General features: G+C 44.8%; 1 protein-coding gene across 1 annotated transcript; it reads right to left on the reverse strand.

Annotated features, from left to right (window-relative positions):
- Positions 1 to 47,230: 47,230 nt before the first annotated feature.
- LOC121002005 (pyrimidine-specific ribonucleoside hydrolase RihA-like) lies at positions 47,231 to 171,500 on the reverse strand. Its single transcript, XM_040433302.1, has 6 exons — positions 171,313 to 171,500; positions 96,250 to 96,437; positions 57,859 to 58,038; positions 49,753 to 49,864; positions 48,281 to 48,417; positions 47,231 to 47,776 (listed from the first exon to the last, which is right to left on the reverse strand). Exons 1-6 carry the CDS (start codon positions 171,326 to 171,328, stop codon positions 47,429 to 47,431), a joined length of 981 nt encoding a protein of 326 aa, XP_040289236.1. The 5' UTR covers positions 171,329 to 171,500; the 3' UTR covers positions 47,231 to 47,428.
- Between the last annotated feature and the right edge of the window lie 116,858 nt (positions 171,501 to 288,358).

Consider the following 288,358-nt stretch of genomic DNA (forward strand, 5'->3'; position numbering starts at 1 on the left):
AAAGTCATAGTTGGCAAGGCGGGAGGCCCATCTTTGCTCCAGTGCCCCTAACTTGGCCGTGTTCAGATGCGCCAGGGGATTATTGTCCGTGAAGGCAACAAACGGTGTGGCAGCGAGATAGTCTTTGAACTTTTCAGTCACAGCCCACACTAAGGCAAGAAACTCCAGCTTGAAAGAACTGTAATTCTGGTCATTCTTTTCGGCTCCCTTCAGGGATCTGCTGGCGTAGGCAATTACCCTTTCTTTGTTGTCTTGCACTTGAGCCAACACGGCTCCCAGGCCTCTTTTACTGGCATCCGTGTAGAGGAGGAACGGCTTCTGATAATCTGGGTAACCCAGAACAGGGGGTTCAGTCAACTTCTTCTTTAGGATTTGAAAGGCAATTTCTCGTTCTTGATTCCATTCAACAGGAATAGGAGTTTTCGGGCTCTTCTTTGGATGCCCCCTCAACAGTTCCTGGATGGGATCCGCAATTTGGGCGAAATGTGGGATGAAACGCCTGTAGTACCCTGCAAAACTGAGAAAGCTTCTCTTCTCACCTCTTTCACGGTCGTTGGCGTAGGCCAGTTGCGGACAGCAGCAAGTTTATCAGGATGTCACGGAACCATGAACCAGACGTACAACAAGAGATAAGTGAAAATAAGAAGGCTTTATTGAAAATAAAGCTGTAAAGCAAAAGTCCAAACGAATGGTGAAACCGAAGCAGAGTCTTTGAGAGGCCAGAGATCAGGAACCAGAAGGGTAGTCAGACGAAGCCAGGATCAGGAACCAGCAGGGTAGTCAGACGAAGCCAGGATCAGGAACCAGCAGGGTAGTCAGACGAAGCCAGGATCAGGAACCAGCAGGGTAGTCAGACGAAGCCAGGATCAGGAACCAGAAGCAGCAGCAGTCTTAGAAGCATGTGAACACAGGAGGACCAAGCAAGGAACTGAAGCCACAGACCTCCTATATATATGAGCTAGGCATCCAGCTCCTCCCAGTGGGAAGGAGGAGCCGCAGGGTGGAAGGCTACAAGAAACCCAGAAACCAAGATGGCCGCCAGCACATGTCAAACGAAGGAGAACAGCAAGAAGGTAAGACCATGACAGTACCTCCCCCTCAAGGGCCCCTCCTCCGCGGAGCAAAAAACGGTTTCTGAGGGAAGCGTGCGTGGAAGGCTCGGAGCAAGGCAGGAGCATGGACATCTGCGGAGGGAACCCAGGAACGCTCCTCTGGACCATAACCACGCCAATGGACCAAAAACTGCACCCGACCGCGGACCAGGCGTGAGTCCAGGATATTGCTCACCTCATACTCCTCATGATTGCCCACTCGGACCGGACGAGGCCGAGGAACCGAGGAAGTGAAACGATTACACACCAGTGGCTTCAACAGGGAGACATGAAACACGTTAGAGATCCGCATGCCAGGAGGAAGCGCAAGGGCATAGGCTACCGGGTTTACCCTGCGAAGCACTCGGAAGGGACCAACAAAGCGAGGCGCCAGCTTGGGAGTGGGCACTCGAAGGTTGAGGTTGCGGGTGGACAACCATACACGGTCTCCGACCTGGTAGGAAGGAGCAGGCGCTCGTTTGCGATCAGCCTGGAGTCTCTGGCGCTGCGCAGAGGCCCCAAGGGACTTCTGGATCTGTACCCAAGAAGCACGTAGGACGGAAAGGTGATCCTCCACAGCCGGAATATCCTGGGGAGAGAATACCTCCGGTAACACGGCAGGTTGGAACCCATAATTGGCCATGAAGGGAGACGTCCCAGAGGAAGAGTTCACCGCCGTGTTCCTGGCAAACTCAGCCCAAGGCAGGAGGTCAACCCAATTGTCTTGGTGATCGGAGACATAGCAACGAAGGAATTGCTCCAAGGCCTGATTGGATCGTTCTGCGGCCCCATTGGACTGAGGGTGGTAGGCCGAGGAGAAGGAGAGATGAATCCCCAACTGGGAGCAAAAGGCGCGCCAGAACCTGGACACAAACTGACTCCCCCGATCCGACACAATCTCCTTGGGCAAACCGTGCAACCGGAAGACCTCCCTGGCAAAAATCGTGGCCAACTCTTGTGCAGAGGGTAACTTCTTGAGAGGAACACAGTGGCACATTTTGGAAAACCGATCCACAATCATGAGAATGACCGTATGGCCTCGGGATGCAGGGAGGTCCACAATGAAATCCATCCCCAGGTGTGACCATGGGCGCTCCCCGGTGGCTATGGGTTGCAGAAGGCCCAACGGAAGGTGCCGAGGGGACTTACTTTGGGCACAAACGGAGCATGCCGCTACATATGCGGCGATGTCGGAACGTAGGGAAGGCCACCAGAACAGACGTGAAACAGCCCAGGACAGCTGATTCTTTCCAGGATGCCCCGCGGTCTTGGAGTTATGGTAGGTTCGCAACAACCGAGTGCGCAACTCCTCAGGCACAAAACATCTGCCGTTGGGTCTCCCAGAGGGAGCACCAGATTGAGCCGCCAAAATCTGCTCACCCAGGGGAGAGGTCAGGCTGGTGCGAATGGCGGCCAGGATCTGATTCGGAGGTATGACCGAAGTCGGAATCGACTCCTCCCTGGACAGCTCGGAGTACTGCCGTGATAAGGCATCCTCCCTGATGTTCTTGGAACCGGGTAGGTAGCAGACCACGTAATTAAAACGTGACAAGAACAGAGCCCATCTGGCCTGACGTGGTGTCAATCTCTTGGCCTCAGAAAGGTAGGTCAGATTCTTATGGTCCGTCAGGATGAGAACCGGAACCACCGAACCCTCGAGCAAGTGCCTCCATTCTTTAAGGGCCTGCACGATGGCCAATAACTCCCTGTCACCAATCTGATAGTTGCACTCCGTGGAAGACAGTTTCCGGGAGTAAAACCCACAAGGAAGCAGAGGACCCTCTGGTGTTCTACGCTGAGATAGAAGGGCGCCTACTCCAGTCTCAGACGCGTCCACCTCGAGGACAAAGGGCAACCCAGGGTTGGGATGCGACAGAATCGGAGCCGACACAAAAGCGGACTTTAGGGCCTCAAAAGCTCGGATGGCCTCGAGCGGCCAGACCTGGGAATTACTGCCCTTCCTGGTCAGATCCGTGAGAGGCTTGGCCAGCATGGAAAAGTCCCTGATGAACTTCCGATAATAATTGGCGAAGCCCAAAAAGCGCTGCAGGGAACGAAGACCACTGGGCTGGGGCCACTGTAAGACAGCCGAAACCTTCTCAGGATCCATGGAGAACCCCTCAGCGGAAATGATGTAACCTAAGAAGGTTACCTTTGATCGGTGAAATTCGCATTTCTCAAGCTTACCGAACAGCTTGTTCTCTCGTAACCGTTGCAACACTCGTCTGACATCCAGAATGTGGGCCTCCATGGATTCAGAATATACCAAGATGTCATCCAAATAGACCACCACACACTGCTGCAACAGGTCACGGAAAACATCGTTGATGAATTCCTGAAAGACTGCGGGCGCATTGCACAACCCAAAGGGCATAACCAAGGATTCATAATGACCGGTCCTGGTGTTAAACGCGGTCTTCCACTCATCGCCCGCCTTGATCCTTACCAGGTTATATGCCGCCCTCAGGTCGAGTTTGGTAAAGACCGTGGCCCCTTTAAGGCGATCGAACAGCTCAGAAATCAAGGGTATCGGGTAAGCGTTCTTGATCGTGATGCAATTGAGACCCCTGTAATCGATGCAAGGCCTCAACTCACCGCCCTTCTTTTTCACAAAGAAAAATCCAGCCCCTGCCGGGGACGAGGATTTGCGAATGTGTCCGCGTGAAAGCGCCTCCCTCACGTACTCCTCCATGGCCTCATTCTCCGCTACCGACAGTGGATAGACTTTGCCACGAGGAGGAACGGCACCAGGTTGTAACTCTATGGCACAATCGTATGGGCGGTGCGGAGGTAGGGCAACCGCGCGCACCTTATCGAATACATCCCGGTACTCCTCGTATTCAGGAGGCAACAGGGAGTCCGAGGAAGTACACAGCAACTTGACAGACCCATGGATGCAACTAGCCCCACACTGCGGTGACCACGAGAGGATCTCGGCCGATCTCCAATCGAAAGTCGGATTATGCTTCTGGAGCCAGGGGTACCCCAAGACCACCGAGTAGTGTGGAGACGAAATAACCTGGAGGCAGACCGACTCTCTGTGAACGGCACCAATGGCTATCCCCACTGGAAGGGTCTCATGAGTCACGTGTGACGACAGAAGGGGTCTGCCGTCTATCGCCTCAAGAGCCAGTGGGGAACCTCGAGCCTGCAGAGGAATGGAATTGGCGGCAGCGAACACACTATCAATGAACAAACCACCAGCACCAGAGTCCACCAACGCCTGGGTCGTCACCGAGCCCCCGACCCAGGAGAGGACAACAGTGATCAGTGGTTTGTCAACACGGGAAACCGGGGACGAGGAGACTCCACCCAAGATCTGCCCCCGACAGGATCTCAGGTACGAGCGTTTCCCGGACGGTTCGGACATGCCAACCGAAAATGCACACCGAGACCACAGTACATGCATCGGCCCTCGCGTCTCCGGAGTACCCTCTCCCCCTCGGACAGGCGAGCAAACCCCAGCTGCATGGGTTCACCCCCAGATAAGTCATCCCCAGGAGGCGTGGGAGGAGAGGGAGGCACGGGTGGGACAGCAAACGTAGGCGCCAATCTGTTAGAAGACCTCCGCAGGCTCTCCTTAAAGGAAGGTCTCTCCCTGAGTCTGGTGTCAATCAAAATCAGGAAAGAAATAAGAGACTCGAGCTCCACTGGTAGGTCCTTAGCTGCAACCTCATCCTTCAAGGCATCCGAGAGACCATGAGAGAAAGCAGCGACCAGAGCCTCATTATTCCAGCCCACCTCTGCTGCCAGGGTACGAAACTCAATGGCGTATTCATCTACGGATCGTGAACCCTGTCTGATGGACATAAGGAGCTTCGCAGCAGAGGCAGCACGAGCCGGCACATCGAATACCTCCCGAAGAGAAGCAACAAAACCGGAAAACTCGGCAACCACCGGATTGTTGTTCTCCCATAAAGGGCTGGCCCAGGCCAAGGCCTTGTCCGAGAGCAGCGAGATCAAGAAGCCCACCTTTGATCTCTCAGTAGGAAAGGCATGTGTCAGCAACTCGAAATAAATGCCCACCTGGTTAAGGAAACCTCGGCACTGAGTTGGCTCTCCCCCAAAGCGCTGTGGAAAAGGGGCAGAACCGGTCATACCCCGAAACACCGCAGGCGCAACAACAGGTGTCGGGGTAGACTCTGGCGCAACAACCGGAGCGGCAGTAGGAGCGACAACCGACCCATTGGCAACGGGAGCGAAATGAGCCGTGCGTTCAAGCAGGGTTTGCAACGCCACAGCGAACCGACCCAACAGGTGATCCTGCTGATCAAGTCTGGCAACCAGCATGGGTAGCGAGGATGGCCCTGTACCGTCAGAACTCATGGCTTGGTCCTAATGTCACGGAACCATGAACCAGACGTACAACAAGAGATAAGTGAAAATAAGAAGGCTTTATTGAAAATAAAGCTGTAAAGCAAAAGTCCAAACGAATGGTGAAACCGAAGCAGAGTCTTTGAGAGGCCAGAGATCAGGAACCAGAAGGGTAGTCAGACGAAGCCAGGATCAGGAACCAGCAGGGTAGTCAGACGAAGCCAGGGTCAGGAACCAGCAGGGTAGTCAGACGAAGCCAGGATCAGGAACCAGCAGGGTAGTCAGACGAAGCCAGGATCAGGAACCAGAAGCAGCAGCAGTCTTAGAAGCATGTGAACACAGGAGGACCAAGCAAGGAACTGAAGCCACAGACCTCCTATATATATGAGCTAGGCATCCAGCTCCTCCCAGTGGGAAGGAGGAGCCGCAGGGTGGAAGGCTACAAGAAACCCAGAAACCAAGATGGCCGCCAGCACATGTCAAACGAAGGAGAACAGCAAGAAGGTAAGACCATGACACAGGATCAGGCTGTATTCCTTCGGCACTAACAACGTGCCCAAGGTATTTGACTGCTGGTTTCAGTAGGTGGCACTTGGATGGCTTGATCTTGAGGCCATATTTAGCAAGAACTTGAAACACCTCACCCAGGTGCTTTAGATGGTCCTCATACGTTTTGGAGTATACAATGACGTCATCCAGATACAAGAGTACAGTCTCAAAATTCCTATGGCCTAAACAACGTTCCATCAGCCTCTGGAACGTTCCTGGAGCGTTACACAGTCCAAACGGCATATAATTGAATTCAAACAGGCCCATAGGTGTAGTGAAAGCAGTCTTTTCTCGATCTTCTGGGGCCATGGGTACTTGCCAGTACCCACTGGTTAAGTCCAAGGTAGAGAAATAGGCTGATGACCCCAGAGCAGTCAAGGACTCTTCAATGCGTGGCAATGGATATGCATCTTTGTGGGTGATTTGATTAATTTTCCTGTAATCCACGCAGAACCTTATGCTGCCATCTTTTTTTCGGACAAGAACTAGGGGCGCAGCCCAGGGACTATGGCTGTCCCGGATTATATTAGAGTCTTTCATCTCTTTTATCATTTCTTTCACAGACTGATAGGTAGTAGGTGGTATGGGACTGTGCCTCTCCTTAATAGGAGGATGAGAGCCAGTGGGTATGGTGTGTTTGATTACACTGACCTCTCCGTAGTCCGTGGAGTGTTTGCTAAAAGCCTGGTGGTGCTCCTTCACCAGCTTCAGGACTCCCTCTATCTGCTCCTTTGGGGTAGATTCGTCCCCCACATGTAGTTCTTCCCACCAGGATGCTGTAGGGGTGCTGCTGCTCTGTGTGGTCTGGAACGCCTCCGTGGCAGGCAGACGGATCACATCCTGGAAAGACACCTGGAATAGCTGAGCAACGGGGCAGTGTTTTCAGGAGAGTAACAGGATGGTCACCAAAGTTTATCAAGCGAACAGGCACTTTACCTTGAGACACAGTCACCATGCTCTTGGCTGTCCGTACGAAGGGATGATTTTCAAAGGGAATAGGTTCCACTAGGGCTTGATAGTCCTGGCCCTGGATCCCTAACACCGCACGGCACCACAGGATGATCTGGGAGTTTGGAGGCAGAATTACCAGTCGGTTATCCCGGATCCGGACAGTGCAAATTTCTCCTTTCTTATTGGCAAACTTTTGTTGAGCACACAGCACACTAATAGTCTTTTGGATAACTCTTCTGGAAGCAGGTGAGGCTGAAGATATAGTTTGATTCAGTGCGTCAAGCACTTCAGAGTAACAATTTTTCAGAACATTAGTCCCTAAGATCACAGGGTGTCCTCCTTTATCTCCTGCTTGTACCACAATCACGCCTTGCTGTGGCAGGGTGGCTTCTCCCACTTGAAGGGTAGGTTCCCAATACCCATGCACTTTCACTGGCTTACCGTTGCTGGCAATGATATCTAGCCAGGACTCTGGTGGCTGGGTGAGAAGACTTGGATCCCAGAACTTGTCAAAAGCAGGCCGTTGAATGATGGTGACCTGTGACCCAGTGTCCAAGAGGGCTTCAAAGGGTATCCCGTTGATGCATATATTAATTTTTGGACGGGATCCTACATACTTAGGCATCCAGCTTGGATCCTTTGGACCTACTGTTCTACCTCCCGAGGGGCGGTCCTCTGACTCAGGGGTTGCCCGTTTAACTGCCAGCACATTGATTCAGTATGTCCATATTTCTTGCAGTGGTGGCAGACAGGCTGCTTTCTGCTCCTGGGCCGGTACCTTGGTCGCCCATCAGGCTCTTTTGGGTATACGTCCCCATATGCAGGTGGGAGCCTTGGAGGAAAAGGACTTTCATCTTCCAGTAACAATGGTCTCTCCCATTCCTCTGTCTTTTTGCACACCTTCTCTAGACTTAGAGTAAGATGGTTCACTTGCTCCATGAGGGCTGCCACTACTTCCGTGACTGGAGCTTGGGTGGCCTGACTGACCCCTGCAGACCCCACATTCACAGTCTTGGGCTGACAAGCCTGGGGTTCATAGGAGGCTGCCGGCCCTGGAGCCGGGTTCTGGCCCAATATACTGATGGCCAATTCTTTAAAGTCCAGAAAGGCACAGTGGGGGTGTTGAGCTGACAACATGCGTAGCTGGCCCTTTAAATGCTCATTACTTACGCCTGCAATGAATTGCTCTCTAAGAGTCCGGTCCTGATCCTCAGCTTCTTTAGGATCCACTTGGACTACAGCTCTCAGTGTCTCTTGTAAGGACAGGGCAAAATCACGGAGCGACTCCCCAGGTTGCTGCTTTCTGCTGAAGAAACGCATTTTAACTTCTGACACCGTTCTGGCCTCAAACGTGGTGCCCAAGCGATCAAAGATCTGTTCCAGACTACTTTTCTCAGAGCGGGGCCACGACATGACTTCCCTGCGGGCGGCCCCTTCCAACTGAGCTAGGAGGATCTCCATTTGCTGTTCGGCATTTATGGGATAAAGCTGGAACAAGGCCAGTATCTGTTTTCTAAAGTCCTTTAACTTATGGGCTTCCCCTGAATAACGTGGGAACCAGGGGGCCCCAAAATAGTACGGCATAGTTAGCGGCATCATGCTTGGCAGTGCCGCGGCGGCAGGGGCCCTAGGGTCGGCTGGGGATACTCCAGAAGGCACGACTGGGGCCACCTGTCCGATTTCCTCAGGTGTGGACATGGCGTTGCTAGGTGGGTATGGCCCTTTAAATGTAGCAGAGCGGACCGGAGCGGCAATGATAATAACTTTTTTTTTTTTTTTTCACAGAAAAGTCTTTTGTCGCTAACGGGGCTCCCTCCGGTGCCCTGGCAGGGGTCGGGAACGTTCCGGTAAGGTAAATAGCAGAGCCGGCAACAGTTTTAAGTTGCGCGGCTACGGGCGTCGGACGTCCTGCGTACAGCGTCAGCAGGTGGGCGCGGCCTCTCGTAGCTCCGGGACTCAGGTAGGGGGCACCTTTTTCTCCAGACAGGGCGGCGTTCTTCCTCCTCGCCGGCTGGGTGATGACTCCGCCTGGTTCTTTTCGCGCCAAACAGTTCACCGGGCGCACTTGTAATCCACCTCAGGTTTAAGTGGCAAAATGGCTGTCTATTCACTGACAGCAAGCGGTGGCTTAAATAAGCAGCAAACAGTCCAGAAAACGTTATCTTCACACCGCTAATTATTCTCAATTCTTTGGCCCAGCAATTTTGAATAAAGTAATAGGACTTTAAGGCAATCTTTAGCACACAGTTTTATATCCGCAATGGCGCAGGAATGTTCCGTAAATCCTGTTCGTGACGCCAATTTATGCAGCACGCCAGACCTGCAGGGTATAGTGAAGCGAGGTCACGGTTATAGGCAATCGAGGGTTGCTCACTGTATTGGAGAACCCTGGGCAGGCATGCGGCAGTGAAGGAGAGGTAGACACAGTTCCTCTGGGGCACACTCTGTATATAGGGACCAGGCCTGATGGTGGATGAGGTGCCCTGGATGTTACAGGTATTTTTAGTGCCTGGGGCAAGGTCCCTGTTGGATTCGTGACGCCAGTGCCTGTAACGGTGGCACACCGATTTATAGGAGGAATAACTGAGTACTCAGTGAATAAACCAAACGTTGCTTTACTTGGTGAACACAGTCCAACTTTGTACATACAGTAACAGTTGATAGTGATGATAATGCAGTCCCTTGAACAATACTGCACAAGCAGGTAGACTTTAAATAGTGGCAGGAATTAATCATGCAAGATACTTGGAGGGCACAACGGTTGATGCTTTACAGTACAATGCTGCTCTATTCCCTTCAGCTATTCTAGCTGGCTGGATCCCAAGGCCCGGATGCCTAAATGCTGGCTTTAATCCTTGGTATATAAATCCTCTCTCCAGTATTCGCGCTTGCTGTACTTTATAGAACCTCTGCCCATCAGGGTACTTATCTGACCTGGTATTGTCCTTACTCGGCTTGAGGGTAACTGCAGGTTTCTCCCAGGAGGTGCTGTCCTGCAACTGGGGTGTCTCTACTGAGCTAATCCTAGCCTCAGGAGCTTCAGGTGGACGAAGTAACTCCTCTAGTCCCCTGGAATGAACTACCACTCCCCTGTCTGGGCCTTCCTATATATATCTAGGGCTCTCTAGCTCCCTCTAACGTCTGGGAGACTAAACTACACCCTGACAGGCCTGACACCCAGCTAACACAGGGAAATGCATACACATAACATTACAGGTAATAAAAACACATTAACCCCTTTTGTGCAGTGCCCACCTTTACCTAGTGGGACACTACACCTTCAAACATGATGGAGAATGATTGTGTGGCGTTTGCATATACAAGTCCTACTTAAATATGGATCGTAAAGACCACTACATATAGATCGCAATGAATCACCAACTGCCTTGAATCGCTAGAAAAGCTTGATTATGATCGGCGCTGACAGTGCTCTGACAGCGCTGATGTAAACAGGAAGTGGGCGGCAAGGAGAATGATCAGGTGACGTCTATACATGCTAATCATACGAAAACACAGATAGCAAAGAATACTATGACTAACTGTTCTGAGTCACTAGAAGAGTCTGATCGTCACCAGCGCTGTTGGTGTTCTGACAGCGCTGACAAAAACAGGAAGTGAGAGGCAAGCAATTCTGCTGGGGACGCGTTGTAAGATCCTTATGGAAACAAGTCCGCCGCTGGATAAGCGTCACTCCCAGTAGGCAGGGAGGGGCGGGCCAGGATGGTTTAGAACTGCCTGTTGGCCCTCCTCTGCCTCGCAGGCATTGGTGAGCGATGCCTGAGTGGGCGGGGCTAGAACTATAAAAGTAGACAGAATCCTTTAGCAAGCTGCCATTGCCATTTTATATGAAGAAGCTCTGCCACTGCACTGATCGCTCCCTGATGAGCCATTGTATTATGGCGAAACGCGTCGGATAGAAGTTGCAGTCAGCTACTAGAGGAGGGGATATACAGATCAGGCCCAAGGTTCCAGCGGCTGGGGGTTGCTCTTTTCAGGGCGAGTGCTCCGACTACAACCAGTTAGCCAATCTCCCACTCAAGACTAGACTTAGGGTCAGAGACAATCAGGCTTAGCTGTACAAGAGCAATATCTGCAGATCTCGCCCAGAAGCAACCCCCACCACAAAACCGCCAAGCCCTCACTAGGGCAAAAGACTGTATACCCCTCTCCCAGCAAAGAGCCATACGCACCAAAGTGCGTGTGTAAGAATTTTAGTAACACTGTCTTATTTTACCTCACATGGTACACTCAGTTGACGATATAACAAACTGCTCCAGCTGTCTCAGGTTTGAAGGGTGCTTTCTCCAGACTGCATGTTTCAGCTCCTTTCCCAGATGTTCAGTAGGATTTAGATCAGGGTTCATAGAAGGCCATTTCAGAATAGTCCAAAGTCATTCTTGTTTTTATAGCTATGTGTTTTGGGTCATTATCCTGTTGGAGGACCCATGACCTGCAGCTGAGACTAAACTTTCAGACACAGGACAGCACATTTTAATTCAAAAGGCCTTGATAATCTTGAGATTTCATTGTATCCTGCACAGATTCAAGGCAACCTGTGCCAGATGCAGCAAATCAGCCCCAAAACATAACCAAGCCTTCTCCATGTTTCACAGTAGGTACAATGTTCCTTTCTTTGTATGCTTCATTTTTGTTGCTGTGAACATAGAGCTAATGTGACTTGCCGAAAAGTTCCAGTTTTGCCTCAAAGAGCATTCTCCTAGAACAGTGATTCTCAACCTTTCTAAAGCCGTGACCCCTTAATAAAGTTCCTCATAATGTGGTGACCCCCAACCATTACATTTTTTTCCTTGCTACGTCATAACTAATTTTGCTACTGTTATGAATTGTAATGTAAATATCTGATATGCAGGATGTATTTTTATTACAAATTGAACATAATTAAAGCAGAGTAATTAATCACAAAGACATCCACAGATCCCCCCCTAAACAGTGCCATCCACAGATCCCCCCTAAACAGTGCCATCCACAGATCCCCCTCCCCTAAACAGTGCCATCCACAGATCTCCGCCCTAAACAGTGCCATCCACAGATCCCTCCTCCCCTAAACAGTGCCATCCACAGATCCCCCTCCCCTAAACAGTGCCATCCACAGATCTCCCCCCTAAACAGTGCCATCCACAGATCCCCCCTAAACAGTGCCATCCACAGATCCCCCCTAAACAGTGCCATCCACAGATCCCCCTCCCCTAAACAGTGCCATCCACAGATCTCCCCCCTAAACAGTGCCATCCACAGATCCCCCCTAAACAGTGCCATCCACAGATCCCCCCTAAACAGTGCCATTCACAGATCCCCCCTCCCCTAAACAGTGCCATCCACAGATCTCCCCCCTAAACAGTGCCATCCACAGATCTCCCCCCTAAACAGTGCCATCCACAGATCCCCCCTAAACAGTGCCATCCACAGATCCCCCTAAACAGTGCCATCCACAGATCCCCCCTCCCCTAAACAGCGGGATCTGTGGATGGCACTGTTTAGGGGGGGATCTGTGGATGGCACTGTTTAGGGGGGATCTGTGGATGGCACTGTTTAGGGGGGAGATCTGTGGATGGCACTTTTTAGGGGAGGGGGGATCTGTGGATGGCACTGTAGGCGGATCTGTGGATGGCACTGCCATCCACAGATCCCCCTACAGTGCCATCCACAGATCTCCCTCCCCGATGCTCACAGCAGTATATTTATAAACTAATCAGTAAATACTTTAACTTTAATCATTGCTCATTGCTGAGCTCTTTACTTGGATTATAATTTATTTGGATATGGGATATCTTACTTTGTCTTAGCTCCGGTAATAGCAGGCAGTGCGGGGGGCGGCGCTCACTCACTGACGTCACGCGCCTGCGCCGCCTAGTGGGAGGAGCAGGCGCGTGACGTCAGTGAGTGAGCGCCGCCCCCCGCACTGCCTGCTATTACCGGAGCTAAGACAAAGTAAGATATCCCATATTCAAATAAATTATAATCCAAGTAAAGAGCTCAGCAATGAGCAATGATTAAAGTTAAAGTAGTTACTGATTAGTTTATAAATATACTGCTGTGAGCGGCGTGGCCCTGTATAGTCTAACCCCCAGGCAAGCGTCCCTGTCACCATGGGAACGCCTGGGGGTTAGAATATACCATCGGATTTGAGTTTTTACGATCTCACTGAGCTCGTAAAACTCAGATCCGATGGTATATTCTAACCCCCAGGCAAGCGTCCCCGTCACCATGGGAACGCCTGGGGGTTAGAATATACCATCGGATCTTCTGAGTTACTCAGCCGCAAAACAAGCACCGGCGACCCCCCGGAAAGGGCCGATCGACCCCCAAAGGGGTCGCGACCCCTGGGTTGAGAACCGCTGTCCTAGAAGCTTTGTAGACCTGATTTGGTGTTGCCCATAGGTATTGGACTCAAATCTGGATTATCTAAGGTTTATATTTAATATTGAGGTGAAGGGGGTACCCCGATTATTGCTTCTGGGTGATTACTCAGAAGAGAGATAAAAGCTTTCTGATTATACTTTTACAGATGTACATTTTTAGCTCACTTGGAGATTCAGTGAAATCCACAAATGCTACAAATTCATAGTTAAAAGAATGAGGTATGCAAGGTCCTCTTATACGATAAAGTGTACTTTCAAATGACTAGAGGGTATGACAGGTTTTCTCAAAAAATGAATGTGATGGATTTGCCATTTGTGCATTGAAAAATGATGCATTACAATGACAGTTCTTCACTATTTACTTGGCCCTTAACATGCATGACTACGTATGAGTACAGTAAAAAACAATAAGATTTCATAAAATAATCATGATGTAAACTGTATTTGTGTACTTTATATGCACTGTACACCATTGTTCTTTTTGTATAAATGATTATATCACTGGTAATTCTGCAATATTTCACTGTAACATTGCTTGGAAAAAAAAACTGTAAGGCCGCAGTCACATATACGGCAGAAGGGTGTTCCAGCAGAGAGCAGCCTACCGGATTTCAGAGGATCTGGCATTGCCGGATTCTATAGTTTACCGCCAGATGCCTATTGACTATAACGAAGTCTGGTAGTGATCCAGCTGCTTTCAGGCATATATGTTGGGTTTTGGTCAGACAAAAACTGTTGGATATGTTGGTTTTTGGTCTGGCCGACAGCTGGCATTTGTGCCGGATGATCTTGCCACAGTAAACGCGGTCTAATCAGGCTGAAACATCCCACTGATGAACTTTACCTTTTTATTGGCTCCTCTGGTGGCGCTGTGACTTTTGTAGACTGTAATAACGAATGGCTGAGGTGCCTTCACATGCAGCAGAATTTTTGCAGAAATGTTTGACAGACTGAAAATCCATTCCATATACCTGAATAAGGCTTGCAGAAATCCATGTGCTTACCACCAGAACAACCCCACCTACATGAAATGATGAACATTTTCTGCACCAATATCTGTCATGTGTGAAGGCACCCTGTAAGTAAGATACTATCTGATGGTCAGCCATGTTGTCTTAGTCAGACATCTTATATTTCTACCTCAAAGCTTAGCTAACGAGTTAATCATTGAATTCAAATGAATACTGATGCACTTTTGCTGGGAAAATAGAGGTCCTTAGGTGATCAATTAAAACTCCACACCTTCTTTTAGATACTTGATTATTGGACACTTGTCGGCTTCTTTAGTTTATAGAAAACAAACACTGTCAAGGATAATGGAACCAAAGGACGATGGATCAAAGATTAAAAATGAATTAGATATTCATTATCATACGTGTTAGAAGAAGAGGCGTGAGGCTTCCCTATGCATTTTGATGTTTGGAGGTTGTCACATCATCACAAGAACTTTTAACCAATTAATAACTGAAAAGTGGACAAGAGAAGTGACTTCTCTTATGTATGGTGATGTCCTAATGTGGTCATAGAAATGAAAATGAAGTTATTAATGATGTAATGTATGAAACACATTGATGTTTATGGACTGCAGTACACTGCGGAAAACTTGAATTATAATACTAAGTATTTGTTCCCTTGGGTATAAAAGGCCGTGTTTGGGGATATAAAGCAAGCACTGCCTTTTTCCACTCCTGCTTCCCATTTCCATCTACCTCATGCCGTATTATACCAGATTTGTATCTTTATTTCAATGCTGTCTTGCTGCTCTTGTCTCTGAATAAACGGAAGAATCTTCTCAAGAATAAAGTTGTTTCAAGAAGTTTCGCGTTGTTCCAACACACCCTAAGGGCTCATGCACTCGACTGTATGTATTTTGTGGTCCGCAAAAAACGGATCCGCAAAAAATACAAATGAAGTCCGTGTGCATTCCGTATTTTGTGGAACGGAAGAGTTGGCCCCTAATAGAACAGTACTATCCTTGTCCGTAATGAAGACAATAAGGGTCCATTCACACGTCCGTGTGTGTGGATCCGCAAAACACAGACATCGGCGATGTGCGTTCCGCATTTTGCGGACCGCACATCGCCGGCACTTAATAGAAAATGCCTATTCTTGTCCGCAATTGCGGACAAGAATAGGACATGTTCTATATTTTTCGGGATTGGAATTGCGGACCCGGAAGTGCGGATCTGCAGTTCCGGATCTGGGCAGCACATCGTGCTGCCCCATAGAAATTAATGGGTCCGCAATTCCGTTCCGCAAAATGCGGAACGAAATTGCGGACGTGTGAATGGACCCTAATAGGACATCTTCTGTTTTATACTGTGGTGTAAATTTATCAAAAGTGATGCAAAGGAAAACCGGCTTAATTGCCCCTAGCAACTAATCTGATTCCACCTTTCATTTTCCAAAGGAGCTCTGAAAAATAAAAGGTGGAATCTGATTGGTTGTATTGGGCAACTAAGCCAGTTTTCCTTTGCTTCAGTGACCAGGGTAAAAATGCTGAGCTCTGATAAATAACCTGCAGTACATGTCTCTTAGCATGTGCCATCTGCCCCAATGTTGATGAATGCTAGTTTATAAGAATATATATGCTGTATACTGTATATGGTATCAATTGAAATTAGTCCAAAAAAAAAAGCAGTGACCTTGTCCAATTACTGTTGATTTTCAGCTGAATGAGAAGTCAAACATTTATATCTTGATGGTATAATCTAGGGGCGTAGCTATAAGGGGTGCAGAGTTAGCAGTCGCTACCGGGCCCAGGAGCCTGAGGGGGCCCAAAGACCCTTGTGCCACATAAGAAGACAACAGTATTATAGAAAGTGCATGCTGGTCAAGTTACGCCTCTGGCTGGAGGGAAGGGGTTAGGTCAAGAATTTGGCATGGGGGGGGGGGGGGGTTTACATTTTTGCCTCAGGCAGCACGAAGGCCTTGTGCTCCCCTACCCCTGGCCACAAAGCTCTGAGGGAAGGGGGGCCCAAGCTGAACTCTTGTACCAGGGCTCATGAGCCTTTGGCTACTCCCCTGGTATAATCTGAACATTTCTTTCTATCATGGCATACTAAGCTCCAGTCAGCATGAAAAAGATATCATTTGAGCATGCTGGGACATAGTAATCTACGCTCCTGTAAGGGAGTGGTTGGGTGTGTCAAAATTTCTCCAAGCAAGAAATCTCTATAAACATTTACTGCATTTTTTTCAGCTTCCAAGCCTAGTTCTCTCTGCTCTCACACGATTAAGCACTATATACAGTATGTTTTTCCTGTTCACCCCCACAGGGAAAAACAAAGGTAGAAACACATGACCAGTATTCACACTGTTGCTTTCCATGTGGTTGTGGTGCAGCTATTTTGGCATTTTTAGAACATTGACAAGTTCTGTTAAACTCACAGCGTGCCTAGAATAGATCCGTGATTTCTAATCTGTGGTTCTCCAGTTGTTGCAAAACTACAACTCCCATCATCATCAGGTCATGAAGGGAGTTGTAGTTTTGCAAAAGCTGGAGAGCCAAAGGTTGGAGAATATTGCTCTAGATCAGGCATCTCAAACTCGCGGCCCTCCAGCTGTTGCAAAACTACAACTCCCAGCATGCCCGGACAGCCTACAGGTATCAGCCTACAGCAGGGCATTGTGGGAGTTGTAGTTTTACAACAGCTGGAGGGCCGCGAGTTTGAGATGCCTGCTCTAGATACTGGGGGTTATTTATCAAGATTGTTTATGCCTGTTTTTGGCCTAAAAAAGGCACACGTTTTGCGACAAGTTCACCGGTTGTAAATGACAATGGAAATCTACTCCAGTCAGAACAGTAGTTATCAAAGACCAGTGAAAACTGCAGGTCTTTGATGTACTCGTACATCTCAATAAATTAGAATATCATCAAAAAGTTAATTCATTTCAGTAATTCAATTGAAAAAGTGACACTTATACATTCTATAGATTCATTTTGCATCTATTTCAAGCATTTATTGCTTTTAATATTGATAATTATCTCTTACATCTAATGAAAACCCAAAAGTCAGTATCTCAGAAAATTACAATATTATATAGACCAATTTAAAAAACATTTTTTAATACAGAAATGTTGGCCTACTGAAAAGTATGTACAGTATATGCACTCAATAAGGCGTGGCATGGAGATGATCAGCCTGTGGCACTGCTGAGGTTGCTTTAATAGCTTCAGCAGCTCATCTGCATTGTGGGGTATGGTGTCTCTCATTCTCCTCTTGACAATACCCCATAGATTCTCTATGGGGTTTAGGTCAGGCAAGTTTGCTTGCCAATCAAGCATAGTAATACTTTGGCTATTATTGGTAATTGTGGTTATTATTGGTCGTTTGGCAGTGTGAGCAGGTGCCAAGTCCTGCTGGAGAATGAAATTAGCATCTCCATAAAGCTTGTCAGCAGAGGGAAGCATGAAGTGCTCTACAATTTCCTGGTAGACGATTGCGCTGACTTTGGACTATGGACTGTGGAAACGTCACACTGGACCTCAAGCAACTTGGATTGTGTGCCACTCTTCCTCCAGACTCTGGGACCTTGATTTCCAAATAAAAATGCTAAATTTACTTTTTATCTGAAACTAGTGGCGACACTAGGACCAATATATAGGGGGGGCACATAAGATACCACTATGAAAAATGGGGGGGCACAAATAATTTTCACCACTTAAAGGGAACCTGTCACCGGGATTTTGTGTATAGAGCTGAGGAGATGGGTTGCTAGATGGCCGCTAGCACGTCTGCAATATCCAGTCCCCATAGCTCTGTGTGCTTTTATTGTGTAAAAAAAACGATTTGATAGATATGGAAATGAACCTGAGATGAGTCCTGTACATGAGATGAGTCAGGGACAGGACTCATCTCAGGTTAATTGGCATATGTATCAAATCGTTTTTTTTAACATAATAAAAGAACACAGAGCTATGGGGACTGGATACTGCGGACGTGCTAGCGGCCATCTAGCAACCCATGTCCTCAGCAATATACACAAAATCCCGGTGACAGGTTCCCTTCAATCATACTACTGAAAAAAATGAAATAAGTATATATATAAATAAGATTACAAAATATGAGAGTACAGGGTCATACAGCGCCCCATACCTCTTACATCCAGTCTACATCTCTGATGTAGACATTCTCTTTCCTCTTCTTCTCCTGTTAGACCAGACCAGCATGGTGACTTCTTTCAGCCGCGCCTCCTCTCTGCAGAGTTTAACAAACATACAACTTATTTTCCTACTTTTCCATCATCCTCCCACCTTCTCAACACCCTATCATACCACTCCCAATACTGTGTTCACTGTGCTTCCCAACACTATATTGCAGAAACAGTCCCCCTGAAAATACTGGTACCACACAGTACAGTACAAAAACACCCCTTTATATTGTGCGCTAGTACAAAAAAAAATCCCCCCTTCCTTTCAGATCAGACCCCCATATAAAACCCCAAATGAGATCCCCCCATCTCAGACCAAACCCCCTTTAGACCTCTGTCAGTCCCCCATTAGACCTCCATGTAAGACCCCGACCCAATATCAGACCTCACATAAGACCCCCATATAAAACCCCATTAGACCTCCAGACCCCCCAGTCAGACTTCTAGACCCCCAGCCAGACCTCCAGACCTCCAATCAGACCTCCAGAACCCCCAGTCAGACCTCTCCAGACCCCCCCAGTCAGACCTCTCCATCAGACCCCTCCCCCAGTCAGACCTCTCCATCAGACCCCCCAGTCAGACCTCTCCATCAGACCCCCCAGTCAGACCTCTCCATCAGACCCCCCCAGTCAGACCTCTCTATCAGACCCCCCAGTCAGACCTCTCCATCAGATCCACCACAGTCAGACTTCTCCATCAGACCCCCCAAGTCAGACCTCTCCATCAGACCCCCCCTCAGTCAGACCTCTCCATCAAACCCACCCCGGTCAGACCTCTCCATCAGACCCCACCAGTCAGACCTCTCCATCAGACCCCCCCCCCAGTCAGACCTCTTCATCAGCCCCCCCAGTCAGACCTCTCCATCAGACTCCCCCCGTGAGACCTCTCCATCAGACACCCCAGTCAGACCTCTCCATCAGCCCCCCCCCCCCAGTCAGACCTCTCCATCAGACCTCCCCAGTCAGACCTCTCCATCAGACCCCTCAGTCAGACCTCTCTATCAGACCCCCCCCAGTCAGACCTCTCTATCAGACCCCCCCCAGTCAGACCTCTTCATCAGATCCACCCCAGTCAGACCTCTCCATCAGACCCCCCAATCAGACCTCTCCATCAGACCCCCCCAGTCAGACCTCTCCATCAGACCCACCCAGTCAGACCTCTCTATCAGACCCCCCAATCAGACCTCTCCATCAGACCCCCCCAGTCAGACCTCTCCATCAGACACCCCCAGTTAGACCTCTCCATCAGACCCCCCCCCCCCCCCGTCAGACCTTTCCATCAGACCCCCCAAGTCAGACCTCTCCATCAGACCCCCCCCAGTCAGACCTCTCCATCAGACCCCCCCAAGTCAGACCTCTCCTTCAGACCCCCCCAAGTCAGACCTCTCCATCAGACCCCCCAGTCAGACCTCTCCATCAGACCCCCCCCAATCAGACCTCTCCATCAGACCCCCCCCAGTCAGACCTCTCTATCAGACCCCCCAATCAGACCTCTCCATCAGACCCCCCCAGTCAGACCTCTCTATCAGACCCCCCCAGTTAGACCTCTCTATCAGACCCCCCCCAGTCAGACCTTTCTATCAGACCCCCCAAGTCAGACCTCTCCATCAGACCCCCTCCAGTCAGAGCTCTCCATCAGATCCCCAAAGTCAGACCTCTCCATCAGACCCCCCAAGTCAGATCTCTCCATCAGACCCCCTCCAGTCAGACCTCTCCATCAAATCCCCCAAGTCAGACCTCTCCATCAGACCCACCCAGTCAGACCTCTCCATCAAATCCCCCAAGTCAGACCTCTCCATCAGACCCACCCAGTCAGACCGCTCCATCAGATCCTCCCCAGTCAGATCTCTCCCTCAGACCCTCCAAGTGAGACCTCTTCATCAGACCCCCCCCCCCCAGTCAGACCTCTCCATCAGACCCCCCCAATCAGACCTCTCGCAGCCTATTTTAAACCTTTGGAATGCAGGGGCCCCCCAGAGCGGGACATTTCTTTGGATCCTGGCAGCGGACCAGCGCCGACCGGACTTCATCAGGATCAAGATGTCCTATGGGTCAGCAGCTTACCTGGCAGTTACGAGGGACACCAATCCACACATCAAGCCGTCCATCCACAGGTCTCAGGAACCTTCCCAGGCAAGATAAGGATCTCTCAGTCCGCAGCTCCTGGACAGGAGGCTCCACCTAGTGGTGAGATACAAAAACTACAGTCAATGCCTGATCTTTTTCATAACCAAAAGTTTGTTTCAGGTCTTTTTTCTCTTTTTGCGGATTATCTGCAGAAAGAGAATATCAGCACGCCATCTGGTGTTTGGGTTAACAAGCCAGTGGCGTCCTGTGCAAGTGTTCTTCAGTCAAGTGCTAATGTTCCAAACTTAGATAAAGGTTTAGGGGTATCTGAAGCCTGTGTTAAGGAGGCATTACCTTGTGAGGTGTCTCCTTTAGGCTATCATTTACCTCTAAATGTTAAAGAGAGGATTTGGCGCATGGAATTTATTGATCTTATGTCACTATTGCCATCAGTTAAAGAGCAGGTTGTTAATGATAGGAAAGAGGACAAATCAGATGAGGCTAGGAAGCGTAGTGTGCCGAGGTCATTTAATAACTGGCTGCAAGCCTTCAGTATTCATGCGTCTGTACTGCGTGAGAAATTTCCAAGCAAGTGTTGTGGACTTTTCCAGCACTTGGACATTATCTTGGAAGCATATAGAAACTTTGGAGGGATGGCATGGTTTTTCTATGATGAGAATTTTAGACAAAAATTGGCCATCCATCCTACATTGAAGTGGGGCATAAAAGACATAGGGCTATGGATCAATTTAATGCTGCCTCAGCGGACGAATGTGGTAAAACAGGCTCCTTCTCAGGCGTTGAAGAAAGGGGTCTGTTTTGCCTTTAACGAGAGCACTTGCAAGTGGTTGTCAAATTGTAGGTACAAACATGAGTGTTCCTTTTGCGGTGGCTCATACCCAATGTGCAAATGTTTTAAAAGGAGCAGTAACTCTTCTTCTACCAGGGAACAACTTTCTAAAAGCCTCGACGCCAGTGAGGCTGGAAAAAATGCTCCCTTGGTTAAAGGAATACCCAGACAAGGGGATAGCTAGACTAATTTTTGATGGTTTTTCTGAAGGTTTCCCGGTTCCTGAATTTAAAGGGGAAGGCTGTTTAATGGTTAAGAATTTAAAGTCTGTTGAGTTGTTTCCTGATGTGGTGCGTGAAAAAATTGCAAAAGAACTAGCTAGTGGAAGAATTGCGGGTCCATTCAAATGCGCTCCTTTTGTAAATTTTAGGATATCACCTTTGGGCGTAGTTCCAAAGAAGGAAGTTGGTGAATTTAGGTTGATCCATCACTTGTCTTTTCCTAGGGATAAGTCACTTAATGACGAGATTTCCAGAGAAGAAGCTTCTGTTGAATATGCCTCTTTTGACCAGGCAGTAGACTTATTGATGAAATTTGGTCAGCGTGCTATGTTAGCAAAGGCTGATATTAAAGCGGCCTTTAGATTATTACCAGTTAGTCCAGTGGGCTTTAATTCTTTGGGATTTTGTTTTGATAATAAGTTTTATTTTGACAAATGTTTACCCATGGGTTTTTCTAAGTCATGTTCTTATTTTGAATCATTTGCTTCCTTTTTGCATTGGGTTGTTCAAAGTTCAGTTCCTGAGGGAGGGGTGTTGCATTATTTAGATGATTTCTTGTTTGTGGGTTATAATGGTTCTAGTCTTTGTTTGGATTTGTTAAATTGTTTTATTGATATGGCATCCTTTTTCGGTATTCCTATAGCAGTTGAGAAAACAGTTTTACCTTGTTATGTATTAGAGTTTCTTGGTATTGTTGTTGATAGTGTTAAAATGGAATTTAGGTTATCTGAGAGTAAGCTAGAGTCATTATGTTTTAGCTTGGTATCCTTGTTAGCGAAAGCAAAATGTACATTAAAGGAATTGCAATCTGTTTTAGGGTCTTTAAACTTTGCTTGTAGAATAATTCCAATGGGACGAGTTTTTTCTAAGAGATTATATTTTTCAACTAGAGGGTTAAAATCTCCACGGGCTCACATTAGGTTGACCAGGCATTTAAAGGATGACCTAGCCATTGAAGTTATATACAGATGCGGCAGGTAGCAGTGGTTTTGGGGCATTCTGGGATAACCGTTGGAGTGCAGAAGAATGGCCAGTTTTTTGGATAGAGAACGGTTTTACGAAAAATATAGTGTTATTGGAGTTGTTTCCAGTATTAGTGGCAATGGTTATATGGGGTAGCTTTTTTAGGAATAAGAGAATTCTCCTTTTCTCAGATAATAAAGGTGTTGTGTTCGCTATTAACACTTTGTCGTCAAAATGTGAGGGGGTTGTCCGATTATTAAAGCATTTAGTGTTATGTTGTCTGTCATTTAACATTTGGTTGAAAGCTAAATATATAGAGGGTAAGTCTAATGTCATTGCGGACTCTTTATCTCGGTTTCAGTGGTCCAGATTTCGGGAGTTGGCTCCAACTGCAGAGGAAGTGGGTGTTCCTTGCCCTCCGCATTTATGGGACCTGGTGCTGGAGTGATCATTAACAGTATCCGTAATTCCTTAGCACCAAGGACGTGGGCTGCCTATGTATCAGCCTGGGATAGCTGGTCAAATTTTGTCAATTCAGTGGATCAGGAGGATAGCGGTGATTCTGAAAGTATTGGGCTGGGATTTGTGTCATCTCTCTTAATAAAAAATGTATCTTTTTGTTACATAAGGATCTGAGTCCGTTGACAAGGTTTCAATTTAATGCGTTGCTCAAGAGGAGTCTTGCTTTGCTAGGATTAGGGCATTTGAAAATATCTGCTCACTCATTTCGCATTGGGGCTGCTACAGAGGCAGCAGTTTTGGGGTTAGAGGAGTCCGCTATAAAAAGAATAGGTCGCTGGAGCTCTAATCGTTTTAAAATTTACATAAGGCCGGACTTATTATAGATGAATTTTCCTTATATTTTTCAGGTGCCCAGTATGTAGTTTGGGTGGTTGGTCACTCCTTTGTTTATTGGGCCCAGAAGAGAGCCAGAAAATGTATCCTTTGACTCTGATCAGTTTAAAATATTTTGGTGGGGAGTAAGAGGCCTACATTGGAATGATGTGCTGCCTTTACTTTACAAATTGCTAGTTAAATGACCTTTGCCTCATTTAGTAATCATTAATTTAGGTGGTAACGATGTAGGTAAAATTCGTACATTGGAGTTGTTGTGGAGAATTAAGCAGGATCTAGCTTTTATAAAAAGTTTGTTACCAGATTCGGTTTTAATTTTCTCTGAAATTGTGCAAAGATTCCTTTGGTCGTCTGTTGAGGGTCGACCTTTTGAAAAAATAAGGAAAAGAATAAATAGGGCAATGTCAAAATTTTTGCCCACCATAGGAGGGCTTAGTTATAGGCACGCCGACCTTGAAGGTTTTGTGCCTGGTTTGTTTAGGTCTGATGATGTACATCTTTCTGATGTAGGCCTTGACATTTTTAATCTGGGATTACATAATGCATTGGAGGAAGGTCTGTGTTGCCTCGGCCTGTTAAGCCTCGGCCTTGTGGGTAAAAGTCACCCAGCTAATGCTGGGTAGGCTTGGATGTCATTGGTTTTATTGGTCTATTAATTGACCTTGGTTCATGGTTTTATAAAGATTCACTGGTTCATTACATTTAAGTAACCCCATAATAAAGCAACACGGCCTATTTTATCCAACTAAGTGTTTGGTGTCTTATTTACTGGTTATAGTTATGGTTGGGTCATTATGTGTCCTATGTCCTCCATGAAGTGATTTTGTTTTTGACGTGTTTATTCAATGACCACATTCTGAGAGAAATAGTTATTTTAATTTCCCTTTTGGATATTTGTAAAAGGTGTTTGTTATGGATCGTATTATTCAATGGCACCCTTTTGGGGTACATAACAAAACAGGCCCAAAACAGACTGGTCACTAAGAGGTTAATGCATACCTCCCAACCGTCCTGGATCCGGTGAGACAGTCCTGGATTTCAGAGGCCGTTCCATAGTCCCGGTACGAGGGAGGAATGTCCCGCTCTCTGGCAGCTGTCACTGCTTCCATAGGACACAGAGTTAGCTGCCTGTAATGATGAAGCATGAGCCATCGGTCGGTTCCCTGCTCCATAATTCCTCCCCTCTGCCTGCGCTCTACACTGCAGGTCTGAGCAGGGGACGGGTCTGGCAGCTCCGTGTGTGCTGCTGTTGCTGCTGGGGAATGAGGTGAGTATCTAGAGTTTGTTGTTGTTTTTTTTACTGCCTGTGAAGGGGGCATTTTACTGGGCATATTACTGTGAGGGGGCACATTCCTGGGCTTATTACTGTCAGGGGAGCACAACTGAGCATAATACTGTGAAGGGACACAACTGGGCACATTACTGTGAGAGGGCACAACTGGGCATATTACTGTGAGGGGAATAGTCCTGGACATATTACTGTCAGGGGGGCACAACTGGGCACAATACTGTGAAGGGGCACAGCTGGGCATATTACTGTGAGGGGGTACATAACTGGGCATATTACTGTGAGGAGGCAGAGTCCTGGCAATATTACTTTGAGGGGGCATATAACTGGGCATAACTACTGTGAGGAAGCACATAACTGGGCATAACTACTGTGCGGGGCACAGCAGGGCATATTACTATGAGGGGGCACAACTGGGCATATTACTGTGAGGGAGAACAGCTGGGAATATTACTTTGAGAGGGCAGATAACTGGACATAACTACTGTGAGTGGGCACAGCTGGGCATATTACTGTGAGGGGCATATATCTGGGCATAACTACTGTGAAGGGGCACATAACTGGGCATATTAATGTGAGGGGCCACAGCTAGGCATATTACTGTTAGGGGGCACAACTGGGCATATTACTGTGAGGGGGCACATATCTGGGCATCGCTAATGTGATGGGGGAAAAAATTAGACATAACTACTGTGATGGTGCACATATCTGGGCATAACTACTGTGAGAGGGCACATATTTGGGCATCGCTACTGTGAGGGGCATATATCTGGGCATCGCTACTGTAATGGGGCACATATCTGGCCATAACTACTGTAAGGGGCACACATCTGGGAATAATCTGTGAAGGAGGCACATTGCTGGCATAACTACTGTGTGGTTACATAAAGGGGGAATAATTTCTATGTGGGGGCATTTAGGGGACTGGGTGGGATTAGGTGTTTAGTTATGTTTTGGGTAAGAGTTAGGCTGGGTTCACACGAGCGTGTCCGGATTAGGTCCGGATGCGTCCCGGTGTGTTGCGGCAAAACCGCGCGAGTAGGAATGCAATTGCAGTCAGTTTTGACTGCGATTGCGTTCCGATGTTCAGTTTTTATCGTGCGTGTGCAATGTGTTTTGCACGCGCGTGATAAAAATCCGACTGTGGTACCCAGACCCGAACTTCTTCACAGAAGTTCAGGTTTGGGTTCGGTGTTGTGTAGATGTTATTATTTTCCCTTATAACATGGTTATAAGGGAAAATAATGGCATTCTGAAAACAGAATGCATAGTAAGTGATCAGTTGAGGGTTAAAAAAAATAAAAAAAATTAACTCACCTTCTCCGTTTGTTCGCGTAAGTCCCGGTCTCTTCTTTACTTCTCAAAAGATGAACTATGGGCTAAAGGACCTTTGGTGACGTCAGATCACATGCTCCAATCACAGGGTCCATCACCGCGGTGATGGACCCTGTGATTGGAGCATGTGATCTGACGTCACCAAAGGTCCTTTAGCCCATAGTTCATCTTTTTAAAGAACTAAAGACCGGGAGAACTACGCGAACAAGAGGACAAGGTGAGTTAATTTTTTTTATTTTTTAACCCTCAATTGATCACCTACTAAGCATTCTGTATTCAGAATGCTATTATTTTCCCTTATAACCATGTTATAAGGGAAAATAATACAGTGTATAGACTGTCACCTAGCAACCGTGCGTGAAAATCGCACCGCATCCGCACTTGCTTGCGGATGCATGCGATTTTCACGCAACCCCATTCACTTCTATGGGGCCTGCGTTGCGTGGAAAACGCAGAATATAGAGCATGCTGCGATTTTCACGCAACGCATAAGTGATGCGTGAAAATCATCGCTCATCTGAACAGCCCCATTGAAATGAATGGGTCCAGATTCAGTGCGGGTGCAATGCGTTCACCTACCGCATTGCACCCGCGCGGAAATCTCGCCCGTGTGAACGCAGCCTTAGATGTGTGGCCCAGTGCAGATTTTTTTTTCCACATAATATCCCTCTTCCTTATTTTCTAAAGATGGGAGGTATGTTTAATGGTATAGTAATACCATGAGTATTAACAAATCAGCCCTACTGAGCCACCCACAGAAAGAAAATGTACATCAGCAAGCATAATTTAATGTATCAGCTATGTGGTTATTAATGTACCTATGAAACTGACCTGTTGCATGTGCGCTTGGCAGCTGAAGGCATCTGTGTTGGTCCTACAGAGCCTCTAGGAGCAATGGGGGCATTGCCATTACACCTAGAGGCCCTGCTTTCTCTGCAACTGCCGCACCCTCTGCACTTTAAGGGCTCATTCACACGGCCGTATGAACGGATCCGCACCCGTTCCGCAATTTTGCGGAAGGTCTGCGGATCCATTCAATTCTATGGGCCCTCAAAAGATGCGCATCCCTTATTCCGTACCACGGCTCCGCAGAAAAGATAGAACATTTTCTATTATGGTTGCGGCCATGTGCAGTCTGCAAATTGCGGAACGCGCATGGCCGGTATCCTTGTTTTGCGGATATGCAAATTGCGGATCCGCAAAGCACTACGGCCGTCTGAATGGGCCCTAATTGATAGGGCCAGGCAGAGAAAACATCATCACACCTGGCCCTGCCATAGCGCAGAGGACGTGACAGTTGCAGAGAAAGTGGAGCCTCTTGGTATAATAGCAGCGCCGTCATTGCTCCTAGAGGCTCATTTGCATATATTAAAACATAATTTTTCTCAGAAATGCGGACACATATGAACATGGGACCAACACAGATGCCTTCAGCTGCCAAGTGCACATGTAACAGACCAGCCAGTTTTATAGGTACAAGTCTGCTGACAGATACCTTTTAACGACGCAGGACGAGGATTCTCATCCTAAGCAGTGGGTCCCTGCTGCATTAGGACTAGCAATCTCATCCTGCAGTTAACCTTTCCCAACACGCACCCACTCCATCATCTGCATGGGCCTGGCTGTTATTGATAGCCTGGTCCCTGCTGTATCTGCCAGCATCACTGAAAACACCAATATTGGTTGATTAACACCCTATATGTCATAATCAAAGCTGACCATGGTATATAAGGGGTTCACAGAGGGAGGCGGCTCCCTTTCTCATCCCATCGGGTCCTCACACTGTGATGGCGGGATCCTGATGGTTGCCATGGCAGCCCCAAGTCTTTCAAAGGCCTTGAGGCCCGGCAGCTACGGAAGCCTTTGAGGCCCAGCCAGGGGTGTAGCTAAAGGCTTATGGCCCCTGGTGCAAGAGTGCAGGTTGGGCTCCCCCTTTCCTCAGTGCTTTGTGGCAAGAAGCAGGAGTGCACCTAGCCTTTCTGCTGGCTGTGGTAAAAATGGTGGGATCCTGGACATTAGGGAAGGGTCCTCATGGGATTAAGGTCATCCCTGGGTAGTTTATGCTATCAGTTTTGGCGGGAAAATTTCCCGCCTTTTTTACTGTTGCCGTGTCTGGGCAGATTGCCTGGGATGGCAACATGTTTTTGATTGGTCACCACCATCTGGGTAGTTTTTCCCAGTGGTGGCAACCCTTATTTTATTGGCTGATATTTTAAGCCAATGGATATCTTTGTTTAGGTTGTTAAGACTCTAATTGGCTGGTCGGGTTGAGGTGGTGCGGATAAATATGTGGGTGCAGGTGAAGCTGGGGTCCGTTACCTCATCTGTGAAGAAGGAAGCATCGCTGCTGAAGACCGTCCCCCTGTCTGATGGACGTGCTGATTGCTGAGCTGAGGAGGAGAGCAGGCGTCGCAGAGGGTGAATGGCTGGAGTCCTGCCTGAGGGAGCTGTCTGCGCCTGGCCCTGCTCTGCCTGAAACGGACAATGTGGAAGTGAGGACTGTGGCATCTCCTTTAGGTGAGCGGCGCTCTGTGCGCCAGAAGAGACGTCGCCGAGTTTTTTCTCCCTCTCCTCCTAGGCGTCTGCAGTCATTGGAGCGGCGTCTGACACCTTCCTCCAGACGCAGGGATGTTAGAGGTCGCCGAGATACAGGTGGTCCACAGCCAGTTAGCAGGGAGGCAGAGCGGGCTGGCTTACCTTTGCGATGTCACTCAGCTCCTGGAGATGTCCCTCGTTCCTCTTCTGTTCTGTCTCATGTGCCTCGGGAGCCGGAAGCTGTTTGTGTTCCTGTATTTGCTTCAACTTCGCTAGCTGTGTCTTCAGCGCCCTCTGGTGGTCAAGGGGAGGAACTGCATCTAGAAGAAAATGTTCTATTAATGAACCAGTGTCCAGCAACAGGTTCTTCCTTTAACCCTTTAGCTTCTGGTGTTTTTTCTCAAGTGGAACCTTTGAATTCCGTACAATCGTCCGGTCCGGTGAGCAATCTATTGCGGGGGGTTACGTTGAATAATGATGCTATGCATGTTGTTCCTATGCCCTTAGCCCCTGCGCCGGTCTCTGCCACGGATGTTGGTACCGTCATCGTGGATGTCGCTTCCAGAATCCCATCAGCGAGTCAAGCTTCAGTTACTACAGGGGTTGCCCCTCAAACAATGGGATCACCGGCTGGTTCGTCCTCGGCGGTGGCATCCAATTCGGCAGGAGGGATGGCGTCATTGCAGCAGGGTGAGTTGCCAGCTGTTTCTTCGCTTGTACCTCTGTTATCGCAGGTTTTAAATGCCTTACAAGGTTTGCCTACGGCTCCTCAGTCGGTATCTGCCCCCATCCCTGTCACCGGTTCTGCTGGTTCTGCTCTGTTTCCGCGGCCGATTGATGTATCTGCGGCATGGCGGCCAGCGGGTCCGGGTGGACAGGGATTGGATGTTGCAGGGACGGACGAGCCTATTCCTACGCCGCCTGTTAGGGCGAAGGGAGTCCCAGAGACGTGTTATAAAGAAGCGGTGACATGTATTTTGTCTCCGTTGGGTTTCCATTTAGCGGCACCTGTTAAGGAGAAGATTTATAATAATGAATATGTTGATATCTTGTCCCTTTTGCCGGCTTCTAAGGAATTTGTTTCGAAGCCGGAGAAGGGAGAAGATAAGCTGGGTTTGGATGACCGCAAGCGGCCTGTAGTGCGGTCATTCAATAACTGGCTGCAAGCATTTTGCATATTCGCTAGTGTTTTGGGTGAGCGTAGGCCAGAATTTTGTTCAGGGCTGTTTCAGCATCTTGAAATTGTTTTGGAGGCATATAAAAAATTTTCTGGTTTAGGTTGGTATTTTGATGATGAAGGTTTCCGTCAGAAATTAGCTGTTTATCCGTCAGTGCGCTGGGGAGTTAAAGATGTGGGCCTTTGGTTGAATTTGATGTTGCCGCAGCGTTTCCCCCCAGCGCATAGACCGATTGCTAATCAAAGTGTAGGCCTGTTGCGTAAGGGTACCTGTTTTGCATTTAATGATGCTCAGTGTCGATGGCCTGCCACGTGTAAATACAAGCACGAATGCTCTTTTTGTGGGGGGGGCCACCCAATGTCCAGATGTTTTAAGAAAGCTAGCATCTCTGGCCCCCCATCTTCAAAAGAATTGTTGGGAAAAAGCTTGGAGTCCAGTAAGGTTATTGATCATGCTGCCTTGGCTAAGGCGCTATCCAAATCAGCAGATGGCTGAATTGTTAATTAATGGTTTTCAGGGTGGGTTTGTAATACCAGGTTTTTCAGGTTCAGGTTGTTTGGTGGTAAGAAATCTTTTGTCTGTTCATCAGTTTCCTAATGTAGCTGTAGATAAGGTCGTTAATGAGTTGTCCTTAGGTAGAGTAGCTGGCCCTTTTGTTTATCCCCCTTTTGAAAACTTTCGTATATCCCCCTTAGGGGTTGTTCCTAAGAAGGAGCCTAACTCTTTTAGGCTCATTCACCATTTGTCGTTTCCGCTTGGTACGTCTTTGAATGACGAGATTGATAAGAGTTTGGCATCAGTGTCCTATGCTTCTTTTGATTATGCCATTAGCTTGATTAAAGATTTTGGGTCTGGCTCGTTATTGGCTAAGGCGGACATTAAATCTGCTTTTCGTTTGTTGCCGGTTCATCCGGTCGGTTTTAGTTCGCTAGGTTTTTGTCTTTTTGGTTTTTTCTTTTTTGACCGGTGTCTACCCATGGGCTGCTCGTTATCTTGCTTTTATTTTGAAGCTTTTTCATGTTTTTTAGAATGGGTTGTAGCTGTCCGGATGCCTATGGGTTCATTGACGCACTATTTGGATGATTTTTTGTTTATAGGCCCTGGTTCCTCTCCAGCTTGTGCACGGCTCCTTGATTGTTTTATGAACGTTTGTGCTGAATTTGGGATTCCTTTGGCTTTGGAAAAAACTGTTTTTCCATGTACATGTTTAGAGTATTTAGGGATTGTAATTGACACAGTTGCCGGTGAATTCAGGATACCTTCTGAAAAAATAGCTAAAGCTGTCTCTGCGTTCTCAGTGTTGTTTCGTAGGTCAAGGGCCACAGTAAAGGAAATTCAATCTCTTTTGGGTTTATTGGTATTTTTTTCCAAGGTTATGCCATTAGCACGTATTTTTTCTCGTCGTTTATCTTTGCTTATTGCTGGGTTGAGGAATCCTGCCCTCCATGTCCGGATCTCTAGAGAGGTTCAGGATGATTTATTAGTCTGGTTGGTTTTTTTTCAAGGTTTTAATGGTCGTCTGATTTGGCAGTCTGATTTTATTTATGCTGCTGATCTGCAGCTTTTTACAGATGCCTCTGGTTCAGTAGGTTTTGGTGCTTTTTTTCAGGGGAAATGGTGTGCTGAGCGTTGGCCCCAGTTGTGGTTTGATAAAGGATTAGTGAAGAATTTGGTATTGTTAGAATTATTCCCGGTTATTGTTGCTGTTACACTATGGGGTTCTCAGTTCAAGAATAGGAAGTTGATCCTGAACACGGATAATAAGGGTGTTGTCTTTGCCATAAATTGTTTATCATCCAAGTGTAGTATGGTGATTAATTTGTTAAGACATTTAGTTTTGCTATGCTTGAGTTTGAATATATTACTTAGGGCAGTGCATATTCCTGGTAGATCGAATGAGGTGGCTGATGCGTTATCCCGTTTTCAGTTTTGCAGATTCCGTCAGTTGGTTCCTTGTGCAGAGCGGGAGGGAGAGCGGTGCCCGCTTCACCTGTGGAATGTGATATGGTCATGATTATGCGACTTTTGCAGCAATCGTTTGCCCCATCTACATGGTCAAGTTATGTAAGCGCTTGGTCAAAATGGGCTAGTTTTATGTCTGGTTTATCATTGTCTCCCTTGATACTGTCGGAACAGTCGGCTGTTGCCTTTTGCTTATCTTTGTTTCGTAAGTGTTTGGCCTATTCGACAGTATGTCGGATTCTGGCAGGGGTTTCATTTTTTATGAGATTGTTAGGAAATAGGTCTTTTAGTGACATTTTCATTATTAAGCATTTGTTGAAGGGGTATAAGAAAGGTAATTGTGTTTTGGACGGACGTTGTCCTATTACTCCCGATATACTGTTATCTTTGGTATCAGTTAATAGTTCAGTTTGTTTTTCGGATTATGAAGCTTGTTTATTTTCCACAGCCTATGTTCTGATGTTCTTCGGTGCATTGCGCATTAGTGAGCTCCTTCCAAGATCTAGGTTTCAGTTGACGGGCTTACTTAGTTCCTCGGTTTTGTGTTTTTCGGACTGTGTTAAAATATTTATTAGTCATTCCAAGACGGATCAAGGTGGTAGAGGTTGTTGGATTCGTATTGGGGGCATCCCCAGCAGTCCAGTATGCCCGGTGCGCCTATGTTTAAAATATTTGTCTGTGCGTCCCCATGGTTCAGTGAATTTTTTGATTCATGTAGATGGTTCCCCATTGACTCAGTTTCAGTTTCGTGCTGTTTTTGCACGGGGACTGTCAGTTTTGGGTTTGAGTGATCGTAATTTTTCTTCCCATTCCTTTCGTATCGGGGCTGCGACTGAGGCTTTCCGTCTTGGTCTTGATGAGCCCACAATTCAGGGGATTGGTCGTTGGTCTTCTAGCTGTTATACTTCTTATGTTCGTCCGGATTTAATTGATTGATGTATCATTTATTTCAGGTAAGGTTGTATGGATCATTGGTCACTCCTTTATCCACTGGGCGAAGATGAGAGCCAGTGTACGACCTTATGGACTTAATTTATCTATGTCATCAGAAGCGGTGCAGATTTATTGGAGGGGTGTAAGAGGTCTGAGATGGTCTGATTTATGGAATCAGATATTGATAATGGCTGCGGAATATCCGGACCCAGATTTAATTGTTATACATCTTGGGGGTAATGATATTGGGAAGCTGGGTACTATGGATCTAGTTTTCCAGATGAAGTATAGTTTAACGTCAGTACGTCAATGTTTTCCTCATGCCAGAATTGTTTTTTCTGAAATTGTTCCACGTCTAATTTGGCTCCACTCGCCTGACATGAAGCACCTGGACAGAATCCGTCGCAGGATTAATAGATTAATGTCGAAATTCCTACCTATGCTTTGGGGTTTTACTTTTCGCCATATTGATTTAGAAGGTGGTGTGCCCGGCCTGTATTTTTCAGATGGGGTACATTTATCTGACATTGGCTTGGATATTTTTAATTTGGATCTGCAAGCCATTGTTGAGCTTAGTTTTGGTGGGGTGGGGCCTGCTGCGCCTTTATAGGCTGCAGGCTGGTGGGGTATGAGTTGTTTGATAAGCTGCAATTTTGGAGCTTGAGCTTATGGCTGAGCTCGTGCTTTTTTGTATATGAGGTCAAATGAATGTTTAAATTGAGTTGGTAATGTTAAATTATTAAGTTATAATGAGCTTGAGCTTATGGCTGAGCTCGTGTTTTTGAGTTTAATGGAATTTTAATTGAGTTGTTAATGTTAAATTATTAATTTAGTAAAAAATTATTTTCCAATCAAATTGTCTGGCTTCAGTGTTTTATTGATATAATTAGGAATATGTTAAGTGGGAGTATGATCTTTCATCCCATGGTGGGATCCTGGACATTAGGGAAGGGTCCTCATGGGATTAAGGTCATCCCTGGGTAGTTTATGCTATCAGTTTTGGCGGGAAAATTTTCCCGCCTTTTTTACTGTTGCCGTGTCTGGGCAGATTGCCTGGGATGGCAACATGTTTTTGATTGGTCACCACCATCTGGGTAGTTTTTCCCAGTGGTGGCAACCCTTATTTTATTGGCTGATATTTTAAGCCAATGGATATCTTTGTTTAGGTTGTTAAGACTCTAATTGGCTGGTCGGGTTGAGGTGGTGCGGATAAATATGTGGGTGCAGGTGAAGCTGGGGTCCGTTACCTCATCTGTGAAGAAGGAAGCATCGCTGCCCCGCCCGCCCTTCCCGATAGGCTGTCGTTTTTTTTTAAAATTTATTTTTAAGCTGGGGTATGAGTTGTTTGATAAGCTGCAATTTTGGAGCTTGAGCTTATGGCTGAGCTCGTGCTTTTTTGTATATGAGGTCAAATGAATGTTTAAATTGAGTTGGTAATGTTAAATTATTAAGTTATAATGAGCTTGAGCTTATGGCTGAGCTCGTGTTTTTGAGTTTAATGGAATTTTAATTGAGTTGTTAATGTTAAATTATTAATTTAGTAAAAAATTATTTTCCAATCAAATTGTCTGGCTTCAGTGTTTTATTGATATAATTAGGAATATGTTAAGTGGGAGTATGACCTTTCATCCCATTGAAACAGCACCCCTCCCCCATGCCAAATTCTCAACCTAACCACCTCCCTCCAGCCCTACTGTTAAAGACATCCTAGGAAAACATTACATACAGCGCTACAAAACATGCAGGGTAATTCAGCGCCACATACCTCTTACATCCAGTGACCTTTCCTCTGATGTAGATATTTTATTTCCTAATTTTCTCCTTTCCGACCAGATCACCATAATGATTTCTTTCAGCCATCTCTCGTCTCTGCAGAGTTTCCTACTTTTCCATCATCCTCCCACCTTCTGAACACCCCTTCCTGCCACCCCCAATACTATGGCCACTGTTCTCCCCAATACTATACTGCAGAAACAGATAATCCCCCTGAAAATACTAGTACCATAAGGATACTGCCCCCTTCAATACTTATTGGTACACAGTGCCCTAACAAATAACTGCGCCCAGCAAATAGTGTCCCTGACACTAATAGTATAAACATAATTTTTCCAAAAAATAATTGTGCTAAGCTGATACTGTGCTAGGGTGCCCCCGCAGTAATACTGCTCACCAAAGTACCACCAATAGAAATAATTATCTCCCAGAGTGCACAGTGTTAACAGTGCCCCCAATAGTTATTATGCCTCCATTGTGCCCATACTAGTAATTATGTTCCCTGTAGTGCCCCAGTAGTAATAATTCTGCTTATAATGTGTGCCAGTACAAAAAAAAAATTATAATGTGCACCATTACAAAAATACCTCCTTACAATGTGCGCCAGTACAAAAAATACCCCCTTACAAAGTGCACCATTACAAAAATACCCCCTTACAATATAGACCAGTACAAAAAATACCCCCTTACAATGTGTGCCAATACAAAAAATACCCCCTTATAATGTGTTCCAGTAGAAAAAATACTCCCTTACAATGTGCAGCAATACAAAAAATACCACCTTATAATGTGTGCCAGTATAAAAATTAACCCCATATAATTTGCACCAGTACAAAAAATACCCCCTTATAATGTGTTCCAGTAGAAAAAATACCCCCCTTACAATGTGCACCATTACAAAAATACCCCCTTACAATGTATGCCAATAGAAAAAATACTCCCTTACAATGTGCAGCAATACAAAAAATACCACCTTATAATGTGTGCCAGTATAAAAATTAACCCCATATAATTTGCACCAGTACAAAAAATACCCCCTTATAATGTGCGCCAGTACGAACAATACCTCCTTTATAATGTGCACTATTACCAAAATACCCCCATCCAATGTGCGCCAGTGCAAAAAATACCCCTTACAATGTGTGCCAGTGCAAAAAATACCCCCTTATAATGTGTGCCAGTACAAAAAAAATACCCCCTTACCTTTCAGATCAGACTCCGATATCAAATCCTCAGATCAAACCCCTCTTATAACACGTCAATTCAGACCCCCATATCATACCTCAGATCAGACTCCATATCAGATCTCAGATCAGACCCCATATCAGATACTAAAATCAAACCCCCATATCAGATCCTTAAAGGGGTTCTGCACTTTGTTTTAACTGATGATCTATCCTCTGGATAGACACCCGGGACCCCCGCCGATCAGCTGTTTGAGAAGGCAGCAGCGCTCCAGCAGCGCCGCGGCCTTCTCACTGTTTACCGCCGGCACAGTGACATCATGACTAGTATCAACTAGCATGGGCGGGGCTAAGCTCCATTCAAGTGAACAGAGCTTAGCCCCGCCCACGCTAGTTGATACTAGTCGTGGCGTCACTGGGCCAGCGGTAAACAGTGAAAAGGCCGTGGCGCCTTTTCATGCTATTATTTTCCCTCATAACCATGTTATAAGGGAAAATAATAAAATCTACACAACACCGATCCCAAACCCAAACTTCTGTGAAGAACTCCGGGTTCGGGTCTGGGTATCAAACATGCCGATTTTTTTACTGCAACGCACCCACATCTTTTTCCGCAACGCATCTGCAACGCCTGTGTGAAAGAGGCCTTATTTTAGAGATTGTAAGGAGTTTAAACATAGAATGTGTCGGCAGATAAGAACCATTTGGGCCATCTAGTCTGCCCAATATACTGAATACTATGAATAGCCCTTGGCCCTATCTTATATGAAGGATGGCCTTATGCCTATCCCATGCATGCTTAAACTCCTTCACTGTATTTGCAGCTACCACTTCTGCAGGAAGGCTATTCCATGCATCCACTACTCTGTCAGTAAAGTAATACTTCCTGATATGACTTTTAAACCTTTGCCCCTCTAATGTAAAACTATGTCCTCTTGTAGCAGTTTTTCTTCTTTTAAATATTCTCTCCTCTTTTACCTTTTTGATTCCTTTTATGTATTTAAAAGTTTCTATCATATCCCCTCTGTCTCGTCTTTCTTCCAAGCTATACATGTTAAGGTCCTTTAATCTTTCCTGGTAAGTTTTATCCTGCAATCCATGTACTAGTTTAGTAGCTCTTCTCTGAACTCTCTCCAAAGTATCAATATCCTTCTGGAGATATGGTCTCCAGTACTGAGCACAATGCTCCAAATGAGGTCTCACTAGTGCTCTGTAGAGCGGCATGAGCACCTCCCTCTTTCTACTGGTAATGCCTCTCCCTATACACCCAAGCATTCTGCTAGCATTCCCTGCTGCTCTATGACATTGTCTGCCTACCTTTAAGTCTTCTGAAATAATGACCCCTAATTCCCTTTCCTCAGATACTGAGGTTAGGACTGTATCACTGATTTTATATTCTGCTCTTGGGTTTTTACGCCCCAGGTGCATTATCTTGCACTTATCAACATTAAATTTTAGTTGCCAGATTTTTGACCATTTCCTAAATCCTTTTCCATTTGGTGTATCCCTCCAGGAACATCAACCCTCCCTGTTACAAATCTTTGTGTCATCAGCAAAAAGACACACCTTACCATCGAGGCCTTCTGCAATTTCGCTGATAAAGATATTAAACAATATGGGTCCCAGAACAGATCCCTGAGGTACCCCACTAGTAACAAGACCATGGTCTGAATATACTCCATTGACTACAACCCTCTGTTGTCTGTCCCTCAGCCACTGCCTAATCCATTCAACAATATGGGAGTCCAAGCACAAAGACTGCAATTTATTGATAAGCTGTCACGGTCGTATTGTTTTACCATGACGCGGTTGCCGTGCAGACTGGTTGCCGGGGGCAACGAGTAGTTTTCGGTTTGCATGTGCACTTCCCCTTAGGTGATTCTTCCTGCTGTTTGGTGAGTGTGGGGTTAATTTCCTGACTAGGTGTGGATCAGGGTGTGGTCTCTTGGAGCTATTTAGCCTAGGCTTGTTGCATGGAGGTTAGTTGTGCTCTAGCCTTGCTTTGGGCTGGAAGCTATGCTCCATTCCTTGGCTATTCCATCTGCCCAGTCATTGAGGGCCACCTTGTTGGACATCAAGGTCTTTTAGCAATGTTATTCCGGTGTCTCCTTCCCTTCCTGTCCCTATTTGTATGGAGTGGGTTATGTTCAGGGTGTTTGTATGCAGGGCCCCCCTAAAACAACCAGACAATATATATATTTTTTTTATCACTCAGGGCCGCACCGCCGATCACCACAGGCGGCGCGGCCCTTGATGTGGTGGTGGCGGCGGGCAGTAGGAGATGAGCGCTTCAATTGTGGAAGCGTTCATCTCCATATCCATCTGTATCGCTGTCCTCAGGACAGCGATGCAGGTGCCTGTGCTGCGGCAGGGGAGGGAGAGGCGTGTCCCTCCCCTGTTCTTCTGATAAGCCGCAGGCACTAATGCCTGCAGCCTATCAGAGGCCGGCTCAGGCGGCGCGATGACGTCATCATTGCGCCGCCTGAGTCGGGCAGCACACAGCAGGGACACAGGCCGGAAGAGACCTGCATCAGATCGCTGCTGATGGAGGTAAGTATCAGTGTTTTCTATTTTTATTTTTTTTGGAGAGGGGGGGGAGCTGGCACTATGGGGGCATCTGACAATTCTTACAGCCCAATTTTTTTTGGGGGTGGCACTCTGGGGGCATTTCTTACTGGCACATTATGGGGGCGGGGCACCATGGGGGAGAGGAGCACTATTGGGGGCATCTGGGGGCTCTAAAGGGGCTTTTTTTTTATTGACACATTATGGGAGGCACTATAGGAGAAAACGGCACTATGGGGCATCTGGTGGCACTATAAGGGCATTATTTGGGGGCACTATGGGGGAAGTGGGGGTTCTAAAGGGGACTTTTTTTCTTATTGGCACATTATGGGGGGCATTATGGCATCCGGTGGCACTAAGGGGGCATTTTTTACTGGCACATTATGGGGGGGGGGCACCATGGGGGAGAGGAGCACTATGGGGGCATCTGGGGGGTCTAAAGGGGCTTTTTTTTATTGACACATTATGGGGAGCACTATAGGGGAGAACGGCACTATGGGGCATCTGGTGGCACTATAGGGGCATTATTTGGGGGCACTATGGGGAAGTGGGGGCTCTAAAGGGGCCTTTTTTCTTATTGGCACATTATGGGGGGCATTATGGCATCTGGTGGCACTAAGGGGGCATTTTTTACTGGCACTATAGGGGAGAGCGGCACTATGGGGCATTATTTGGGGGCACTATGGGGGAGTGGAACACTATTGGGGCATATGGTGGCCCTTAGAAGGGGCATTTTTTACTGGCATATTATGGGGGACACTATGGGAAAGGGCGAGAGGAGCACTATGAGGGCATTTACTGGGGCACTATATAGGGGTATTTTATACTGGCATACATTATGGGGACTGCGGGCTCTAAGCGGGCACTAAGCGGGGGTATTTCATGTACTGTCATATTATAGGGAGAATTATTACTACTAGGGGGTATTAGCTTTACTACTACTGGGGGTCTATGAGGAACATGATTACTAGTATGGGCACTATAGGGGCATTATTACTACTAAGTGTGCTCTGGCAGAGAATTATTTCTATTGGTGGGATTTTGGGGAGCACTGTTACTTTGGGGGGCACCCTGGCACAGTATCAGCTTAGCACAATAATTTTTGGGGGACATTATCTTTATACTATTAGTGTCTGGGCGCATTTATTTTTAGAGCACTGTGTGCCAATAATTGTTGAAGGGGGCACTATCTGTGTGGTAGTAGTATTTCCAGGGGGACTTTCTCTGCAGTATAGTATTGGGGGTGGCAGGAAAGGGTGTTCAGAAGATGATGGAAATGTGGGAAACTAATGCCTGTTTGTTAATCTCTGCAGAGACGAGAGATGGCTGAAAAATCATCATGGCGGTCTGGTCTGAATGGAGAAGATAAAGAAAGAGAACGTCTACAACAAAGGTGACATCACTGGATGTAAGAGGTATGGGGTGCTATGTAGGAGAGGAGACGCTCCGGTTCCCCCCCCCGCCATTTGCAGAAGGAGGATTCAGAGCTGGGTGAGGACGGCCAAAGGGGGCAGCAGGCCACGGGCGGGTGACAGATGTTGGGGGGAACCACAGGCCTTGAGCAGGATCTGGGGAGGGAGGAGAGCGGAGGAGCTTCCTGGCTGTAGCTTGTTGTATAAGCAGAGAGACCCTCCCCTCTCCGTATGATATGTAGAGACAGGCCTCAACTATAGAATTTCAGCTACACATGCCACATTTTTTTGCCTTTCGGACCCCCCCTAGACAAAATTCCTGGGTGCTCCCCTGTTTGTATGTCTAGTTTGGTGTTACATGTCTGGTGGTGTTTGGTGTCCAGCATGTGTAACATCCTGAAGTATGTCACTACACTTCTTCCACCCTGCTTCATAATGTTAGGTATATGCATATTGTCATCTGGTATAAGGTTGCATCACTCTCCCCATAATGTGCATTTTCCAGGCCTGTTGTATTGTATATTTGCTGTAATTCTCAATGTACACCAGCAGGTGGCAGCAATATGTAAGCAGACCATGGTTAGTTAATAGACCTAGAGTGGAATAGACCATTCCAGGCTAGCTCCCCCCTTTCTGAGGAGGAGTGGAATGTTCCCACATCCTACTTCAGGGGGAGGAAAGAAAGTTCTAGTCAGTGTAACCAGCCCCCCTGCTGGGGTAGGCTGTGTTTGTAGGAGCTCCCAGAAACAGAGATCACAACCAAGGATCCAAGCCTCTGCTGAGGCCCAAGATCAACCTTCCCAGCCTGAGTCCCTTACCTCAGCTGTGGACAAAGAAAGCAGCCCTTCACAGAACTATCAGATCTCCAGGAAGCCACCATCATACCCTGCGAGCAGTCCTGTAAGTAAAGATCCCAAGACAAAGAGAAGATAAGTACCTCTTCAGCTAGTCAGACCCAAACTAAGCAGACCACAGACAGAGCAGAAGATAGATACCTGCCAGATTCTAATAGGCGTATGATCAGATGCAGAATTCATATAAATTCCTGCCACATATTGCCAAAACCTGCTGGGACTCTAGACTATTGCTGTATACTTGTATGGATCGAAGCTGCATATCATAACACCAAGTAAAGACAAGTTGGACCCTATTATCTGTGTGGAATTCCATCATTCCTCCATTACTCCTATTAACAGCACTCATTTTGTTGCATGTGAGCCGGGATACAGGAGTCCAGCCGTACCACAGGTAGGAAACACCGTTGACACTACCATATCTGCTATACAGAGATAATATCCCCCTCTGGCATTCCTCACCTGGTACGTGAGCTCATAACATCTTAAAGGGCCCTGCTACAGTACCTGCGCAAGCTGCAACTGGCGTCACGAACTACTACTCATATAAATTGACCCACTGCATAGCATTCCCACTGACCCAGTGTCCTGCTCATTGCACATGTTTACTAGACATTCCCCTGTCTCATGTTTATTGCAGCTTTGGGTGTCCTGGGTTCCTGTGTGGTTTGTGGTGTGTGCTGTGTCCTTTAATGATGGTGTGGACAGCAGCACTTGTGCACGGGTTCCAGTCAGCGTGTCTGTGGCAGGTAAGTGTGTTATGGGTTTCGCTTACCTGCCATCTCCTTATGCTGTATGTGTTCCCCTCTTCTTGCAGCCTGGCCTCAGATAGAGACTCCTGTTCCTTCATTACTTAGATGAACAGGTCGTCTCTTCCCTGCTCCTTGGTGAGGGATTACCAGGGTGAATTAGGGTCTGTTCTGCCCATTTTGTGCATAATAAATGTATGTAATGTGCTGTAAAGATTATACTGAAATGTTATGTTTGACGTTGCTGCCATCTAGTGGTCAAAGTTAGTTTCTACTTTGCCAGAACTTTACAGGAAGTGTATTTTTCTCAGAGTCAGAGGCAGTAACCTTTAACCTGGAACTGTATTTCTTCCATTTCATGACTGCTCCTGGATCTAGCAGGCTGCATGCAGAGGAGCTCTTGATCTATTCCTGGACTTATGATGGAATTGTCTGTGAGTACTCTCACTGATGGAGTGAGGCTGCTGTATTATGTTTAATGTATTGACACATATGTTTTGTTTATGTTTATATTGTAGTTTTACAAAGTTATTCAGAAAAAAGAATACATACAGATCTGATGTCTCACGTTTCTTGACTTCTGAATTATTGTTAAGCTGTCTGACTAGTGTTATACAACAGTTCAATAACGCAAAGCAGAACTGGGTCTCTAGGAATCCTGAGTATGAGTCGTCCTACCATCGGGGTCCGCTCATACGGTGAAGAGTCAGGGAGAGGATTAGGGATGCTGTAGGAGGTGACCTGCTCCCTTATTTTTCCTTTTGGCCAGGCTGATCCCCTTTTACCCTTTGACACCGCATGGTGGGGGGTTTCCCCCACTCCCCACCGTGACATAAGCCTTCTATGTGGCACAGTATCAAAAGCCTTACTAAAGTCTAGATAAGTGATGTCTACTGCACCTCCGCCAGCTATTATTTTAGTCACCCAATCAAAAAAATCAAAAAGATTAGTTTGACATGATCTCCCTGAAGTAAACCCATGCTGTTTTTCATCTTTCAATCCATGGGACTTTAGATGTTCCACAATCCTCTCCTTAAATATGGTTTCCATTAATTTCCCCACTATTGATGTCAGGCTTATTGGCCTATAGTTGCCCGATTCCTCCCTACTACCTTTCTTGTGAATAGGCACAACATTTGCTAATTTTCAATCTTTTGGGACGACTCCTGTTACCAGTGATTGGTTAAATAAATCTGTTAATGGTTTTGCTAGTTCACCGCTAAGCTCTTTTAATAGCTTTGGGTGTATCCCATCAGGCCCCTGTGACTTATTTGTATTGATTTTAGACAGCTGACTTAGAACCTCTTCCTCTGTAAAGACACATGCATCAAAAGATTCATTAGTCTTCCTTCCTAGCTTCCTTTTCCTTCCTTTTCTTTGTAAAAACTGAACAGAAGTATTCATTGAGGCAGTCAGCTAGTTTTTTATCTTCTTCCATATACCTTCCTTCTTTTGTTTTTAATATGTTAATTCCTTGTTTTAGTTTCCTTTTTTCATTTATGTATCTGAAGAATGTCTTATCGCCTTTTTTCACTGACTGAGCTAATTTCTCTTCTGCCTGCGCTTTAGAAGCTCTTATAACTTGTTTGGCCTCTGTCTGCCTAATCTTATAAATTTGCCTGTTATCCTCGTTTTTTTCTTTTATAATTACTAAAACAAACAATTTAACTCTGTTTCAGCACTCAGGCCCCCACCAATCAAAACATATGTCTCTATGAAATAGCAAAAGCTTTACTAAAACTCAGTGACCCTATAAAGGAAACTATGCATGTGAAACAGTTTTAAATGTTTATTTTTTGCCAGACCACATGTGTAAGTTAGGGAAAATATAGCATTTACTCCCAGGAGAGATCAGCATTTCAGAGAATAGAAGAAAATATTGCACATGAAATGACTATACCATATATGGCTAGTTATACGAAGCACATCATTTCAGATTATGTATTCTCTGATACAGATTTATTATGAAAAGAAGAATAAGGCATCAGTTTGATCATTCAAAAACCAGAGGCTTGAGAATTTTTCTCTCTGAGGTTTTTGTGTCACTACACTTTATCACTAGCTTTTAGTGAAGAACTTGTTTGTTTTCAACAAAAAATTACCGGTATATTATGGACAAAGCTCGCTTGTTTTTTTTTTGGGTCTTTTGACATTTTTATCAGTGGGTGACAAAGTAAATAACTGATTAACTGATGTACCAAAACTGGTTTACAAGGGGTCTGATTGGGTTTTCAATCTATATTTCATTTATTAATTACAAATAAAAGGTTTCCATTCTAATGTAAATATGTGTTGCAAAGTATCAGTATCTAAAATCATGTTAAAATTCTGCTGCATCCTGTGCAGTGGAGCAGGGAGCTGCTGGGTGGGGCTAACATACACTACTCACAAAAAGTTAGGGATATTTGGCTTGTGGGTGAGATTTCAGAATGAAGGTAAAATGCATTCTAACCTTTATAGGTGAACTTAATGTGATCTTCTCTGAACTTTTGAATGCACATGTCCAACTGTTCAATGTTTCAGTACTTTTTGCACAACTTGCTGTTCTCTAACAAGAAACTTAACGGCAAAATTCACAGGTGTTTGATCCATGAATCGCACAATAAATTTCCTGGTTCAATTAGAATTGATATTTAAACAGTCATCTTCATCATGCTGTTCACATTTTGACATTTTATGAGACCAAGACGACACCTAACAATTGATCAACAGTACCTTGTCATTGCGAGGGCTTCAAGCAGAATGTTCTTAGATGGAAGTGGCCGCTGAGCTTAGAGTGTCCCAGAGTGTCATCAGCAGGTTGCAACAGAGAAACAGATACTGGAAGAGTCACAGAAATGCATAGAAGTGGATGTCCTTTGGCCACATCCCACACATGATGAATGCCACACAATTCCAGGCACATTTAAGGGAGGTAAGAGGGACCCAAGTGTCATGTCAGACCATTCAAAACCATTTATATCAGCGTAGTCTGCGTGCTAGATGACCTGCAAGGGTACCTTACCACAGGCGTCATTGTCTTGCATGGGCCAGGGAGCATCTATGCTGGATGAGGGACCAGTGGGCCTCAGTGCTTTTCACTGATGAAAGTCGATTCACGCTGAGCAGAAATAATAGCCACCAAAAATGTTGTAGACGTCAAGGAGAGCACTATGCATCAGCCAAACGAGTTTGGTGTGTTTACAGTGTGGGCAAGTGTGTCTAGTCAATACAGAATTGCCCTACACTTTGTGAATAGTACAGTGACAAGTCCATACTACTTGAATAACATCATTAATACAGTCATTGTGCAAATTGACGCCCCCAGGGCCAATCGTTTCCCAGGTTTATAGTAAAATCCAAGTGGTGTGGTGCGGCCCTTAAGAGTTTGTCTGTGTTTCACGGTGCTCCTACCTGGATACCGTCACTCCCAGGGTTTGGCCCTGAAGCAATAAAGGGGATGAGAAGCAATAAAGGGGATGAGTAATGGTGGAAGTGGAGAATAAGTTGAGTCCAGACTCTTATAAAAGTTTGTTGAAGAAGAAGAAAAAATAAGGAGAAAAAAGGAGAAGGGGGATTAACCGCAGTAGAAAGGGAAGGAGGGAAAGTATTCTCTGGAGCGCCAAGAGGACTATTTAGAAGTGACAAAATATTAGGGATGGGATGTAGGTGGTTAGGTGGGTATTCACCGAGGCAGCACCCTAAAGCAGTGTACGTCAGTGCACTGCGAGATAATATGAAGATAAAATATAAAAAAGTGTGCTGTGGGGCTTGCCCAAGGATAGTGGGCAGTTGCACAGGGGCGCCAAGGTGAAGAAAAGAAAAAAAAAAAAAAAAAGTCAGGGCGGTGTAGTCTATGGAGGGTTAATACTTTGCTAGTTGGATTAGTGCTTCTGCTACACAGTATCTATATATTGCAGGGGCATATATATCACTGTGTCTGTATAGTTAGCGGTTCTATTTCGCAGTCTCAGTATATGGTAGGCCTATATATCACTGTGTCTCTTTATATTTTGTTATAATGGTTCTATTTCACAGTATCGATATATGGCGACACATGTATCACTGTACGGGTATTTAAAAGATAATAAATAATATGAATAGTAATAAATAATGTTAAAAAATTTATATGAGAAAGAAACGGAAGGCGACTTACTTCACCAGGGAGGGAGATATAGGATAAGCAAAATACACCTATACCTGCTCCTCCCCCGCCGAGATCGCTTGTCAGGTAGTATAAACTTTCCTCCACGTCCCAAATGATGGTAGTCAGGGTTCCAAATGGAGAGTTTTTTATTGCATAAATAGATAGAAGCTCAACGCGTTTCGGGGTGTCTTCCCCTTTCTCAAGAGCAGTGTTGGTTAAAAACACATAACATAAAGTGCATGTAGCCAGGAATATATATAGGTCTCTTAATTAAACAATCAAAAAACTATTTACCAAGAGTTTTGGCGGGGACCGGAAGTAGGCGGAGCGTCACCTCCGGTCCTCTCATCCCCCCCAGTCATCCAAAATACATCGTCCGATTAAGTATAGTGCTTTAATGCATTTCAGAGTATCTTAAGAAGGAAGTTATGAAGTGCCTAGCAGGGTTCTCGTAGCCTGAGAACCTCTATCAGGCTTAGATCGCTCCTGGTGCGTTCCACTGTGGAACGCAAACACCCTGGTGAGGAGGCGGGGTCTCGAGCGGATGTGCGCCATGCGTTCCACCAGTGGAACGCATGAGCAGGAGGAGGGGAAGGAAAGGTGCCGGCCGGAGGTGGGGCCGTTTGAAGATGCTGTATGGAGCGCACCAAGGGGCGGGGCGCTCGACAGGGCAGGGAGGAGCAGACGTCTGTGCGTTCCAGGCTGGGACGCAGAGATTTTTCTTTTCTTCGTCTTATAAAAGTTCAACAGCTTTACTTGCATAAACTTGTATCCAGACAATATTCAGGTTTTCTCTTGGTTCCAGTAGGCTTTGGCATAATCTGGCAGGCAAACTTGAGTACCCTGCTTTCTCTCTCTGTTGTGCTAAACTCGGCTCTAGTCTGGTTGCTGGACTTTAGGGCTGTTGTGGTACCTTTGGAGTGGGGTGCCTTTAAATGTGGACCACCTCGCAATATTCTGCCTGTAAATCTGTAAGGAGTCATGGTGCTCTATGAGCTGCTTCCCTCTAGAGAGACTCCTGCTGCAGGAGGGGGGCATCTCTGTGCTGCGACACCTTGGCACGTCTTTTCAGCTCCACTGTCTACACTAGACTGGAATCGACTAGAACTGCAGCACCTCCCTTTGGCAGGAAACAGAACTAATTCACTTCTGCCCAAAATGGAGAGAATGGAATGGAAAGTTCCATTTTATCTAAGGATCTCTCTGCCATATACACTGCCACCTGCTGGTGAACCAGGCACATTACACAAACATAACCGTTTCATAACATTAGAAATGCACAATGTAGGGGGACCTGGAACAAATACATAGATGACATTGTGGTTAGCAGTGAAATACAGTAGCAGTGTGCAGGAATCGTAATACTACTCTGGGGTATTATAATTGTGCCTCTGCATTAACAACACAGGACTAATTTCATCTTCATCGACGACAATGCGGCAGCTGATCGAGGTTGCATAATTAGGGAATGGCTGCTGGAGACTGGGGTACCTCAAATTGAGTGGTGTGCACTTTCTCCAGACCTAAATCCCATTGAAAACCTATGGGATCAGCTGAGTTGCCATGTAGAGGCTTGTAACTCTGTATCCCAGAACCTCAATGACCTGTGGGCCACCCTTTAAGAAGAGTGGGATGCCAGACAATAAGTCGACTTGTGAACAGCATGAAATGTCGCTATCAAGCTGTAATTGATGCTCAAGGCCACATGACAAGTTATTGAGACAATGAAATTTTTTGTGGGGGCATACCCACTACTGTTGTTGACTTTTGTTTCAATAAATTGTTTGAGATGAGGAAGCCACCATTGCATGCTTCTACTTAAATGCCCTACTTTCATGATATAGTATCACTGAAGAGTGAAATTTTTAGGTTTTCACCCAAAAGCCAAATATCCCCAACTTTTTGTGACTAGTGTAAGTTGAGAACAAATAATGAGAGCAGATTCCAGTCAAACTTACTTTAATAATATTTAGCAGATAAAAGGGAATACAACATGACTGAAAAGTTAGCTATCATAAGTTTATTGCCCAAGTCTAATACAATATTAAACACAGTAATAGGTTTTAAAATATCCTAAAGGTAATCTGTTGTATCTTACGACCCACATAACTATTTCCCAGTAAAAGTACAATCAGATTATTTATTTGGCAGAGATCTCCATCAGTGCTATAAACTTTTCCATATCACATCCACTTATTACAAAGGCCTTATTTTTTTTCTTGAGTTCATCAATTAAATCCAGAACCATCATTCCCCGAGTAAATTTTCCAGAGAGCTCCACTGTTACTGCACATTCAATGACCTTTGTAATTGTACTCTCATCAATGGCTGCAGCCATTGCATAGGAGTCGCAGGAAACAAATCCAGGTCCATCCACAAGTGCTTTGGACTCCTTCTCACTCCTGGAGTACTGCAGACTGTGGGCATAGATCTTCTTTATAAAGTCCGATTTCTTGGTCCCCATATTCACCCATTTATCATACCACTCCTGTGTGATCCAAACAGAAAATATTATATCGTAGTATGCCTCAAAGCGGAATATTGTCATCTGCACCATTTTAATATGTACAGGTCTAGATCCTATTTTGCTGGCAGCCAGCAAATAAAATTGCATTGCAATGTGTAGTTCAGATGTACTCCCATGCTTCTGGCCACCAGAGAGGCCAGCGCTTTTTCCTATAGTGTGCAAGCACGTCCACCGCAGTGTATAATGTGCTGGAAAAATTAATCTAGCCAGCAAAGGAGGCAATATGGACAATCATAATACATTAGTAAGTGCCTTGTATTAACTTTCTCAACATAATAAATTCCACTTGCTGAAGTGAGAAAACCCCTTGAACAAGTATACAGTGGAATTTTACAAGGGTCTTTAATTATATATTTTATTATTCTTTCTAACAAAAAAAGTCATAAAAGTGTGATAAGTGCAGTTTAGCTTAGACGTTAGCCTACGTTTGTCCTATAAACACTGAAATTAATTTACTGTACTTACCCATGAGAGCTTGTGACGACATGAATACTCCCATGTGACAATATATGTTTTACACAAGTAGTCATTGAGGACAATGTAAGCAGCTTCTGGGTCTGCAACGAAGTTGAACTCTCCACAAGCCGTAGTATTTCCTCTTGCTAAAGAAAGGGAATTCAATCAGTTAAGTCTATTTTACATCAGAAGCCACACATGTATCAAATTCAGGTACTGTATTTAAATTTTCTTTTCCCAAGGCCCCATTCACATGACCGTATTTTTGGTCCACATCTGATCCCGCATTTTCTCTGGATTGGATGCGGACCCATTTATTTCAATGGGACTGCAAAAAACACACAGCACACCGTATGCTGTCCGCATACATATATCTGTTCTGCAGTCCTATAGAACATGTCCTATTCTTGTCCTTTTTGCGTACAAGAATAGGCATTGTTACAAACGTCATGCCTATTTTTTGAGGATCCGCATTTTGCTGACTGCAAAATACATATAGTGTATATATATATATATATATATATATATATATATATATATATATACACCCTAAAAGTTACAAAATTAGAAATGGCACATTGCACAGTGATATTCCTACATGGCTAGGTTCACATATCACAATAAAGGAGTAAAATAAATAAATAACTATAACATTCCTAAAGGGGTTTTCCAAGCTTAAAAGAATACAGAAAAGTCCTATTTGTGAATGCTGTTGATGCCATGAAGCGATTTTCATCTGAATATCCTGGCCAGGTAACATTAATTAAATGGATCAAATAGGCAAAAAAAGCCTTTATTAAAAATATTCAGCTGTTCAGTCACAAAGGGTTAACTGTTTTTCTAACTGTGTGACTGGTACTTTTACTTTCACTAATAACCCTCTTCTCTAAACACTTATTTAAGCCACATTCTTATCAGTTATTATTATTATTATTATTATTATTATTTATTATTAAAGCCATTAATTCCATAGCGCTGTACATATGAAAGTTAGATAAGGATTGAGCTCTAATGAGTGCTTATAATGTGAGAGAGCAGAGATAAGAAGCTGTAATTGATGCTCAAGGCCACATGACAAGTTATTGAGACAATGAATTTTTTTTGTGGGGGTATACCCACTACTGTTGTTGACTTTTGTTTCAATAAATTGCTCAGATGACGGAATAGACAAAAATCCACAGGCAGCTAGTAGAGCATGTCAGCTCTGTACAGAAAAAAGGATTCCATATCGTTAAAGACCAATTGAAAAAAAGATTTTTAGCTTAAAATAAGTATAATGCAATAATAAAAAAATAAAAAAATTATATGTTAGTCCCATTGGTCTTTTGTGAATGAAAACATTAATATCAGATCAGCCAGGGTCCGACTTCCAGCATGCACCCTGATCAGCTGTTAGAAGAGACCACAGCGCTCATGAGCAATACTGTGATTACCACAATCCTAATGTAATATGTATAGAAAAGCCATACTCTGTGACTTACATTCCATATTTCCTCCCATTATGTACAAACTGTAAAGTTTCTGGGGAAAGGTAGGGTCCATTCTCACTGCGAGGGCTACGTTAGTCAATGGGCCTGTAGCCACTAAAGAAATCTGAAATGAAAAAAAAGATGAATGAATTCACTTTATGGCAAAGATATAGGGTATATTCATACAGAGTTTTTGGAGGTTTTGAAGCAGATTTTCTTTCAGGTTTTTCGGTCAAAGCCAGAAGTGAAAGGGATAGAAAATATGTTGGAAGGACTTACACACTTCTCCTTCCTGCTGGATCCACTTCCAGCTGTGACTGAAAACCTGCGGGAAGATCTATCTAAAAAACTCTGAGCCTAATGTCTGAATTCTCTTACTGGGGAGAGGGGGGGGGGGTTACTTCAGTTTATTATTTTGTATGATATAAATCTAGCAAATGTGTCAGAACATTGTTACATTTGGTGTCTTTTTGTTTAGCCTAAGATATTCGTGCCAAAAATCTAACTTTTAAGGTTTATGCCTATCTCGGACATTTATGGCATATTCATAGGATATGCCATATATGTGATATAGGTCCCACTTCTGGGACCAACACGTACCACATAAAAAGGGGTCCCCCTAAGGCTACATGCATACGACCGTTATGTGTTTTGCTGTCCACAAATCGCAGAACCGCAAAACACGGATGGCGTCCGTGTGCGTTCCGAAATTTGCGGAACGGCACGGACAGCCTTTAATATAACTGCCTATTCTTGTCCGCAAAGTGCGGACAAGAATAGGACAGGCTATATTTTTTTTGCGGACCACGGAACGGAGCAGCGCGATGTTTCTTTGGTCCAGCGCAATATTTTGCAAGCATTACAGGATGTAAGACAGTGTGGGTTTCATTTAACTCAAAACCTCTCACGTCCTGAAAGACAAGCTATAGAGGATTTGACACAGGATAGTACCTTAATTCTTAAACCTGCTGACAAAGGGGGTGCCCTTGTCCTGATGGACAAGGAATATTACATAACTGAGATTCTGGGCCAATTGGCTAATACTGAAGTATATCGGCCATTAAAGGGGGACCCGGTATTTACTATCAAGAGTAAGCTTTGTACTTTGGTGGATGCGTTTGTATCTGATAAAACCATTGATCCCAAATTGGGGGAATAGTTGATCAATCATCATCCTGTAACGCCAGTGTTTTATACACTCCCCAAAGTGCATAAATCTCTTAGTCAACCTCCTGGCCGTCCAATTGTGGCCCTGACTGATTCTATCTTATCCCCACCAGCGATTCTTCTTGAAAAGGTCCTGACACCTCTTACTAAAAATATGCCATCCTTTTTGCTGGACACCAGTCAATTTTTAAGTGAGATTATGAACCTGACGTTACAGGATGATGATTTATTGGTCACTTTCGATGTATGCTCCTTATACACCTCCATTATCCACTCCAAGGGCATACGGGCTGTAGAGTGGTTGTTATCCTTTTCCTCTCACACAGAACGTGAGAAATATTTTTTCTTGTGTTTACTTGAGATCATTTTGAATGAAAATTATTTTTTGTTTCAAGATACATATTATCAGCAGTGCTGTTGGACCGTGATGGGCTCGAATGCCGCACCGCCATACGCAAATTCTTACATGTCATGGTTTGAGGATAAATATATTTACAATAATGAACTATTCAAACTTCACTGTATTTTTTGGCGAAGATTCGTCGATGACGTGTTTTGCGTGTGGGGGGGGGGGGGCGGCATTCGATCCCTTCGGGATTTTGCAGATTATTTTAATTCTGTATGGCATGAACTCCAATTTACGCTGCACTATGATAACCATGAGATTAATTTTTTGGATACCCTTGTGATTAAAGGTGAGGATGGAGCAGTGGAGACTGATCTATATATTAAAAGTACTGACAGGAATTCTCTTCTCCATTATTCCAGTAATCATCCCCCCACAGTTAGAAAAGCACTGCCCCATTCCCAGTTCCACAGGGTTCGCAGAATTGTCTCTAGTGCAGGTGTTAAGGAAAATCGCTTGAATGAAATGTCAGTGAGATTTGAAAATCGAGGTTATCCCACTTCACTGCTCAATAGAGAGAGGAATAAGGTTACTTCTTTGGGTCCTAAAGAAGAAAAAAAGTCACGTATAGCATTTGTCGCTAAGTATCACCCATGGGTGAACAAGTGTAGACTTATTTTCAATCGACATTGGAGTATTTTATCCAGGGCATACCCCTCTGTGGAGGAGTTTCAGAGTCCTCCTTTAATCTGCTATAAGCGCAACAAAAAAATTTGCGACATGGTGGTAAGGGCTGATGTGGGTAGCAGTCAGATTGAGAAGCGACAGCGTACTTTGTCCACTCCAAGAAAGGGTACATTTCCCTGCTTGGGATGTATACACTGTTCGAGTGTAATTAGAGGAGAATACTTTCTACATCCCCATACAGGAAAGCAATTTCCTGTTAAGGGATTCTTCACATGCAATAGCAACTACGTAATGTACCTACTGAAATGTCCGTGGGGACTCCTATATATAGGAGAGACCTCTATGCGGATGAAGGATCGCTTCTCGAAACACAAGTCCACTATACGTAAAAAGAACCTGCTCCTACCGATCCCTTACCACTTGGATCGCTGTAGTCATAATATCGCACAACTGCGCTTCCAGATTATTGAATATGTACTGCAACCTCGCAGAGGGGGTGACAGGATTAAAAAAAAAAAAAAAAAAACGTGAATCCTATTGGATTCACACACTGCAGACACTTGAACCCAGGGGATTGAACCGGGAGTATGATCTCAATAGTTTCCTGTAATTTCCAAGCTCCATCATTTATATTTATTTTTATATTTATGTAATCGTTTAATTGATTTGTCTATTTTCTCTTTTTCAGAAAACGTGATGAACCCCCAACCGCATCATCTCATCTTGAAATCGTCCCTATTTTTGGAGAACTCCTTATATGTTACATTAATTCTGTCTTTAACCCCTTAAGGACACAGCCTTATTTCACCTTAAGGACCAGGCCATTTTTTGCAAATCTGACCAGTGTCACTTTAAGTGGTGATAACTTTAAAACGCTTTGACTTATCCAGGCCATTCTGAGATTGTTTTTTCGTCACATATTGTACTTCATGACACTGGTAAAATGAAGTCCAAAAAATTCTTTTTTTTTGCATAAAAAAAATACCTAATTTACCAAAAATTTGGAAAAATTAGCAAATATCAAAGTTTCAGTTTCTCTACTTCTGTAATACATAGTAATACTCCCAAAAATTGTGATGACTTACCATTCCCCATATGTCTACTTCATGTTTGAATTATTTTGGGAATGATATTTTATTTTTTGGGGATGTTACAAGGCTTAGAAGTTTAGAAGCAAATCTTGGAATTTTTCAGAAATTTACAAAAACCCAATTTTTAGGGACCACTACAGCTCTGAAGTCACTTTGCGAGGCTTACATAATAGAAACCACCCCAAAATGACCCCATTCTATAAACTACACCCCTCAAGGTATTCAAAACTGATTTGACAAACTTCGTTAACCCTTTAGGTGTTGCACAAGAGTTATTGGCAAATGGGGATAAAATTTGAGAATTTCATTTTTTTGCCTAATTTTCCATTTTAACCCATTTTTTCCACTAACAAAGCAAGGGTTAACAACCAGACAAGACTGTATCTTTATTGCCCTGACTCTGCCGTTTACAGAAACACCCAATATGTGGCCGTAAACTACTGTACGGCCACACAGCAGGCCGCAGAGTGAAAGGTGCGCCGTTTGGTTTTTGGAAGGCAGATTTTGCTGGACAGTTTTTTTGACACCATGTCCCATTTGAAGCCCCCTGATGCACCCCTAGAGTAGAAACTCCATAAAAGTGACCCCATCTAAGAAACTACACCCCTCAAGGTATTCAAAAAATTTTACAAACGTTGTTGACCCTTTAGGTGTTGCACAAGATTTAATGGAAAATAGAGATACAATTTCAAAATTTCAATTTTTTGGCAGATTTTCCATTTTAATATTTTTTTTCCAGTTACAAAGCAAGGGTTAACAGCCAAACAAAACTCATTATTTATGGCCCTGATTCTGTAGTTTACAGAAACACCCCATATGTGGTTGTAAACTGCTGTACGGGCACACGGCAGGGCGCAGAAGGAAAGGAACGCCGTATGGTTTTTGGAAAGCAGATTTTGCTGGACTGGTTTTTTGACACCATGTCCCATTTGAAGCCCCCCTGATGTAACAAGAAATAGCTTTTTTGGCACCGTTTTTTTTTTTGTTATTTACAACATTCATCTGACAGGTTAGATCATGGGGTAATTTCATAGAGCAGGTTGTCACGGACGCGGCGATACCTAATATGTATTCAATTTTTTTAATTTATGTAAGTTTTACCCAATGATTTCATTTTTAAAACAAAAAAAAGTTTTAGTGTCTCCATAGTCTAAGAGCCATAGTTTTTTCAGTTTTTGGGCGATTATCTTAAGTAGGGTCTCATTTTTTGCGGGATGAGATGACGGTTTGATTTGCACTATTTTGGGGTGCATATGACTTTTTGATCGCTTGCTATTACACTTTTTGTGACGTAAGATGACAAAAAATGGCTTTTTTTACACCGTTTTTATTTTTATTTTTTTACGGTGGTCACCTGAGGGGTTAGGTCATGTGATATTTTTATAGAGTCGGTCGATACGGACGCGGAGATACCTAATATGTATACTTTTTTTTTATTTATGTAAGTTTTACACAATGATTTCATTTTTGAAACAAAAAAAATGATGTTTTAGTGTTTTCATAGTCTAAGAGCCATAGTTTTTTCAGTTTTTGGGCGATTATCTTAAGTAGGGTCTCATTTTTTGCGGGATGAGATTATGGTTTGATTGTTACAATTTTGGCGTACATGCGACTTGTTTGATCATTTTTATTACCTTTTTTTGGGAAGTAAGGTGGGCAAAATTTCAATTTCATCATAGTTTTTTATTTTTTATTTTTATGGCGTTCACCGTTCGGGTAAAGTAACATGACCGTTTTATAGATCAGGTCGTTACGGACGCGGCGATACCAAACATGTGTAGGGAATTTTATTTTTTTAATTTTTAATCAGTGATAAATGTGTTTTTTGATTTTTACTTTTTTTTTCACTTTTTTTTACTTTTTTTTTGACCCAGACCCACTTGGTTCTTGAAGATCCAGTGGGTCTGATGTCTGTATAATACAGTAAAGTACAATATATATGGTACTGCACTGTATTTTACTTACACTGAACAGATCTATGCTTTCAGCACAGATCTGTTCAGCACCATGGACAGCAGGACGCCTGAGACGGCGTCCTGTTGCCATGGGAACCTTCCCCGTCTGCCACAACTTCGCAGACGGGGAAGGGTGAGGACGGGGCTGGCGGGGGGCTGTCTGGGAGCTCTCTCCCTCTCCCATCGGGGGGCTGCAAAGGCACAGCAGCCCCCCGATCGGAGAGGGAGGGAGCTCCCTCTTACTGTTAACTTTTTCCATACAGCGGTCCGTACAGACCGCTGTATAGAAAGGGTTAAATGGCTGACATCGCATCACCGATGTCAGCCGTTTATACCAGGGTGCCAGCAATGTGCTGGCACCCTGGTATACCCACTGTACACCAATGATTATTCAATGGGAGGCGGGCGGGGGATCGCGATCCCGCCTGCCGCACCGCCCGCCTCCCGAACCGCCCCCACCGCCCGCAACACCCCCCCTGCACCTCCCACCGGGCTAAAATCATTCAGAGGTGCAGGGGGGGGGGTGATAAATATATATTTTCGCCACACTAAAGTTTTTGATCGCCGCGGTCAGGGACCGCAGCGATCTGAAACTGCAGAAAGCGCAACAAACCGCAGGTCTGAATTGACCTGCGGCTTGTTGCGATCGCGGACATGGGGGGGTGACGGGACCCCCCCGCGCATTTAGCCGAGGTGCCTGCTCAATGATTTGAGCAGGCACCTTGTTCCGATCACAGCCGGCCGGGCGGCAGTGATCGGAACAACACATGACGTACCGGTACGTCATGTGTCCTTAAGGACTCGGGAAACATGCCGTACCGATACGTCATGTGTCCTTAAGGGGTTAATGATGCTGCTGCAGTTGGGTCGTTTCCTCACGTGTTTCTGTTATATTTGCTTTTTGTTTAGTTCATCACCAAGGCTACCTGATGTCACTTCCGCTTTGGCGGTCTATTTAAATCGTGTATGCTTTATTGTTTGTATGCTATTACCTGTTTGAGAAAGGCTCAGATTTGTGAGTCGAAACGCGTCACAGAACTTTATACTACATGTGACCAATAAAGATTTGAGTTCGCAGACGATACAGTGAGTGCCAGTCTTTTCCTCTAGCACACGGAGTGCTGTCCGCATCTTTTGCGGCCGCCAAAACTGCGTCTCGTGTGCCAAAACAACTGCCGTGTGCATGAGGCCTACCCGGCCTTGCATGTGCAGCTATTTTCAGAACTCCTATAGAGATTATTTGAAAGAGCTGTACATGCACACCCACCTACTCATTTTCAGAGCCACAAAAGGAGGGTCGGGGCACCCCCTCCTGATAGTCAGACATTAATGCCATATCCTGTCAATATAGTATAAATGTTATAGGTGGAAATAACCCTTTAAATAGGTTGTCCCATCTGGATACTTATGACTTATTCACAGGATATGCCATAAATGTCTGATTGTATGGCTCCTCTGGGAACCACTCCTATCTCAAGACTCACACCTATTGGACATTTATGGCATATCCTGTGGCTATACCATAAAGCTCAAGATGGAACCATCCCTTTAAGACACTCATATTTGTCTAAAAATAAGCCAAATCTAAACCATGACCACTTGCCCAAAAAAGAATAAAAGTGTCAAAAAAGCAGTTCCATATTGGTAGAAACAAAGGAGGTAATTTATTATTAGATATACACTAATTTTTGGCATATATCTGTCGCAGATTCGGTCATAAAGGGGATATGCGGTCGAATCCGTGACTTTTTTCACCGCTCACACCAGGTCTAAAAAAAGAGGGCGTGACGTGGGTGGGGAAGGGGGCTATGCTTGGTATCGTAGCTCAGCTCTATTCACTTCTATGGGGCTGAGCTGGGCCTAGGGCACATGACCGATGAATGTGTTGTCACTCGGCCTACGGAAAGTTGAGAGAAGGCGCTACTGCGAGCGCCACAGCCTTCTCAAACAGCTGATCGATGGGGATCCCAGGTGTCACACTCCCACTGATCAGATAATGATGACCAGGGGCATAACTAAAGGCTCATGGTCCGTGGTGCAAGAGTTCAGCTTGGCCCCCCTTCCCTCAGTGTCAGGGAAGCACATAGCCTTGGTGCTGTCTGAGGCAAAAATTGAAATGGTTCTTGACCTAACCCAGAGTTTCTCAACTCCGGTCCTCGGGACCCACCTACCAGTCATGTTTTCAGGATTTCCCTAGCATTGAGCAGGTGATATAATTAATGTCCCTGCATCAGGACTTACCACAGGTATTCATTCTGTGGGATATTCTCAAATCCTGACCGGTAGGTCGGTCCCGAGGACCGGAGTTTAGAAACCCTGACCTAACCCCTTCTCTCCAGCCTGAGGTGTAACTTGACCAGCATGCACTTTCTATAATACTGGTGTCTTCTTATATGGCACAAGGGTCTTTGGGCCCCCTCAGGCTCCTGGGCCCGGTAGCAACTGCTACATCTGCACCCCCTATAGCAATGCCGCTGCTGATGACCTATTGAGAGGATAGGTCATCAGTATTTAAGTCTGGGGAACAAAAACTTTAAATGAGCTCTCCAGCTGGCAGCAATATAAACCTCATTTGCAACCCAGCAGTCTGAGGAAAAACCCAATTTCACCAGTTTTTTTTTTTTCTCACCCAGCTTTCCCTGAGTGAGACACACAATTCTAGTGGCACAAATATGCCACTCTGGCAGCTCCACTGCCATTACATATACGGTGGCCAATTATATATTGATCACCTATTATCTGATTCTCAGGAGTAAATACACTGACCAGTCTCCTGTAACTCATGTATGGTAAAATATTCTGAACTGGTTGCCAGTTGCATATACAGTATCCAAGGCCTTTTTGCCCATTTGATCCATTTAATTAATGTTACCTGTCCAGGATATTCAGATGCAAATCGCTTCATGGCATCAACAGCATGTTCCTTCTGAATCAATTCCAAACCAGAAGCATTCTTATCGGGTACATCTCCTAGACCATCTTCACCATGAAAATAAGATGCATGAATATTTTGTCCTAGGACAGCTGTTGATGCTCCTCTAAAGACAGGAATCTAAAAAATAAAAATTTGGAAAAAATGAAGTTGACAATATGTCAGATATACCGGTACATTTTTCATTCTTAAGAATTCATTTGCAGTAGAAAATTGTGCACGCTTGATATCATCTTAGGTCTGTTGTAGCAAACATTAGCATACCTTATTTTGATTAAATGAGGTTTAAACGTGTACTGTAAATACAATAAATGCAGAAAAATTATCCTCAAGTATGAACTTCAAATTTATTCTATTTTCAAATGTTCATTTGTATGAATACTATGTCAGTGTTTTCAGTGCTGGCAGTATAGTGTAGCACTGGCTCCAACTGCTGGCCAACATTGAATACTGCAGCTCCATGAAAGGTAAATTGTAGTGGTTAGCCTTTTTTTTACCTTTAGCTTTCTGACTTCTGAAAATGACACGAATGGCAGAAAAAAGACGGGGCTAATTTTTCCAAGCAATCACTTAACTGCTTCAGGACCCTGCCATTTTTTCACCGTCCTGATCCTACCTAATTTTGCAAATCAGACATTTATGTGGTAAAAACTTTGGAATGTTTTTTTTATTCAAGTGATTCTTAGACACATTGGTTTTTAGTGACACATTGTAAATCATATTAGTGGTAATTGTGAGTTCATCTCCAGTCATCTGTATCGCCGTCCTCAGGACAGCGATACAGATGCCTGTGCTGCGTCAGGGGAGGGAGAGGCGTGTCCCTTTCCCTTCCTCTGGCGTCATCGCGCCGCCTGAGCCATACAGTGCAGGACACAGGCCAGAAGAGGCCTGCATTGCATCGCTGACATGGAGGTAAGTATAAGTGTTTTTTTTGTTTTTTTTACATATATACAATGCTGTTATTACTGGCGGGGGGGCTGTTATTACTGGCGGGGGGCTGTTATTACTGGCGGGGGGCTGTTATTACTGGCAGGGAGGCTGTTATTACTGGCAGAGGGGGGCTGTTATTACTGGCACATGGGGGCTGTTATTAATACTGGCACATGGGGGGCTGTTATTAATACTGGCACATGGGGGGCTGTTATTAATACTGGCACATGGGGGGCTGTTATTAATACTGGCACATGGGGGGCTGTTATTAATACTGGCACATGGGGGGCTGTTATTAATACTGGCACATGGGGGGCTGTTATTAATACTGGCACATGGGGGGCTGTTATTAATACTGGCACATGATTGGGGGCTGTTATTAATACTGGCACATGATTGGGGGCTGTTATTAATACTGGCACATGATTGGGGGCACTATAGGGGCATCTACTGAGGCCACAAAGAAGGGGTATTTTATATGGGCGCTCTGTACAGTACAATTTTATACTGGGACACATTATGGTGGGTACTATGGGGAAGGGGGGAGAGGAGTACTATGGGATCATCTACGGGGGCACTAAGAAGGGGTATTTTATACTTGCAAATTATGGGGGACACTGAGGGCATCTACTAGAGCATTTTATACTAGTACATTATGGGGGACACTAGGAGGAAGGAGGGTGTGGAGCACTATGGGGGCATTTACTAGGGGCACTATATAGGGGTATTTTATACTGGGACATTATGGGGGCAATATGGGGACATTAGCTCAACTGGGGGCATTACAAGGGGGTATTTTTTGCACTGTCTAAGGAGCATTATTTCTACTGGGGGGGCTTTATTACTCCCCCATGGAATGACCCCCTAGTAGAAGCACCAGCCCCTCCCTGCTCTGCTATCCCTCTGCCTATTCTCCAAATCCTTATTATGAAATCTTTCTCATTAGGATAAAACACAACATCAGCTCCACCGAGCCCCCGACCAAAGTGTTGAAGTGGTGTCCGAGATCCCCAAGGGCCAAGTCAAGTAATTGTAAGTTTTCATGTGAAATATGTTTGTTATACACATATAGCATACACTGTGCCACACAATATACAGTATACCTCTACACTGTGCCACACAATATACAGTATACCGCTACACTGTGTAGTCTGTTCTATAAGCACTATTGTTTTGTGGCGGCGGACAGAAAAAAATCTGAAAGTGCCCCTCCCGAGACCAGGCTCTGGATCCGCCACTGGTTCATATGTTCTTTACTTTTTAAACAAATCCAAAATGTACAGAAAATTTGGAAAAATTTGAATTTATCTGTTTTTTCAAATGGATAGTGATGCCTCATAAAATAGCTGTTCATTAACATTCACCATATATCTACTTTATGCCATTATTTTATAAATGTCATTTTATTTTTTTCGTACGTTAGATGGCTTAGAACTTTAGAAGCATTATTTAAAATTTTCTAAAAGATTTCCCAAACTAACTTTTTAAAGGACCAATTTAGTTCTCATAATAGAAACCACCCATAAATGACCCCATTTTAGAAAATATATCCCACAAATTATTCAATTTTTTTTTTACAAACTTTGCTTACCCTTTAGGTGTTCCACAAGAATTAAAGCAAAATGACGGTGAAATTTCAAAATTTCACTTGCAGTTTTTTCATTTTAATCCATTTTTCCTGTAACACAGCAAGGATTAAAGGGGTTGGCCACTATACAAGTACTTTCCACTATATAGTGGGAGGTAGGGTAAAAAAGAGTTTCCTAATATACTTTACAAAAAAAATCCGAATGGTAATGTTTTTATAGTGAACCCCGCCCCCTCAGCCCCACTCTGCATTCAGCCAGTTCATCAATGGCTACACGCGGCATGGAGGAGCTTTAGAGAAAGCTCGTCCATGGCTTTATTCTAACTGCACTTGCACTGCTTTTCCTAATAAGAGCAGCGCATGCCCAGTATGCCCCTGCCACTGGTGCGTTCCCTGCTCCGACTCTGTCTCTACAACCGGCTTATTCCTGTCAGAGTTGGGAGCGGGAAGAAAAGTAAGAGTGCTTCGGGGATCAGACATGTTCTTACTTTTCTTCCCGCTCCGAACTCTGACAGGAATAAGCCATGGATGAACGGGCTGCACACAATGCGGGGCTGAGCTCATTATAAAAACATTACCATTCTGGTTTTTTTAATAAAGTATATTAGGAAACTCTTTTTTACCCTACCTCCCACTATATAGTGGAAAGTACTTATATAGTGGCTATTTGGCCAACCCCTTTAACAACAAAAGAAACCACAGCATTTAGTACCCTGATTCTGCAGTTTACAGAAAACCTCATGTGTGCTCATAAACAACTGTATGGATACACCACAAAGCTCAGAAAGGAAGAATCGCCATATGGTTTTTGGAGGACAGATTTTGCTGGCTTTTGGTTGAAATGTCTCATTTGAAAAGACCCTCAGGTACCCCTTTATGGAATTTATTGAGAAGTGTAGTTAGTGCTTTAATCCCACCGGTGTTTCATAGAATTTATTAACATTTTGGCTGTGAAAATGAAAAATTTATTTTTTTCTAGTAAAATGTTGCTTTAGCCTCAGATTTTTTGCATTTTCACAAGGGGTAACAGGGGAAAAAAAGACCTCACAATTTTTTACCCATTTTCTCCTGAATACAGTAACACCCCGAATGTGGTTGTAAACTGCTGTTTGGGCACACTGCAGGGTTCAGAAAAGAGAGAGCATGAAGTCCATTTGAGGCCTAGTTTGGTGAATTATACAACAGTGACAGACTACTAAAGGTTAAATAAAAAAGGAACACATAAAAAGTGACCCCATTTATTATGGGGTGTACTGAGCATTTTCACCCTACAGGTGTTTTGCAAAAATTAATTCAGAGTAGATGGTGCAAAGTGAAAATTGAAATTTTTACACAGATATGCCAGTTCAGTGCACAAAATGTTGTGTTCAGCATGTGTCAATGTGAAAATTTAGCCCTCTTATTATTTTGTCCTTTTTGATTTTAGAACCATCCTACTTGTGGCCCTAGCTTCTGCCTGGGCATACAACAGTGCTCAGCAGTAAAACGAGCGCCATGCGCATTTGAGGCCCAATGTGAAAATTAACAGATCTTGTGCCGACAACTATAGAGATTCTAGGGTCAAATAATACTGGAACTAATGATGTTGCTCCATTTTGGAAATTTTGTGGACAAGAATAGGCATTTCTATAATAGGCCACCCATTCCATTCCGCAATTTGCGGACCGCAATACACGGCATGGTCATCTGAATGAGCCCTAAGAAGCATTAGATCACTGCATAGCATGTGGATGGAAGATCCATGCTTTCTTTTTTTGGTCAGAATATATTCTTTTTAACGTTTTACACAAAGCATTTTTGAAGAAAAATGTTTTTCGTGTCACCATTTCCCAAAAGCCATTTTTTTCTGGCTATGGCCTTGTGTGAGCTATTTTTTTCTTGTGGGATGAGGTAAAGTTTTCATTAATACCATTTTAGGTGCATATGGCTTTTGGATGACTTGATATAATGATTTTTGGGAGGCAAGGTGACCAGAAAATGGTTGTTATGAGATATATTATTATTATTTTTTTTATGGCATTCATCTGACAGGGTAGATCCTGTGATGTTTTTATACAGCAGGTCATTATGGACTCAGTGACAGCAAAGATGTCTATTTTTATTTTATTTTTTTAGTTTTACATAATAAAAACATTTTAAAATAAAAATAACTGTTTTTGTGTCACTATTTTTTCTGAGAGCCATATTTATTTTTTATTTTTCAGGAGATGGTCTTGAGTGAAAGGGCTTTTTTTGTGGGATTAGGTGCCGTTTTCATTGGTACTATTTTGGGGTACATACGACTTTTTGATCACTGGATATTATGTTATGATTGCAGTGATACCCAATATTTTATTTTTTTATTTTTTTACTAGTAAATGAGAGGGGAAAGGGGTGTTTTTTTCACTTGAAACTTATTTTTTTCATTTTGTCAAACATTTTTTTTACCTTTTTATTTTTGTCCGACTATGGGACTTCAACTTTTAGGGATCTGATCCCTTTTCCAATGCAGTACAATACATGCTGTATTGCCAGAACAACCGCTTTGCACACCGTGTTTATGTTTCCAGGGAAGAAGGGACAGACAGAGTCCACTCACTCTAACTACTCAGAAGCTGCAGTCGTACTTGTGAAGATAGCTTTTGCTCCAGCGGGCGATGAGTGCAGGAGTCTTATTCAGGAGTGGCATGCTCTGCCCACCCTCCTGCTGCATATTGACAGCTTTCTCTCTATACTGTACAGAGGAAGAAAGCTGTCAATGAGCAACACATGGGGGAACTGTAGCTCTTGAATCTTGAGGACTCTAGCACATGCACAACATTGAGAGGACTCCCAATACTGCAATTCTGCAGCTGATGAACAGTTATTTTGTGAAACTTACTTTTTATTTGCAGTAGTTAACATAGCACTGGAATCAGGGTCTCTGTCACCACATTATTCTGCCCTCAGATTGAGCAACATAAACCTGATAAGATTCACTATCGGCTCGATTCACACAGTTTGGCCTCTTTCACACGACCGTTGTGTGCACCCGTGGCCGTTGTGCCGTTTTCCGTTTTTTTTCGCGGACCCCATGACTTTCAATGGGTCCGTGGAAAAAACGGAAAATGCACCGTTTTGCAGCCGCATCCGAGATCCGTGTTTCCTGGCCGTGAAAAAAATATGACCTGTCCTATTTTTTTCACGGCCAACGGTTCACGGACCCATTCAAGTCAATGGGTCCGTGAAAGAACACGGATGCACACAAGATTGGCATCCGTGTCCGTGATCCGTGGCCGTAGGTTACTTTTTATACAGACGGATCCGAAGATCCGTCTGCATAAAAGCTTTTTCATAGCTGAGTTTTCACTTCGTGAAAACTCAGAACCGACAGTATATTCTAACACAGAAGCGTTCCCATGGTGATGGGGACGCTTCTAGTTAGAATACACTACAAACTGTGTACAAGACTGCCCCCTGCTGACTGGCAGCACCCGATCTCTTACAGGGGGCCGTGATCAGCACAATTAACCCCTTCAGGTGCGGCACCTGAATGGGTTAATTGTACTATCATATCCCCCTGTAAGAGATCAGGGCTGCCAGGCAGCAGGGGGCAGACCCTCCCCCCCCTCCCCAGTTTGAATATCATTGGTGGCCAGTGCGGCCCCCCCCCCCCTCTATTGTAATAATAGGTTGGTGGCCAGTGCGCCCCCCCCTCCCTCTATTGTAATTATTCGTTGGTGGCACAGTGTGCGCCCCCCCCCCCTCCCTCCCTCTATTGTAATTATTCGTTGGTGGCACAGTGTGCGCCCCACCCCCCCTCCCTCTATTGTAATAATTCGTTGGTGGCACAGTGTGCGCCCCCCATCGGCCCCCCCTCCCTCTATAGCATTAACAACATTGGTGGCCAGTGTGCGGCCTCCCATCTCCCCCCCCCCCCCCCATCATTGGTGGCAGCGGAGTTCCGATCGGAGTCCCAGTTTAATCGCTGGGGCTCCGATCGGTAACCATGGTAACCAGGACGCTACTACAGTCCTGGTTGCCATGGTTACTTAGCAATAGTACAATAGTAGAAGATTCATACTTACCTGCTGCTGGCTGCTGCTGCGATGTTCGTGTCCGGCCGGGAGCTCCACCTACTGGTAAGTGACAGGGTCTGTGCGGCGCATTGCTAAATGAACTGTCACTTACCAGTAGGAGGAGCTCCCGGCCGGACACGAAAATCGCAGCTCCTAGGTAAGTATGAATCTTTTACTATTGTACTATTGCTAGTAACCCGCTGCCACCAATGATTGGGGGGGGGGGGGGAGATGGGAGGCCACACACTGGCCACCAATGTTGTTAATGCTATAGAGGGAGGGGGGGCCGATGGGGGGCGCACACTGTGCCACCAACGATTTATTACAATAGAGGGAGGAAGGGGGGGGCGCACACTGTGCCACCAACGAATTATTACAATAGAGGGAGGAAGGGGAGGGGCCGCACTGGCCACCAATGATATTCAAACTGGGGAGGGGGGGGGGGGTCTGCCCCCTGCTGCCTGGCAGCCCTGATCTCTTACAGGGGGATATGATAGTACAATTAACCCCTTCAGGTGCGGCACCTGAGGGGTTAATTGTGCTGATCACAGCCCCCTGTAAAAGTCGGGTGCTGCCAGGCAGCAGGGGGCAGTCATGTACACAGTTTGTAGTATATTCTAACTAGAAGCGTCCCCATCACCATGGGAACGCCTCTGTGTTAGAATATACTGTCGGAAATGAGGTTTCACGATCTAACTCATATCCGACAGTATATTCTAACATAGAGGCGTTCCCATGGTGATGGGGACGCTTCAAGTTAAAATATACCATCAGATTGGAGAAAACTCCGATAAAAGGGACTCCAGACTTTACATTGAAAGTCAAGGGGGACGGATCCGTTTGAAATGGCACCATATTGTGTCAACGTCAAACGGATCCGTCCCCATTGACTTGCATTGTAATTCAGGACGGATCCGTTTGGCTCCGCACGGCCAGGCGGACACCAAAACGACTTTTTTTTCATGTCCGAGGATCCTCCAAAAATCAAGGAAGACCCACGGACGAAAAAACGGTCACGGATCACGGAAAAACGGGACCCCGTTTTGCGGACCGTGAAAATATACTGTCGTGTGCAATAAGCCTTTTTGTGATGTTTTTCCTGACATTTGCTTTTTTTTTTTTTACAGACTATTAGTGCATTTTTTCTGGGAAAAATGCCATTTCCAGTTATTGGCTGAAATTCTACGAGATACAGGGAACAGTTGTGTTTTTTCAATCTACTGTAAGTTTTTTTATTTTTTTTATTTGGGGGGGGGGGTCTATGGCATTGTTTAAAAAAAAAAAGGCAACATGTTAATGCAATGGCATTTTTTTAACTTTTTTTATTCTCCACTCTGACACATTAATATAAAACACCACTAAAAACTCCATAGAAAATGTGCTTTTTATGGTGATTTTTTAGCTGTTAAAAGGCAAGGCAGATTTGTGTGTGAACGGGACCTTAAACACATTATAGTCAGTGAGCTCCATGGATTGATATGATGGCAATTTCACAAAGTTAGTTGCAAGTCCCTTTTTTACATTATACAGTAGGAATGAGTAACATAGTACATAAGTATGTAACATAGTAAGAGTATGTCTGTTAAATCCCAGAAGAATTTTTTGAAATATTACAAAGATTCCTAGAATGTGGAGTTTGTCTTCTTCACTACATCCTTCCAAAATCAGTGCATAACACATTCTTACCATTTCCTGTCTTTATTCACCGCGTTCCAAAAGGTTTATGAAAAGTTAAAGGGCTTCTGTCCAAATATCCATCTGTAGACAGCTGTCTTGGAGTGCTTGCCCCTTGTCAGTATGGTGTAGGATTCTAGCTAGCTGACTGCAATATTTCTTTGACAGACAACTCTTTGCATATTATTTTTTCATGGCGCATTGCTTATAAGTCTCCATACATGGCTGGTCTCTTTAAGGAGACCTAGCACACTGGCTACCCCGTTAATTGCAAAGGGTGAAATCTGCAGTGCCCCAGAGGATGACCACTGCAAAGGGTTCATAATTGCTAAAAAGGAGTTAATTTAAATGTTATAATATAATATTAAAAGCACTTATTTATTTGTGCACTAGGTATGCCTAATAGCAATGTATTGACAACATATAGTTCACACAGGCAGACTTGGTTAGGTTACCAGGGTGATGGAGGTTTCGCTGAGCAGAGCAAGGGACAAGACCTATATGTGCAAGCTCCTGGAAGGTAAACACCACTCCTGAGAATGAAAAGCTACAGATGCATCCTCTCCTACCTGATCTCCAAACTGGAAGTGGTGTCAAGTTTGTCCTGACAGCAAAGCAACATCATATCGCGAGATTGTAACTAAACTCTAAAAAGCTGCAATACACATCACAACCACTGGGTGGTGAGTGCTCCACATTAAGAGAAGCTATGAAATATGAGATATTTAGCGGCAGACCTAGCTAGATTTGGTAAGATCTATTGAGAATATTAAATGTGTGAAAGTCAAACACATGAGAATAAAGGAACACTAAATCCAGAATCCAAATATCATGTGTGATACTGTCTGCTCAGCTGTGTATCTAATCATATGTGTGATACTGCCTGCTGAGCTGTGTATCTAATCCTATCATATGTGATACTGTCTGCAGAGTCATGTATCTAAGCCTATTGTGTGTGATACTGCCTGCTGAGTTGTGAATCTAATCATATCATGTGTGATACTGTCTGCGGAGCCGTGTACCTCTGTAATTATACCTTGTGTGATACTGTCTGCTCTGCTGTGTATCTAAACCTATATCATGTGTGATACTGTCTGCAGAGTCATGTATCTAAGATTATTGTGTGTGATACTGCCTGCTGAGCAGTGTATCTAATCTTATCAGGTGTGATACTGTCTGCAAAGCTGCATATCTAATCCTATTATGTGTAATACTGTCTGCTAAGCTGCGTATCTAATCCTATCATGTGTGATGCGTTTTGCTAAAATGTGTATCTAATCCTGTAATGTGTGATAATTTCTGCTGAGCTGTTTATCTGATCCTATCATGTGTGATACTGCCTGCTGAGCTGTGTATCTAATCCTTACTAAAGCCTTACATTTACACTTCTAGGTGTGAACAATAGAGGAGGGGCTGAATTTAACTTAATCAGGGACTAATCACAGAACAGCTGGATAGAATGGTGAATAGTCAGAGCAAACAAGCAGCTAATAAAGAGACAGGGCCTGGAGACTGGAGCCTTGACATGAGCAGTAAATATGAGGCCTGGACACTTAGATGAGAAGCTATAATGCTAGATGCTAACATACTAGGGCTAAGCACAGCCAAAGCCAGAAGTATAAATCCTTCCTTTACTGTATATTTCTAATTCCTTTCCAATCCATTTCTGTAGGCAGGTCTGCTTCAAATCCAAGAAACTTTGTGTATTTAGCCTTAGTGCATTCACATGACCATATTTTTGGTCTGCATCCGATCCACATTTTTTGAGAACCCATTCATTTCAATGGGGGCAAAAAAAGATGTGGACAACACCATGTGCTGCCTGCATCTGAATGCCAAGAATATAGAACTTGTCTTATTCTTGTATGTTTTGCAGGGGGAATTCTCCATTGGGAATACAGGGTGGGCAATATATATTTATTGGCAAAGCACGCAATATGAGGAGGGAGGTCGAAAGAGGCTTATATACTGGCACTACTGGTGGAAACGGAGAAGTATTAAACACTGGAGCCATTATAGATATATATATATATATATATACACACACACACACACAGACACTTCAGGGGGCATTATAATACAGGGCACAGTACAGGGGAGTTATAACTGCAGAGGGCATTAGAAGTATTAGAAGTACATGGGGACCTGCAGGAGTGGCATTATAAATACTGAGGGCACTAGGGTGATATTATTACTTGGGAATCGTTGCGTTGCTCGTTATTGAAGGAGACCGCTGCTATTACATGTATCGATCTCCTTCATACTTTTGAGAGGAGCAAACACTAAGGCCCCGTTCACACAGGCAAGAATTCCGTGCGGGTGCAATGCGTGAGGTGAACGCATTGCACCCGCAGTGATTCCGGACCCATTCACTTCAATGGGGCTGTTCAGATGAGCGGTGATTTTCCCGCATCACTTGTACGCTGCGTGAAAATCGCAGCAAGTGCGGATGCAGTGCGATTTTCACGCATGGTTGCTAGGAGATGATGTAAGTAAATTGATAAAAGTCAATATACTGTATTATTTTCCCTTCTAACATGGCTATAAGGGAAAATAATAGCATTCTTAATACAGAATGCTTACTAAAATGTGGCTTTAGGGGTTAAAATAAATAAATAAAAATAAGTCACCTCATCCAATTGATCGCGCAGCCGGCATCATCTTCTTTCTTCTTCTTTCAGGACCTGCAAAAGGACCTTTGATGACATAATCGCGCTCACCACATGGTGAGCGCAGTGACGTCAGCGCAGGTCTTGCTGAATGCAGAGAGAAGATAGAAGGTATTGCACAGATGTCACTAGTCACCACAGATACCCTCTATAGAAAAAGTATTGAAAATGATGGGGGAAAAAAAATTTGTACTGTAGCTATAAAATACTGCCAGCCTGCCAACACACAATAGTCCTTAAAAGGACTTTTGGGTCTTTGAAACGTTTTTCTACTAAATTGATTGCGATCAGACTCCCTACACTGTCTGTCCCTTCCGAAGCGCAGCTCTCCCTGACTACAAATGAGCCGAACATGCATCATCGGGTGCTATATAGCAGCCGATGATGTGTTCCGGGCAGCCAATCACTGTAATGCCAGTAGCCAACATGGCTACTGGCATTACAGTGAGGGCAGTATTTACCTGCACGTTTATTGGCTGCATAGCAGCCGCGAAACGTGTGGGTTGGAGACTCGAGCATGGTGCTCGAGCACATGCGGTACTCGCCCCATAGCGATGCTCGAGCAGAACGGCAGCATGCTCGCTCAACACTAGTAGCAAGGCATTCAAGCCTGAACCTATTCCGGCATCTGGATAAAATATCCTCCTTCAAGTTGCTGGGCAGAGCTCTCTTTGCCCGACTGCCATCAAAGTTCAAAGTCTTGACCCAGGTCAGGTACATCGCATGGGGCACATGCTCTTATAAGATTGCTTGTGCAAAACGATGCAGCTGTCCGTGACTTGTGGCAAACAATAAGTTAGCCAGTTCTGGGGTGATGACAATCAGAGGAATGTCAGGTACAGCTCTCCCAGAGAAGGCACGGATGTCATTTATGGGTAGGTCCTGCGTTGGCTGTGCCGGTGTACTAAACCTGTATGGAATTCGAGGAGATTTAGAAGGTCTGAAATAAAGCCAAGGACTAAGCAGGAGTTGATGATGGGATACTTAAGTTCTGGGATGATGTCCTAACTGTACAACAATACAACAATTACATTGACCATCTGTATAAAGTCCTTCCATTAGTGATAGAAAAGAAAGGCCGTGCCACTGGCATGTAACATTCTGTATCACTAAACATTCTGTATCACTGTATCACTTTTCCTGTTAGCCATGGAAGAGTAAAGGGCAGACCTACTGTACAGTCGTGGCCAAAAGTTTTGAGAATTACTTAAATATTGGAAATTGGAAAAGTTGCTGCTTAAGTTTTTATAATAGCAATTTGCATATACTCCAGAATGTTATGAAGAGTGATCAGATGGATTGCATAGTCCTTCTTTGCCATGAAAATTAACTTAATCCCAAAAAAACTTTCCACTGCATTTCATTGCTGTCATTAAAGCACCTGCTGAGATCATTTCAGTAATCGTCTTGTTAACTCAGGTGAGAATGTTGACGAGCACAAGGCTGGAGATCATTATGTCAGGCTGATTGGGTTAAAATGGCAGACTTGACATGTTAAAAGGAGGGTGATGCTTGAAATCATTGTTCTTCCATTGTTAACCATGGTGACCTGCAAAGAAACGCGTGCAGCCATCATTGCATTGCATAAAAATGGCTTCACAGGCAAGGATATTGTGACTACTAAGATTGCACCTCAATCAACAATTTATAGGATCATCAAGAACTTCAAGGAAAGAGGTTTAATTCTTGTTAAGAAGGCTTCAGGGCGTCCAAGAAAGTCCAGCAAGCGCCAGGATCGTCTCCTAAAGAGGATTCAGCTGCGGGATCGGAGTGCCACCAGTGCAGAGCTTGCTTAGGAATGGCTGCAGGCAGGTGTGACCGCATCTGCACGCACAGTGAGGCGAAGACTTTTGGAAGATGGCCTGGTGTCAAGAAGGGCAGCAAAGAAGCCACTTCTCTCCAAAAAAAACATCAGGGACAGATTGATCTTCGGCAGAAAGTATGGTGAATGGACTGCTGAGAACTGGGGCAAAGTCATATTCTCCGATGAAGCCTCTTTCCGATTGTTTGGGGCATCTGGAAAAAGGCTTGTCCGGAGAAGAGAAGGTGAGCGCTACCATCAGTCCTGTGTCATGCCAACAGTAAAGCATCCTGAGACCATTCATGTGTGGGGTTGCTTCTCATCCAAGGGAGTGGGCTCACTCACAATTTTGCCCAAAAACACAGCCATGAATAAAGAATGGTACCAAAACACCCTCCAACAGCAACTTCTTCCAACAATCCAACAACAGTTTGGTGAAGAACAATGCATTTTCCAGCACGATGGAGCACCGTGCCATAAGGCAAAAGTGATAACTAAGTGGCTCGGGGACCAAAACATTGACATTTTGGGTCCATGGCCTGGAAACTCCCCAGATCTTAATCCCATTGAGAACTTGTGGTCAATCCTCAAGAGGCGGGTGGACAAACAAAAACCCACTAATTCTAACAAACTCCAAGAAGTGATTATGAAAGAATGGGTTGCTATCAGTCAAGAATTGGCCCAGAAGTTGATTGAGAGCATGCCCAGTCGAATTGCAAAGGTCCTGAAAAAGAAGGGCCAACACTGCAAATACTGACTCTTTGCATAAATGTAATGTAATTGTCGATAAAAGCCTTTGAAACGTATGAAGTGCGTGTAATTATATTTCACTACATCACAGAAACAACTAAAACAAAGATATAAAAGCAATTTAGCAGCAAACCTTGTGAAAACTAATATTTGTGTCATTCTCAAAACTTTTGGCCACGACTGTAGATCCATGATGTGGTCCTGCACGATTGCAATTCATTGGGATTGGGAAATGTTGTAAATGAAAATGGTGCAATTGTTATTTTCTGCATTAAACCCATAATTAAAGTTTATTAAAATTAAACCCTGAATCAGGAGTACTCAAGCATTTTTTCTAAAGGTCCACATACCTGGGTCTGCCACTGGGTGAAGGTCCGAACCGCCAAAAAAAAAAAAAAAAGAGATGTAAGGGGGACAAAACTAGTGGCATGTAGTGCTCTATGGAAAGTGTTTTTCTTTTTCTAAAACTAAGCACCGCCTCAGAGACCCAAAACAATAAGATTGTTTTGTGTTATGTTTTCCAATAACAACGTTAACCGCCTCCGGACCGCCTAACGCAGGATCGCGTTCCGGAGGCGGCAGTCTCAGGCAGAGTCACGCATCGGTGCGTCATCTCGCGAGATGGCCGGCAAAAGTTAGAGGGGTATTACATCACCAGCCTGCCAGCCAATGATCGTCGCTGGCAGGCTGCTGATTTTCAAAAAAACAAATCACAAGCCATATAACACCTTATATTTATAAATATAAGGTGTTAAATGGCTTCTCTGCTGGTCCTTTTTGTTGGTTGGTTCCAGCAGAGGAGCACAGTTCACAGTGAGTACACCAAACAGCACACTTAGCCCCCAGATCACCCCCCATCACCCCAATTAACCCCTTGATCGCCCCTGTCAATCACCTAGTGAAAGGGAAAAAAGTGATCAGTGTAAACTGTCACTTTTTTTCCAGACTGGTATTGACTGTTAGGTTTTAGGATAGTTTAGGCCCCTTGGTTAGGTAGTTAGCGATCGTTTAGCGCCCAGCCCACCGCACCGCAGTCACTGATTCGCTGATTAGCGTATCGCTAATCAGCATTTGTACTTTTATAGTATCTGTAAGTGATCAAAACTGATCACAGTCAGATCTATAATAGTATTAGTGTCACCTTAGTTCGCCCTCCACCCAAAACGCAGTGTTTGCCCGATCAGGCCTGATCGGTCGCCCACACATGCACAATCACTTTACAAGCGCTGCGGCGATAAAAAAATCTGTTTTGATATTTTTGATCAATCGCAGCAGACTTCGCTAGCCTCCCATTTGTAAGACAGGCTTGCTTTTTTTCTTGGGTAGTCTCAGGGAATACCCCCTAAATTTAGTTGACCAAATGGCAAACAAGGGGTATTCTTCTGAAGAGGCCTACAGGCTTCTGACCCAGTCGGATGAGGAATGGGAACCCTCATCTGACGAATCCAGCTGGTCAGAATATGAACCTGTAGAAAGCAGTGGCAGTCTGACCCAAAGTTCGGACGAGGAGGTTGAGGTCCCTGATAGCACCAGGCGTACCCGGCCCCGTGTTGCTACACCACAGGTTGCGCAGGATCCGCTTCAAGGGCAGCAGAGTGGGGCTGGCGCTGTCGGATTACGTGGTGAGGCATACACCAGCAGCGCAGCCCACCCTGGACCTAGTACCAGCACTGCCGTACAACATGGTGAAGTGGCGAGCACCAGAAGGGCAGTTGAAGCTGGTACGGTGGCACGTGCAATAGTTACCCCATTGCAGCCACCGCACAGACAGGCCCGTAGAGCCCCTAGAGTCTCTGAGGTGCTGGCAAACCCTGATTGGCAGTCCCCAACTTCAGCCGCACCTATAGTTCCCCCTTTCACCGCCCAGTCTGGAGTTTGGGTTGAGACAGCTCAGATCGGTTCGGCACTGGGATTTTTTGAGCTGTTCTTGACTGCGGAGCTCTTGGACATAGTCGTGGCAGAAACAAATCGGTTTGCCACTCAATTTATAGCCGCCAACCCGGGAAGCTATTATGCCCAGCCTTTCCAAGTTTCCGAATTAAAAAAAATTCTGGGCCTTCTCCTCAACATGGGTCTAACCAAAAAGCATGAATTGCGGTCATATTGGTCCACCAACCCAATTCATCACATGCCCATGTTCTCTGCTGCCATGTCCAGGGCACGATTTGAGGCCATCCTGCGTTTCCTGCACTTTAGCTACAACACCACCTCTCGTCCCAGATGCCACCCAGCTTTTGACCGGCTCCACAAAATTCGGCCCCTCATAGACCACTTCAACAACAAATTTGCAGATTTGCATACCCCTGAGCAAAACATCTGCGTAGACGAGTCCCCTATACATTTTACCAGGCGCCTTGGCTTCAAACAATACATCCCAAGCAAGCGCGCCCGGTATGGGGTGAAATTGTATAAGCTCTGTGAAAGGGCCACAGGCTATACCCACAAATTTCAGATCTATGAGGGTAAAGATCAGACCCTGGAGCCGGTCGGTTGCCCTGACTACCTGGGGAGCAGTGGGAAGACAGTCTGGGACAATTTTTACACAAGTGTGCCCCTCTTCAGGCATTTGTTCCTAGAGATTGGCTGCTGTGCAACCTAGTTGCCGGAGCTTCCCCCAACGGCTCGTTACCACCCGTCTTGCAAGGGGGAAGAGGGCTGCCTTGTGTAACGAAGAACTGCTCGCGGTGAAATGGAGAGACAAGCGTGACGTTTACATGCTCTCCTCCATTCACGCAGACACGACAATACAAATAGAATGGGCAACCAGTGTCATTGAAAAGCTCTCTCAGTCCACGACTACAATTCGCTCATGGGAGGGGTGGACTTCAATGACCAGATGTTGGCTCCTTATTTAGTTTCCGGACGCACCAGACGCTGGTATAAGAAGGTGTCTGTATATTTGATTCAATTGGCTATGTACAATAGTTTTGTTCTCTACAGTAAGGCTGGGAGAACAGGATCCTTCCTCAAATTTCAGGAAGAGATCATCGAGAACCTCCTGTATCCAGGAGGTTCCGTGGCCCCAACCACCAGTGTAGTGAGCCGTCTACACGAGCGACATTCCCGAATGTCATTGCTGGTACCTCAACCCAACCGTCACCCTGAAAAAGATGTTGTGTCTGTAGCAGGAGTGGAATAAGGCGTGACACACGCTATTTCTGTCCTGACTGCCCTGACCACCCTGCCCTATGCTTAGGGGAGTGTTTCCGGAAGTACCACACACAGGTACACTTAGCATAGGGATTGCATCTCACAGGACAGGCACACAGGGCTATTAGGGCCCTTTCACTCACAGCTGCTGCAAACCTCTCCTTTCACCTGGGATAAAGTGCATAATGTACTTCGCCACATCTTTGGGCGATTTGCGCTTTGCACATTGTCCCATGGGGAAGGAGAGGTTTTTCCTATAAAGGTAAAAAAATTAATAAAAAATCACCGGTAAGCAAAAAAGTTAAGATTCTGTTCAAAAAGTTAAATAAAGTTTATATGTTCCGTTTAAATGTTATTATAAAGTTAATAAATTTATTGTGTTGCGGCCTGGTTTTTTCTTTTTTGTTTTGTTTTTTTTACCTTCCAGGTGGACCAACCGATCAACTAGCTGCAGCACTGATGTGCATTCTGACAGAAGCATTGCGCTGCTGTCAGATTACACAAAAGTCGGTGTATGCGGCGCTGCAAGACGAGATTTCTCCTCTGCAGTAAAAGATACATTTGCTGAGGCATAAGAGCTGAGGCGGTGTTCATATGCTTTGGCAAACACTTTGTATATAAAAAAAATAAATAAAAAATCCCGGCAATGATTTATTCATCCACATCGATTAATGTGAATGGAGAAATCGGGTTTGCCAGGGCATACGAGCTGAGTGGGTTTGGATGTTGGGCGGAGCTCCTATGTCCTGGCAGACGCCTTTCCCCTCCTTTTTTTTTTTTTGGCAGAGATTGATCGATGCGAATGAAGAAATATGTGCCGTTAATTTTTTCTTTCAGCCCAGAGGCTGAACGGAAAAAAATAAATCTCATTACCCGTATGCTCAATATAAGGAGAATAGCAGAAACTCCTAATGCTGGCCATACATGTAATGATTGCGGAGACCCTCAAATGCCAGGGCAGTACAAACACCCCACAAATGACCCCATTTTGGAAAGAAGACACCCCAAGGTATTCACTGAGGGGCATATTGAGTCCATGAAAGATTGAAATTTTTGTCCCAAAGTAGCAGAAAGGGAGACTTTGTGAGAAAAAAAATTAATAAATCTATTTCCGCTAACTAGTGTAAAAAAAAAAAAAATTCTATGAACTCGCCATGCCCCTCATTGAATACCTTGGGGTGTCTTCTTTCCAAAATGGGGTCCCATGTGGGGTATTTATACTGCCCTGGCATTTTAGGGGCCCTAAAGCGTGAGAAGTGGCAGAAGTGGCAGCTGCAAATACAGTGGAGGAGTTTAAGCATGCATGGGGTAGGCATAAGGCCATCCTTCATATAAGATAGGGCCAGGGGCTATCCATAGTATTTAGTATATTGGGCAGACTAGATGGGCCAAATGGTTCTTATCTGCCGACACATTCTATGAGAAGAAGTCTGGGATCCAAATGTCTAAAAATGCCCTCCTAAAAGGAATTTGGGCCCCTTTGCGCATCTAGGCTGCAAAAAAGTGTCACACATGTGGTATCGCCGTACTCAGGAGAAGTTGGGGAATGTGTTTTGGGGTGTCATTTTACATATACCCATGCTGGGTGAGATAAATATCTTGGTCAAATGCCAACTTTGTATAAAAAAATGGGAAAAGTTGTCTTTTGCCGAGATATTTCTCTCACCCAGCATGGGTATATGTAAAAAGACACCCCAAAACACATTGCCCTACTTCTTATGAGTACGGCGATACCAGATGTGTGACACTTTTTTGCAGCCTAGGTGGGCAAATGGGCCCACATTCCAAAGAGCACCTTTCGGATTTCACCGGCCATTTTTTACAGATTTTGATTTCAAACTACTTACCACACATTAGGGCCCCTAAAATGCCAGGGCAGTATAACTACCCCACAAGTGACCCCATTTTGGAAAGAAGACACCCCAAGGTATTCCGTGAGGGGCATGGCGAGTTCCTAGGATTTTTTATTTTTTGACACAAGTTAGCGGAAAATGATGATTTATTTTTATTTTTTTCTTACAAAGTCTCATATTCCACTAACTTGTGACAAAAAAATAAAAACTTCCATGAACTCACTATGCCCATAACGAAATACCTTGGGGTGTCTTCTTTCCAAAATGGGGTCACTTGTGGGGTAGTTATACTGCCCTGGCATTTTAGGGGCCCTAATGTGTGGGAAGTAGTTTGAAATCAAAATGTGTAGAAAATGCCCTGTGAAATCCGAAAGGTGCTCTTTGGAATGTGGGCCCATTTGCCCACCAAGGCTGCAAAAAAGTGTCACACATCTGGTATCGCCGTACTCATAAGAAGTAGGGCAATGTGTTTTGGGGTGTCTTTTTACATATACCCATGCTGGGTGAGAGAAATATCTCGGCAAAAGACAACTTTTCCCATTTTTTTATACAAAGTTGGCATTTGACCGAGATATTTATCTCACCCAGCATGCGTATATGTAAAATGACACCCCAAAACACATTGCCCAACTTCTCCTGAGTACGGCGATACCACATGTGTGACACTTTTTTGCAGTCTAGGTGGGCAAAGGGGCCCACATTCCAAAGAGCACCTTTAGGATTTCACAGGGCATTTTTTACACATTTTGATTTCAAACTACTTACCACACATTAGGGCCCCTAAAATGCCAGGGCAGTATAACTACCCCACAAGTGACCCCATTTTGGAAAGATGGGCATAGGTATTTCGTGATGGGCATAGTGAGTTCATGGAAGTTTTTATTTTTTGTCACAAGTTAGTGGAATATGAGACTTTGTAAGGAAAAAAATAATAATAAAAAAAAATCATCATTTTCCGCTAACTTGTGACAAAAAATAAAAAGTTCTATGAACTCACTATGCCCATCAGCGAATACCTTAGGGTGTCTACTTTCCGAAATGGGGTTATTTGTGGGGTTTTTCTACTGTCTGGGCATTGTAGAACCTCAGGAATCATGACAGGTGCTCAGAAAGTCAGAGCTGCTTCAAAAAGCGGAAATTCACATTTTTGTACCATAGTTTGTAAACGCTATAACTTTTACCCAAACCATTTTTTGAAAGTGAAAAATGTCATTTTTTTGCAAAAATTTCGTTAAATTTCGATTAATAACAAAAAAAGTAATAATGTCAGCAGCAATGAAATACCACCAAATGAAAGCTCTATTAGTGAGAAGAAAAGGAGGTAAAATTCATTTGGGTGGTAAGTTGCATGACCGAGCAATAAACGGTGAAAGTAGTGTAGTGCAGAATTGTAAAAAGTGGTCTGGTCATTAAGGGTGTTTAAACTAGGGGAGCTGAGGTGGTTAATGGGCTGCCATAGCTTATTTAACTTGTAATCAGGCCTCATCCACAAGACAGGGAAATACAGGGACTTAAATCCATCAGCACCTCCCCCACAGTGGCTGCAGTGTACAGTATGTACACAAAGCAGAGCTCCTTATCTCTGTATCTGTATACCACTCTATACAGATACATACAATAGCTTCATAGACTATCACACAAGGTAGGATTAAAAACACAGGTCAGCAGACAGTATCACACTCTATACACATACATATAATAGCTTCATAGACAGTATCACACCTAATAGGATTAGATACACAGCTCAGCAGACAGTATCACACAGAACAGAATTTGAAACACAGCTCAGCAGACAGTATCACACATGGTAGGATTCGATACGCAGCTCAGTAGGCAGTATCACACAGGATTAGATTAGATACACCGCTCAGCAGACAGTATCACACACAGGGCCGCTGATAGAAATCATGGGGCCCCGTACAACATACATGACGGGGCCCCCTTCAGCTCCACCCCCTGATCCCTCCTTCAGCCACACCCCTGGCCCCGCCCTTGGCCCCTCCCCAGACGCCGCCTTGAAACAACATGCAGATTTGTCTACAAGTGATATTTATGGCGCTGGGGGGTCGTCTGTGAATGGCGCTGTTATGGAGGGGATCTGTGAATGGCACTGTTATGGAGGGGATCTGTGAATGGCACTTTTATGGAGGGGATCTGTGGATGGCACTGTTATGGAGGGGATCTGTGGATGGCACTGTTATGGAGGGGATCTGTGAATGGCACTTTTATGGAGGGGATCTGTGGATGGCACTGTTATGGAGGGGATCTGTGGATGGCACTGTTATGGAGGGGATCTGTGGATGGCACTGTTATGGAGGGGATCTGTGGATGGCACTGTTATGGGGGGATCTGTGGATGGCACTGTTATAGAGGGGGATCTGTGGATGACACATACCGTATATAGCATCTTATGCTATGTGTCATCCACAGATACCCCTCCATAACAGTGCCATTCACAGATACCCTCCATAACAGTGCCATCCACAGATCCCCCCCATAACAGTCATCCACAGATCCCCCCATAACAGTGTCATCCACAGATCCCCCCATAACAGTGTCATCCACAGATCCCCCCCATAACAGTGTCATCCACAGATCCCCCTCCATAATGGTGCCATCCACAGATCCCCCCCATAAGTGTCATCCACAGACCCCCCGGCCCCCCCCATAAGTGTCATCCACATGACAGACCCCCCCCCCCCATAACAGTGCCATCCACGGATCCCCCGCCCTCCCTATAACAGTGCCGTCATGACGTCATCCATATAGATCCCCCCCCGCCACTCACAGTAGTATACATTAATAAATCGGTGCAGCCGTGCAGGCTGCAGACAGTAACTTTAATTTTAGCACAGGCACAGCGCTCATCTCTTTACTAAAATACTACCTTACATTCAGCTCCTGCCTCCTCCCTCCACCCTCCAGCCTCCAGTAACAAGTGCGGGCGGCAGCGCTCACTCACTGACGTCACGCGCCTGCGCCGCCTAGTGGGAGGAGCAGGCGTGTGACGTCAGTGAGTGAGCGCCGCCCCCACACTGCCTGCTGTTACTGGAGCCAGCCCACTGACAGCAAAAAAATTAAAATGGCTCGGGAGTCGGCAGCCCGGGCCCCCCTGCCAGCCGGGCCCGGTACAACTGGGCCAGCTGTACTGGCCTATCAGCGGCCCTGATCACACATGGTAGGATTAGATACGCAGCTCAGCAGGCAGTATTACACATGATAGGATTCAATACGCAGCTCAGTAGGTAGTATCACACAGGATTAGATTAGATACACCGCTCAGCAGACAGTATCACACACAATAGGCTTAGATACATGACTCTGCAGACAGTATCACAACTCAACAGGCAGTATCACACATAATAGGATTAGATACGCAGCTTAGCAGGCAGTATCACACATAATAGGATTAGATACACAGCTCAGCAGACAATCAATAATCAATAAGTATTTTAAATGTCATGCAAAAATTGTGGTATATACTGACACCCAATGGGTCTGAATTGTATTATGTACATTTGTAACATGTAATGGGACTGTTAAAAGTATATAATAATCTCTGCATAATACTGTGGTTGGTGTGTGTTATTTTAAATATATAGAAAATATAATACTAGAGTAGCACTTTATACTGACAACAAGTGTATCTAAATCATAGTATACAGCATATAGAATTGTAGTGAACAATGGCACAGGTCAAAATATATGGTAATCTTTGCACAGTAAAAAAAAATAAGAGCATCCATTTTCCATATATGTTAAAAGTAAGACAAAGATCTGATGTGAACCTCGGCCAAATTTCACAATTGTAATTCTATTACCAGGTCTTTACCATAAATTCAGGTATTTAGCTAGTAACACAACGCGCCACCTGCTGTCTGAACGTTGTATTGGAATTTATCCAATTTAGATATACTCATTTCGTGACACACATCTCAGGACATGCTGAGATAAGTGAGCAGTTAAGTGTGGACACATCTGTACCTAACTGAGAGAATACCCCTGAGGGAGGGAGAACAGACATCCATAAAAGGTCTAGAACCACCAAGTTCGTGAACTGGATTCAGACAATAAGGTACCACTCTTTTATGACTTTAAAGACTTTACTGCTGTGGAAAATTGCTACTAACACCCACCACACTTTTAGATAGACTAGCCATATGGATCCAGGATCTGCATTCAGCAGCCTTGGAATTGCAGAGAGGGTTAATAAGAATGGAACTGAACGCTTGTGGTTATCTTAAAAAGGTTGCAAAGTGTTTAGAGAGAGAGAGAGAATCAGGGACTACTATTACCATCATTGACGCTGCCTATACACAGCCACTGAAAAAAGTAAGCTCCATGTATACCTCAGGACTGTACCAATTGCTGCTAACCTCTACTGCAACTCTCACCTTCTCAGTAAAGAGACTTTAATTAAACTGGGCCCAGTTATTACCTCTGCCATCCACCAGCCCCTGCCTTCGTACTACTGCCTTTCACCTTGTCAGCCATTTTACCTAATCACATAGACCTCACATGTAATATAACAAAACATCACTTTATTGAAACACAATGTAACAATGACACACATATATAAAATCATGCGGATGAGTACTGTGATAGAGACCCCACTTGGCCAGTAAAGTGCATCCAATATTAGATAAAGTGACCAGTGCAAAATGGCAAGAACCAGGAATTACTGTAGGGAAAACAACTCAGACTACCAACTGAGTAAAAGGTTGAACCCACATTAGTTGTCCCATACAGGTATCAAAATTCTGTTTCCCTGACACACATTTCGCCTCGTCAAGCTTTTTCAAAGGGATACATGTCTCTAAAAGTTACCGTCCTATATACCCCCCCCCCTCCCAGGTGAAGATAATTGCCCCACCTGTGTAATCAAGTGACCACCAATCGGTGTCCAGGGGGTGGGGTATCCTATATTCGATCCAATCGGATCGCACTGCAAGTAAAGTATCTTCCAAGGCACACAAACAGTCTGCGGGACCTTCAGTATCATCATAATCACGTGGATGCTCCCATGACCGAGATTCCGGTCATGTGACCAAAGCACATGATCGAAAGAAGGACACATACACATCATTCTCAGGGGTGCAAATGAGCAATTGTTCAAAAGATGGGACCAGTTGGTATCCAGGAGGCGAGAACTCCTATATTAGGTCCAATTGGGTCACGCTGCAAATAAAATGTCTGCACCGATATATAAATAAATAAACAGCAGGACCTTCAGTGTCATCATGGTCACGTGGATGCTCACATGACCGTAATTCTGGTCATGTGACCAACCCACATGATCAGAAGGAGAACCCACCCACATCATTCTCAGGAATGCAGATGAGCACATGTTCAGGTACTGGGGCAACGCATGTTATTGCCCATTAACCCTTGTGTTCTCTCATCCCAGGGGAATGGATACCACTCTATAATTCTCTGGGTATAGAGGCAGTCTAATACCAATAAGGAATCCTTTAAATAAAAAATATATACACACAGGGCTATAATGTATATATATATATAACCAATTATAGTAGAATCCATGTTAAAAACCCAGACAAATAATTGCGATGGCAAAGGTCATAAACACTTTGTTAATAAGATGATGGCAACCATCAAACCTAATATAATATATAGTGACGCAAATAATTGCATGTGTATTACATAAGACTAAATGTATATATAAAAAATTCATAAAAAATAATGTTGAATAATAATAAATTGTTATCAAGATTATCAAAGAAAATACACATAAGGTGACATGAGACAGTGCCAAAAGTACAAAATAAGTGCATGTGTGAAGTGCCCAGTGAAAGTGAAACACGCATGCAAAAAAAAAAAGGTGTAATGAACAATATTTATGGACGTGTATACAAGAACCGATCCACCATCAATCAAATCAACTGAGTATTCAACTATCTAGATGATTCCCCCATCTCTCAACATTAGGCCTCCTGCACACGACCGTTGTGTGCACCCGTGGCCGTTGTGCCGTTTTCAGTTTTTTTTCGCGGACCCATTGACTTTCAATGGGTCCGTGGAAAAAACGGAAAATGCACCGTTTTGCAGCCGCATCCGTGATCCGTGTTTCATGGCCGTGAAAAAAATATGACCTGTCCTATTTTTTTCACGGCCAACGGTTCACGGACCCATTCAAGTCAATGGGTCCGTGAAAGAACACGGATGCACACAAGATTGGCATCCGTGTCCGTGATCCGTGGCCGTAGGTTAGTTTTTATACAGACGGATCCGAAGATCCGTCTGCATAAAGCTTTTTCAAAGCTGAGTTTTCACTTCGTGAAAACTCAGAACCGACAGTATATTCTAACACAGAAGCATTCCCATGGTGATGGGGACGCTTCTAGTTAGAATACACTACAAACTGTGTACAAGACTGCCCCCTGCTGCCTGGCAGCACCCGATCTCTTACAGGGGGCCGTGATCAGCACAATTAACCCCTTCAGGTGCGGCACCTGAAAGGGTTAATTGTACTATCATATCCCCCTGTAAGAGATCAGGGCTGCCAGGCAGCAGGGGGCAGACCCCCCCCCCCCTCCCCAGTTTGAATATCATTGATGGCCAGTGCGGCCCCCCCCCCCTCTATTGTAATTATTCGTTGGTGGCACAGTGTGCGCCCCCCCCTCCCTCCCTCTATTGTAATAATTCGTTGGTGGCACAGTGTGCGCCCCCCATCGGCCCCCCCTCCTCTATAGCATTAACAACATTGGTGGCCAGTGTGCGGCCTCCCATCTCCCCCCCCCCCCCCATCATCATTGGTGGCAGCGGAGTTCCGATCGGAGTCCCAGTTTAATCGCTGGGGCTCCGATCGGTAACCATGGCAACCAGGACGCTACTACAGTCCTGGTTGCCATGGTTACATAGCAATAGTACAATAGTAGAAGATTCATACTTACCGGCTGCTGCGATGTTCGTGTCCGGCCGGGAGCTCCACCTACTGGTAAGTGACAGCCTCAGGTCTGTGCGGCGCATTGCTAAATGAACTGTCACTTACCAGTAGGAGGAGCTCCCGGCCGGACACGAACATCGCAGCTCCCAGGTAAGTATGAATCTTTTACTATTGTACTATTGCTAGTAACCCGCTGCCACCAATGATCGGGGGGGGGGGGGGGGGGGAGATGGGAGGCCGCACACTGGCCACCAATGTTGTTAATGCTATAGAGGGAGGGGGGGGGGGCCATGGGGGGCGCACACTGTGCCACCAACGATTTATTACAATAGAGGGAGGAAGGGGGGGGCGGGGGGGCGCACACTGTGCCACCAACGATTTATTACAATAGAGGGAGGAAGGGGGGGGCGCACACTGTGCCACCAACGATTTATTACAATAGAGGGAGGAAGGGGGGGGGGCGCACACTGTGCCACCAACGAATTATTACAATAGAGGGAGGAAGGGGGGGGCGCACTGGCCACCAATAATATTCAAACTGGGGAGGGGGGGGGGGGGGTCTGCCCCCTGCTGCCTGGCAGCCCTGATCTCTTACAGGGGGATATGATAGTACAATTAACCCCTTCAGGTGCGGCACTTGAGGGGTTAATTGTGCTGATCACGGCCCCCTGTAAGAGATCGGATGCTGCTAGGCAGCAGGGGGCAATCATGTACACAGTTTGTAGTATATTCTAACTAGAAGCGTCCCCATCACCATGGGAACGCCTCTGTGTTAGAATATACTGTCGGAAATGAGGTTTCACGATCTAACTCATATCCGACAGTATATTCTAACATAGGGGCGTTCCCATGGTGATGGGGACGCTTCAAGTTAAAATATACCATCGGATTGGAGAAAACTCCGATCCGATGGTATAAAAGGGACTCCAGACTTTACATTGAAAGTCAATAGGGACGGATCCGTTTGAAATGGCACCATATTGTGTCAACGTCAAACGGATCCGTCCCCATTGACTTGCATTGTAATTCAGGACGGATCCGTTTGGCTCCGCACGGCCAGGCGGACACCAAAACGACTTTTTTTTCATGTCCGTGGATCCTCCAAAAATCAAGGAAGACCCACGGACGAAAAAACGGTCACGGATCACGGAAAAACGGGACCCGTTTTTGCGGACCGCAAAAAAATACGTTCGTGTGCAGGAGGCCTAAGAGAACAGATGTCCTTTACAAACAGGAAAAGAAAAATTAGATGGAGGAGATCTGCTTCATTACAGGCTACAACGCACATTTGAAAGAGGTCCGCAATGCCCTAAGTAAATATTGGGATATTTTATTGATTGACCAACAGTTGAGCAAAATTATCCCACCACATCCCCGAATAACATATAGAAGAGCAACTAATCTAAAGGATCGCCTGGTAAAAAGCCATTATACCATCAAAAAAACAGGACTGTTTGATACAAAGGGCCCCCCATGGGGGAACAGAGAATGTGGAAAATGTGTGGCTTGTTCTAATATGGACAAGGCATAATGCTTTTGGAATTCCACACATGACCATGAGTATAAAATCACTTACCCCATAACCTGTAATATGATTAGAGCAGTGTACTGGGCTATTTGCCCATGCAACCTGGTTTATGTGGGCATGACATCATGTCAATTTAAGAGGAGGATTCGAAAACATGTACTAGCAATTGACTCTACTAAAAAGGTGGCTGATACTCAAGACCTGCAAACGATCCCATGACACTTCAAAGAAGTTCATGACTCAAACAGTTCCCTTTTACATTTAGGGGAATTGACCATGTTATTATATCCCAGAGAGGGGGCAACTGGAAAAGAACTTTAAGTCAGAGGGAATCAAGATGGATTTTTTTTTTTAAATACTGTTACACCACATGGTCAGAATGACAACAGCTTTGCGCCGTTTCTGCAGCTTTCAGCTTTGCCGCTTGGGCTTTGGATCACCACTGGGAGTAAGTATTGGTTTTTAATAGTGGTTTCTATCTATACATGTGATTTTAACTGTGTACGGTTAGTAATTTCTGTTTCATCATTGGTTCTAACGTTCTTCCCTTTATTCACCCAGAGCACAAGGACAAGCACACAAAGGGCTAAAAGGGGACTTGAGCCCCTGCCCCCTTCTGCCCCTGCCCCTTTAATGGCCTTTTTTTTTTTTTTTTCACTTACGTAAGTGCCGTGCGTGTGCCCGCCCTGGCCGCCCAGTCTGCGTGTGCCGGGCCAGGCCAGTGCGGCGCTTTCAAGCTGCAGTGTTCAGCGCTGCAGTCAGTGAGGTCACTAGTCACGTGGAGCGGCACGCAGGGAGTCTGTCTGGAGCAGTGGAGCTGAGCTGACAGTCACCGGTCTGTGAGCAGAGTGAGCTTGTGTCTTGTGGTGCTTGTAAACTGTGAGTGCCACTGCCACTGGAGGGGGTTGGTTGGAGAAATGAACAGGGGGCTGGGGGGGGGAGAAATCTATAGGGGGGATGTCCTCCTGCCAGACCCATGGGGAGGGGGAGAAATGTGCCATGGGGGGGAGATGTCCTCCTGCCAGGCTCATGGGGAGGGGGAGAAATGTGCCATTGGGGGGGTAAGATGTCCTCCTGCCAGGCCCATGGAGGGGGAGAAATGTGCCATGGGGGGGAGATGTCCTCCTGCCAGGCCCATGGAGAAGGGAGAAATGTGCCCATTGGGGGGCAGGGTAAGATGTGCTGCTGCCAGGCCCATGTAGGGGGAGAAATGTGCCATGGGGGCGTAAGATGTGCTGCTGCGCTGCCAGGCCCATTGAGGGGGAGAAATCTGCCATGGGGGGGTAAGATGTGCTGCTGCACTGCCAGGCCCATGGAGGGGGAGAAATGTGCCATTGGGGGGGAGGGGGTTAAGATGTGCTGCTGCGCTGCCAGGCCCATGGAGGTGGAGAAATGTGCCATTGGGGGTAATGTAAAAAGGAGGGGGTGATGTGACATGGAGGGGGAGAAATGGGGGGAGGAGTGCTGCCATGGAGGGGAGGGAGAAATGTGACACAAAGGGGGTGATGTAAAAAGGAGGGGGTGATGTGACATGGAGGGGGAGAAATGTGACATTGAGGCCGGGGGCATCATTGGGGGCACTTTTTACTGGCACATTATTAGGTGGGACTATGGGGGTACTTCTTTCCGGAACATTATTGGTGGGCACTATAGGGGCATCTACTGAGGCCACAAAGAAGGGTATGTTATATGGAGGGCTCTGTACAGTGACATTTTATACTGGGACACATTATGGTGGGTACTATGGGGAAGGGGGGAGAGAAGTACTATGGGGTTATCTCCGGGGGGGGACTAAGAAGGGGTATTTTATGCTTGCAAATTATAGGGGACACTGAGGGCATCTACTGGGGCACTATATAGGGGCATTTTATACTGGTACATTATGGGGGCACTAGGAGGAAGGGGGAGAGGAGCACTATAGGGCATTTACTGGGGGCACTATATAGGGGTATTTTATACTGGCACATTATGGGGGACACTATGGGAACATTAGCTCAACTGGGGGCATTACAAGGGGGTATTTTTGCACTGTCTATTATAAGGAGAATTATTTCTACTGGGGGGGGGGCATTATGGTGGGCTTTATTACTCCCCCATGGTATGAGCCGCCTAGTGGCAGCACCAGCCTCTCCCTGCTCTGCTATCCCTCTCCCCCTTCTCCAAATCCTTATTATGAAATCTTTCTCATTAGGATAAAACTCAACATCAGCTCCACCGAGCCCCCCCAGCCAAAGTGTTGAAGTGGTGTCCGAGATCCAAAAGGGCCAAGCCAAGTAATTGTAAGTTTTCATGTAAAATATGTTTGTTATACACATATACCATACACTGTATACACAATATACAGTATACCTCTACACTGTGTAGTCTGTTCTATAAGCACCACATTATTTTCTGTCCGCCACCACAAAACAATCTGGAAGTGTCCCTCCATGTGGCATCATGTATGTAGGCAGACAGTGTTGTATCATGTATGTGGACTTCTAGAAAAGTAAGCTTCGTGGTACAAACATTTTTTTAAATAATGACATCTAACTGGTACATTTTTGACAACGGGACTCCAATTATAGCAAGTCCGTGTTGTATACATTAATATGTTCACAGAGGTAGTTGTGGGGTTTGTGGTCAAACTTGTGGATGATACAGTCCAAAAATATAGCATCAGATAATTCCCGAATCAGAAGCCATGGGTAGATAAAACCATCCGGAATGTTTTGTCACTCCATTCAGCAGCTTTTAACAGGGGAATTATCACCAGAAATATGGCAGAGTATAGGGCTGCATCATATAATGTTCGGAGAGCGGAAAGGAAGCAAAACACTGTTATGGAAGGAGGTTAGAACTACAATTCCAACAGAATGGTGCAAAGAGTCTATGGCTTGGGCTGAGAATGAAAACTGACTTTAAATCACGACTAACAGCATTGAGCATGCGGACATATCTCTGGCAGAGGAGTTGAATTCTCTGATGGTAAAGACCATGTTAATACTGCCAGTTATCTCCTACCTGTTAATTGTAGGATGGTCGCAAAGCCAACTAGATCAGAGAATGTTCCCACCCTTATTATCACAAAACATGAGGTGAGGAGGGCTTTTAAGAGGGTGAACACAATGAAGGTAGCAGGTCCAGATGCTATCTATGGTCAGATCTTGTCCTACTCAGCTAGCCCCAGTGTTTACAACAATCTTTGATCAATCTCTGCAATTGTCTGCTGTCTCAGCATGCTTCAAAAGAGCCATTATCATCCCTGTCCCGAATAAATCACAACCTACCTGTTTGAATGATTATCGCCCTGTAGCATTGACTTCAACTGTGATAAAGTGCTTTGAAATGCTGGTCATAGACTTTATCATTTCTTCACTTCCTGTGAATCTGGATCAACTACAATTTGCTTACTGCACTCACCGTTCTACAGACAATGCTATTAATTATCTATTATTGTCTCATCTGGACAAGAAATTATGTTAGAATGCAGTTTGTGGACTATAGCTGTACTTTTAACACCATAATCCCCTCTATACTGACTACTAAGCTGGGGAATCTAGGTCTAAACCAATCACTATTTTAGTGGATCACTAAATTCCTGTCAGATACATCTCAAATAGTATGTGTGGGCATGTTTCATCCCCCTCATCTTGTCATCTTGAATGTTGGCGCCCCACAAGGCTGTGTCCTGAGTCCTCTACTCATTATATGCTTATGATTGTGTGGCCATCTCTAGTTCCTCTACCATTATAATGTTTGCTGATGACACTGTTGTGGTCGGTCTGATCTTCGATATCAAGACTGTCTACCTGGAGGAGATCAATCACTTGGTAACCTGGTGCTAAAATAACCATCTCAGTCTGAATGTCGGAAAAACAAAGGTGGTGGTAGATTTCAGCAAGAAGAGGAAGAGAATCTATCACCCGTCAGGATTAATGGTGATATAGTGGAGCGTGTGGCCAGTTTTAAATACCTGGGTGTACATATTTCATAAGAATTATCTCGGCCTAGTCATATAAACCTCTTGGCATAGAAGGCTCGTCAGCATCTTTATCGGGGATTTCAGACTACCCCTCAGGTTAAGAACTTCTACACCTGTGTCATTGAGACTATCCTGACAGGAAACGTTACAGCCTGGTTCGGTAGTAGCATGAAACATTATTAAATTATTGGTTATTCTTCGGGTCCTCTTGGACCAATCTCTCCCCCTTTATTTTCCCCCCCTTTTCCCAATAATAAAAACTCAGAGAACCAGAGTCAGATTAAATCGGCTACAGCAGCCGTTTTATTTAAATACATAACATACATAACAATAAATTAACCTAGACGAGGGAGCTCCTAGAAGCCCCAAAAGTTTCTTATTAACCCTTCAGCAAACTGGCAAATCCACCTTGCCTCCAGCCGTAAAACACTAGCTCGGAGACACCAACTGATGGACGTCTCACTGAACCAACCAAGTGCCCAACCATGAGAGTCTAGCCCCACCATTGAGGCCCTCCCATTCTCAAGTACCGACCCATACCACCAGCTTCAAGGACCTCCCCCCACCTCCACTGCCGCAACATAAGACACACCCAAACAACTACCTACAAACCAACCGCCCCAACGTAAGACCCTGACCGCCAACATTGCCTAAAGCAACCTCCTATCACCAGGGCAGAAGGGTGGGAGCTTGTTTCAGGTAACCTAAAATGGCGCTCGTAACCCAAACTGCCCTCCCTTATAAAGCCCTAACTCCTACCCCAGGTGACACCCCCCCACTATTCAAAATTAACCCCTGGTTTCCCATCCCCTTACCAAAATGTAATCATGTGGGGCCTCCCTCTAAGCTAAAGCCCTAGTACAGCCCTTTCTTGATTAAATTATTGGTTATTCTTCGGGTCCTCTTGAACCAATCTCTCCCCCTTTATCTTTTCCCAATAATAAAAACTCAGAGAACCAGAGTCAGATTAAATCGGCCACAGCAGCCGTTTTATTTAAATAGCATACATAACAATAAATAACAATAAATTAACCCTAGGAGGTCCTAGAAGCCCCAAAAGTGTCTTATTAACCCTTAAACAACCTGGCAAATCCATCTTGCCTCCAGCCGTAAAAAAACAGCTCGGAGACACCAACTGATGGATGCCTCACCGAACCACAACCAAGTGCCCAACGATAAGAGTCCAACCCCACCATTGAGGCTCTCCCATTCTCAAGTACCGACCCATACCACCAGCTTCGAGGACCTCCCCCCGCCAACAAGGCGCAACTTGACTCCCCTTACACTCTCAAGCTTGCGTGTTCCTTCACACCCCTAAAGCAGTCTCAATCCCCCTTGCAGCCCCAGCAACCACAAGTCAATACCTACCGCATTAAGGTGAACCCCGTCCGACATCCAAAATTCCCCAACACCCGACTCCAGCTCCAAATGCCTGACAGCCACTGCTCCGTGCCTGGCCACAAATTTGCCTATCACCCTTTCACCTTTATTAATCCGTTCAACTGAACGTGCCTCTCGCCACTTCCGACGCGGTACAATCTCCGACCACACCGTAACCATAGTTGGAAACAATGACCAAAGTCTCAGAAAATCAAACTTTATATCTTTAATCAACTCCCTAACTGGCCTAAACCCTAAATCATTTCGCCCAACATGTAGCACTAGAATGTCCGGCGCCCCATCCAAACGCACAATACGGTGTACCTCTCTTAACATGCCCCCCCCCCCCCACAACATACCTCAAGACCCCAGCCACCGAACGACTGCAACCTTTCTCTCCAATCCCAAATGGCGCCCGCTCGGCTGAACATCCACCCTAAGCGCCCCCCAATAGATGAATGAATGTCCGAGGATCCAGACTAATGCCGAGGGACACCCTGTAACATAACAACAAAAATAGAACACGTTACTGCTCAAGCTAACAGCTACACTACAAACTACCTAACCTCACATACGACCGGAACCTCAACGATTTCCATCTACCCACTCTCTTAATAAAATCATGGCTCATACCTAACCTAGCAGCCTCTGTTGCAGCACCTATTATGAACGAATGACCTGTAAATTCAGTTGAATCCACCCCCAAACCTGATAGACACTTAAAAACAGCTAAAAACTGAAACCTCGATAAAAATGACCCATCTTCATGTCTAAGAAGAGGGCCGCTATCAAAATTCGCATCCAACCTGTATTCCTGCAAACACTGAACTGGACATAAAGAACACCCTGCAAACAGGCTAACCCTACACCCTTTTCCCTCCATGTCCATCTTAGACACCTGAATTCCAATCTCAACTCTGTCATGATACAGATCCACATCCTCCCCCAAAAGACCCCCTGCACTCCTAACACTTTTGCTCACCAACGCACCCAAGCGAAAAGCCCCCCAAAAAGCCAGGGAAAAATCCAACAAGTGAACCTCCCCCAGGGAATTACACACCAATTCCGCTTGCCGACCAATTCTTAACAAAAAGGCAAACGACACCGGCCTCCTTCTGGCCTCCAAACGCTGACCTCTCCTCCAACCAATTAAGACTTTCTTAACTAAAAACACTTTAATCACATCAGGGATACCCCTTAACTTGAACTTGAAAGTCAAACACGAAATACATCTATTTACTTGTGTGACTGACTAACCCTCCTTTTACTTGTCCCAAGAATAACAACAATGGGACTTCCCCACCATCAACCTGCACCCCCATTACCTTACACCACTATTCCCAACTCCTCCAAGCTTTATCATATGCCGCCCATGTACCTGCACTCAATGATGCCTGCAGAAGACCCTCTACTGTACCTCCAAGAGCTCCCATAAGGACCCCAGACACTCCAACCCTTCTGTATCTGCTTCTGGGGTCAGATGATGAAACCACTCCCACTGCGAATGAGAAAGGGCATTCGCAATGCAATTAGTCACCCCAGGAACATGAACCGCCACCACCCATATGTTAAGCAATAAACAGAGTAACACCAGATGTTGCAATAACCGGACCACTAGTGGAGACGAGGCGGTCAAACTTTTAATCGCCTGCACCCCCCCAATTATCGCAGTGAAAACTTCCTGTTCCTGAATTTATTGCCCCATAGGACCACAGCGAGAACTTTCGGAAAAAATTCTTCACCCATCCCCGTATGACCCTTGATTTTGGCCAATGGTCTGGCCACTGCCTGTGACAATAGACCCCGAAACCCCCCCCCCCCCCCCTCCCGCGCGCGCTGTGTCCGAAAATAAATAAAAGTGAAACTGTCAACCCATCTCCCATCACCAACGCTCTGCCATTAAAAAAAAATGTAAAACTAGCCTAAACTTCCAGATCACTCTTTAACTCCCGCCCCAAACTGATAAAATGATGTGGAGCTACTACCCCTGCAGTAGCCGCTGCCAACTGCCGACAAAATATCCAGCCCATTGGAATAATCCAGTAGGGATTGTAGATACCGCAAGCAAATTCAACCCTTCGCCCTTTCAACTATGACCCGCAAATCCCTCACTTTGTCTTTAGGAAGGTGACACTCCATTTTAACAGTATTTGTCTCTATCCTCAAAAAACTCATCTCCGTCGAGGAACCTACTGTCTTTCCTTCCACTAACGGCACTCCAAAAGACGCAAAAATCGCAACGTATTCAACAACAAAGAACAAACCCGTGAATCCGCTGGACCTAAACAAAGAAAATCGTCCAAGTAATGGATGATGAATGGACAACCAGCCACATCTGCCATTACCCATTTTAGGAAATAACTAAACGCTTCTAAATAAGCGCACGACACTGAGCAACTCTTTGGCAAACACCTGTTCACAAAATAACCCCCATCCCAAAAACAACCTAACAGATGAAAACTATCAGGGTATACCGGAAGTAACCAAAAAGCTGCCTCGATGTTCGTTTTTGCCAACAACGTACCTGGGCCCAATTTTCTTACCCATGCCACAGCCGCATCAAACAATGTATACACCACCAAACAAAGTTCAGGATCGATACCATCATTGACCGACACCCCTTTCGGAAAGGAAATGGTAAATCAGCCGAAACTTGTTTGGCTCTTTCTTAAGCAGTAACCCCAATGGCGAAACATTCAAACTAATTAGCGGTGGTTCAACAAACGGACCATCCGTCCTACCTAAATCAACCTCCTTAGCCAACTTTTCCGCCACAACTTCGGGATGCTCTAACGCTGAGCACAAATTTTTCCATGAACTAACCACTGGCGATGGATTCGACAGAATACTAAAACCCCACCTAAAACCCTTTTTTAACAATTCCGCCGCTTCACGATTAGGGTATCTATTTAAATACTGCTCCATCTTTTCCACCCACACCGGAGTCAGTCCCTTTTGCAGCAGAATCAGACCCTTTTTGTTTATTGCCTTTAAAGCATTGACTTGCTCCATGATTCCCCCCACAAGACGAGCACTCATGTTTAAATTTGTATTTTGTGCCGAACTTGCAGCTTACCTCATTAAAAAGGAAGCATAACCACTTGGCGGAGGCCGCTGCGAGAGTAGACTGACCGAACCCCCCTTATTCCCCCTGAAAGGACTGCCTCTGCCTCCCTGGTGCCGTCACCATTAACCATAACCCGATGTCCTTATGATCCCACTTTATATTAGGGCGAATTGCTTTCCGCTGCCTAAATTACTCATCATAATGGAGCCGACCCAAACCCCCATAAATCTCGTAAGCCTCCCCTATCGCATCCAGATAGCAGAAAAGAGCGGAGCAGCACTCAGGCGTTTGTTCCCCAATAACACTCTTGCCGAAAGCCTGTAACCAATTTGAAAAAGTGCGCGGGATCAACCTATGCCGGCGCTTATCATCTTCCTCCTTTTTTCATCCTTCTAAGACCTGTCTAAATTAAAACGCTCTAGAGGGAGTAGCGAAAAAATATCCACATACTCCCCTTCCATATGCAGTCCCGCACATCCAGCTTCAAATGCGCCCTTAACGGGCCTTCAAAGCATACGTATACTTCCCCTTTAGCTGCATCGTCCACTCTAGGCCTGTCCTCCTCACCCCCTGCCTGAGTCTGTACCGACACCAATCCCCCAGCCCGAGCCGGCGGACCTCCTCTGTCCCACTAGATCAAGCACCTACCCCCCAGACCGGTAACGGTGATACACCCGCAGTCCAACCCCGAAACCCAACCCGCCAGGCTACTTAAAAGCTGCCCCAAGCTTCCAACTAGCTCCCCATGAACCCCCCAGCCCTGACACCCCCAGGGCTGCTAACTAATGTCTGAAAGGATCCCCACATGTTCTCACCTGGCAGCCCGGGTGCTGTGAACCCCGCAGCCAATCGTCCTGACCCCTGACGTCCGTCCCGTGCTCCCGAATCTTCACCGCCTCTTGATGGTGGCCTGCTGCTGGACGACTGCACCCCAGACTCCTCCATGCTGGATGCGTTCTGCATCCATCCTAATGCCTCCTCTTCATCCAGATGTCCCTGGACATTTTCTTCTTCTCTCCCATATCTGTGAGGCCTGCACCCCCTGCTGGCCACCTCCAGTACAGCCTTGCTCCCCATGCTGCTGCTGCTGCTCTCTCTTCCTCATCGAGCGGGCATCCCTGCTCCCCTGGAGGAGGGGGAGCCCACAGATCCCGGTCCTGCTCCCTCGCAGACTGCTGGTGAAGACAGGGGGAGGACAACCCCGCCTTCCTCTGGGTTCCGCCTCACATTTGGATTCCTCTCACGCCGGGAGGACGCAGATGCTGGCTGCCTGACGTTCCGCCTTTGCGAAGGGTCCCAAGCTTCCAACTAGCTCCCCATGAACCCCCCAGCCCTGACACCCCCAGGGCTGCTAACTAATGTCTGAAAGGATCCCCACATGTTCTCACCTGGCAGCCCGGGTGCTGTGAACCCCGCAGCCAATCGTCCTGACCCCTGACGTTCGTCCCGTGCTGGCGAATCTTCACCACCTCTTGATGGTGGCCTGCTGCTGGACGACTGCACCCCAGACTCCTCCATGCTGGATGCGTTCTGCATCCATCCTAATGCCTCCTCTTCATCCAGAAGTCCCTGGACATTTTCTTCTTGTCTCCCATATCTGTGAGGCCTGCACCCCCTGCTGGCCACCTCCAGTACAGCCTCGCTCCCCATGCTGCTGCTGCTGCTGCTCTCTCTTCCTCATCGAGCGGGCATCCCTGCTCCCCTGGAGGAGGGGGAGCCCACAGATCCTGGTCCTGCTCCCTCACAGACTGCTGGTGAAGACAGGGGGAGGACAACCTGGGTTCCGCCTCACATTTGGATTCCTCTCACGCCGGGAGGACGCAGATGCTGGCTGCCTGACGTCCCGCCTTTGCGAAGGGTCCCTGGAGGGGCTCCTGCACCGTGGCCGAACCCTGGGGGTCTCACTAGGGCTAAGGCACTCTAGCGGGCGTACCCGCCGCAGCAGTCTTGCACATGGCTGCGGGCCTGCCGGACCCGCAGCCTCCCCCTGCAGATGGCCCATCATCTGCTCACGCAACCACTACGGACCACAGACCTCCACCACCGCCCGCAGCCTACTAATCATCTCTTCCACAGACTCATACAGCTTGTTTCAGGTAACCTAAAATGGCGCCCGTGACCCAAACTGCCCTCCCTTATAAAGCCCTAACTCCTCCCCCAAGTTACCATCCCCCACTATTCAAAATTAACCCCTGTTACCCCGTCCTCTTACCAAAAGTTAATCATGTGGGGTCTCCCCCTAAGCTAAAGCCCTAGTACGGCCCTTTCTGGACAGAAGGGCACTTCATAGGGTGGTGCTCTCGGCTGAGCGAAAAATCCGCTCTGACTTTCCTGATTTGCAGCTCATTTATAATAAGAGGTGCTTGACCATGGCCATGAAGGTGGCGAAGGACCACAGACACCCAAATAGTGTTCTGTTTTGTCTCCTGCGGTGTGGGAAACGTTACCGCATTTTGAAAGCTAACACGAGAGAATGAGGAAGAGTTTCTTCATCCAGGCCATTCGGATGCAAAATCAGGACATCACAGAGGGCAGATGAATTAATAAATAAATGTGTGTCCTGTAACTAAAGAACCATGAGACATTTTTAGTTACTAACAATGTTTTTAATGTAATGTTATGCTTTCTTTTTTTATTGGAATGGAATGTTGTTTAAGCATTTAACCGCATGTTATACTATGTATTGAGCTGTGCATGACAAATAAACTTGAAATCTCCACCTAGCATACCCATGTGAAGCCTGATATGTCACCGGTAGTAAAGAAAAATCCCTTGCCCTGCACGATGCAGCGCAGAGCAAGGGGGAGCATTGGAGAACTACTCCAATGCTCCACTTAGACATGGTAAATGAGTAAAGGGGAGCTTATGTTTGGGTTGAGCTCTGAACCCGGACAACCCCTTTGATGATCCCTTATGATCCACCCCTGGATTTGGATTCAAAAACAGCACCAAGGGTATGGGGAGTCTAATTGTTCTGGCTTATCAGTGTATATTTATATATTGACATACATAAGTATTATTGTGAACAATACTTACATCTAAGCGATCACATAATTTAAGGACGCGTAGGACGTTTTTGCAGACGTTATCCAACTTAGTGTTGCCCTCAACACAGGTGATTCCTAAAATTTCAACATTAGGAGAGGCAATTGCCATCATAATGGCCATGGCATCATCAGTGCCACAGTCTACATCAATAAGAAGCAACTTCTTTTGGGTTGTTTCTGTAACAAAAAAAAGAAGAGTAACATTCTTGAACAACACGAGAAGATAAAAAAGCTGTAATATCACAATGCAATTGCCCATTCAATACAAATAAATATATAATATAAGGCCTCATGCTCACGGCCGTTACCTGGCGATGCCTGTAATGCGTCCCGGAAACATTGAGTCCACAATGTAGGACACCGACCATGTGCTCACTGCATCACGGATGTGGACCCATTGACTTAAATGGGTCCGCTATACAGAAGGTGAGGTGCGGAAAAGAGGCATGGAACCCCACGGAAGCACTACGGAGTGCTTTCGTGGGGTTTCTCTCCGTCCCTCGGCACCTCAAAAAAATAGAACATGGTTTGGACGGATCACGGACCCATTCAAGTTGAATGGGTCTGGATCCGTCTGCGGAATCCGCACGGATGTTGCCCATGCAGTCCCCAATGCATAGATCGGCCAAGCAACGGCCGTATGCATGAGGCCTAACACTGTCTATTCCTATAAAGAATGAAAATGGCAAAAGAAACAAAACATTGCAAATTTTCTGGTCTACTCATATCTTAAACTGAAGTAAACAGACACTTGCAGTATCAGACACTTGACCAAGATCTCATTGAGTAGTAAATAAAACAAATATAAAATGTACCTGTAGTTTAAAAAAAAATCTAAAGTTTTGATCAGTGGGTGTCTCAGTGCTGAAACTCCCACCAATTTTTAAACGAAGAGAAAGAAGTACTTCTTTCTCCTTGTTTTAGCAATTTGTGGGAGTTTCAGCACTTGGACCCACATTGAACAAACCCTTTATATACTGTATTTCACACATCACAAGTTATTTTTTTTAAGTACAGGTATGCTTAAAAACAGTAAATCTTACTTTGTATTGGAGAGTGCAGAGTATATCAGCTTCATTCAGTCCACTTAAATATAACACCCTGCACTGCCAATACTAAGTTGGCGTGCAGGTAAATCTGATAGTGTTTCTTACAGATAAAAACAACTAGTCAATAATTTTTCCTATTAACACAGGATTTCTGGACACAGAAATTTTTCATATGTGCATTCCATGAGCCATACTTTTTAATTTTTCTGTTGAAATGGCAAGAAAAGAAGGTGTGCCAAGGGAGTGGAGTGTGCGGTGCTGACCATCCACAACATTTATCCTTTTTCACACTAGGTTTTTTGGCATGAAGAAGGACTAAAATCTATGGCAGCTAGGAGGCTGCCATAGATTTAAGTGTGTCGCACGGCACAGCTGGAAGATGCCCCAAATATATCAGAGGTGTGTGACTCTGCATAAATCCTCCAACAGCACAGAGGGAATCAAGACCGGCGTACAATATGCTGGTCTTTATAAATGTCCCCCAATGTGTTTATTTCATTGAACCGATCATGATGGATAAGGTGAAACGAATTTTTTTTGTTAAAAAAGGATGATTTGGGTTTTTCTTTTTGGGAAATTTATGACTTCAAAACAAAAGTCAAAGTAGGAGATTTGTACATATCATCCTCTGACAGCACAATGACCCATTTATTTCTATGGGGCAATGCACACTTCAGTCTTTTTTGCAAGTCCATTTTTCCATTCCACAAATTATAGAACATATCCTATTCTTTCCATATTATGGACAAGAACGGCCCTAATACAGAATGCACAAGGAAGGTATCCCATATTTTGCAAATCAGTTTATTGCAGACTGAAATACAGACTCCACCCCATGTGTGCATGAGGCCTATACCTGAACTAAGCTAAAAAAAAAATGCATTTTGCAATAGAGTTGCGATAAATGAACTGCATAGAAAAAAGATTACACGTGAAACTACAATAAAAGAGACCAATGCATGGTTAAGTATAGTAAAGTACACCACTGTAATCTAGAAGAATGAAAACAGAATATAATACAAAAAACAAGGGTGGGAAAGAAGCAGATGAGAAGGGAAAAGGAAGAATGGGGGAAGTGGCGGTCATAGAGAACAAAAATGATCTGCTAATGTGGAAAAAATACTGCTGAAGGACATGACTAGTGGCCATGGTGCCGCAATACGAATAGAGCAAGAGAAAAAGAGAGCCTGGCTCACAAACCAAGGTAGAGGACCATGAAAAGATTTTATCTGAAGGTAAGTGGGGAACTATAAGATGCACCTTTTAGCAACCAAAAAAGTCTGCTAAAAAGTGCCTGAATCTTATAGTCCACAGTTAGGGTGGTCCAGCAGTGGCAGTCCATCCTGACTGCTTTCTTAATGATCTGGCAGAAGGCTCACACAGCTCTTTGCCCGATATTATAATATTACCTCCAGGATGACGTAAAGGAAGACATCCCAGAAACGAAGTGAGCAAAGAAGTGAGTGATTCCACAATATATCCTCTGAGGTACCAGATTGCCAACATTAGAAAGAAAGGGTAACATTTATGAAAAAGAAATAAAACCTGTTACCACCAGGCTAACATTTTGTAGCTTGCTTCATGAGCTTTAATCACTTTGCTTTTATGAGAAAGATAAAATCAATTAGACCATTGGGAAGAAGAAAATTGTTTCTCCAACTGAGACACCCATGACTTACAAAAAGGTAGAGGACAGTCAGAGCACTGGAAGATCAAAATCTTATATATATACATATATATATATATATATATATATATACACACATACATACATACATACATACATACATACATGTATAGGTGGATTTTGTATACATGGGCATCTTTATTATCACTTTGAATCTAAATTTGCCCAGTATATAGTAGTTTGTATGCTCTCTGTACCAGTTTGCGCTTGCTTGACTGGTCCCATCCTCCCCGGTGCATGGTCTGCGGCCATAGGGTTCGCTTTCACCCTGATGGCATTGATATTATGTATTGGAGTATTGGAGTATAGTTTATACATACTTAGGGAGACAGGGGTCATGGTTATGTGATGTCTCCTGTATATATAATCTTTTTGGACACCTCTATGAATTTGGGGCTTTGCCTTATGAATTTGTTGTTATTTATTTATGTACTTATTGTATTATTTTTGTGGTATTCAATCATGGCTTGAGGGACTGGTCTATATTATGTTAAAATAATTATGTTGTGATTCCGGAATCTATAATATTGATATTGTATATCATTGTCATTTTTATGTAATCACTGATTCACTATTTATATTTTTTTGTGGGTATATTAGATGCACAATTATGCTATTATATATTTGTGTGAATCTGGGGCTTTGCTCCATGAATTGATAAATCTTGATAAAAAATTCTCTAAGTATGCATTTATTGTATTACTTTTGTGGCATTAATTATGGTTTGAGGGATTTGTTTATATTATGTTTAAATAATTGTGTTGTGACTTTGGAACTTTTATGCTGTATACACATCATTTTTATGTATTTATTGATTCTTTATTTTTTATGCATCTCTCGTGGGTATATAGGTATATTAGATGCACAATCATGTTATTGCATATTATAATGATAATGATTCTCAATCACACTCTGTAAGAGATTGATTGGCTCGTCCTTTATACAATCACAATTGGTGTTGCAATTAATGTATTGCTGAATAGTGTGAGTAGTGTGATTACTTGTAGACAAAATATGCGGGCCCATCCTCATATGTGAGCAACAAGTGCATTTTTTATGTCCACATTTTAAATTACCTATGTGTCTCAGGCAGGTAGGCTGGGACCCAGGTTTATCCTGGTAAAGAGAGGGGCTCACCATATTAGCTAAGGTAACAGCACGTCGGGCAACACATTTAACACCGCTTTTTACAACATCACCCCAGACTTGGTCATATTTGAGAAGATGAAAATGTCTTTTGACAATGTTACATATTTGTGAGTATTCACAGCTATAACTCGTGGAAAAAATCACTTGCTTCTCTTTATGACCAAGTTTGGGCTTATTGTTTGGGAAAATTAGATTATCCCGAGACATAGTGGAAACCATATTTTTGGATCGGTTTAAAAGTCTACTGGGATAATTCCTGGCTAGGAGACGGGTGGTGACAGTATTAATTTCTTCAATACAGGTTTCACTAGAGGAGCAATTGCGCAAAGCGCGAATATATTCACCCCTGGGGATGTTGTGGACAGTGTGTGCAGGATGACAGGATCCCGCATGCAGGATGGTGTTTCCTGCGGTTACTTTTCTATACGTGCGACTCTGTACACGGCCATCCCCCACGTCCCCCACCAAACACAAATCCAAAAAGGATATTAGGGTCTTATGTGAATTTAGAGAAAAATGTAAATTGCAATTATTAGCATTGAGGAAGGATCCGAATGATGGCACGCCCGCCACATCACCCGACCAAACAAAGAGCAGGTCATCGATGTAGCGACCGTACCACCGGACGGACCCACTCCATGGGTTGGAATCAGAGAAAATAAAATGATGTTCCCACCATGCCATATAAATGTTTGCAAGCGATGGTGAGAAACGGGCCCCCATAGAGACTCCTCTGCATTGGAGAAAAAACCTCCCATTAAACATAAAATAATTGTGCTGCATAAGAAATAATACAACTTTGCAGAGGAAATCTCTAAAGGGTAATGAGAAATTGGAATAAAGACTCAAAAACCAACCCAAGGAGATAATGGCGAGATCCTGGGGGATAGCCGTGTACAGAGAAGCGACATCAGCAGAGATCCAAGAAAGATCAGAGGACCACTGGAAGGAATGGAAGGCCTGTAAGACTGAAGCAGTGTCCTTTAGAAAACCAGGAATACACTGTACCAGTGGCTGCAACATACTGTCCACCCAGGATGACAGATTCTCTGAGAAAGACCCAATACCCGAAACTATAGGGCGCATAGGGGGAGGGGGGAATCCCTCTTTATGTATCTTGGGGAGGGAATGGAAACCTGTATTGAAGAAATGAATACTGTCACCACCCGTCTCCTAGCCAGGAATTATCCCAGCAGACTTTTAAACCGATCCAAAAATATGGTTTCCACCATGTCTCGGGATAATCTAATTTTCCCAAACAATAAGCCCAAACTTGGTCATAAAGAGAAGCAAGTGATTTTTTCCACGAGTTATAGTTGTGAATACTCACAAATATGTAACATTGTCAAAAGACATTTTCATCTTCTCAAATATGACCCAGTCTGGGGTGATGTTGTAAAAAGCGGTGTTAAATGTGTTGCCCGACGTGCTGTTACTTTAGCTAATATGGTGAGCCCCTCTCTTTACCAGGATAAACCTGGGTCCCAGCCTACCTGGCTGAGACACATAGGTAATTTTAAATGTGGACATAAAAAATGCACTTGTTGCTCACATATGAGGATGGGCCTGCATATTTTGTCTACAAGTAACCACAATACTCACACTATTCAGCAATACATTAATTGCAACACCACATATGTGGTATATTGCATAACATGTTCTCTGTGTAATCTACAGTACGTCGGGTGCACATCAAACTGCTTAAAAGTTCGAATTTGCCGTCACATCTCTGATGTACCCCATGCTAAAATAAAAAATGTTTCTGCCGCAAGTTTGCATTTTGCTGCGGTTCATAATGGTAATACAGATAGCATGTCAGTACAAGGAGTGGAGAGGGTTAACAGACCAAGCAGAGGCGGTGATCACAAGAAAAAGCTGCTCAATCGTGAGTGCTTTTGGATTTTCAAATTAGGCTCACGGATACCATCAGGATTGAACAGGCGTCATGATACTATTCTACATTACTAATATTTTTACTTCTTTTTTATTATTGTAATTTGTAAATTTTATCTTACTTTCTATGTCTTTTGGCATGTTGTAATTGTTATGCACTTTATCTGTGGAGGATGTCATCAGGAGGTGTGTCCTGTACCTGATTGTGATCACCTGTTCTCAGTGGTTCACTATTTAGTCTCGACTTCACCTCCTACTGATGCACATCATGACTAAGGATCCACATCTATAGTGATCCGAAACCGGTCAATTTTCTGCATTGCTGTATGTTGGTTTTTATCTGCACGGGATTAAATAAAGCCTCAAGTATTTTTCAGTGTAGCTGGACCGTCTTTCTTTTTATTGGAATAGGCTAGGAAAAGACTGCCAAAAGAAGCCAAAGCTTTGGTCAGGTTGTTTTGTATTTTAACAGAAGAGTTACAATCTTGGAGCTGAGTGTAATCAAAGTGGTTGCATGCTATGGGGGTTTATTAGGAAGAAGTTTGAGAGATCCCTATGCTTTTGCATGACAAAACTTAATGGGATGTAGGACTCCGGACCCAGGTGAAATGTTGGGTTCTCAGTGACAGGGGATAAAGGACCTTTAGGATCAACAAGAGAACTCCAAGTCCCAAGGGAATGAAGCACAAGCATGGTGTGCTGCGCCCTCAAGAATAAATGTGAAGGGACATGAGATGAGGTGGCCAAGTCCAGGGAAGAACAGACTGTGGGTATAGATCATGAGCAATTCCTACCCAAGACTTCACACTGCCGTTTCTGGGTCTGCCTGTGAGATCCGTTTCAAGGCTCTCACAAGCGGCCCCAAACGGATCAGTTTAGCCCCAATGCATTCTGAATGGATGCGGATCCGTTCAGAATGCATCAGTTTGGCTCCGTTCCGCCTCCATTCCGCTCTGGAGGCGGACACCAAAACGTCTGGTGTCCACCTGACGATGCGGAGCCAAACGGATCTGTCCTGACTTACAATGTAAGTCAATGGGGACGGATCTGTTTACATTGACACAAATATGGTGCAATTGTAAACGGATCCGTCCCCCATTGACTTTCAATGTAAGTTAGGACGGATGCGTTTGACTTACACTTAGACTTAGATTTTTTTTTACTAAGTTATGCAGACGGATCCGTACTGAATGGATACCAGCGTTTGCATTTATAGGTGCGGATCCGTCTGTGCAGATACCAGACGGATGGTGTGAAAGTAGCCTTAGATACATTATGGGATAAAAAGAAAAAGAAAACAAAACGAGCGGCACTCACCGTTGATAGGCAGGTTACTTTATTCCATGGCAGGAGGGGGGTGCAAGGGTTGCAGATACAGCAGCAAATAAGCAACAGCCGTTTCGCGCGTGTATGCGCTTCTTCTGGCTTTCCAACACTGAAGAGGTCACGGCACCTTCTTATAGTGCACAGGAAGCCGCATCATCACAGTAATATGCTTAATTACTAAGTAATCAACACCTGGCCTCTCAAGAGGGAGGGCAGGGATTACAGTCAGGCGGGACCTCTTCAATGATGTAAGGTGCATATGTGAACATACATAAACCAATAAGAACAAATCAAAATACGAAAATACAATAAGCAAGAGTGGTTCATTACAAAAATACGCTCATATCTATTTTTTCATTTAGTCCCAGCGGACCCAATGCATCCGTGCGTAGGATCCATATAGTTTCTCTTCTCAGAAGCTCCCTTTCTCTGTCACCACCTCTTTCAGTGCGGTTAACTACTTCAAGGCCAGCAAAAGTCAGCACATTGGGATTTCCACTATGTGCCTTATTCACATGATCTATTAACCGCGGAACACCCTTTCCTGTTTTTAAGGAGTTTAGGTGTTCGCGGAATCTTTCAAATAAGCAGCGGATAGTTTTTCCGATGTAGAAGCGTCCGCATCTATATAAAATTATATAAACCACAAATTTGCTGCGGCAGGTAATAAGTGGAAAAACCCTATGTTCTATCCCTGCAAAAGAGATCACTTGTAGTTGGGAATTGAAGCTGCAGAAGGAACAGTTTCTGCAACTCCTATTCCCTTTTGGTCTCTGTTCAGACAGCCATGTGAGACGTTTTTTCCTGAAATGGCTAGTTACCACTTGATCGCGTATAGTATGGCATCTTCTAAACGCTATCACTGGTTTCATATCTTTCAATTGTTTTAGGGAATCGTCCCTCACTAGGATACTCCAATTTTTCTTTATGACCTGTTTTATCTTATCGGCCATAGGACTGAATTTAAAGGAAAAGGCGAAGGGTGGGGGCCCTTTTATTGAGGGTTTACCCTCCCTTACTTCTGTCTGATGTACTTGTGACGCTTTTGTCATAGCTTGATTCAACAAGTCTGGGGGATACCCTCTACGTCTCAGCCTAGCGCGCAGATCCTGCGCCTGTTTATCATAACTCATTGAGGTGGTATTTATACGTGCAAGTCTTCTGAATTGGCCATATGGCACTGATTGTTTTACTGTGCTTGGGTGATAGCTGGAGAAATGGAGGAGGGAGTTGGCGGCGGTCGGCTTGCGAAAACCTTCCGTCACCAACTCCCCCTCCACCACTGATACCACTACATCCAGAAACTCGATTTTATTGCCCCCAAACTGGTAAGTAAATCGCATGTTCATGTCATTCTGTGTATTCAAGTAATCCACGAAAGCCCGGAAATGTGCCTCGTCGCTGGACCATATGATGAAAACATCATCCACGAATCTGTAATAGGCATGCATATATTTCAGAAATGGATTAAAACTCGAGTACACAAAACGGTCTTCGAACCGGGCCAGGTACAGATTGGCAAAAGTACACGCCACTGGGGTCCCCATCGCGGTACCGACCCTTTGTTTATACCAGGAATCTCCGAACATAAAGGCATTGTTAGTGAGAATTAGTTTCAGGCCTTCCGTGATGAACATCTTGAAGTCCTCACTTCTATCTGTGTTCTGTAGGACTTCCATCACTGCCTCAATGCCCTTATCCTGAGGGATCCGGGTATAGAGACTCTCCACATCGAGGGACACGAGTCGGAACTCCTCCTGCCACTGAATATCGGTCAGTGACCGGAGGAGGTCCGACGTGTCCCTCAAATTAGATACATTATGGAGCAAGTGGAGGAGCCAGGTTTGAGCCACTGAGTGCTAATTCAGCGGACCATTCCTGCCTAAATCCTTAGAATGGATGAGAACCTCATGGAGATCCTAGGTTTTCCCAGGACCAGACCATATGAAGGCACCAAAGGAATGCAAGGATGGTCCCTGCAGACAATATAGCAATCCAGATTTTTTATTTATTTTATGAATATTAATTCTCTCACACCACAAGAACCCTCGATGGTTAAAGTGCACAAGAAGTGGGGTAAAATTATTAGCAAACATCTGGGACAGTTTGCTTGCTAAAGTGTCTTTATGGTATCTACCTGTATATTATATCATAACTTTATAATTTTGTGCTATTTGGGCCTTAAAATATCAATAATCCAATGATTTATGTGCTAATATTTAAATGTATATTGAAGCACAAGAAAGAAATTGTCCCAGGGCTCCACATGTTGTAAAAAAGGAACTTACACTCACCTAACTAATCACAAGTAGAGTTGAGCGAACACCTGGATGTTCGGGTTCGAGAAGTTCGGCCGAACTTCCCGGAAATGTTCGGGTTCGGGATCCGAACCCGACCCGAACTTCGTCCCGAACCCGAACCCTATTGAAGTCAATGGGGACCCAAACTTTTGGGCACTAAAAAGGCTGTAAAACAGCCCAGGAAAGAGCTAGAGGGCTGCAAAAGGCAGCAACATGTAGGTAAATCCCCTGCAAACAAATGTGGATAGGGAAATGAATTAAAATTAAAATTAAAAAAATAAAAATGAACCAATATCAATTGGACAGAGGTCCCATAGCAGAGAATCTGGCTTCACATCAGCAGAGAATCAGTCTGTTCATGCCATAGCAAAGAATCTGGCTTCATGTCAGCAGAGAATCAGTCTCTTCATGCCATAGCAGAGAATCTGGCTTCATGTCAGCGCAGAATCAGTCTTCATGTCATAGCAGAGAATCAGGCTTCACGTCACCCACCACTGGAACAGGCCACTGTCCCACATTTAGGCCCCGGCACCCAGACAGAGGAGAGCGGTCCCGTAACAGAGAATCTGGCCTTATGTCAGCGCAGAATCTGTCTTCATGTCATAGCAGAGAATCAAGCTTCACGTCACCCACCACTGGAACAGGCCACTGTCACACATTTAGGCCCCGGCACCCAGACAGAGGAGAGAGGTCCTGTAACAGAGAATCTGGCCTTATGTCAGCACAGAATCTGTCTTCATGTCATAGCAGAGAATCAGGCATCACGTCACCCACCACTGCAACAGGCCACTGTCACACATTTAAGCCCAGGCAACCAGGCAGAGGAGAGAGGTCCCGTAACAGAGAATCTGGCCTTATGTCAGCACAGAATCTGTCTTAATGTCATAGCAGAGAATCAGGCTTCACGTCACCCACCACTGGAACAGGCCACTGTCACACATTTAGGCCCAGGCACCCAGGCAGAGGAGAGAGGTCCCGTAACAGAGAATCTGGCCTTATGTCAGCGCAGAATCTGTCTTCATGTCATAGCAGAGAATCAGGCATCACGTCACCCACCACTGGAACAGGCCACTGTCACACATTTAGGCCCAGGCACCCAGGCAGAGGAAAGAGGTCCCGTAACAGAGAATCTGGCATTATGTCAGCGCAGAATCAGTCTTCATGTCATAGCAGAGAATCAAGCTTCACGTCACCCACCACTGGAACAGGCCACTGTCACACATTTAGGCCCCGGCACCCAGGCAGAGGAGAGAGGTCCTGTAACAGAGAATCTGGCCTTATGTCAGCACAGAATCTGTCTTCATGTCATAGCAGAGAATCAGGCATCACGTCACCCACCACTGGAACAGGCCACTGTCACACATTTAGGCCCAGGCACCCAGGCAGAGGAGAGAGGTCCCGTAACAGAGAATCTGGCCTTATGTCAGCACAGAATCTGTCTTAATGTCATAGCAGAGAATCAGGCTTCACATCACCCACCACTGGAACAGGCCACTGTCACACATTTAGGCCCAGGCACCCAGGCAGAGGAGAGAGATCCCGTAACAGAGAATCTGGCCTTATGTCAGCGCAGAATCTGTATTCATGTCATAGCAGAGAATCAGGCTTCACGTCACCCACCACTGGAACAGGCCACTGTCACACATTTAGGCCCAGGCACCCAGGCAGAGGAGAGAGGTCCCGTAACAGAGAATCTGGCCTTATGTCAGCGCAGAATCTGTATTCATGTCATAGCAGAGAATCAGGCTTCACGTCACCCACCACTGGAACAGGCCACTGTCACACATTTAGGCCCCGGCACCCAGACAGAGGAGAGCGGTCCCGTAACAGAGAATCTGGCCTTATGTCAGCGCAGAATCTGTCATGTCATAGCAGAGAATCAGGCTTCACGTCAGCCACCACTGGAACAGGCCACTGTCACACATTTAGGCCCAGGCACCCAGGCAGAGGAGAGAGGTCCCGTAACAGAGAATCTGGCCTTATGTCAGCGCAGAATCTGTATTCATGTCATAGCAGAGAATCAGGCTTCGCGTCACCCACCACTGGAACAGGCCACTGTCACACATTTAGGCCCCGGCACCCAGACAGAGGAGAGCGGTCCCGTAACAGAGAATCTGGCCTTATGTCAGCGCAGAATCTGTCTTCATGTCATAGCAGAGAATCAGGCTTCACGTCAGCCACCACTGGAACAGGCCACTGTCACACATTTAGGCCCAGGCACCCAGGCAGAGGAGAGAGGTCCCGTAACAGAGAATCTGGCCTTATGTCAGCGCAGAATCTGTATTCATGTCATAGCAGAGAATCAGGCTTCACGTCACCCACCACTGGAACAGGCCACTGTCACACATTTAGGCCCCGGCACCCAGACAGAGGAAAACGGTCCCGTAACAGAGAATCTGGCCTTATGTCAGCGCAGAATCTGTCTTCATGTCATAGCAGAGAATCAAGCTTCACGTCACCCACCACTGGAACAGGCCACTGTCACACATTTAGGCCCCGGCACCCAGACAGAGGAGAGAGGTCCTGTAACAGAGAATCTGGCCTTATGTCAGCACAGAATCTGTCTTCATGTCATAGCAGAGAATCAGGCATCACGTCACCCACCACTGGAACAGGCCACTGTCACACATTTAGGCCCAGGCACCCAGGCAGAGGAGAGAGGTCCCGTAACAGAGAATCTGGCCTTATGTCAGCGCAGAATCTGTCTTCATGTCATAGCAGAGAATCAGGCATCACGTCACCCACCACTGGAACAGGCCACTGTCACACATTTAGGTCCAGGCACCCAGGCAGAGGAGAGAGGTCCCGTAACAGAGAATCTGGCCTTATGTCAGCGCAGAATCAGTCTTCATGTCATAGCAGAGAATCAAGCTTCACGTCACCCACCACTGGAACAGGCCACTGTCACACATTTAGGCCCCGGCACCCAGACAGAGGAGAGAGGTCCTGTAACAGAGAATCTGGCCTTATGTCAGCACAGAATCTGTCTTCATGTCATAGCAGAGAATCAGGCATCACGTCACCCACCACTGGAACAGGCCACTGTCACACATTTAGGCCCAGGCACCCAGGCAGAGGAGAGAGGTCCCGTAACAGAGAATCTGGCCTTATGTCAGCACAGAATCTGTCTTCATGTCATAGCAGAGAATCAGGCTTCACGTCAGCCACCACTGGAACAGGCCACTGTCACACATTTAGGCCCAGGCACCCAGGCAGAGGAGAGAGGTCCCGTAACAGAGAATCTGGCCTTATGTCAGCGCAGAATCTGTATTCATGTCATAGCAGAGAATCAGGCTTCACGTCAGCCACCACTGGAACAGGCCACTGTCACACATTTAGGCCCCGGCACCCAGACAGAGGAGAGGTTCATTCAACTTTGGGTTGCCCCACAATATAATGGTAAAATGAAATTAAAAATAGTATTGAATGAGGAAGTGCCCTGGAGTAGAATAATATATTGTTAAGGGGAGGTAGTTAATATCTAATCTGCACAAGGGATGGACAGGTCCTGTGGGATCCATGCCTGGTTCATTTTTATGAACGTCAGCTTGTCCACATTGGCTGTAGACAGGCGGCTGCGTTTGTCTGTAATGACGCCCCCTGCCGTGCTGAATACACGTTCAGACAAAACGCTGGCCGCCGGGCAGGCCAGCACCTCCAAGGCATAAAAGGCTAGCTCTGGCCACGTGGACAATTTGGAGACCCAGAAGTTGAATGGGGCCGAACCATCAGTCAGTACGTGGAGGGGTGTGCACAGGAACTGTTCCACCATGTTAGTGAAATGTTGCCTCCTGCTAACACGTTCCGTATCAGGAGGTGGTGCAGTTAGCTGTGGCGTGGTGACAAAACCTTTCCACATCTCTGCCATGCTAACCCTGCCCTCAGAGGAGCTGGCCGTGACACAGCTGCGTTGGCGACCTCTTGCTCCTCCTCTGCCTTCGCCTTGGGCTTCCACTGGTTCCCCTGTGACATTTGGGAATGCTCTCAGTAGCGCGTCTACCAACGTGCGCTTGTACTCGCGCATCTTCCTATCACGCTCCAGTGTAGGAAGTAAGGTGGGCACATTGTCTTTGTACCGGGGATCCAGCAGGGTGGCAACCCAGTAGTCTGCACACGTTAAAATGTGGGCAACTCTGCTGTCGTTGCGCAGGCACTGCAGCATGTAGTCGCTCATGTGTGCCAGGCTGCCCAGAGGTAAGGACAAGCTGTCCTCTGTGGGAGGCGTATCGTCATCGTCCTGTGTTTCCCCCCAGCCACGCACCAGTGATGGGCCCGAGCTGCTTTGGGTGCCACCCCGCTGTGAACATGCTTCATCCTCATCCTCCTCCACCTCCTCCTCATCCTCGTCCTCCTCGTCCTCCAGTAGTGGGCCCTGTCTGGCCACATTTGTACCTGGCCTCTGGTGTTGCAAAAAACCTCCCTCTGAGTCACTTTGAAAAGACTGGCCTGAAAGTGCTAAAAATGACCCCTCTTCCTCCTCTTCCTCCAGGACCACCTCCTCTTCCATCATCGCCCTAAGTGTTTTCTCAAGGAGACATAGAAGTGGTATTGTAACGCTAATAACGGCGTCATCGCCACTGGCCATGTTGGTGGAGTACTCGAAACAGCGCAACAGGGCACACAGGTCTCGCATGGAGGCCCAGTCATTGGTGGTGAAGTGGGTCTGATCCGCAGTGCGACTGACCCGTGCGTGCTGCAGCTGAAACTCCACTATGGCCTGCTGCTGCTCGCACAGTCTGTCTAGCATATGCAAGGTGGAGTTCCACCTGGTGGGCACGTCGCATATGAGGCGGTGAGCGGGAAGGCCGAAGTTACGCTGTAGCGCAGACAGGCGAGCAGCGGCAGGGTGTGAACGCCGGAAGCGCGAACAGACGGCCCGCACTTTATGCAGCAGCTCTGACATGTCGGGGTAGTTGCGAATTAACTTCTGCACCACCAAATTCAGCACATGCGCCAGGCAAGGGATGTGCGTCAAACCGGCTAGTCCCAGAGCTGCAACGAGATTTCGCCCATTATCGCACACCACCAGGCCGGGCTTGAGGCTCACCGGCAGCAACCACTCGTCGGTCTGTTGTTCTATACCCCGCCACAACTCCTGTGCGGTGTGGGGCCTGTCCCCCAAACATATGAGTTTCAGAATGGCCTGCTGACGTTTACCCCGTGCTGTGCTGAAGTTGGTGGTGAAGGTGTGTGGCTGACTGGATGAGCAGGTGGAAGAAGAGGAGGAGGAAGCTGAGTAGGAGGAGGAGGAGACAGGAGGCAAAGAATGTTGCCCTGCGATCCTTGGCGGCGGAAGGACGTGCGCCAAACAGCTCACCGCCTGGGGCCCAGCCGCCACTACATTTACCCAGTTTGCAGTTAGGGAGATATAGCGTCCCTGGCCGTGCTTACTGGTCCACGTATCTGTGGTTAGGTGGACCTTGCCACAGATGGCGTTGCGCAGTGCACACTTGATTTTATCGGACACTTGTTTGTGCAGGGAAGGCACGGCTCTCTTAGAGAAGTAGTGGCGGCTGGGAACAACATACTGTGGGACAGCAAGTGACATGAGCTGTTTGAAGCTGTGTGTGTCCACCAGCCTAAATGACAGCATTTCATAGGCCAGTAGTTTAGAAATGCTGGCATTGAGGGCCAGGGATCGAGGGTGGCTAGGTGAGAATTTACGCTTTCTCTCAAATGTTTGTGAGATGGAGAGCTGAACGCTGCCGTGTGACATGGTTGAGATGCTTGGTGACGCAGGTGGTGGTGGTACATTCCATGTTTGCTGGGCGGCAGGTGCCAACGTTCCTCCAGAGGCGGAGGAAGAGGCCGAGGCGGCGGCAGCAGCAGCAGAAGAGGCCGAGGCGGCAGCAGCAGAAGATGTAGCAGGGGGAGCCTGAGTGACTTCCTTGTTTTTAAGGTGTTTACTCCACTGCAGTTCATGCTTTGCATGCAGGTGCCTGGTCATGCAGGTTGTGCTAAGGTTCAGAACGTTAATGCCTCGCTTCAGGCTCTGATGGCACAGCGTGCAAACCACTCGGGTCTTGTCGTCAGCACATTGTTTGAAGAAGTGCCATGCCAGGGAACTCCTTGAAGCTGCCTTTGGGGTGCTCGGTCCCAGATGGCGGCGGTCAGTAGCAGGCGGAGTCTCTTGGCGGCGGGTGTTCTGATTTTTCCCACTGCTCCCTCTTTTGCTACGCTGTTGGCTCGGTCTCACCACTGCCTCTTCCTACGAACTGTGAAAGTCAGTGGCACGACCTTCATTCCATGTGGGGTCTAGGACCTCATCGTCCCCTGCATCGTCTTCCACCCAGTCTTGATCCCTGACCTCCTGTTCAGTCTGCACACTGCAGAAAGACGCAGCAGTTGGCACCTGTGTTTCGTCATCATCAGAGACGTGCTGAGGTGGTATTCCCATGTCCTCATCATCAGGAAAAATAAGTGGTTGTGCGTTAGTGCATTCTATCTCTTCCACCCCTGGGGAAGGGCTAGGTGTATGCCCTTGGGAAACCCTGGCAGCAGAGTCTTCAAACAGCATAAGAGACTGCTGCATAACTTGAGGCTCAGACAGTTTCCCTGATATGCATGGGGGTGATGTGACAGACCGATGGGCTTGGTTTTCATGCGCCATCTGTGCGCTTTCTGCATAAGACTGGGTGGGAGATAATGTGAACGTGCTGGATCCACTGTCGGCCACCCAATTGACTAATGCCTGTACCTGCTCAGGCTTTACCATCCTTAGAACGGCATTGGGCCCCACCAAATATCGCTGTAAATTCTGCTGGCTACTGGGACCTGAGGTAGTTGGTTCACTAGAACATGTGGCTGTGGCAGAACGGCCACGTCCTCTCCCAGCACCAGAGGGTCCACTAACACCACCACGACCATGTCCACGTCCGCGTCCGCGTCCCTTATTAGATGTTTTCCTCATTGTTCCCGTTCACCACAATTTTGAGAATGGCAAATTTGGGAATGCTTTTTCAACCCAGAACAAAAAGTCTGCTTTTACGGTCACTACAAATAACTTGACCAGCTAAAACTGTGCAGATTTGGTTGAATAGAGATGTGAGACCTGTTTTTTTTTTTGCGCTGTGTGACAGTTATAGGTTTAATCACAGAATGACACTTCTATCAGCACGCTAGCGTGTGTCTTAGGTTTTTCTGAATGATACTATCAATAACTTCAATGTAAGATTTTCTTTTTGGGATAGATTTCAAGTAGGCCTGAAATACCACAAACTAGTTATTTTCAGAATGGCAAATTTGGGAATGCTTTTTCAACCCAGAACAAAAAGTCTGCTTTGACGGTCACTACAAATAACTTGACCAGCTAAAACTGTGCAGATTTGGTTGAATAGAGATGTGAGACCTGTTTTTTTTGCGCTGTGTGACAGTTATAGGTTTAATCACAGAATGACACTTCTATCAGCACGCTAGCGTGTGTCTTAGGTTTTTCTGAATGATACTATCAATAACTTCAATGTAAGATTTTCTTTTTGGGATAGATTTCAAGTAGGCCTGAAATACCACAAACTAGTTATTTTCAGAATGGCAAATTTGGGAATGCTTTTTCAACCCAGAACAAAAAGTCTGCTTTGACGGTCACTACAAATAACTTGACCAGCTAAAACTGTGCAGATTTGGTTGAATAGAGATGTGAGACCTGTTTTTTTTTGCGCTGTGTGACAGTTATAGGTTTAATCACAGAATGACACTTCTATCAGCACGCTAGCGTGTGTCTTAGGTTTTTCTGAATGATACTATCAATAACTTCAATGTAAGATTTTCTTTTTGGGATAGATTTCAAGTAGGCCTGAAATACCACAAACTAGTTATTTTCAGAATGGCAAATTTGGGAATGCTTTTTCAACCCAGAACAAAAAGTCTGCTTTGACGGTCACTACAAATAACTTGACCAGCTAAAACTGTGCAGATTTGGTTGAATAGAGATGTGAGACCTGTTTTTTTTTGCGCTGTGTGACAGTTATAGGTTTAATCACAGAATGACACTTCTATCAGCACGCTAGCGTGTGTCTTAGGTTTTTCTGAATGATACTATCAATAACTTCAATGTAAGATTTTCTTTTTGGGATAGATTTCAAGTAGGCCTGAAATACCACAAACTAGTTATTTTCAGAATGGCAAATTTGGGAATGCTTTTTCAACCCAGAACAAAAAGTCTGCTTTGACGGTCACTACAAATAACTTGACCAGCTAAAACTGTGCAGATTTGGTTGAATAGAGATGTGAGACCTGTTTTTTTTTGCGCTGTGTGACAGTTATAGGTTTAATCACAGAATGACACTTCTATCAGCACGCTAGCGTGTGTCTTAGGTTTTTCTGAATGATACTATCAATAACTTCAATGTAAGATTTTCTTTTTGGGATAGATTTCAAGTAGGCCTGAAATACCACAAACTAGTTATTTTCAGAATGGCAAATTTGGGAATGCTTTTTCAACCCAGAACAAAAAGTCTGCTTTGACAGTCACTACAAATAACTTGACCAGCTAAAACTGTGCAGATTTGGTTGAATAGAGATGTGAGACCTGTTTTTTTTTGCGCTGTGTGACAGTTATAGGTTTAATCACAGAATGACACTTCTATCAGCACGCTAGCGTGTGTCTTAGGTTTTTCTGAATGATACTATCAATAACTTTAATGTAAGATTTTCTTTTTGGGATAGATTTCAAGTAGGCCTGAAATACCACAAACTAGTTATTTTCAGAATGGCAAATTTGGGAATGCTTTTTCAACCCAGAACAAAAAGTCTGCTTTGACGGTCACTACAAATAACTTGACCAGCTAAAACTGTGCAGATTTGGTTGAATAGAGATGTGAGACCTGTTTTTTTTTGCGCTGTGTGACAGTTATAGGTTTAATCACAGAATGACACTTCTATCAGCACGCTAGCGTGTGTCTTAGGTTTTTCTGAATGATACTATCAATAACTTCAATGTAAGATTTTCTTTTTGGGATAGATTTCAAGTAGGCCTGAAATACCACAAACTAGTTATTTTCAGAATGGCAAATTTGGGAATGCTTTTTCAACCCAGAACAAAAAGTCTGCTTTGACGGTCACTACAAATAACTTGACCAGCTAAAACTGTGCAGATTTGGTTGAATAGAGATGTGAGACCTGTTTTTTTTTGCGCTGTGTGACAGTTATAGGTTTAATCACAGAATGACACTTCTATCAGCACGCTAGCGTGTGTCTTAGGTTTTTCTGAATGATACTATCAATAACTTCAATGTAAGATTTTCTTTTTGGGATAGATTTCAAGTAGGCCTGAAATACCACAAACTAGTTATTTTCAGAATGGCAAATTTGGGAATGCTTTTTCAACCCAGAACAAAAAGTCTGCTTTGACGGTCACTACAAATAACTTGACCAGCTAAAACTGTGCAGATTTGGTTGAATAGAGATGTGAGACCTGTTTTTTTTTGCACTGTGTGACAGTTACAGGTTTAATCACAGAATGACACTTCTATCAGCACGCTAGCGTGTGTCTTAGGTTTTTCTGAATGATACTATCAATAACTTCAATGTAAGATTTTCTTTTTGGGATAGATTTCAAGTAGGCCTGAAATACCACAAACTAGTTATTTTCAGAATGGCAAATTTGGGAATGCTTTTTCAACCCAGAACAAAAAGTCTGCTTTGACGGTCACTACAAATAACTTGACCAGCTAAAACTGTGCAGATTTGGTTGAATAGAGATGTGAGACCTGTTTTTTTTTGCGCTGTGTGACAGTTATAGGTTTAATCACAGAATGACACTTCTATCAGCACGCTAGCGTGTGTCTTAGGTTTTTCTGAATGATACTATCAATAACTTCAATGTAAGATTTTCTTTTTGGGATAGATTTCAAGTAGGCCTGAAATACCACAAACTAGTTATTTTCAGAATGGCAAATTTGGGAATTCTTTTTCAACCCAGAACAAAAAGTCTGCTTTGACGGTCACTACAAATAACTTGACCAGCTAAAACTGTGCAGATTTGGTTGAATAGAAATGTCAGGTCTATTTTTTAGGCGCTGGGTGACAGGCTCAACTTGCCCCTGATGTAATATATGGCCAAAAAATAACCAGACTGTTGATGGTTAAATGCACTTCGGTGACACAGGCTCAGCCTGCAGCTGATGTAGTATATGGCCAAAAAATAATCAGACTGTTGATGGTTAAATGCACTTGGGTGAAACAGGCTCAGCCTGCAGCTGATGTAGGATATAGCACAAAATAACCACACTATCGATGGTTAAATACACTTGGTGATAGCTCGTGCTGGCGCACCACAAGTCACAAAATGGCCGCCGATCACCCCAGAAAAAAAGTGATCTAAAAACGCTCTGGGCAGCCTCAAAAAAGTGAGCAAGTCAATAATAGCACTTCAATGATCCACAGCTGCAGATCGATCACAGAATGAAGTCTTTTGGAGGAGTTAATCTGCCTAATCTCGCCCTAACGTCGCAGCTGCAACCTCTCCCTATACTGATCATAGCAGAGTGACGTGCGGCGCTACGTGACTCCAGCTTAAATAGAGGCTGGGTCACATGGTGCACTGGCCAATCACAGCCATGCCAATAGTAGGCATGGCTGTGATGGCCTCTTGGGCCAAGTAGTATGACGCTTGTTGATTGGCTGCTTTGCAGCCTTTCAAAAAGCGCCAAGAAAGCGCCGAACACCGAACCCGAACCCGGACTTTTACGAAAATGTTCGGGTTCGGGTCCGTGTCACGGACACCCCAAAATTCGGTACGAACCCGAACTATACAGTTCGGGTTCGCTCATCCCTAATCACAAGGAGTAAGTAATTATGCTTTTGGCGGAGTTAGAGGCGTGGCCTAGTATGGAAAAAAATATTGCCCTCTTTGCGATTTTCAAAAATTAGGAGGTATGAAATACACTCATGGAAGACAAAAAGAAATGCAGATTTATCGTACTCTGTGGCAGACACTGAATATTCTGAGATTAAGGAAAAAACACATGGTTCCCACACTGTGGGGCTCTCACAAAGTATATGTTAGAGTGGGCTTTATTGATATTGGCTCCAGGGTCAAAACACTATGAGAATAGGAAATAGTCCAAATCTCCGGAGAATTTGCACAAACATCCTTTCTGGTCTCTGTACAGGACAACCTCAAATCCTCTGAGAAGTCAGCTTAAAGAAGTCTTGAACACTATCTCAGCCAAAGCCTGTGCACAAATATAAAATGTATGCACATAGCAATAAAAGCTGCAATATCATGTCTTGGCTTTCAAATAGCAAAATGATAGGTTGTTTATTCCCCCCCCCCCCCCCTTCCCCCTTCCCCAGAATACACATTCTCAGGCAGTCACCACTTATTCTTCAGTGATTTCAGTTATTCTATGAATCTTTATACCCTTTGATTCCCCAGGTCATCTCCCCAATTATTAAGTCTTTCTTTATACCTACCTGTATTCTCAGCTGACAGCAAGTCAGCTCCTACACAACCCTTCACCGTGTCTGATGTTGCAAAAGTTCTATCTTCTGTCCATAATGGGTAGAGCCTGGGCCCTGATGGCATTTCTATAGAGTATGTATGTTTTATAAAAAGAGCGGGGACCCGATGGGATCAATCGCTGACCGCAAATACCTTCTATGCCACAGGCAGCGCTGACCGCGGCTTAGAAATGTTTAATCCGCCGGCATTTTACAGCAATATCGGCGGATACAGCTATCAGTGACCGCCAGGCCCTTGCACTGATCGGGAGCACACCGCTCCAGTGCCCGTCTGAACACCATGGAGTAATAATACTTCATATTGCAGGAAGTCACTTCCCGCTATGACTTACTATTAGGTCATATGTCGAGAAGGGGTTAAACAATACAAAAACAAGCAAAACCCGTAAAGAGAATTAAACACAACAGATAATGATCTTACATGACAATCCTGTTACAAGGTATCGGAGGGCAATTTGTTCTGTTAATGGGACCCAGTGCCAATATACCTGGTCCATCTTACAGTTGGTTGATTTTAGTTGAGTCAGTGGAGGTCTATCGACACTCACTGTCGGGATCACCTTCTTCTTTCCCTATGGTGTCCCTCTGCTACCCCTGCCTACAGGCAGGGCACCGGCCCGACAGAGCGACCCCACCTCTGTATAGGCACTATAGTGACCCTACAACAAAACCTGAATTCCCTGAACAAAATGAGTGAGGCACCAAAGAGGTATTATATAGTGTGGGTTCGGCATGCATGTGGAGCCTGCATCCCCTGAATTTAATGATCCCCTGAATATAATGGAGGCCTTCGTGGCACCATAAGAGGCATAATACAATATGGGCTTGGCTGATTTTAATTAGTGTAGCTATAAAGCTGTAGCCTGCTCTCCCTGTATGTATTGGAGGCCATTTGGCACCAGGAAAGGTGAAATACAGAGTGGCACAGCATGCTAGTGAAACCTGCATTCCCTGAACAAAATGGAGGCCAGTGAGGCACCAAAGAGGTATTATATAGTGTGGGTTCGGCATGCATGTGCAGCCTGCATCCCCTGAATATAATTGAGGCCTTCGTGGCACCATAAGAGGCATAATACAATGTGGGCTCGGAATGCATATGCAACCTGCATTCCCTGAATGTAATGGAGGCCAGTATGGCACCAGTTAATGTGGTATTTAGTGTTAGGTTCCCGTCTTACCGAGATCGCTGTGACGTTTGGCAGCCGGGCCCAAGTAATTTTGTACAAAATGTATTTGCCAAGCATCTCAAATTTATAAGCGGGTTCGGCATGCATGTGGAGCCTGCATCCCCTGAATATAATGTAGGCCTTCGTGGCACCATAGGAGGCATAATACAATGTGGCCTCGGCATTGTGACAACCACCCGCCAATCCCATCATACTATGCCACAGTTGCCATATAGGTCTCGTCCACTAGAGACTTCTGGAGGAGAATCCACTGTGAGCACAGTAGACGTTTAAGATTGGCTGGTGTGCCAATACATGATACAATGTATAAAATAAAATTATTGATTTCACACTGGAAATTAAATTAATTTGCTGCTACCACTCTTCACATTGAATCGGGGCGAAGAGACCCCGGCTAGCTAGTCCTAAAGGGAAGAAACAGTTATTTGCAACCTAGCTAACCAATTACCAATTTATAGAAATAAGACAATGTGGTAGTATGTCTCTTCTGAGGACAGGGTTCTTAGCATAGACCAGATAATTAAGTAACAAGGGCAAAACTGGAACGATTAAAGGGGCAGTCCGGGATTTGGGACCTTTGTCCTATAGTACTGCAGTGTCACACACATCAACAACACCCATGTCCTACCTGATGAACTTACTTCTAATGCCCCCTTTTGCTCCAATAAATTCTCTGCCGGAAGTGAAGGATTTCTTTCACTCAGTGACGTACCGGGTCGCTTGCAGAGGAGGAAAGCTTCCTCTTCCGCTGCTCAGGGAGCCCGGTGACGTCACTGCCAGCCTAGCTAATTATGCAAAAGTATTGGAGGGGTGGTAACTAGCCTGGCCGAGATCCAGCTAAGCTCCGCCCCCTCTAGTCCGTTGACGTCACCGGGTGCCGACAAGGGACCATTCAGAGGGGCCCCTGCCCACACTCACTCCAATTGGTTGGTCTATGCAGACCAACCAATTGGAGCGCGGTACTGTGAAAATGCTGGTTTCAGGCTGCAATCTCCACTCAGAGTGTAGATCGCTGCCTGAAAGCGAGTAAGTGCCCCCAGTTCCCTTTATAAAATAAAAGGCCCCCTCATATGTGCCCCAGTGCCGGTCATCAAATAAATCCCCCCTCATGTATGGGCCCCCATTGTCCTCGATCGCCCCAATGTTCTTCTGCTACAGCTCCTGCTGCCCTGGAGCCGCTGACATTTGCAGAGAGAGTATTAGCTGTAATTTACAGCTAACACTCGTCTCCAACACCCCAAATCCATGCTGGCACTGATCTGTGGTCTTTAACCCCGTAGATGCCGCGGTCTGTAAAAGTTCAGGTTCGGTGTTCGGGTAATATTAATATCCCATTTCTCCAATCCGATGGTATATTTTAACTTGAAGCGTCCCCATCACCATGGGAACGCCTCTATGTTAGAATATACCATCGGATTTGAGTTAGATCGTGAAAACTCAGATCGGACAGTATATTCTAACACAGAGGCGTTCCCATAGTGATGGGGAGGCTACAAGTTAGAATATACTGAGAACTGTGGACATAACGGCCCCCTGCTGGTGCCGCACCTGAGGGGTTAATTGTGCGTATCACAGCCCCCTGTAAGAGATCAGGTGCTGCCAGGCAGCAGGGGGCCAGACCTCCCTCCCTCCCCAGTATTAAATTCATTGGTGGCCAGTGTGGCCCCCCCAGTATTAAATTCATTGGTGGCCAGTGCGGCCACCCCCCCTCCCTCCCCAGTATTAAATTCATTGGTGGCCAGTGCGGCCTCCCCTCTCCCCCCCCTAATTAAAATCATCCCCCCCACCCCCCCACCCCATCATTAGTGGCAGCAGAGAGTTCCAATCGGAGTCCCAGTTTAATCGCTGGGGCTCCGATCGGTTACCATGGCAGCCAGGACGCTACTGCAGTCCTGGCTGCCATGGTTACTTAGTAATTTTAGAAGCATTATACTTACCTGCGCTGTCTGTGGCCGGCCGGGCGCTCCTCTTACTGGTAAGTGACAGGTCTGTGCTATAAGCAATGCGCCGCACTGCAGTAGCGTCCTGGCCGCCATCGTAACGGATCGGAGCCCCAGCGATTAAACTGGGACTCAGATCGGAACTGCCGCTCCACTGCCACCAATGATGGGGGGGAGGGGGGTTGATAACCTGTGGCCACTGCCACCAATGATTTTAATTAGGGGTGGGGGGGGGCCGCACTAACCACCAATGATTTTAATAGTGGGGGTGGGGGTGCCACACTAGTCGCCAATGATTTTAATACTGGGGAGGGAGGGGGGGCGCACTGGCCACCAATGAATTTAATACTGGGGAGGGAGGGAGGGGGGCCGCACTGGCCACCAATGAATTTAATACTGGGGAGGGAAGGAGGGGGGGGGCCGCAATGGCCACCAATGAATTTAATACTGGGGAGGGAGGGGGCCACACTGGCCACCAATGATTTTAATACTGGGGAGGGAGGGAGGGTCGCACTGGCCACCAATGAATTTAATACTGGGGAGGAAGGGGGGGCCGCATTGGCCACCAATGATTTTAATACTGGGGAGGGAAGGAGGGGGGGGCCGCACTGGCCACCAATGCTTTTAATACTGGGGAGGGAGGGGGGGCCGCACTGGCCACCAATGATTTTAATACTGGGGAGGGAGGAAGGGGGGGTCGCACTGGCCACCAATGATTTTAATAGGGGGGGCCGCACTAACCACCAATGATTTTAATAGGGGGGGTGGGGTTGGGGGGGCCGCACTGGCCACCAATGAATTTAATACTGGGGAGGGAGGGGGGGCCACACTGGCCACCAATGATTTTAATACTGGGGAGGGAAGGAGGGGGGGGCCGCATTGGCCACCAATGCTTTTAATACTGGGGAGGGAGGGGGGGCCGCACTGGCCACCAATGATTTTAATACTGGGGAGGGAGGAAGGGGGGGCCGCACTGGCCACCAATGATTTTAATAGGGGGGGGCCGCACTAACCACCAATGATTTTAATAGGGGGGGTGGGGTTGGGGGGGCCGCACTGGCCACCAATGATTTTAATACTGGGGAGGGGGGTCTGGCCCCTGCTGCCTGTCAGCACCCGATCTCTTACAGGGGGCTGTGATCCGCACAATTAACCCCTTAGGTACGGCACCTGAAGGGTTAATTGTGCGGATCACAGCCCCCTGTAAGAGATCGGGTGCTGCCAGGCAGCAGGGGGCCGTTATGTACACAGTTCTTAGTATATTCTAACTTGAAGCGTCCCCATCACCATGGGAACGCCTCTGTATTAGAATATACTGTCGGATGTGAGTTTTCACGATCCTGAAAACTCAGATCTGAAAAAGCTAATACTATTATTTTCCGTTATAACCATGTTATAACGGAAAATAATAAAGTGAAGTTCGGGTCCCCATTGACTTCAATGGGGTTCGGGTCCAAGTTCGGATCAAGTTCGGGTTCCGAACCCGAACTTTTTTTTAAAGTTCGGCCGAATTCCCCTAACCCAAACATCTAGGTGTTCGCTCAACTCTATTAAAAATAAATAAAAATGTTAATTTAAATTTATATAAAAATTTTATAAAAATTGTCTTTTCTCATATCCATTCATTTTACACGTCCGAAATAACCGGCTCTATAAATATATCACATGATCCACCATGTCCGATAAACTCCACATAAAATAAAAAACTGTAAAAAAAGGCAATTTTTTTTCACTTTACATCACAAAGTTTTGACAGCAGGCGATCAAAAAGGCGTATGTCCCACAAAATGGTACCAATAAAAATGTCACCTCATTCTGCAAAAAAGAGCCCCTATTTAAGAAAATTGCTTAAAAAATAAAAAAAATATTGCTCTAAGAACATGAAAAAAAATGCTATTGAGATAAAGTTAAATAAATTCGGAAAAGTAGACATTTTAGGTATTGCAAAGTCCGTAACAACCGGCTCTGTAAAAATACCACATGACCTAACCCCTCAGGTGAACACCGTGAAACAAATAAAATAAAAACAGTACCAAGAAAGCCATTTTTTTTTTGGCACCTAACATCACATAAAGTGCAACTCCAAGCGATCAAAAAGGCGGATGACCCCAAAAATAGTATCAATCAAACCGTCATTTCATCCAGCAAAAAATCAGACCCTTACTAAGACAATCGGTCAAAAAAAAAAAAAGCTTGGGCTCTCAGACTATCGAGACACTAAAACAATTTTTTCAACTCGAATGGGTCCATGACCCGTACGTTCACCACAAAAATTTACCTTTTTTTTTTAGGCGCGGACAGAAACAACAGGGAAGCATTTTGCAGTGTTTCCATGTGGTTCCCATCCGTGTCTCTGTTTGGCATCTCAGTAATATCGGACTCATTATAGTGAATGGTTCAGAATCCATGGTGTGGAATGCACAAGGACCGGTGCCCGTGTATTGGTGCCAGCAATTAGCGGGCCGCAGGACGCCCACAGGCCGCACACGTTTGTGTGCAGGAGGCCTTAGTCTATTGTGTATTGATTCTAAGGCCTCATGCACACATACATGGTTTGTCTCCGTATCCGAACTGAATTTTTTTATGTCTCTGGTACGTACACAGTCACCACAATACATGCGGACAGCAATCCGTCTGGTGTCCGCATCCGTTGCTCTGTTCCATGACCACTAAAAATTATATTATGTCCTATTCTTGTCCGTCTTCCTGAAAAAAGGAGGTGTTCCTATGAAAGCTCATTCACACGTAGATGTGCCGTTCCGTGCACTAGTGACCTCAATTTCAGGTCACCAATGCATGGGCAACGTCCGTATGGCCGCCGGGACGGATCCAGATCCTTTCAACTTGAATGAGTCCGTGATACCTCCGTTTCACATAACAGTATAGCATGAATTATTTTTTTCCGGTGCGGAGGCATGGCTAGAAACGCTGTAGTGCTACCACGGGGTTCCGCTCCGTACTTCTGCACCGCATCTCCATGATTGCGGACACTTTAAAGTGAATGGGTCCGTGATCCGTGTTACACACGGCCACTTGACGTGTATTGTGGACCCACTGTATGTGGGAGACAATACGGCCATGGCTGTGCAGCCGCAGTGTACATAAGCCCTAATGAACTGACCGTTTGTTTAGACAAATTTCTGACGGCACACAGGCGGCATTTGTATTTTGAGGAACCACAATTTAACGCCGCATAAGGCCTTGTTTGCACGACTTGGTGCAACCCGTGCTCGTGCTGTAGACCGCAAATCTAGGTCCACAATGCACCGTGATGCACTTGAATGGGACCACGATCCATCTGTTCTGCAAAAAGATAGAGCAAGTTCTATCTTTTTGTGGTGCTGAGGCACAGAATGGAACCCCAGGAAGCACTCCATAGTGTTTCCTTAGTGATACATTCCGCGCTTCTGTTCCGCTCCATTCCGCATCTCCGGATTTGCAGACCCATTGAAGTGAATGGGTCTGCATCCGTGATGTGGAATGCACACGGAACGGTGCGCGTATATTGCAGATCAGCCAATGTTGACAGTTGTTTTTCCCGGAGTCCATTCTGTTTTTTTCCGGATAGGATGGGGACCCTTTCAATTCAATGGGTCAGTAAAAAAATGATGATAGGTGTTCTGCATTGTCCGTGGTTTCCATAAGAAAAAATAAATAAATAGTGTATGTCCGACTTTTTTCTCATTTGCGGACAAGGATAGGCATTTATTAAATGGGATCTGTGAAAAAAACGGATCCTACGGAAGAAAAACTGGCATCATTTTTTTTTTGCTGATCCCAGATTTGCAGACAGCAACAAACAACTGTCGTGTGCCTGTAGCCTAAGGCTACTTTCACACTAGCGATTTGGTTTCCGTTTGTGAGATCTGTTCTGGGGATCACACAAGCGGTCCAAAACGGATCAGTTTTGCCCTAATGCATTCTGAATAGATAAGGATTCGCCCAGAATGCATCAGTTTGCCTCCGATCAGACACCATTCTGCTCTGCAGGCTGCTTGCAGCGTTTTGGTGTCCGTCTGACGAAACTGAGCCAAACGGATCCGTCCTGACACACAATATAAGTCAATAGGGGATGGATCCGTTTTCACTGACACAATCTGGCACAATAAAAAAAGGATCCGTCCTCCATTGACTTTCAATGGTGTTCGAGAGGGATCCGTATTGGCTAAGGTAAAGATAATACAAACGGATCTATTCTGAGCAGATGCAGACGGTTTCATGATGCAGACGGATCTATGGAGGAGTGAATAATGTGCAGGAGGCTGAATATGTATGAGGGGGCGGATCTATGGAGGAGTGAATAATGTGCAGGAGGATGAATATGTATGAGGGGGGCGGATCTATGGAGGAGTGAATAATGTGCAGAAGGCTGAATATGTATGAGGGGGCGGATCTATGGAGGAGTGAATAATGTGCAGGAGGCTGAGTATGTATGAGGGGGCGGATCTATGGAGGAGTGAATAATGTGCAGGAGGCTGAATATGTATGAGGGGGGCGGATCTATGGAGGAGTGAATAATGTGCAGGAGGCTGAATATGTATGAGGGGGCGGATCTATGGAGGAGTGAATAATGTGCAGGAGGCTGAATATGTATGAGGGGGCGGATCTATGGAGGAGTGAATAATGTGCAGGAGGCTGAATATGTATGAGGGGGCGGATCTATGGAGGAGTGAATAATGTGCAGGAGGCTGAATATGTATGAGGGGGCGGATCTATGGAGGAGTGAATAATGTGCAGGAGGCTGAATATGTATGAGGGGGCGGATCTATGGAGGAGTGAATAATGTGCAGGAGGCTGAATATGTATGAGGGGGCGGATCTATGGAGGAGTGAATAATGTGCAGGAGGCTGAATATGTAAGAGGGGGCGGATCTATGGAGGAGTGAATACTGTGCAGGAGGCTGAATATGTATGAGGGGGCGGATCTATGGAGGAGTGAATAATGTGCAGGAGGCTGAATATGTAAGAGGGGGGCGGATCTATGGAGGAGTGAATAATGTGCAGGAGGCTGAATATGTATGAGGGGGCGGATCTATGGAGGAGTGAATAATGTGCAGGAGGCTGAATATGTAAGAGGGGGGCGGATCTATGGAGGAGTGAATAATGTGCAGGAGGCTGAATATGTATGAGGGGGCGGATCTATGGAGGAGTGAATAATGTGCAGGAGGCTGAATATGTATGAGGGGGCGGATCTATGGAGGAGTGAATAATGTGCAGGAGGCTGAATATGTATGACGGGGCGGATCTATGGAGGAGTGAATAATGTGCAGGAGGCTGAATATGTATGACGGGGCGGATCTATGGAGGAGTGAATAATGTGCAGGAGGCTGAATATGTATGAGGGGGCGGATCTATGGAGGAGTGAATAATGTGCAGGAGGCTGAATATGTATGAGGGGGGCGGATCTATGGAGGAGTGAATAATGTGCAGGAGGCTGAATATGTATGAGGGGGGCGGATCTATGGAGGAGTGAATAATGTGCAGGAGGCTGAATATGTATGAGGGGGGCGGATCTATGGAGGAGTGAATAATGTGCAGGAGGCTGAATATGTATGAGGGGGCGGATCTATGGAGGAGTGAATAATGTGCAGGAGGCTGAATATGTATGAGGGGGCGGATCTATGGAGGAGTGAATAATGTGCAGGAGGCTGAATATGTAAGAGGGGGGCGGATCTATGGAGGAGTGAATAATGTGCAGGAGGCTGAATATGTATGAGGGGGCGGATCTATGGAGGAGTGAATAATGTGCAGGAGGCTGAATATGTATGAGGGGCGGATCTATGGAGGAGTGAATAATGTGCAGGAGGCTGAATATGTATGAGGGGGGCGGATGCAGGGTGGTGAGAAACCGCCTGCTGCTGAGCTGCACTGGGACACACAATGCTTTGCAGCAGGAAGTGATGGCATACATAAACAGATATGTAAACAGTCTGTTGGGGACTGTAGGAGCAATTCAGCAGTGTCAAAGCTACCTAAAAACATCTTGGGAACATAAACTTGGCTACTAATGGTGAGTAAGCTACTTTTAAAAAAGTGAGTTTGATCCCGGACAACCCCTTTAAATCGTTTGTTTTATTCTAAAAACTATACACAAAAAATATATACATTAAAACTGACAGATAAATATACCTGCCAGTCGAACAGATTGGTTGGATAGAAATAGGTAAGAGGTGGAAGGGAATAGAATGTCTATAAGTTCAGAATTACCATGGTAAAGTCCAGCAAAAGATAAAGTCTTTGAAGGAATAATCCAAGATGGCGGGGTGCCCGTGTCCAGTGGGCGGTCGTGATGTTAGTCGACGTCAGATGGTAGGTGAAGGACCAGGAACTGATTGTGTCCCTGTGTTTTACCCACTCTGTAGCTGGGAGTGGCTGTGATACGTACAAGTCCAGCCTTGTGTAATTGGAAGAGGGGCAGTTCTCGCCCTGAGAGGGAGAAAATCTGGCAGAATCTTGGCTTTGACAGTTTCTCTGTACCCGTAGGTCAAATTAAGAAATAGAGTCCATATTTATAATCAATACCATTTTACGCATCATCTGATATTAAATATGACTGGAAGACAATACAGGGTGCCTGAGAACCTTTATATCCCAGAGAGGGAATTTCCGATTTATTTGCGGATTTCCAGGAAGGTGTGTTAGAAGAACCGAAACAATCTCTGAAGAGATAGTTCCTTTCATATTTCCCTAACCCATGAAATATGAGGAAAATATGGGAAAAATATGAAGTCTATGGATTGGAGGTGACTTTCAGGTCATCTTCCTTCCTGTACCAACCAGCTGTGTGATAAGGATCTGTCCTTTTCTTCTGAAGCTCGCTGCCCAGGCTAAAGGTGAGAGACCTCCTGCGATGCCGGAGCCACACAGACTGGGAAGATGAACGTGTTATGAGGTTTTGTCATGATGATATCTGATTGATGGATGTATACTGGCATGGGGGCAGGAAAATTATTTTGGCACAGATGTGCTAAATAGACTCTGATCTCTGAGCTGTGCTAGCAAGGTTAATTACTTCTGGGTTGAAAAAAGATTTTAACTCTTTGTGTGCAGGAGAGGTCTCTTGTGATTTTAAAACCGGACGCATTTGTGATTTCTTCGTATTGCTGATATCACGAAGTGTCAAAGGCATGCATGTGGAACCTGCATTCCCTGAATATAATGGAGGCCAGTATGGCACCAGTTAATGTGGTATTTAGTGTTAGGTTCCTGTCTTACTGAGATCGCCTTGATGTTTGGCAGACGGGCCCAAAAACAACCATACCCTGGTTGTTTTTAATAAAACCATGAAGTGAGGAACCTTGGACAAATATACATCCCATCCACCACCTCTCCAGACACTCCGCCACAATGGGTAAAAATAACATCATCAAAAATTCTTTAAAACAATGTGATTTGAATGTCATTTTCTGATGACACATTCCCTTTAACTATGAGCCATTTGTAATATACCTTATGTCTCCTGGTTTGGAAGTAAAAATATATTGGCTACATATGTCTAAAAACTTTCCAAATCCATTGTAGGTTTTATTTGTGCATGTCAAAATTGTGAAAATTGTTCTGGCTGCCAGAAGTGCATAATGTAAAAATCCTTGGCAATGAAATGGTTAAAGCGAACCTTTCACCTCATTTTCACTTTATAAACTAGCAACAGTACCTTATAGATTATCTTGAGTGTGTTGTTATCCATGTTAGTGCCGCTTTCCTGGGCTCTTTATACTTCAAAAAATCGTCTTATAAACTTCACATTCGGTGCTCCAACAGTCATGCAACCAGTCAAGGGGGTAGCCCTTCCATCTCCTCTGGCCGTACCGCCCCTCCCCTAACCCCTCCTCTATGCTCCTTAACTGACAGCCGGCTCAGTCGCCGGGACGGCGCTTCCGAAACCTGCGCATGCGCCGTCCTCCTGATTCGCCGCGCGATCCCGTCTTTCTTGCTGACAAAAGCGCGATCATGTAAGAGAATCGCGCATGCGCCTTACGCGATGCCGGCCTGTCTGCTCTCCCTCCCGTGCGCGCGCACGGGAGGGAGAGCAGACAGGAGAGCAGACAGGCCGGCATCGCGTAAGGCGCATGCGCGATTCTCTTACATGATCGCGCTTTTGTCAACAAGAAAGACGGGATCGCGCGGCGAATCAGGAGGACGGCGCATGCGCAGGTTTCGGAAGCGCCGTCCCGGCGACTGAGCCGGCTGTCAGTTAAGGAGCATAGAGGAGGGGTTAGGGCAGGGGCGGTACGGCCAGAGGAGATGGAAGGGCTACCCCCTTGACTGGTTGCATGACTGTTGGAGCACCGAATGTGAAGTTTATAAGACGATTTTTTGAAGTATAAAGAGCCCAGGAAAGCGGCACTAACATGGATAACAACACACTCAAGATAATCTATAAGGTACTGTTGCTAGTTTATAAAGTGAAAATGAGGTGAAAGGTTCGCTTTAAATTCCTTTAAACCACTCTATGGATTTTAAGAAACCTGGTTCATTTTTTCTTAAATTTCCTTCTAAGCTTTTATCAAAATTATACAAGGGTCTACTATTAGATTTTGCTCCAGATAAACCCAGATCCATTGGAGAATGGGAAACTGAACTAAACATCACCCACTCTAAAGAAGATGTCACTACAATCACATGGATTCTCTAAATGCATTAAGATTCAGGAATACTCATATAAGCTATTGTATTTAGAAATTTAATCTAGTTCCATCCAACTGTTGCTGGAGATGCAATTCTGGGGTTGGCACCCTTTTAAACATCTGCCTCTTTCTGGACAAATGTCACTGTAGTGTCCAACTTATGTGTGTATGGGCCACTCCAAATTGCTATATGCCCTTTCATGTCATCTTGCACTAATCATTGACTTTTCCTTAGTCAATGCTGCTAAATTCCTATTACAGGCTGGTGAAATGCATTGCACACTACCAACACTAGAGGTCACTATAACACCATTTATATAGGTCAGCCACGGGAAGTTAGAGAGGAGATTAGGAGTTAGGAGGAGGAGAGGAGACAGACTTGTCTCTGTTCTCCTGGGCCTTGCCCAGGAGGTAAGCTCCTTGAACTATTGGAATCCAGAAGCAGGATTTAATAATCCTACATTGTAGAGTCAAGGCCAGGAGCTACTTGGACTATAGTTCAGACAACCTTTTCAAAGAATGGAGCAGAAGACTGATGCCTGCCATGAGGGAGACCACCCTTGGGTTGTATACTATTAGTACCAGAGGATCTATATTATTGCAAGACTGCATAGCCAGAGCAAGATCAGGAACCAAGTAAAGTATCATCATCACTGCTGCATAAGTTGACCTGAAACCTATATACATCACCTCACAGAGACTGCTAATTGGGATTTGCATCTTTATCATCTTTACCAACTTCATGTAAGACAAAGTACTTCTATTGAATGCTATACTTATTGCAAGACCAGTAAAGTTTCTGTTTGGTTCAACTACTGCTTCTCTCATCATTCTACTCCATCTCCTAATTGCACCTTACGGTGCTGGCTATGCGAACACTTCCTACCTTGTTCTGCTGCCAAAATACTCATTCCACTGAGGTAGAGGGATACAGACCACCCCCTCTTCTTCCCCACTACCCCTCGAATCTTGGAAATATAATGTTTCGCAAATTTGTCACATTAAGGAAATGACCAGCTGGGAAGATCATAGTAGGGATAGGTTACTTTCCTTACGGATTACCTTGCTAGAATATGTTAACATTAATAACTTAATATTTTCAATAATTTCCTCATTTTTAACTTACTGTGGAACTGATACAGATTCACAGTTGCTGCCTTTATGACCATAATTATAGCTTCTACCTGAACTGCTAGAACTATATTGCTCAGAATGTTGACCAGCATGTTTTTTCATTGTTTTTGTTTGCTCAAGTTTATGTCTCACTCTTATTGTTCATAAACTTGCTACCTTGTATTTCACTTGTCTTGACTTGTCAGTCTTAGAAATTGTTTTTGGGACTTGCCAGTCTCACATTACTGTACATGTACAGTACAGACCAAAAGTTTGGACACACCTTCTCATTCAAAGAGTTTTCTTTATTTTCATGACTATGAAAATTGTAGATTCACACTGAAGGCATCAAAACTATGAATTAACACATGTGGAATTACAGTTGCAAGAAAAAGTATGTGAACCCTTTGGAATGATATGAATTTCTGCACAAATTGGTCATAAAATGTGATCTGATCTTCATCTAAGTCACAACAATAGACAATCACAGTCTGCTTAAACTAATAACACCCAAAGAATTAAATAGACATTCACAGTGCAGGTGGAAAAAGTATGTGAACCCTTGGATTTAAGAACTGGTTGAACCTCCTTTGGCAGCAATAACTTCAACCAAACATTTCCTGTAGTTGCAGATCAGATGTGCACAATGGTCAGGAGTAATTCTTGACCATTCCTCTTTACAGAACTGTTTCAGTTCAGCAATATTCTTGGGATGTCTGGTGTGAATCGCTTTCTTGAGGTCATGCCACAGCATCTCAATCGGGTTGAGGTCAGGACTCTGACTGGGCCACTCCAGAAGGCGTATTTTCTTCTGTTTAAGCCATTGATTTACTTCTATGCTTTAGGTCATTGTCCTGTTGCAACAACAATCTTCTGTTGAGCTTCAGCTGGTGGACAGATGGCCTTAAGTTCTCCTGCAAAATGTCTTGATAAACTTGGGAATTCATTTTTCCTTTGATGATAGCAATCCGTCCAGGCCCTAACGCAGCAAAGCAGCCCCAAACCATGATGCCCCCACCACCATACTTCACAGTTGGGATGAGGTTTTGATGTTGGTGTGCTGTGCCTCTTTTTCTCCACACATAGTGTTGTGTGTTTCTTCCAAACAACTCAACTTTGGTTTCATCTGTCCACAGAATATTTTGCCAGTACTGCTGTGGAACATCCAGGTGCTCTTGTGCAAACAGTAAACGTGCACCATTATTTTTTTTTGGACAGCAGTGGCTTCCTCTGTGGTATCATCCCATGAAATCCATTCTTGTTTAGTGTTTTACGCATCATAGATTCACTAACAGGGATGTTAGCATATGCCAGAGACTTTTGTAAGTCTTTAACTGACACTCTAGGATTCTTCTTCACCTCATTGAGCAGTCTGTGCTGTACTCTTGCAGTCATCTTTACAGGACGGCCACTCCTAGGAAGAGTAGCAGCAGTGCTGAACTTTCTCCATTTATAGACAATTTGTCTTACCGTGGACTGATGAACAGCAAGGCTTTTGGAGATACTTTTATAACCCTTTCCAGCTTTATGCAAGTCAACAATTCTTAATCGTAGGTCTTCTGAGAGCTCTTTTGTGCGAGGCATCATTCACATCAGGCAATGCTTCTTGTGAAAAGCAAACCCAGAACTGGTGTGTGTTTTTTATAGGGCAGGGCAGCTGTAACCAACACCTCCAATCTCATCTCATTGATTGGACTCCAGTTGGCTGACACCTCACTCCAATTAGCTCTTGGAGATGTCATTAGTCTAGGGGTTCACATACTTTTTCCACCTGCACTGTGAATGTTTACATGGTGTGTTCAATAAAAACATGGTAACATTTAATTATTTGTGTGTTATTACTTTAAGCAGACTGTGATTGTCTATTGTTGTGACTTAGATGAAGATCAGATCACATTTTATGACCAATTTGTGCAGAAATCCATATTATTCCAAAGGGTTCACATACTTTTTCTTGCAACTGTATATACATAACAAACAAGTTATATGTCATATTCTAGGTTCTTCAAAGTAGCCACCTTTTGCTTTGATTACTGCTTTGCACACTCTTGGCATTCTCTTGATGAGCTTCAAGAGGAAGTCCCCTGAAATGGTTTTCAATTCATAGGTGTGCCCTGTCAGGTTTAATAAGTGGGATTTCTTGCCTTATAAATGGGGTTGGGTCCATCAGTTGCGTTGAGGAGAAGTCAGGTGGATACACAGCTGATAGTCCTACTGAATAGACTGTTAGAATTTGTTTTATGGCAAGATAAAAGCAGCTAAGTAAATAAAAACGAGTGGTCATCATTACTTTAAGAAATGAAGGTCAGTCAGTCAGCCGAAAAATTGGGAAAACTTTGAAAGTAAGGGCTATTTGACCATGAAGGAGAGTGATGGGGTGCTGCGCCAGATGACCTGGCCTCCACAGTCACCGGACCTGAACCCAATTGAGATGGTTTGGGGGAGCTGGACCGCAGAGTGAAGGCAAAAGGGCCAACAAGTGCTAAGCATCTCTGGGAACTCCTTCAAGACTGTTGGAAGACCATTTCAGGGGACTACCTCTTGAAGCTCATCAAGAGAATGCCAAGAGTGTGCAAAGCAGTAATCAAAGCAAAAGGTGGCTATTTTGAAGAACCTAGAATATGACATATTTTCAGTTGTTTCACACTTGTTTGTTATGTATATAATTCCACATGTGTTAATTCATAGTTTTGATGCCTTCATAGTCATGAAAATAAAGAAAACTCTTTGAATGAGAAGGTGTGTCCAAACTTTTGGTCTGTACTGTATGTATTGCTTTTGACATCTTCACTTGTTAAATATACAATAAAGAAAACGTTGATGAGAAAACGGACCACTCTCTAATATGAGGCAGGTCAGACATCAATGATGGAGATGAGTGAAGATCTAAAAAATTTGATTCAGCTGCTTGGCCAAATTTCACAAAGAAATTTGCTTCATTAGCTTTTCATGAAGCGCATTTCTTTGTGAGTAGCGTGCTCAATGACGGGAAATGCTGATTGCGGCATCTGAGATGACCATTGAGGGCTGTCAGGGGTTAATATTCACCTTATAAGAGTCCACCGTGGCAATCTTGATTAAATATCCACAGCACAAAATCTCGCACAGTGCGTGATATCATGCTGGCCGTCATACGTCACCGCACAGAAAATTTCATGCGGGATCTTCAATCAAGATGGCCGCGGTGGACTCTTCGCATGAAAATGGATGAGATGAGTAGGAATTTTGATTTTCAATGAAAATTGATTCGCAAGCACGAGGAAATTTTTCTTCGTGTTGAATCAAATTTTTTCTGAAATTCTGATCGAAGTCCACTTCACAAACTTCGATTCACTCAACACTAATCAAGGACAAAAGGGAACTAAGACGGTCAGTAATATATATATAAAAGGATATTTAGTGAAAGCAGAACATTTATATTCCTGCAACATATTGTAAACCCCTTGCGATCTGGGTTGGCCTAGATAGTAGACATGAGGTGCTCCGTGACCAAAATGTATAACAAAGGAGAGAGGGGGCAACAGTGATGGATTACAATAGGGACGTTCGGGTCAGCAGCCCCGGGCCCAGCAGCGTTGGGGGGCCTAACGCCAACCCGAAAACCCACATACTGTGGGGGGCACGGGAGTGCATAGTTCCCTGCCCCGCCGCCGATCACCGCCATAGGATTCAGGTCTAATAGGCCTGAGGCCTATGCGGTAGTGAAATCCCGATGCAGGTATGCATGATGACGTCATCGTGCACGCTTGTGCCGGGACGCTGCACAGTGAAGTGTGCGCACCTGCCATTGCTCACCTGGACATAGGTGAGTATTTAGCTTTTTTTTTATGTGCCAATTTTGGAGACATGGGGGGGACACAGGAGGACATGTGAAAAAACAGTACATCGGGGGAAATTGCAGTATGGGGAAAATTACTATGTGGGGGGAAATATTATGGTGGGATTACTGTGTGGAGGCAAATTATTATGGGAGGGATTACTATGTGGGGGAAAATTATTATGGGAGGGATTATTATGTGGGGGCAAATTACTATATTGGGCAATGTAGGGGAAACTACTGTGTGGGGCAGTGTGGGGGAAACTACTGTGTGGGGGCAGTGTGCGGGAAACTACTGTGTGGGGCAAGGTTGGGGAAACTACTGTGTGGGGGCAGTGTCGGGAAAACTACTGTGTGGGGGTAGTGTGGGGGAAATGACTATGTTGGGGAAATTACTGTGTGGGGGCAGTGAGATGGAAATTACTGTGTGGGGCAGTGTGGGGGAAATTACTGTGTGAGAGCCGTGTGGGGGAAACTACTGTATGGGTAAACTTCTGTGTGGGGGCAGTGTGGGAGAAATTACTATGTGGGGGGGGGAAATTACTATGGGGGGCACTGTGGGGGAAATTACTATGTGGGGGCAGCATGGGGGGCCTTGCTATTGGGGAGGCACTGTAGGGGCAATTCTATTATTTTTGGGGACACTATACAGGGATTATTGCCTGGAGCACAATATAGAGTGTTATTATTACTGGGGGCACTCTAGAGGACATTATAGCTGCTGTGGACACTATAGGGACATTTTGGGTAATTTATCAAACTGGTATAAAGTAGAACTGGCTTAGTTGCCCATAGCAACCAATTAGATCTCACCTCTTTTGGAAATCCAGTTCTACTTTACACCAGTTTGATAAATGACCCCAATTATGTCTATTAGGGTCACTATTTTTGCAACAGTATAGTACCTGAGACATTAGGGAGGCACAGTATTGGGAATGGCGGCAGGATGTCACTGTGGGGACACCAGGATGGGGAGGTTGATGGAAAAGTTTTGAATTCTAACGTGTCTGTGTTAAAAACTCTGTAGAGACGAGATGCGGCTGAAAGAATTTGTCATGGCGGTCTGGGTCAAACGGAGGAGAATAGGAAAGAGAAGATCTACATGACAGGAGATATTACTGGATGTAACAGGTATGTGGTGCTGTATCCTCCTCCAAGTCTTTTTTATTATAATTATATGTATTTTAAATTTGGCAACCAAATTTTTCAGTTTAGGAGCCAATTTGGGGTAATTTGGGGTATTTTTTAGTCTGGAGATGTCATATGGAGACTGTGAAACTCACGAAGCACCGCAGCCTTTTCATACAAAAGAAAAATAAAATAAAATGGAGGGAGGGGTCCAAGTTGGGTAGACAGCCCCAGGTATACCATGCACTTAAAGAGGACCTTTTTATGAAAGGAGGATGCGGCTGCTACCAGCAAGTAGCAGTAGCCGCCCTACTTGCTGGTAGACAGGTAATTTGCATATGATAAAAGTCAGTTTTTTGAATTAACTACTGAACCAAAATGATTAATAACATTATGTATTGATATATCGCAGTATAGGGATTATAAGTAGCCCAAAAAAAAATAATGACTTTATTGGAGTGACAGAAGCCCTTTAAGGTTATTGTCGCTGACCTCCTCTCCCTTGCACCAAGCTCACCTGGTCTAAGTGGATCAAAGAATGTAATCTTGTCATGCGGATGGACGGATCTGTCTTGCAGTCTTTTTCACAGTTTTCCCGGTCTGTGCATTCGCAGACCGGAAGGACGGATCCGTCCTTCAGTTGTTTTGCAATGCCGGATCCGGCACTAATGCAAGTCAATGGGAATTAATGCCGGATCACTCTTTTGGCCCATCCTGCATGTTCCCCTGATCTAAATCCAATTGAGAACCTTTGGGGATGGATGGAAAGGGAAGTTTACAAAAATGGACAACAGTTCCAGACAGTAGTTGGCCTTCGTGCGGCCGTCTTCACCACTTGGAGAAATGTTCCCACTCACCTCATGGAAACGCTTGCATCAAGCATGCTGAAACGAATTTTGGAAGTGATAAACAATAATGGCAGAGCTACTCATTACTGAGTTCATGTTTGGAAGTTGGATTTCTGTTTTGGGGGGGTTTAGTTTTTTTTGGAGGTGTGGTCCTAAACTTTTGATCAGCTGAAAAACTGCCTGTTTCAGTTTATTCGTTGTTTTCATTAAATTGAATGCTCAAAAAATGTTTTGTCTCACTCCCATTTCTTCTTGTTGCATGTTAAAGCTCTACTTGGAACCTTGTTAAGATCCAGCCATGCTAAATATGATTTTTTGCCATTTTTTTTGTGGTTTTTATCTTTTGATCAGGACTGTATATGGCATAAACATAGACAGACTGTCTAGACTTGCACCAGATTTATCACAGGGGCCCAGGATGGATAACAAACCTGGTGCAGGGATAGACACTTTTCACACTCTATACAAACTATTGGTTGGCTTACTTAGGCTACATGCACACGACTGTTGTTTGTTTTGCGGTCTGCAAATCGCGGATCTGCAAAACACGGATGGCGTCCGTGTGCGTTTCGAAATTTGTGGAACGGCACGGACAGCCTTTAATATAACTGCCTATTCTTGTCCGCAAAGCGCGGACAAGAATAGGACAGGTTATATTTTTTTTTGCGGACCACAGAACGGAGCAACGGATGCTGACAGCACACGGAGGGCTCAAAGAGAAAGAAACACAGTCGGCAATGCACCGTGCGTTTTTTTGAACTTCTGACCGGATTCACACTTGCCACGGCTGCTCACGCGATACAGTGGTGGTACTCTGCTATTTAAAGTATTGAATTCAATCATAAAAAGTGAGATGATGAGAAAAAAGCGGCACTCACCAATTGTATTGATAGTAGCTTTATTCCGGGTAAAAACATGCTAGATGCGGGTCACTGCACAGCAATCCTAGGCAACAGCCGTTTCGCACTAAACAAGCCTCCTGTGACGTGGTTGAGGGGTGTAGTAAATACCACACTCACTCCTCCACGTGACCAGTCAACAGGTGAGACAATTACATGTCCATGTATCTAATACAATGTTAAGAACAACATAATTATATAAAGACAGCCAGGTCATTTTTATCATTCAGACCCAATTGTCCCATGGCATTAGGTTTCATAATCCACTCAGCTTCTTTTTGTAATAGTTTACGCTTTCTATCTCCTCCTCTCATAGACAATTTAACTACTTCTATGCCAGCACATCTTAAAACCTTTTGATCTCCCTGATGTATAGTGTGTATATGTTCAATGAGGCGGATCGCTCCGATACCAGTTTCAATTGATTTCCTGTGTTCCCTAAAACGAACATATAGGGGTCTATAGGTTTTACCAATATAGAATCGGCCACATGGGCAGAAAATAACATATACAACATATGTAGTTTTACAATTAATAGATTGTTTTACTGTGTGTTCTATACCTCTTACATGAATTAATGTAGGTCTGTGCACAAAATTACACATAGAGCAGTGTCCACATCTAAAGTTTCCCCTTGGTCCCCATCTCTCAAACAAATTAGTTTGCGAACTCACAAAATTACTACTGGTAATTACATCTCCTATAGTTTGACTACCATTTTTCCTTTGTGTATATGCTTTTTTGTAAGCTTTATCAATAACATGCGCTGTATATCCTCTTTGCAATAATCGTATTTTTAAATCTCTACATTGTTCTTCAAAAACTCCACTTGTAATTATTCTTGCTAACCGCAAAAATTGGCCATAAGGGACTGCTGTCAGTACATGTGGGGGATGAAAACTCTTAAAATGTAATAGGGCATTAGTAGATGTGGGTTTTCTATATATTGTGATGTGTAGACTGCCGTGCTTTACACTGATTCTGAACATCTAAAAACTCTAATTCTTGTTGTTCTATTCTACTTGTGAATTGCATGTTCATATCATTGATGTTATTGAGATGTTCGACAAAGGAGTGGAACAATTTCTTATCACCAGCCCATATAATAAAGACATCATCGATATATCTTAAAAATATCCTAATATGTTTCACATATGGATTGGCAACCGTGAAAATATATTTCTCCTCAAAGGCTGCCAAAAACAAATTAGCAAAGGTACAGGAGACCGGCATCCCCATCGCTGTACCTGCTGTTTGACTGTACCATTGCTGATAATACATAAAGGAGTTATGAGACAATACAAATGACAATGCTTCCCCTATGAACTCAGTATAAAGCGGTCACGGCCTATGGTGTACGCTGTGACACTGTTGCCACACTTGCCGTTGCCCGCGGCAACGTGTTGCTGTGAGAGCATGCGGTGGCAGTGTCTCGGTCTTCTGGGTGATTGCCGTGACATGCTTGCCACGCATGCTGTTGCCGGTGGTTACGTGTTTGGTATGCTTGTGTGTGCACTTCCCCTTTTAGTTGTTGCCTCCCTCTCTCTGGTGCTATAAGGGTTAACTCTCTGACTGGGTGTGGTCACTTCCTTATATCTTCTGTGATTTCTTGGCTGGAGTCAGTTGTACTTCAGCTATGGTTGGTGCTGGAGCTCTGCTCTAGTCCAGGGTGTTCCATCTGTCCAGTGAGGGCCACCCTTGTGGTCATCAATGTCATCCCGGTGTCTCCTTCCCTTCCTGTCCCTATTTGTATGGAGTGGGTTATGTTCAGGGAGTTGGTATGTCTAGTTTGGTGTTACATGTCTGGTGGTGTTTGGTGTCATGTTTGCTAGACATACCCCTGTTTCATGTTTATTGCAGCTATGGATGTCCTGGGTTCCTGTGTGGTTTGTGGTGTGTACTGTGTCCTTTAATGTTGGTGTGGACACCAGAACTTGTGCACGGGTTCCAGTCAGTGTGTCTGTGGCAGGTAAGTGTGTTATGGGTTTCGCTTACCTGCCATCTCCATATGCTGTATGTGTTCCCCTCTCCTTGCAGCCTGGCCTCAGATAGAGACTCCTGTTCCTCCATGACTGGGATGAACAGGTCGTCTCTTCCCTGCTCCTTGGTGAGGGATTACCAGGGCGACTTAGGGTCTCTAGGAGTATGAGTCGTCCTACCATCTGGGTCCGCTCATACGGTGAGGAGTTAGAGAGAGAATTAGGGACGTTGTAGGAGGTGACCTGCTCCCTTATTACTCCTTTTGGCCAGGCTGATCCCTTTTTACCCTTTGACACCACACGGTGGGGGGTTTCCCCCTCTCCCTGTCGTGACAAAAGCACACTCTTACCGAGTCTAGTCAATAAACTGCAGATGTTTTGTACTCCTTGCTCCTGGGGTATTCTTGTATAAAGACTTTCCACATCTATTGAAACTAGCAGATAATCTTCTTGCCACTCAATCCCTTTAAGGGCTCCTAAAAAGTCACTTGTGTCCTGCAGATAAGACGGAATCCCTTGTAAAAGCGGTCGTAAAATCCAATCCAAATACTGGGTCAGTGACCCGATGCCCAACACGATGGGACGCCCTGGAGGATCCACCAGTGACTTGTGGATTTTTGGCATATAATACCATACTGGTTTAATAGGGAAAAGTGGATAGAGCTTCTCTGCAGTACGTTTGGATATGAATCCTGTGTCTGCATATTTCCATAATAGGGCTCTCAATTGCTTTTGATGTTTACCTATCGGATTCGTTCTAAGGGGCATATATGTGTTACTGTCACTGAGCTGACGTGCTGCCTCCTGCATGTATTGTGTCTTGTACATCACTACTGTCTTTCCACCCTTGCGGCCGGTTTAATTATTATATCTTTATTCTTAGAGATCCAATCTAGAGCACGAAGCTCTCCTTCCTCCAGGTTGGATCCCTCTTTAAGATAACTCAGGGCTTTAATTTCCTTGATAACCTGCCTCTGAAAGAGGTCAAGGCTCCTGCCGCCGGCAAGGGTGGAGTGAAAGTAGTTTTGACTCCCTTTGAGAACACCTGGTGTACATCACTTGATTCTGATTGTCTGTCTAGTTCACAGCCTTGTAATTCTAATAGAACATCTATCATCTGTCTGTCAGTTTTATCCTTATACTCTCCAAATCCTAGGGACCAATCATGATTGGGGTCTCCAACTCTTTCAACTCTTCAATATTCCCATTTTTATCATGAAAATATTTGTGTAAATTCAATTTCCTCACTGCCTTAAATAAATCTATTTCAAAATGTATATCATTGAAGTCATTCACCATACCAAAATTAAGTCCCTTAGATAAGAGTGACAGACAGTCTGTGTTTAGATGTACATCAGTCAGATTCACCACATTGTGTCCCACTGGTAACTCTTGAATGTCGCCCACGTTAAGTGCTAGCGCTTCCAAGCTACTTGTTTCCTTTTCTGTTCGGTCTCCCTCTTCTTGTGTTGCTCCTAAAGGGCCCGCTGATGCATCTGAATCACTATCAGCTATCTTCATATGGACCCGATCCTGAGAGCGTTTGTTTGAATCTTCTGAAGTGCTTGAATCAGAATCTGTCGTCCAATATTCTCGGGACCGTCGTTTATTTGGACGTCTCCTCCTCTGTGCACGTTTTTCAATCATCCAGTCAAAAATCTTTCCATTGTCGTAGTCATCCTTATCACGTAAGAATTTATCTTTATCTCTTATTTCAGCTTGTATCGGTATCAAGCATTTTTCCAATTTGTTTAGACAAGTTTGAAACTGGTTATCTGTTCTCCTCGCTCTCAATTCATTTTTTGCTCTATTTAATTCAGTTAGCACTTTTTCATTCTCTTTTTCATTAAGTGATAATATCAATTTCCTCATTTGAAAGGAACATTCTAATTGCACCGCTTTCCATTGATCCAGAAAATCTGGGTCATCTTGGAATTGGGAAATGTCCTTATAAACTCTTAATCACTGTGGGACTCTTATGTGCAACATATGATTTTAATGAGTTAATTGTCCAAAATAAGCGCACTTCTTTTTCAGACAGCTGAGTTACTTTAATTTCCAATGTCTTTATACTCATGACCTGTAGGCTGTCCTTTTCATTGCATTGTGCAAAAAATGTGCCCGCATCTAAACGTCCTTGAATTACCGCTACTTTGCATGAATCCACCGCAGTATCTATTTCTGAATCCATGTCTATTTCCACACTTGCACTTTTGTGCGTGCTCTGACTGTTTAAAGACATAGTCCAACAATACAGTGTTCAAAGAGAAAGAAACACAGTCGGCACTGCACCGTGCGGTTTTCTGAACTTCTGACCGGATTCACACTTGCCACGGCTGCTCACGCGATACAGTGGTGGTACTCTGCTATTTAAAGTATTGAGTTCAATCATAAATAGTGAGAAGATGAGAAAAAAGCTGATAGTGATAGTGATTCAGATGCATCAGCGGCCCCTTTAGGAGCAACACAAGAAAAGGGAGACCGAACAGAAAAGGAAACAAGTAGCTTGGAAGCGCTAGCACTTAATGTGGGGGACATTCAAGAGTTACCAGTGGGACACAATGTGGTGAATCTGACTGATGTACATCTAAACACAGACTGTCTGTCATTCTTATCTAAGGGACTTAATTTTGGTATGGTGAATGAGTTCGATAATATACATTTTGAAATAGATTTTATTATATTGCTTGTTTGGTGCCGTTCAGGCCTTTTATGCACATTCGTACTACATTCGCATTGTATTATTTTATTTCATGTATGTACAATTTTATGAAAATAATTTTTTATATTAAATGTGGTTATAGGCAACTGTTTTTGGTGGTCCCAGATATTTGAGTGCCCTCCTATTGTTTATACTTTTTGCACCATTTTATCTGGATTCGGGTGGATCCGTGGAGAGAGCACCTGGTCTTTTGGGAGTGTTTGGGGTGAGCCGCTGTTCTCTATCCAGATCACTATATAGATCTACGTGTTTTTGACTCATTATAAAACTATATTATAAGTCGTTGCACCCCTCTGTGTATCACACCTATCGATAGCACACCTATACCAGTCCTTAAAAAGACTTTTGTGGCCCTATTAGCTAGTGTTTGGTGTCCTTAACAGCCTGTCCCTGCTCCACACAGCAATCTCTCCCTACACTGGCAAAACACAGAATGTAAAATGGCAGCCAGATCAGGTTTATTTATAAGGTAGGGGGTATGTTCATGTGCTGAAGTGTCTCAATTGGCTGTCCTGTACCACCTGATGGATGTGTCATGGGTCAAAGTTCTTCACAATGTAAAAGAATATGGCGGGCACGAATATCTCCATATGTTCGCATGTTCGGCGAATCGCGAACACGCAAAGTTCGCCGCGAAACCGACCGCCGGGCGAACCGCAAGGCCATCGCTAGCCTTGACCTCTTTCTGAGGCAGGTTATCAAGGAAATTAAAGTCTTGAGTTATCTTAAAGAGGGATCCAACCTGGAGGAAGGAGAGCTTCGTGCTCTAGATTGGATCTAAGAATAAAGATATAATAATTAAATCGGCCGACAAGGCTGGAAAGACAGTAGTGATGTACAAGACACAATACATGCAGGAGGCAGCACGTCAGCTCAGTGACAGCAACACATATATGCCCCTTATGAGCCCGATTATGGAAATATGCAGACACAGGATTCATATCCAAACGTACTGCAGAGAAGCTCTATCCACTTTTCCCTATTAAACCAGTATGGTATTATATGCCAAACATCCAAAAGTCACTTGTGGATCCTCCAGGACGTCCCATCGTGTTGGGCATCGGGTCACTGACCGAGCCCCTCTCCCAGTATTTGGACTGGATTTTACGACCGCTTTTACAAGGGATTCAGTTTTATCTGCAGGACACCAGTGACTTTTTAGGAGCCCTCAAAGGGATTGAGTGGCAAGAAGATTATCTGCTAGCTTCAATAGATGTGGAAAGTCTTTATACAAGAATACCCCAGGAGCAAGGAGTACAAACCATCTGCAGTTTATTGACTAGGCTCGGTAAGAGTGCGCTTTACACTGAGTTCATAGGGGAAGCATTGTCATTTGTATTGTCTCATAACTCCTTTATGTATGACCAGCAATGGTACAGTCAAACAGCAGGTACAGCGATGGGGACGCCGGTCTCCTGTACCTTTGCTAATTTGTTTTTGGCAGCCTTTGAGGAGAAATATATTTTCACGGTTGCCAATCCATATGTGAAACATATTAGGATATTTTTGAGATATATCGATGATGTCTTTATTATATGGGCTGGTGATAAGAAATTGTTCCACTCCTTTGTCGAACATCTCAATAACATCAATGATATGAACATGCGATTCACAAGTAGAATAGAACAACAAGAGTTTTTAGATGTTCAAGTCAGTGTAAAGCACGGCAGTCTACACATCACAATATATAGAAAACCCACATCTACTAATGCTTTATTACATTTTAAGAGTTTTCATCCCCCATATGTACTGACAGCAGTCCCTTATGGCCAATTTTTGCAGTTAGCAAGAATAATTACAAGTGGAGAAGTTTTTGAAGAACAATGTAGAGATTTAAAAATACGATTATTGCAAAGAGGATATCCAGCGCATGTTATTGATAAAGCTTGCAAAAAAGCATATGCACAAAGGAAAAATGGTCTGACATCACACAAGAAAAAGAAAAGTATAATCATATAATCAGAGGATAGTTCCCAAAGAACGCTAGAGCTGTGTTCACATTTGAATATTCCCCTATGGCCCAAACAATTAAAAAAGCTATTCTGAACAATTGGCATATGTTACAAAGAGATGATCTCTTGAGAGATAAAACGCAGAATATGCCAATTGTTAGTTTTAGACGTAGTCAAACTATAGGAGATGTAATTACCAGTAGTAATTTTGTGAGTTCGCAAACTAATTGGATGGTGAGATGGGGACCAAGGGGAAACTTTAGAGGTGGACACTGCTCTATGTGTGATTTTGTGCACAGAGGTACATTAATTCATGTAAGAGGTATAGAACACACAGTAAGACAATCTATTAATTGTAAAACTACATGTGTTGTATATGTTATTTTCTGCCCATGTGGCCGATTCTATATTGGTAAAACCTATAGACCCCTATATGTTCGTTTTAGGGAACACAGGAAATCAATTGAAACTGGTATCGGCGCGACCCGCCTCATTGAACATATACACACTATACATCAGGGAGATCAAAAGTTTTTAAGATGTGCTGGCATAGAAGTAGTTAAATTGTCTATGAGAGGAGGAGATAGAAAGCGTAAACTATTACAAAAAAAAGGTGAGTGGATTATGAAACCTAATGCCATGGGACCATTGGGTCTAAATGATAAAAATGACCTGGCTGTCTTTATATAATTTTGTTATTTTTAACATTGTATTAGATACATGGACATGTAATTGTCTCACCTGTTGACTGGTCACGTGGAGGAGTGAGTGTGGTATTTACTACTCCCCTCAGCCACGTCATAGGAGGCTTGTTTAGTGCGAAACGGCTGTTGCCTTGGATTGCTGTGCAGTGACCCGCATCTAGCATGTTTTTACCCGGAATAAAGCTACTATCAATACAACAATTGGTGAGTGCTGCTTTTTTCTCATCATCTCACTTTTTATGATTGAACTCAATACTTTAAATAGCAGAGTACCACCACTGTATTGCGTGAGCAGCCGTTGCAAGTGTGAATCCTGTCAGAAGTTCAGAAAACCGCACGGTGCAGTGCCGACTGTGTTTCTCTCTCTTTGAACACTGTATTGTTGGACTATGTCTTTAGTTTCAAAGATCATTTATTGGGCTATTGAATAAAATTACATAGGTAGTTGATACAGCATAGGATTCGGCCAAAGTGACCTGCCAAGAGCCCTTCGTAAGAATTATTGAACGCTCCGACCACTTGGAGGGTGAAAATTCTCGGTTTAAATCCTCTTCCCAAGCCCTCATGTATGGCATCTTATGGCCTGCTGGAACTGCATTTAGTGCTGCATACATTCTGGATAATAACCCCTGTCTGTATAGAGAGAAATTGATTGAACGTTCAAATGATGTTAGTTCAACAGGGCGGTCCGATGGTAAAATTGATCTGAAAAAGGAGAAAATTTGGCACATGGCATGGTGTTCTCTAGTGGGGGGAGAGAACTTCTCTTTAAAATCTGAAATAGAGATCAGCTTGCCTTTATTCAGAAACTTGAGTAAAGAACACAAGTTATTGTTTACCCACCAGTCCAGTGTTTGGGGTTGAGTACCTGGTAGGAATGCAGGATTTCCCAATAGGTATTCTAATGATGAAGGATTGGCCTGCAATGTGAACTTAAATCGGACCGACCTCCAAAGCAGAATAGAATAGTAAGACAGTATAGAGTTAGCCTGCAGAACCTGAGGAATGGGAGAGGTTGACCAGATTAAGGCCCTCCAAGTGTAGGGTTTAAAACTGTTAAGTTCCAGCCCAATCCAGATAGGATGTTCTCGCGGGTCAAGAAGGGCCAGAAACATCTGGGCCAATCTCGCAGCCCTATAATATTTCGCAAAATCAGGTACTGACAAGCCTCCTTGAGATCTATGCCTACATATCGTTACTCTAGATATGCGCTGCCGTTTATTTGCCCAGACAAATCTCATCACGTCCCTCTGTAAGGACTCAAGGTCCTTTATAGGGACTGGTATTGGTAAGGTCCTAAATAGATATAGCAGCCTAGGTAGGATCACCATTTTGATTATATTTATTCTACCTATCCAAGATATTTGCATGGTTTGCCATGCCAGCATGTCTTGTCGTATCTTGCGGTAGATAGGCAGGTAATTAGTTTTATAGACAGAGTCCAGACTACTTGGCATCTGGGTCCCTAGGTAAGTAAGGTGCTGGGGTCTGTATTGAAAGGGAAAATTATGGATCAACGCTACCCTAGTAGAGTCAGGGGTATTGCATAGGAGTAATTCGGACTTGGTGTGATTAATAGTCAGACCTGATGCTTTAGTAAAGGATTCCAGTAATTTTAAGAGGGAGGGGAAAGTAACTATGGGGTTAGTAATAGTTAGTAGTAGGTCGTCTGCAAACAGACTAAGTTTATATTCTGACCCCCCTGTTGAGTAACCCTTTATGTCAGGATGTGATCTAATATGAATGGCCAGGGGTTCTATGGCTAGGGCGAATAAAGCTGGGGAAAGAGGGCATCCCTGTCTCGTACCTCTGTTAATGCGTATGGGAAAAGACCTAGTGGAGGGAAGCTTAAGGTAGGCCTCCGGATTAGAATAGATGGCCTGTATAGCAGCCAGAAAGTGACCACTAACTCCCATTCTTGAGAGAACTTCATAAAGGTAGGACCAGGCTACAGTATCGAAAGCCTTTTCAATATCAAGTGCTAGGAGAGCTAAAGGGGCTTTATTCTTGTTGGATGAGTGTATGACATTCAGGATCTTCCTGATATTATCAGGGGCCTCCCTTCCTGGTATAAACCCAACTTGGTCCTTATGCACAAGAGATGGGAGAAAATTTTTAAGTCTGTTGGCTAATATAGAGGTGAAAATTTTATTGTCGATGTTTAAAACGGATATTGGTCTATAATTGGATGGGAGTAGTGGGTCTCTATTGGGCTTGGGAATAACTGTGATTGACGCTTTTAAAAACTCTTCAGGGGGAGTGGAGCCTTGCAGCAGTAGATTACAGTAATTTGTTATATGGGGGATAAGATGGTGGCTAAATTTCTTATAATATAATGCAGAATACCCGTCTGGTCCTGGGGCTTTACCTAGTTTTAAGGAATTAATGGTATAGGTCACTTCTTCTGCCGTGATAGGGCTATTTAATTCAGATTGAGCTTCCGGTGTTATCGAAGGAAGTCGAATAGATGATAGGAAGCTGTTAATGTGTGTACTGGAGCTACTCTCCGGGGCTGAGTAAAGGAATTTATAATAATCATGGAAGATTGCATGAATGGTGTCTGGGTTAGAGGTAATCTGTCCTGGCCTGGTACGAATCTGAAAAACCTGGTTGATCCTCTGTTTAGACTTAAGTTGGCGTGCAAGTAGTTTGTCCGGCTTATTCGAATATTTATAGTAAAAGGAGTTAGTCCATCTAAGAGCTTTCTCAGTATTGTTCGAGAGTACCATATTCAGTTGTTGTTTCACATCTTTTATTGCTTTGAGCAGGTATAACGTAGGGGATCTTTGGTGGGCCCAGACCAACCTATTTAATTTGGCCTCTAACCCTAACTGAGCCTGGGACCTATCCTTCTTTCTCTTGGAGGCGACTCTTATTAACCTTCCCCTCATAAAAGCTTTGTGAGTCAGCCAAAGTGTCATAGGATTAATATCAGGAGTATTGTTTTCAGTAAAGAAGTTTACAATATCCTCCTGTAGCTGGGAGAATATGGTAGGATTAGTAAGGATGGATTCATTCAACCTCCATTGGAAGGGGGCCTTCATTTGACATGACGTCATAAATTCAGATATAACTAGATCGTGATCTGACCATGATAATACAACGTGCCTAGAATAAGACATGTATGGTAAAATGGAGGTGGATGCTAATATCATGTCGATCCGAGTATATAGCTGATGGGCAGGTGAGTAGTATGTATATCCCCTCTGTGAGCCATTGTGTTCCCTCCACGTGTCCGCCAAGGATAAGGAGTGCATGACCTGGTCAATCAACTTCACTTTAGCTGCCGGGCGAGGAGCAGCGGGGGGAACAGAACGGTCCAATACTGGATGGAGTGTGAAATTAAAATCCCCACACCATATCAATTTTTGAAATGTAAGTGTCTCAATTACCCTGCCTACAGTTTCAAAGAAGCGGATAGGGTCATCTGTGGGTGCGTATGAATTGACAATACAGTAGGATTCTTCTTGGTGAGTTCCAACTAAAATAACATACCTCCCGTTGGGGTCAATACAAGTCTGAGTCACAGTAAAAGAAAACGAGTTTCTCAGTAAAGTGATTACCCCCCTACATTTTGATGTAAAGGAGGAAGAGTGAAAGTTAGAATATTGTGGGTGGAAATATCTCGGGTGTGACGCTGGTGTGAAATGCGTCTCTTGGAGACAGATGACGTCAGGTGCATGTTTAAGGTAAGTTGCAAAGGCAGTTTTCCTTTTCCTAGGGGAATTAAAACCCCTTACATTGTGAGTTATTAGTTTACACATAATAGTATTATTAGGAATGAGTTTCCATAGTGACATGACCCGACATCATCTACTCCCCGAGACATCTCCACCCTGATCCCCTCTCTCACTTCAGCGCTCACATTGACATTCATGACCGCATAATCCAAGAGTAAAACATTAATACAGTAAAACATCATAACATCCTGAGGGTACAGGAAATGTAAAGTGGAACCAAGAGGTCCCATCTTAAAAATCGAACAAGGTGGAATATAGGAAAAAGGAGTCAGCCTATTATTAGCCGACATCACCTTCTCATAACATCCCATAATCAGGGGTAGCATAAAAATCCGCGATATCGAGACCCTATAGTAGTAAAACAGGCCTGATGTTATATTTAAGTAATTTAGAACTAAAGTCCCCATCAGCGGTCACTTCAAATATTCATGACTGTTACCACACTCTAGATGTGCTGAGCTGAAAAGTCAGGTGTTCCGCTGTCTGGTGGAACCATTCGAGGAGGATGGAACTTTTGTCCAGACTCTTGCTGGTCTCTGCGGTTTCGGTAAGGCAGACGGCAAGTCTTGATGATCGTATGGGATCCCGGCCCTCCGTAGTGCTTCTAGTCCCTCCGTCACAGTATGGATTGTGTGTGAACGGGAATTCAGCTGGAAGGACAAGTTAAAGGGAAACCCCCACCGGTATCTAACATTACTCTTCTGTAAGGCCTGTGTAACCGGCCTCATTTCCCTGCGCCTACGGAGAGTGGATGGCGCTAGGTCAGCGTAGAGGTGGACAGTTTGTGGGAGACCAGGTAGGTCGGGTTTGTCCCTTGCTGCTGCTAGAACCTTGTCCCTTGTGTCAGGGTGGTGGAACTTAAGGATTACATCCCTAGGAAGGTCTGGGTTCCGCGGTTTACCCAGAGATCTATGGACGCGATCCATTTTCAGAAAATGCGGTTCTGACTTGGGGAGTAAGGTGGCGAACAACTCAGACAAAGTGGATTGTAGGTCAGTAAATGACTCAGGCAGGCCTCTAACTCTGAGGTTGCCCCTCCGGGACCTGTTTTCAAGGTCTTCTATCTTAAGTTCCAGCTCTGTCAGTTGAGCTTCATGGGAGTCAATGTCCTCCCGATCGCGGCCCAGTGTGTCAGACAAGTCGTCTGTTCTGGCTTCCAGGTCTGTGACTCTGTTACCCAGATCTTGGATTTGGCGTGTAAAGTCCGAGACTGCCTGGGATAATTCAGCTTTAAATAGGGCCGCAATGTTCTTGTATAAGTCCCCCTGACCAACCTGTCGGTCTGATGCTTCTTGTGGAGGCTCGTCTCCGTCCGATGGAGCTGGGCTGGCGGGAATTTCTGGTGCGTCCGCCATGACAGTCTGCCTGGTCATTCTGAAGATCTCCGGCAAAGTCTGTGACTGGACCGGAGTGCCCGGTATCTTAGATTTCCCCTTGGTGCGGGTCATCTTCGGGGACCCCTGCATCAAGTTTCAGGATAATTGGAGCCCGATATAGGCGCTTTAGTTAGGGTTTTTCTCGATGTGCGGAGCGGAGCTCACTGAAGCATGTCCTTCTCGTGAGCCGCGCGCATGCGCCCCCTGGACTATGTCTTTAAACAGTCAGAGCACGCACAAAAGTGCAAGTGTGGAAATAGACATGGATTCAGAAATAGATACTGCGGTGGATTCATGCAAAGTAGCGGTAATTCAAGGACGTTTAGATGCGGGCACATTTTTTGCACAATGCAATGAAAAGGACAGCCTACAGGTCATGAGTATAAAGACATTGGAAATTAAAGTAACTCAGCTGTCTGAAAAAGAAGTGTGCTTATTTTGGACAATTAACTCATTAAAATCATATGTTGCACATAAGAGACTCCCACAGTGATTAAGAGTTTATAAGGACATTTCCCAATTCCAAGATGACCCAGATTTTCTGGATCAATGGAAAGCGATGCAATTAGAATGTTCCTTTCAAATGATGAAATTGGTATTATCACGTAATGAAAAAGAGAATCAAAAAGTGCTAACTGAATTAAATAGAGCAAAAAATGAATTGAGAGCGAGGAGAACAGACAACCAGTTTCAAACTTGTCTAAACAAATTGGAAAAATGCTTGATACCGATACAAGCTGAAATAAAAGAGAGAAAGAAAGATAAATTCTTACGTGATAAGGATGACTACGACAATGGAAAGATTTTTGACTGGATGATTCAAAAACATGCACAGAGGAGGAGACGTCCAAATAAACGACGGTCCCGAGAATATTGGACGACAGATTCTGATTCAAGCACTTCAGAAGATTCAAACAAACGCTCTCAGGATCGGGTCCATATGAAAATAGCGGATAGTGATTCAGATGCATCAGCGGCCCCTTTAGGAGCAACACAAGAAGAGGGAGACCGAACAGAAAAGGAAACAAGTAGCTTGGAAGCGCTAGCACTTAATGTGGGGGACATTCAAGAGTTACCAGTGGGACACAATGTGGTGAATCTGACTGATGTACATCTAAACACAGACTGTCTGTCACTCTTATCTAAGGGACTTAATTTTGGTATGGTGAATGAGTTCGATGATATACATTTTGAAATAGATTTTATTATATTGCTTGTTTGGTGCCGTACTACATTCGCAATGTATTATTTTATTTCATGTATGTACAATTTTATGAAAATAATTTTTTATATTAAATGTGGTTATAGGCAACTGTTTTTGGTGGTTCCAGATATTTGAGTGCCCTCCTATTGTTTATACTTTTTGCACCATTTTATCTGGATTCGGGTGGATCCGTGGAGTGAGCACCTGGTCTTTTGGGAGTGTTTGGAGTGAACCGCTGTTCTCTATCCAGATCACTATATAGATCTATGTGTTTTTGACTCATTATAAAAGTATATTAGAAGTATATCGCACCCCTCTGTGTATCACACCTATCGATAGCACACCTATACCAGTCCTTAAAAAGACTTTTGTGGCCCTATTAGCTAGCGTTTGGTGTCCTTAACAGCCTGTCCCTGCTCCACACAGCAATCTCTCCCTACACTGGCAAAACACTGAATGTAAAATGGCAGCCAGATCAGGTTTATTTATAAGGTAGGGGGTATGTTCATGTGCTGAAACATCTCAATTGGCTGTCCTGTACCACCTGATGGATGTGTCATGGGTCAAAGTTCTTCCCAATGTAAAAGAATATGGCGGGCACGATTATCTCCATATGTTCGCATGTTCGGCGAATCGCGAACACGCAAAGTTCGCCGCGAAACCGACCGCCGGGCGAACCGCAAGGCCATCGCTAGCCTTGACCTCTTTCTGAGGCAGGTTATCAAGGAAATTAAAGCCTTGAGTTATCTTAAAGAGTGATCCAACCTGGAGGAAGGAGAGCTTCGTGCTCTAGATTGGATCTAAGAATAAAGATATAATAATTAAACCGGCCGACAAGGGGGGAAAGACAGTAGTGATGTACAAGACACAATACATGCAGGAGGCAGCACGTCAGCTCAGTGACAGTAACACATAGCTCTATCCACTTTTCCCTATTAAACCAGTATGGTATTATATGCCAAAAATCCAAAAGTCACTTGTGGATCCTCCAGGACGTCCCATCGTGTCGGGCATCGGGTCACTGACCGAGCCCCTCTCCCAGTATTTGGACTGGATTTTATGACCGCTTTTACAAGGGATTCCGTCTTATCTGCAGGACACCAGTGACTTTTTAGGAGCCCTTAAAGGGATTGAGTGGCAAGAAGATTATCTGCTAGCTTCAATAGATGTGCAAAGTCTTTATACAAGAATACCCCAGGAGCAAGGAGTACAAAACATCTGCAGTTTATTGACTAGGCTCGGTAAGAGTGCGCTTTACACTGAGTTTATAGGGGAAGCATTGTCATTTGTATTGTCTCATAACTCCTTTATGTATGACCAACAATGGTACAGTCAAACAGCAGGTACAGCGATGGGGACGCCGGTCTCCTGTACCTTTGCTAATTTGTTTTTGGCAGCCTTTGAGGAGAAATATATTTTCACGGTTGCCAATCCATATGTGAAACATATTAGGATATTTTTGAGATATATCGATGATGTCTTTATTATATGGGCTGGTGATAAGAAATTGTTCCACTCCTTTGTCGAACATCTCAATAACATCAATGATATGAACATGCGATTCACAAGTAGAATAGAACAACAAGAGTTTTTAGATGTTCAAGTCAGTGTAAAGCACGGCAGTCTACACATCACAATATATAGAAAACCCACATCTACTAATGCTCTATTACATTTTAAGAGTTTTCATCCCCCATATGTACTGACAGCAGTCCCTTATGGCCAATTTTTGCAGTTAGCAAGAATAATTACAAGTGGAGAAGTTTTTGAAGAACAATGTAGAGATTTTAAAATACGATTATTGCAAAGAGGATATCCAGCGCATGTTATTGATAAAGCTTGCAAAAAAGCATATACACAAAGGAAAAATGGTCTGACATCACACAAGAAAAAGAAAAGTATAATCATATAATCAGAGGATAGTTCCCAAAGAACGCTAGAGCTGTGTTCACATTTGAATATTCCCCTATGGCCCAAACAAAAAAAGCTATTCTGAACAATTGGCATATGTTACAAAGAGATGATCTCTTGAGAGATAAAACGCAGAATATGCCAATTGTTAGTTTTAGACGTAGTCAAACTATAGGAGATGTAATTACCAGTAGTAATTTTGTGAGTTTGCAAACTAATTGGTCGGAGAGATGGGGACCAAGGGGAAACTTTAGAGGTGGACACTGCTCTATGTGTGATTTTGGGCACAGAGGTGCATTAATTCATGTAGGAGGTATAGAACACACAGTAAGACAATCTATTAATTGTAAAACTACATGTGTTGTATATGTTATTTTCTGCCCATGTGGCCGATTCTATATTGGTAAAACCTATAGACCCCTATATGTTCGTTTTAGGGAACACAGGAAATCAATTGAAACTGGTATCGGAGCGACCCGCCTCATTGAACATATACACACACTATACATCAGGGAGATCAAAAGTTTTTAAGATGTGCTGGCATAGAAGTAGTTAAATTGTCTATGAGAGGAGGAGATCGAAAGCGTAAACTATTACAAAAAAAGGCTGAGTGGATTATGAAACCTAATGCCATGGGACCATTGGGTCTAAATGATAAAAATGACCTGGCTGTCTTTATATAATTATGTTATTCTTAACATTGTATTAGATACATGGACATGTAATTGTCTCACCTGTTGACTGGTCACGTGGAGGAGTGAGTGTGGTATTTACTACTCCCCTCAACCACGTCACAGGAGGCTTGTTTAGTGCGAAATGGCTATTGCCTTGGATTGCTGTGCAGTGACCCGCATCTAGCATGTTTTTACCCGGAATAAAGCTACTATCAATACAACAATTGGTGAGTGCCGCTTTTTTCTGATCATCTCACTTTTTATGATTGAACTCAATAGTTTAAATAGCAGAGTACCACCACTGTATCGCGTGAGCAGCCGTGGCAAGTGTGAATCCAGTCAGAAGTTCAGAAAACCGCACGGTGCAGTGCCGACTGTGTTTCTCTCTCTTTGAACACTGTATTGTTGGACTTTAAACAGTCAGAGCACGCACAAAAGTGCAAGTGTATAAATAGATATGGATTCAGAAATAGATACTGCGGTGGATTCATGCTGTCTGAAAAAGAAGTGCGCTTATTTTGGACAATTAACTCATTAAAATCATATGTTGCACATAAGAGAGTCCCACAGTGATTAAGAGTTTATAAGGACATTTCCCAATTCCAAGATGACCCAGATTTTCTGGATCAATGGAAAGCGGTGCAATTAGAATGTTCCTTTCAAATGATGAAATTAATATTATCACGTAATGAAAAAGAGAATGAAAAAGTGCTAACTGAATTAAATAGAGCAAAAAATGAATTGAGAGCTGGGAGAACAGACAACCAGTTTCAAACTTGTCTAAACAAATTGGAAAAATGCTTGATACTGATACAAGCTGAAATAAAAGAGAGAAAGAAAGATAAATTCTTACGTGATAAGGATGACTACGAGAATGGAAAGATTTTTGACTGGATGATTCAAAAACATGCACAGAGGTGGAGACGTCCAAATAAACGACGGTCCCGAGAATATTGGACGACAGATTCTGATTCAAGCACTTCAGAAGATTCAAACAAACGCTCTCAGGATCGGGTCCATATGAAAATAGCTGATAGTGATTCAGATGCATCAGCGGGCCCTTTAGGAGCAACACAAGAAGAGGGAGACCGAACAGAAAAGGAAACAAGTAGCTTGGAAGCGCTAGCACTTAATGTGGGGGACATTCAAGAGTTACCAGTGGGACATAATGTGTTGAATCTGACTGATGTACATCTAAACACAGACTGTCTGTCACTCTTATCTAAGGGACTTAATTTTGGAGAGTATAAGGATAAAACTGACAGACAGATGATAGATGTTCTATTAGAATTACAAGGCTGTGAACTAGACAGACAATCAGAATCAAGTGATGTACACCAGGTGTTGTTCACAAAGGGAGTCAAAACTACTTTCACTCCACCCTTGCCGGCCGGCAGGAGCCTTGACTAGTGATGGACGAACATCTGCCGGGACGGTTCGCAAATGCGATCAAATGTTCGCGAACCGCAAGTTCGCGGCGGGTCCCATTCATTTTAATGGCAGGCGAACCTGAAAAACCTGCAGCTCATATTTGCAGCCAAGAAATAATTACTAGAAGTGCACAAATAGTCCAACAACATGGACAGTGACATACCAGATGTATTATTCGAATTTGCGATCTCCATTCATTATTTTTTTCAATGCGAGATATCTGCAATATAATTTTCGCGTACGCGCATGTGCAAATGCACTATACAGTACCCAAATGCACTATAAAGAAAGTATATTGGTATATAACACCTCGCTTCAATCAGTTTTTTTGGGGGTCGACTGGTATATTACACCAGTAGAAATTATTTGTTCCAATAACGCTTGTCCCTCTATATACCTGCAGTATCGCAGCAGAACCGCACACAACTGCCGCACAATACAAATGTACTATAATATACTTTCTAACATAGAAAGTATATTATAACATTGTGAAAGGAAGGCAATCCATTAGAATATACATAAAGATAAAACGTAACCTTTAATAATGTTACTATGAGGGTCCATTCACACGTCCGTAAGTGTTTTGCGGATCCGCAAAACACGGACACCGGCAATGTGCATTCCGCAATTTATGGACCGCACATTGCCGACACTATACACTGCGTGCAGAATTATTAGGCAAATGAGTATTTTGACCACATCATCCTCTTTATGCATGTTGTCTTACTCCAAGCTGTATAGGCTCGAAAGCCTACTACCAATTAAGCATCTTAGGTAATGTGCATCTCTGTAATGAGAAGGGGTGTGGTCTAATGACATCAACACCCTATATTAGGTGTGCATAATTATTAGGCAACTTCCTTTCTTTGGCAAAATGGGTCAAAAGAAGGACTTGACAGGCTCAGAAAAGTCAAAAATAGTGAGATATCTTGCAGAGGGATGCAGCGCTCTTAAAATTGCAAAGCTTCTGAAGCGTGATCATCGAACAATCAAGCGTTTCATTCAAAATAGTCAACAGGGTCGCAAGAAGCGTGTGGAAAAACCAAGGCGCAAAATAACTGCCCATGAACTGAGAAAAGTCAAGCGTGCAGCTGCCAAGATGCCACTTGCCACCAGTTTGGCCATATTTCAGAGCTGCAACATCACTGGAGTGCCCAAAAGCACAAGGTGTGCAATACTCACAGACATGGCCAAGGTAAGAAAGGCTGAAAGACGACCACCACTGAACAAGACACACAAGCTGAAACGTCAAGACTGGGCCAAGAAATATCTCAAGACTGATTTTTCTAAGGTTTTATGGACTGATGAAATGAGAGTGAGTCTTGATGGGCCAGATGGATGGGCCCGTGGCTGGATTGGTAAAGGGCAGAGAGCTCCAGTCCGACTCAGACGCCAGCAAGGTGGAGGTGGAGTACTGGTTTGGGCTGGTATCATCAAAGATGAGCTTGTGGGGCCTTTTCGGGTTGAGGATGGAGTCAAGCTCAACTCCCAGTCCTACTGCCAGTTTCTGGAAGACACCTTCTTCAAGCAGTGGTACAGGAAGAAGTCTGCATCCTTCAAGAAAAACATGATTTTCATGCAGGACAATGCTCCATCACACGAGTCCAAGTACTCCACAGCGTGGCTGGCAAGAAAGGGTATAAAAGAAGAAAATCTAATGACATGGCCTCCTTGTTCACCTGATCTGAACCCCATTGAGAACCTGTGGTCCATCATCAAATGTGAGATTTACAAGGAGGGAAAACAGTACACCTCTCTGAACAGTGTCTGGGAGGCTGTGGTTGCTGCTGCACGCAATGTTGATGGTGAACCGATCAAAACACTGACAGAATCCGTGGATGGCAGGCTTTTGAGTGTCCTTGCAAAGAAAGGTGGCTATATTGGTCACTGATTTGTTTTTGTTTTGTTTTTGAATGTCAGAAAAGTATATTTGTGAATGTTGAGATGTTATATTGGTTTCACTGGTAAAAATAAATAATTGAAATGGGTATATATTTGTTTTTTGTTAAGTTGCCTAATAATTATGCACAGTAATAGTCACCTGCACACACAGATATCCCCCTAAAATAGCTAAAACTAAAAACAAACTAAAACTACTTCCAAAAATATTCAGCTTTGATATTAATGAGTTTTTTGGGTTCATTGAGAACAGGGTTGTTGTTCAATAATAAAATTAATCCTCAAAAATACAACTTGCCTAATAATTCTGCACTCCCTGTAATAGAAAATGCCTAATCTTATTTGCAATTGCGGACAAGAATAGGACATGTTCTATTATTTTGCGGAAACGGAAGCACAGATGCGGAAGTGCGGATCCGCAAATGCAGATGTGGACAGCACATTCCGGCCCCATTGAAAATGAATGGGTCTGCACCCGTTCCGCAAAATTGCGACGTTTGAATGGAAAAGATATCCCTCAAAATGAAAAGTAAATTAAATTATTAAAGTTAAACAAAAAGCAAAGCTGTGGTAGGCAATAACAAGTGCTCGTTGGCACTAAATCAGGTGCTCGGCGGCACCAAATCAGAAACCATATGTCCTACCACAATCCGGGGGGTTCCAGTGCACATCCATGATCCTGGAAGGAAAGCAAAAACCATCTATCCCTGGGCTAGATGATGATGTGGTATTGAAGGACAGGGTGGGCAAAGAACTGTCCCTGATATTGCCCTACAGGGAGCTGCTATTCTGGCCCTGATAACCTAACCACAGACCACCCGCCCTGATACGGGCGACCCCGTCCGGAACCTTACCCTATATAAAAATGGCCCTAGTAAGCCTTTAGCCCCTAGGCACGTGACTTCCAGGAGATCACTATATAGATCTATGTGTTTTTTACTCATTATAAAAGTATATTTAGTAAGCCTAGTAAAGCCTGTTAAGCCTTAGTAAGCCTAGTAAAAATGGCCCTAGTAAGCCTCTAGCCCCTACTATATAAAAGTATTTTTAGTAAGCCTAGTAAAGCCTAGTAAGCCTTAGTGCCTTAGTAAGCCAAGTAAAAATGGCCCTAGTAAGCCTCTAGCCCCTAGGCACCTGACTTTCAGGTGATCACTATATAGATCTATGTGTTTTCGACTCATTATAAAAGTATATTATAAGTATATCGCACCCCTCTGTGTACCACACCTATCGATAGCACACCTATACCAGTCCTTAAAAAGACTTTTGTGGCCCTATTAGCTAGCATTTGGTGTCCCTAACAGCCTGTCCCTGCTCCACACAGCAACCTCTCTGTCACCGCCAGATCTCTAAGAAGCTCTGACAGACGTTCTTCTGTACCTCCTGCATGATGTTATTTTGTTTTGATTTCACTTTGTCATCTATTTTCCTTCTCCCAGCTGTCATCTATTCACACTGATTGCCCTATTAATCTCATCCCAGGCGCCAAGCTGCCTAAATCTCGTTTATACAATCTCTCCCAACCTGAAAGGGTCGCTATGCGTACTTATATCTCTGAGAGCCTGAGAAAGGGACACAAAGAAAGGGACACCCTCGAAGTCACCTGTTGCCACTGGGTTTTTTTTTTGTTAAGAAAAAAGATGGTTCTTTAAGACCATGTCTGGATTTCAGGGAGCTGAACAGTATCACAATTTGTGACCCTTATCCGCTTCCTCTGATCCCGGACCTGTTTAACCAGATTGTTGGGGCTAAAGTTTTTTCTAAGTTGGATTTAAGAGGGGCATACAACCTGGTCAGGGCCAGGGAAGGGGACGAATAGAAGACGGCATTCAATACCCCTGAGGGCCATTTCGAGAATTTGGTTATGCCTTTTGGTTTGATGAATGCTCCAGCCGTCTTCCAACATTTTGTGAACAGCATTTTTTATAATTTAATGGGGAAATTTGTACTAGTGTATCTAGATGACATTTTGATTTTTTCTCCTGATTTCAAGACTCATCGGGTGTCACGACTGACTGATCCAGACAGGTCTGGGAGGAGAAGGTCGCAGCGACTTGCTACTCGCGATAGCTTGTGAGTTTGCTCCGTGGTTCAGGGTATGTCATCTGGGTTTTGCCTTGTGAACCTTTTTGTCCTGACTGGGAGTTTGTAGGCATCCTTCTCAGGTGAGTCCTGTCTGCCACTCCCAGCTACTATATTAGTTTCAGTTTCACTTGCAGTCATTGCCAGATATAGTCCTTACTTCCAGTGCTACTCTGACCTTGGAAGGAGATCGTTTGATGGTGTTGCTGTGGAGCTCTTGTCCGCGTGGACTGTCGTGTTTGGGATCGCCTTCTCTGCTCGTGACTGGATAAGTCTATCTCTGCTGTTGTTTGTTTGTTGCTGTCTTCCCCTGTTGTTTTCCTAGACGTGAGTGATGGTGACTAGCGCTCCCATCGGCCTTTCCCCAGTCCAGTCTTGTTAGGGCGACTGAGGGTTTAGGCATCCTGCTCGCCGCACGGGTTCACACCCCGTCTAGGGTATCAGGGCAGACAGGTGCCAGCTTAGGGTTAGTCAGGGGTGGTCATTCTATTTCCCATCCCTAGATAAGGGTCCCCCTTCCCCTCCGTCTGGTGCGACACGACTGCTGCTGGGATAGCGGTCGTGACAGTATATCTGGCCTTTTAAAAAAAAAAAAAGTGACATTTCTTTTTTTTTTTTGGGCTTTTTTGCTTGCTGTTTTGCTTTGTATTTTGTCTGTTCCACTATGGATCCGGTTTTGGTTTTGGTGAAACAATTACAGGGGTTATCCCGTGAAGTGGCAGGATTAAAAGCAACAGTGCTGCAGCAGCAATCCTTGGGTTCCACCGTTGCTACGGGAAACCAAGGTACTCCTGAGCCAAAAGTAGCTTTACCTGATAGGTTCTCAGGAGGGAGACCAATTTGTAACCTTCAGAGAAGCTTCCAAATTGTTCTTCAGGTTACGCCCTAGATCCTCCGGCGGTGAGGAACAACGGGTTGGCATTGTAATTTCTCTCCTGCAAGGAGATCCGCAGGCTTGGGCTTTCTCCCTACCATCAGACTCTCCGGCCTTACGATCAGTGGGGGAGTTTTTTGAAGCCCTGGGTCTCGTATATGATGACCCGGACAGGGTCTCACTGGCTGAGTCTAAGCTACGTAGACTTCGGCAAGAGAACCGGTCTGCTGAACTATATTGTTCCGAATTCCGTAGGTGGGCTACTGATACGTTATGGAACGACTCGGCCCTTAGGAGTCAGTTCTGCCAGGGGTTGTCTAAAGAAAGCGCTGGCGGTATACGAGGTCCCTGGGTCTCTTGAGGCTGCTATGTCTCTGTCCATAAGAATCGACAGACGACTCAGGGAGAGACTATTAAATTTTACGGAGGCCTCTATAGGGCAGGGATCGGTCTGTTATGGTCCAGTCGAACCAATGCAAATAGGGGGCGTCACTAGACGGGTGAATCCTCCTAAGTTCCGCCGTAGGTCAGAGGTTTGTTTTCGTTGTGGGGGAGGGGTAATTTTGTAAAGGTTTGTCCCTCAGAACCCAAGAGACCACAAACAAAGGAGCCGCCGGAAAACTAGAGTCCCCAGATTTGGCGGAGGAGAACAGTCTGGGCGTATTCGTTTCGTCCATACGCATGTCTCAGTTTTTGTTGTCCGCTACCGTTGAGGCAGGCAATAAAACTGAGATCTGTTCCGTCTTTTTGGACAGTGGGGCGGGGGTCAACTTGGTGGATTTACGGTTTGCTCAGGCTCTAGGTTTTACTCCGGAACCGGTATGCAGAACTAATCCTGTGTTTGCCATCGACTCCTCCCCTCTTACTCAGAGAGAGTTAACTCAGATCATCCATAATATCCATCTGCAGGTAGGGGACCTCCATAAAGAGCATATCTCTTGTTATGTCCTGGACGGTCTTCCGGCTCCTATGGTATTGGGGCTTCCCTGGCTGGTGACTCACAATCCAGTGGTGGATTGGCAGGCCGGGGAGATTGTGGAGTGGAGTGAACATTGTAAGGACAACTGCTTGAGTAGTAGGTGCTCTACACTCTCTGTAACATCTTTACCTGCCTTTCTGTCAGATTTTATGGATGTGTTCTCTGAGAAGGGTTGTCAGGGGTTACCACCTCATCGTCCATATGATTGCCCGATTAATCTATTACCTGGGGCAAAACTACCTAAAACCCGGTTATACAATCTTTCCGGCCCGGAGAGGAAGGCTATGAAAGATTATATTTCGGAGAGTTTGACTAAGGGACACATCAGACCCTCTTCTTCACCTGTGGCTGCAGGGTTCTTTTTCGTTAAAAAGAAAGATGGGGGCCTACGTCCTTGCCTGGATTTCCGGGAATTAAACCGGATAACTATCCGAGATCCCTATCCTCTTCCTCTCATTCCCGACCTCTTTAATCAGGTTGCTGGTGCTAAATGGTTCTCCAAAATGGATCTCAGAGGAGCCTATAACCTGGTTCGCATCAAAGAGGGGGATGAGTGGAAGACGGCTTTTAATACTCCGGAAGGGCATTATGAAAATCTGGTCATGCCATTTGGTCTTACTAATGCGCCTGCGGTATTCCAACATTTTGTCAACGATATTTTTAGTCACCTTATCGGGAGATTTGTTGTGATATATCTTGATGACATCCTGGTCTATTCCCCGGATCTGGATACACATAAGATCCATGTGAGACAAGTGCTGCAGATATTAAGGGCCAACAAATTGTTTGCTAAGTTAGAAAAATGTGTGTTCGCCGTAAAAGAACTGCCGTTTCTGGGGTATGTGTTGTCAGATTCAGGTTTCCGCATGGATCCAGAGAAAGTCCGGGCGATTATAGACTGGGATCTGCCTGAGAACCTGAAGGCATTGCAACGCTTCCTGGGGTTTGCCAATTTTTATAGAAAGTTTATAAAGAACTATTCCTTGGTGGTCAAACCACTGACGGACATGACCCGAAAGGGATCCGATTTTTCCAAATGGTCACATGCAGCCAAAACTGCCTTTGCATCTCTGAAGGAGAGATTCACCTCGGCCCCTATTCTCGTACAGCCAGATGTCTTGCTTCCTTTTATTGTAGAGGTTGACGCATCAGAGGTGGGGGTGGGAGCGGTACTATCTCAGGGCCCGTCCCCTGGTGAATGGCGTCCGTGTGCTTTCTTTTCGAAGAAATTGTCTACTGCAGAAAGGAACTATGATATTGGCAACAGGGAACTTTTGGCTATTAAGTTGGCTTTTGAGGAGTGGCGTCATTTTTTGGAGGGGGCGGTTCATCCCATCACGGTGATTACTGATCACAAAAACGTATTATATCTGGAGTCTGCTAAACGTCTCACCCCTAGACAGGCTCGGTGGTCGTTATTTTTTACTAGGTTTAATCTTGTAATAACCTATCGCCCGGGGGCAAAAAATACTAAGGCGGATCCATTGTCTCGAAGTTTTCCTGGAGGGGGTGATGTTGAGGTACCAGAGCCCATTTTGCAAAAGGGGGTGGTGGTCTCTGCATTACACTCAGGTTTGGAGGGGAGGGTGTTGGAAGCTCAGGGGGACGCCCCGGCCTCCTGCCCCTCGGGTAAACTGTTTGTGCCAGAAAATTTACGACTGGAGATACTAAAAGAACACCATAACTCCACACTGGCAGGACACCCAGGTAGTAGGGCAACCTCTGAGTTAGTATCTCGTCGGTTCTGGTGGCCTAAATGGCGCCAGGAGGTGTTGAATTTTGTGTCTGCATGTGCTACCTGTGCTCGTTCTAAGGTAGATCATACTCGTCCGGCAGGGCGTCTTTTACCTCTGGCCATCCCCAACAGGCCTTGGACGCACCTGTCAATGGATTTCATTACGGATCTACCAGTATCAGCGGGGAAGACTGTTATCCTTGTAGTTGTTGACAGATTCAGTAAAATGGTGCACTTTATTGCTCTTGCCGCATTGCCTAATGCTAACACACTGGCTCAGGTTTTTATTGACCACATCGTGAAGCTTCACGGGGTCCCTTCCGATATTGTTTCGGATCGTGGTACCCAATTTGTTTCTAAATTTTGGAAAGCTTTTTGTTCTCGTTTAGGGATTCATCTGTCGTTTTCTTCATCTTTCCATCCACAGTCCAACGGTCAGACTGAACGTACCAATCAAAACCTAGAGACATATTTGAGATGCTTTGTTTCCGAAAATCAGGAGGAATGGTCATCTTATTTACCGTTAGCCGAGTTTGCCATTAATAATCGTCGTCAAGAATCCACCGATAAGTCACCATTTTTTGGTGCGTATGGTTTCCATCCTTAGTTTTGTACGTTTAGTGAGGGGGGGCCATCTGGGATTCCCGAGGAGGAACGATTTGCGTCTTCACTTTCTTCAGTGTGGCAGAGTGTGCAAGAAAGTTTGAAGAGAATTGGTGGTAGATACAAACGTGCGGCTGATAGGAAGCGCTCTGAAGGTCCGGACCTTGGGGTGAATGACTTGGTGTGGTTGTCTACCAGAAATATCAAGTTGAAGGTTCCCTCGTGGAAATTAGGTCCGAGATTTATTGGTCCTTATGGGGTAATTAAGATCATTAACCCGGTGGCTTTTCGTCTTGAGCTACCTCAGACTCTAAGGATCCATAATGTCTTCCACAGATCTCTGCTTAAGAGATATGTAGAACCTCCTGAACCATTGCCACTACTGCATCCTCCGGTGGTTGTTGATGGCAGTCTTGAGTTTCAGGTAGAAAAGATTGTTGATTCACGATATGTTCGCCGCTCTCTTCAGTACCTGGTGCACTGGAAAGGTTATGGTTCCGAAGAGAGAATGTGGGTTCCAGCATCAGAGATCAAAGCGGACAGACTCATTCAGGCTTTTCATAGCTCCCATCCGGAGAGGCCTGGTCTTGAGGGTCCAGGGGCCCCTCGTAGAAAGGGGGGTACTGTCATGACTGTGACTGATCCAGACAGGTCTGGGAGGAGAAGGTCGCAGCGACTTGCTACTCGCGATAGCTTGTGAGTTTGCTCCGTGGTTCAGGGTATGTCATCTGGGTTTTGCCTTGTGAACCTTTTTGTCCTGACTGGGAGTTTGTAGGCATCCTTCTCAGGTGAGTCCTGTCTGCCACTCCCAGCTACTATATTAGTTTTAGTTTCACTTGCAGTCATTGCCAGATATAGTCCTTACTTCCAGTGCTACTCTGACCTTGGAAGGAGATCGTTTGATGGTGTTGCTGTGGAGCTCTTGTCCGGCGTGGACTGTCGTGTTTGGGATCGCCTTCTCTGCTCGTGACTGGATAAGTCTAAGTCTATCTCTGCTGTTGTTTGTTTGTTGCTGTCTTCCCCTGTTGTTTTCCTAGACGTGAGTGATGGTGACTAGCACTCCCATCGGCCTTTCCCCAGTCCAGTCTTGTTAGGGCGACTGAGGGTTTAGGCATCCTGCTCGCCGCACGGGTTCACACCCCGTCTAGGGTATCAGGGCAGACAGGTGCCAGCTTAGGGTTAGTCAGGGGTGGCCATTCTATTTCCCATCCGTAGATAAGGGTCCCCCTTCCCCTCCGTCTGGTGCGACACGACTGCTGCTGGGATAGCGGTCGTGACATCGGGACCACATACGTCAGGTCTTGCTCATTCTGCGGGAGAATAAACTATACGCTAAACTGGAAAAATGTGTGTTTGCGGTTCCAGAAATTCAATTTCTGGGTTTTCTTCTCTCCGCTTCTGGTTTTCGCATGGACCCTGAGAAGGTCCGCGCTGTGCTTGATTGGGAGCTTCCTGAGAATCAAAAGGCGCTGATGCGTTTTTTGGGTTTTGCCAATTATTACAGGAAGTTCATTTTGAATTATTCCTCTGTTGTTAAGCCACTCACTGATATGACTAGAAAGGGGGTAGATTTTTCCTCCTGGTCGGTAGATGCAATTAAGGCCTTTTCTAGTATCAAAGAGAGTTTTGCTTCCGCTCCTATCTTGGTACAACCTGATGTCTCTCTGCCTTTCATTGTTGAGGTGGATGCTTCTGAGGTGGGTGTGGGTGCGGTCTTGTCTCAGGGTCCCCCTCCTGCTAAATGGCGACCGTGTGCTTTTTTTCTCAAAGAAGCTCTCCTCCGCATAGAGAAATTACGATGTGGGAGATAGGGAGTTGTTGGCCATCAAATTAGCTTTTGAGGAATGGCGCCATTGGCTAGAGGGAGCCAGATACCCTATTACCGTGTTTACCGACCATAAGAATCTGGCCTACTTGGAGTCAGCCAAGCGTCTGAACCCGAGAAAGGCCAGATGGTCTTTATTCTTTTCTAGGTTTAATTTTGTTGTCACGTTCCGCCCTGGGGTTAAAAATGTGAAGGCTGATGCCCTGTCACATTGTTTTCCGGGAGGGGGAACTTTGAAGACCCGGGTCCCATTTAGGCTGAAGGGGTGGTCGTCTCTGCTCTTTACCCTGATTTGGAGGCAGAGGTTCAGGCAGCCCGGGCAGAGGCTCCTGATCTTTGTCCTCCTGGGAGGTTGTTTGTGCCTCTCGCTTTACGAAACAAGGTCTTTAAGGAGCACCACGATACTGTTCTTGCTGGGCACCCGGGGAGTAGAGCCACAGTGGATCTCATTGCTCTGAGATTCTGGTGGAAGGCTCTTCGCAAGACAGTTGAGGGTTTTGTGGCAGCCTGCGAGACCTGCGCTCGTGCCAAGGTCCCTCATTCACGGCCATCGGGTCTTCTCCTCCCGTTACCCATTCCTTCCCGTCCTTGGACGCATCTGTCCATGGACTTCATTACGGATCTGCCTCGTTCCTCGGGGAAGACTGTGATTCTGGTGGTGGTGGATCGTTTTAGCAAAATGGCGCATTTTATTCCCTTTCCTGGGTTACCCAATGCTAAAACGCTGGCGCAGGCATTTGTTGATCACTGTCAAATTGCATGGCATTCCTTCAGACATAGTCTCTGATAGGGGCACACAGTTTGTTTCCAGATTCTGGAAGGCTTTCTGTTCTCGCTTGGGGGTTCGGTTGTCGTTCTCTTCTGCTTTTCACCCGCAGTCGAATGGCCAGACAGAACGCGTCAATCAGAATCTGGAGACATATCTGCGCTGTTTTGTGGCAGAGAATCAGGAGGATTGGTGTTCTTTTTTGTCCCTTGCTGAGTTTGCTTTAAATAACCGTCGTCAGGAGTCCTCTGATAAGTCACCATTTTTTGGTGCATATGGGTTTCATCCGCAGTTTGGGACATTCTCTGGAGAGGGGTCTTCTGGTTTACCTGATGAGAGATTTTCCTCGTCTTTGTCATCTATTTGGCAAAAGATTCAGGGTAATCTAAAGAGCATGAGTGAGAGATATAAGCGTGTGGCGGATAAGAGGCGTGTGCCTGGTCCGGACCTGAATGTGGGTGATTTGGTATGGTTGTCTACTAAAAATATCAAACTGAAGGTTCCCTCCTGGAAGTTGGGTCCTAGGTTTATTGGGCCTTACAAAATCTTGTCCGTCATCAATCCCGTTGCCTTTCGTCTTGGTCTTCCTCAGACTTGGAAGATCCATAATGTGTTTCACAAGTCCCTATTAAAACCTTATGTCCAACCCACTGCACCCTCCTCTTTGCCTCCTCCTTCGATTGTGGTTGATGGTAATCTTGAATTTCAGGTCTCTAGGATTGTGGATTTCCGCATTGTCCGCGGTTCTCTCCAGTATCTCGTTCATTGAGAGGGTTATGGTCCTGAGGAGAGGATGTGGGTCCCAGTGGCGGACATTAAGGTCTCTCGTCTTATCAGGGCTTTCCATAGGTCCCATCCTGAGAAGGTGGGCCCTGAGTGTCCGGAGTCCACTCGTAGAGGGAGGGGTACTGTCACCGCCAGACAGCTCTGACAGACGTTCTTCTGTACCTCCTGCATGATGTTCTTTTGTTTTGCTTTCACTTTGTCATCTCTTTTCCTTCTCCCAGCTGTCATCTATTTACACTGATTGCCTCCCTTTATATCCCCTCCCATACTGCCTCACTTTGTGGTTTATACTACTTCCTAGATTGTGCTCTCTGCTAGAAGCTGCAACTGCTGGTTCCTCAGATAAGTCGCTTCCTTTATTTGTGTTTTTCTGCTGGCTTGATTCTAGGTGACCCTGACTCCCTCCGTATTAAGTGCAGGGATCCGGTGGTGGTGTCCCCTCACTATTGTAGGGTTTTCAGGTTTCATATAGTCGAGGCACGTGGGCATGCCATTATCTATCATAGAGATCTTTGCATGGGCTGAGCAGTAAGGGTGAGCTCTAGGGCTGTTATAGGGCTTACCCATATGTTCCTTAGTTTGGGATCAAGTCAGTCTGATGTTTATTTTGTGACTTCCAGTTTTCTGCAACACCATCTCCCTACACTGGCAAAACACTGAATGTAAAATGGCAGCCAGATCAGGTTTATTTATAAGGTAGGGGGTATGTTCATGAACTGAAACGTCTCAATTGGCTGTCCTGTACCACCTGATGGATGTGTCATGGGTCAAAGTTCTTCACAATATAAAAGAATATGGCGGGCATGAATATCTCCATATGTTCGCATGTTCGGCGAATCGCGAACACGCAAATTTCACCGCGAAACCGACCGCCGGGCGAACCGCAAGGCCATCTCTAGCCTTTACCTCTTTCTGAGGCAGGTTATCAAGGAAATTAAAGCCTTGAATTATCTTAAAGAGGGATCCAACCTGGAGGAAGGAGAGCTTCGTGCACTAGATTGGATCTCTAAGAATAAAGATATAATAATTAAACCGGCCGACAAGGGTGGAAAGACAGTAGTGATGCACAAGACACAATACATGCAGGAGGCAGCACGTCAGCTCAGTGACATTAACACATATATGCCCCTTAGAACTAATCCGATAGGTAAACATCAAAAGCAATTGAGAGCCCGATTATGGAAATATGCAGACACAGAATTCATATCCAAACGTACTGCAGAGAAGCTCTATCCACTTTTCCCTATTAAACCAGTATGGTATTATATGCCAAAAATCCACAAGTCACTGGTGGATCCTCCAGGGCGTCCCATCGTGTTGGGCATCGGGTCACTGACCCAGTATTTGGACTGGATTTTACGACTGCTTTTACAAGGGATTCCGTCTTATCTGCAGGACACCAGTGACTTTTTAGGAGCCCTTAAAGGGATTGAGTGGCACTGGTGGATCCTCCAGGGCGTCCCATCGTGTCGGGCATCAGGTCACTGACCGAGCCCCTCTCCCAGTATTTGGACTGGATTTTATGACCGCTTTTACAAGGGATTCCGTCTTATCTGCAGGACACCAGTGACTTTTTAGGAGCCAAAAAAGGGATTGAGTGGCAAGAAGATTATCTGCTAGCTTCAATAGATGTGGAAAGTCTTTATACAAGAATACCCCAGGAGCAAGGAGTATAAACCATCTGCAGTTTATTGACTAGGCTCGGTAAGAGTGCGCTTTACACTGAGTTCATAGGGGAAGCATTGTCATTTGTATTGTCTCATAACTTCTTTATGTATGACCAGCAATGGTACAGTCAAACAGAGGACAGTTCCCAAAGAACTCTAGAGCCGTGTTCACATTTGAATATTCCCCTATGACCCAAACAAAAAAAGCTATTCTGAACAATTGGCATATGTTACAAAGAGATGATCTCTTGAGAGATAAAACGCAGAATATGACAATCGTTAGTTTTAGACGTAGTCAAACTATAGGAGATGTAATTACCAGTAGTAATTTTGTGAGTTCGCAAACTAATTGGTTGGAGAGATGGGGACCAAGGGGAAACTTTAGATGTGGACACTGCTCTATGTGTGATTTTGGGCACAGAGGTGCATTAATTCATGTAGGAGGTATAGAACCCACAGTAAGACAATCTATTAATTGTAAAACTACATATGTTGTATATGTTATTTTCTGCCCATGTGGCCGATTCTATATTGGTAAAACCTATAGACCGCTAAATGTTCGTTTTAGGGAACACAGGAAATCAATTGAAACTGGTATCGGAGCGACCCGCCTCATTGAACATATACACACTATGCATCAGGGAGATCAAAAGGTTTTAAGATGTGCTGGCATAGAAGTAGTTAAATTGTCTATGAGAGGAGGAGATAGAAAGCGTAAACTATTACAAAAAGAAGCTGAGTGGATTATTAAAACTAATGCCATGGGACCATTGGGTCTGAATGATAAAAATGACCAGGCTGTCTTTATATAATTATGTTGTTCTTAACATTGTATTTATTTCTATTAGATACATGGACATGTAATTGTCTCACCTGTTGACTGGTCACGTGGAGGAGTGAGTGTGGTATTTACTACTCCCCTCAACCACGTCACAGGAGGCTTGTTTAGTGCGAAACGGCTGTTGCCTAGGATTGCTGTGCAGTGACACGCATCTAGCATGTTTTTACCCGGAATAAAGCTAATTTTAATACAACAATTGGTGAGTGCCGCTTTTTTCTCATCATCTCACTTTTTATGAGCACACAGAGTGCTGTTCGCATCTTTTGCGGCCCCATTGAAGTGAATGGGTCCGCATCCGAGCCGCAGTTTTGGCGGCTCGGATGCGGACCCATTCACTTCAAAACAAAACAACGGCCGTGTGCATGAGGCCTTAGAGACTGATTTTTAAGTGATCGCATTTTTTTTTTCTTTTTTACAGGACCGCAGAAAGGGCATGCGGTCAACGTCTTTTGAGGCCCCATTGAAATGAATGGGTCTATATCCGATCCACAAAAAATGGGCATTGGATGCTGACCAAATATACGGTCATGTGCATGAGCCTTAAATCAGTGTGTTTCACCTGTAAAAAACTGCATGGGCAATTACCACACTGATTTAACATCTGTAAAGGCAACACTTGTATTTAAAAAAATGCAATCGTAGTAAAAAAAAAAAAGGGTTTCTGGGTTTTGAAGCTAAAACTATAGTATCTGTCCTTTATACTTATGCACACTTGGGTTTAACTTCAAAATCTGGATCAGAAAATCTGAACACGGAAACCCAACCTTAATCTTCGGCAGATTATAATAAAACTTCTCAGAAACAGAAAACATATGTAAAAAAAAGTAAAAAAAGATGGCAAAGCTTTACTATGGGAACATTTAGATTCCAAAAATAAATTTTTATGCAAAACAATGGAGGAAGTATTGGCACAAACCATACATTTAATCAATTTCAGCATTCACAATATAAATCCATAGCTATCCCTCTGAAATGTTCATGATAACTGTAAAATATACTTTCTTCTGAAACATATTAAAGCCATGTGTCAATTTATCCGCATACGCTTTAATAGACCACAATAAAAAAGACACATTAAGCTAAATCTAATTGCAAGATATAAAGGATTAAATGACAACGATTAATACTTTAATTGTTAAGAAATTATTAACTACTGTATTATGTAAAGGTTAAAGGTGCTAGTACATGTATGGGGTTTCCTCAGGATTTTGTTGTTTCAGGTTTTTATGTGGCTTTTGAAGCTAAAAGCAGATGTTTGTTCAAAAAAAGAAGATTTACAATCTATCTATAAAGAAAGGTGTATATTTTGCTGTTGTGTTACTTTTTAAAAATGCACCACAACAGTGTTGCAACATACATGCATACAAAAAGTATGTGTTTTTACTAAGATTACCTTTTTTTGTTTTTTATTTTTTTACAGACGAAACGAACCTTACACTTAAATGGGTCTGAGCAGCGCCTAGGGCACATGACTGACGTCAATGGCCTACGAAGAGGCCTAAGGCTACTTTCACACTCGCTTTAAGCTTTTCCGGCAGACTGTTCCGGCATGGAAACAGTCTGCCGGAACCGTACTACCATTTGCGCACGTGTGCTGCCAGAAGTCCGCCCAGCCCCATTCACTATAATGGGGACCGTCTGGAGATCCGGCCCCATTCACGGCAAACATGCTGAGAGGCGGCTGGACAAGAAACGCAGCGTGCAGATTACCGTGAGTGTGAAAGTAGCTTTTTACAGCAGTTTGGATTTCCAACAATCTAATATTGATGACCTATCAAGAGGATAGGTCATCAATATCAAATTCCCAGATAACCCCTTTAAGTTCTACAAAAACTCTAGGGGTAGCCCCAGCCTAAGGCCTCATACATAAGAACGTGTCCGCATTGTGGTCCGCACATGACAGACCCACAAAATGCGGATACCTTCCGTGCGCACTTCGCATTTGCCTTACTGCCATCAACAGAAACCCATCTGACAGTTGATTGGGGCCGATCTGATATTGATGAACATGAGGATAGGTCATCAATATAAAATTCCCAGAAAACCCCTTTAAGTGCTACAAAAACTCAGTGGCCCCAGCCTAAGGTCTCATGATAAGAAAATATCCGCACATGGCAGACCCACTAAATAAGGATACCTTCCTCATGCACTCCACAATTTCCTCACTCCCATCAACAGAACTGGCTATTCTTGTCCGCAATGTGTAGAAGAATAGGACACATTCTATCATTTGCGGAACAACCACATGGATTCGGACAGGACATGGATGACATCCCTGTGCTGTCCATTTTTGTGCTGCACTACAGCAAAAAATGCAGATTGCACACAGATGGAAATATGTTCATGAGGCCAAATACTGTACAGTCTATACCTTTATTATCAAAAACTGCATACAAATTTGTTTACCTACCTTTTTTTAGCTTTGGATAGCTTTGTTATATATTACTGATTTGTCGATTTTATACAAATCTAACTATACATTTGTAGAGTATCTGATGAAAAATAATTTAATAAAGATACAATTATTTAAAAAAAAACTGATTAAAACCTGCATATGTATGTGTACTAAGACACAAAGCGTGTCATCACACTTTCTACTTTTAGTTTCAAAAGTGCATCAGAAAACCTAAACAAAAGTCGATGTGGATCATAAAGTGTAAGAAAATGCACAGAACAGATTCGACTTCACTTTTCTGAATCCATTCCTGCTTTTAACTTCAAAGCTATACTAGGGAAGCCTGAGCTACAATGTATGAGTTTGTTACAAATTAAATTGCATACACTCCTGCAAATGCTCTGTATGTTCCTGTGCATCACATCTGAGAATTTGATAAGTAACATTATGGATAATTAAGGCAAAAAGCTGAAATAACATACCTTGTTTGCACTCCATAATAATAAAGTCAACCAGCAAAGTTGCTCTCTTGCAGTGTCTCTACAGAGAGGAGTCTGTGAGCATAGGAATGTTCTCCTTTAAATAAGACCTCAGCTGGTTCCCTTGTGTTTCCTCAGACTTGTATTTATGTGTGATCACACTGTCTTCTACTGAGGAAACTAAGTGGATACAAAAGTCAGTTCTCTTATTTGTAACTGTGGAGAGGTAGTACAAGAGGAGGAGACCAAAGTAAAGTCCACTCCCTGTAAGCTGCAATGGATTGAGCTGAGAGTTTCTGAGAACCTCCTACCTCAATTATTGTGTAGCAAAACTCCAGAAATATCATTGCAATCCATGCACTGGAACTATTTCACCAAAATCAAAGCAAAAGAAAAACTTTAGAATAACACTAAAACCTGTAAAAGATCAGCACTGACTACGACCTACTGCCTTCATCCACTCTTGATTTGATTTAGTATGGTTGCAATTCTTCCATTGTATATGCTTTAAGGATTCTAAACTGTTGAGGGCTAAAGCTGATTGTCGGAAAGGAAACATTCCTTCACGACAGTCAGCTACTTGTTCAGTGGAGGTGAAGAGCTACATTTACATGAGATGATCACCTCCACAGTATGAGGATGAGGAATCGCTACAGCTTCATTGTCTCCTCAAGATCTGCTGCCCAGAAATGATAATTTAGGTGCCTACACAAACAACTGTTTCACATGAAGAACAAGCATTTTGCACCTTTAGACGGGCAGATTGTCGAGAACGAGTGTTCGCAGGAGTGTTCATTCCCGAAAATCTGCTTGATTATCTGGCCATCTAAATCCATCTTCATGCAGTGTTTGATCAGTGATTTCCATCAGTGATTGTGAGCCAAAACGAGGACTGAAGGATATACATAGATAAGGTAATGGAAAGATCTGCTCTTGTTCTGTGTTTTGCACCTAGGTTTTGGCTCACAATTACTGATGGAAATTAATGATCAAAAACTGACTGTGAAAGTGGCCTTAGGGAACCAAAATCTGCAGATTTTGCTGTTATATTTTGGCCATATTCGCTGCAAATTTTCACACCAGAGCTGCTACATATGACTGTAGCCTTAATGCAGAGGTGTAACTAAGGCTACTTTCACACTAGCGTTCGGAGCGGATCCGTCTGATGTTTGCATCCGTTCAGAACGGATCCGTCTGCATTATAACTTAGAAAATTTTCTAAGTCTGAAAGTAGCCTGAGCGGATCCGTTCAGACTTTACATTGAAAGTCAATAGGGAACGGATCCGCTTGAAGATTGAGCCATATAGTGTCATCTTCAAGCGGATCCGTCCCCATTGACTTACATTATAAGTCTGGACGGATCCGCTCGCCTCCGCACGGCCAGGCGGACACCCGAACGCTGCAAGCAGCGTTCAGGTGTCCGCTCACTGAGCGGAGCGGAGGCTGAGCGCTGGCAGGCGGATGCATTCTCAGCGGATCCGCCTCTACTGAGAATGCATTGGGGCCGGACGGCTGCGTTCAGGACCGCTCGTGAGCCCCTTCAAACGGAGCTCACGAGCGGACACCCGAACGCAGGTGTGAAAGTAGCCTTAGGGTATGGCATCGGGGGAGGGTAAACATCCATGGACTCCCAACCCAGGTAACACTACACCATTATTACTACCAATACCACTAAATAGTTCCTGAATACTATCACTGTTTTGTTACTAAACAACATGCAGTGTTAGATATTAGTTTATAGAGACATTCTGCAGTACATGTAAGTGATTATAGTACATCTAGAATCCAATGTCATGGATGCAGTCTCTGATTGGAATCATTCACTTCTTGTTTTTTACCATCTGGCCCAGGCCACAAAGACGACTTCTTCCATCACAAGCTGTATCTTCAGAGTTCGCAACAGACATTTTTGGCTCCTCACTTTTCCAGCATTCTCCCTATCTTTCCCTAATCAACAATAACTCCCTATCACGCAGATATCCTAAATTCTGTGTCTGTTGATACTCTATTCTCCTCCATTACTGTACCTGCTGCATGGCTTAGTGCCCCCAATTTGTGTACTTCAGATATAGCAGTTTAATAATACAAATAACTCTACTGAAAACAATAGTACCCACAAAAATTATAGCACCAGATACATGGTGCCCTATGTTGTGTCTCAGATGGCTAAGGGCACCACACACTAACTGTGCCTCAAAAAAAGTAATAATGCTCACTGCTGTTCCCTTTTTGAAGTGTCCATGCCTGCTATGTGCCATCTGTATAGTAAAGTATAAAAAAGTAATAGAAAGTAATAGTGTCCTATTATTGCCTGCAAAAAAAACAACAATGTCCGCTGAATGCCCCTAAAAGTAATAATGCACCCTTAATGCATATTTAAAAGTGAAAATGCTCCTGAGTGCCCCCTAAAAAGTTATACCCTCTAAGTACCCTCTAAAATGCAACAATGCCCCATGTGCCTCATTTATAAATAATAATGTCCCTTGTGCCCTCTGCATAAATATTAATGCCCCTTTTGCCTCTTGAATTAATAATCCCCTTATGCCCCCTGAATAAACAATGCCCCTTGTGCCGAACAGACAACTGCCAACAGAAATAAAATTGCATTTCTCGGTAAGCCATATTTCTACAACTAGCATTCCAGCACAGGAAACAGATACAGTTGATGGTTGTGATCGCCAGGCCACTTCAACCCTGGTGGGACCTACCATGCCAGTGAGCCGGGGGGGCATTGGAGCATTTTGGAGCAAAAAGGAAATAAGTTCATTGAATGGGGCACTGAGCATGGTAACATCCGTGGACTCCCTACTTCAGCTTATCATAACCCTTGAAAGTATTGGTTTAAATAAAGTTTACTCACTGTACATGTACATGCTATTTGAAATAATGTAATGTATGGGTACGGTCAAGCAATTAGCAGAAATCCACATGCAGATCTCATGACCAGAGTCCATCATATACTGACACCCGTAGTTCTGCACTCAGCACGTAAATATAGCTGTAACCGCTCTAGGCAATGCTTTGCATCCTTAATACAGCATACAATATCTCTAGTAGTTTGTTACAATGGATCAGTCTGAAGTCCTTGTTTAGCTCAAGCTAAACTTTAGCTTTATTGCCTTGACTGGATGCAATTGTAGAGACTTCTCACCTGACAGCAGGACTGGGTATGCTACTTTCACACTTGCGTTTTTTCCTGATCCGGCAGGGCCCAGCAAAAATGCTTCCGTTACTGATAATGCAACCATCTGCATCCGTTACAAATGGATCTGGTTGTATTATCTGTAACATAGCCAAGACGGATCCGTCATGAACCCCATTGAAAGTCAATGGAGGACGGATCCGTTTTCTATTGTTTCTGAGATCCGCCCCCATTGACTTGCATTGTGGGTCATGCCGAATCCGTTTTGCTCCGCATCCCATAACGGTAAGAAAACCGCCGCTTGCTGCGGTTTACTCTCCGCTATAGAAACGCACCCAAATGGAACGGAATGCATTTTGGAGCATTCGGTTCTGTTCAGTTAAGTTTTGTCCGGAAGCGTTTTTCTCCGGTATTGAGATCCTCTGCCGGATCTCAATACCGGAAAATGTAAACGCAAGTGGGAAAGTAGCCTAACTGTGTTCTTATTCATGAACAGCCAAAACATACAAGTATCTTGAAAATGGTGAGGCATTGAAATGCAGCAGCATCTGACCTGATAAGCTGGATGTCTGAAACAGCTACAAAACTGAATGAATGGTAGTGTGCATAATGAAAAGCCGGTGCTTCAAACCAAGCAAATCCGTGTAATTTGAAATAGCAAAGTTGGCTATGAGCTACTAGCTAGAGGAAGTGTGAAGCAAATGCTAATTTTTGCATGTTTAATAACAATTGGTGCCGACAAGATAACTTGGACACAATTGCTCAATTTGACCATACAGCTACTATGTCTTTGTATGCAAACCTTATGGCTGAATTGCCATTTGTGGTTCCACAGATAATGGTATCAGAAAAGCACACAAGTAAACAGTGAAAGCTCCACCCTGAAGCAAACATTCAGGATGGACCAAGATTAGCTGAGGGCTTTAATTGAGTAGAAGACCACAGTGCATACTACTCTTAATGAACCAACAATACTCTGAAATGTGTAACTTTGTGTTCTAATCTGTATTAAAATGTTTATGGGTTTTTTCAACAATGTTGCAAGCTTTCTACAGACTATGAATAATATATCCATCAAAATATAGGATTATGAGAACAGGTTTATCATCCACATATCTATTATGGAAACAAATATGTTGTCAGAAAGGATTCTCTTTAACTTGTAAAATTTGAAGGGCCTCCACCCATAACAGGAAAAAAAACAGAATGGAATGTTTTATATTGCCTACATGAATGTAGAAATGCAAGAAAAACATGACAGGTGGTGTTTACGAGAGATATAATAAAGAAAATAAATAGAAGATACTAATTAAAAAACTGTAACATTGCATTTTGATGAGATCCTTTTTGTAGACAAGGTAGTGGCTAGGAATTTGATAGGAGTCCATAAGTGTAGTTGTAATATCTAAATTTGTATAGTTTAGAAATATACAAGAACATTTACCCAAATTGCTTAGAACTCAGATCTGATTGTCATGAACCAACTTCTGGATACAGATCACTGGAATGATCAGGGTAGTGAAGTATTCTGATGTCTCTGCTGTGTCTGATTATTTAAAATAGGTTGTCTCACTACATATATCATGTAGACAAAGTTAATACAAGGCACTTACTAATGTATTGTGATTATCCATATTGCCTTCTTTGCTGGCTTGATTCATTTTACACTGCTCCTATCCAGGTGTTAAGGTCACTACTGCAATCCAGCAGTGGTGGCCATGCTTGCACATTATAGGAAAAAGCGCAGGCGTCTTTGGTGAGACTATGAACAGCTGTTAGTGATAATCTGTGTGATTCTCAGCCCATGTAAAGGGCCCTTTAGGCTGGGTTCCTTCCTGAGCGTATTCGATAAGCGCTTTTTACAGGCATTTTTATCAGGCGGTTTTTAGGCGTATTTTGGGGCATTTTTGTATTTTGGAAACACGCGTAGTACGCGCGTTTGTGTGATTGAACACAGAGGCATCCAATAAATCTATGGGCGGGAATGCGCGACAATACACCCCAAAGAAGCTCCTGTACTTCTTGGGGCGTAGGGCGTTTTACAGCGCGTTCGTACGCGCTGTAAAACGCTCAGGTGAGAACCATGCCCATAGGGAAACATTGGTTTTTGCCTGTTGAGCGTTTTACAGTGCGTAGGAACGCGCTGTAAACCGCTCAGGTGTGAACCTAGCCTTAGTCTCTTCTTGTTCCTGCTGAAATCTAGACAATAAACATACATGAAATTCAGCTGGATCCATGACCACCTCCAATTTCACTCCCAGATCATCTATTTTATGTTTAATAGCCTCAATCTCTTTCTGTAAGAATTCAGTATTGAGGAGTATAATGTCAACACATATTTGTTGGATAGTCTTTCGATCCTAGTACCAAAACCATATTGTTGGATAACAAATTAGTTCTCAAATGTGATTGCATCCCACGAGGAATCCACTTATACTTAAAATATTTACCCAATGTAAGGTTAATGAGTCGACTTTACAGGGAACACTCAAAAAGATACATCTCCAAGGTCCCACTTAAAATTCTATTTAGATCCTCAGCAGTGTAAGAAAAGACGTTAAGTGAATAGATATTAGTCTCAGGATTAGCCATAATTGTATGTACACATGCAAGGCTCCTGAGTCTAATCCAATACAGAAATGAAAAGTGAAGCAGCTCAGTAATGAAAGGAAGGTAATACATGGGGGCAAGCCTTCCAGGAGATCTGACTCCAGAATCCCACCTATCCAACAGAAAAAGCAAGAGGAAGCAGCACTCCAATGCAATGTGATGGTATTTATTCACCCAACATCCACAATTACTCAAGGTAGCCATTCTCCGAGCATCAGTGATCATTTGTTACAACATAAAAATAGACCATTGATAAAAAAAAGATTATCTCATTAAATATAATACATATAAATACATAATTGTGCATATATAAAAAACAATCATCAATAATTGCACTAGTGCATATCGTATTTTTCACCCTATAAAACGCACCTGCCTATAACACACACCTAGGTTTTAGAGGATGAAACTAAGAAAAACATTTTTTTCATTAGACCTCAGATCAGACCACCAATGTTATCAGATCTCATCTTAGAGCCACAATCAGACGCCCAATGTTAATAAGACCCCCAATCAGACCTCAGCTCAGACCCCCAATCAGACCTCAGCTCAGACCTCCAATGTTAATAAGACTCCATTCAGACCTCAGCTGAGAAACCAATGCTCATAAGACCCCCAATCAGACCTCAGATCAGACCTTCAATGTGAAAAGACCCTTATTCAGACCCCAATGTGAATGACCCTCAATTAGACCTTAGATCAGACCCCCCCAATATAATAAGACTCCATTCAGACCTCAGCTCAGACCCCCAATGCTCATCAGACCCCCAATCAGACCTCAGATCAGAGTCCCAATGTAAATTCAGACCTCAGATCAGACCCCCAATGTGAATAACCCCCAATCAGACCTCACATCATAGCCACAATGTAAATAGGAGCTCCCATTCAGACCTCAGGTCAGAGCCCCAATGTGAATGACCCCCATTCACCGCTGCATTCACCATTTCCCGGTCCTCCTGTACTAATGAAAGCTTCCATAATGAAGGCTCTCATTAGTAATCACCCCATAAGACGCACTGACATTTTTCCCCCAGGGGGGAAGAAAGTATGTCTTAGAGGGCGAAAAATACAATATCTAACAAATTTCATAATAGTGACCAAATACAGATATATTGTACAGAAGGTGTATAATGCACTATACATAATTAACAATCAATCTGATCAGTGGCAGCACGGTGGCTCAGTGGTTAGCATTGGTGCCTTGAAGGACAACATCTGCATGGAGTGTGTATGTTCTCTCCGTGTTTGCGTGGGTTTCCTCCGGATACTCCGGTTTCAACCCACACTCCAAAGACATACTGATCGAAACTTAGATTGTGAGCCCCATTGGGGACAGTTGGATGCTAATGTCTGTAAAGCGCTGCGGAATATAAAATAAATAAAAATGTAAAAAAATCAGCGTTTAGCAGTCAGCAATCAATATTGTAATTGGCAGGTCCTTATATCAATCTATAATAGGTAAGTAAAGTAAATCTGGGAATAAGCAATACATATTAATAAGAACAGGGGCGGATTGGCTATAGGCCTTACAGGGAAATTTCCCAGTGGGCCGATGCCCAGGGGGCCGCCTGAGCCAGCCTAACAGCCATCCAGTGGAAGCCTTTGGGGATGTATTTTGTGCTGCTGGTAGTATTTTGTGATGGACAGTGGTATTGTCACGGCTGTATGTGAGCAACTAGAGCATACACAGAAAATAGAGCCACTGACCGGACCCAAACTAGGGAGGATAAAGGGTGACCCCTGTCAGACCCTCAAAGCTCTCCCTATGCTGCTAAGCACATACCCGGATCCTAATGGTGGAACGAGGCATGCCCGTGTACCTAAGACTGATGACCACTGTAACCCCTACAATAGTGGAAGGGGCACGGCCACCGGTGCCCTGCTCAGTATATGGAGGGAACCGTGGTCGCCTCGGATCCGGTCAGAAAACAAACAAATACACTACTATGTCTGCACACTTAGCTGAAGGAGCTGCAGCAGCAGAGAAGACGGATCCAAAGACAGGTGGCAATATCCGGAGTACTTGCTGCAGCAGAACACAGGTCCAGTGAAATGATAGCTTACAAGTGAAGATACTCAAGCAAGAGCTACAACTTAAATGAGAAATATAATCTACACTCTACAAAGGAGGAGGGGTGATTTAAAGGCAGAGAAATCAAACATAGGAGGAACAGCTGGGAGGAAGGAAACAGAAAGTAATGACCTCATCCCAGGGGTGGAGAAACAGAGCAGTGAGAACTCCTCCAAGCTCTGGTAGTGACATCATCACAGGGGTGGAGAAACAGAGCTGTGAGAACGTCTCCAAGCTCTGGTAGTGACAGGTATTTGGCTCTGTTGGGGTAGTATAATGTGCCACAATATGGTATTGCTGGCCCTGCCTACTTGTTTTGACCATGCCTTCCATCAATTTGGACCCAACTACAAAACAGGGCCATTTTTAGTAATTTTTTCCAGGGCCACCATAAGTTACCAATCCGCCCCTGAATAAGAAATTAAATAAAAGGCAAAAACACAGGCAGAAAAGTACTCCCCGGGACTGTGCCAGTGCAGAAAAAGGCGAATAAACTGGCAAAAACTGAAGGTACATCAGTCACAAGCGTCTACCAATGTGCATATCCCACTGAGGTGATACTCTAGCACACACATTAGAGTCTCCATGTCCCGTCTGGGCAATATAACTCAAGACCGTGCTGCCAAAGTTCACTGATTTGATTGACAAGGAGATGCATACATACTTATTACTTACTTGCCTGGTTACCTCGATGCTTTACTGCCTTCCTAAGAGTCACAACAATCTGGAATTCCCTCCAGGGCGTCCTATTATATTGCAGCTATTGTTTTAGACTATATATTGAGAGAGTTTGCTATTAATCCTAGATCTTAAATTAGAGACACGTTATTTTCTGTTAAAGATCAGAGATATCCATATTCTATCAGGTGGTCTTTTAGTTTCCTTCGATGTTGTCAGCCTTTGCACCGCCATTAATCAAGATTGGGGGGTCTCACGAGTGTTAGAAAGGCTTTGGACACTTCAGATTTCTCCACTGACTGTAAAAAGTGTTTAATGGGTCTTTTGGAGATTATACAGGGTGGCCCACAAAAAGGTAGCCCGCCTCCAATATCTCCAAATCAAACTGCCTAACAGTAAATCTTAGATGTCCATAGCAACCAATCAGAGCTAAGCTTTCATTTTCTCAGAGCCCTGTAGGAACTGAAAGCTGAGCTCTGATTGGTTGCTATGGGCAACTAAGACAGATTTACTATTAGACAGTTTGATTTGGACTTGCAATTACATTTTGTTTGGTAAAGACCTTTATGTTCAGTTAAGAGGGACTGGGATGGAATCCAATGTTGCACCTACTTATGCGGATATACATGTGGAGGATGAGGAATCTGTCGTCAGTGTCCCACAATTTCTCTTCTGTTTTGAGATGGTTGTGATACATAGGTGAGATTTTCACAATCGGGATGGTCTCTGAGAAGGAATTGGATGCTTTTTTTCATTGTTTTTGAACTCCATATCAAATGTATCATGATCAGCTCTGACACATCTATTGAAGGCTCCATTCAGACGTCCGTAGTGCATTGCTGATCCGCAATACACGCGGCCGGCACCCCCATAGAAATGCCTATTCTAATAGGACATGCTCTATTTTTTTCGGAGCTGTGGACCAGAAGATCGGGGCCGCGCTCCGGAAATGCGGATGCGGACAGCACACTGTGTGCTGTCTGCATCTCTTCCAGCCCCATAGAGAATGAATGGGTCTGCACCCGTTCCGCATAATTGCGGAACAGATGCGGACCCATTATACCAGACCTGGGCAAACTACGGCCCGCGGGCCGTATACGGCCCGGCGGACCTTTTAATCCGGCCCCCGGCATTTTTGTTGCCGCCGCCGCCGCCGGCCCTGTAACAGCACGGAGTCACTGTCCGGAGTGAGGAGGGGGCGGGGCCCGCGGCCGCTCTGCGCTCCGCTCTGCTGCCTGGCCTGCCTGTCTCTTTAACAGAGCAGACCAGTGGCTGCTGGAGCGTGATGCAGCTGCCGCACAGGCAGAAAGAGGAAGGAGGCGGAGCCCCAGCCAGCAGCCACAGCCAAAGCCAAGCAACTAACAGAACTTACAGGTATTTGGTGGGGGTGGGGGGGGCTCATATAGGACAGGGGGACAGTGTGTGCTTTCCTGCCTGCTACTACATCACCCCCCCCCCCCCAGGGATTGTGGGGGTCATTAAGGGTTGGACTTGCTGCTGATGTTGAGTGTGCCAGTGTGTGTGTGTCCGTCCCTGTGTGTGTGTGTCTGTCCCTTTGTGTGTGTGTGTGTGTGTGTCCGTCCCTGTGTGTGTGTGTCTGTCCCTTTGTGTGTGTGTGTCTATCCCTGTGTGTGTGTGTTTGTCCCTTTGTGTGTGTGTGTGTGTGTCCATCCCTGTGTGTGTGTGTTTGTCCCTTTGTGTGTGTGTCCCCGTCCCTGTGTGTGTCCGTCCGTGTGTGTCTGTCCCTTTGTGTGTGTCCGTCCCTTTGTGTGTGTGTGAGTGTGTCTGTCCCTTTGTGTGTGTCCCCGTCCCTGTGTGTATGTCTCTCCCTGTGTGTATCACCTTGCCCACAGTGTTCCTATGTCTTGACGCAGCTGCTTCAGAACGTTCTGTGCGGGGAAGAAGATGGAAGAGGAGGCAGCGCCAGCATGGAGTCTGTGCGATAGACACAGGGAGGCACACTAAGGACGAAGGTAACACTTCCACATGATCTACACTAGTGTTATCTGTGGTTTTACATAGGACTGCAGGTAACACTACTACATTATTTAGCACTAGTGTTATCTGTGGTTTTACATAGGACTGCAGGTAACACTACCACAAGGTTAGCTCACACAGGGCGCCTGAACACCTAAGGCCGGCCCTGGCTGCGCACCCCAGCGCCAAGGGATGACGTCACTGATGTAATATGCCTCTTATATGTGGAGAGCGGTGATGTCACAGATGTAATATATTACTTATAAGTGATATATTACATCAGTGACATCACCACTCTCCACACATAAGTAATATATTACATCAGTGACATCACTGCTGTCCACATATACCGGTAAGTAATACATTACATCAGTGACATCACCGCTCATCACATATATGTGGAGAGCGGTGATGTCACTGATGTAATATATCGCCTATATGTGGACAGCGGTGATGTCACTGATGTAATATAACATTATATGTGGAGAGCGGTCATGTCACTGATGTAAAATATCACTTATATGTGGAGAGCGGTGATGTCACTGATGTAATATAACATTCTATGTGGAGAGTGTTCATGTCACTGATGCAATACAGCGCTCCAGATGGCGACCAAAATGGTCGCCAATGCGCCTTAAAATTTGCAGATGGCGACAAGACTTGTCATAGGCTACAGGCCTGAGGTCTATTTGGTAGTGAAATCCCAGCGCAGGCAGGCATGATGATGTCATCACGCCCGCCTGTGCCAGGACGCGGTGATTTTATGCAGTATTGAGTTTAGCCTTTTGGCCCGGCCCTCCAAAATATTTTCAGTTTCTCATGTGGCCCCATCGAAAAAATAATTGCCCACCCCTGCATTATACGGATGTGTGAATGGAGCCTAAGTTTAACTGTCATGTTTTTTTTTGCTAATTGTTTAGAGACAGAGATAGGGAACTTTTTTCTACTATACTTTATTTAGAGAAATCATTACAGTGCAGTACTGACTGGAAAGACAGTATAGTGGGATTGATATATAAGGGCAGTTATAGTATATACTGTCTCTTTATGCTGTAGAACAGCGTCCCCCTGCCTCCTTGCACTGACAATAGCGAGCACTTACATAAGGTAGTTACTCAGCGTGCCGGTATTACAGCAGAAGCACTCATTGACAGCGCTGGCCACACTGACCAGTGAGAAAGAGCAAGGAAGTGTCACAGTGGTTCACTGTGACTATGGTTTCCGTGTAGGCTGGTTGCAGGCGCCCTCGCGTACCGGCTGCTTCCTGTGCAGGATGGTTGCTTGGGGCTGCGTGCTGGCTGCGGTGTCTCTTGTGAACTCGCCTGTGTATGTTAGTCTCCCCATGTTTGCTTGTCTGTTTGCCTCTGTGTTCAGGTTGGTTGTGCTCTGGCGTACTGGCTGCGGGTGTTTTCTGTGTATGCTGGTTGCCAGGGGCAACGAACTGTATTTCTGACTGTGTGTTTTGCCTGCTCCTGTTCTGATGGGGTTAACTTCCCCTGCTCCGGTCCTGAGTGTGGTCTCTCAGGTGCCCTCATTATCCAGCTTTATCTACCTGTGAGCTGTGGGGCCCTTTCTGCTGACTCAGGGTGTTTTACCTTTTGCCCTTTTGTATGGTTTCACCTGGTTTTGCATTGTTATATGATGTATTTTGTTTTTGCCGTGTCTGTTTCCTGATGTGTTTGATGTTTTGTCCTTGTTTGATCTGTACTAGTGTTGAGCGAGCATGCTCGGCCGAACTGCTGTTCGGCTCGAGTATCGCTATGCTCGGCACATCGGAGTGCTCGGCTGAATACTGCAGGTGCTCGAGTACAATTTAATACAATGAAAGTATTTTCAGCTGAAAAACAAGGCAGATTCTGCTCATTTATATGTCTTTCCCATATGCCCATGTTGATGCAAATTAGGCTTTACATGATAAAACTGTATAGAAAGGTTATTGAATATTATGTTAGGACAATCAGAAAACTTTGTCACCCTAATGATATTGATCTAGGTGCGCAGGTCCACCCAAGCCATCCAACAGATGTAAAGCAACTTTGAGGCTTACTGGCTCTCAGTCAGATGAGAGCTGGTTTGTAATGTCTCATAGTGCACAAGGCTGCCATTGTAAGGTATGCAGACTCAGCCTGTTATCGGTCTCATGGATAGATTGATGGCTTGCACATACCTGGCGTTTGCCATATAGCCTTTGTGTGGTTGTCTATTGTATTTCGTAGATAATAGGAGTCCAAGACGCATCCAGCTATCCTTTTAATGCTGTTTCCAAACCATTTTGATGGGGTTTCTATCAATTTCTAACCTTTTTTTGGGAACCAGACACCCTCTTCTCTTCCGAGCAGGGGGTGCCTGAGGTTCTCCCATTGATTTCCATTGTGCTCGGGTGCTCGGTAGAGCACACGAGCATACCGATGTGTTTGGCCTGAGCACCCGAGCACACGAAGACATTGGTGCTCTATCAACACTAATCTGTACCTGTCCTGTATTATGTCATGTCTTTGTCTGATCTGTACCTGCCCTGTATGATTTTTGTTATCCTTGTTATTCTTGTTTCTCCTAGCAGTGTGCAACTGCATTTGATAGCCTGGCAGTGCTTAACTGCTTCTGATGTTTTTTTCTGTCCCTTGTCCTGTCTGGCAGTCCCTTACTGCTTCTGTTCCTGCCTTCGTGAGAGGGTCCCTGGCTTCCCCGGAGGGGGAATCGCTAATCTGCATTCTTGATTTTTGTCTGTATCTCTTTTCCGTGCGAATCTACTCTTTTGTTCTCTGTTCTGTATTTCATTCCTGGTTTCTGCTCTTGTCTGTTCTCGGCCTGTCTGTTTAAGTCTGCATTTGCAGTACCTACCAGGTATCCTCTGGTCTGCCTGGACCAGCTGCCACTGACTCGGTATCACTCTAGGAGTCGCCCCTGTCAACTACCTTATTGGTTCAAGTCTATCCTCACCATCTGAGGCTCTAGTGAAAACCAGGTGTGGCTTAGTCACGCCCCTCCAAAATATGGCCAGTAATTTATTATATATACGCTACTCCTCCTACAGTTTTAGGGGTTCATATGCCAAACTTTCCACACTTCTTCGACCTATATCGAAGTAAGTTGCTTGTGCTTTAATAAGCGATCCCACCCTCCACACCCCCGCGGCAGACCACCAAAGACCCCTTTTTTGCCATTGACTTTAACAGGGAAATTTTTCAAATCGCTCCCACTCGCACAGTTTTGAAGCTACACTCCTCAAAAGTGGGCGGAGCTAGCAATAGCCAATGAAAATGTAGCTATTTTCTATACGCTACTCCTCCCACAGTTTTAGGAGTACAATTACGAAACTTTGCACACTTGTTCGGCACATACCCGAATAGGTTGATTGCGCTTTGTTAACCGATTCCACCCTCCGTGCCCATGGGGTGGCCCCCCGAAGACCACCCTTTTTGCCATAGACTTTCATTGGAAAATTGTAAACTTTTGCCACCTGTACAGCTTTGAAGTTAAACTTACCAAACTTGGGTCACTTAGTCATGGGGTCAACCTGAAAATTTCTATCAATTGCTAAAGCTGACCCTTTCACATATGTTGAGACACTAAGTATTCAATATTTACAAATGGTCCAAAGGACCAATGGTTGTCTCTTAATTACATGTGCTACCAGTATTGGTATCTTAAAACGTAACATTTATTTTGTATTTGTAAAATCCTATTCTTAACTAAGATGTATTTTAAAACTATCAGCGGTGCCTACCATATGACTGCTATTTTCCCTATAGGATATACTCGCACTGTAGATTCACAGTGCTGTTTTAGCAAGTAAACTGTGGCACAGTATCTATGCGTATCGCCCTAAACTAGGACTCTTCTAAATTGTATACTCTATTCAGTGCAATCAGAACTAGAGTGCACACGCTGTCTAAAAACTGTTCACAAGCTGCCCCCTGACATGTTTCGCCATTGGCGTCTTCAGGGATTGCGGGCAGTCTGCTAGTGAAAAAAGGGGGCGGAAACCAGGCTTTAAAACTTCCCCTCTGTGATGTCACTGCCCCGGTATCACGGTCGGCGTGGCTATCACATACGTGACACAGAGGGAGGGAACGAGGAAGGCCCTGCCCAAGTGAGAGGGAAGATGGTGACCCCTGACTCACCTGGCGGCTGGCACCTGGCTGCCCTGACGTCCCTAGACGGGTTCCTCACCCGTACGCCGATCACGTGCCTAAAGCCCTGGCTTTCCCTGAGCTGAGCCCTAGGTAGTGAACAGGGCGATGGGAACACTAGTCCGCACCACTAACTCTAAGGGAAAACACCAAGGGGAGGACAGACAACACAGACTCAACATATATTCCCAGGTGGGCGACAACAGGAGACAACAATAAGCCAAACAGGGATCCGGAGGGTAGCACACAGGAACGACAACCAGGATTAACCACTCCAGTGGGTCAGTATAGATGTCCAGGCAGGAAGCTCTATAACTGGCAACTAGAGAAGTGTGAGGGGAGAATATAAGGAGGTAGGGAGTGGCAGACAAGAAACAGCTGAGGAGGAGAAGCTACGGATCCCTGAGAGAGACAAAAAGGATAGCAAGGCAAACACAGAAAACAATCATAAAGAAACACCGTGATCTTTAGATATAGAGTGCGCAGCCACCCGCTGCGACTTCCTGACCCCGGGTATAACGGAGTCAGACGTGGCTCTTGATACCCTCGTGACACCCGGTGGCTAGTTAGCAACTATTTTGTTGCAATGTTATTCTACTAGCCTATCAGAGGCTGGTCCAAATGAATGCTACTTTTTTGGCCACTCCTCTTTTCTTATGCTCCAATGATCGCTTTCTATCCAATACTCATGTGCTACAACTTAGACACAGAATAGTTTTTCCGTCTCTACTGCGCATGTCAAAGGACTTGTATCAGTGCTGAGATGGAATTATGTATTGCGCTTGCGCTCGAACTTAGAATTTTAGGAGGTTAGGCTCTTGCATTGCGCAAGTCATCGGACTTGTCTTCCATTCTGCTTAAGATCTTTTTCGGCGCATGCGTCAGAACTTTTACCTCTTCGCTGGTAAATTATTGTCACTGCGCATCCTCCAGGACTTAACCTACGATCGGTAGTTTGCCTGTACCTTACGTGCATGTTCAGCTACTTATACTTTACCTTCCCCTCGAAATTGCACTTGGTGTCTTGTGCCCATGCGCTAGGACTTAGACGATGCGATTGATTGCCCATGCCTTGTACGCATGCCTGTATACTTATCCTGCTGCTCGATTCAGCGCTTTTTATCATTTGCTAATGTGCTGAGACTTGGGCTCAAATCGTCTCCTCTACTTGTACTGTGCATGTCTCTGGGCTTCTGTCATTGCAGGGATAAAGTTCTGCGCTCACATCCGAACTTAGATTATATAGAGACTCTGCTGTCTTGCACTACACGTGTCATATAACTTATCTTTTGTTATCCCAAGGTTTTATTTCTGCGCATACATCGGGACCTACACTGGCTTGATTCACAGCTGGCGCAGATGACGGAACCAGCCAACTTGCGGGCAAACACTTTCCCCAAGGGGGTGACAAGAGGTAAGTTTCTTTATGTATTCTACATTCTTTTTAACTTTTTGGTTCTGTTTTTCCGTCCCTACTGTTATCTTATAAAGCTTTATTTGATAGGTTGGGTTGTATACTTTGTTAGTATGTTCTCTTATATAGATTATGATCAGTCTAATTGGGCTTCAAATGTCAGAGAAATGATGCATACGTGAAGCCTTCATTTAGTCCATATGGGGCTAGACTTTTTAGACGGTAAATCCATCTTGTTTCATTTTGTTGTAATTTTCTATCCAAATTGCCCATTCTGGAGCCTAATGTTATTTTCTGAATTCCCCAAAATTCTAAGCACTGGCTATTTCCATTGTGTATAGTTTGTACATGTCTAGAAAGAGTGGTGTCAGAATCTGTATTGATACAACTGAGATGTTTGGATATATGTCTTCTGAGTTCTTGTATGGTTTTGCCTATGTATAATTTAGGGCAACTGCATTGTATGGCATAGATGACGCCTGTGGATTTATAGTTTATATATTCCTTTATTTGATATTTTTTATTATCCACCGGATTCTCAAAGTCTTTCCTTGGTATCCTCTTCTGACAAAACATGCAGTCGCCACATGGGTAGGATACTTTTGTGGTTAGCCATGTATTAGTGGGGTCTTTTGGTTGCCACATAAAATGACTATGTACTAATTTCTCTTTAATATTCTGACCCCTTCTGTAAGTGATCGCCGGGTTGTGGGGAATTATTTCTTTTAATTCCTCATCTGACAGTAATATATGCCAGTGTCGTCTAAGGATACTCCTGATTTTCTCGTGTTGATTATCAAACGTACCTATACATCGTACTACATTATTTTCATTTGTGATCTTGTGCTTCTCATTTTGTAGTAAATTGGCCCTGTTCATATGTTTTACTCTATTATATGCTTTGTGCAGCACCTTTTTTGGGTAGCCTCTCGCCCTAAATCTACTATATAGCAATTTACATTCTCGCTCAAAACCTTCATTTGTGGAGCAATTCCGTTTTGCTCTCAAATATTGTCCTATTGGGATGCCTTTCTTTAATGCAGATGGATGGTGGCTCTCCCAATGGAGAAGGTTGTTTGTGGATGTAGGTTTCCTATATACTTCAGTTTTTACACTACCATCACATTCCAGGCTGATTGTCAAATCTGGAAAGTTCAACAGGCTTTTGTTTATTTCTGCTGTGAATTTTAGGCCTAATGTATTGTTGTTGAGTTTTCCAACAAAATCAAAGAAATGTTTTTCAGTGCTCTCCCACAAAATATATAATCGATAGATCGACCCCAATAAGAAATATGTTTTGTGAATTCATAGTGTTCGTCTGTGAATACTGTCTTTGCCTCCCACCACCCTAAAAATAAATTAGCAAAACTTGGTGCACAAACCGTCCCCTTGCTGTCCCAGTGATCTGTAAATAAAATTTGCCATCAAAAATAAAATAAATTATGTGTTAATAGAAACTCAAAAAGTGATAAAACAAACTCATTGTGCACAAAATAATGTTTGCCTTTTGTGCTTAAATAGTGTTTTACTGCCTGTAAACTAGTGATGTCCGGTTCATGAACGAATCGTTCATTTGAATCGATTCAGTTCACTGAACCTGGAGGAGTCGATTCACCTGACTGATCCGATCCATGTGAAACGTCTCAGCTCAGTCACATAGAGCACAGACAATGCAGAGACGCTCGCCTCACGCTGGCAGCAGGGAGCCTGAGGGAGGGACTCGGGAGGAGCGCAATATGATCCTAGAGTGGAAGCTGCTTCTGCCAGCCCCTCCCCTCCCCGCCCACCAACCAATCAGAGCTGAGGCAAGGCAAGCACTAGCAGCTCTGAGTCGTCTGAGTAGTACAGGGAGTCTAAGAATAGAAATTAATCGAATAAGTCACAAGTTAAAAGAATCTAAAGATCCGATTAGTTAGAGACTCATTCGATTCTTTGAGTTAAAAGAGCCATGAGTCAGACTCTAGAACAGGTTACACTGAGGCTGTCAGACTCTAGAACAGGTTACACTGAGTCAGACTCTAGAACAGTTACACTGAGGCTCTTGGCTGCTTTTGTTGCAGCAGTGATAAGATTAAGGGACAGGAGCAGAGAGATAAGAGAAGTGACAGATGACACAGAGTTTAGATTACAGGTTGAATTAACCCTTTAGGATCAAATTGGCTTCTCAGGAGATCTATATGTTAAAGGCATCTCATTCAGTAGCTATATAACTAAGGGTGGGTTCACATCTCCTTTATGGATTCCGTTAAGTGGGGACTATTTTATTATCAGCCAGTGACTGTGTTACTGTAATACTGTTATCAATTCAGCACATAGTTTTCCCTGTGCGTGCATTCACATTTCACTTCACTTGGTTCGTTGTACTACTGTCAGTGTCAGACTGTTGTCACTGTGGGTAACAATGCACAACAGACAACAATGCACACCACAGTGACAGCTCCTGAGTCCTCCTGTCCTGGATCCTCCTGTCCGGCGTCAGCCTCAGCTTCCCTTCACTATCACTATAATCAATCCCTCTTCCTGATCCTGACTCACTCATTAGAGAGCTGAAGAGCCGACTGAGTCAGCAGCAGCAAGTGAATCGGATGGATAGCATCTGCGCATGCGCACCGGCACCTAGAGTCTTCGGTTCACTTGCGAGTCAGCTCAGCAGTCAGTGACTCGGCAAGTGAACCGAAGATCCGATTCATGAATCGGTTCATTTGAATGAGCTGATTCAAATGAACCGATTCATCTGAAAGATCCAAACTTCCCATCACTACTGTAAACCCAAATCATGTCTAATACTAGTATAAAGGGCCTCTACATCCAGACTCGCAATCATTGTGGTCTTATTAACCTTTATTTCCTGGAGTTTGGTTAGTGTGTCTTTCGTATCTTTAAGGTAGGAGGGGAGGCTAGGGACAAATGGGGAAATTATCTGGTCGACATAATTGCTGATACCCTCATATAGACTTAGATTTCCTGATACTATGGGTCTTCCTGGTATAGGATGGCGGTTCTTATAAACCTTTGTAATGGCATAGAACGTTGCTCTCATGGCTTTAAGCTTATACATAGCTCCAAATTCTTCTTTTGTGATAAGATTTTTTTCTTTTGCCACTTCTAGGATGTTTTTTAGTTCTTTTTTGAATTTTTCTGTAGGATTTTCCTCTAGCAGCCGGTATGTATTTATGTCCCTAAGCAGTGTCATTACCATTTCTAGATAATAATCCTTATCAAGAAGGACAATATTTCTGCCCTTATCTGAGGGCTTGATCTCCAGGTTTTTTTCCTTCACAAGTTGGTCTAATGCTTTCTTTTCTTGTTTGGTCAGGTTAAATCCTAAAGCTGCTTTTGTAGTTTACATTTTTTGTAGATCTCTAGTTACTAGATCCACAGAGGAGAGAATTTTCGCATATTTTGTAAATGGAGGTGTGAATCTAGATTGTGGTGTCAGCGTACTATGGGGTGCACTCGGTGGAAAAAATTCACCAAAGTGTTCCCTCTGTAGTTCTTCCAGAATCTGTATCGCTAATTTTTCTTTTGTGGTTTGTTTATATGGATCCCTTGCAATATTCAAATGTTTAAAATAAAGTAAATAGTGAGCAGGCACTCTATTTATGGGTTCATGGAAGGCAATTTTATTAAATGTTTAAAAATAGAATTATATAAGCATAAAAATATATACGCATAAAACAATGAGATATAAATAATTCTAGCAGCAATATACACGGCAATTCATAAATAACAGCGATATCAATTGATAAATAGCAGTTGGAGGATAGCAGCAATAAATAAATAAATAAAAAACAGGAATATCATTGGATTAGTGGCAATGGTTCCATGTAACGATCCCCATATAATATGTTCCACTATTTGTTTGGAGATTTTAAATAACTCTGGAGTGTAGTAACGATGTAGCAACAATGTTCTCAGTTGCAACAATGTAGCAACAATGTTCTCAATTGCAACAATTGTGAGGATTCCGCTATTAATGTGAATAGCTAGGTGTCTTTTTTTCCTCCTTATGTAATAAGGATATTCAGATACAGTCTCGTTTGATTATACACATTAGCTGTTTTATTTACTCACGGTTCAGCTGTTTTCAGGTGCGGCGTCCCGCTCCTGTTCTGAGAACAGACTGACCTTTGTGGATTTAAAAGTCGGCGTGCCACATGTTATGGCGGCGTCTCTATTTGGTATTGATAACGCCCCTTCAGTGTTTAAATCGCCTTTCAACTTCTTTATTTCAGCTGCCGGGGTTCCGCTTTGTAAATATTAGTAAGTTCTTTAGGTTGAATTCCTCTTGGAGCGCTCCAGCTGTATAGTTTCAATCTTCATATGCTTGTTCACCCAAACATGTTTCGGAGCTCAAACTCGCTCCTTCCTCAGTGGTCAAGCATATTTCACAACATGTTCCCCTTTTATCCTGTGTCGGTCTATCAGAAAAACCGGACTATAGTCCGGAATAGTATCTTTGTATAGTCCATTAAGTAGATTTCCAATCCTCTGTTATAGAGATATTTTTCTTGATTTATTCTGCTTAAAGTGCTGTTATTTATAGATATTTTTCGATTTTACAGTTTCATATGCAATCCTTTATAAAAATATTTATTAAAAACATAAAATATCACTATAAAATATCAGAGGGATACATCAATTCATTAATAACCATAAACACATTTATAATCATGCAAATATAAAAACGAGTTTATAAATATAGAAATACGTTTTCAGGACATCAGTTTTAAAAGATATAGATTTTCCAAAAATATATGTTTTCCAGAAATATATATATATATATATAGACCTCTGAAAAATTATGCACCTGAAAACAGCTGAACCGTGAGTAAATAAAACAGCTAATGTGTATAATCAAACGAGACTGTATCTGAATATCCTTATTACATAAGGAGGAAAAAAAAGACACCTAGCTATTCACATTAATAGTGGAATCCTCACAATTGTTGCAATTGAGAACATTGTTGCTACATTGTTGCAACTGAGAACATTGTTGCTACATCGTTACTACACTCCAGAGTTATTTAAAATCTCCAAACAAATAGTGGAACATATTATATGGGGATCGTTACATGGAACCATTGCCACTAATCCAATGATATTTCTGTTTTTTATTTATTTATTTATTGCTGCTATCCTCCAACTGCTATTTATCAATTGATATCGCTGTTATTTATGAATTGCCGTGTATATTGCTGCTAGGATTATTTATATCTCATTGTTTTATGAGCAAGAGCACCTTCTCCAGAAAACCAGTGGAGAGCCGCCTTTTTTGTTAAATATTCAAATGTTCTTTGTGTAAGGCCAGTTTCCTGGCAAACAGATTCACGTCCTTAACCCAGGTAAAACAATCATAGTGTGCTACTGGTGTAAATGATAGGCCTTTTGGTGTTAAGATCAGGTTAGTCAGGTGGATAATTTGTAGGCCTTTGTCTTGATGATCAGCAACTAAGTCTCCTATCGATGTCCCCATTTGTCCCTGTCCCTTGACGGCATCCCGGGCACTAAAAAATGAGGCATCATGGTTTGAGTCATTGTGATAGTTGGTGCTCCACTGGTAGCGAGGGATGATGGTGGACAGGAGGGCAGCAACTGTAACAGTGGCTGCCCACCCTCTCCATGTAGCATCCCCCCTTCCTGACTGGGAGATAGGATGTTTTGACATTTTTGATTTTCATTCGGATTGTATCCGTTTCTCCTCTGTATTGGATTATATCTATTTTTAGCTTTTCGCTTGGTACCTAACTTTTGTTTGGAGGAATTACCTTCCCATTCTGACACTTCTGACTCTGAGATGTCAGTATATTCTTACAGATTTTTTTTTTGTAGTTGTTCAAATAGTTGGTTTGAGTATTTTTCTCATATATTTTCCCTGTTTCAAAATCTCTTTTATGCCTATTATATTTTCGATGTTTTCTTTCCTTCACCTCACTCTGTAGGTATTCTATATTTTTTTGGAGTCTGTTCTCTAAATTAGTCAATTCTGCTTGAGAACAAAATATCTGCATGTCTCAGATTTCTTTCTCCAATTGTGTGGATATCTTACTTAGAACTAGTTTTTCGTGTTCTAAGAGGTACACTTGCATGCGAAGGGAGTTTTCTGTTAGTCAGCTTTCCCACCCTTTCAAGAATTCAGAATGGTGTTGATACAAATTTGGTGTAATATATACGCGCATCCCTCTATATACTATGTTTTGTTGTAAGTATGTTTCAAGACTTGTCACTTCACTTACTATACTGATCTGATGTATTGTTTGTAAGTTTTATTGATTTCTTTAAATGCCTGATTGATATCTAGGAAGTTTATAGGGAGACATTCTGTTGAAAAGACTTTATTGGCTTCTGCCAGAAAGAACTGTGTAGTTGGTTGATTGGATAGAAAATTTGCCATTCTACCTCACCATTAGATATAAATGACATTATTTCTCTGACTTAGAAGTCCAAATGACCTGGGTCAAAAAAATAGGGTTTTCCCCTTAGCTAGTTGATATCAATTGCCAAAGCTGACCCTTTCACACATGTTGAGACACTGAGTATTCAATATTTACAAATGGTCCAAAGGACTAATGGTTGTCTCTTAATTACATGTGCTATCAGTATTGGTATCTTAAAACGTAACATTTATTTTGTATTTATAAAATCCTATTCTTAACTAAAATGTATTTTAAAACTATCAGCGGTGCCTACCATATGACTGCTATTTGTCCTATAGGATATACTCGCACTGTTAATTCACAGTGCTGTTTTAGCAAGTAAACTGTGGCACAGTATCTATGCGTATCGCCCTAAACTAAAACTCTTCTAAATTGTATACTCCATTCAGTGCAGTCAGAACTGGAGTGCACACGCTGTCTAAAAACTGTTCACAAGCTGCCACCCGACATATTTCACCAACTCATTGGCGTCTTCAGGGGTTGCGGGCAGTCTGCTAGTGAAAAAAGGGGGCGGGAACCAGGCTTTAAAACTTCCCCTCTGTGATGTCACTGCCCCGGTGGCTAGTTAGCAACTACTTTGTTGCAATGTTATTCTACTAGCCTATCAGAGGCTGGTCCGAATGAATGCTACGTTTATTAGCCACTCATCTTTTCTTATGCTCCAATGATTGCTTTCTATCCAATACTAAAATCTTATCCAAAAGAAGAATTTGGAGCTATGTATAACCTTAAACCCATGATAGCAACGTTCTATGCCATTCCAAAGGTTTATAAGAAACGCCATCCCATACCAGGAAGACCCATAGTATCAGGGAATCTAAGTCTATATGAGGGTATCAGCAATTATGTCAACCAGATAATTTCCCCATTTGTCCCTAGCCTCACCTCCTACCTTAAAGATACGAAAGACACACTAACCAAACTCCAGGAAATACAGGTTAATAAGACCACAATGATTGCGAGTCTGGATGTAGAGGCCCTTTACACTAGTATAAGACACGATTGGGGTTTACAGGCAGTAAAACACTATTTAAGCACAAAAGGCACATATTATTTTGAGCACAATGAGTTTGTTTTATCACTTCTTGAGTTTCTATTAACACATAATTATTTTATTTTTGATGGCAAATTTTATTTACAGATCACTGGGACAGCAATGGGGACGGTTTGTCCACCAAGTTTTGCTAATTTATTTTTAGGGTGGTGGGAGGTAAGGACAGTATTCACAGACGAACACTATGAATTCACAAAACATATTTCTTATTGGGGTCGATTTATCGATGATATATAAATTTTGTGGGAGAGCACTGAAAAACACTTCTTTGAACTTTCTAGATTTGACAATCAGCCTGGAATGTGATGGTAGTGTAAAAACTGAAGTATATAGGAAACCTACATCCACAAACAACCTTCTCCATTGGGAGAGCCACCATCCATCTGCATTAAAGAAAGGCATCCCAATAGGACAATATTTGAGAGCAAAACGGAATTGCTCCACAAATGAAGGTTTTGAGCGAGAATGTAAATTGCTATATAGTAGATTTAGGGCGAGAGGCTACCCAAAAAAGGTGCTGCACAAAGCATATAATAGAGTAAAACATATGAACAGGGCCAATTTACTACAAAATGAGAAGCACAAGATCACAAATGAAAATAATGTAGTACGATGTATAGGTACGTTTGATAATCAACACAAGAAAATCAGGAGTATCCTTAGACGACACTGGCATATATTACTGTCAGATGAGGAATTAAAAGAAATAATTCCCCACAACCCGGCGATCACTTACAGAAGGGGTCAGAATATTAAAGAGAAATTAGTACATAGTCATTTTATATGGCAACGAAAAGACCCCACTAATACATGGCTAACCACAAAAGGATCCTACCCGTGTGGCGACTGCATGTTTTGTCAGAAGATGATACCAAGGAAGGACTTTGAGAATCCGGTGGATAATGAAAAATATCAAATAAAGGAATATATAAACTATAAATCCACAGGCGTCATCTATGCCATACAATGCAGTTGCCCTAAATTATACATAGGCAAAACCATACAAGAACTCAGAAGACATATATCCAAACATCTCAGTTGTATCAATACGGATTCTGACACCACTCTTTCTAGACATGTACAAACTATACACAATGGAAATAGCCAGTGCCTAGAATTTTGGGGAATTCAGAAAATGACATTAGGCTCCAGAATGGGCAATTTGGATAGAAAATTACAACAAAATGACGCAAGATGGATTTACCGTCTAAAAAGTCTAGCCCCATATGGACTAAATGAAGGCTTCACGTATGCATCATTTGACATTTGAAGCCAATTAGACTGATCATAATCTAAATAAGAGAACATACTAACAAAGTATACAACCTAACCTATCAAATAAGTTTTATAAGATAACAGTAGAGACGGGAAAACAGAACCAAAAGTTAAAAAGAATGTAGAATACATAAAGAAACTTACCTCTGGACCCCTTTGGGGATGTCACCCCCTTGTGGAAAGTGTTAGCCCGCAAGTTGGCTGGTTCCGTCATCTGCGCCAGCTGTGAATCAAGCCAGTGTAGGTCCCGATGTATGCGCAGAAATAAAACCTTGGGACAACAAAAGATAAGTTATATGACACGTGTAGTGCAAGACAGCAGAGTCGCTATATAATCTTAGTTCGGATGCCAGCAGAGAACTCTATCCCCACAATGACAGAAGTCCAGAGACATGCGCAGTACAAGTAGAGGAGACGATTTGAGCCCAAGTCTCAGGGCATTAGCAAATGATAAAAAGCGCTGAATCGAGCAGCAGGATAAGTATACAGGTATGTTGTTAAACATGCGCATAAGGTACAGGCAAACTACCAATCGTAGGTTAAGTCCTGGAGGATGCGCAGTGACAATAATTTACCAGCGAAGAAGAAAAAGTTCTGATGCATGCGCCGAAAGAGATCTTAAGCAGAATGGAAGACAAGTCCGATGACTTGCGCAATGCAAGAGCCTAACCTCCTCAAAATCTAAGTTTGAGCGCAAGCTCACTAGAAAATTGCTTCTCAGCGCTGTTACAAGTCCTTTGACATGCGCAGTAGAGACAGAAAAACTATTCTGTGTCTAAGTTGTAGTGCATGAGTATTGGATAGAAAGCGATCATTGGAGCATAAGAAAAGAGGAGTGCCCAAAAAAGTAGCATTCATTCTGACCAGCCTCTGATAGGCTAGTAGAATAACATTGCAACAAAGTAGTTGCTAACTAGCCACCGAGGCAGTAACATCACAGAGGGGAAGTTTTTTCACTAGCAGACTGCAGACTGCCCGCAACCCCCCTCTAGGGGTGCATCAGGGGGGCTTCAAATGGGACATGGTGTCAAAAAAAGTCCAGCAAAATCTGCCTTCCAAAAACCGTATGGCATTCCTTTACTTCTGTGCCCTGACGTGTGCCCGTACAGCAGTTTACGACCACATATGGGGTGTTTCTGTAAACTACAGAATCAGAGCTATAAATATTGAGTTTTGTTTGGCTGTTAACCCTTGCTTTGTAACTGGAAAAAAAAAATTTAATGGAAAATCTGCCAAAAAAGTGAACTTTTGACATGTTATCTCTATTTTCCATTAATTCTTGTGGGACACCTAAAGGGTTAACGACGTTTGTAAAACCAGTTTTGAATACCATGAGGGGTGTAGTTTCTTAGATGGGTTCACTTTTATGGATTTTCTACTCTAGGGGTGCATCATGGGGGCTTCAAATTGGACATGGTGTAAATAAACCAGTCCAGCAAAATCTGCCTTCCAAAAACCACAAGGCGCACCTATCCCTATACGCCCTACCGTGTGCCCGTATAGTAGTTTACAGCCACATATGGGGTGTTTCTGCAAACTACAGAATCAGGGCAATAAATAAAGAGTTTTGTTTGGCTGTTAACCCTTGCTTTGTTACTGGAAAAAATTGATTAAAATTTGCCCAAAAAATTGAATTCTCAAATTTCATCTCCATTTGCCAATAACTCTTGTGGAACACCAAAAGGGTTAACAACGTTTGTAAAACCAGTTTTGAATACCTTGAGGGGTGTAGTTTCTAGAATGGGGTAATTTTTGAGTGGTTTTTATTATGTAAGCCTCACAAAGTGACTTCAGACCTGAACTGGTCCTTAAAAAGTGGGTTTTTGAAAATTTCTGAAAAACTTCAAGATTTGCTTCTAAACTTCTAAGCCTTGTAATGTCCCCAAAAAATAAAATGTCATTCCCAAAACGATCCAAACATAAAATAGACATATGGGGAATGTAATGTAATAACTATTTTTGTCGGTATTACTATGTATTATAGAAGTAGAGAAATTGAAACTTGGAAATTTGCTAATTTTTCCAAATTTTTGGTAAATTTGGTATTTTTTTATAAATAAAAATGATTATTTTTTTTACTCCATTTTACCAGTGTCATGAAGTACAATATGTGACGAAAAAACTATCTCAGAATGGCCTGGATAAGTAAAAGCGTTTTAAAGTTATTCACACATAAAGTGACACTGGTCAGATTTTCAAATAATGGCCTGGTCCTTAAGATGAAAATGAGCCTTAAGGGGTTAAGCCAGAGTACCCAAACTGCGTGACTGGGGTTAAAATTTATAAAAAGTGGGCGGGGTCTACAATGGCCAATCAAATTTCAGCCATTTGTTTAAATGGGAAAATTTAAAACTGCCGCTGCTCTTAGACAGTTGGTCACTGGAGGACTGGGATTAAAATTCTGAAAAGTGGGCGGTACCAAAAACAACCAATCAGATTTCTTTGATTGATTTAAATGGGAAATGGACCTCAAATATCACAAATGTAGTCATTGGGTGTTTCCACTTCAAGGATAGAAAAAGTGGGTGGAGCCACAAACAACCAATCAAATTTTACTAATTGATTTTCAATAGAAAAAAATAAAACTGCTGGCATTTTTACACGTTAAATGCCATAATTCCCAAACCTTAAAGTGTTCACAATTAGAAAAAAAAGGGGCGGGGTAACAACAGCCAATCAGATTTCAGCCATTGACCTTAATGAAAAAAGGATAAACTGCTGCTATTATCACAGTTTAAATGCCAAGTGTCCCAAACTTAGCACAATTACTCACTAGGTGACTGCGGTCAAAATTTAAGAAAAGTGGGTGGAGCCTAAAACAGCCAATCAGATTTAACCTATTGACTTCAATGTAAAACTTTCAAATACTCCCATTCTCAAAGTTTAAAAGCCAGAAGCCAAACACATTTCAACCATTCGTTTTTTATGGGAAAATTTAAATTGCCGCCACTCTTAGACTGTTAATGGCAGAGTCCTCAAATTTGGCACAGTCAGTCATTGGGTGACTTGGGTTCAAATTTTAATAAACCAGATCAAACAGACTTTGCTTATATCTCTAGCGTTTTCAAGCCAACATCCTGTGGTTTCTTCAGAAACGACACCGTCTAGTTACACTTGTAATAAATTTCTGTGGTTCCTTGGTCTGTTCTGCCTGTATCCAGCTCGTATGATGTCCCGGAGGTCTGCCTTGGTCCCCTGGCACGTGACAGGAAGATATATATTTTAGGTATAGATATGTACTGTACTAGGAAGACTGCCTTAGCAATGCTCATTTAAAAGAGTGCTGCTAAGCGACATTTCTGACAAAGTTTTCTAGTATAAATTTACAATTTCTCTAAATAAAGTATATTAGAAAAAAGTTCCCTATCTCTACCCCTTGTGAGACAGTGACAGGCAGAGTGATTGATGGCAGGTATTTTCCCCCCAGAATCCTGTCCTATGCAGCTTAAGCTCCAGGGAGTGCCCAGTATGTAGTGGAAAGCCCAAGCTTTCCTGAGGTGGCTTTGTAGAAAAGCCGGTATAGGGCCTGGAGTTTGGATTGGGGAAGAGTTGGGCGGGTTCCCCAATCCACAGTCCACTTCTGGTAAGTGTGCTAGCCTGCTGTCTCTGATTAGCTGCACCTGCAGCACTTGCATAAAGAGAACCCGTGCAGAGAGTTTGGGCCTCAGAGCTGGATCATATTGGAACTGATATGTTGGTGCATGTGGTAAACGTCAGTGCTGACAGTACTGTATTTAGAACAGTTAGTAAAACACTGTCTAGGTAGTGCTCAGATGAGCAGGATTTGTTTTGTGTTTTTGCCTGAAATGTAGAGGACCTTTGTTTTGCAGTTGAAACCACAATAAAGTGGAATTTTGTTTGGACTTACCGTGTGTCACTGTCTCTGACTGTCCGCCAGCCGGCCAATCCTGCCTCTATCAGAGCTAATCCCCACACCCTACACATTAGTTTAAAAAAATAAAAAATCATGACCGTTACACTTTAACTTTTTGGATACTAATGGTGACTTGAAGCCCACTGAAATAATTTGTCCTACAGGCGACCTTGATTAGGTGGTACGTATAGCTGTGCCTGCTCCTCCTCTCATCGGTTGCCTGATGCACACAGAGGTAACTAGGAGCAGCACACTATATGTGCAGGGTCTGCTCTCCTGAATGTAGATGCCCATATGGTATAGGCAGGTTTAGAGTAGGACCTGCCTGACTGAGACCATCTTGGCACGGGTAAGAAGGAACAGATGTGTTTTGATTAGGGGTGCACCGAAATGAAAATTCTGGTCCGAAACCGAAACCGAAAATTCAGGATGCCCTTGACCGAAAACCGAAACTGCCTTTTTGCCCAAATACTTTTAAAATACTTTTTTTTTAATGATTTTATTAATAATTCTTTTTCATGAATGAAATTCATCTGTGGGTGGCGCTGTTATGGAGAGGGGGATCTGTGGGTGGCGCTGTTATGGAGAGGGGGATCTGTGGGTGGCGCTGTTATGGAGAGGGGGATCTGTGGGTGGCGCTGTTATGAGGAGGGGGATCTGTGGGTGGCGCTGTTATGGAGAGGGGGATCTGTGGGTGGCTCTGTTATGGAGAGGGGGATCTGTGGGTGGCGCTGTTATGGAGAGGGGGATCTGTGGGTGGCGCTGTTATGGAGAGGGGGATCTGTGGGTGGCGCTGTTATGGAGAGGGGGATCTGTGCACTTTTATGGAAAGGGGATATGTGCACTGTTATGGGCATAACAGTGCACAGATCCCTTTCCCCATAACAGTGCACAGATCCCTTTCCCCATAACAGTGCACAGATCCCCCCTCCCCATAGCAGTGCCATAGACCGATCCCCCTACCCATAACAGCCCCGGCCCTGCTGCTCACAGCAGACTAATCACTCACTGCATCTTTATTTTACCTTACAATCGTGACGCTCCAGTAACAACTCTGCAGGCAGAGCGGAGGGCGGCGTAACGTCACTTACTCACGTGACGCACCTGCTCCGCCCACTTTATAAATGAAGGAGGCGGAGAAGGCGCGTCACGTGAGTAAGTGACGTTACGCCGGCCTCCGCTCTGCCTGCAGAGTTGTTAGTTACTGGAGCCTCACGATTGTAAGGTAAAATAAAGATGCAGTGACAAAGTAAACCGCCCGCCCGGCGCCCGCCCGCAGATGGTGGGTGACAAATCCCACACCCCATATTTTCGTAACAATATCGGCCGAAGTGGATTAGGTGCATTTTCGGCCGATATTTTCGGCTGCCGGAATTTCGGTGCACCCCTAGTTTTGATCAAATATATTGGCTGAGAGTCTCAGATTTTATCATATCAGAGTGAGGGCTTAGTCCTTATATTATGTTTTCATCTATTGTTTTAGTGCTTTTCTGAGCTGGAACAGTCCCAGGGAGTACTTTCCTGATTTTTTTTTTTACTTTTATGTAACTTTTTTCTAATATCTATTACTTATTATTGCAATTATGGCACCCTTGTGGCAAAGAGGAAGTGGGTCCTGGCTTGGAGTCATTACTCTAAAATTTATGGTCGCCCTAGTCTTTGCAAAACTACCAGCCTGATTGCCCAACATTATTGGTGGCCTAAAATTGCTTAGGATATCTGATAGCCTCCTTTTCCACTTGTGCCCAGAAAAGATCTGCAGGACTCTTACTATCCTTCTCAGTGCCTGAAGATTCATTGGCAGCAAGTAACAATGGATTTGAGCACTGATCTACCTCTTTACTCAGGGTGCATGGTAGCCTGCCTATTCCTGAAACACATTTTCTGCCTGCTTGTTTTATCCCTACACATTGTGTGTGACTGGGCAATACAGTTCACATATAAGTTCTGGAGAGCTATCTGTAAACTGCTAGATATTAAGTAGGACTTTTCCCTAGCTTACTATCTGTAATCCAATGGGCAATTTGAGCTTACTAATCATGTCCTGGTCAACTGTCTGCAACACTTTACGTCATAATGACTGGGTTGCTTTGCTTCCTTCAGCAGAAGTTTCCTACAACAACTATCCCAGAGAGTTATCAGGCAAGACCCCTTTTTTAATAGTGTATGTTCGTCAGTTGTTGGTTCATTTCCCATTACCTGTATTCTCTAGAGTTCCAGCAGACGAGTCTTGTGTCAATGACTATGTCCAGATCTGGCAAAAGACTAAAACATCCCTGCTTGAGGCTTCTTCACGCATAAAGAAATTTGCTGACTGTAAGTGCAGTACTCACCTCAGTTTTCCCCTAGAAACAAGGTTTGGATCTCCTCCAAAAACTCAAGGTACCAAAGTATAAGTTGGCATCCTGTTTCATTGGGCCTTTTGAAGTTCTTAGACACCTATATCCGGTCACTTATATGTTGTGTCTTCCTGCCTCCTAAATCATCCCTAATTCTTTTCATGTTTCCCACCTCAAGCCAGCAGTGGCGTCTCTAGCTTTCAAATTTTGGGGGGGCACACTGGGGGCCAGGACAAAAGTAGGGGGGGGCAGCTATAACAATGATACATTTACACAAGTATGCTTAGAAATGCTGCAATACTTTACCCAATACCTAAAACCGCAACAGGGAAGAAAAGTCTTGCTGTCTGTGGATGACACTTTTATAGAGAGGGGGATCTGTGGATGACACTGCTATGGGGGGATCTGTGGATGCCACGTACCGTATATAGCATCTTATGCTATATGTGTCATCCACAGATCCACCCCATGACAGTGTCATCCCCATTTCCCCCTCCATAACAGTGTCATCCACAGATCTCCCTCCCCGCCTCTCACAGGAGTGTACATATATAAAATAAACATATTTCACATGAACACTTACAGTTACTTGGCTTGGCCCTTGGGGATCTCGGACGCCACTTCCACACTTTGGCCGGGGGCTCGGCGGAGCTGATGTGTTTTATCCTAATGAGAAAGATTTCATAATAAGGATTTGGAGAAGGGGCAGAGGGATAGCAGAGCAGGGAGAGGCTGGTGCTGCTACTAGGGGGTCATACCATGGGGGAGTAATAAAACCCACCATAATGCCCCCCAGTAGAAATAATTCTCCTTATAATGTGCAAAACATACCCCCTTGTGCCCCCAGTTGAGCTAATGTCCCCCATAATGTGCCAGTATAAAAAAAAACTATATAGTGCCCCAATAAATGCCTCCATAGTGCTCCTCTCCCCCCTTCCTGCTAGTGCCCCCCATAATGTACCAGTATAAAATGCCCCATATATCGTGTCCCAGTAGATGCCCTCAGTGTCCCCCATAATTTGCAAGTATAAAATACCCCTTCTTAGTGCCCCCCGTAGATGACTCCATAGTACTCCTGTCTCCCCTTCTCCATAGTACCCACCATAATGTGTCCCAGTAAAAAATGCTACTGTACAGAGCCCCCCATATAAAACACCCCTTCTTTGTGGCCTCAGTAGATGCCCCTATAGTGCCCACCAATAATGTGCCAGTAATAAGTGCCCTCAATAACGTGCCACTGCCAGTAACAAGAGCCCCCCAATGTGCCAGTAATAAGCCCCCATCACATGCCAGTAACAAGAGCCCCCATCACGTGCCAGTAATAAGCCCCCCATCACGTGCCAGTAATAAGCCCTCCATCACGTGCCAGTAGGGGTGCACCGAAATGAAAATTCTGGTCCGAAACCGAAAATTCAGGATGCCCTTGACCGAAAACCGAAACCGAAACTGCCTTTTTGCCCAAATACTTTTAAAATACTTTTTTTTTTAATGATTTTATTAATAATTCTTTTTCATGAATGAAATTCATCTGTGGGTGGCGCTGTTATGGAGAGGGGGATCTGTGGGTGGCGCTGTTATGGAGAGGGGGATCTGTGGGTGGCGCTGTTATGGAGAGGGGGATCTGTGGGTGGCGCTGTTATGGAGAGGGGGATCTGTGGGTGGCGCTGTTATGGAGAGGGGGATCTGTGGGTGGCGCTGTTATGGAGAGGGGGATCTGTGGGTGGCGCTGCTATGGAGAGGGGGATCTGTGGGTGGCGCTGTTATGGAGAGGGGGATCTGTGGGTGGCGCTGTTATGGAGAGGGGGATCTGTGGGTGGCGCTGTTATGGAGAGGGGGATCTGTGGGTAATGCTGTTATGGAGAGGGGGATCTGTGGGTGGCGCTGTTATGGAGAGGGGGATCTGTGGGTGGCGCTGTTATGGAGAGGGGGATCTGTGGGTGGCGCTGTTATGGAGAGGGGGATCTGTGCACTGTTATGGAAAGGGGATATGTGCACTGTTATGGGCATAACAGTGCACAGATCCCTTTCCCCATAACAGTGCACAGATCCCCCCTCCCCATAGCAGTGCCATAGACCGATCCCCCTACCCATAACAGCCCCGGCCCTGCTGCTCACAGCATCACTCACTGCATCTTTATTTTACCTTACAATCGTGACGCTCCAGTAACAACTCTGCAGGCAGAGCGGAGGGCGGCGTAACGTCACTTACTCACGTGACGCACCTGCTCCGCCCACTTTATGAATGAAGGAGGCGGAGCAGGCGCGTCACGTGAGTAAGTGACGTTACGCCGGCCTCCGCTCTGCCTGCAGAGTTGTTAGTTACTGGAGCCTCACGATTGTAAGGTAAAATAAAGATGCAGTGACAAAGTAAACCGCCCGCCCGGCGCCCGCCCGCAGATGGTGGGTGACAAATCCCACACCCCATATTTTCGGCCGATATGTAACAATATCGGCCGAAGTGGATTAGGTGCATTTTCGGCCGATATTTTCGGCTGCCGGAATTTCGGTGCACCCCTACATGCCAGTAATAAGCCCCCCATCACGTGCCAGTAATAAGCCCCCCATTACGTGCCAGTAATAAGCCCCCCAATGTGCCAGTAATAAGCCCCCCATTACGTGCTAGTAATAAGCCCCCCCCATTACGTGCCAGTAATAAGCCACCCCCATTACGTGCCAGTATTAAACTGCCCCATCATGTGCCAGTATTAAGCCCCCCCATGTTCCAGTATTAAGCCCCCCCATCATGTGCCAGTATTAAGCCCCCCCATCGTGCCAGTATTAAGCCCCCCATCATGTGCCAGTATTAAGTCCCCCCCATCATCATGTGCCAGTATTAAGTCCCCCCCATCATGTGCCAGTATTAAGTCCCCCCCCATCATGTGCCAGTATTAAGTCCCCCCCCATCATCATGTGCCAGTATTAAGTCCCCCCCATCATCATGTGCCAGTATTAAGTCCCCCCCCATCATCATGTGCCAGTATTAAGTCCCCCCCATCATCATGTGCCAGTATTAAGTCCCCCCCATCATCATGTGCCAGTATTAAGTCCCCCCATCATCATGTGCCAGTATTAAGTCCCCCCATCATGTGCGAGTATTAAGTCCCCCCATCATGTGCAGTATTAAGTCCCCCCATCATGTGCCAGTATTAAGTCGTCCCCCCTCATCATGTGCCAGTATTAAGTCCCCCCATCATCATGTGCCAGTATTAAGTCCCCCCATCATCATGTGCCAGTATTAAGTCCCCCCATCATCATGTGCCAGTATTAAGTCCCCCCCCATCATCATGTGCCAGTATTAAGTCCCCCCCATCATCATGTGCCAGTTTTAAGTCCCCCCCCATCATGTGCCAGTATTAAGTCCCCCCCATTGTAATAAGCCCCCATAATGTGCCAGTAACACTATTGTAAAAAAACAAAAACAAAAAAACACTTATACTTACCTCAGTGTCAGTGATGCGATGCAGACTCTTTCTGTGTCCCGCGCTGTAAGGCTCAGGCGGCGCGATGGCGTCATCGCGCCGCCTGCGCCGGCCTCTGATAGGCTGCCGGCCTAGTGCCTGCAGCCTATCAGAGGAAGGGGAAGGGACACGCCTCTCCCTCCCCCAGTGGCGTAGCGTGGGTTGCCAGCACCCGGGGCAAGCCAAAAATTGCGCCCCCTACCCCAGGCGCGCCCCTTCTAACAGATACTGTAGTAGATCACCTGCAGTCCTATGTAACACCACAGATAACACAGTGATAACTCTGAGTACAGATAATGTAGTAGATGGGTGTAAGCCCCCAGAATTCAGAACACACACAGTGTGACCTGAAGTCTGGGGCCGAATGTGGCAGGGTGGGCCATATTCTCAATCTGCTCCCCCAACCCTACTGTGAAACAGATATGTGCATGGACATTATTATTACAGTATAATATCGCCCCATACCTGTTACATCCAGTGACGTCTCCTGAGATGTAGACTCTCCTCGACGTCTTCATTCAGAGATAAGACCGCCATGATACTTTCTTTCAGCCGCTTCTCATCTCTGCAGAGTTTCACAGAATTTTTTTTAGGTTCCTCACTTTACTCTCATCCTCTCCTTCCTGGTGTCTCAACAACTCATTCTCCTGCTGCCCCCCAATATTGTGCTAGAGCCAGACAGATAGTCCCCCATTCCTCATAATATTATTTCCCCTGTATATTATAATGTCCCCCTCTTTGTTAATAATACAATAGCCCCCTCTTTGTTATTAATATAATGGCCCCCTCTTTATTATTATTATAATGGCCCCCTCTTTGTTATTAAAGAGGGGGCCATTATATTAATAATAAAGAGGGGGTCATTACATTAATAATAAAGCGGGGCCATTACATTAATAACAAAGAGGGGGCCATTACATTAATAATAAAGAGGGGGCCATTACATTAATAACAAAGAGGGGCCATTACATTAATAACAAAGAGGGGGCCATTACATTAATAACAAAGAGGGGGCCATTACATTAATAACAAAGAGGGGGCCATTACATTAATAACAAAGAGGGGGCCATTACATTAATAACAAAGAGGGGGACATTACATTAATAATAAAGAGGGGGCCATTATATTAATAATAAATAGGGGGCCAATACATTAGTATTAATGTAATGTCCCCCTCTTTATTATTAATATAATAGCCCCCTCTTTGTTATTAATGTAATGGCCCCTCTTTATTATTAATGTAATGGCCCCCTCTTTGTTATTAATGTAATGGCCCCCTCTTTGTTATTAATATAATGTCCCCCTCTTTATTATTAATGTAATGGCCCCCTCTTTGTTATTAATGTAATGGCCCCCTCTTTGTTGTTAATATAATGTCCCCCTCTTTATTATTAATGTAATGGCCCCCTCTTTATTATTAATGTAATGGCCCCCTCTTTGTTATTAATGTAATGGCCCCCTCTTTGTTATTAAAGTAATGGCCCCCTCTTTATTATTAATATAATGTCCCCCTCTTTATTATTAATGTAATGGCCCCCTCTTTATTATTAATGTAATGGCCCCCTCTTTGTTATTAATGTAATGGCCCCCTCTTTATTATTAATGTAATGGCCCCCTCTTTGTTATTTATATTAATAATAAAGAGGGGGCCATTATATTAATAACAAAGAGGGGGCCATTACATTAATAACAAAGAGGGGGACATTATATTAATAATAAAGAGGGGGCCATTATATTAATAATAAAGAGGGGGACATTATATTAATAATAAAGAGGGGGCCATTATATTATGTCCCCCTCTTTATTATTAATATAATGGCCCCCTCTTTATTATTAATATAATGTCCCCCTCTTTGTTATTAATGTAATGGCCCCCTCTTTATTATTAATATAATGGCCCCCTCTTTGTTATTAATATAATGGCCCCCTCTTTATTATTAATGTAATGTCCCCCTCTTTGTTATTAATGTAATGGCCCCCTCTTTATTATTAATATAATGTCCCCCTCTTTATTATTAATGTAATGTCCCCCTCTTTGTTATTAATGTAATGGCCCCTCTTTATTATTAATGTAATGGCCCCTCTTTATTATTAATATAATGGCCCCCTCTTTAATAACAAAGAGGGGGGCCATTATATTAATAACAAAGAGGGGGCCATTATATTAATAATAAAGAGGGGGTCATTACATTAATACTAATGTATTGCCCCCCTATTTATTATTAATATAATGTCCCCCTCTTTGTTATTAATATAATGGCCGCCTCTCCCCTCCTCTCACCTAATTACACAGGGTGGGACTCTGCACTCAGGGACTGTCACTCACTCTGGGTCGCTTGAATCACTGCCTGGAGTCTGGACTTCAGTTCTTCATCTTCATTCATGCTCCGGCTCCTGCCTCTGCACTCACTGCCTTTCCTGCCTGGAAGGTGGGCGGAGCCTATCGGGAACTGCCGTGCATGCCCCGCCCCCTCTCCCCTCCTCACTCTGCTCTGCAGCCGGACGCTGTGTGAAGACGCTGGCCGCTCACTTCACTGAGTGGGGGGCATTTTAGTTGGGGGGGCACAGCATGATGTAGGGGGGGGCCGTGGCCCCCTCTGCCCCCCCCCCTGGCGACGCCACTGCAAGCCAGCTGTGTTCAATTGTCATTCCAGATATTCAGTTCCTGCTATTTCAGTTGACTCTGAAGATGAGTATAAAGTAAGCTGTAAAATTTTCTTTCTGGTGGACTGGAAAGGTTTTGGGCATACTGTTGCAGCAGCCTGTGTCTGCTGCTGCTGTGCCTACCAGCTCTGGCGTCTTCTCGCTCTGCTGGCCCCTCTCTCCTCTTCTGCGATCAGCAGATGGAGTAGCTTTGTCCCACAACACAGGCAGCAGCCTCCTTCTTGCAGGCTAGGCCTCTTACTGCCATTAGGGTGCGTGCAATCACAAACTGTCAAAGGCCCCACACAACCATTTCTTCCCCAGCCAATGGTTGGCTACTTTGGAGTATATAAAGCACCTTCCTCTATTCGAAGGTTCCTAAGCAATAGGTTCTAGTCCACTAGTATCCTGAAAAAGTGTACTGTTCTATGTTTGTCTGCCCATGTACCGACTTCTGCCTGTTTTCTAGATATGACCCTTCACTGACTGACCTCTGCTTGATCTCCATTCTGACTCTGCACTGCCAGACCTCACCTCAGACTATTTATCAGTTTGCACAAACTCCACCTGCCCTGACCTCAGCCTATCCCTAATGACAGTTTTTCCTGATCCCTCAGTGCCTCGAACTGGTGTCTGCTGACCCCATGGGTCATCAGACACTTGAACAATTCCCAGAGACACTATTCCCAGAGACAGCGGCCTGGTGATGTCCATGCAGCAAATTCCAGATCCCTCTACAGGGATTAAAGGAAAAATACCGGGGGGACACTTAAATAACAGCTTTAAGAGTATCCCTAATCCAAATCTGTACATGGCACATCAGATCCACACCTGCTTAATAACATATTGAATCCTGGCTCCTAATGTAATGGCCAGTAATGACCACAGCATCTAGGCAGTAAGACAGAGGGACATCGTTTGTCACTCTCAGCCTCCTGTAAAACCAATTATGGAGTCTTGATGTGTTGCTGTGGCAGGTTTGGAGCCTAACAAAGGCCCCCAGGCATGCTATGATGGTATTCAAATAAGGCTGTGCTAATAGACAGTCTGTCACTGTGTCACGGTCCCTCAGATGACTGATGTCAGGAAATCAAGGAGATTGGCTGAGCGTGGAGGAATTTAACAGCCTCTTTGATTTCTCTTGATTCAGTGTTGATAGGGTTAATGACCACTTCCCTTTTCTCAGCTGTTGCTCAGTGGTCATCACTTTTAACCTTTATAGTCTGACCCCACCCTTCTGACTATGCAGTAGATGGCTTCATTTGGGTTTGGCTGAGCTGGTGTGAGTTTGTCTCTGGTGTTCCTGCTCGTCCGTCTCTACAGAAGTTAAGTGTTGCGTTTGCTTGTGTTTGTTATATTCCTTGTTGTTTGTATCTGGGCCTGAGACAGAGACTTCCATTCGTCCATCTGGGGAGAAATGGGTTGTCTCTGGTCCTAACCTTTTCCAGGGCCTTATAGGGATATAAAGGCCTAGGTATCCTGCATATGAATATTCCTACCTTCAAGGTCTATTCATATTGATAGATAGTTAGGGCCCGGATTAGGGTTGTCTAGGAGGTGACCTGTTTCTTCCCTAGTTGCCAGGCCCAGTTACTGTTCCCCTTCACTCCTGTGTTCAGTGTGGAGTTTCCCCCACACTGATTGTGACACACAGTGGCACTTGTTAGTGTTATGGTGGGTACAAATCTTCACAGACCATCCGGTCTAGGTCCAATTATCAAAAAACGCAGAAATGAGGCAGCAGTCTAAATAAGGTGAAGGGTGGTGAACCAAATTTTATGCACCCAAACTGCAACATTTCAGCCCAACTCATTGATGCCTTGCTTGAGTTGGGCTGAAACGTTGCAGTTGGGGTGAATAAAATTGAGTTTATCACTCTTCACCTTATTTGGACTGATTCCTCTTTTCTGCATTTTTTTTTGCCACAGTGATTACCGTAATTAATTGGTATGCAAAGTATACCAAAGCTTTATAAAAGCGATGTCCACCTGAAAAAGATGGGCAACAGGTATAAGCGTGTGGCTGACAGGAGATGTATGAATGGTCCGGACCTGAGAGTGGGTGATTCTGTGTGGCTGTCCACAAGAAACATTAAGCGTAGTGTACCTTCTCGGAAATTGGGCCTAAGATTTATTGGTCCATATAAGTATACCAAAGCTTTATAAAAGCCACAGTGATAGGCTATACCGTAATTAATTGGCATGCAAAATATACCAAAGCTTTATAAAAGCCACAGTGATAGGCTATACCGTAATTAATTGGCATGCAAAATATACCAAAGCTTTATAAAAGCGATGTCCACCCACTAGTGGGACTAAAAAAAAAAATAGTTAAAGTTTAGTAAACTTCTTTTTAAAAAATTTCTTATTAAGGGTTTTTTTTTGTTTTCTTTTTGTAAAAGTATCTCCACGTTTACCACAAGCCATATCATAAAGACAACATTTTATTCAAACCTCTGTGAACAACATAAAATAACTAATTGTCACGATGGGGAGTGGGGGGGGGAAACTCCCCACCGTACACTGTTGGTAAATGGAACAGAAACTAGGCCTGGATGCCGGGATAAGGGAGCAGGGAACAGAAAAATCAAAAAGACCAGGAAAAAAAAATGAGAAAAAAATTATGATTAAACTTGATATTCCTTAAAGCTATTCCAGAATTTTGTTATTGATGGCCTATCCTCAAGTTAAGGCCACTAATATCTGCCTGGCGGGGGGTCCAACACCCCAAGCCCCCTGCTGAACAGCTGTTTCAGCGTAGCTCTGTCAAAACGACATCACTCTATCCACTGTGTAGTAAACAGAGCTGGTTACTGCAGGACTGCTCCCAATGTCTTGATTGGAGCAATGCTGCAGTAACCTGCTCCATCCACTATACCAGTGGTGGGCAACCTTTTTTGTCAACTGAGCCAAATATCGCCAAAACTACGATTGGAATTTCTTTCGAGAGCCACATTTTTAAAACCTAAAATATTGCATCAACAGTACCAGTGAGGACTATTAGGCTCAGGCACACGACCGTGTGCCCGCAAAAAAGTAGCGCATGCTGAAGTGAATGGGTCCATGATGCGGGCTGCACACGGCTGTGTGCAGCCCGCATCAAGGACCCATTCACTTCAATGGGTCCAGGATCCGGACGCATGCACTACTTTTTTGCGGTGCGGAGGCACAGCCAGAAGCACCACGGAAGCACACTGTAGCACTCATATCCCGGATCCTGGACCCATTGAAGTGAATGGGTCCATGATGCGGGCTGCACACGGCCGTGTGCAGCCCGCATCATGGACCCATTCACTTCAGCATGTGCTACTTTTTTGCGGTGCGGGCAGTCGGATGCGGATCGCGAACCCCATTCAAGTGAATGGGTCCGCGATCCTCATGCAGCTGCCCCATGGTCTGTGTCCGTGCATTGCGGACCGCTATTTGCGGTCTGCAGCACAGGCACGGCGCCCTTACATTCGTGGGCATGAGGCCAGAGTGTGTTTTTGAATACTTTTATATGTACTTTCTTTTATTTGGATCTTGATTATTATTTCATTTTATCTTTATCATTTTTTACTTTTCTTAAACTTGTCTGCAGATGTGGATGACGCACTTATGGGGGATATCTGTGGATGACGCACTTATGGGGGATATCTGTGGATGACGCACTTATGGGGGATATCTGTGGATGACGCACTTATGGGGGATATCTGTGGATGACGCACTTATGGGGGATATCTGTGGATGACGCACTTATGGGGATATCTGTGGATGACGCACTTATGGGGGATATCTGTGGATGACGCACTTATGGGGGATATCTGTGGATGACGCACTTATGGGGGATATCTGTGGATGACGCACTTATGGGGGATATCTGTGGATGACGCACTTATGGGGGATATCTGTGGAGGACGCACTTATGGGGGATATCTGTGGATGACGCACTTATGGGGGATATCTGTGGAGGACGCACTTATGGGGGATATCTGTGGATGACGCACTTATGGGGATATCTGTGGAGGACGCACTTATGGGGGATATCTGTGGAGGACGCACTTATGGGGGATATCTGTGGAGGACGCACTTATGGGGGATATCTGTGGAGGGCGCACTTATGGGGGATATCTGTGGATGGCGCACTTATGGGGGATATCTGTGGATGGCGCACTTATGGGGATATCTGTGGATGACGCACTTATGGGGGATATCTGTGGATGACGCACTTATGGGGATATCTGTGGATGACACATATATAGCATAAGATGCTATATATGTGTCATCCACAGATATCCCCCATAAGTGCCCTCCACAGATATCCCCATAAGTGCCCTCCACAGATATCCCCCATAAGTGCCCTCCACAGATATCCCCCATAAGTGCCCTCCACAGATATCCCCCATAAGTGAGCCATCCACAGATATCCCCCATAAGTGCCTTCCAGTAAGTAATGTATTAGTGGGGGGAAGGAAGGGGGCAGGGACACTTGCGGTGGGGCCGGTGCAGTGCACACACCGGGGGCAGCTCCTACCTTTCTGCTGCAGGACATTTCGTTCCTCCTGAGCGGCGGCCTCTTCACCACTCCACCCCTCCTCACAGTGGGCAGCCGAACTAGAGCCGCGCCTCCTGCCCCGCCATGCGCCTCCTGCCCCGCCTGCCTGCTTCATCCATAAAGTGGAAGGAGCAGACAGACGGGGCAGCAGGCGCATGACGAACAATTTACAAGCAGTCTGAGCGGCGCGATATGGCTGCGCGGCCGCCCACCCGCCAGCCCGAACCAAAGAGCCGCAGTGAAAGATCAAAAGAGCCGCATGTGGCTCGCGAGCCGCGGCTTGCCGACCACTGCACTATACAATGAAAGGAGTTGTATAGTTCTGGTGCCAACTTCCGATGCTGCAATCAAACAGCTGATCTGCAAAGGTGTGCAGTGTCAGACCCCTATCAGATATTAATGGCCTGCCCTGAGAATCTAACCATCCAGTTCTGCAGTGTGCAATACAGAAGTATTGCACCGTATTATACAAGCGATCAAATGATACGTAGGTAAAAAGTCTAACTAAACTTTTTATGAAAAAGCCAAAGGGTAGCAGCATTGTTTAGCGTACCTTGCCGCTTTGGCTATCATTGGCTCTGCTCAGGTTTTGAAGCATGCGGAGTATGGATCCCACATACTTTCTATGGATCCATACTCTGACTGCTCCAAAAACCAAGCAGAGATAATAAAAGCCCAAGAAGCTGAACACGGCTGCTGCCGCTTTGTTTTTCCATCAAAGGTTTAGCTGCCCTTTAAATCCGCTAGGGGGACTAAAAAAAACAAAAAAATAAGTAAAAAAATAAATAAATAACATAAAACTCTTTTCATTAATTTTTTGTACACTGAAAGCACAAATGTGCACATAAACAATCATACCTAAGAATAAACAGAAAGAAAAGTCAACAAGCCTATAAGCAACAGATTGCATACACCACCTGCTTAGAAACGAACAATCAGATTAAAGGAATGCGTATGCAATCTTGCAGAAGTTTCAAACAATACCATGCCACATCCTTGAAAGTATGACTCAGACTCACGTTTTAACAATGGTAATGTTAATGGTTGCCAGGTTATAAAGACATATTTAGTCAAGGTACTTAAGAGGTTAATCTGGAAAGCCATTTGAAGGTATGTCCACACTGGAGCCATACACTGCAGATTTGCTTATGTGGATTTGTATACGGCAAGACCGTAACTTTCGGACAATGAAAGCTACCTGTCTTGTACTGCGCACCAAATTGAGGACTCTGACTTTGAAGGTTACATACAACATGGATTGGCAGTACTGTATTGTCAAACTATAGGAATTAACTGAATGGAGATGAGCTATGTCCAATACCTAACCCAACTCATGTTTCAGTCCACATAAGGTTACAACTAGGGTTGTTTCAGGTATCGAGTTTTCGATACCCAATCGATAATTTTGTCTGGTATCGACCTCGATACCGGGATTTGCCTTTTATCAATACTAGGCTGTGCTACTGCACAGCCTAGTATCAGAGAACACAGCCGCGCTGCTCTCGGCACGGCCATGTTCCCTCAGCAGCACGAGCACGGGGAGAAGGAAGCAGTCTCTCCCTTTCCCCTGTACTGCTGCTGCCGCTGCCACCAATGGGAACGAAGAGGAGAGGAGGACGCACTGCGCCACCAATGATAACTAACGTTTAATACATTACAAATACAGCCGGCGTTGCTCTTATTGCTCGGACTTTTCACCTAAGAGACTGTTGGAACTTCTCCGAGATGCTGTGGGACTTCTGGGACCAGGGACAGAAGGGAGGGGGGTGGGATGGGGGGAAAAGTTTTGTCTTTTCTCTGTTGTTTAAAAAACCCAAAAACTTTCAATAAAAATAATCTGATTTAAAAAACAAATACAGCCGGCGGCAGAAACACATTGCCGACACCCGACCTCTGACAGGGTGCTGCGATCGGCGGCAATTAACCCCTTAGGTGCCGCACCTGAGGTGTTAACTGCCGCTGATCGCAGCTCCCTGTCAGAGGTCGGGTGCCAGCAATGTGTTTCTGCCGCCGGCTGTATTTGTATTAAACGTTAATTATCATTGGTGGCGCAGTGAGTCCCCCCCCCCTCCTCCCCAGTATTAAAATCATTGGCGCAGTGCGCCCCCCCCCCCCCCACCCCTCAGTATTAAAATCATTGTTGTGTACTATGCACAGGGCAGCAGGGAGAGTAAAAGATCCTATTCACCCTAATAAAGCTCTATTAGGGTGAATAGGACAAGAGATTAAAAGATCCAGGTTCTAGCCCCTAAGGGGGAAATAGTTATTAAATAAAAAGTAAAATAAAAAAAACAACAGAATATTACGTATAAATCACCCCCTTTCTCAATTTTACATATATAAATATATAAACAAAGAAATAAATAAACGTATTACATATCGCCACGTCCGAAAAGTCCAAACTATTTAAATATTTTAAAATCTCCAAGGCGGTGAACGCCGTAAAAAGAATGGTATCAAGTATCGCAATACTTTTTTATGGTATCAAAACCAAATCAAATTTTTTTATCGAAACAACCCTAGTTACAACCTTTATAATTAGAGATGAGAGCCTTTATAGTGGTGTAGAACACTGTGCCTTGCAATAACAAGTCTGCTGTGGTTGTGAAAAAATACTGTGAGTCAGTATGACATGCAGATGACAGGCGTCGCTCTTAGAATCACTGCACACTTCACTTATTTGGGCAGTCACGGGGCCAAAACTGACCAAATAACTCAAGTGTGAACTCAGTCTTACAGGTCGAAGCTAGCGTCAAGAAGAAGCACACTCCTTTTACACCGTCGTCAGCTGATTCCACATAGATGTCTGCAGAACCTGTTCTATTAAACGCTTAATACAAGTAGAGCCCTCCCCTGACAGAGTGGAGAGGTGTCAGCAGTAAGTTTGTGTTGACATCCCTGAATTATTTTGCCCTTCCTCTGATCCGTCAGAACAATAACCACCAAAAACGGATCTTGTCTGTGGAGCATCCGCCTTCACCTCGGTCAGGCATTTGGTCAATAATCAATGAGTATTGCTAATGCCAAAAAAACAGGAGTGGATTCAAAACAGAGATAACACATGAATGGAATATTTGCATGTCTTCAGTGTTTTGTTTCCAAACCTGCTTTTGGCTACCAAATCATAAGCCAATTCTGATGGGCCATACAGGCCTTACAGCTGCTACATAGACAGGATCTGTTGTGTGTCTCATTTTTCCTTCCTTCTGACAGATCAGAAGAAGGGTCAAATAAATGATGGTGTCAGGCCGAAAGGCAAAATAGTGGCCCAGTCATGAAGTGGGGAGGGTGGGAACAGCATGAGAAGTCCACAGAGTGGCCCTATGACATAGTGGTGAGGTGGAAGCAGCATGAGGAGACCACAGAGTGGCCCAATGACAGTCTGGAGGTGGCGGCAGCATCAGGAAGAGGCCACGGAGTGGCACAATGACAATGTGAAGGTGGTGGCAGCACCAGGAGGCCAAAGAGCAGCACAATGAGAGTGTGGAGGTGGCAGCAGCATGAGGAGGCCACAGAGCGGCCCTATGACATAGTGGTGAGGTGGAGGCAGCAGAGTGGCTGTCACGATCAGTGTGGGGGGAAGCTCAAAACTGAACACAGACGGGAAGGAGAACAGTAACTGGGCCTGGAAACTAGGGAAGAAACAGGTCACCTCCTAGACGGGCCCTATCTATCTATCAATATGAATAGACCCTGAAGGTAGGAATATTCATATGCAGGATACCTAGGCCTTATATCCCTATTAGGCCCTGGAAAAGGTTAGGACCAGAGACAACCCATTCCTCCCCAGATGGATGAATGGAAGTCTCTGTCTCAGGCCCAGATACAAACTACAGGGAATATAACAAACACAAACAAACGTGACACCTAACTTCTGTAGAGACTGACAAGCAGGAACACCAGAGACAAACTTGCACCAGCTCAGCCAAACCCAAATGAAGCTATCTACCACATAGTCAGAAGGGTGGGGTCAGACTATAAAGCGTACAAGTGATGACCACTGTGCAACAGCTGAGAAAAGGGAAGTGGTCATTAACCCTATCAACACCAAATCAAGAGAAATCAAGGAGGCTGTTAGATTCCTCCACGCTCAACCAATCTCCTTGATTTCCTGACATTAGTCACCTAAGAGACCATTACAGTGGCCCAATGACAGAGTCCGGAGGTGGCGGCAGCATCAGGAGGAGGCCACAGAGTGGCACAATGACAGTGTGGAGGTGGCAGCAGCATGAGGAGGCCACAGAGTGGCCCTAATACATAGTGGTGAGGTGGAAGCAGCATGAGGAGGACACAGAATGGCACAATGACAGTCGGGAGGTGGCGGCAGCATCAGGAGGCCACAGAGTGACCCGGTGACAGAGTAGGGCGTTGGGTGGCAATACGAGTACCAGCTGAATATGGTGGGTGAAAGAAGGAGCACATGGCATCAGATGTGTGGCATCAGGCGGTTGGCAGCATCAAAATAGTAGCTGAGGCAGGTAGCCAGAAGAAACCGGTCTCTTGTCAAAGTGTTGGTGTGGCACCATGGATGATCTAGTCTGATACATCAGGCATTGGTGGGTGGAAATCTTGGCTGATCCACACCTGATTGATCTTGACAAAGGTCAGTCTATCCACATTTTGGGTGGACAGGCGAGTTCTTTTTGGGATAACTATGGCCCCCGCCGCACTAAACAACCGCTCTGATGCCACACTACTGGCCGGGCAGGACAGCTTGCGGCCACAAATCCAGTTTGGCTGCTCAATAATCCAGTGGATCTTCAATGACGGCTGGCAGGGTGCACTCCAAGTATGCCACCACCTGCTGGTTTAGGTTCTGCTCTATGTCTAGCTGCTGGTGAGTAGTTTCTTCACTATGCGGGTGAAGAAAGCTGCTCATCAGTGACTCTAGACTCAGGCTGCTGCTGATGGAGTTGGTACTGCTCCTGGCACCCCACCCCTCCCCAGCAGCCATGGCAGTGGAATATGAGCGCAGAGGGCCCCCCGGTCAGACCTGCAAGAGGATGGATGATAGCGCAGATAGGCAGCGGCCAACTGACTACATAGGATGTCATTATAGTAGTTCCGTTTGTCCTCCCTCTCAGCGGGTGTAAAAAAGGCCCCCATTTTGGACTTATAGCGAGGGTCCAACAAGGTGGAGAGCCAGAAGTCATCTGGCCATTTGTGCAAGTGACTCAGAGGGACTCCCTGCCTCCATCTCCACTGCATACTGCCACTGTGTGTCTGGGTCCTCTGCCTCGTCTTTCTCATTGCCCTGTAGCTCCTCTGGCTGCTCCTGGTCCTCCTCTACTGTCACCTGTGTAGAAAAACCATCCATTTTGCTACACATTGCTTGAGCTCCAATGTCCTCCTCCTCCAGTTCAGACCCCACATCTCCAGTCCCCTGACCAGCCAGATTTACCAGCATCTGTTCCAGGACATAAAGCAGTGGAATGACATTGTTCATCCCGTTGTCCTGGCGACTCACAAATAACGTGGCCTCCTTAAAGGTTATCAGTCACCATGGTTCCAATTTTGAGTTGTCGCGGAGAAAGCCAGCATTCGATTTCTTGATGAAGTACACGGAGCAGTTCATCCCCCACGTGACTCCGTTCGCCCAGGCAAACTAGGTGCAGAATAGCGTGACACCGCCGTGCCCTGCACATGTGGTATGCTGAAGGGGCACTGTGAATTGTCCCTGCAGTGGAGGCTGAGGACACGGAGGATGAGGAGGCAGAAGCGGACATTGTTGTAGGACCAACGGCGTGAGAACGTTGAGGCGGAAGTGGCATCACCTGGCCAAGTTGCTGATGTGGTTGTGCAGGAACCACATTCACCTAGTGGGCCGTAAAGGACATGTATTGTCCCTGACTGTAGTTACAGCTCCACACATCGGTGCTGCCGTGCACTTTGGCAGACACCGACAGGCTCAAGGACTGGCCCACCTTCTGTTCTACATGTGTGTGCAGGATTGGTACTGCCTTTTTGGCAAAGAAATTACAGCTTGGGACTCTCCACCTGGGCTCTGCACAAGCCATCAGTTCTCTGAAAGGCGCAGAGTCCACAACTTGGAAAGGGAGGGTCTGCAGCACTAGCAACTTGGACGGCAGCACGTTCAGCTGCTGTGCCGTTGGATGAGTGCACGCATACTGTTGTCTCTAGGCAATCGCTTCGGTGATCGATTGCTGACGGAATGACTGACGAGGAGTAGAAGGAGGAGGAGCAGGAGCATCAGGACCAGTAAATGATGGGAAAGACAGACAGCTCCCTTCGGCTGAGGTGGTGGAGCCTTGACTGCCTGAAATCGGGTGCATGCCACTGGGTCATGCAGCGGTTTCTGCAGCAGGCTGCACCAGCACATCGGAGCCACGGTTCTGCCAGGCCACTTTATGGTGATGCTGCATATGTTGACGCAGGGCACCCTGGCCACTCTTTACCTTCTGCCCAAAGATTCTACATATGGCCATGTTCATCTCCTCCGGCACCTTAACAAAACTGCCACACCGCAGAGTAGGTGATTTTACCCCAAACACTACGCACTGACTGACTGCTACCGCCGCTGCTTTTGTGAACCTGTGCACCACTACTTTTGGGCAGGTAGGCCCCTGCGAAGCAGGTGGTCTACCCCGGGCACATTTAGCTACCGACCTCCCCTTGCTGCCACCCTGCTGACTGCTGGCCACGCTAGTGACTTGCTGGCTCCACCGCTGCCTCACGGGCAAGCTGCTCCCCTTCTCTCCCGATGATGATGAAGCCCCTAATTCACCCAGCTCCCAAGTGCGATCAGCTACATCATCATCATCGAGTATTGTCTGCACGTCACTGATGTCCTCCTAAACGGTCTTTGGGTCAGGAGCCTCACCGCTCACAACACCAGCTCCCAGGCCACTCTCCTCATCGCTACTTGCCCGCCTAGCGGAGGAAGCTGTGGATGTCTCCTCCACATCTTGGCAGGCCAGTAGCTGCTGACTGTCTTCTAGTAGCTCGTCCTCGCTGTATAGTGGGGCTGAGCCCACAGTATACAATACTTCTCTGGCTGAGGGAACAGAAAAGGACAGAGGCAGGTTGAGGACAAGTGAGGGCACAGGGCCTGCTTCCGGGCCATGCCAACTAAGGGTTGTGTCTGACGAACCCACCGACTCTTGGCTGAGGGTGTCTGATGTCACTTGTGGCAAAATCAAAGATCTTTTGCCACTAATACACGACAAAAGGGTTTTAGAATATATAACTGCACCGCTAAACGACAAACATATTTTTCTTTTGCCACTAATACACAACAAAAAGAGCTTTAGAACATATAACTACACTGCTGAACAGCAAATATATTTTACTTTTGCCACTAATACACAACAAAAAGGGCTTAAGAACATATAACTACACCGCTGAACGGATAATAGGTCCTTATTTTTTTCCACTTATAACTTCACAAAAGGCTTTAAACATATAACGCACCGCTTGAATATGCAAATATATTTTTCTTTTTTCTACTTATACACTTCACAAAAGGCTTTAGAACATACCCACTCCTAAAGAATTATTAGGAACACCATACAAATACGGTGTTGACCCCCTTTTGCCTTCAGAACTCCCTTAATTCTACGTGGCATTGATTCAACAAGGTGCTGATAGCATTCTTTAGAAATGTTAGCCCATATTGATAGGATAGCATCGTGCAGTTGATGGAGATTTGAGGGGATGCACATCCAGGGCAACGGAAGCTTCCGTTCCACCACATCCCCAAAGATGCTCTATTGGGTTGAGATCAGGTAACTGTGGGGGCCATTTTAGTACAGTGAACTCATTGTCATGTTCAAGAAACCAATTTGAAATGAATTCGAGCTTGTGTACATGGTGCATTATCCTGCTGGAAGTAGCCATCAGAGGATGGGTACATGGTGGTCATGAAGGGATGGACATGGTCAGAAACAATGCTCAGGTAGCCCGTAGCATTTAAACGAGGACCAATTTGCACTAAGGGGCCTAAAGTGTGCCCAGAAGACATCCCCCACACCATTACACCACCACCACCAGCCTGCACAGTGGTAACAAGGCATGATGGATACATGTTCTCATTCTGTTTACGCCAAATTCGGACTCTACCATTTTGAATGTCTCAACAGGAAATCGAGACTCATCAGACCAGGCAACATTTTTCCAGTCTGCAACAGTCCAATTTTGGTGAGCTCGTGCAATTGTAGCCTCTTTTTTCCTATTGTAGTGGAGATGAGTGGTACCCCGGTGGGGTCATCTGCAATTGTAGCCCATCCGCCTCAAGGTTGTGCGTGTTGTGGCTTCACAAATGCTTTGCTGCATACCTTGGTTGTATCAAGTGGTTATTTCAGTCAACGTTGCTCTTCTATCAGCTTGAATCAGTCGGCCCATCTCCTCTGACCTCTAGCATCCACAGGCATTTTCGCCCACAGGGACTGGCCGCATACTGGATGTTTTTCCCTTTTCACACCATTCTTTGTAAACCCTAGAAATGGTTGTGCGTGAAAATCCCAGTAACTGAGCAGATTGTGAAATACTCAGACCGGCCCGTCTGGCACCAACAACCAAGCCACGCTCAAAATTGCTTAAATCACCTTTCTTTCCCATTCTGACATTCAGTTTGGAGTTCAGGAGATTGGGTCTTGACCAGGACCCACCCCCCTAAAATGCATTGAAGCAACTGCCATGTGATTGGTTGACTAGATAATTGCATTAATGAGAAATAGAACAGGTGTTCCTAATAATTCTTTAGGTGAGTGTATATCTGCACTGCTGAATGCCAAATATATTTTTCTTTTGCCAATAATACATGACAAAAATGGCTTTAGAACATATAACTGCACCGCTGAACGGCAAATATATTTTACTTTTGCCAATAATACACAAATAAAAAAAGGGCTTTAGAACATATAACTGCACCGCTGAACGGCAAGTATATTTTTCTTTTGCCACTAATACATGACAAAAAAGGCTGTAATTTTTGCACTTCACCACACAACAGCTATTAAGCCCTTATTTTCCCACTAGTACAAGCCAAAAAATGCTTTAGAACATAACTGCACCGCACAAGGGCAATCAAGACATAGAAATATTTCCTTGTAATAAGTCCTGTTAATGGCTGTATCAAACAGCACTTGCGCCCCAATAACAAGAACGCTTTGCTGGAATTACAGAGCTGTATAATGGCAATTTGGGTCCCCAGTCAGTGCAGCAAGGTGTCCTATTACCCAGGCTGTAACCTCCCCTACTGAACCCTGTTTTACATAAATGCTGTGGAATGATTCCTCCCTATCCTTTCTTTATACCTTGACTCATCTTTCCCTAAACTTGTAAATTAATTTTTTTAGCACAATTACGTTTTTTCTAGTACTGTTCCTAGCACCTGCTGACGTCTCTCCCTGCACTAAGTACACTGGAAAAGGCAGAATCCAATCACAGGGCTGGCTGCTGATTGACTGCATGCATGGCATTATGGGTGATCCCACGTTCCCAGAGTTCCTTTCTCCATGTCCTCACACATGTAGCAGCCATTTTAGAAAAAAATGCTATTCGTTATCACGAAGCGTGAGGAAATTCGGATTCAGGGGGGAATCAAATTTTTCCTGAAATTCGGATCGAATTCCACTTCGTCAACTTCGATTCGCTCATCTCTTTATAATAATGGCAATTACCCAAATTCTAGTATGCATGGATGAGGCTGCAATAGAGAGTGAAACTGCAGCTCATGCTGAACTTCAACATCCATATGGACCCATTATCTATAAATTTAGAATGGCTCTTGGATAGAAAAGATATGTCCTCAATTCAGATAAGTAATGAAGTGGAGAAAGCAGATACAATTACATGATGAAGATTTTGAAATTGTTAAGGACTACAATTGGAGAATTTGGGCTAAAAGGACTCTTAGTAAGGTAAACAGTTCTGGTACTAGTTATTTTGTTTATGATTATTTATCGGAAACAAATCATAAAACAGAGAAAAAGATTATAAATATTAATTGAAAAATCAATTATTAAGATGACGTGTGGCCATAAAGGGCGACTGTTACCAAATGGATAACGGTTTATAATTGCTTGTCCCTTTTCTTCATAAAAATAAAACTGTTAAATATCAAATATCAACTTTTCACCCCAGCTAGATACAACTGGTTTGGTTGTGCATGTTACATTCCAGAACCAAAGAGCCCAGAAATTGTTCCAACTATCACACGTCAGTAAATTCCTGCAACATATCTGTGTTTACCCAGGAGGAACGGTAGGCAGGAAATACTGGTGAGGGGTGCTGATACATATGAGTCTGATGACAAGCACATTCATATAGACCTTATCAAATATTACAATGTTAATGTATATAAATGGTGGTAGTAATGAAAGGTTCTTATGGGATGTATATACCATATTTTTCACTTTATAAGACGCACCAAATGATAAGATGCACCCCAGATTTTAGAGGAGGAAAATAAGAAAAAAATTATTTTTATCAGACCTCATATCAGATCCTCAGATCAGATCCCCATAAATATCAGGACATCACATAAGACCCCTATATCAGCCCTTCATGTCATAACCCCATCATCCCTCCATGTCAGACCCCCAACAGACCTCAGAACAGTCCTTTTCTATCAGACCTCAGATCAGCCCTTTTCTTTTAGACCCCATCAGACCTTAGATCAGCCCTTTTCTTTTAGACCCGCATGAGACCTCAGATCAGCCCTTTTCTTTTAGACCCGCATGAGACCTCAGATCAGCCCTTTTCTTTTAGACCCCCATGAGACCTCAGATCAGCCCTTTTCTTTCAGACCCCCTGCGCTGAGGCTCTGCTACGGGTCCGGCGTCGCACTCCCCTGTCTTATCCTGCCCGCACTGCACTGTCACGTGACTGTGTGCAGCATCAGGTCACAGTGTGCGCACTACGTCCTGACGCTATACAGGGTCCGGACAGTGAAGCGTGGGCCCTAGCAAGAAGACCAGGGAGGATGAGTATCGGAACCGCTTGCAGCACTTCTTCCCCGTTCCCGACACCTAATGCAGACTAGTAAGTGCTCACTAGTATTCGCTTTATAAGATGCAGGGCCATTTGCCCCCTATTTTGGGGGGGAAAAAGTGCGTCTTATAAAGCACAAAATACGGTATATACATTTGAAATGTTGTGCAGCCATTTTTTTATCAACCATGTTTGCTTGATGGATATGCACCTGTGACTATTAATATGAATGTGCTAGTCTAAATTTTCTTGTAGTACACTGCTCAAAAAAATAAAGGGAACACAAAAATAACACATCCTAGATCTGAGTTAATTAAATATTCTTCTGAAATACTTTGTTCTTTACATAGTTGAATGTGCTGACAACAAAATCACACAAAAAAATAAAAAAATGGAAAATCAAATTTTCAACCCATGGAGGTCTGGATTTGGAGTCACACTCAAAATTAAAATGGAAAAACAGACTACAGGCTGATCCAACTTTGATGTAATGTCCTTAAAACAAGTCAAAATGAGGCTCAGTAGTGTGTGTGGCCTCCACGTGCCTGTATGACCTCCCTACAACGCCTGTGCATGCTCCTGATGAGGTGGCGGACGGTCTCCTAAGGGATCTCCTCCCAGACCTGGACTAAAGCATCTGCCAACTCCTGGACAGTCTGTGGTGCAACGTGACGTTGGTGGATAGAGCGAGACATGATGTCCCAGATGTGCTCAATTGGATTCAGCTCTGGGGAACGGGCGGGCCAGTCCATAGCATCAATGCCTTCGTCTTGCAGGAACTGCTGACACACTCCAGCCACATGAGGTCTAGCATTGTCTTGCATTAGGAGGAACCCAGGGCCAACCGCACCAGCATATGGTCTCACAAGGGGTCTGAGGATCTCATCTCGGTACCTAATGGCAGTCAGGCTACCTCTGGCGAGCACATGGAGGGCTGTGCGGCCATCCAAAGAAATGCCACCCCTCACCATTTCTGACCCAATGCCAAACCGGTCATGCTGGAGGATGTTGCAGGCAGCAGAACGTTCTCCACGGCGTCTCCAGACTCTGTCACGTCTGTCACATGTGCTCAGTGTGAACCTTTTTTCATCTGTGAAGAGCACAGGGCGCCAGTGGCGAATTTGCCAATCTTAGTGTTCTCTGGCAAATGCCAAACGTCCTGCACGGTGTTGGGCTGTAAGCACAACCCCCACCTGTGGACGTCGGGCCCTCATATCACCCTCATGGAGTCTGTTTCTGACCGTTTGCGCAGACACATGCACATTTGTGGCCTGCAGGAGGTCATTTTGCAGGGCTCTGGCAGTGCTCCTCCTGTTCCTCCTTGCACAAAGGCGGAGGTAGCGGTCCTGCTGCTGGGTTGTTGCCCTCCTACTGCCTCCTCCACGTCTCCTGATGTACTGGCCTGTCTCCTGGTAGCGCCTCCATGCTCTGGACACTACGCTGACAGACACAGCAAACCTTCTTGCCACAGCTCGCATTGATGTGCCATCCTGGATAAGCTGCACTACCTGAGCCACTTGTGTGGGTTGTAGACTCCGTCTCATGCTACCACTAGAGTGAAAGCACCGCCAGCATTCAAAAGTGACCAAAACATCAGCCAGGAAGCATAGGAACTGAGTGGTCACCACCTGCAGAACCACTCCTTTATTGGGGGTGTCTTGCTAATTGCCTATAATTTCCACCTGTTGTCTATCCAATTTGCACAACAGCATGTGAAATTGATTGTCACTCAGTGTTGCTTCCTAAGTGGACCGTTTGATTTCACAGAAGTGTGAATGACTTGGAGCTACATTGTGTTGTTTAAGTGTTCCCTTTATTTTTTTGAGCAGTGTATATATTGAGGGTAGCGCCTCTTTAGACTGAGCAACGCCCATCTGCCTGGGGCTTCTGAGCAGAGTATAAATGTAGCTGGTTACTACACTGCCCTGAAAATTGTAGGCTTAGAGTACTTTCACACTTGTGGCAGAGGATTCCTGCAGGCAGTTCCGCCGCCGGAACTGCCTGCTGGATCCGTCAAAACGCATGAAAACTGATGGCATTTGTCAGACGGATCAGGATCCTGATCCGTATGACAAATGCATTGAAATGCCGGATCCGTCTCTCTGGTGTCATCAGGAAAAACGGATCCGGGATTTATTTATTTCACATTTTGGAGGACACCTGACCATATAGGGAGGGTGTACAGGGACTGGGGGTCCCCCTCCCCTTTCCCATGTTCCCTATCCTTGTTCTGGGGCCCCATTTGATTTGGGCCAGGATTTGGTGCTTTGGGGGTTAATGTCATCCTGCCGTGCAGGAAGGGGCGTGCTGCATGGTGCCCCTTTATAAGGCCCTGTGTCTCCTCCATCTTCCTCTTTGGCAGAAGCGCTGTGTCCCTCCCTCCCTGTTGTATGGGTACGGAGGTTATTTTTTGGTGGTTTTGGTTATGGAGGTTTTTTGTGATTTCTGGGCTGATGGCTCGTGTTTCATTGTGGCATCCTATTAAGTCACAGCTGGCGGCAGGTAAAGAAAATAGGATACTGAGCAGGTGAACTGGCGTAATCTGCCCGCTGGGAGTCCAGCGGCCGGCAGATCGCACAGGCTCAGTTATGTGTTATGCCATTAAAAGAATTAGCTGTGGCTGACTACCACCCAACAAAATCGTTAAATAAAAGGTTATAAACTTGACTTGGTTGTCAGTGTCATTTGTGTCGGGTTGACATGGCGGGGCCAGGGTGTAGATGGTTCCCCTTCTCCTTTCCTGAGAGTGACTACCAACAGTCTTTGCGGTCTGAGCATGTGCAGGCCGCAATGCCGGATCCGTTTTGCCGGAACACTTGGGGCCGGATCCGGCATTAATGCATGTCAATGGGAAAAAATGCCGTTTCCGGCATTCCAGCAAGTGTTCCGGAATATTGGACGGAGATAAAACCCATTTCTCAGCTCTATTGTTTGCACGTGAAATGTTGTGCAGCCATTTTTTTTTATCAACCATGTTTGCTTGATGGATATGCATCTGTCTGTGACTATGAATATGAATGTGCTAGTCTAAATCTTCTTGTGGTGTGTGTGTGTGTGTATATATATATATATATATATATATTATATATACACAGTCGAGTTATAGGTATGTCATGAGTATGAGGGGTGATTTATCAAAGGTGGAAAAAGGGATAATTATTGGCTTTTGGGCCAAGGGCGGCAGTATTTCTGAATCTGTTTGCTTGCTGCTGTGGTGAAAGTGTATGATGAGTGGATAAATGGCACCATTGTAGAAATGTCACATGGAAACTGCAGAGCACCAGCTAAACAGTGAAGCAAGGAGCAGACGGATCCATGCTCAGGCGCCCCCTCAACGTCTGCAGAATTTTTGATTGTTGTTTGTGTATGTAGTTAAAAGACATCCACAGTGCCCCATAACAGTGATATTCACAGTTAAGAAGAATGGGTGGATTATGGAAACCTGGTGTAAAACTATGCATATTTCAGTAAGGCGAAGAATGAAAAACCTGGAAGCTTCTACCAGGCAATAGAGGTCATGTGACTAAGTGTATGCTTAATGAGCTTCATTTGGCTAATACGGGTCATGTGATGGTGCAGTTTTTTTTTTTTTCCGTGTGTGAATATCTCAAGAACGGTAGGTCCTAGAGAACTGAAACCCAGTCTAAAACCTTCTGAACCACCTGATATTACCTATATTCCATTTGGTGCAGATTGGTCCATTCATCTGACCATGAATAAACAACAGCAGAAATACACATGGTAAATATCTGGTTTCCTAGGTTCAAATAGAGACAGGCTAATTATCAATCATACTAATGGCTAAACAATCAGCTAATTAACTGCACTATATGACCTAGATGCTACAGAGTAACCTTTGTATTTTGATATAGCAATAATTCACTGAACACAGGGTAGCTGTGCTTCCTACAGACTACAGGAAATGAACATTTCCGTAAGTAAATTTTCACCAAGCACAAATGGGTTTTGGTAAACAATTATATCAGCACCCTCTGATTGGAGAACATCCAGTCTGTAGCGAGTCATAAACAGAGGTGGATGACCAGGTTGCAGAGGCACAGATTTAATCCAAGGGAGCCTGTGCTAACTGTTCCCAAGAGGTAGCTGCAGAATGTGTGGAATAATTATTGTTCCAAGAACAACTCATGGTAATGGTAGATTTAACACACCTGGCCAGAAAGGCTCTGCTGCTTGGTGCCCTATATTTGGGCCTTGATATTGGAGAAAAAGGCTTTCAGATTATCTAAATGATGCCATTTTGACATCCAATGAATGCCACATTTTTTCTCTTTCTTGTTCTGGGAATTTGGAAAAAAACAAGGCAATAAGAATATTTTTAAAGGATATGACTTTAGGCATGAACCCTGTTGTGTGTCTGTAAAATAACACAATCTTTTAGGGTCACGAAAGTATGGCCCTTTACAAGAGAAGGCTTGAAGCTCACACTAATGTATCTAGATGAAGTGACTACAATAACAAATAAGTCTTCAGGGAGAGGACCTTTAAAGAGGACCTTTCACCAGAATAAAACATCTAAACTAACTATGCAGACATGTAGAGCGGCGCCCAGGGATCTCCCTGCACTTACTGTTATCCCTGGGCGCCGGTCCGTTCTCCCGGTATAGCCTCCAGTATCTTCATAGTTAGGCTCCACCCAGGGGAACCTGATGGCGTCTCTTTCTCCTATGCTGTAGCGCTGGCCAATCGCAGCGCTCAGCTCATAGCCTGAGAGGGTTTTTTTTCTCTCTCAGGCTATGAGCTGAGCGCTGCGATTGGCCAGCGCTACAGCATAGGAGAAAGAGACGCCGTCAGGTTCCCCTGGGTGGAGCCTAACTATGAAGATACCGGAGGCTATACCGGGCGAACGGAGCGGCGCCCAGGTATAACAGTGTAACGCACCTAGTTGATCAGTTAGGATCTCAACTGCGGAAGCAATGGACATGCACTATTATCCCACTGCCCTTGTTCTTGGCTGTGGGATTCGCGGTTACTCAGTATGTACCCCAGGCGTCTCTCTCAGTCTTGGGCGGAGAGTTTGGGGTAACAAAATCATTTACCGCTATCCATCTATTTAGTATTACTGCTGGAGAGGAAGGTCTCCCAGTATTACAGGAGTCACAAGTTAGTATAAGCTTGTGCACAGTTCAGAGTTAGTATCTAGTATGCAATAGGTTCAGGGTTAGTATATAGCATGTCCTCAGTTTAGTATATTGTATGCCATAGGTTCAGAGCATGTCCTCAGTTTAGTATATAGTATGCAGTAGGTTCAGAACATGTCCACAGTTTAGTATATAGTATGCAGTAGGTTCAGAGTTAGTATAGCATGTCCACAGTTTAGTATATAGTATGCAGTAGGTTCAGAGTTAGTATAGCATGTCCACAGTTTAGTATATAGTATGCAGTAGGTTTAGAGCATGTCCACAGTTTAGTATATAGTATGCAGTAGGTTCAGAGTTAGTATAGCATGTCCACAGTTTAGTATATAGTATGCAGTAGGTTCAGAGCATGTCCACAGTTTAGTATATAGTATGCAGTAGGTTCAGAGTTGGTTTGGGAGTATCGTCTCACACCAGTCAGGAACCACCCCACTCAGAGTTCCAGGACATTAATCAGAGCAGGTAACAGGCATATACTTGCGGTTAGTTGGTCCTGGCTAGGAAGCCAGCAGTGGGGAAGCCAGTGGCAAGAAGGTAGACAGTCCTTCACGCTGTTGTTAGGGATCCAGGTCTGGATATGTGGACAGAGTCCTCAGATGCAGTGGAGCTAGCAGGGTGCGCACTCCATTAGTGGAACACCCTGCTTAGCACCTGTCATCTATTTAAGGGCTGGACGGTAAGTGGGCGGAGTCACAGGAGGGCCCAGCAGCCACTGCGTTCCACGCTGGAGCGCAAGCCAGCGTAACAACACAGGCGGTCGCTGCGTTCCACGCTGGAACGCAAGCCAGCGTATCATCGCAGACGGCCGGTGCATTCCACGCTGGAGCGCAAGTCAGCGTATCATCACAGGGAGCCGCTGTGATCCAGGCTGTACTGTTACAGTACCCCCCCCTTAAGGGACCCCTCCGGGGTACCCCACTAGGAGAGGGTCGGTTGGGAAATCTTCTATGGAACAATCTTTGGAGTCTGGGAGCATGAACGTTTTGCACATCTTCCCAAGAGTCATCCTGAGGACCATACCCCTTCCATCTAATGAGATACTGGATCTTCCCCAGTCTTCTTCTGGAATCAATGAGCTGCTCAACTTCAAATTCTTCTTCTCCTTGGACCTCTATTGGAGGCAAGGGTCGAGGATCACTTGATGGGAACAGCCTAGATCTAAACGGCTTCAGTAGTGACACGTGGAATGTGGGATGTACCTGTAATCGCGGAGGAAGGGTGAGTCTCACCGTGTTGGGGTTAATAATCCTTTCTATCGGAAAAGGACCCAGGAATTGTCTTCCCAATTTCTTGGAAGGTACCCCCAACCGAAGGTTTTTTGTTGATAACCAAACCGAGTCCCCGACCTGGTAGGGAGGACTTTCTCTCCTACGACGGTCGTAGTAACACTTCTGTCTTTCTTTTGCCCGTTGAAGGTTGTCTTTTAGCGTCTTAAGGGTAGTTTTCAAAGTGGTCAGATAATCGTCTGTGGCTGGAACGTTTGTGGGAAGGCTGGTTTGAGGAAGAGACCTAGGGTGAAATCCGTAATTAGCAAAGAATGGAGTATGTAATGTGGAGGAATTCGTAGAATTATTATAGGCGAATTCAGCGAGAGGAAGTAGGCCCTCCCAGTCATCCTGGAGAAATGAGCAGTGACATCTGAGATACTGTTCCAGACACTGATTCACCCTTTCAGTCTGCCCATTAGTTTGGGGGGTGATAGGCGGTAGACATTCTGTGGTCGATTTGAAGTCTGGAACAAAGTGCTCTCCAGAATTTGGATACGAATTGCGAACCCCTGTCTGATATGACCTGGCTAGGAATTCCATGTAACTTAATAATATTAGACAGGAATACCACGGCCGTTTCCTTGGAGGAGGGTAACTTCTTGAGGGGCACGAAGTGTGCCATCTTAGTCAGAAAATCCACTACCACCATGATGGTGTTGTTTCCTCTGGAAAGGGGAAGTTCAACTATGAAATCCATCGAGACCCATTCCCAGGGTCTGTTGGCGATGGGAAAACTCATTAGGAGACCATAAGGTCTGTTTCTGTCAGTTTTACATGAGGCACAGGTCTCGCACGTGGAAACGTATTCCTCAATTTGTTTGGTCATCTTTGGCCACCAGAAGTTCCTGCGTATCAGGGTTGTGGTTTTAGCAATGCCGGGATGTCCCGCGAGGGGTAAATCATGGCAAAGTTTGATCACCTGATTGGTGAGGGAGGGTGGTATGTACAGTTGGCTGTCCTTGTAAAGGAGACCCTGTTGGTTCTGCGAAAGACCAGGGGGGGTATTAGCATGGTCATTAATTAGAGCATCCTTGAGCTGGGTTTCCAACGTTATGGTGGCAAGGACGAGTTTCTTCGGTGGAATGATCCATGTGGGGGCCGTGTCTGAGGTGCGAATTTCAGCCAGTCGTGACAAGGCGTCGGCCTTCCCATTTTTTGAGCCTGGTCGGTATGTAATTTGGAAGTTAAACCTGTCAAAAAAAAAAACTCCACCGTACTTGACGGCCTGATAATGTTTTATTGGTTTTCAGGTATTGTAGATTACGGTGATCCGTATAAATTGTGATGGGGTGTATTGATCCTTCAAGTAAATGCCTCCAATTTTCCAGGGAGCACTTTATGGCGAGGAGTTCCTTTTCGCCTATGGGGTAATTGAATTTGGCGGTATTTAGCGTCCGGGAGTAGAACCCGATAGGATGTAACGGAGTTGAAAAAGAGCTTCGCTGGGACAGAACAGCTCCTATGGCTGCCTGGGATGCGTCTACTTCCAGCACGTAGTGATGGTTCGGATTTGGGAGAGTCAGTATCGGTGCCGTAGTGAACCTGTTCTTTAATAACTCAAACGCTGATTGGGCGTCCTTGGACCAAACGAACTTTGTGTTGACACTAGTTAAGCGGGTTAGTGGTTTAGTGGTAGCGGAGAAATCTTTAATGAATTTCCTATAGAAGTTTGAGAACCCCAGGAACCGTTGGAGAGCTTTCCTGGAATCCGGAATCGGCTAATTTTGGATGCAAGTGATTTTTGAGGGATCCATCTGGATTCCTTTGGGTGAAATTATGTATCCGAGGAAGGGAAGAGAGGTAGTCTCGAATACACATTTTTCCTGTTTGACGTATAAGCGATGAACACTTAACCGTGCGAGAACCCAACGGACATGTTTCCTGTGATCGTGTAAGTTATCGGAATACACTAGTATATCATCAAGATAGATGATTACACATACGTCCAGTAGATCCCTAAAGATGTCGTTAATAAAATTTTGGAATGTGGCAGGGGCGTTGCACAACCCGAAGGGCATCACTGTATACTCGAAGAGACCATACCGAGTGCGGAAAGCTGTCTTCCATTCATCACCTTTTCTGATCCTAATTAAGTTGTATGCGCCTCTCAAATCCAGCTTGTGTCACGGATGGTGTACAGGAAACAAGACAATACTATATAAACAATGTCTCTCTGGATCCACAACTAAGGAACAAAGGGAGACCCCTGCAATAGAGCTGCCCTCTCCCTCCCTGCTCAGCCTATGCGAACACCCCAAAGGTGGATGGCCGCATATCCACGTTCCTCGGCTATCTATTACCTGAAGACCCTACAATAGTGAAAGGACACGACCACCGGCTCCCTACACTGACACGGAGGGAGTCAGGGTCACCTGGATCCAGAAAAGACAAAAACATAAATACATAAACAGCACTTATCTGCAGACGACTGAGGACTGGGAACTGGGAACAGCATGCACACACACTCCAGGAAGTTGTATCAGCCGCACACTACTGCATTATGGGGAGGAACTTAAAGGGTAGCGATCAGTCTGACTGCATGACAGCTGAGATAGACTAACGAGATGAGAAACTAAACCAAAACAAAGAAATTCAAGGAGGAGGATCTGAGAAGCTCCTGTGAGCGCTTCTCAGCTGTCTGGCTGTGGCTGTGACAGTACCCCTCCCTCTAGGAGTGGATTCCGGACACTCAGGGCCCACCTTCTCAGGATGGGACCTATGGAAAGCCCTGATGAGACGAGAGGCCTTAATGTCCGTCACTGGGACCCACATCCTCTCCTCAGGACCATAACCCTCCCAATGAACGAGGTACTGGAGGGAACCGCGGACAAGACGAGAATCCACAATCCTAGAGACCTGAAATTCAAGATTTCCATCAACCATAATCGGAGGAGGAGGCAAAGGCGAGGGTACAATAGGTTGAACATAAGGTTTCAATAAGGACTTATGAAAAACATTATGGATCTTCCAAGTCTGAGGAAGATCAAGACGGTAGGCAACAGGATTGATGACAGACAGGATCTTGTAAGGCCCAATAAACCTAGGACCCAACTTCCAGGAGGGAACCTTCAATTTGATATTCTTGGTAGACAACCACACCAGATCACCAACATTCAGGTCCAGACCAGGCACACGTCTCTTATCCGCCAAAAGCTTATATCTCTCACTCATGCTCTTTAGATTATCCTGAATCTTTTGCCAAATAGATGACAAAGACGAGGAGAATCTGTCCTCATCAGGCAAACCAGAAGAGCCCTCTCCCGAAAAAAGTCCCAAACTGCGGATGGAACCCATATGCACCAAAAAATGGTGACTTATCAGAGGACTCCTGACGACGGTTATTTAAAGCAAACTCAGCAAGGGACAAAAAAGAACACCAATCCTCCTGATTCTCCGCCACAAAACAGCGCAGATATGTCTCCAGATTCTGATTGACGCACTCTGTCTGGCCATTCGACTGCGGATGGAAAGCAGAAGAGAATGACAACCGAACCCCCAAGCGAGAACAGAAAGCCTTCCAGAATCTGGAAACAAACTGCGTGCCCCTATCAGAGACTATGTCTGAAGGAATCCCATGCAATTTGACAATGTGGTCAATAAATGCCTGCGCCAGCGTCTTAGCATTGGGCAAACCAGGGAAAGGGATAAAATGCACCATTTTGCTAAAACGGTCCACCACCACCAGAATCACAGACTTCCCCGAGGAACGAGGCAAGTCCGTTATGAAGTCCATGGACAGATGTGTCCAAGGACGGGAAGGAATGGGCAAAGGAAGGAGAGGACCTGATGGCCGTGAATGAGGGACCTTGGCACGAGCGCAAGTCTCGCAAGCTGTCACAAAACCCTCAACCGACTTACGAAGCGCAGGCCACCAGAATCTCCGAGCGATGAGATCCAGTGTGGCTCTTGCCCCCGGGTGCCCAGCAAGGACCGTGTCGTGGTGTTCTTTAAAAATCTTGTGTCTCAAAGCGAGAGGCACAAACAACCTCCCAGGAGGACAAAGATCAGGAGCTTCTGACTGGGCTGCCTGCACCTCTGCCTCCAATTCAGGAAAAAGAGCAGAGACCACCACACCTTTAGCCAAAATGGGACCCGGGTCTTCAAAATTCCCACCTCCTGGAAAACAACGTGACAGGGCATCTGCCTTCACATTCTTAACCCCAGGGCGGAACGTAACAACAAAATTAAACCTTGAAAAGAACAAAGACCATCTGGCCTGTCTCGGGTTCAGACGCTTGGCTGACTCCAAATAGGCCAGATTTTTATGGTCAGTAAACACGGTAATAGGGTGTCTGGCTCCCTCTAGCCAATGGCGCCATTCCTCAAAAGCCAACTTGATGGCCAACAATTCCCTATCTCCCACATCATAATTTCTCTCTGCGGAGGAGAGTTTCTTTGAGAAAAAGGCACATGGTTGCCATTTGGCAGGAGAGGAACCCTGAGACAAGACCGCACCCACCCCTACCTCAGAAGCATCAACCTCAACTATGAAGGGTAACGAAATATCAGGTTGTACTAGGATGGGAGCGGAAGCAAAACTCTCCTTGATTTCAGAAAAGGCCTTACGCGCCTCTACCGACCAGGAAGAAAAATCTACCCCCTTTCTGGTCATATCAGTGAGTGGTTTAACAACAGAGGAATAATTCAAAATAAATTTCCTGTAATAATTGGCAAAGCCCAAAAAACGCATCAGCGCCTTCTGGTTCTCAGGAAGCTCCCACTCAAGCACAGCGCGGACCTTCTCGGGGTCCATGCGAAAACCAGAAGCGGAGACAAGAAACCCCAGAAATTGGATTTCTGGAACCGCAAACACACATTTTTCCAGTTTCGCATATAATTTATTCTCCCGCAGAATGAGCAAGACCTGACGTAAGTGTTCCTTATGAGTCTTGAAATCAGGAGAAAAAATCAAAATGTCATCCAAATACACTAATACAAATTTTCCCATTAAATGATAAAAAATGCTGTTGACGAAATGCTGAAAAATGGCTGGGGCATTCATCAAACCAAAAGGCATAACCAAATTCTCAAAATGGCCCTCAGGGGTATTGAAAGCCGTCTTCCATTCGTCTCCTTCTCTGACCCTAACCAGGTTGTATGCCCCTCTTAGGTCTAATTTGGAAAAGACTTTAGCCCCAACAACCTGGTTAAACAGGTCCGGGATCAGAGGAAGCGGATAAGGATCACGAATAGTGATACTGTTCAGCTCCCTGAAATCCAGACAAGGTCTTAAAGAACCATCTTTTTTCTTAACAAAGAAAAAACCAGCGGCAACAGGTGACTTCGAGGGTCGTATGTGTCCTTTTCTCAAACTCTCAGAGATATAAGCCCGCATAGCGACCCTCTCAGGTTGGGAGAGATTGTATAAACGAGATTTAGGCAGCTTGGCGCCTGGGATGAGATTAATAGGGCAATCATACTCCCTGTGCGGAGGCAAACCCTGAACTCCACTCTCAGAGAAGACATCCAAAAATTCAGAGAGGAAAGGTGGTACAGCCTTAGTAGAAACCTCAGAAACAGATGTTATGAGGCAATTCTCTCTGCAAAAGTTACTCCAACCATTTATTTGCCTCGCTTGCCAATCAATGGTGGGGTTATGTTTAGTGAGCCAGGGTAGCCCCAACACTAGAGGAGTAGGCAAACCGCTAAGGACGAAACATGACACATCCTCGACATGAGCATCACTCACAATTAAACGGATATTGTGAACTATGCCCTTTAATGATTTCTGAGAAAGTGGAGCTGAATCAATAGCAAAAACAGGAATATCCCTTCCCAAAGTGCATACCTGGAAACCATGAGTTATTGCAAATTGATTATCAATGAGGTTGACAGCTGCTCCACTATCCACAAAAATCTCACAAAAAATGCTCTTGCTCTCTAGCGCCACCCTAGCAGGCAGGACAAAACGGGAACTACAAGCAAACGGAAAACCTTAAATTTCCGCCTCAACCATGCCAATAGTAACAGACGGAACATTTTTAAAAGATTTTTTCCTTTTTGTCTCTTTATTACTCCCAGAAAACTGCCTGAATCTCCTTGAGGGACAAACATTTGCCAAATGATTTATACCTCCACAACAAAAACAAACCCTCCCATGCGGGCTGAATCTTCTATTGTCAGAGGCAATCAACCCCAGCTGCATGGGCTCCTGCTCAGAAGGGGCTGACAGCGACTGAGACTCCTGCGCACAGAATGAGACTGCTGCACTGTTCCGAGACTGAGTAGGACAGGAAGGAGAGATCTCTCGTCTCTCTCTAAGACGCCTGTCAATACGAACGGCCTGAGACATAGCAGAGTCCAAGGAGATAGGCCTCTCATGAAAGGAAAATGCATCTTTCAATCCCTCTGAAAGACCATGGCAAAATTGACTTCGGAGTGCAGCATCATTCCAACCAGTATCAGCTGCCCATCTCCGAAATTCGGAGCAGTATATCTCTGCGGATTGTTTACCCTGGCATAACAGACGTAGTCTAGACTCAGCCAGAGCAATACGATCCGGATCATCATATATCTGACCCAGGGCTAAAAAGAATTCATCCACTGAGCGGAGGGGCCGTGCCCCCTCCGGTAGCGAAAAGGCCCAAGACTGAGCGTTACCCCTGAACAGCGATACAATGATCCCCACCCTCCGTTCTTCATCACCAGAAGAATGGGGAAGAAGGCAAAAATTGAGTTTGCAAGCCTCTTTAAAACGCACAAAATTCTCACTACCCCCAGAGAACGTATCCGGGAGCGAGATCTTGGGCTCAGCACAAACTCCATGAACGCAAGCTGAACCGCTCACTTGAAACTGAGAAAAAATCCTACGGAGATCAGCTACCTCCAATGAAAGACCCTGGAGGCGTTCAGCCAAAAGTAAAACAGGATCCATGCTTGAGACGGTTTTGGCGGCTGATAATGTCACGGATGGTGTACAGGAAACAAGACAATACTATATAAACATTGTGGTCAGGACCTAAACGAGTGGAAGATGCCCAACCACCACCCCCCTACCTAATTGGCCTGAGGTGTGCCTTGGCCTCACTAGGTCGGTATGCCTGAAAAAGGGGGCATACCCTGAATGTGATGGTTGAATGACTGAATGAAGAATGGGAATGGGTGGGCAGGGGACGTCCGAATGCCAACGTGCTGCCTGGGAGAGCCAGACTGCTTAAGACAGGTACCGGCCCCTCCCACAAATCCAGGCTGCCTGGGAGAGCCAGACTGCTTAAGACAGGTACCGGCCCCTCCCACAAATCCAGGCTAGCCTGCGGCCAGCCTTAACACTTGTGGTCAGGACCTAAACGAGTGGAAGATGCCCAACCACCACCCCCCTACCTAATTGGCCTGAGGTGTGCCTTGGCCTCACTAGGTCGGTATGCCTGAAAAAGGCGTCAAAACCCACCAGTGAGGGAAGGATAGGCCTGAGGTGCTAGGTGCTACTCTGCCAATGTACTGAATGCTTGGACCAGCTCCGCTTGTGGCTCCGGGATATACCGTACAAAGCACCCCGAGCGCCAGCGCCCCAAGTGTTTAATGATATGCACAGGGACTCCATGCTTGGACGCTGCGGATGCCGCACCGATGCGGAAAGAATGCCCCGAGAATTGAGCCGGATTCAATCCTACACTGGTCAACAGGATGCGAATATGTTTGATGAACTGGCTGGACGTCAGTGGACCAACAGGGAATGGAAGTAATGGGTCGGTGGGGCTGTGAAGACTAAGGGCCAGCAAGAGGTTGTCCAAGACTGTCACTGGACACCATGCGTTTGTGGTCTGGAAGAACTTAACTACATGGCCGGGACCTACCTGCCTTGTTTTGTTGTGAGGCAACTGCAATGAGTTACTGCCCATCCTGACTAAATCTCCCTTGCGGAGAGCCACCGCCCCTTGTCTGGCCTGTGTCACTTCACCTGGTCTTAAAAACCCGTAAAACGCCAAGTACATCGCCGCCTTGATCACCAGGCTGGGAAGGACTCTGAATGGTGAGAATGTGAGAACTTCCGACAGGCTAAGAAACGTGTCCCCCTTAATAGGTCGACGGACCGACTTGACCGTGACCTGGCTCTTTTGAATGCCTCTGAGGATGGCCTTGATCGGGTGAGCTGAAAATATAGAGGGTCTGTCTGGCTCTTGAAGTGCCAAAAAATGCTGCACCCCAGCCAAATATAGCCTAATGGTGTTGTAGGATAAAGCCAATACCGAATGACAATAAGGCACGAAAGCCACCATATACTTGACCTGACCTGTGTCACCTCTAGGATATGCCAACTTAAAGTTCGAAAAAACCACCCACGCTCGGCGGTACGACCGCAACGTACTGGCCGACAAAGACTTGGTAATGAGTGAACTGGCGACCACCATCAGAGAGTCTAATCCAAGACCAGCAGCCGCCAGTCCGGTACCGGGGTGCCCACTGAGTCTGCTTCTGGGTTCTGTAAGAAAAAGCGAGAAAAATCAAAACGAGATAAAGCACCAGCTGCAACGTTGCTGACCCCGTCCAAAAACCGGGCATGAAAATGAAACCCCTGTTCCAGAGCTATCCAGGTCAATCTACGCATGAAAGACATGATAAGTAACGATTTAGATCTGCCCTTGTTAATGATCTCTGCTGTCGCCATGTTGTCAGTGTGGAAAACCACTGTGTGACCCGACCACCTATGCCCCCAGACTATAGCAGCTGCTACGATAGGATAGATCTCGAACAATGCCGACATCTGAGAAAACCCCGGCAACTGTAGCACGTGTGTGGGCCATGAGCCGGCGAACCAATGTGAGCCAATATGGCCGCGAAACCTACCGAGGCAGCTGCGTCTGAAAATACGTGTGGAGAATCAGAAGTGGCCCTCGGAATAAACATGGAAATGCCGTTCCACCCACTGAGAAATCTGTCCCACATGAACAGATCTTCTCGGGCGTTAGCATTAAGATGCACTGATGCGTCCAAATCACTGGTCTGTTGTAATAAGACTAGCAATCTTGAAATGAATGATCTACCCTGAGGAATGATCCTCATGGCAAAGTATAACATGCCCAACAGAGACTGCAATTCTCTCTTGGTGCAAACCTGAGACATGAGCAAGGAACGGACACCTGATTTGATTCTGTCGCGTTTGTCTTGTGGCAGACTGGCTGACATGGCACGTGAATCCAGAGAGATCCCCAAGAACGTGACAACCTGCGCAGGCCCTTCTGTTTTGTGTTCGGCCACTGGAATGTTTAACTCCTTGAAGACCTGCAAGAGAACCTGCAAGTCAACAGGTGCCTGTGAGGGTTCTTCGATCAACAGAAAATCATCCAGGTAGTGAATGACACTCTGGCAACCCTGTTCCAACAAAATCCATTCCAGTGCCTGCGCTAACCTGTCAAACAGACTGGGGCTGCTCTAGGAACCAAACGTCAACTTGGTGGTGAAATAGTACGAATCTCTCCATTTGATGCCATGCCACTGCCAGAGATATGGGCTAATGGGCAGCAGTTTGAACGCATCAGAGACATCTGCTTTGGACAGCCAAGCCCCCATGCCTGTCTTGAAGAATGACCTGGATAGCCTGGTCTACGGAAGTATACTTCAAGGAAAATTCCTCGGACGGAATCAACGAGTTGAGACTAGGAACGTGGGAAGAATGTGGAGCAGACAAATCATAAATCAAACGAAATTTATTGGAATATTTTCCCTGCACCACCCCCACCGGGCTCACCCTCCAAGTGCAGAAAGGAGGGGACTGGAAAGGACCAATGATGAAACCCTTGTCCAGCTCAACTGCCAAGAGTGAATCCACCAGACCAGCATGTTTAGAAGCCGACTGCAAGTTGGGACATTCATGAGTCTGCTGGGGCAAGGTGATGAGCCCAGTGTGAAATCCCCGTGAAAACCCTTCCACCAGGAATGTACGGAACGGCTGAACCGGATGAAGCCGCAGCAGCTGGTCTAGTGCCTCCACATTCACCCGGCTCAGTCACGCCGGCTTCAATGTGCAGACCGTGACCGCATGTGCCCTAAAACATGTGGCACAGACATGCAGGAGCCTGCACTGGCTGAAGTTGCAGATGGCGTAGACCACTGCAAACAACACAACAAACACCACAAAACAACAACAACAACAAAAAAAAAACGAAGAAAGAAAAAGAGAAGAGAAAAAAAAAAAAAAAACAACCTGTTAACCCTACGACCTGCTGCCCGTAAGCTGACAAACAAGATGACGGAATCTAAGCCCCTCCCCTTCCCCCCCCCCCCCCCCCCGCAGCGTGAAACGATTGAACGAAAAGCCTTCGAGGCTGACAGGGAGTATGATAGTCGTTTCCACCGACGTATGAAGCGAGCCCGAGTTTGTGTGAATCTGTGACGTGGTAGATTAATTAAAAACGAATACTGCGGGCTAAAGAACCTACAGACGTGGTAGGTGATGTATGTAAGTATAGGATTTGTGGAAAACAGATCGTATGACGTATGAGACTAGTCTACGAGATGAAACGGGGTGTGTATGTCGTGCGAGAGTGTAGCTGTATTGGCGGATGTACCTATGCTAGAGGTGTATGGATGAAGCTTGGTGGATAAAGGTTTTTTTTTTTTTTTTTTCTTTATTTGAACAACCCACTTTTTTTTTTTTTTTTTTTTTACTTTATTTAACAATCCACTTGTACCCTTCTTTTTTTTTTTTTGTCAAACTGCCTGATGTGCGAGCTATGTGTCTAAGGTATGTATGTAGTGTATGATGAGTGTCAAACATGTGCACAAGCAGCAACCTTGTAAGTAATCAACTCAGTAATGGCACCAGGACCCAGCTGACGGACTCTAAGCCCCTCCCCTTCCCCCCCCCTCCCCCAGCAGCGTGAAACGATTGAACGAAAAGCCTTCGAGGCTGACAGGGAGTATGATAGTCGTTTCCACTGACGTATGAAGCGAGCCCGAGTTTGTGTGAATCTGTGACGTGGCAGATTAATTAAAAACGAATACTGCGGGCTAAAGAACCTACAGACGTGGTAGGTGATGTATGTAAGTATAGGATTTGTGGAAAACAGACCGTATGACGTATGACACTAGTCTACGAGATGAAACGGGGTGTGTATGTCGTGCGAGCGTGTAGCTGTATTGGCGGATGTACCTATGCTAGAGGTGTATGGATGAAGCTTGGTGGATAAAGGTTTTTTTTTTTTTTTTTTTTTTCTTTATTTGAACAACCCACTTTTTTTTTTTTTTTTTTTTTTTTTTTACTTTATTTAACAATCCACTTGTACCCTTTTTTTTTTTTTTTTTTTCGTCAAACTGCCTGATGTGCGAACTATGTGTCTAAGGTATGTATGTAGTGTATGATGAGTGTCCAACATGTGCACAAGCAGCAACCTTGTAAGTAATCAACTCAGTAATGGCACCAGGACCCAGCTGCCAGAGTTTAACCTGCTGAGCCCAGATGACTCGCAGCCCCTGTATGAACTTAGATACAGGTTATGCTGAGACAGGCAATGAGCTCCAACTATGTGACAATGCTGCCCATTGGTGCCAAAACTTGAATTGCATGTGCCTGAACGCAGTGAGGAGAAGCGATCCTCCGGCACACTTCCCCCTCTCTACACACCCTCCTACCCTCCTCCACGTTGCCACGCTCCCCAAACAAAGCAGTTATCATGGAAAACGACCTGAACAGCTTGCAGACTGAAGTGAAAGGTACACCCGGCTTCTCTGAGATCCGACTCGTGCAGGACGCTTGCTGATGACGTCACACCCGGAAGTAGCAGACGTCCGAATGCCGACGTGCTGCCTGGGAGAGCCAGACTGCTTAAGACAGGTACCGGCCCCTCCCACAAATCCAGGCTGCCTGGGAGAGCCAGACTGCTTAAGACAGGTACCGACCCCTCCCACAAATCCAGGCTAGCCTGCGGCCAGCCTTAACACATGTCTCTCTGGATCCACAACTAAGGAACAAAGGGAGACCCCTGCAATAGAGCTGCCCTCTCCCTCACTGCTCAGCCTATGCGAACACCCCAAAGGTGGATGGCCACATATCCACGTTCCTCGGCTATCTATTACCTGAAGACCCTACAATAGTGAAGGGACACGACCACCGGCTCCCTACACTGACACGGAGGGAGTCAGGGTCACCTGGATCCAGAAAAGACAAAAACATAAATACATAAACAGCACTTATCTGCAGACGACTGACGACTGGGAACTGGGAACAGCATGCACACACACTCCAGGAAGTTGTATCAGCCGCACACTACTGCATTATGGGGAGGAACTTAAAGGGTAGCGATCAGTCTGACTGCATGACAGCTGAGATAGACTAACGAGATGAGAAACTAAACCAAAACAAAGAAATTCAAGGAGGAGGATCTGAGAAGCTCCTGTGAGCGCTTCTCAGCTGTCTGGCTGTGACAGCTTGGTGTAGATTGTTGCTGTTTGTAATCTTTCTATGAGTTCGGATATTAGTGGCAGGGGGTACCGATTTTTGATTGCTACTTTGTTCAAGGCTCTGTAATCTATAATGGGCCTTAGGCTTGAGTCTTTGTTTCTCACAAAGAACATCCCTGCTGCTGCCGGGGAGGTTGAAGGCTGAATAAAACCTTTTCGTAAGTTCTCTTCTAGGTACTGTTTGAGGTGAACAAGTTCTGGTTGTGCCAATGGATAAATTCTACCCGTGGGTATCTCACTACCCGGCAGCAAGTCTATGGGGAAATCGTAACATCTATGGGGCGGAAGAGATTCCGCCTTCTTTGCGCTGGATACCTCAGCAAAGTCTGCATATTGGCTGGGGACCTGGTTCACTCCCACGTGCATGAGAGATTTGAGAGGAAAGCAGGTCTCCATACAATAAGGTGACGTAAACTGAACTCTCCCCTGTTTCCATAGGAGGGTTGGCTGGTGTATTTGCAACCATGGCAACCCAAGAATCACGGGAAACAATGGAGAGTGTATGATATCAAAGGATAAGAATTCTGTGTGGTTATTTTCACATGTCACCATGAGGGGTTGAGTCTGACTGTGGATAGGACTAGAAGTGTTACCGTCAATGAAACTCACGGATATCGGAACGTTTTTTCTCATGTGGGGAATTTTATTTCGCTCAACCAGATGCATATCGATAAAATTCCCCGAAGCTCCCGTGTCCACCATGGCTTCAACGATAATCCGGTTTTGGTCCCACTGTAAGGTGAGAGACGTGTATATGTAACCACCAGTACTATTTTTTGTACTGCCTAAGGTACAAGACGTGCCGCTCTTACCTTCGCACTTATTACGTATCGCGGGGCATCCGTCAACGGTATGGTCAGCAGACGCACAATATAAACAGAGGTTGAGGTTACGTCTCCTGGCTTTCTCTCTCTCGGTCAGAGGACCTCGGATCGCCCCAATCTCCATCATCTCTACAGCAGGACCCTGGCTGGACGGTCTTGGGTTAGGTGTGAAGCCTGAGACTCTCTCGGCTCTGCGTTCCCTCAGCCGTCTGTCAATGGTGGTGGCCTTCTGCATCAAGGCATTAAGTGTAAGTGGTAATTCTCCTCGGGCTAATTCGTCCTTCAGGGCCTCGGAAAGACCTAGGCGAAACTGATTCCTAAGGGTGAGGTCATTCCATTCAGTCTCCCGGGCCCAGCAAGTGTATTCCGCAATAAAGTCCTCTACAGGTCGTCTCCCTTGTTTAAGGCTGCGTATAGCGGTCTCAGCGGTCAGCTGTTTACTATGGTCCTCGTAGAGAAGGGCCATTTTTTCAAGGAACAGAGGGAAGGATTCCAGGACTGGGTCTTCTTTTTCTAAATAAGTATTGGCCCATGCTCTGGGCTCCCCCCTGAGGTATGAGATCATGGTAAGTACTTTTGTTCTGTCAGTTGGGTAAGTCCGGTGCTGCAGCTCAAACATTAGTTTGCACGCGTTCAGGAAATCCCTGAACTGCCTTCGGTCACCCGCGAATATCTCAGGTGGGCTGACCTTGGTTTCTGGTCCATCACGGGGGTGTCCTGGCCCCTGAGTGACAAGTTGCCGTATTGCCTGGTTTTCTAGCTGGAGATGTTGTATAGTCACATTGAGGGTCTCCACCCTCTTAGTGAGGGTGACGAGGTGACCTGCAACCTCCGCTGGATCCATGTGGGTTCCACTAATATGTAACGCACCTAGTTGATCAGTTAGGATATCAACTGCGGAAGCAATGGACATGCACTATTATCCCACTGCCCTTGTTCTTGGCTGTGGGATTCGCGGTTACTCAGTATGTACCCCAGGCGTCTCTCTCAGTCTTGGGCGGAGAGTTTGGGGTAACAAAATCATTTACCGCTATCCATCTATTTAGTATTACTGCTGGAGAGGAAGGTCTCCCAGTATTACAGGAGTCACAAGTTAGTATAAGCTTGTGCACAGTTCAGAGTTAGTATCTAGTATGCAATAGGTTCAGGGTTAGTATATAGCATGTCCTCAGTTTAGTATATTGTATGCCATAGGTTCAGAGCATGTCCACAGTTTAGTATATAGTATGCAGTAGGTTCAGAACATGTCCACAGTTTAGTATATAGTATGCAGTAGGTTCAGAGTTAGTATAGCATGTCCACAGTTTAGTATATAGTATGCAGTAGGTTCAGAGTTAGTATAGCATGTCCACAGTTTAGTATATAGTATGCAGTAGGTTCAGAGCATGTCCACAGTTTAGTATATAGTATGCAGTAGGTTCAGAGTTAGTATAGCATGTCCACAGTTTAGTATATAGTATGCAGTAGGTTCAGAGCATGTCCACAGTTTAGTATATAGTATGCAGTAGGTTCAGAGTTGGTTTGGGAGTATCGTCTCACACCAGTCAGGAACCACCCCACTCAGAGTTCCAGGACATTAATCAGAACAGGTAACAGGCATATACTTGCGGTTAGTTGGTCCTGGCTAGGAAGCCAGCAGTGGGGAAGCCAGTGGCAAGAAGGTAGACAGTCCTTCACGCTGTTGTTAGGGATCCAGGTCTGGATATGTGGACAGAGTCCTCAGATGCAGTGGAGCTAGCAGGGTGCGCACTCCATTAGTGGAACACCCTGCTTAGCACCTGTCTTCTATTTAAGGGCCGGACGGTAAGTGGGCGGAGTCACAGGAGGGCCCAGCAGCCACTGCGTTCCACGCTGGAGCGCAAGCCAGCGTAACAACACAGGCGGTCGCTGCGTTCCACGCTGGAACGCAAGCCAGCGTATCATCGCAGACGGCCGGTGCGTTCCACGCTGGAGCGCAAGTCAGCGTATCGTCACAGGGAGCCGCTGTGATCCAGGCTGTACTGTTACAAACAGTAAGTGCAGGGGGATCCCTGGGCGCCGCTCTACATGTCTGTATAGTTAGTTTAGATGTTTTATTCTGGTGAAAGGTCCTCTTTAATGAAGCCTCTTCTAAAGGCTCAAATGGAGACTTGACTAGAACATCCCAAGAAGATAAAGGGGAACAAACACTTTGGGATGTGTTCTTTAGAGCTTTGAAAGACATCTTAAAGGGGTTGTCCAGAATAAGAAAAACAGGGCTGCTTTTTTCAAAAAGGGCACCACACCTGTCTATACGTTGTGTGTGGTATTGTGGCTGTGTGCAGCTGAGCTCTATTGAAGTTAACAGATCTGGGTTGCAATATCACAAACAACCCGTGGACAGCTGCGGTGCTGTTTTTGGAAGAAAGCAGACATGTTTTTATTATCCTAGAAAACCACTTTAACCAGATGTTGGTTAGAAAATTTACCTTGCAACTGTGCATTTATATCCATGAAGTGCAACTTCAGGACAGTGGTGTGCCTAAGTTGTTTGGCACCCGGGGTGGGTCCTTTCTCTGCCCCCCCCCCAATACTTTAAAAAAAATTGTACCCCTTCACAGTAGTATTGCCCTCATTGTACAACCTTCACAGTAGTTTTGTACACATTGTGCCCTCTTTTGTGTGACCCCTCACAGTAGTTATGCCCACATTGTGCCCTCTTCACAGTAATAATCCCCATTGTAAACCCTTTATAGTAATAATGCCCACTGTGCCCCCTTCATAGTAATGCCCATTGTGCCCCCTTAATAGTAGTAATGCCCACTGTGCTAGTAATGCCTTTTGTGCACCCTCCATAGTAGAAATCCCCATTGTGCCCCCTTCACAGTAATAATGCCCACTGTGCCCCCTTCACAGTAATAATGCCCTCTGTGCCACCTTAATTGTAGTAATGCCCTCTGGCTCTGTGCCCCCTCCATAGTAGAAATGACCATTGTGCCTCCTTCACATTAGTAATGCCCTCTGTGCCCCCTACATAGTAGTAATGCCCTCTGTGCCCCCTCCATAGTAATAAAGTCCTCTGTGACTCCTCCATAGTAATAAAGTCCTGTGTACCCCCTCCATAGTAATACAGCCATCTGTGCCTCCTCTATATTTAAAAAAACAAACAAACATCAACTACTCACCATGTCCCGTTCCTGAAGCTCACTGTCCTCTCTTCCCTGCAGACACAGATTGCTAGGCAACAATATATGGGTGGAGCTTATGCAGATTTCCGAGCTGCAGGCTCTGCCCACACAGGTTGGCAGCGTGATCTGTGTCTGCAGGCTGAATGATGGTGCGGGGAGAAGTCTTCCTGCTTCACCATTCTGTGCGCTGCCGGCCTGAAGGAGGGTAGGAGCGCTGGGAGCTGAGTGGTGAGTGACAGGACTGCAGCTCCCAGCGCTCCAGCAATGAGAGCTTCCATCTGTATTGATGGAAGCGCTCATTGCTTCAGGCACCCCCCCTGCCCCCTCGTACACCACTGCGGGATATTTACTTTAAGTTCCTTCTTGAAGCCTTTTTGCAATAACTGCTGAATAGAAATTACATTAACATTTTAGTGACACCAGTCAGTGAAATTCTTCCATATCGTATTATAAATTATAACTGTGGTAGGTCTTCTTGTAGCAAGCATGGTGTTAATGACCTTAGTAAAGAGACCCAGCTTTATCATATTTTGCTTACCCTCCAGGATGTGAGATGTAGTATATGTTGATGAAGAATGCCTTTCTGAGATAGCAGATCCAGAGAAGCGGGAAGCCTTCAAAATCTCTCTCTCAAAAGCAACCACACGAGAGAGAACCAGGTCCTGACGGAGGATGGAAGGATGAAAATGGTATATACCTGGTCTTCTGGGACCTTCCTGAGTACCTCTAGAATCAATGCAAGTGGAGGGAACATATACACTAACCTCTTAGACCAAATGATTGACGAACTATCCCTAGCTACTGCTTGATTGAAGTGGTGCAGAGAAAAAAAGTTTTCACCTTCACATTGTGTTATGCTGGCATGGCATCTAGATCCGGACATCCCATTCTGTGAACAATCTGTTAGAAGATTTGTGGGCTCTGCCCAGCACATGAGAAGTTTGAATTATTTGGCTAGCTAATGGTTACTGGTGCCACCCTCTTTGTTTATATCAAATAAAACGGTTCGACTGCACAAGTAACAGCATAGATAGGTGTGAGAGTGCAATAGTGCCAACCTTACTGCTCTGTGTTTTCTCACATTGGAAGATAGAGCCCTTTCCTGTGGATTCCATTACCTTTGTAACCACAGATCGTCTATATGGGTCGCCCACCCCAGGCTGACTCATCTGTAGTGAGTAGTTTCTAAGTTTGGGGAGCCAGGGACTTACTTGATTGAATATTCCTTGGATCTATCCACCATCTGAGATCCACCTCACCACCTGCTTAGAAATGAACAATCGGGTTAAAGGAATGTGTATGCAACCTTGCAGAAGTTTCAAACAATACCATGCCACATCCTTGAAAGTATCATGCATAGACTCACGTTTTAACAATGGTAATGTTAATGGTTGCCAGGTTATAAAGACATATTTAGTCAAGATACTTAGGTTAATCTGGAAAGCCATTTGAAGGTATGTCCATGTTGGAGACACATACTGCAGATTTGCATATGTGGATTTGTATGCGGCAAGACCATAATGTTTTCGGACAATGGAAGCTACCTGTCTTGTACTGCTTACCAAAATGAAGGGCTCCGACTGTGACTCTGACTGTGAAGGTTACATACAACATGGATTGGCAGTACTGTATTGTCATGAACTATAGGAATTACCTGCATGTAGATGAGCTATGTCCAATACCTAACCCAACTCATGTTTTAGTCCACATAAGGTCCACCTTTATAACAATGGCAATTACCCAAATTCCAGTATGCATGGATGAGGCTGCAATAGAGAGTGAAACTGCAGCTCATCCTGAACTTCAACATCCATATGGACCCATTATCTATAAATTTAGAATGGCTCTTGGATAGAAAAGATATGTCCTCGACTGGGGATTTAGAAATTGCTAAGGACTACAATTGGGGAATTTAGGCTAAAAGGACTCTTAGTAAGGCAAACAGTTCTGGTACTAGTTATTTTGTGTATGATTATTTATCTGAAACAAATTATAAAACAGAGAAAAATATTACAATATTAATTGAAAAATCAATTATTAAGATGACGTGTGGCCATAAAGAGCGACTGTTACCAAATGGATAACGGTTTATAATTGCTTGTTCCTTTTCTTCATAAAAATAAACTGTTAAATATCAATAGTCAACTTTTCACCCCAGCTAGATTCAACTGGTTTGGTTGTGCATGTTACATTACAGAACCAAAGAGCCCAGAAATTGTTTCAACTATCACACATCAGTAAATTCCTGCAACATATCTGTGTTTGCCCAGGAGGAATTCTAGGCAGGAAATACTGGTGAGGGTTGCTGATACGTACGAGTCTGATGACAAACACATTCATATAGACCATATCAAATATTACAATGTTAATGTATATGAATGTATATAAATGGGGGCAAATTGTGGTAGTAATGAAGGGTTCTTATGGGATATATATATATATATATATATATATATATATATATACAGTACAGACCAAAAGTTTGGACACACCTTCTCATTCAAAGAGTTTTCTTTATTTTCATGACTATGAAGGCATCAAAACTATGAATTAACACATGTGGAATTATATACATAACAAACAAGTGTGAAACAACTGAAAATATGTCATATTCTAGGTTCTTCAAAGTAGCCACCTTTTGCTTTGATTACTGCTTTGCACACTCTTGGCATTCTCTTGATGAGCTTCAAGAGGTAGTCCCCTGAAATGGTCTTCCAACAGTCTTGAAGGAGTTCCCAGAGATGCTTAGCACTTGTTGGCCCTTTTGCCTTCACTCTGCGGTCCAGCTCACCCCAAACCATCTCGATTGGGTTCAGGTCCGGTGACTGTGGAGGCCAGGTCATCTGGCGCAGCACCCCATCACTCTCCTTCATGGTCAAATAGCTCTTACTTTCAAAGTTTGCCCAATTGTTCGGCTGACTGACTGACCTTCATTTCTTAAAGTAATGATGGCCACTCGTTTTTCTTTACTTAGCTGCTTTTTTCTTGCCATAATACAAATTCTAACAGTCTATTCAGTAGGACTATCAGCTGTGTATCCACCTGACTTCTCCTCAACGCAACTGATGGTCCCAACCCCATTTATAAGGCAAGAAATCCCACTTATTAAACCTGCCAGGGCACACTTGTGAAGTGAAAACCATTTCAGGGGACTACCTCCTGAAGCTCATCAAGAGAATGCCAAGAGTGTGCAAAGCAGTAATCAAAGCAAAAGGTGGCTACTTTGAAGAACCTAGAATATGACATATTTTCAGTTGTTTCACACTTGTTTGTTATGTGTATAATTCCACATGTGTTAATTCATAGTTTTGATGCCTTCAGTGTGAATCTACAATTTTCATAGTCATGAAAATAAAGAAAACTCTTTGAATGAGAAGGTGTGTCCAAACTTTTGGTCTGTACTGTATATATATATATATATCCCCCCTGCTGCGCTGAATGTCCTTTTGGACAGGACACTCGACGAGGGTCAAGCCAAGAGTTCCATGGCAAATTGTGCCAGCTCTGGCCACAGGTCAAGCCTGCACACCCAGTAAAGGGGTTCCTTGCTTCTCAGAGCGTCCACATGGGCTGTTAACCCGATGAAGTCGGACACCTGTCGGTCTAGGCGTTCCCTGAAGCTAAATCCGGAGGGCGGCTGTCGAAGGGTTGGCTGCAAGAATGATCTCATATCCGAAGTGACCAACATATCTTCAAACCGCCCTCTTTTTGCAGGCGAGGTAGGATTGATACCCGCACCTGTTTTGGTGTGGGTGGAAATTCCTCTGCCAGCGCCCGCAACAGCAGAATGCAACATCTCTTGCAGCAATGAGAATGAATATCTGCCTCCCTGCCGTTCCACCTTGGCCTTGTCCATAAAGAGATAGTGGCACATTTATAAAGTCCTATAGCTGGCAGTAGATGCGCCGAAGTTATGATGAGGTGCAGGTCTCTCCATAAGGCTCCATTCAGACGTCCCCAAATGGGTCCGCATCCGTTCCGCAATATCGGGAATGGGTGCGGACCCATTCATTCTCAATGGGGCAGAACAGGATGCGGAGAGCACACTATGTGCTCTCCGCATCCACATTTACATTTATGCAGCGGCTCCGCAAAAAAATAGTCCTATTCCGCAATCGCGGACAAAAATAGGCAGTTCTATGGGGGGTGCCCGCCGGGTGTATTGAGGATCCGTAATACACCACGGACGCGTAAATGGACCCTAACTTCGGCGCATCCAGTGCCAGTTCTAAATGTAAGACAGCTTCGGAGATGTCTTACATTTAGACCATTTTCTATGCCTAAACCAGGTGTAGAAGATGATGAATTAAACAGACCTTCCGGCCTGTCCCCTTCCCCACCATGCCTACAATTTTAGACCTTGCATGAGCGTGGAAAAATCACAGATAACTAACCGTTGCAACACCCTTTCTTTCTGAAATACGCCTGTATAGGCATATTTCAGTATAATAAATGGCCCCCATAGTGCTTAACCTGTTGGAGCACTTCCTCCACAGATGGGATCTGAGGTCGTAGCCAGTATGCCAATATGCAGCCCTTCACCATCAATAAGAATATATGAACCACACTAGGCCAAGTCACATCAGGTGGGAGAGAATGAAACTACAAAGCCTGTGGAACCGGGGGGACTGTGATGTTCCACTTTGAGTGGCTGATCCCCATCACTCTTCCCAGACCCCCATTAGTCTCAGATCAGACCCCCATTAGCCTCAGATCAGACCCCCATTAACCTCAGATCAGACCATTAGCTTCAGATCAGACATTAAAAAAAATATTACGAATAAATTGAAATCTAACAACAAAAGGAGGCAACGTGGGAGAAATAAATCTAACAAAGTCTCCTTTTCAGACATTGAATGTTCGGGTATGAAATCGGGAGAGACCTCTGATACTTCGTGACCATCATCTTCTTGTTCCTCTGTTGGAGAAGTTTTTTCCAATTGCAGCATACAGGCAAAAAATGAATTTTCAGAGCAGGTCGCAAACACGCTGGAATGGAAGAAAGATGTTATCACTGAGAAAACACAAATAATAAGTGTATGGAACTTGTCAGCACAGATTTTGAGCAGTGATCATTTATCTGTGCTCACAAAGGTCTAGGTTTTTCCCCTAGCCGCCATTTTTTATTTATTTAATACAATTGTGGAATGTTACTCGCTTTTTTTGTTTGTTTACTGTAAAGAGACATTTTTGCTAATTGGATCTGATAATTCCAGTGAAATAATGGATGATAGAACGTCCACTGCGTTGCCCGATGTGGTAACTACCGTATATACTCTAGTATAAGCCGACCCGAATATAAGTCTGATGTGTCTAATGCACATATTCCTTTCCAGGATGTGTCAGTGCTGTTCCAAGAACAGTTTTCTGATTCCATACTAAGACAGTTTGGATCTGAAACTGCCTCTGGACCCACACCACCACCCTCAATGCCAATTACAAATCCTGATTGTTACCCGTTGCAGTCCAGGACTCCTGCACTAGATAGGTCCCTGGAGTTGGTTGAATCCGATTCTGTACCACTACACTGAGTGTCTAACAGAGATTCTATGTCTAATTTACCCAGAATGGAAAAGCCGGCTTTATTTAATATTAGACCCAACACCGGTCTAGTCGTATGCTCGGCAGATAAGAGAGGAATAGTGGCGGTGTTGGATTCATGCTGATATAACAAACTAAACCAATAATTGCTTAGTGATGTGGAAACTTATGGCATGACATGTGATCCCACAGTTTCATTTAAAAACTCTTCAAAAGCTGTTAGAGGGTCTTAGAATGGCCGTCCTGAATGAAAAAAAAGAGTATTTGTTGGTCCCTTACCCACTGGTCCAAGCCTTTCACTCTCTGCCTAAAAATGTATAAGGGGCTATTCCCCCCCTCCCCATGAGACCTATTGTTGCAGTAATTGGGTCATTGAGTGAAAGAGCACCTTCATACGTGGCAGATTTTGTGAAAATCTGTTCTATTCACCTCAATGGGTCTTGCAGAAGTCCTTGTGCTTACTGCCCCATTCAAATGAATGGCACAGATTTTCAGTCGTGAGATTTTCTGCCACAAAATCTGCCGGATCATGGGTGGATCAGATTCTACGACTGCTGGTAGTTGAGACCCCAGGATGTTTGTTTTGCAATGTACAGTATATCACATATTCCTTGGTGCCCACATTACACTGCGTGCAGAATTATTAGGCAAATTAGTATTTTGACCACATCATCCTCTTTATGCATGTTGTCTTACTCCAAGCTGTATAGGCTCGAAAGCCTACTACCAATTAAGCATATTAGGTGATGTGCATCTCTGTAATGAGAAGGGGTGTGGTCTAATGACATCAACACCCCATATTAGGTGTGCATAATTATTAGGCAACTTCCTTTCCTTTGGCAAAATGGGTCAAAAGAAGGACTTGACAGGCTCAGAAAAGTCAAAAATAGTGAGATATCTTGCAGAGGGATGCAGCACTCTTAAAATTGCAAAGCTTCTGAAGCGTGATCATCGAACAATCAAGCGTTTCATTCAAAATAGTCAACAGGGTCGCAAGAAGCGTGTGGAAAAACCAAGGCGCAAAATAACTGCCCATGAACTGAGAAAAGTCAAGCGTGCAGCTGCCAAGATGCCACTTGCCACCAGTTTGGCCATATTTCAGAGCTGCAACATCACTGGAGTGCCCAAAAGCACAAGGTGTGCAATACTCAGAGACATGGCCAAGGTAAGAAAGGCTGAAAGACGACCACCACTGAACAAGACACACAAGCTGAAACATCAAGACTGGGCCAAGAAATATCTCAAGACTGATTTTTCTAAGGTTTTATGGACTGATGAAATGAGAGTGAGTCTTGATGGGCCAGATGGATGGGCCCGTGGCTGGATTGGTAAAGGGCAGAGAGCTCCAGTCCGACTCAGACGCCAGCAAGGTGGAGTACTGGTTTGGGCTGGTATCATCAAAAATGAGCTTGTGGGGCCTTTTCGGGTTGAGGATGGAGTCAAGCTCAACTCCCAGTCCTACTGCCAGTTTCTGGAAGACACCTTCTTCAAGCAGTGGTACAGGAAGAAGTCTGCATCCTTCAAGAAAAACATGATTTTCATGCAGGACAATGCTCCATCACACGCGTCCAAGTACTCCACAGCGTGGCTGGCAAGAAAGGGTATAAAAGAAGAAAATCTAATGACATGGCCTCCTTGTTCACCTGATCTGAACCCCATTGAGAACCTGTGGTCCATCATCAAATGTGAGATTTACAAGGAGGGAAAACAGTACACCTCTCTGAACAGTGTCTGGGAGGCTGTGGTTGCTGCTGCACGCAATGTTTATGGTGAACCGATCAAAACACTGACAGAATCCATGGATGGCAGGCTTTTGAGTGTCCTTGCAAAGAAAGGTGGCTATATTGGTCACTGATTTGTTTTTGTTTTGTTTTTGTTTTGTTTGTGAATGTTGAGATGTTATATTGGTTTCACTGGTAAAAATAAATAATTGAAATGGGTATATATTTGTTTTTTGTTAAGTTGCCTAATAATTATGCACAGTAATAGTCACCTGCACACACAGATATCCCCCTAAAATAGCTAACACTAAAAACAAACTAAAAACTACTTCCAAAAATATTCAGCTTTGATATGAATGAGTTTTTTGGGTTCATTGAGAACATGGTTGTTGTTCAATAATAAAATTAATCCTCAAAAATACAACTTGCCTAATAATTCTGCACTCCCTGTATATGCGGATCACCTGTAATGTTACATCTTTGTACCTGAGTATACCCCAAGATCTAGCCCTGATCGCTGTGTCCCACCATCTGAACAGGTACAGTGATGATGGTGAGGAAACCCAGGACTTTATATTATTCACTCTTGATTTTTTTTTTATTAAAACACAATTTTTTTGTTTTTGTTTCAATGGTGAATTATTTCTTGCAAATCAGAGGAGCTTCTATGGTGGCGAAGTTTTCACTTACAAATTTGTTTGTAGCATGGTGAGAGGAACGGTTTGTTTTTACCAATAGTAACCCCTTATCCATCATGTGGTATGGAAGATTTATCGATGACCTCCTCATTATATGGAGAGGTCGTCAGGAAGTCATACCGTCTTTTGGGGATGAATATACAGTTGTGTTCAAAATAATAGCAGTGTGTTTAAAAAAGTGAATAAAGCTCAAAATCCTTCTAATAGCTTCTATTTTCATACACACAAATGCATTGGGAACACTACACATTCTATTCCAAATCAAAACATGAAGAAAAATATATCAAATTTGTGTTGTTCCTCTAAAGAAAATTGAAGAAAAGTGAATATTAGGCTGTTCAATAAAATAGCAGTGTTTGTATTCTTCTTTACAAACTCAAACATTCACTATATAAACTGAAAAATGTTTGAAGATTTTGCTTTCCTTTGAATCACTTAGCTAATATTTAGTTGTATAACCACTAGAGTTGAGCGAACACCTGGATGTTCGGGTTCGAGAATTTCGGCCGAACTTCCCGGAAATGTTCGGGTTCGGGATCCGAACCCGACCCGAACTTCGTCCCGAACTTCGTCCCGAACCCCATTGAAGTCAATGGGGACCCGAACTTTTCGGCACTAAAAAGGCTGTAAAACAGCCCAGGAAAGAGCTAGAGGGCTGCAAAAGGCAGCAACATGTAGGTAAATCCCCTGCAAACAAATGTGGATAGGGAAATGAATAAAAAATAAAATAAATAAAAATTAACCAATATCAATTGGAGAGAGGTCCCATAGCAGAGAATCTGGCTTCACGTCAGCAGAGAATAAGTCTTCATGCCATAGCAGAGAATCTGGCTTCACGTCACCCACCACTGTAACAGTCCATTGTCATATATTTAGGCCCCGGCACCCAGGCAGAGGAGAGAGGTCCCGTAACAGAGAATCTGGCTTCATGTCAGCAGAGAATCAGTCTGCATGTCATAGCAGAGAATCAGGCTTTACGTCACCCAACACTGGAACAGTCCATTGTCAGATATTAGAGGCCCAGGCACCCAGGCAGAGGAGAGAGGTCCCGTAACAGAGAATCTGGCTTCATGTCAGCAGAGAATCAGTCTGCATGTCATAGCAGAGAATCAGGCTTCACGTCACCCACCACTGTAACAGTCCATTGTCATATATTTAGGCCCAGGCACCCAGGCAGAGGAGAGAGGTCCCATAACAGAGAATCTGGCTTCATGTTGTCATGGTCTTACCTTCTTGCTGTTCTCCTTCGTTTGACATGTGCTGGCGGCCATCTTGGTTTCTGGGTTTCTTTTAGCCTCCCACCCTGCGGCTCCTCCTTCCCACTGGGAGGAGCTGGATGCCTAGCTCATATATATAGGAGGTCTGTGGCTTCAGTTCCTTGCTTGGTCCTCCTGTGTTCACATGCTTCTAGACTGCTGCTGCTTCTGGTTCCTGATCCTGGTTTCGTCCGACTACCCTGCTGGTTCCTGATCCTGGCTTCGTCTGACTACCCTGCTGGTTCCTGATCCTGGCTTCGTCTGACTACCCTTCTGGTTCCTGACCTCTGGCTTCGCAAAGACTCTGCTTCGGTTCCGCCATCCGTTTGGACTTTTGCTTTACAGCTTTATTTTCAATAAAGCCTTCTTATTTTCACTTATCTCTTGTTGTACGTCTGGTTCATGGTTCCGTGACACATGTCAGCAGAGAATCAGTCTTCATGTCATAGCAGAGAATCAGGCTTCACGTCACCCAACACTGGAACAGTCCATTGTCAGATATTTAGGCCCAGGCACCCAGGCAGAGGAGAGAGGTCCCATAACAGAGAATCTGGCTTCATGTCAGCAGAGAATCAGTCTGCATGTCATAGCAGAGAATCAGGCTTCATGTCATAGCAGAGAATCAGGCTTCACGTCACCCAACACTGGAACAGTCCATTGTCAGATATTTAGGCCCAGGCACCCAGGCAGACGAGAGAGGTCCCATAACAGAGATTCAGGCTTCATGTCAGCAGAGAATCAGTCTGCATGTCATAGCAGAGAATCATGCTTTACGTCACCCAACACTGGAACAGTCCATTGTCAGATATTTAGGCCCAGGCACCCAGGCAGAGGAGAGAGGTCCCGTAACAGAGAATCTGGCTTCATGTCAGCAGAGAATCAGTCTGCATGTCATAGCAGAGAATCAGGCTTCATGTCACCCACTACTGGAACAGGCCACTGTCAGATATTTTTAGGCCCCGGCACCCAGACAGAGGAGAGAGGTCCCATAACAGAGATTCAGGCTTCATGTCAGCAGAGAATCAGTCTTCATATCATAGCAGAGAATCAGGCTTCACGTCACCCACCACTGGAACAGGCCACTGTCAGATATTTTTAGGCCCCGACACCCAGACAGAGGAGAGAGGTCCCATAACAGAGATTCAGGCTTCATGTCAGCAGAGAATCAGTCTTCATATCATAGCAGAGAATCAGGCTTCATGTCACCCACCACTGGAACAGGCCACTGTCAGATATTTTTAGGCCCCGGCACCCAGACAGAGGAGAGGTTCATTCAACTTTGGGTTGCCCCGCAATATAATGGTAAAATGAAAATAAAAATAGGATTGAATGAGGAAGTGCCCTGGAGTACAATAATATATTGTTAAGGGGAGGTAGTTAATGTCTAATCTGCACAAGGGATGGACAGGTCCTGTGGGATCCATGCCTGGTTCATTTTTAGAATTGCCTAGCTTTTTGATGACTGCTTGAAGTTCTTCAGGTCCTATTTCCCTATTAAGATATTGCAGTTGTTCCGCGCTGAGACCAGGTAATTTAACTTTATCCAGGAGAGAATCTGCAAGATCAGGTTTAGTATCGTCTTGATATAGTTTCTCATAGTATTCACCTAACATTGCGTTTATCTTGGAAGGGTCAGTGACAACACGTCCTTTCTTTTCTTTAAGTCCAGAAATGAACTGAGGGGCTCGCCTGCCCTTTGCAAGATTCGCCATTAGGCGACCAGATTTATTCCCAAATTTATGCAATGTGGCTGTTAGATTTGTATTATTTAGTAGCTCCCTTTTCTTTTCATTGGCCTCAAAAGCTCCCCTCGCTTCTAGCCATTTCTGTCTATTAAGGGCGGTGGGATTACTCCTATACTCCTGACAAGAGCTTCGTACTAGCTGGCTCGTTTGCTCAAATCTTGATTGAGTTCGTTTCCGAAGCCCAAACACGTAACTCATAATTTTTCCCCGGATGACCGCTTTGGAGGAGTTCCACAACAACTCCGGTGAACCTGCATGCTCCTGATTATCACCAGCGTACTCCTCCCACCATGCTATTAATTTATTGGTAAAGTCTGCACTCACTATCAAATTTGTGGGGAATCTCCATAGAAAGTCGGGACCCTTGGGGTATGTATCTCTTATCTGTATCCAAACTGGGGAGTGATCTGATATCACCAAGTCGCCAATATCAGCCTTTTCCACCTTTCTCATCAAATCAGGGCTAATCAGAGTATAGTCAATGCGCGACCATGAATCCTGCGGATGAGAATAAAAGAAGTAAGATCTATCATCAGGGTGTAATTGGCGCCATGGATCTACCAAACCCACCCCTTCCATTATCCTGCCCAATGCTCTATCATGTTTGTTCGTAACTGCCTTTGGGGAGCTTCCACGCTGCCTGTCTTCCTCGTCTCTTACCACTGAATTGAAATCCCCCCCCACTATTTTATTCGTGCAGGGATCAGATATTAGTTTGGTTTCTAGATCTTTAAAAAAATTCTCATTATTTTTATTGGGGCCATAAACATTATAGATACTATAATGGGTTTCTTGGATTGCAATCTGGATTTGGATGAGTCGACCCTCGCCATCTGATGCTGATCCCAGAACTTGGCAATTCAGATTTTTGTTAATTAGGATTAGTACTCCGGCTTTTTTGGCAACCGAGGCCGAACCATATACTTTCCCTACCCACAATTTATTCATTCTTACAAAATCACTCTCTGCGGGATGCGTCTCCTGAAGAAGCACAATATCTGGGTTAGCTCTCTTCAGATGACGCAGCACCATCCATCTCTTGTGGGGTGACCTTAGGCCTTTAACATTCCAGGACATGACCTTCATATTCCAGTCACTCCAAGTGCTATACTATAGTCGACGGGAATACTCTAACTCCTTGCCACCTGTTCGACTAGAATATGGCTCCTTGAAAAATAGGACAACAGATCTCCAGCAATTAAATTAAATTAAAATGAAATAAAATAGAAACCCCTCCCCCCCCCTTTCAAGTAGTAACTTTAGAACGTAATATGCCAACTCTTAAGGCAAAATTAATCTCTCCTTCCACCTTTCTTTCCCCTTTCTTCTTGGAGCTTCCTTTTTTCTGAGCTACCAGGACCATCCCACCCCTCACCTCTTCTTTCTATGATTGCTATTACAGCATAGCACATCCCCTACCCCGTGATGGTAACAGCCTGTGCAATCCCATTCAATGCTAAAACTAAGCACATTGGAAATATGTTAGCGTCAGTAACAATAGTAATAATAACTTCGCCCTCTGTTTTGTACCTATCAACCGTATTTGGGCAAGCATAACATTTCAAATAACCACAACATGCTAAATCAGAGTCCTTAGCTGACACGAGATATACGGCCTCTTCCAGGGGGTTTCTCTCCTCCTCTGCGGTCTCGTTCTCCCCGGGGCGAATATTTCACATCAGGACTGCTTGGTCTCCCTCTTTGCTTAAATCTCCCCCCACCTCGGTCAGCCAGATCTCGTACGTCTTCCTCGTCCAGTAGGTCTTGCAAAGACTCCGCCGCAACGGAGGGGTCACCGAATACAGCAGAAGTTCCATCCGGCATGGCCACTCTCAGGGTAGCCGGGTATTGTAATTGAAACTTGATTTGTCGGCGGTACAAAGCCGAACAAAGTCCGCTGAACTGCCTCCTTTGCTTTGCTACTAGAGCAGAGTAGTCTGCAAATAGCAATATGGTCTGTCCCTTGATCTTCAAGGGGCCTCTCCTGGTTCTGTAGGCCCTAAGTATCGCCTCCTTATCGCAGTAGTCCAGGTACCGCATGATGACTGGTCGAGGCCTCTGCTGCAAGTTACTGTTGGTCCGGTTAGGAGAACCATGTAGGTCCGGTGTGCACGTTCAACCTTGTGTTTGCCATCTAGCCCTAGGGCCCGTGGTAGATCAATTTCACAGATCTCCTTAAGGGTTTGCGCCTTCACCCCCTCAGGTAGTCCCAGAAGCCTCAGATTGTTCCGCCTGGAACGGTTCTCTAAGTCCTCAAGACGATCTCTCAGAATGATATTATGGTTCTGCAACTCCTGGATAGCTTGGTTGGACTTGGAGTTCTCCTCCTCTAGCGAGGTACATCTCTGCTCTAGATCTACTAGGCATGTTTCGTGCTGCGTCACCGTCTCATGTAACTGCTGTAGGGACATCGCCAGCGTTTTAGAGAGTGTCTCCTTTATATCTGGCGCCAAATGTCTGGCTACTTCTATGGCCAGCGATTTATAATTTATTGTGGCCAGGTCCGATGAGTCATCGGGCTGCGAATTTGGTAGGGCATCAATGACGCTTTCAACTGCGCTCGACGGGGATACAGGGTTCAGGCCCTCCATCTTGTCAGGTATGCTGGTGTCGGCCTGCGCAGTGCCGCTACGTACTTGTTTTTTGCCACTCCACGTGGACAATTTGGAGACCCAGAAGTTGAATGGGGCCGAACCATCAGTCAGTACGTGGAGGGGTGTGCACAGGTACTGTTCCACCATGTTATTGAAATGTTGCCTCCTGCTAACACGTTCTCAGGTGGTGGTGCAGTTAGCTGTGGCGTGGTGACAAAACTTTTCCACATCTCTGCCATGCTAACCCTGCCCTCAGAGGAGCTGGCCATGACACAGCTGCGTTGGCGACCTCTTGCTCCTCCTCTGCCTTCGCCTTGGGCTTCCACTTGTTCCCCTGTGACATTTGGGAATGCTTTCAGTAGCGCATCTACCAACGTGCGCTTGTACTCGCACATCTTACTATCACGCTCCAGTGCATGAAGTAAGGTGGGCACATTGTCTTTGTACCGTGGATCCAGCAGGGTGGCAACCCAGTAGTCTGCACACGTTAAAATGTGGGCAACTCTGCTGTCGTTGCGCAGGCACTGCAGCATGTAGTCGCTCATGTGTGCCAGGCTGCCCAGAGGTAAGGACAAGCTGTCCTCTGTGGGAGGCGTATCGTCATCGTCCTGCGTTTCCCCCAGCCACGCACCAGTGATGGGCCCGAGCTGCGTTGGGTGCCAGCCCGCTGTGAACCTGCTTCATCCTCATCCTCCTCCACCTCCTCCTCATCCTCGTCCTCCTCGTCCTCCAGTAGTGGGCCCTGTCTGGCCACATTTGTACCTGGCCTCTGCTCCCTCTGAGTCACTTCGAAGAGACTGGCCTGAAAGTGCTAAAAATTACCCCTCTTCCTCCTCCTCCTCCTGGGCTACCTCCTCTTCCATCATCGCCCTAAGTGTTTTCTCAAGGAGACATAGAAGTGGTATTGTAACGCTGATAACGGCGTCATCGCCACTGGCCATGTTGGTGGAGTACTCGAAACAGCGCAACAGGGCACACAGGTCTCGCATGGAGGCCCAGTCATTGGTGGTGAAGTGGGGCTGATCCGCAGTGCGACTGACCCGTGCGTGCTGCAGCTGAAACTCCACTATGGCCTGCTGCTGCTCGCACAGTCTGTCCAGCATGTGCAAGGTGGAGTTCCACCTGGTGGGTACGTCGCATATGAGGCGGTGAGCGGGAAGGCCGAAGTTACGCTGTAGCGCAGACAGGCGGGCAGCGGCAGGATGTGAACGCCGGAAGCGCGAACAGACGGCCCGCACTTTATGCAGCAGCTCTGACATGTCGGGGTAGTTGTGAATGAACTTCTGCACCACCAAATTCAGCACATGCGCCAGGCAAGGGATGTGCGTCAAACCGGCTAGTCCCAGAGCTGCAACGAGATTTCGCCCATTATCGCACACCACCAGGCCAGGCTTGAGGCTCACCGGCAGCAACCACTCGTCGGTCTGTTGTTCTATACCCCCCCACAACTCCTGTGCGGTGTGGGGCCTGTCCCCCAAACATATGAGTTTCAGAACGGCCTGCTGACGTTTACCCCGGGCTGTGCTGAAGTTGGTGGTGAAGTTGTGTGGCTGACTGGATGAGCAGGTGGAAGAAGAGGAGGAGGAAGCTGAGTAGGAGGAGGAGGAGACAGGAGGCAAAGAATGTTGCCCCAGCGATCTTTGGCGGCGGAAGGACGTGCGCCAAACAGCTCTCCGCCTGGGGCCCAGCCGCCACTACATTTACCCAGTGTGCAGTTAGGGAGATATAGCGTCCCTGGCCGTGCTTACTGGTCCACGTATCTGTGGTTAGGTGGACCTTGCCACAGATGGCGTTGCGCAGTGCACACTTGATTTTATCGGATACTTGGTTGTGCAGGGAAGGCACGGCTCTCTTGGAGAAGTAGTGCCGGCTGGGAACAACATACTGTGGGACAGCAAGCGACATGAGCTGTTTGAAGCTGTCTGTGTCCACCAGCCTAAATGACAGCATTTCATAGGCCAGTAGTTTAGAAATGCTGGCATTCAGGGCCAGGGATCGAGGGTGGCTAGGTGGGAATTTACGCTTTCTCTCAAATGTTTGTGAGAGATGGAGAGCTGAACGCTGCCGTGTGACATGGTTGAGATGCTTGGTGACGCAGGTGGTGGTGTTGGTGGTACATCCCATGTTTGCTGGGCGGCGGGTGCCAACGTTCCTCCAGAGGCGGAGGAAGAGGCTGAGGCGGCGGCAGCAGCAGAAGAGGCCGAGGCAGCAGCAGCAGAAGAGGTAGCAGGGGGAGCCTGAGTGACTTCCTTGTTTTTAAGGTGTTTACTCCACTGCAGTTCATGCTTTGCATGCAGGTGCCTGGTCATGCAGGTTGTGCTAAGGTTCAGAACGTTAATGCCTCGATTCAGGCTCTGATGGCACAGCGTGCAAACCACTCGGGTCTTGTCGTCAGCACATTGTTTGAAGAAGTGCCATGCCAGGGAACTCCTTGAAGCTGCCTTTGGGGTGCTCGGTCCCAGATGGCGGCGGTCAGTAGCAGGCGGAGTCTCTTGGCGGCGGGTGTTCTGCTTTTGCCCACTGCTCCCTCTTTGTCTTTTGCTACGCTGTTGGCTCGGTCTCACCACTGCCTCTTCCTCCGAACTGTGAAAGTCAGTGGCACGACCTTCATTCCATGTGGGGTCTAGGACCTCATCGTCCCCTGAATCGTCTTCCAACCAGTCTTGATCCCTGACCTCCTGTTCAGTCTGCACACTGCAGAAAGACGCAGCAGTTGGCACCTGTGTTTCGTCATCATCAGAGACGTGCTGAGGTGGTATTCCCATGTCCTCAGGAAACATAAGTGGTTGTGCGTTAGTGCATTCTATCTCTTCCACCCCTGGGGAAGGGCTAGGTGGATGCCCTTGGGAAACCCTGGCAGCAGAGTCTTCAAACAGCATAAGAGACTGCTGCATAACTTGAGGCTCAGACAGTTTCCCTGATATGCATGGGGGTGATGTGACAGACTGATGGGCTTGGTTTTCATGCGCCATCTGTGCGCTTTCTGCAGAAGACTGGGTGGGAGATAATGTGAACGTGCTGGATGCACTGTCGGCCACCCAATTGACTAATGCCTGTACCTGCTCAGGCCTTACCATCCTTAGAACGGCATTGGGCCCCACCAAATATGGCTGTAAATTCTGGCGGCTACTGGGATCTGAGGTAGTTGGTACACTAGGACGTGTGGCTGTGGCAGAACGGCCACGTCCTCTCCCAGTACCAGAGGGTCCACTAACACCACCACAACCATGTCCTCATCCGCGTTCGCGTCCCTTACTAGATGTTTTCCTCATTGTTACCGTTCACCACAATAAGAAAAATATTATTCGGGCCAATGTATTGAATTCAAATTCAGGCCTTTTTTTACAGACACCTAACACTATCTGGCTATCTATTTAGGTACCGTATTACACTAATACAGGCACACCAGTAATGACAGATTTAGCTGAATATAAATTTGAGGCCTATTATTTAGGCGCTGGGTGACAGGTATACGTTTACGGACAGAATTAGACTTGGATCTGCACTGTAGCGTGTGTGTGAAGTTCTTGAGAATTACCCTATCAGCACCTTGAATCTAATATACCCTTTTAGGGATAGATTTAAAGTAGGCCTGATACAGCAGAAACCACTAATTTTGAGAATTGCAAAATTGGGAATTGTTTTTCAACCCAGAACAAAAACTGTGCTCTGACGGACACTAAATAACTTGACCAGCTAAAGCAGTAATGACAGATTTGGATGAATATAAATGTGAGGCCTATTTTTTAGGCGCTGGGTGACAGGCTCAGCTTGCCCCTGATGTAGTATATGGCCAAAAAATAACCACACTATTGATGGTTAAATGCACTTGATGAAAGCTTGACCCTGATGTAGGATATAGCAAAAAATAACCACACTATTGATGGTTAAATGTACTTGGTGGCAGCTTGTGCTGGTGCACCACAAGCCACAAAATGGCCGCCGATCACCCCAGAAAAAAGTGACTGAAAAACACTCTGGGCAGCCTAAAAACACTGAGCAATTGAATAGCAGCAGTTCAATGATCCACAGCTGTAGATCGATCACTGAATGAAGTCTTTTGGAGGAGTTAATCACTGCCTAATCTCGCCCTAACGTCCCTAACGTCGCAGCTGCAACCTCTCCCTACACTTGTATCAGCAGAGTGACGTGCAGCGCTACGTGACCCAAGCTTATATAGAGGCTGGGTCACATGCTGCACTGGCCAATCACAGCCATGCCAATAGTAGGCAAGGCTGTGATGGCCTATTGGGGCAAGTAGTATGATGCTTGTTGATTGGCTGCTTTGCAGCCTTTCAAAAAGCGCCAAGAAAGCACCGAACACCGAACTCGAACCCAGACTTTTATGAAAATGTTCGGGTTCGGGTCCGTGTCACGGACACCCCAAAATTCGGTACGAACCCGAACTATACAGTTCGGGTTCGCTCATCCCTAATAACCACTGTTTCTGAGAACTGCTGTACATCTGTGTTGCATGGAGTCAACCAACTTCTGGCACTTGTGAACAGGTATTCCAGCCCAGGATGATTGGACTACATTCCACAGATCTTCTCTATTTCTTGGTTTTGCCTCAGAAACTGCTTTTTTGATGTCACCCCACAAGTTTTCTATTGGATTAAGACCTGGGAATTGGGCTGACCACTCCATAACGTCAATCTTGTTGGTCTGGAACCTAGATGTTGCACGTTTACTGGTGTGTTTGGGGTTGTTGTCTTGTTGGAACAACAATTTCAAGGGCATTTCCTCTTCAGCATAAGGCAGCATGACCCCTTCAAGTATTCTGATGTATTCAAACTGATCCATGATCCCTGGTATGCGATAAATAGGCCCAACAATGTAGTATGAGAAACATCCCCATATCATGATGCTTGCGCCACCATGCTTCACTGTCTTCACAGTGTACTGAGGCTTGAATTCAGTGTTTGGGGGTCGTCTGACAAACTGTCTCCAGCCACTAGACCCAAAAAGAACAATCTTACTTTCATCAGTCCACAAAATGTCTCTTTAGGCCAGTCAATGTGCTCTTTGGCAAATTGTAACCTCTTCAGCACATGTCTTTTTTTCAACAGTGGGACTTCGCCGGGGCTTCTTTCAGATAGCTTGGCTTCACATAGGCGTCTTCTAATTGAAACAGTACTCACAGGTAACTTTAGACCTTCTTTGATCTTCCTGGAGCTGATTGTTGGCATTGATTGAGTTCTTGCCATTTTGGCTATTCTTCTATCCATTTGAACTGTAGTTTTTCGCTTTCTTCTACGTCTTTCAGGTTTTGGTTGCCATTTTAAAGCATTTGCGATCATTTTAGCAGAGCAGACTATCAATTTCTGTACTTCTTTATATGTTTTCCCCTCTCCAATCAACTTTTTAATCAAGGTACGCTGTTCTTCTGCACAATGTCTGGAAGGACCCATTTTCCTCTGAATTTGAGAGAGAAATGTACTGTGACCAGCATGTACAACATTTACTGCCTTCCTTCCTTAAATAAGGGCAATAATTGCCACCTATTTTTCAAAGAATGAATGATCTCACTCATTGAACTCCACACTGCTATTATTTTGAACATGCCCCTTTCAGTAAGTGATTGAATTACAGAGAATCAGCAACATGCATGTCATGACTGTTGGGTCTGTTGGTTTTCTATTACTCTACTACACTTGTAAATAATATCATTTCTACAAAAAACGGTGATTAATCAGATTACTGATGTCTGACTGCTATTATTTTGAACACAACTGTAACTTATGGTTCTCTCTGTATTAATATCTTGGATTTAACCCTGATGGCATAGAATGACACCATCATCACTAACACTTACATTAAATCTTCTGCAGATCACTCCTTGCTCCACGCCAAATCCTGTCACCCATTGCTCGTAATTAAGAATATCCCTAAGGGAGAATCAATTAGGTTTAAACGTAATTGTTCAGATGATGCGTCTTTTTCCAGGGAAGGTGATCACATTTTCAATCGTTTTAAGCACAGACAATATCCGGACTGGACGTTACAGAACACTAGAAAATTTGTAGCCAACAAAAGCAGAGCGGAATTGTTATGTTAAAGCTGCAATCGCATAAAAAAGATGAGACAAGGGAGTTGTTTTTTCAATGGCAAATAGTGCACATTATACACAAGTATATCCCAGTTCTACATCAAAATTATACTTTAACCACCTCCCGTCCGCACGTTGACTATAAACGTCCGGGAGGTGGTTCTCTATTTCTGAATGGACATTTCAGAAGCGTCCATTCAGAAACTGCAGCTGCACGCTAATCGTGCAGCTGCTGATCGGGTTGCCCGCCCGCTGTCAGTGACAGCAGGGCAACCCAGAGAGAAGGCAGGGACAGTGCCCAGGTGTCCCTGCCTTCTGGATCGCTGCATACACAGGGCTCACCGAGCACTGTGTATGCAGAGCAGGCGGCCCGACGGTGAAGTAGATGTCCCCCAGAAGTCTTGTATGACCTTATGGGGGACGAAAAGTGTAAAATAAAAAATTAAAAAAGAAAGTGTTAAAAAAATAAAAAAGGTTTCACATGTAAAGAAAAAAAATCCCCAAGTAAGGAATAAAACTAAAAATTTTAAAAATAGAAAAAATAAAATAAAATAGACATATTTGGTATTGCCGCGTCCGTGACGGTCGGTTCTATAAATATATCACATAATTGACCCAGTCCAATAAACACCATAATTTTTTTTTATAAATAACTGTCAAAAAAAGCCATTTTTGTCACCTTACATCACAAAAAGGGCAACACCAAGTGATCAAAAAGGCGTATGTCCCACAAAATGGTACCAATAAAACCGTCACCTCATCCCGCAAAAAATGAGCCCCAATATAAGAAAATCTCCCAAAAAATAAAAAAACTATAGCTCTCAGAACATGGACACATTAAAACATAATTTCTTTGTTTCAAAAATGCTATTATTGTGTAAAACTTTAATAAATAAGAAAAAGTATACATATTAGGTATCGCCACGTCCGTAACAATCTTCTCTATAAAAATGTCATTTGACCGAACCCCTCAGGTGAACGCTGTAAAAATAAATAAATAAAAACTGTGCTAAAATAACAAATTTTTTGGTCACCTTGCCCCATAAAGTGTTATAATGAATGATCAAAAAATCATATGTACCCAAAAATAGTACAAAAAAAAAAACTGGCACCTTATCCCCTAGTTTCAAAAAGGGGATCACTTCTTGGGAGTTTCTACTGTAAGGGTGCATCAGGGGGGCTTCAAATGAGACATGGCATCTAAAAACCATGTGGAGTTCCTTTTCTTCTGCGCCCTGCCGTGTGCCCATACAGCAGTTTATGACCACATGTGGGGTGTTTCTGTAAACCGCAGAATCTGGGTAATAAATATTGAGTTTTGTTTGGCTGTTAACCATCGATGTGTTAAAGAAAAAATTGGATTAAAATGGAAAATCTGACAAAAAAGTGAAATTTAAAAATTTGATCTCCATTTTCTTTTAATTCTTGTGGAACGCCTAAAGGGCTAACAAAGTTTGTAAAATCGGTTTTAAGTAACTTGAGGGGTGTAGTTTCTACAATGGGGTCATTTATGGGGGTATCCACTATGTAGGCCCCGCAAAGTGACTTCAGACCTGAACTGGTCCTTAAAAAGTGGGTTTTGGCAATTTTCTTAAAAATGTGAAGAATTGCTTCTAAACTTCTAAGCCTTCTAACGTCCTAAAAAAAATAAAATGACATTTCCAAAATGATGCCAACATAAAGTAGACATATGGGGAATGTTACCTCATAAAATATTTATTACTTATCACTTTCTCTTTTAAAAGCAGAGAAATTGAAATGTAGAAAATTGTGAATTTGTCAAAATTTTTGTTAAATTTGGAATTTTTTCATAAATAAAAGGTGAAATATATTGACTCAAACTTATGACTATCATGAAGTATAATGTGTCACGAGAAAACAATCTCTGAATGACTTGGATAAGTAAAGGCGTTCCAAAGTAATTACTACATAAAGTGAGATATGTCAGTTTTGCAAAATTAGGCCTGGTCAGGAAGGGGGCAAATGGCCCAGATGGGAAGTGGTTAAAAAAAAAATATTGAATGGGGGGTGTACTTGTGTATCAAGAAGGGCTCCGACCATTGTTTCTTTAATTTCATCCGTATGTCTGTTCCATAGCCCCGCAAAAAAGATTGAACATGTCCTATTCTTGTCCGTTTTGTGGACAAGGATAGGCATTGTTACAATGGATCCGCACAAAAAAACAAGATGCAATACGGATTCCAAACGGACGTCATATTTTTTGTTGATCCGTGTTTTGCGGATATGTATTGATTTATTCATTCATTTAAATTCCCCTTAACTGGCCCTTGTTACTATCTGCCCTATATTTATTTTTCTAACCAACATGCACACAACTATCCAATGTGGTATTGCAACATTGTATGACATTAAATGGTGAATATGAGTATATGACGTCACCCGTGATGCTAAGGAGGCTCGTCACCCGTCGCGACCTGCTATTGTCTGCACATCCCCCCCAGAGTGACGTGGGTGCTGGGGAGCCGGGTAAGTATGATCTATAGGAGGGGCCCAGGCATTGTGGGGGGCAATTTTATCACATGATTGAGGCCGCACCAACGCTTTGTAGAGTGGTAATATTACATCCCTGCCCCGCGAGTCCATGCCTCGTTTAATGCATGACAAGATCCTGGTGGCCTTAGAAGCAGCTGATTGACATTGTATCCTGTTATTTAATCTACCATCTACAAGGACACCCAAATCCTTCTCTATAAGTGACTCTCCCATTGTTTTATCACCTAGGACATATGAAGCACGGAGATAATTACTACCAAAATGAATTTATCCACATTGAACCTCATTTGCCAAGTTGATGCCAAATGTAGTTTGTGGACATCTTCTATAGACTGTACAGTTCTACATAGCTTAGTGTCATCTGCAAAAATATATATGGTGTTATTAATCCTGTCCTCAATATCATTAATAAATAAATTAAATAATAGAGGGCCCAGCACTGAACCTTGGGGTACACCGCTTATAACCCGGGACCATTCTGAATAGGAATCATTGACCACAACTCTCTGAACATGGTCCTTCAGCCAGTTTTCAATCCAATTACAAACTATACTTTTCAAGCCTATAGACCTTACTTTAAGGGCTCATGCACACAAACATATTTTCTTTCCGCTTCTGTTCTGTTTTTTGTGGACCGTATGCAGAACCATTCAATTCAATGGGTCCGCAAAAACAACAGAAGGTACTCCGTGTGCATTCCGTTTCCGTATTTCCATTCCTCAAAAAAGTAGTTCATGTCCTATTATTAAACCACCTACATAGAAAATGCCAGACCGCTGGTACTGAATTAGATCCTTTATTGTAAATCACATTATACGACAAACATGGTTAAAAAGAAACAGTGCAGGAGATAAAAGCAAACATCACTGGAGGAGACATGCATGAACGGAGTCCCTATCATGGAAATATGTACAAAGGACATAGTCATGCATATAGAGAATCAGACATGATAAGAAAAGGGACATTTACCCGTGCAAAGAGTCTCCTCCAGGATGGCGCCAACCCCAACGCGCGTTTCGGCGTACCTTCGTCTGGGGGTAGCGTCATCACTGGAGGACATGGTTTAAATATAAGCATCAGCCAATCCACATACCGGTAGTCATTATTCCTACGTCACCGGACTGCACCGGATTTACTCAACTGAACTTCCTGGATGCCGGCATCTAGGGGACCACGTGACCAGCCGGAAACATATGATCCGCTTGTGATCACGTGATCCGAATGACGTCACTTGAGCGCGCACATACTAGGCGCAGCTCAGTAGCGTCATCCCAACTTTCCTATATGATTCGGATCCATCATACAGAGATGTCCACATGTTTAGCAGGCCGAAAGAACATACATATGCAGTCAAATTTGTACTGGAAAGACATATACATCAATTATTTAATATGGACATACATAGATGAAAATCAAATTCATGTAAATATAAAAATTAATATACAGGATTATTCACTACATACATGCATCATATAACAGCTTACTCCACAGACATACCATTTGACCAGTGATTCAGACATCCTCTCTCTCATAATTCAGGTGACAGATGTACATCAATCCTATAGGTTGGTACCTAACCTTTACATCTATAGGTCACCAGTATTAACAGTGATACCAATAAAGTGCAAAGTGCATAAATGGGAAAATATATCCCAGTATATAACAAAAGTGTGCATGTATTATTATATGCGTGACCCTTGGTATGGTAATACCTCTGGTAATTCATATATCAGGTGAAAAAATATATATATTATAAATAGGTGTAAATAAAAATATGAAAAATCCATATTGTATAGAGAACAAAACACCACATGTGTTGTTTGTTGTGTACCTTCACTGTATGAACCAGTGACTTATAAAAAGTGCGAAGTGCATATAATTATGTATAAACTTAAATATATAAATTATGTTGATGTGTTAAAAAGGACCCACTGGTGCTGTGACGGAACAACAAAAGAGAAGAAAAGGGAAAGAAGGGAAAAAGAAAAACAGGGGGGGGGGGAGGGGAGAAAAAGGGAAAGAGGGAAGAGGGGGAAGGGGAGGGAAGGGGAAGGGAGGAAAGGGGCTAAAAAACAAAAAAGAGAAGAACAAGGGAGAAAGATGGGGGGAAAAAGACAAAGGGAAGAAAAAAAGAGCAAGACGGAATAAAGGAGAGAGGTTGATATAAGACAAAAGGCAGAAGCTAGATGCATCAACCATATGATTATTGGTGGCACCCTATCAGCCCCATATGCTGTGCGTGCTGTATAAAAATTTTTTTTTTTTATATCAGTCACATTATTCCATTGTTCGCTTCAAGTATCGGTCACCGCATCACATTCCCCGAAGTGTCCCACCAAGGGGCACAATGGGAAATGCAAGGCGGGGACACAACTCAAACCAACAAACACTTAATCAGTCTGCCAGACGACTGCATAGTTGATCCATACAATGGTCACCGCATCACATTCTCCGGCACACATAACCATGTGGACCGGGGAATGCAAGGCGGAGACACAAAGTCCACTCAGCGATGACCCTAAAAGGCCAGGGGAAGAAAAAGTGATTAAAACAAAATTAAAAACATACATTAAACCCCTATTTGGGTGTGGAGACCCGTATGAACCAAGGTATCTACAGGAAAGTGGAGAAGCCAGTGGATTCATTCAAACCGCCCGGGTGCAGTGTATTTAGTTTCCAAATCCACTTGCACTCGAGCTGTCCCAATCTTTTGGTGATGTTCCCTCCTCTGATGTTTTTCATGACACAGTCAATCGCCCGTACCTTCAAATGCACTGGATTGCAGTCGTGATATGTCTTAAAATGTCTTGCAACTGGTTTTAGATTACATAGATTTTCTTCCTCTGCCGCTGCCATTATATCTCTAACGTGCTCTCGCACTCTCACCTTCAATTCTCTCGTAGTTAAACCCACATAAATTTTGGGGCAGGAACATTTAGCATAATACACGACTGCCGTGCTGGTGCATGTGAGGCATTGTGTGATTTTAAAAATTTTTGTATTGGCTGTGTCATTAAAAGAGGTGGCCCTCTCCATATTTGGGCATGCTATACATTTCCCACATGGGACAAAACCCCACTTTGGCTTCCCCAGTCCTGGGAACAACGGTTGTTTATGTTTTACATACAAACTTCGTACAAGGCGATCCCTCAAATTTTTTGAACGTCTCGCCGTTATCATGGGATAAGGTGCTATAAATTTTGTCAGAATGGGATCGGTCAATAAAATCGGCCATGATTTTTCCAAAATGCCCTTCATCTCTATCCACCTTCCATGATACCCCGTGATGTATCGTGTCTTGAGAGCCTAGAGCATGTTCTTGCTCTCCTATAGGCTTTCTTGATTGCGCGTTGGCTGTATCCGCGGCTCGTGAATCTTTCCTTTAAAATTTTTGCTTGTTGTTCAAACATATCCTCCGTAGAGCAGATTCTCCGAGCCCGTAGGTATTGTCCAATCGGGATTGAATTGATCATCTGTGGAGGGTGTGACGAAGACGCATGTAAATATGAGTTTACTGCTGTAGGTTTTCTAAACACATTCGTCACTATCCCTCCATCAGCACCTCTCTCTAGATGTACATCCAAAAACTCAATATGTTCCTTACTGTACTTATACGTTAATTTGATGTTCTTGGCATTCTTATTTAATGCCATAAAAAATTCTTCCAACTCCCTGGTACTTCCCTGCCAGATCATAAATACATCGTCGATGTACCGCGCCCAAAAAATGGCGCGGTCCATCGACACGTACTGATCTGACAGGAAAAGGTCCCTCTCCCACAGCCCCAGGAACAAATTTGCGTACGAAGGCGCACAGGGCGCCCCCATCGCAGTTCCCTGGAGCTGCAGGTAGAAGGACCCTCCAAAGGAGAAGAAGTTATGCGTAAGCACAAAAGAGAGGAGCTCCAGGAGAAACACTCTACGGTTGGCCTCCAGATTTTCTTGTATCAGGAAAAAATCCACTGCTTGTATACCATCCGTGTGCCTTATGCTCGTATACAGCGATTCGACATCACATGTCACCATAAGTGTGGTATTGGTATCACTGTTAATACTGGTGACCTATAGATGTAAAGGTTAGGTACCAACCTATAGGATTGATGTACATCTGTCACCTGAATTATGAGAGAGAGGATGTCTGAATCACTGGTCAAATGGTATGTCTGTGGAGTAAGCTGTTATATGATGCATGTATGTAGTGAATAATCCTGTATATTAATTTTTATATTTACATGAATTTGATTTTCATCTATGTATGTCCATATTAAATAATTGATGTATATGTCTTTCCAGTACAAATTTGACTGCATATGTATGTTCTTTCGGCCTGCTAAACATGTGGACATCTCTGTATGATGGATCCGAATCATATAGGAAAGTTGGGATGACGCTACTGAGCTGCGCCTAGTATGTGCGCGCTCAAGTGACGTCATTCGGATCACGCGATCACAAGCGGATCATATGTTTCCGGCTGGTCACGTGGTCCCCTAGATGCCGGCATCCAGGAAGTTCAGTTGAGTAAATCCGGTGCAGTCCGGTGACGTAGGAATAATGACTACCGGTATGTGGATTGGCTGATGCTTATATTTAAACCATGTCCTCCAGTGATGACGCTACCCCCAGACGAAGGTACGCCGAAACGCGCGTTGGGGTTGGCGCCATCCTGGAGGAGACTCTTTGCACGGGTAAATGTCCCTTTTCTTATCATGTCTGATTCTCTATATGCATGACTATGTCCTTTGTACATATTTCCATGATAGGGACTCCGTTCATGCATGTCTCCTCCAGTGATGTTTGCTTTTATCTCCTGCACTGTTTCTTTTTAACCATGTTTGTCGTATAATGTGATTTACAATAAAGGATCTAATTCAGTACCAGCGGTCTGGCATTTTCTATGTAGGTGGTTTATTATATTTGTTGCCATAGGCTAGGTTAGCACTTTAATGTGTATTTAATTGATGGTTACGGTATCTATTTCGGTAGTGCATGTCCTATTATTGTCCGCAAATCACAGTCCGAGGCCCCATTCAAGTCAATGGGTCCGCAAAAAATATGGAACGCACATGGAACACATCCGTATGTCATCCGTATTTTCATCCGTATTTTGCGGATCCATACTGTAGATATGCTATGCTCAGCCTATATTTCTCATGTGTTTAGTGATTAAAAAGTTACTGTTTCCGTTTCCAATCCGCAAAAAACGGATCACATACGGAAACCATACAGATATGTTTTGTGGAATAACGGAACAGAAGAGGACTTAAATCAGAGAAAAAAACTCAAATACAGAAAAACGGATCCGTGAAAAACAGACCGCAAAACAACAACGGTCGTTTGCAAGAGCCCTAATAAAGATAATAGGCACAACTCCACCTGGGTTAATTGGACTTGACACTCCATAATAATATATCCAAATGTAATTCCTATTTTTCATTATAAAATAATAATAACTAAATAAGCAGGGCCCTTGCTGTATATTTAAAACAATCCCAAAAAATAAAATAACGTCAATGGATAATATTAGGCTACTTTCACACCTGCGCTTTCCCTTTTCCGCTATTGAGATCCGTCATAGGATCTCAATAGCGGTGGAAAGTGCTTCATATTTGTCCCCATTCTTCTTCAATTGAAACTGAACTGAACGGGGTGCACCAGAATGCATTCGGTTTTGTTTCATTGCGTTCCCATGACACAAGCAGCGTTTTTGAGTGTGTCATGGGATTCTGATCAAGACGGATCCGTCATGAAACACAATGTAACTCACAAAAAAAAACGTATCCGGCGCCCATTGACTTAGGGCTCTTTCACACTTGCGTTGTTGTGTTCCGGCATAGAGTTCCGTCGTCGGGGCTCTATGCCGGAAGAATCCTGATCAGGATTATCCCCATGCATTCTGAATGGAGAGAAATCCGGTCAAAAATCCTGAATACTTGCCGCAAGGCCGGATCCGGAATTAATGCCAATTGAAAGGCATTAATCCGGATCCGGCCTTAAGCTAAACGTCGTTTCGGCGCATTACCGGATCCGACGTTTAGCTTTTTCTGAATGGTTACCATGGCTGCCAGGACACTAAAGTCCTGTTTGCCATGGTAAAGTGTAGTGGGGAGCGGGGGAGCAGTATACTTACCGCCCGTGCGGCTCCCGGGGCGCTTCAGAGTGACGTCAGGGCGCCCCACGCGCATGGATCACGTCATCCATGCGCATAGGGCGCTCTGACGTCATTCTAGAGCGCCCCGGGAGCCGCACGGACTGTAAGTATACTGCTCCCCCGCTCCCCACTACTACTATGGCAACCAGGACTTTAATAGCGTCCTGGGTGCCATAGTAACACTGAACGCATTTTGAAGACGGATCCGTCTTCAAATGCTTTCAGTTCACTTGCGGTGTTACGGATCCGGCAGGCACCTCCGGCAAATGGAGTACACGACGGATCCGGACAACGCAAGTGTGAAAGAGGCCTTACAATGTATTTAGTGACTGATCCGTCTTGTTAATTTGAGATATAATACAACCGGATCCGTTCTGAACGAATGCAGAAGGTTGTATATATACTTTGTTACTAGTGTGAACAGTGTCCACATTGTTCTCTCAACAAGTTCATGATTTTTGATTCCACCCCGCTATTTGTAACAGTTCTACTTTTTCTATCCAACATGCACACAACTATCCAATGTGGTCGTGGAACATTGTATGACATGAATGTCGATGAATTGTATGATGAATATGAATATATGATGTCACCCGTGATGCTAGGGAGGCTCGTCCCCTGTTGCGGCCTGCAATTGGCTGCACACTATTAACATCCCACCCCTATATGTTTTGATCTGCCGTGCAGCGATCCAGGCTTTCTGGGGGGCATTTTCAGAATTCGTTAACTGCTTTAAGGCATTGGGAAGAGTATTCTCGTCCTGCATTTAACAGGCATCGCTGCAATCTACTGCAGGTGCCTGGCTGTTACTGACAACTGGGCTCCTTCTGTAATTGCCAGCATCGGCGAATTAACCACCTGCACTAACAAAATAGATGCAAACAGGTAGTACATATAGCTGATAGCTGTGCGAGCTCCCACAGGCGACCTTGATTAGGTGGTACATATGTAACACCCCAGATTGATGATACCACTCCTACATCCTGCTACTGTCTTTAATGGGCTAACCTGTATGTCATCTTATGTATTTTGTCCAGGTCCTCCACACTGTGCATTCCTAATCTGTTTGCAACTGTTGGGTTCATGCAATGTACCTGTTTCACTAGCAGGTGGCAGAAAACACGGCAGAGCTGTACTTAGGTAGAATGGAGCATTCCCTTCCATTTTAAGCCCCCTCTGTGGAGAATTGGGCTAGTCCTACTTCCTGCAGTAAGGGTGGGGACCAGTTAGTTCCAGTCTAGTTCACCACCAGCTAGGGGAAGGGTGTGTAGGGTCTATGTTGGCCATGGAGGCCAAAGCTTAAAGCCTCAGGAGCCAGGAGGAAAGTTCCCTGGCATAACCTGGAATCAGACTACAGAGAAGAAGTGCAGCATACAGAAGAAGATGAGTTATACATACAGCCTGTCAGTACAGCAGAGTCAGAGAGGAACAGAGACATAGCAGAGTTGAGTTTGCCTGCCAGTTTAATGCTAAAGCCTGCTGGACCCAAGACAAAGCCTGTAAACTGTTTGAAGAAACTTTTATTCAGAGTAAAGCTGCCATTGTCGGGAAGGATGACGTGATGACGTAGGGAGAAGCTATGTTGCTCTCCTCCCTCTCCTCCCACCTCGCTCTGTTGAATCTCGGCATCAGCATGTAGTGGAGCCGCTGCTGCTCTAGATACCGGAGGTGCTGAGGTGCCGCCATGCTGATGGTGTCTAGCGGAGGTGCCCCCCTTTGAGCTGGCGTTTACTGGACCTGGGAACGTCCGGGTCCTCCTTTCCTCTATTCCACCACTGTTGGGTTCGGAAGGCTTGGATGTTTGTTCCCTCGCTCCTGTATGTCTTCGCCTGCCTATGTGTCGCCTCCTGTTTTCTGACTCCATGAACGAAACATCTCCTGCTTCCACTTTATCAGGATTGGAAGGTTTGACGATCTTGTCCACTGCTCCTAGTTGCCTATATTTGCCCTAATGCCACCTCCTGCCTCTTGGCTATAGTAATAAGCAACCTCATACTTCTTCTATGAACAACCTACCCTTTCTATGGGTTTTGAATGTGCCTTCCTGATCCTGCGGTTGCCAATTATATATATATACACTCACCTAAAGAATTATTAGGAACACCATACTAATACGGTGTTGGACCCCCTTTTGCCTTCAGAACTGCCTTAATTCTACGTGGCATTGATTCAACAAGGTGCTGATAGCATTCTTTAGAAATGTTGGCCCATATTGATAGGATAGCATCTTTCAGTTGATGGAGATTTGAGGGATGCACATCAAGGGCACGAAGCTCCCGTTCCACCACATCCCAAAGATGCTCTATTGGGTTGAGATATGGTGACTGTGGGGGCCATTTTAGTACAGTGAACTCATTGTCATGTTCAAGAAACCAATTTGAAATGATTCGAGCTTTGTGACATGGTGCATTATCCTGCTGGAAGTAGCCATCAGAGGATGGATACATGTTCTCATTCTGTTTACGCCAAATTCGGACTCTACCATTTGAATGTCTCAACAGAAATCGAGACTCATCAGACCAGGCAACATTTTTCCAGTCTTTAACAGTCCAATTTTGGTGAGCTCGTGCAAATTGTAGCCTCTTTTTCCTATTTGTAGTGGAGATGAGTGGTACCCGGTGGGGTCTTCTGCTGTTGTAGCCCATCCGCCTCAAGGTTGTGCGTGTTGTGGCTTCACAAATGCTTTGCTGCATACCTTGGTTGTAACGAGTGGTTATTTCAGTCAACGTTGCTCTTCTATCAGCTTGAATCAGTCGGCCCATTCTCCTCTGACCTCTAGCATCCACAAGGCATTTTTGCCCACAGGACTGCCGCATACTGGATGTTTTTCCCTTTTCACACCATTCTTTGTAAACCCTAGAAATGGTTGTGCGTGAAAATCCCAGTAACTGAGCAGATTGTGAAATACTCAGACCGGCCCGTTTGGCACCAACAACCATGCCACACTCAAAATTGCTTAAATCACCTGTAACGGACCGTTTCCGCAGACAAGGGGTTAAAATCCGTTTAGGCGATATGCCCCTTTCTGAGAGACAGGCACAGCTACTGCAGAACACCAACTCCCGAACTGGATACAAAGTAGCACTCCAAACTGGAACCTCACGAATAGCTGCTAGCAGACGAACAGGAAAAGCATACAATCCTGGCAATCGGTCTTCTAACAGCATACAGTGAATCCCCCCAATAACGAGACAAGGCTCCGTTTTGAGGGTCAAGCAGTGGTCTGACTGTACTTCACGTACAGCCTCTTTTATTCACAAAAAACAAACATAGTACTGCCCACAGGGGTTTGAAATACAACCAATCAGTAATTAACAAGACATACAATGTAACTACAGCAACCAATCGTTCACGCCCCCAGAGGACCAGAATGAAGACTGTAACATAGGACAACATATCCCCACAATGCATCATGGTTTCCTCCTCTCTGTCCAGACAACCTGAAGAGCAATCCAATTATCTCTGAGGACAAAAGGAGATCGCCAATACACATGTGAGGACAACAGAACAGACATCACCATTTTAAACACACAATGGGACAATAGAAACACACCCAGCATATTCCCTCCCCTTATCCTGAGAGGAGACTCAATTATACATACAGTTAAACATACTTTCTACCCAACTTTCATAACTCTAAAACCATACATCACATTCACATAAAAATTACATATTCGCAATCAATCCATTCAGGGGAACAACATATTAAAAAATGGCATGAATCAGACGAGGGGTTCAAAAGTTAGTAAAATATCTTTTGGGCCCTGGCTGGCACATGGCTATCTGGCTCAAACCAGTTTTACAGAGCCCTCTTTCCTGGAGACAATGGGAAATAATCAAATTATATCCAGGGATAGAAGCAGACTCCATTGAGCACATGGTTGCAAAAAGACATAAAATACAATAAAATACACAAGGTTACATTTACTACATAAAATAAAGACATGCAACATATCCCCAGATAGCTTAGGTCTGAGCGCCTATTATTGAATGGTGCTCAGACCACACACATACAGTTCAATTGCCATGGAGCTTAAGTTTTGCATGGGCTGATGATAGGGCCCATAATCCTGGGGCAAGAGGCCAGCAGCCAGTCCTCTCCAAAGCCCAGTGGCGAGGTTGGTTTCGCCACATCACCTTTCTTTCCCATTCTGACATTCAGTTTGGAGTTCAGGAGATTGTCTTGACCAGGACCACACCCCTAAATGCATCGAAGCAACTGCCATGTGATTGGTTGACTAGATAATTGCATTAATGAGAAATAGAACAGGTGTCCCTAATAATTCTTTAGGTGAGTGTGTGTATATATATATATATATAAATATATATATGTGCGTAAGGGAATAAGGTTAATTTATTTATTTATTTTTTGCGATACTTCAGATGTTACTACTAAATAAGATGAACTGCTGCTGAATTTTTTTGATCTGCACAGAAAAATAATTTGGAGTGGCCTATACTGAGACTCCTTTCCCTTTTTTTTCTTTTTTTTTGTGTTTGTTTTTTTTCCCTTCCTCCTCCCTTGCTCTTTAATTGTATTCGGAGGGCTGAAATATAAAAAAGAAAGGAGGAGAAAAGGAAAGGGGAGAAGAAGGTAGGGGAGGGCAGGGGGAAAGGAAGGGGGAGAAAAAAGGAAAAAATATACATATAAAGTAGAGAGGAAAGAAATGGCCCCTAAGCAAAATAGACAGCAGAACATTTGTCTCAAAAAGTGGGGCAGAAAACATTGGAATCGGGGAAAACAGTAAAATTTTTAACCCCTTAAGGACTCAGCCCTATTTCACCTTAAGGACTTGGCCATTTTTTGCAAATCTGATCAGTGTCACTTTAAGTGCTGATAACTTTAAAACGCTTTGACTTACCCAGGCCGTTCTGAGATTGTTTTTTCGTCACATATTGTACTTCATGACACTGGTAAAATTGGGTCAAAAAAGTTTTACACAATGATTTGAAACAAAAAAAATCATGTTTTAGTGTTTCCATAGTCTGAGAGCCATAGTTTTTTCAGTTTTTGGGTGATTATCTTGGGTAGGGTATGATTTTTGCGGGATGAGATGACGGTTTGATTGGTACTATTTTGGCGTACATGCGACTTTTTTGATCACTTTTATTACCTTTTTCGGGAAGTAAGGTGGGCAAAATTAAAATTTCCTAATAGTTTTTATTTTTTATTTTTATGGCGTTCACCGTGCGGGGAAAGTAACATGACCGTTTTATAGATCAGGTCGTTACGGACGCGGCGATACCAAACATGTGTAAGGAATTTTATTTTTTTCATTTTTAATCAGTGATAAATGTGTTTTTTGATTTTTACTTTTTTTTTCACTTTTTTTTCACTTTTTTTTGACCCAGACCCACTTGGTTCTTGAAGATCCAGTGGGTCTGATGTCTGTATAATACAGTACAGTACACTATATAGTGTTTTGTACTGTATTTTACTTACACTTTGTCTGAACAGATCTCTGCCTTTAGCACAGATCTGTTCAGCACCATGGACAGCAGGATGTCTGAGACTGTGTCCTGTTGCCATGGGAACCTTCCCCGTCTGCTCAGTAGTGGTCAGAACCTCGCAGACGGGGAAGGGTAAGGACGGGGCTGTCGGGGGGCTGTCTGGGAGCTCTCTCCCTCTCCATCTGGGGGCTGAAAAGGCACTGCAGCCCACCGATGGGAGAGGGAGGGAGCTCCTTCTTACTGTTAACTTTTTCCGTACGGACCGCGGTATGGAAAGGGTTAAACGGCTGACATCTGCACAGATGTCAGCCGTTTATACCAGGGTGTCAGCAATGTGCTGACACCCTGGTATAGCCACTGACCACCAACGAATTTTCAAGAGGAGGCGGGCGGGGGATCCCGCACCGCCCACACCGCCCACAACTCCCCCCCTGCACCACCCGCCGGCAAAAAATCATGCAGGGGTGCAGGGGGGATGGAAAATCTATATTTGAGGGATACTAAAGTTTCTGATCCTCGCGGTCAGGGACCGCAGGGATCAGAAAATGCAGAAAGCGCAGCAAACCGCACGTCTGAATTGACCTGCGGTTTGCGGCGATCGCCGATAGGGGGGGTTACATGACCCCCCTGGCGTTGTGACAGGATGCCGGCTGAATGATTTCAGCCGGCATCCCGTTCCCATTAACCCCCGCGGCGCCGGAATCTTGATTTAAAGTTAGGACGTACCAGTACGCCCTGAGTCCTTAAGGACTCGGGAAATAGGGCGTACCGGTACGCCCTGCGTCCTTAAGGGGTTAAAGTCCCTTAATGTTATCACAAGAGCAAGACAAAAAGGGATGGCTGATTTAAATGGAAAAAAAATCCTGGACCCAAAGTGGGTGAAGTAGCAGAGGAGGACTTTCAGAATGAGGAGATGAGGAGGGAAGAGCTAAATGATTCATTCACTGTGGAAATCCTGGCTGTGGTTAAAAAAAAATGGAGATTTAATACAGAACATTTCTACGCAGTTTGGGGTAATTCAGACAGATGTGGTTCTCATAAGGGACGATGTCACCAAGATCCGGAACAGAGTCACGACTATTGAAAAAACTGTGGGGGCCCTGGAGAGTGAGGCTAAGATAGTTCAATCTGAAATCTCTACATTGAGAATGGAGGTCAACAGTCTTAAAAAGAAGGTGGTGGATCTGGAGGATAGGTCCATGAGACGTAATCTGAGAACTCTGGGATTATCGGAAGGCTCTGAGGAAAAGAATCTTGCCAAAATGATACAGACCCTAATCCAAGAGAAGTTTGGGAAGGAACATTTCTCTCTTTTGTTTCTGGTGGAAAGAGCACACCAGGGTCCAGGGGACAAACCTATTCCTGGGAGGCAGCCACAGACACTACTGGTTAAGATACTGACGTCACGAGATAGAGGCATGGTTTTGACAAGGGCAAGGGAGTGTCCTCCTATTATGTATAATGGATATAGCTTGCTTTTTTTTCCGGATTTCTCTAGAGAGATCCGTGAAAGGAGACTCTGCTTTATGCCGGCAAAAAACCTCTACAGGTAAAAAGCATCAGATACTCATTTCTTTACACAGCTAAACTGCGAATAATATTCAATGGTGAAACTCATTTTTTCAATACTCCGGACGCTATAGACTGGTTGGACCGAAATAATATCTAAGCAGTTTTTTTCTTCATGACTACTCCTCCCTTTTTGGTTTCTTTTCTCTACTTTGGATGTTAGTGGGAGTGGGGGAAAGAGGGGGGTGGTCTCTGTTGAGAGATCTGTCCTAAGATAGTGGCGGATCAAGAGTTGTGGGATGGGAGGGAGGTATGTAGTCTGTGGGGTGGATTGCGATGCATCTCCCAGGTTCTGGGGCGAAGAGGTAGGAACTGTTAATTATTTTTTTTCCCTCTTCTCTGGCTGATTGATGTCGGTCAGAATCCTAACCTGGAATGTTCGGGGTCTTGGTGATAAACTAAAAAGACAGGCAGTTTGTGATCGGGTTCAGAGACATCTTCTGGCGATTGTCAGCTTAGTGGAGACCCACTTTACTAAGGGGGAGATCGCTCTACTCGGTGGGGGATGGGCCGTACAGACCTACCATTCCACCTTTACTAGCTATTCAAGAGGAGTAACAGTTTTGATTCATAAAACGATTGATTTTGTCTGCCGGGCCTCCTCCACCAACAAGCAGGGGAGGTTTGTCTTTCTTTATAGAAACCTATTTGGGAAATTATGCATTTTGGCTTTTATCTATATCCCTCCCCCTTTTTTATTTTTATGTACTTAACTGTTTACTAACTTTTATAGACCAGTGGCCTGAATGCCCAGTCATTGTGACCAGGGATTTTAATTGTGTTATTGATCCAGAAAAGGATAGGGTTTCCATGGAGAGAGATACGTACATCCTGCGCCAAGGGTCTCCCTTGTCCCGTTTTTGCCAGGTATCTGGCTTTGTGGATGTATGGGGATATTGTCACGGCTGTGTGTCGGTCTCTGCGTTGTTTGCTGTGACACGTTTGCCGCGCATGCTGGTTGCCTGGGGCAACGTGTAGTTTATGCAGCATGTGTGTACACTTCTCCTTTAAGGTTTGTTTCCCTTCTCTGTCTGGTGCTTGTGGGGTTAACTACCTGGCTGGGTGTGGTCACTAGGTGCTATTATTGCCTGTGGCTGGTAGCCTGCAGTTAGTTGTCCTCCAGCCTCTGTTAGTGCTGGAGCTATGCTCATGTTCTGGCTATTCCATCTGCCCAGTTATTGAGGGCCACCTAGTGAGAAATCAATGTCATCCCGTTGTTACCATGTCTTCCTACCTTACCCGTTTCTATGTATGGTGTGGTTTATGTTCAGGGTTTGTGTTGTATGTCTAGTTGTTGTTCTATGTTTGGTCTGTGTCTGTCGTGTGTACGGTCCTGCATGGATGCTATGTTCCCCTGTCTGTCTCTGCCTTCGGTGAGAGGGCTCCAGGGTTCCCTGAAGGGGGAACAACAAGTCAGTCAGCAGCTCTGCCTGGGTCCGCCATGCACCCTGTCCGCATTGGGGTCCAGGCAGTTACTGGTGTGTTGGTTTTCCTTCCTGTTGCTACGGCAGGTAAGTGCTAGTTGTTCAGGGTTCTCTCCTGCCGATCCAGTTGCTTTTCACTGTCTTCCCCTTTCCTTGCATCTAGGCCGGTGGGAGACTCCTGTTCATCCGTATCTTGGAGGAACAGGTCGTCTCTAGTTCCTGACATTATTTCCAGGGATCATCAGGGTGACTCAGGGTCCAAGGTTCCGGTGTATGAGCTGTCCTACCATCTAGGTCTGCTCATATGGATAGGAGTCAGGGCTCGGATGAGACTGGCATTAGGAGGTGCCCTGCTCGCTTTCCCCGGTGTCCAGGCCTAGTTTCTGTTCCCGCTTCCCATCGGTTTTCGGTGTGGAGTTTCCTCCTACACCGCACCGTGACAGATATCTAGGGAAGGGTAAACGAGCATATTCCTTTGTTAGTAAATCCGAGAGGTCGACTATAGATTTAGCTCTGATAAATAAAATGTATTTGAAATATATAAAATGTATAAAATATGAGGTTAGGTCTCTATCCAATCACTTACATCTCACCATTGAGTTATGTTTGGATAATAAATACAGTGTTAGACCTCCATTTAGACTAAATCCCCATTAGATCCTTATAATGGATAACCATGAATTAATTAAACAGGAGATAGAACTTTTTTGGGATACCAATTATAATTTAGCAAGGACCCATTTGGTATGGGATGCATTTAAGGCCTGTATGAGGTGGGTGTTTATTAGTAACATCTCCAACTTAAAAAAAAGGCTATGCTAAGAAAGAGAGAGACTTGCAAGAAGCAATGGTAGCCAGTATGGTTTTTTTAGGGGACAAACATATTTTTCCGAATCAGATCACCCAGGGAAAATGCTGGCCAGGGTGATCTATAATCAGGATCCAAAAAAGGACATAATTAGTATTCGTTCAACTGAAGGCACAATCATTCAAGATCAGGAATGTATTAAAGAGGCATTTGTGAAGTAATTTCTTGAACTGTATAAATCAGAAGATAGTGTTTCAGACGAAGCGATTGATTCATATTTGGATTCCAGTAGTAAGAGGGTATATGTTTCGTCAAAGTGACAGGTACCATGCCCCCTTTTATACGCCCCCTTTTATATCGCTTGATATTCATTTTATATCGCTTTATGATATTAAGTTTATATCGCATGATATTAAGTTTATATCGCGTGATATTAGGTTTATATTGGTTATCACTTCTCAGATTCCTGCTAATATCAGTCAGTTCACAAATGCAGGCAAAAGCACATTGCTTAAATCAAGACGTTTCTAATGCAAAGGTCATGACATCTTACTACAAAGGCTGTGTTCTACAAGGCCGTGACATCTGTTTAGACTTTCTACTGCCATGCTCGTGAAACCGTCTGGACATGCCACAGGCTGTATTCTTGTCATTGATTTTATTCTACTTATAAAAATCTTACAGGCTGATAATAAAAATATAAATCGTACAGTAATGCCCGATGTCTTGTATTTGTCTGCTTTGATACCTTATAGTCTTAGAAGTTTTATATAAACTTCATAAAGTCGCCAGGAAATATTTCATTGCGGCTTTATAAATAAATTTTGTAATTTTATAACATTTTGATATAAAAGCTACCCACTTTGATATGAATTTATATCAATTTATACAGTTGATAAATTTCATTTCATAAAATCTTTTTGATAACCCCATTTATAACATTGATAAGCTTTTGATATAAAAGCTACCCACTTTGATATGTATTTATATCAATTTATACAATTTGATAAGTTTCATTTCATAAAATACTTAAGTTTATATTGCGTGATATTAAATTTATATTGCTTGATATTAAATTGATATTAAATTGATATTGATTCTTACTACATTTGTATTCATCCATTAACCCCTTAAGGACGTAGGTCGTACCGGTACGCCCTATTTCCCGAGTCCTTAAGGACTCAGGGCGTACCGGTACGTCCTAACTTAAATAGATATTACGGCGCCGCGGGGGTTAATCGCAACGGGATTCCGGCTGAAATCATTCAGCCGGCATCCTGTCACAACGCCAGGGGGGGTCATGTGACCCCCCGTATCGGCGATCGCTGCAAACCGCAGGTCAATTCAGACCTGCGGTTTGCTGCGATTTCTGCAGTTTCTGATCGCCGCGGGGATCAGAAACTTTAAAATGCCCAAAATGACGATTTGCACCCCCCCTGCACCCCTGCATGATTTATGTGGGTGGGAGGTGCAGGGGGGGTCGCAGGCGGTGCGGGCGTTGCGGGAGGCGGGCGGTGCGGCAGGCGGGATCGCGATCCCCTGCCCGCCTCCCCTTGAAAATTCGTTGGCATCTAGTGGTTATACCAGGGTGTCAGCACATTGCTGACACCCTGGTATAAACGGCTGACATCTGTGCAGATGTCAGCCGTTTAACCCTTTCCATACCGCGGTCCGTACGGACCGCTGTATGGAAAAGGTTAACTGTCATCGGTCAGGGAGCTCCCTCCCTCTCCCATCGGGGGGCTGCAGTGCCTTTGCAGCCCCCCGATGGAGAGGGAGAGAGCCCCCCGACAGCCCCCTGCCAGGCCCGTGCTCACCCTTCCCCGTCTGCGAAGTTGTGGCAGACGGGGAAGGTTCCAATGGCAACAGGACGCCTTCTCAGGCGTCCTGCTGACCATGGTGCTGAACAGATCTATGCTAAAAGCATAGATCTGTTCAGTGTAAGTAAAATACAGTACAGAACCCTATATAGTGTACTTTGGAGCAACACTGGAAGATTTCGCGCTCATCCACAGGAAGCCAGGAGCCCGGACCTCGCCCTGAACCTTAGGCGCACAGCAGATTCCAATAAAAAGAAAGACGGTCCAGCTTCACTGAAAAATACTTGAGGCTTTATTTAATCCCGTGCAGATAAAAACCAACATACAGCAATGCAGAAAATCGACCGGTTTCAGATCACTATAGATGTGGATCCTTAGTCATGATGTGCATCAGTAGGAGGTGAAGTCGAGACTAAATAGTGAACCACTGAGAACAGGTGATCACAATCAGGTACAGGACACACCTCCTGATGACATCCTCCACAGATAAAGTGCATAACAATTACAACATGCCAAAAGACATAGAAAGTAAGATAAAATTTACAAATTACAATAATAAAAAAGAAGTAAAAATATTAGTAATGTAGAATAGTATCATGACGCCTGTTCAATCCTGACGGTATCCGTGAGCCTAATTTGAAAATCCAAAAGCACTCACGATTGAGCAGCTTTTTCTTGTGATCACTGCCTCTGCTTGGTCTGTTAACCCTCTCCACTCCTTGTACTGACATGCTATCTGTATTACCATTATGAACCGCAGCGAAATGCAAACTTGCGGCAGAAACATTTTTTATTTTAGCATGGGGTACATAAGAGATATGACGGCAAATTCGAACTTTTAAGCAGTTTGATGTGCACCCGACGTGCTGTAGATTACACAGAGAACATGTTATGCAATATACCACATATGTGGTGTTGCAATTAATGTATTGCTGAATAGTGTGAGTAGTGTGATTACTTGTAGACAAAATATGCGGGCCCATCCTCATATGTGAGCAACATGTGCATTTTTTATGTCCACATTTAAAATTACCTATGTGTCTCAGCCAGGTAGGCTGGGACCCAGGTTTATCCTGGTAAAGAGAGGGGCTCACCATATTAGCTAAAGTAACAGCACGTCGGGCAACACATTTAACACCGCTTTTTACAACATCACCCCAGACTTGGTCATATTTGAGAAGATGAAAATGTCTTTTGACAATGTTACATATTTGTGAGTATTCACAACTATAACTCGTGGAAAAAATCACTTGCTTCTCTTTATGACCAAGTTTGGGCTTATTGTTTGGGAAAATTAGATTATCCCGAGACATGGTGGAAACCATATTTTTGGATCGGTTTAAAAGTCTGCTGGGATAATTCCTGGCTAGGAGACGGGTGGTGACAGTATTCATTTCTTCAATACAGGTTTCACTAGAGGAGCAATTGCGCAAAGCGCGAATATATTCACCCCTGGGGATGTTGTGGACAGTGTGTGCAGGATGACAGGATCCCGCATGCAGGATGGTGTTTCCTGCGGTTACTTTTCTATACGTGCGACTCTGTACACGGCCATCCCCCACGTCCCCCACCAAACACAAATCCAAAAAGGATATTAGGGTCTTATGCGAATTTAGAGAAAAACGTAAATTGCAATTATTAGCATTGAGGAAGGATCCGAATGATGGCACGGCCGCCACATCGCCCGACCAAACAAAGAGCAGGTCATCGATGTAGCTACCGTACCACCGGACGGACCCACTCCATGGGTTGGAATCAGAGAAAAGAAAATGATGTTCCCACCATGCCATATAAATGTTTGCAAGCGATGGTGAGAAACGGGCGCCCATAGAGACTCCTCTGCATTGGAGAAAAAACCTCCCATTAAACATAAAATAATTGTGCTGCATAAGAAATAATACAACTTTGCATAGGAAATCTCTAAAGGGTAATGAGAAATTGGAATAAAGACTCAAAAACCAACCCAAGGAGATAATGGCGAGATCCTGGGGGATAGCCGTGTACAGAGAAGCAACATCAGCAGAGATCCAAGAAAGATCAGAGGACCACTGGAAGGAATGGAAGGCCTGTAAGACTGAAGCAGTGTCCTTTAGAAAACCAGGAATACACTGTACCAGTGGCTGCAACATACTGTCCACCCAGGATGACAGATTCTCTGAGAAAGACCCAATACCCAAAACTATAGGGCGCATAGGGGGGGGGGGGAATCCCTCTTTATGTATCTTAGGGAGGGAATGGAAACCTGTATTGAAGAAATGAATACTGTCACCACCCATCTCCTAGCCTGGAATTATCCCAGCAGACTTTTAAACCGATCCAAAAATATGGTT

This window comes from Bufo bufo, chromosome 5, assembly GCF_905171765.1.
Source record: "Bufo bufo chromosome 5, aBufBuf1.1, whole genome shotgun sequence".
Lineage (NCBI taxonomy): Eukaryota > Metazoa > Chordata > Amphibia > Anura > Bufonidae > Bufo > Bufo bufo.

Bases quoted from the DNA above. Each gene is read 5' to 3' on its own strand.
- LOC121002005 (XM_040433302.1), bottom strand. The intron at 49,865-57,858 runs GTAACATTAATT...TTTTCATTTCAG, and splicing joins CATCTGAATATCCTGGACAG to ATTTCTTTAGTGGCTACAGG. The intron at 48,418-49,752 runs GTAAGTCACAGA...CCCTTTCTTTAG, and splicing joins AATGGGAGGAAATATGGAAT to CAAGAGGAAATACTACGGCT.